Consider the following 240,906-nt stretch of genomic DNA (forward strand, 5'->3'; position numbering starts at 1 on the left):
GTCCAGTCAGTGTCTGTGTCTGCCCTGGTCCCACGTCTCTGTTCCCTCTGTAGTGCCTGCATGTGAGTCTGTGTCTTTTGTTCAGTCTGTGTTTTGTGTTTCCTGTTTTACTTTGAAGGTCTCTGTCTCACCTCAGTGTGTTCAGTTTACGCTTCCTTGTCTCGTCAGTTCTGATTTGCCCCAGCTGTGTTTCCCTCCTGTTACCCATTCCCTGATTGCTCCCTCTGTGTATTTAAGCCCTGTGTTTCTTTGTGTCTGGGTCGCAGATTTTCTGTGCGCAGAGACCGTGCCAGCAGTGCGCAATTGCGCAGCTTAGGGGGAACATTGCTGGCATCGTGTTCAAGTTGTAGTTTACCTCTTGCCCCCCAGACCCTCTATGCCCCTGAATGAATTTCAAGTGCTTTTGTGTTGCTTTGTTCCTTTTTTCCTTTGCATTGCTTTCTGGTTTTCATGGATCTGTTGATATTCACTTTACTTTTTTGTGGCCTTTTTGTATAATTGTTTGATTGGCTTTGGGTCTGTTTATGGTTGAACTAATACTAACTAGCCAACAATATATCACTTACTGATTTTGATAGAGCAGACACCAGTGGTAGTTTTGCTAACTTTGAATTTAAATAGTCTGTTACGGGGGAGTTGTTTTTTCTGCTTGTCGTATTTATTTTCTCCCGTTTTTGCAGGTGAATTTTGACCTCAGCTTTCCTTCTCTATTTAGGCCTAATCTTCTTTATCTTTGCAGGATATTCAAGAGTTGTGTGAAGAAAACACTATAAATGCTGATGAAATCTGCATGCAGATTTCCAGATCAGGGCTTATATGGGATCAGTGTAGGATAAGCTGAGAAAAGTCTTGGGCATGTAGGCATTGTTATACTATGCAATCTCGCATGCAGATTCAGCACTTACATCTAATACACTTGATACTGAGGGTGTTTTCACTCTGCTTATGAGATTTACGGAAAAGACAGGAACAAATTGCAACTGATCTATCTATCCAGCCCTGCCAGATAGAGACATACTATGCAGATTGTCAAGACTTAGGGGCACTGCATGCTAAAAAATATCTCTTCTTATTCCTTCTTTTTCAAACATAAAATGAAAAATTTTAAAAAGCACATATACACAAGTCTGTGAAGTCTCATTTAATCCCTTTTATATAAGCCCAGAGACAATAAAAGGTCAGTGTTAAGGATACTGAACTTGTGCTTTGTTGACTCTGGCTGTAATACAACATTTTTTTAGGTGTCTTATATAAGTATAAATAATAGCTACACTCTTCCATTCAGTGGCACTATTAAAAGCTACTATTATCATTTTGAAGTAGGCTTTCCATTCCACATATTTTTGCACATTTTAATGAAGGTGATAAATAGAAATGACCCAGAAGAATTGATATTATGACCTGTGAGAGAACAATAATAGTTAAGGAGAGAGTGAAAACAAACAGACTGCTTTGAAATTTGTAGATGCAGCTTTGCATAAAAACTGCCAGCACGTTTTGTAGCTGGGATTTCTGAGATCCCAAGACAGAAGTCGATTTCTGTAGGAGACTAGATCAATTCCAGTTCGGCTTTATGTACAATTTACAACGAAATAAATAAGGAATTTTTTTAGCTTTTAAATTGTGTCTGATTGGGATTAGGTTTGAATTTAAGATTCAGATGCCACAAGTGAAAAGAAAACAAAGTGTTGGATGTTTTGTTTATCAGGAGGTAAAAATTTCAGACATAACCATGAAAAATAAATGAAGAAAACAAAGAGATCAGAAATTGAGAGCTGGCCTTAAAAACAAAGGGAAGTATTGCCTTTTATCTCGGAAGCTAATTGGGTTAATTGGGAACCGGCGCAAACGGTGAGGCAGTAAAGTGAGAGCAAACGGAAGAAAAAGCAGCAGTCCTGCAGTGCGGGATATCCAGCTGGGAAAACTAGTTGTGACAGAAGCATCCTGGGGTGCACAGCTTTAACTATAGTGAGGACGTTTAGTAGGGATGAAGGAAGTTTTCGATTAATTTAATGTTACCGATATGCAGATGCTCTGATTTGATACCTGATGTTAGAATGAATCCAAATGTCAAAACCTGCACCAAACAAAACAAAAAACATCATCACTGGTACTGTGTCTCAAAATCTTCATCTTGTCAGCTCCAATTGCGTGGCCTAAATTTGTTAAAGGGCAGCACATTTGGGAATCCTGGACACTTGGACTCCAACTTTGGGTGGCGCCAGAGCGCAAGAAACGAGGAAATGGGTAAAAACCAACACAACTCATCGGGTACTCTGCCCGGAGAATCGCTTTATGGCTTCAGCCGTCTCCACATTCCGTTAGGTGATGTGTGGATCTTTTCAGCGGGTGGCAGGACTTGCCACCTGTCAGGAATGGTAAACAGGCTTCGCTGAAGACCGCGTTGACCCTTTCTTCTTTTGCACAGGGAAACGTTCGCAGCTTTTGTTCATGTGCATCTGTGTTCGTGAAAGAAATACGGACAACTTTAACTGACATCGGCGCAAGAGAAAGTGAGCCACACGCATAAGTGGCAAGATTATAAGCGGAGCGTCTGCACCCGGAACCCTCCGACCCCCTTCGCTTTTTTGAAGATTAGTGGGTTGACCACGTCTGAAGGACACTAACAACAGGATTAGGTATTGTGCAGTGTAACCTACTTCTCACCACTCCTGCATCTTGTCCTCTGAAAATTTGCGCAATGACCTTTGGTGCACTTGGAATACAGCGGCTGAGCCCGTGAGGTAAGGGGATCAATTTTGGTCACTTTTGAGTTTTCTTCAGGCTGTTTGGATTCAGTATGTGAAGTTGTACAAGATGTAAAAAAAAAAAAAAATCAGTCTCAACACACAGCAGTTTTTGTCTGATCCTCCGTTATAGCTTGTTACGTGTAGACGCAATCGCATTCGTTTTGAATATTTTTTGTCGAAAACAATTAAATTAATGGTGAAGGATTATTACTCATATTGTATGTTGTACAGCTTTACCCAGGCACCATGCACGGCATTTTACAAGCTTATCACGTCAGGTTACTCAAACGCTCTGTATATCCAAAGCTCAAAGCATAAGGCTAAATGTAATTTGCAGAACGTGCACCCGAGGAGAGGATCAATAGTTAAGGGATTCGTATTTTAGTCTGCATTAGTACATTCTTGGTATCATTACTAAAGATGCCTCTACCTACTCTGAAGGGAACATCAAAGATTGCGGGGTTATTTCTTCCGAGTACCACTAATGTACGGTACACGTAACACGTGCGAGTTGGATCGTGACATTTTTTCCCCCCAGGAGCTAAAAGGAGGTGTGTTTGGTCTTGGGATCACCATAAAACAAGAAAACGTGCATGTCATGAGTCTGGCTTGTAGAGCTGAAAACCTCTGTATCATCAGACGGGCACTTCTTGAGCTGCATAGAGTCAATATATACCGTCGTATGAGAGCTTAAATATTGTAATTAGTTTACTCTATAACTTAATAAAATGGATGCAGCAAAGTGTATTCTTAGGGGCGGTGTATAGGGTTCTGTAGTATGACTGGGACTATTTCTGTATTTAGTCAGAGTGCCCTTTGCAAAAACTTAATGCTCAAGTCTGATACATTTCTTTATTTGATTGTGCGAAGGCTTGTTGGTGATTTAGGGATATTCTTCTGGAGGGAATGATTCGGTGAGATAAAAATGTATTGGTAGTGTGTGTACATAATCCTCCTTACTTTGAATGTCAAGAAAATGATTCTCTTCTCCTCCCTGTGTATTCCAGCTTCTAGTATCTACAGGTATAGATAGTAATGCCCTAGAAGTGTGTAGGGAACACTTTAAAAAAATACTGCTGCAGGATATCTTCATTAGTCTGGGGTTTGGCCTGTTCTTTCCAGAGGCGCACATTTGGGAAATGAGAGATGAAGAGTAGAGCGGCTCAGGCCAGCCAGACGCTATTGATATTCTGCCCATGCCCTGCTCCATAGGCAGCCCATTGTCATGGCTCGCTCAGTGGGATAGCATCTGATGATTGAGGTGTATGGAAGAGGGTTGAAAGCTGGTTTGAAAAAGACACTAAATGTCCATTTATTGAACGTTAAAGGTGTGATCTCACAGTAAAGGCAAACAGTCTATGTATTTCTATCCACTGCACGAGAGTTGCATGGAAATCAGAAAAATAGCTTAGACTATTTTTTTGATTGACAGTTTATCTTGTATAGCATAACATGCATCTTGATACTTGTCTTGTGTATGTACTCGTACTAGTACGCAGGAATTTAATAGGTAAGAGACGTAATTTGATAGATCCAAAAGTCTTTCATTTCCTTTAATTCTGTCTTAGCAGGCCCAAAAATATAAAATAAAAATCTTGAACAAGACAACTGCGTGTCAGCTTTGAAATGGTACTTCTCATCAGATGCAACAATATTATGTGCATGTAGATCATACATTGCCACACATGGATCATATCTGTTGTGGGTGCATGAAATTGCAATGCTCTGCAGCTTTCTGTCCAGGCTGGTGAGAGAGAGACAAGTCGTCCACGGCTTTGGGAAATAAAGAAGTAACAGAACTCAACAAAGCAGCAAGTAATGCCTGCCGGTAGTCAGTGTCAGGTAGAAATGATGGGTGGGGTGGGGTGGGGGGGATGAGTACAAACGAACAACCACAGGGGAGTAACAAAGAAATTTATCTGAGGAGATGAACAAATAAAGGTAATTTTTGAAGACTGCCATGGAAGTTGACACACAGAGGTGCAATAGCTTACGAGTTGCTGCAGTAGGAGGACTCCACTCTGAGCACAGCACAGATTCCCAGATTTTTTTCCCCTTTCAGTTTAGCTATTGCATCTTTCAGATTTGTTGCTGAAATGTTAATTTATCTACATGCATACTCACAATAAATATATTTATGTTTATGCTGTGAGACTCAGTGGCCTGAATGTATAGGACTTATATCTGCATATCTATAAAAGTTTACACTGGTCAAATCTGGATGAGATTTTTCTGTTCATGTTGAATAGGACCAGGGGGGCTGTGATCTACACATTTAGAATATAAGTTTTCATTATCTAAATCTTAAAGTGATGAAAATTCATAGAGACAATTTCATAGCTGCATTAGGTCATTGTAGGGTTTGACTAACTGTTGTGGCCAGCAGCTGGAGTGGAAAGCCGTGTCCAGAACCCCACTGGAGCATGAAGGGAGAAGCTGATTGCATATAAGTTATCTCCATGTTGCAGCACCAATAGTTTCCAAATTAATAACCTCATATTCAATATGAATATGAAAAACTCCCTGCACATCTATTCAGTTATTTTTCCATCTCATGTTCTTTCAGTCCTCTTATCTCAAACACGGAGAACACAGAGACCAGTTCTGTTCTGTTCATGGATTTCTGTCTCTCAGATAAGAACAGTTTGTTTGGTAGCAGGTTGGTGAAATGAATTAATTGTAAATGTGTTGTATCTCTTTTTAAAAATGTTTAACAGACAGACCTCATAGTAGTTGGGAGTGCAGTCAGATTATGTATAGTGAAATCTAACCCAGTGCTGAGGGGCATTTTGATTTCTAAGCTCGAGTGCTTCCACCTTGTAAAATCTGTGAATGTATAGAGTACAGTAACTACTCCCAGGAACTGGCCTCATGAGGATGGATGGAAGGTCAGATAAGTATGTTTAGGAATACCAAACTTTTGATTGGAATCACTGAGAATATATTGGTGTTGAAATGAAGTCCGTCCCTTCAAAAATAATGACCTCAGTGCCTTTGAGAAGTATACTGATCAACAGAGGAATAAGAGTTGTGCTGATTAGCTCCCCAGTCTGATTGTTTGAGTGTAAGCCATGTGGAACTTTTCCTCCATAAGAAACCCTCATCAGTTGTGTCTGTGAGTAATAAGGAATCTGAATAATGGTCTGCTCTCCTTATTGAATTGCCAATTGTACCACCGGTACAAAACTTTAATGGCAACTTTGCAGAAGCTAAAACTGAATGTTTATAATGCTGTTGATGTCCCAGCCTGACAGGATGAAAGATGGATTACTTTCCTATTCACTTGATGCCAGTCTAATTAGCATATTCCACTATTGGTTTAACTTATTAACCTTAGGTTATCTTTAAGCAACATTTCTCTTCAGCAGTTACCCTTGGAAGAAACATATAAATAGAAGAAATATATACTTTTTTCATTTCTCTCATGAAAACACTGTCAGCCTGAGTTTTGAGGGGGGACGTTTGACAGAGGCAGATATGCAAATTATTTTCTTGAGTTTTGTGAGGGTGTTTGCAAGTGTCCGTATGCTTGCTGACTGAAATTCTATTAGCATAAATCAATATTTACCTCAGCATGGGCAACCTCACTGATCTGACACTATAGAGTCTAATACTCATAAAACTGTGATGCGCTCTGTATTCCTACACCATTTTATCAGAACCAGCACTAACAGCCTTTACTCCCCTCGTGTATCAGTGACCACTCATGAGCCTGTCACTGGTTCACCAGTGTTCCTTCCTTGGACTACTTTGATAGATATCACTGCAAACCAGGAACACCCCACAAGAGCTGCAGTTTTGGAGATCTCTCACCCAGTCATCCAGCCATCACAAATTGGCTCTTGTCAGACTCTCACAAATCCTTGTGCTTACCTATTTACTCATTCTAACACAGCAACAAAATACTCCTTTGCTCCCTAAATATATCCCACCCACTAACAGGTGTCACATTGAGGAGATAATAAGTGTTATTAACTTCATCTGTCAGTGGTCAGAATGTTATGCCTGATCAGTGTATATACAGTCTTTCTTTCAGAATATACACAATTTGAAACATCTAGGCTGGAAATGACACACACACACACACACACACACACACACACACACACACACACACACACACACACACACACACAAACACAAACAAACAAACAAACAAACAAACAAACAAACAAACAAACAAGACAACATGCTAAAGCCAGTTAAGTATTTTATGCCTTTTTGAAGACACAGATGCATAGATATCTTTTCTTGAATGTCTATTTCAGGTCTGTAAATGCATGTAATTCCATCGAATGAAGGTTTAATCACAGATTATGGTATATGGCATGGTATAAATTAGAGACTAATATACTTCAATTTAAAATATTCTCACCAGTCTACATGAACAGTTTGCTAAAAATACCCATATACTTATAGCATTTAAGCAGCAGATCGTGTTAAACATCACCAACCTCTCCACATAAGCTCAGCTGCTTAATTTAAATTTATCCTTATTCTCAGTCCAGTTGAATAATTGTCAGTCAGTGATGTTTTATCCATGTGTTGAAATGAAAAATTACTCTTACATTACACTTTTCATTGGTTTATAATAGTATTTGGTTTATAAAAAATGGCTAAAAATCCCCCAAATTGATTATTTATATGTTTAGGATTTCAAATAGTTTTAAAATAATAGGTATATTCTGAAGACCAAATCTACAGTTATTTCAGAGAAAGACATCGGTAACTTATTCAAAAGTAATGAAGCAAAAATGTGCACTGTACTATTTGACTGGCTTAAAATTCAGTGCTTTGTTTGCATTCAGTAGCATCTTGCAGGAAAAATGAGTAATGCCACTCTGTAAACTCGAGCACTGCTGGGCACAGAGGAAAATTCTCTTTGCTGTTGAGGCAAGCATCTATTTATATTTTATTCCGAGTTGTCAACATCAGTTATATCTGATTATAGCCCCGTCTTTTAATTTGACTGTTTATAAGGTCGCCCCAGATGAGACAATTATGAAAACCTTGTCTGCATACAAAGCATTCAGTTAAGCTCACAGCAGAGCAAAAAAGACCATTGATTCTTCTAAAGTTCTTGAATAGCTTGTGAAAAAGTAATGCTGGACCCAAGTAAATTCCTCAAGGAGAATGATGGCAAAGCAGCAACCTTTAAATGTTGTTTAAATGTGCTTAAGTGCACATATTGTTGGTGAAAGTCAAAGATCATGAGGCAGATTGGTGATAGATTAGTGGCTTCTGACCTGAGATGTCTGCTTTATTTATATAGCAAAAACATGAGTGAAACGAACAGCAGAGCAGTGCCATTAGGAGCATTTTTTTTAACAAGAAGACACTCATACTGTCTTCTAAAAGCAGTGAGAATCCATTCAGTGTTTCTGTGGACAAGAATGAAATGGTCTGATATTTTTCTTCTTGCCAAGTAAGTGAGTGGTTTTCTGTTTTGAAGACACATTTAGTAAGATTCACAAAAGTCAAAACTACTCAGAATATTTGTGTGTACTGAAATCTTAGACGTTTTGTATCAACATCAGTTGATTTCGAAAGTTATAGGATATATAGCAGTTAAAGGAAAGAAACAGACAGTGTAGCTTTCGTTTAGAATTAGTTTGTGAATATATATGTATAAATGTGGGCACTTTTGTTAACTTTTTTCTCTTTATTGAAAGGTTAGTTCAAGCATGCTATGCTGTGCACACTCAGTGTTTACTCATTCAGCATTATAAAAATAACTCCTTGAGGTCTCTGACCTATGACTATAAAACAATGAGCTGGAACACACATTAAATATTGAATCTGGAATAAATATTGAAGTGGCTGTTAATGTGAAAACAAAATGCATGCAGTAGTTTAAAGTAATTCTCGAGTTACATATGTGGGGCGTACAGTCTTCCACAGTGGTAGATTGAGCATGTCCCTTACTAGCCGACAAAGAGGTGAAAATAGTTCAATCAGTTGATTTTAGTACATTAATGTGCATTGCAATGCAGAGTTACTCGATAGCAAAGTTTATAAAAGTCCGAAGCTGTAATACAATACCCCTGTGAGGGAATTATGTGGCGGTCAAATTAAATTCATAGCCCTTAAATATAAATCCTCACACAAATAAAGTCAGACAAAGTACTAAAAGAGAAAACATGAACAACGCAAGAACTAAAGCTTCAGCATTTACAGGTAATGTTAAGGTCTCTTCCGCTGGAGCTCTGAACACTTTTTGATGTTGTGTGCCATTAATGAAGGCGGAGCAGTAAATGATGTATTTCCACCTCCCTCCTTTTATGTGTGCTTTGAATTTGTGTAAAAGGAGCGGGAGAGAAGAAGGAGGGAGTTGGATAAAGTAAGAGGAATGAAAGGAAACCCACCCAAAAAATGATGCTTGAGTGGGGAGGAAAAGTTGCATTGACCAAGAACCAGGTTTGACTGTATACATGACAGACGTAGATGGTATCCTCCTTCTTTTGGCTGCCTACTTTAGGGGTGGCCACGGTAGATCATCTCTCTCCATCTCACCCTATACCTAACGTTTCGTCCTTCACTACATCCCTGATCCCTCTCAATTGTCTTCCTCTTTTCCTCCTGCCTGGCAACTCCATCGTCAGTATCTTTTGTCCAAGGTATCCACTCTTCCTCCGCTGCATATGTTCAAACCATCTCAGCCTCACCTCTCTGAATGTCTCCAAGCTATTCAATCTGAGCTGTCCTTCTGACATAATCATTTCTAATCCTGTCCCTTCTAGTCACACCCAGAGAAAGTCTTAACATCTTCAACTCTGTCACCTCCAGCACTACCTTTACATATCACATTTACATGTCACATACAGATGTGGTGATGCGCATTAATGTGTATTTTCTTTTGTAGATTTCCTCAAAATTATTTTAAGTTACCAAATGTGTTTAAAATGAAAAGATGTATCATAAAAGGAACATTTTGTATAACAGACATTTTTACGAGGCACATCTCGTTAAGCTGGGGATAAAGGTGTAAAAGTCAAACTTGTGTCACAATTTGATTACCAAAACAATGTTTTTTTTCTTTTTTGTTTGTTTGTGTGTTGTTGGTTTGTGTGATTGACAACTTAAATTGAAGTACAAATATTCATACAGTAACAATGCCACATATTCAGATGAGAGTACTAGCTGTCAGACCTTTCTTGACAAAAAATAAAAGTTTACTTTCATTGCTCTGGTGCTGTATGTAAATATTGTCTTAAGCTGTCTCAAAAGATAATCTTGCTAGAGGGCCTCAGTCTATTTCTCTGCATGAAAACAATATCCAGCTGTTAGCTGCATGCAGAAAAGGGCTTGTTAGCGCGTCACTTTTTTTCTCAAGTTTCACTTAAATAAGCCTTTAAAAGTTGTTTTGTTTGTTTTGTTTTTTTTAATATGTAACAAAAAACAATTCAGAACTTGGACATGAAAATTTAGAATTTTATTTTTAAACACAAATTCTAAGTTAATACTACTATTAAGACAACTAATGTCTTTATTTCTAAGATCTAAAACATCTAAAACTAAACCCACTCATCATAAAAGGGGATGTCATTGTTTTGATGTCTACAGCTAATTGGGTCAAAATGAAGTAGAGCTTGACTTGACTGAAACCAATGTGGGACTTAACTGTGTGTTTTAAAAAAAAAAAAAAAAAAAAAAATTTGCCCTGCAATAAGCACTCCTTAAAGATGTTGTAATTTTGATAAACTTAACTGATGACTTTCTTCTGATTTGCTCTGATGTCATGGTCAGAGACTCATAAGGTTGCAGTGCTGTATTTTTGTTTTTTATTTTTTTAATCAGTTGCTTTCCCATCTGTACAATCCCAAGGCATGATAGGATGACTCATCAGTGCATTCAGGTGTCTCTGCCCCCGTTGTCTAATGATGGACATGTGAAGATCACATTAGGTTTTTGGCAGCACCAAAGTGAAAATTAATTTTGGTGATGAATAGTCGGCAAATATACTGATCAGTTTTCAAATCTGTCTTCTATTAGCTGCTGTTCCAACAGTATTTTAAAAAAGAAGGGGAAACTTATCAGTATGTTAGCATTAAAAGACGAACTTGACCAATGGGGCTATAGCCTTCAGCAGGATCACCAAGAACTATATTGCAGACAGAAAAACCAGCTAGCCTTATATCACATGACCATATGTCCAGCACATCCTTGCTGGTGCTCCATTCGTGGATAAGTATACTGGATGTAATTTTTATTGTTTATTTTATTTACTTAGTTTTTTTCTATGTAATCACATACTTGAGTGGATTGGTGAACAGGTGTACTGGACCTGTATGATTGGTTGTTTACATTTTTTCATTAGGATTCATTTTTTTCTACTCAGGTATTTATGGTGTTTACAATCCTGTCTGCAATCCATTTCTCGATGACCTTGATGACGGCTACAGGTTGAAACACATTAGTCAAGTTATAAATCTGTTCTTTATACGATACATTTTGCTGGAGCTTTGTCTTCTTTATTTTATTCATTATTTTCCTCCGTGCACCTTTGGATGTAGGTCAAGTTGTGCCAAAAAACTCAGTTTTATTTTCAGTATATTGGAATCAAGCATAAAAACATCAAGCATAAAAACACTTCTTCATAACCACCTGCATAGCTTCTTTTGATAGCATTTGGTAGTATTTTATAAAACACTCTGCACTTCTTCAGTGGAGAATCTTTATTGCACTGATTGAATGTTGTTTGGAAAAGAATTAGTGAAAATGTGCTGCTTCCAGACAATTTTTAAACTGAAACTCTACAGAACCTGCTCTGGATGAGGTTTGGTGTTGAGAATAATTTATTGTAATAATGAATCAGGTAAAAACAGTGCCACAGTATTTTTCATGACACTGAAAATCTGTCTTCAGGCTCAGCACAGCTTGTTAATTAATCAATTAATGTCTCTTGGTAGTAAAGTGCTCTAGACTAGGAATAGCCAAAACTTGTGGTTATCTTATTTTTAGCCAGTATAAACCACACAACTTGTCTATGCTTGTCAACAGTGGACCCTCCAGAATTTTCTCATAGGGGTGGCCATTTGGGGGCCTCTAAAAATATTGTGGTGGGACACAAAAAAAACTGAATTTTCAGTTTTATCTTGTTGTCAAATATATAGGTTACGGGGCGATTGTGGCTCAAGAGTTGCGTGTTCGTCTTGTAATCGGAAGGTTGCCGGTTCGATCCCCGGCTCGGACAGTTTCGGTTGTTGTGTCCTTGGGCAAGACACTTCACCTACCGCCTACTGGTGATGGCCAGAGGGGCCGATGGCGCGATATGACGGCCTCGCCTCTGTCAGTCTGCCCCAGGGCAGCTGTGGCTACAACTGTAGCTGCCTCCACCAGTGTGTGAATGTGAGAGTGAATGAATAGTGAAATTGTAAAGTGCTTTGAGGGGTCCCGAAAAGCGCTATATAAATGCAATCCATTATTATTATTATTATTATTACTTGAAAAATGTGCCTGGCGAGAGAGAGAGAATTATATGCCTAGTTAATTTCCTGCAATTAAAGTTGAAAATGGGTCCATATGAAAACCAAATAAGATTTTGAAATCCAAAATAATCTGTTTTAAGCAGGAATAAATAACAACTTAGTGTTTCAACTAATTGTAGGGTGACTTCCTCTCTCTTGTGCTCATGTTTATTAGAAACCATAGGACAGTCTTGCCAGGCGGGGGTAGCAGCAAATTTTAGGGGGTGGCTAGTGCCCCACCCTCGCCCTGATTTACAGATGTTATGGCTTAAAGTAGTTACTAGAGTCACTGAAGATTAAGGAGTCTAGAAGTCGAAGTTAAACTGAACCTTTTCAATTCGTCTCTAAGATTCCTTGAGCTTTTTTTTGTGGAGTGTTTTAAGGGAAGTGAGGGAGTCATGCGTAATCAAGCCAGTCAATTAGAGGCACCTTCATCGAATTAACCTCTCTTTGTGTAACAGTAGATGCTTGTTGCAAAGCCTGTAGACTCAAATGTCAAAGTTCGTGTCAAGCTACTGAATAATGAGGGTCCAGTACAGGCCTTTCAACTTGAAAAGGCTAACATACTGTACACAAAGACAGCTCCTGAATAGAAACATAAAATTAGTTACTTATTCCCACAAGCAAAAGACTCATGTCTGCAGGAATTTTGAGATTTCTGGTAACAAATTGACCATCACCACCTTGAAAAGGGCATGATACTGTATATAGAAACTTCTGCTGAAAAAGAAATTAGATACTTATTCCCAAGAGAGGAACTATTCTAATGTTGTTGTGGGATTTGCAACAGAAAATGGAGCAGAGGGAGCATATAGCAGCCTTGCTGCTGTTTACAGAATTTTCTGACCATCTTGTGACCATCTTAGTCGATGGACTGCAATTTTCTGACAGGTGGGGTCCAGCTGTGTAGCCTCATTTCAGTTGAGTTTAATTCAGTTTTTATTGGTATAGCCAATATCACACTTTGAGATTCAAAGAGCTTCGCATTCATATAATAAGAATACACTCAAAAAAGATTGGGGGACAGACTTAAATAAACAGGCAACCCATATATGTATACCTGTATGCACAGACATATAAATAATCACAGAAATAAATATTAATCATACCTAAAATAAACCACAGATCCTAAAAAAAAAAAAAAAAAGACGAATGTGCAAAAAAGAAAGTCTTAGATGTACCAGAAGAAGACCAGTATGATACTAAGAAAGAAGATGATCTGTATATACTATTAAAAGACTCCTAAATGTGGTTGAACTCACTAGGTGGTACTGTAGAGTGGTGGTATTATTTTTTTTAATTAATTTTTTTCCAACTAGAGAAACATATAGCCGTGTATGCAGCTGCAAAACAATGGTAATGAATATTATGCTGTTTGATTTACCAAGTGTCTCTTTAGCCATAGTTTGGACCTCTCCTTACTGCACACTAATTATCTTACATTTGGGTTTTCCCCATAACTGCTAATCATAGTTAATATCGCAGAATTGTAATCTTAACATTTAAGAATGCAATAAAAATGAAGAGAGAACTATCTGAGAATACCAGGCTATGTCAACCTAAGGGGAAGATTTGTTTTCAACCTGTAATTGTCATTCCAAGGCATGCTGCAAGGTTTCCTCTTGGCACAATCTGTTTGAACTTTTAAGCTGCACTGTACAAGGCAAAGGAAGACTAAAAAAATACTGTACCTCATTATATTTTTCTCTCTTAGTGATAACTGCTGTGGTCCCTAGTCCATGCTGCTTTCTTCTTATTTTGACATTTTAGATCAAATATTTCATTAATCCAGCCTAGCAAGGAGCTGAGAACACTGTTTGAACATGACAGGCTTAAGGGAATGAGGAAGGATGGGCCTTTAATGAAGAGGATATGGTTTTAGCTTGGGAAAATGAACACCAGCAAAGAGTGGGAATTACTTCTCTGTCACTTTGAAGTTAATGTGAGAGCCTCAATTAAATTGAAAAAAGTCCCTTTTTTTGTCCTGCACGTTGCTCTGCTTAGCAGAAATCCTTAACCTTTTTGCATAAAGACTCCTCTCACATGCCTTTGACGTCAGTGCTTATGTATCTTGTTTCACACTCGACAAGATGAGGAATTCTGTGTTTTTTACTCCATGTGGGATATGACACTCTTGGTTGACAGCAGCGTGTAAATGCTCATGGTCAAGGCACATTACCTCACCAGTGAGTGGTAGTACATTCAGTAGGGAAAATGACTTTTTGGTTCAGTGAAATAAGTGATTTTTTTTTTTTTTTTCTGTGTATGAGGATAAACACTTTTCCTGCCATTGGGGATTGGAAATACAGCTGGCAAAACAGTCAGTCAGTTTCTGTCACCCCACAAAAGGCACATACACAAAAATGAAAAGTAGGATCTTATTTGCATAAAATGGGTACCCTGCTGTAATCTGAACTCGTGCGTTGGTAAAAGTTTACAACAAATGACACACAAGCTTTTTCAAGGACCACATTATTTGGCTTAGAGGTGACACTGTATGTATGTGTGTATGTATGTATGTATGTATGTGTGTATGTATATATGTATGTGTGTATGTATATGTATTTTTAAAAAAAAAAATTATGCGCCCACATTCAAGTGACTAAGATGAATACATATTTTTCGATGCCGTTGTATACCAATATTAAGAGAGAATCTTGTTAAACAGAAGCTGTTTTTCAGTCACAATTACCTAAACTTGTAGTGCTTGTGCTAAGACTGAGAACAGATTAACTGGGAAATGTTAGTTATATTGTACTTATACTGAGGGAGTGAGGAAGAGAGGGAATTAAAGTACTTGAGATTAATTTCATTAGATTAAATTATAATTTAATCATGCAAGAAAATATACTGCAAGTTAGAAAACTGAGATTTTTTTCGTACAAAAGGTATCAGGTCTGCACATATAAAATAAGCTATAGCAAATCAACACTTGTTCTCTGTGGGGACTGGTTTCGGTTAAATCTCTCAGGAGTTTAATCACATTACATGTTTTGACATCTTGTCACGTAATTGTATGGCTGGTCCTCTGTATCTGCCCCTCATAGCAGCTCCAGCATTTCTTCAGAGATGCTTTGCATATGAAGGCTTTTTAGCAGGATGTCGCATAAAGCAGCCCCAGTACATGAATTCATTTCAACAAGTTGAAAGAAGTTTCAGATCTCACCTTTGTAAGAAATTCTGATGTAGATGATTAGGTATGAGTTTCACACTGAGTGCTAATATTTCAAGGGTTTTTGCGAGGGTCTTGCAAAATATGATGATCTGCTGAATCCTTTCATTTTTATTTATTTATTTATTTATTTTTCATTCAGTTTGTTTTATGTTGAAACAACAGTGCTTGATGGGATTAAAAATCTATGGACAGAAATGAGATAAGGATGCAGAGGTGGGGAAATCTCAACCAATACTTCCTGGCAAATAACTCAAAGGTTATATAGTAATGATTCCCACCAAAATGTACCATCCTGTCCTTGTAAATGGCCTGTATTTGTATAGCGCTTTTACTAGTCCCGCCTAGGGACCCCAAAGCGCTTTACACACCCAGTCATCCACCCATTCACACACTGGTGGAGGCAAGCTACAGTTGTAGCCACAGCTGCACCTGGGGCAGACTGACAGAAGCGAGGCTGCCATGTCGCGCCATCGGCCCTTCTGGCCAACACCAGTAGGCGGTAGGTGAAGTGTCTTGCCCAAGGAAACAACGACCGAGACTGTCCGAGCTGGGGCTCGAACCGGCAACCTTCCGATTATAAGGCGAACTCCCAACTCATGAGCCACGCTCGCCACTTCAGATTTCACGTGCAACACAAGGACAGTAGTATAGGGTGGTTTTGTGTCATGTGCAGGCCCACCACCAGGAAATAAAAGGAGATCCAGGATTCCCACTGCTGTTACAATGTTGGAAACTTAGAAGTTCAGTTGGTGAGAGAAAGCAAACTGGATCAGAAACTGTGCAGCTCTCTACATTAAGGTCTGGAATCTGTTCTTTCCTGAAAGGATTCTGGTCCAGTGTGTGTGGCATTATTTATTTTACATGTATTATGAATCTGTGGTGGCCAGTGCTATTTCTCTTTTTTTCCCTCCCCTGTGCTGGGACAAAAAGGTGTTTGATGACACCTCAAACATATTCAGAAGGCTGTCTGAGTCAGTCCTGGAGGTGGATCTGGACAATCTGCATGCAGTACTAGAGAGAAGGATGTTGTCAAAACTCTTCTTCATCATGGATAATGCCTCCCACACTCATACCATACTTCTTGCTAGCCAGAGGAGCAGTCAACCGAAGACTAATAATTATTAAATGCTCCATTGAACATCACAGGATGTGTTTAATTCCTGTGGTCATCCAGTAAAAACATCTCTTCCTGCTACATTTTTTTTGTGACCAACTGTTACAAAATAACTTTCAGAGAAATTAAACTTCTGTAACTATTAAAAGTTACATGGCATTTATGACTCAGTGTAAGAGGGGATGTAGGGACTTTTCCAAGCCAGCTGCGGATGATGATGTTGTTTGGGCTGGTATACATAAATTACTGTATAGAACTATATTAAAAATAATTATGTTTTACTTTGAGGAAGAAATTCATTAGAGAAGACTCCAACCTGTGGCCCGAATGTGCTCCTGTCTAAACCATTGGTCCATGCGCCTTGCTTATGAATTCAAACAACTTTGGCAAAAGCCAATGCTTGAGAGCTGTTTATACACCATAATTGTCATTTGCATCCAAAACCTGGCTGGCACTATTCTCATAACACCCCCAACAGGGACCCTTTACAAATATTTCCTCAAGTTTGACAGTGCATTTATTCAGCAGGGAGGCCATGGGGAGCAAATGGATCCATAACCTTGCATCCCATCGTGAAGGTTATCACTTTCTGAGCAGTCTCAGAATGTCTGCAGGTGTGATGACAATTTCACGACCAATTACTCTCTTTCTCACTCGTCGTTGCTTGACAATGTTGCCCTCCGTAAAGTTAAGAATTTCACTCCTGTTAGAGCTGAACTTTGCTACCTTATCCTTATTACTTTAAATCAAACTAAACTGACCCAAAGGTACAGTCTAATAAAATGCCATTGAACAATTCCATGTCTGGATCTGGTAGTGAATGTTTCTGACATAGAGTATTATTGATGACTGCTGGTTTTGTGGTGTATATTTAGAAGGAAATTGCCAGACAAGGTCCATGCTGATGGATGTGGTGGAAAAATAGAGTTTCTGGAGCTGGTACAGTCCTCGTGCTCTGAGACTGTCAACCTGCCAGCGCGCAGCTGAAACCTCAAGTGATTGCATACAGACTTTATCACACAAGCGCAATACAAGCACCACACATGCTGGTGGAAATTGCATGGTTTGCATCAAACCAGTCTGATGTAGTCTCTATCAGCTAATCCCACAGTTGTTGAGGAAGAAAGCTCACAAATGTATTCCACTTGGCTGAGTGTATTAATAAAAAAACTATTTTACTTAATAACGTCACAAATAAAATAAGAACACTTTCGTGCTTGTCCTCCTCTGAGGGAAGACAATGAACACACAAAAAAGCAACATGTGAGAGCGACATTTAAGAAAGCACCATTTTGCACTTGTAAAGCTCAGCGTAATGATTTTCTCACTGCTGGAGGACTCACTGAAGGATTTCTGAAAGTGAAATGAGGGCCAGATTTTTATTTATTTATTAATTTTATTATTGGCACTCAGCAGGATTGTAGAGTAGCCATACACCTTGTGATCTAAGCAAATTGGCTGTAAAATATAGAGTACTGCTGATGTCCAATTTTAATTGAAGCCCTCATCTCATCTCGTTTTTTTTTTTTTTTTTTTTTCTACATTAATAAATAGAGCATGACAAAATAGTAAAATTAAAAAAGACAGTCATAGATCATGCCAGTCTTTTTGTGAGAGAGACAACACAAACACTTTCAATCACATTCTCTGCTCCTGTCAGCCTTCTTTGGGGTTGCTGTAAGGCTGCAAGTCCATTAAATATACAATATAAATTATTTGTATCCGACACAGTCTATTCGTGCCTGTGTGCCCTCAAATGTGTTCCCATTTAGCAGCCTTTGTTTCTTACCTTACTGCTGGGCATGATAGGTTATACGACTAAATTGGACATGTCACCCTGCCTTATAGATGTTTTCCTGTGTGACCTTAAGTTCATACAGTAGAACACAGAACAAGAAAAATTGCTTTGGTCTATTTATGTTTATGGTTTTCTTGTAATCGATTTTAATTTGCAGAACCTGGAGAAAATCTGGACTACCTTTGAAAAGGCCACCAGTACCTCAACAATCAATGACCAGCATTCCTGTTTTTCTTTCTTTTTTCCCTTTTTGTTTTTTAAGAAAAGAAAAATGAAAAAGACAAAAAAAAGCTCCATCTAAGACATTTTCAGGAAAATCTTGTGAGTTTTACAGAATGAAGTACTCAGCAAACGCTGACCTGAAGTTATACCAATTCTACATGCACACCTAATTGCTGTCTTTGTTTATTTTGGTAGCCGGTCAGTCTGAGGTCATGTTTTGGCAAGAACCCACTGACTAAAGTCCGAAAATAGGCGCACCAGTATAAAGTCTTCTCGGACTACTTTGAAATAGAGTATTAGGCTTTTTTGGCACAGCCATGGTCTTTCATTTCCTGCAAATTCAGGTCAACGATAATTGCTGCTAATATAATCACTGTCCAGTAAGTGATAATCTTGGTGTTCTGGTTCAAAGATCCTTATTATACATTTTAAATGGGCCCATGTGAAATTCAAATGACCATTCATCTCTTCGTGAAAGAGACAGTGCACTCGAATAATTCAATTATACTAAATGTAAAGTGATGCTTATAGTAACTATTGTAGCTGTCATGGTAATATCGTCACCAGGTGATCTCATTGAAATTTTAAGGACATAATAGCTAATTGTTTCAAAACCACAGCTCATTCTGATGGTACAATTATTTACTGCCATGTTAAGGTTCGTTTGCTCTGAGTAAAAGGGGGGAAAACAATCAGAGATGGATAAAAGATTTTACGTTTTTTCAAGCCTGGAAGCAAACTGGAAGAAAATCTTCTCCCTTAGAAACAAGGCCATGGAAATAACTCTGTAAATACTTTGGAAAGAATTGTTATGTTCTGGCTCCTATATGGTGAAGATGATTGTATCTGCTCAAAACAATGCTTGCTTGCTCAGCAACTATGAGAGACCTGAAAGACCGCTCAACAAAGTTAAAGTGGATGATGACAGTATTCGTTCCTTGGATGAGAAAAAGCCTTTCGTAACATCTGGTCAAGAACACTTTTGAGGTAAGAGTATTATCGTCAAAGTCTGCAATCAAGAGTCATCTTCATGAATGGAAAAACAGAGGGGTCACAACAAGGTGCAAACCATATCAAGAGGTGATGCTTGTACCAGAATGATGCTAAGAGAAAAGTATGGAGACGTAGGGAATTGGCTCCTGATCAAAAGCATTCGGATCATGAGTTGTCAAACATGGTGGAGGTATGAGTGGCTGCCTGTGGAACTGTCACTAGTGTTTATGGATGATATGAGTGCTAATGGATGAACTCTGAAGCATACAGGGCTATACTCTGTGCTCAGCTTCAGCTGCAAAACTGATCGAACAGAAGTTCACAGTGCAAATGAATAAAGGCAACCAAAGAGTTTCTCAATGCAAAGAAATTGGATACAAAAATAGCCACCTAATCAAAGCCCAGTAGATAATGCTTTTTAGTTACTAAAGTCAAAATGGATCCCGAGGGACCCTCAAACAAGAAGATGCTAAACATGGCTGAAGTAAAGGCCTGATAGACCATCTCAAGTGAGGAAACGTGGCATATGGTGATGTCCATGGGATCGGGCAGTCATTGACTTGAAGTCTACACTTCAATCACATCTTGATTATTTAAAATTTAGTGTGGTGTAAGGGGGCAAAATTACAGAAACATATCACTGACTGTGGACAGACAGTCTTGTAACTTGGTGTTTACATGTAAAATTGCTGTTTCTAGTTCAGCATAAGAAAACAACAAAATAAACTGCACTTTTACCAACTGTGAAACTGAGACACTCACTGTAGAAGTGAATAAAAAAGGAAACATCTATTTGGTTTTCTCAGTTCTGAAAAATTAATCACTGGGTGTCAGCTCTGAAGCCCAAGTATTTCTTCTCTAAACTTACAAGGTCGAGACAAAAAAGCACATCAGTTTACAAAAGAGTAACAGACCATTTTGCTTGGCTATAGCTCTTTATTGCACCCATAATTACAATGTCACTGCTACTAAGAGACCTGTTAACATTTTGGGCACAGTAAATTATTTTCAATGGCATTTGTGAAAGGTAAAGGGTGCATATTAATATTGGTAGGTCTTCTTATATAAACAGAAAAAAAACTCCCATATTATGTTAATACAACAAGATTGATGAAATTCTGACTCACCTTATTCTGTCCTTCATCTCCATTTCACCTTATTTGGCTCTCAAAAACGTGTGTACGTGCTCTCTGAACTATGCATGAGGTCCAAGTATTCTCCCTGCATATTATTTCATTGGTTTGTTTGCATACACATCATTTATAGATCAGGACCTTGGTTTACTCTGTTTCTCCTCACACACTGTATGCAGAAAGACTTGAAGTAAAAGGGCTAATCGTCTCTGAAAAAACACTGCTTTCCTCAAGTGTCTACTTAGTTTGTGTGCACACCTCACACCTCACAATTTCTTTTAGTGAAAAAGAAATTAAAATAGGTGGGGGTTCACTGTAGTTTTTTTTTATAGGAATTGAAAGATGTGACATGCTGCTAGATGGGAAAATTTGTTTCCTTCAACCTTTGTGGACACTCGCTGAACAGTTTGATGTAATCTTGAAGGTAGCAAGTGCTTTAGACCTTCAACTACGTGTTCTCTGGACTCTGGAAAACAGCCATCATTGATCATCGCTGTGTTGAGAACCTCAATAGATTGCATTAGTGCTTTTTACTTAGTCTGTTGAGTTTAATGGCATCTCTTGTAATTTCCAGGACTAAATGGAAAGATCTGTCTCTTTTTATCACTCTGACTTGCCTCTGACTTACTGAGGCTTTCCAAACTTTTTTTTTTTCCAAGTGGCAGTTTGACTCTGACTCCTTTTCTCACTAGAGAGTGTCTCAATGGCTTTTACTGTCCATTAAAGCACATCAGCTATGACACGTGTTAATAATAAGCAATATCCAAGCTTGATGGCCACCACCACAGGTCCAGGGCTGTCAGACTGAATGTCACATGCTGAGTGAAATCATAACATAAAAGGTAGCTGCATTAGCACCCAGGGCTTACTGTGCTAATGAATGATCTCATGAGGCTAGGTGTCATATTACTTTGGTGTGATGGGGTTTTTTTTTCTTTACTTTTCACTGCGATAAAGTCTATTCCTATAGTACCATTCATTTAGTGCAGGAACTCCCTGACTGCCACTGAAATCTTGCTCATTAGTTCTCAGTTGCACAGAAAACCTGGCAACATTTTAAATATTTAATGAAGGGAACTGTCACAAAATGCTTTCTAACTAATTTTGGCTCATTAATATATTTCAGAGATTATTGAATAAAGATTAATTTACACCTTTTAACAACTTATGTAAAATTGTTTTGTTTTTTTCAGTTACTTTGCAGCGTTTGAAAATTGGGGATTATGTATATAAATGCTGGAATTTTAAACCGTGCATGCAGGACTCTTGAGTTAAAGCTGAAAGTCTGCACTTCAATTGCACATTATTTGATTATAAATCCACAGCGATGGTGTACAGAGTCAAAACTATAAAAATAGTAGCTTTCAAATGTTTATGGACCTCACTGTACTGCAGAGTGAGAGAGAAAACAGCTTCACATTGGAATTGAATGCTGTGTCTTTATATTACATGGATTCTGTATCTCATTGTACAACTGTATAGTGACAATAAAGGCATTCTATTCTATTCTTCTATTAACGGACACTCTCTCCCCCTAACAGCCAGACTGAGACACATAATCAAGTATGTGATGAAGCAAAAGGGGTGAGCTGAAGTCCTAGCGCTTCATTATTAACAAGGAAAGAGCTTTCTGCAGTTTTTAATTTAATGTTTTTTAACCTGAAAAGTAGGCTGGTGATTTAATGTTGTATTTGTTCACTTGCCAACATGAAGGGGTCCTTTCTAAAACACTAAATAGACACTTATATAAATGGTAATAAAGTAAATAGCCATGTCGTATAGATCTACACTATAATGTGTGTTAGAGGTTACACGGAGACAGTTTAAATTGGCAGATTGTGAGGGAAATACTGTAACCAGCTTTCTTCAACACTTACAAAAATATGTCTCATTATCAGTAATCTCGACAATCTCAAAAATGAAAATCTAAAAATGACAAGTTGTTGGTTTGCAATGACTAATGTGCTTTACTATTTCTTGGTAAGGTGCACTCATCATCTCAAGTATTTCATTTGCAGTGAGAACAGGTGACTAACAAAAACTCTAAAAAGACTGAAGGCACTTTCCTTATTTTACTACTTTGATTTCAGGCAGTAGACTGTCTACTCACCCCTACTAGCAGAGATCCTGTGGGACCATTAGATCAGCGCTCCATTATGGTTCCTCTTGTAACTGTAAAGTCGCACATTGGAGTGGTAGTCCTGCTGGCACAGATGTAGGGGATGGCTGTCTTTTCGGAGTGGCTTTGTGTGCTTCTGCATGTCCTCTTTTTATCCCAGCAAAGCGGCTGCTTTTTTGGGGGAGGGGGTTGTTTTGTTTTTTTTCTGGCTCTGCAAATCTCTCTAGTTTTCTATGCTTAAGGGGTGTCTGTTTTCTCCTATGGCTTTCCAAGAAACAAGAAAAACTATTTAAATAAAAATCCAAATGCTAACAATTTTCTCACAGTTGTTTTCTTAAATGCTCATCCAAGTAGAGTGACAGGATTGCCAGATGCCTACTCAAGCTGATGTTAAGCAACTGGTTTGAACACCCTGGCCAGTCTATTACACAGCCGCCTGTGGCCGATTTAGAATCACCAATTAACATGGATGTCTTTGGACAGAGGGAAGAAAACTAGAGTAGCAAGAAAAAACTCAGATGCCAAGAGACATGCAAACTCGAAACCCTATAAAACACCAGTTCCAACCATGGCACTGTTTCTTTTTATGTCACAAATCTCTAGAACTTAACCACATGAGAGGTATGTTAATTTTGCTTTGTTTTTGGGAAGTACTGTTAAACCATTCCTTTTGTCTTTTAGGAATGAAGACTTGTAGGCTCTTGCTAATAGCAAAAGTATGGCTCACATGGTGAATATATCACTGTCAAAGCTGTAAAACATTTGAAGGCGTAGAATACAATGTGGTCTCAATAGAAATGTGCTGTACTTTGATTTTGAAAGTTTATGCGCAAGATGGTTAAAACCAAAATGTCATATGAAGTGAATAGTGAATAATATATTTGGGACTTTATGAATCTGAACTGTTTGACCACAGGACAGTGTCTTTCTTTTTCAATTGGATTCACGGTATAGTTCTTCATGTGTCTGCTCTGTTCACGTTTATTACATATTTTTTGCAGCCACTTTCTACTCTGTATCCCTCTGCCCCCCCCCCCCCCCCCCTTTTTTTTTTACACTTTCTCACACTGCGTTTGTCAGTTCCTCTCGCTCTCTCTCTCACTCCCCTTTTGTCTCTCTCCTCCTTTTGCTTCCCTCTTTTTTTTTTTTTTTTTCTCGTTTCCTTTGAAGTGCTAAACAATGAGAGGGCTGCACTTCCTTGTTAAGCTCATAGAGAAGCCCAGGCTGAAACTGCTTGGCACAGTGCACCACAGCTGAATCTTGTGGACCACATGTGGATGAGAAGGGAGGAGGCAGCGTCAGAAGTATAGTCAGCATGCAGTGACAATGGCTGCACAGAGCATTGATCCCCCTAGCCGAAACTCAGACTACATCTGCACAGCATAGTTGATGAGCACTCATTTCCAGAGAATGTTTCTTTCTGCCTCTGTTGCTCTGAATGTTGAACAACCTTCCATTTCTTGACACAATGTATAAGAGACTTTAAGGGTGTAATTATGGAGACCAAAAGATTTGCATGTCAGGACCTTATTGATTATAATGATTGAGATAAAAGATTTAATTAGTCCAGCTTGTCACTGTTGAGCATGAGGAAAATTACTTGTCCTTCCATTGTCTCCGTCTTACCCCTTCTGCCTCTTTTTCTTGTATGCAGCCACAGACACATCCTTGCAGTGATAAATGCTATTCATTACCAAAGGATGGAACGGGAAATGAAGCAAAATTAGTGCTCTGGGAAGCGTTCCATGACTGGGGCATATACCATTGGCTGCTGAGGCATCTGGGACATGTGTTTATCCACTCCCACATGTTTCTTGAAGCAATATCTCACAGTTACTCACATTATGCTGTTCGCACCTCACTCTGCAATCTGATACATCCTCTTTCCTTTCCAATTTCTTCCTTTCTGTCTGTGTCTGTTTCATTTTTTCATAGACACTAATGCCATTTCTGAATTATGTTCTTTTGAGGCCCTTTATGCTTTTAATTTTGTCTTATCTCAGGAGGAGAGCTATAATTTTCAACTATCCAGTGGAAGAAATTTCTTCCGAAAAATGTGACACATTGTACACAGGGAACTTATAATTATATAGATTTATATTGTCCCGTATTTCATCATAGTAATTTTGTTTTAGTTCACATGTATAATGCCTGTATTACATTTTCTTTTCCTTTGCCTCTAAAGAATATCTGCAGTTGATTTGACAACCATGACAGTTGTAGCAAGTGCATTGTTTGATTCTTAGTGTATCCTGTATTTTCATCTAACAGCTATTTAATCTGTTTGACTACTCTGAGGTGAAGTGTTAAGGTCTTTCCCTGTTGCCCAGTTTTTTAAAGCTTTTTGCTGTTCATTTTATTCCATTTGGAAGCACAACTAAGTAAGGGAGAGTGGTGTCACAGTACAGGTCACTGACAACGGCTCAAAGGCATTGACTTGAGAATTTATTATTTTATTAGGTAATAATTTTCTGTCATTCTTGTCATGGCATGTGATAAGTAATATTAGTCAGAATGAAGAACATTTAAATTTCACTAAACCTGTTGTCTGCTGGTGCAATATAACACGTCAGTCAGATATGGGGAATAATGTCTTCTACTCGGTCAAGCACAGGTGTTATCCAGCATATATCCTAGTATTAATTTGGGATGACACTGGTCTTGCATGACATGTCAGTCAGAAATGTACTTCTGTCAGAACAACTTTAGTCAAAATAGGACTGCTATGGCTCTCTGGGACCCACATCTTTGCGCTTCATGCACATACATGAAAAGCAAAAAGGCAAGGGCAGCAGCAGGAAGAACTCACAGAAAAGAGCAAACTGACTGACATTGGGTGTGATGTTGATTAAATCATAAACATAATGAATAGCATGAAATTGAATTGTTTGAGGTGGGTTGCAAAGCAGCTTACAAGAGATTTACACTCAAGCGCATTAGCTAAACTATCAAGTAATGGGTTGCAAAATCTAATGCTACCTTTAGTTAGTTATGCAACCAGATGCTTAAGTGAGTAGTCATTGACTTGAGGTGTTTGTTTGTTTGTTTGTTTTTTTAACATACCTCTGTTAGTTGTTGTCTGATAAACATTAGAGGCATATGAGAATCTTAAAGACACAGTTATTGGTGGTTGTTTCTTCCATATTATCCACAAATGTGTCACATATATTACTTTGACATTCTGGTGGTACTGTATGAGACGACAAATCATGGGATTGCAAGAATTTTATAAAAATGTATGCTACTGAAACAATGAATGTACCAAAAACCTAATTTTTTGCAAGTCCACCCAGTAGTTCTGGACATGGTTCAGTCTGAAGGAAAGTGCTGAAGTGTATCCAATGATCAGCTCTCAAAACATCATTATAACCAGCACAAATTATTACTGTAGGGTTGGCTCTTAAATCAGATTTCTTCTCGGTGTATTTGGGGTTCCAGTGACAGTCTCTTGATTGATTTGGCCGCACCTGTAATCAGTGACGGTAACAGCAACTGTGGCTTTCTGCTACAAATCACAGAATTCTGGGAGCCGGCTATAATTGGCTTTTTCTATCATTCTGTGAGTAACCATGATCTGATTTTATGCTGCACTCTGCATGGGCCTGCCAATGGCAGGGCACAGGGAAAGGAGTTGGTTACCTTGCTGAGAAGTTGAAGGTGTGGAACTTATTCCCTGCAGCTCTACATCTAATAACTGTTCCTGCTGCTGTTTCTTGTTTTATTACTTCTGATAATGTTTCAAACTGATCTGGTTGTTTTTCTTGCCCTTTTTCTTGTCCATGTAGATATATTTTTGATGAATATAAAAGCATTAAGCATTTACTCAAATCTGCTTTATCAATCAGAATCAGAATACTTTAACCTCCTAAGACCCGAACTCTTCCATGGCATGCATTTTTAATTTCCCTTTGATATTTGGGCTTTTTGGGACCTGATGAGTGTAAAAACAAAGAAGTACCAGATTTTATTTTATTTTTTTACTGGATTTTTGTTTCTGAGAAAAATGAGATGCACATATGAGGATATTCGTTTAAAATTTCAGTAGAACAGTGGCAGTATAATGCCCTTGTAAGTGGATATCAGTCCCTTGTAGAGCAAATTTAGAAAATTAGTATTTTGGTCTAGACAACCCAAAATGTGATGTCCACATATGTCAGGTCCTAGGAGATTAATAATCCCTGAAGAAATTATGTGGTTACAGTTGCTCCAAGACTATAAGGACAGTAACAGACTCATAAGAGGACCTATAAGAAATAGCTCTAATATATACAAATTGCCCAGAATATTACAGAGATTAAATATATGTGATTGACATTTTACTCTAAACTGTAAAACTTTGCTATTTGTTGCTTTTCACTGTAGAGGATGTGTAAAGGGGTGTAATTATGGTACTGTGTGCCGTCACCTTTTCTACCTTGGACTCCGTTTCAGTGATGTATGAACAATTTCTCCATGTACAAGTTTCTAAAGTGTTAGTTGAGGCTTTTTAAAGTTCTCAGCTTATTCAACCAATCATTATTACCACCACTCATGTGCTCAGAAAAGATTAATCGGTCTATGTTGCTACTCACCAAGTACTCCCCAATGTGTTGTGGATGGATCATCTAAGATGGTCTCTAGTGGCGTTTGGTCTGTTTTCAGCATCTCCCTTCTGGCTTATGATTTGTGGTCTGCCCATCAGAAACCTTCAATGCGAACTTTTTCTTGAGTAATTTAACCCTTATCATATTGTTTCCTATTGGTAATGCCTTTACATTAGCCTAACCACAGCTCCATAGCTAGGCAATTGGTAGTACAAAGAATTTTGACTATTTTTCATTCCCAGTGGTGTCTCAGAGTTAGATTGAAAAAAGGACATTATTTTATTTGGGATTTTTATGTTTTAACCCTCTTTTTTCGAACTTGTTTGTAGGGCTTCTGAGATGTTTGCCATCATCTTGCCCAGTTATAGCTGGTTAAGAGGTCATATATCATCAACATTTGAGATAATTGCCCTTAAAGATTTAAAGTTATTGTGAAAATTAAGATATACACAAAGAACGAAAGCTGTGGGTGCTTTGAAGTTGTAGTGTGTTTTGCTGGTGCTTTGAGTAACTGCTTATTTTGTTGCTTTTCCTCCCTCAAAACTAGGCTGGAGAAACTATATAATGAAATTACAAACAATTTTAACTGCATTCCATTTTACTTACACATCATGGTCAATCGAATGTGGTCACTAAAATCCAAAAAGAAATACTAATCTTTATGTCTGTTTCTCTACATTTCAGACATAAGCGTACTGATATAAGCACTTGGGCAAGTAGGTTAGCAGTATTGCAAAAAGCTATGAGGGTGCATGGCTCAGTTATTTAAAATTTAACTTTTTTCAAATTTCAATCTCATGAGGCACAGTGCTGTAAAATGCAATTTTAGCACGTTTCATTGACCTTTACATTTACACAACAGCATGAAGTTTCTGTCACAGTGTGTTTTGTCGAAATGGATTCAGCTTTGGTTCTGAAAATTAGATTTCAATCACATAAAAGAAAAATCACCCAAGAAGCACCCAAAACATAGCCTTGTATGGTACAAAGTTGTTCTCTGTATTTGCACATGACAACCTCAGGTGTTTGCAGGCATGTTACTGTATGCATCACTGAATTCACACAGATTGTCATAGGAAGATTGTATTACACTGAAGTAGGTGCTACCACTGTTTATTCAGCATTTGCCTACTTGTGATTTATAATACTGCACAGTATTTCTTGCTTTTGGTTTATAGCTCTGAATTTGACGAGATGTGGTGTGATCAAAGAAACAATCATCAGGTATTTCTCTCTAAGACTGAAGTTTTCAGGGTTTTTTTTTTTTTTTTTTACTTTATGTTGCATTTATGTTGCTGTGTTTTGTGGCATGTACTACTGTTATTACTGGCTCAAATTAGGCTGCCACAGGCTATTTTGCAGATGTGTCGCTGTACACATTCTCCAAAATTAATGTAGAAATTATATTTTAGGAATTATTTCTCAGCTTGTTCAGTTGGGCCACAAACTCCATTGGTCTTACTGTCTGCAAAACATATGTCACAGCTAAACAGACAAGTAGTCCAAAGATCAGTAGTATCTCCACAGTAAGTTGCTAACTAGCTTGTGAAATCCATTGCTGGAAATACAATAAACAGTTACCCCGTAATCTGCACTTTTTATGTAATTCTAACATGAAATACAAAATACGGAGTGACTTGGTGTCAGCAGAACTTTGTTTTTGTTTGCTTGTTTTTTTTAATCCCTAAAATTCTGTAAAAACCTAAAAAATTATTGGATCATTGGGCTCTACTTTCTATGTTCTACTTAGCTAATCGGTTACACTGTGATTTTGGTCTGCTGACCTAGAGTGGGTCATCTCAGAGACAGACTGATTCTGACAGGATGGACCACTGAGGTTTTTAAAGCATTGCTTTGCTATATTTTATTTATGTCCCTAAGATGAGTCACCCTGACATTTGCTGATGCTCTCTGTCTCAAGCAAATCTCCTGCCATCATAAAGCTGCTTGTCTAGGGTGCACTTGGTAAATATTTAAGAGGCTCTCTGTCAGTGTTGACCATTCCCTAGATAATTTGTGTCCGATGCCCCGACTGAGTTGCCTGGACCATAACAATTTTATGGATTATGAAGTTCTATCTTCTCTCTAATGTTTGAAAAGAAGTCAACTACTAAAGGAAATGTTAGAAAAATTATCTTATGAAGTGAGACACATGCATTTATTTACTTGCAAGGAAGCAATAGCATACACGGTGAACTTCTTGCTGAGTGCTCGCCGGGGCAGTCCAGCGAGTTTTATTTAAACACTTCTTCTAACATTATCCTGGGAACAGATATGTATGTGACACTTACAGAGAAACAGTTAGCTACATGATGTACTAATACATGATTCTAACTGTGCTTTGGGTAACAGATGGTAGAGGAGCCATCTCAAGCCTTGGGAGAAAGACAGAGGAACAGAGAGACGGCGAGAGTGATACATTCCCTCAGCTTACTAATATAAGTTTTGCATAGCTTTAATTTTAGAGAGTGATGCATCTAACCATCTCTTTAAACCTTCTATCCAGGATGGTGGATTTGTGGAGTGGCACAGAAGTGGAATAACTTGCTTTAAGGGCCTATTCATAGCCAGCAAACTAGCATCATTTAAACAACTTGCTAACAAATACAGTCTGCCACCATCACACTTTTTCAGATACTTGCAAGCCAGGCGCTTTATTTGTTCCCAGACTTCAGGCTCAAGCCCTCCACCAGAGCCTACAATATTAGAAACTATCCTACAACTCAGTCCAAACAATAGAGGGCTGATCTCCCTGCTTTACAATAAAATGTTATACTTGAAACATACCTCTTCATCCAAACTCAAGACACTGTGGGAAGAAGACTTAGACATGACATGACAATCTCCATACTCAATCATGTCAGCTCAACGTCATTATGTGCCCGCTACTGCTTAATTCAGTTCAAAGTGATGCATAGAGCCCATTTCTCAAAATCCAGATTATCTTGTATCTATCCTATTGTGACAGATGCAAAACTGCTGAAGCCTTACTGAAACTGAACATGTACTGGTCTTGTCCCAGTCTCGTTCAGTTCTGGACAGAGGTTTTCCATACCCTGTCCAGGATTCTCAGTGTGATGCTGGCCCCTAACACCCTTCTTGCCCTGTTTGGCATCAGTGGGAATAAGGTGCATCTACTGGCCTCTAAAAGACAGGTGTTATCATTCTGTTCCCCGTTGGCCAGGAGAGCAATCCTACTGAGGTGGCGGGACGCTGCCCCTCCCACTCACAAACAATGGTTATATGACCTCGTGTCGTGTCTAAAACTGGACAAAAATAAGACTCCAGAACTCTACTGGGAAATTTCAAAGCATGGGGGGTCCTTTCTTTAATGCATTTCAAAATCTATAAGAATTTTTCAGGTGCATTCACTTTTGTCTGTGTGCATCTCCCTCATGTCAGGTGTGGAAATACAGTGTACAGGTCCAGGGCAGTGACCTGGGTGGGAATGAATGGGGTTATTTTGCAGTTATCTGGGGAAATATTATACTTATGTTTATATTTCTTTCTTTTTCTTTATTTCACTTTCTTTTCTTTTATATTTCACATTATGGGCTAATTACCCCAAATGTCCAGATAATCTGTAATCCTTTTCTTCTCTTTTTGTTTATATGTATAAAGGAAAAACTCTTAATAAAAAGACATTGTTTTAAAAAAAATCACCTAAACCACACTTTCTATATAAGTCGGAATCAACTATGTTAGTGGCTTCATCAAAACAAACTGTTAAATTCAGCGGCAAAAATATTAAAAATGAAGCTCTACCTGTGTGTTTAGCTTCAGGATTAAGAATTTGTCAGACACGTGATAGGCTAAAGAGTGTGAGTTCATTACTGTTACTGTCCTGATAGTAGATTTGTGATTAAAAAGCAGGGGTTTTTTGTAAACGAAAGAAACAGCTGTACAGCTTGATAATTAATATTTGTATCTTAACTGGGCAAGAGGGATATCCTAACAGTCAGATAAAACTGATTTTAGATAATTGTAAATATTCATATTAGTTTATCTGCTTAATAACATTAGCTATATAAAATACAAATCTGGTTGGGCATATGAAAAGCAGAGATTGTTGTTATTAAATATGTTATAAAATTAACTTTCAAACCACATAACAAAATTCAGTTGATATTTGTGTTGTGAAAAACTCTCTACTACTGTAATTGATGCAAGTTCCTTCACTGTCACCTGAAAAAGTCTTTCACAGGTACCAGATGTATGCGCCTTTTTTACCAGATGCAAATTACAACCCACGTGTTGAGAAATTGAATTTCTCTCTGTGTAGCTCACTTTCTGTTTTTAACAGTCTCCTCCTCTCTCAGTTTCTGCCATGTCTTTGTTGTGTAAATAGGACAATTCTAGTGTTGAATTTAGTTTTCCGGCACTTCAGAAGGTAACAGGCCCAGTAACTTCTGCACACAAACACACACACATCAATTTTGCACACAAATTTGCAATCTTCTTACAGAGTAGCAGGTTCAGAGTTTTTGTGTGTGCGTGTGTGTGTGTGTGTGTGTGAGAGAACTGAAGAACAAGGAAGAAGGAGAAGCAAGATGGGATAAATAAAGAGGCAGTGGTGCAGGAAGTGGAGCATGTACCACCATATAGGTTTAGGTGGTTATGCTCCAAGTAGCATGCTTGGACAAGTAAAGCCAGAGACCTCAGGATCTTATGGTGTCTGGATGACTTTTTGCACCATTTCGGAAACTTGCACATTTAAAAGCTTGCCCTAAATGAGAAAAGGCAGTAAAGGTGCTATGTGTTGTAAGGCCACAGCTGAGCCAAAGCCACTGCCTTCATTCATTTCATTTTATGATTAATCATATTTGCTATTGTTGTCTGTCAAAACAGTCCCTCTTGCTTCATGGGATTTCCATCTAAATAGAGGAGAGGGAGAAAAGTGTGCCTTTGAGACAATCCAATTTAGTGCTCCTCTCCAGCTTTACTGTAACTCTAATATAATCTCAATCCTCAAACCCCGAATTCATCTCTCTTACACAACATCCATCAGTAAATAGTTTCCTCTGCCTTGGATCCCTTAGTGGGATGTTAAAAACCGCAGCGTGTTTATGACTGTTGTTTCACTCGTCAATTTAATTTTGGTTCCAGCATGAATGAATGAATGACAGCTTTATTTGTCGCAAGCAGGTTGCCCTGCAGCGAGATGGTAACCCCCCCCGACCTTACACACATAACACAGACATCACATGGGATTACAAGTCGGAGATCGGTAGCGTTACAAGAAAAACACTGAAATGTACACAACATCGGGAAGGTACAAGAGGAAAAAAAGAGACCTCCACTCATGCTGTGCTTCCATGGTAGGACAGCACGAGAACAGGAAACAAAAAAACTCCTCTGCACAAAAAAGCACATAAATGTCCACAGCACAACATTATGGAAGACATGACAAGCCACAGGGATGGGTAGGGGATGAGGAGTAACCCCAGGCAACACAGCAGCCATCCTGCGACGGCGCCGTCATCTCTTCGACAGCACGGGCCCGGACCCGCCTCGTGTTCCCAGGGGGCAACAAGCATCGAAGGCGTTGGAAAGGGAGGGGGGATGAGTGAGTGCTTATCAGTGTAAGTGTATGTGTGTGCATGTCCATAGTTCAGCTGAGACAGTGTCCTTCGGCCTATCAGGCTAAGAAAACAGTCCTCCAGCCAATCCAGGTGACCTTGCATGGGACGGGAAGAATAGCCGTAACACAGTCGTTATCAGGGAGTGATTGTTCGGCTCCAGCCTTGGGCCTGCAGCTGGCGCCGTGATGGGGGTCCGCAATGTTGATGTTGATTTTGTAAATTTCCATGCGAGCAGCCCAGGAGAATTTTCAGGCTGCCCTAACACTCTGACACTGGTCTCTCGATCTCCCGTTGGAGAGTCGCGAGCCTCCCCATGATGGTATCAAACTTCTGTTCTGTTCTGGTGTTGTCATTCTTTTGATTCTGAGACCTCACAACTGCAGTGATCCGTTCCGCGATGTCTTCCAACTGTCGCTCAAGGGTCTCATTTTGAGCAGGCCTCTCTCTGATGTATCCCCCCATACGCTCAATGTTGTTGCTTTGAGCCTTCACAGCCGATGCAAGCGTCTCCAAGGTGTTGACCATATTACGTTCGGTGTGAGAGGTCGCGCCTCGTCCCATTGCTTCGAATCCAGCGGGCAGCCTTGGGGGGGTTTGAACAGCCGGTTCCGCTCTCTTATTTCTCCGATAAACCAGGGCTAAGCCAACTCCGATCAGCAAGAACCCTGTTATCACGGTTCCGAATAGATAGATATCTTCAGCGTCCTCGATCGACAGTCCCGCCAGGCACATGACCCTCCAGTTCTGCCACCCGTCCATCGTGTATCCGGCAGGGAAAGTCCCTCCAGGGCACTCAGGCTCTCCCGAGCCCAGACTTCTCGTTGAGAAAAGGGTGTCAATAGCATTCAGAGACCAGTTGATCAAATCCATAATTTTCTTTTAGGTTTTAGAGAACGACAGTGAGAGGCTATTCCAGGGAAAGTAATGCACACGAGACAAGACAAGGACACAGAAGCTAAGCAGGAAAGATAAGAGTGAGGAGGAGAGGAGAAAGTGCGACCACCTTCGCTGAGAGCCAAGTAGTACCAACAAATGGGGATTGAGGGAGTCTGTGCCATCTGACAACCTAGCCTTTTCTCGCTGTGTGTGTATGTGTATTAGCACATTGTTACACTTGCCAGATTGACTTACACTTTTACCGGAGAGTTAATTTTTAACAAGTTCAGAAAACATACAACCCAAGTGGTGCGTGGGTGCATGGCACACAGCAGTTTTGAACCAATTTGCAATGAAATGATAATTTTCTTATTCAGAAGTGAAGGTCACTGAGTCCTTTCAGTTATTTTATTCTATTTCTTAGTTCATGGTCATTGTGTGTGAACATTTTATCTTACTGTACATTTAAACCACCATGGTGCATGCATCCATGACAAAGGCCACTGTATGAAATATGAGTTGAGATAGTCAAGTATTTTCACCTGTTGAAATTTCATAATTTATTGAAATGTGACCTCTAGTCTTATCACTTTTTATTCGTTTCAATTTGTATTGAAAAGAATTTGCCATTTTTGCCATTCCTGATGCAACCTTCCCATTTATCCAGGCAGGTAGACGAGCATTAGTAGTACATTAGCTTGCTCCAAGGGGGGAATCTCATCCCAGGCTGGACCTAAGGATCTAGCCAGTAAACCAAGGAACCACATGGCACATTGTACTGAATATAATACTTATGTATATAGAATGTATAATTCTGTAATTTAATCTTTTGTTTTTATCATTCTGCATATATAGAAATGTAGTACATGGAGATATAGAGAACATATTTTAAATTTAAAATTAAAAACAGTTTGATGAAGGGAATGTTTAAATGTGATGATATATTTCAGGATGTATACGATTTCTATAAGATTTCAGCTGGAATAATCGATGAATGCAGTTCAGCAGTGTCTTGATATCAACGATGAAAGAAGAGGGGTGTGTTCTTAAAAAGACATCATCTCTGTAGAAGCACATTGTTCCAAAGCATGTAGATACATGTATGGATCAGCATTAATGGGGTCATCGCAGATCATGGTGCAGGTTAGATATGACACCTACAGCCCCATGCCATTGAGGATTTAGGCTCTTGCCAGTGTTTGTGCTGATAGCAAGCCACATTGCCGCTGTCCTTCAGCAGATTTGATTTTCCTCATTTCTATACTGAATTTTACATTTTTTTATTTATTTATTTTTTTAAGATCACGGGACATTTTAAATTACCACAGGTCTACAGTATGTAGAAGACTTCCTGGAACACTTTTTTATCCCCCTTCTTTGCCTGTTGCAGTTTTAACTTGGATACAGGAACTGTACACCCACTGTAACAATGCAATAGTGGTTTTCAGAAATGTTTTTGTGCACATGAAGTCAAGATATGTTTTTTTTGCCTTGTCCCTTGGATACAGTATCCCTGGATTCTTTTAATCATGTTATATTACCATAAATTATGATTAAAGATTCAAGGAACAGAGATGGTGAAGGCGAGTGAGTTTAAATACCTGGTGTCAGCCATTCAAAGCAATGGACAGTGTACAAAGAAGGTGAAAAGGGTTTAGACAAGTGCCAGGGGTGATTTATAACAAAAGGGACAGCAGAGAGAGTAAAAGGGAAGATTTACAAAACTGTAGTGAGGCCTGTTTATGATGTCTGACTTGGACATCTTGGCACTGAAAAAAAGACAGGAGGTGGAGCTGGAGGTGGCCGAGTTCAAGTTGCTCAGATTTTTTGTTAGTGAGTGACCAGAATAGACAAGATTAGAAGTGAGAGGGGCAGCCCAGGTTGAGCTGTTTGGAGACAGAGTCAGAGAGGCAAAGCTGAGATGGTTTGGACATGTGGAAAAGAGGGATGGATATATTGGACAAAGGATTTTAAATACTGACCTGCCAGGCAGGAGAGAAATAGGAAAAAACAACAAAATATCATGGATGTAGTGAAGGAGAACATGCAGAGTGTTGACATGGTAGAGGAGGATGTTAGGGATAGGTTGAGATAGAGACAGATGATCCAGTGTGGCGCCCCCAAAAGGGAGTAGCTTCCTTAAATTTCTTAACAATATCTCTTAAAAAGTGGTAAATACCTCCTCATCTTTATTTCTGAAAGATTCAGCTTGTCTGTGATGTGCTTTTTTTTTTTTTTTTTTAATTATTAATTAACCTTGAGTGAGATGGTGAGATGTGCTTTCCAGGTGCTTTCAGATCTTGCCACAGATTCTCGATTGGATTTAGATCTGGACTTTGACTGGGCCATTCTAACACATGGATATGTTTTGTTTTAAACCATTCCATTGTTGCCCTGGCTTTATGTTTAGGGTCGTTGTCCTGCCGGAAGGTGAACCTCCGCCCCAGTCTCAAGTCTTCTGCAGATTCCAAGAGGTTTTCTTCCAAGATTGCCCTGTATTTGGCTCCATCCATCTTCCCATCAACTCTGACCAGCTTCCCTGTCCCTGCTGAAGAGAAGCACCCCCAGAGCATGATGCTGCCGCCACCATATTTGACAGTGGGGATGGTGTGTTCAGAGTGATGTGCAGTGTTAGTTTTCTGCCACACATAGCTTCTTTTTTTTTTGTTTGTTTTGTTTGTTTGTTTTCGCCTGTCCCGTTTGGTTCTTTTGCCATCAGAATTATTGTCTAAAGGCAAAGAAAGATGCCCAATGGACCATCCCAGCCTTGCCGTATTGGTCTATTTGATTCACCTTTTCTTTTATTGTTTATTTTATTTTATTTTCACTTGCTAAACACGGGACAGACTTGACTGGGGAAAAGAACATAGCGTTTTGCGTTTTGGCCAAAAGTTCCATTTTGGTCTCATCTGACCAGAGCACCGTCTTCCACATGTTTGCTGTGTCCCCCACATGTTTGCTGTGTCCCCCACATGTTTGCTGTGTCCCCCACATGGCTTGTGGCAAACTGCAAACGGGACTTCTTATGGTTTCCTGTTAACACTGGCTTTCTTCTTGCCACTCTTCCATAAAGGCCAACTTTGTGCAGTGCACGACTAATAGTTGTCCTATGGACAGATTCCCCCACCTGAGCTGTAGATCTCTGCAGCTCGTCCAGAGTCACCATGGGCCTCTTGGCTGCATTTCTGATCAGCGCTCTCCTTGTTCGGTCTGTGAGTTTAGGTGGACGTCATTGTCTTGGTAGGTTTACAGTTGTGCCATACTCCTTCCACTTCTGAATGATCGCTTGAATAGTGCTCCGTGGGATGTTCAAGGCCTGGGAAATCTTTTTGTAGCCTAAGTCTGCTTTAAATTTCTCAATAACTTTATCCCTGACCTGTCTGGCGTGTTCTTTGGACTTCATGGTGTTGTTGCTCCCAATATTCTCTTAGACAACCTCTGAGGCCGTCACAGAGCAGCTGTATTTGTACTGACATTAGATTACACACAGGTGCACTTTATTTAGTCATTAACACTCATCAGACAATGTCTATGGGCAGCTGACTGCACTCAGACCAAAGGGGTCTGAATAATTACGCACACACCACTTTGCAGTTATTTATTTGTAAAAAATGTTTGGAATCATGTATGATTTTCATTCCACTTCTCACGTGTACACCACTTTGTATTGGTCTTTCATGTGGAATTCCAATAAAATTGATTCATGTTTGTGGCTGTAATGTGACAAAATGTGGAAAAGTTCACGGGGGCCAAATACTTTTGCAAGCCACTGTAGTTGCTTACGTATGATGTATGCATATTAGTAGCATACTAGGTCTTCATTTGTCTTGGTCCTAAAAAGCACATGGTTCCATAAACTGCAAAGATATCGTTCTACAACTGCAAAGAATTTTTGAAGAGGTTTCCTTTAATAGCTTCCTTAACTGCTTCTTGCTGATGGCAAAGAAGTTGTTGTTCATGACACAAAACCTCATATGATTTGCTCAGCACTGGCTGAGTTGGTGGTACCCGGAAAAATAAGTCTTCCCTCGCAACCCTGATAAGGATAAGCGAAAGAGAATGGATGGATTGAAAAGAGATAGTTATACTTGTGCTTATTTTATTGTTCTACCCCTGAATGGGAATGAAACCTTTACAGCTTAACTGTCCTCCATGTTTTTAAGGTGTAACCTATCATTCAAGAATACACCTTCTTAATTGTAGTAATTGTGTGCTATGTTGATTCGCCAAGTATAAAGAGGAGGCAGCCTTAGAATAGTAAACCAGTTTGGGTTATAAAGTGTCAATGCCAGCAAATTAGTTATGAGCAGCACCTCACATTAAAATTAAAACATTTTCAGTGTTAGAAAGATATAAATAACATTTTATTGTAGTTTAGTTTTTCGTAGTTTATTTAGTACTAGAATGAAAAATGCATCTTAAAAATGCCTAGTTTATGGTCCAGTAGTTGTAGAATATGATCATGAATAATATGTCAATGGTAAATAAATCGCCAATATGCTATTTATATACATGTTAATATGGTACAACTTATTCATCCAATATTTGGGAAATTATTTAAGTGAATTATTTTTTTATTTTTTTTATTTTTAAACAGTAACTAGTTCATGGGAAACAGATTTACCATAAATGCCAAGTTATATACCAAATGTGGTGGTGTTATATGCTCAGTCCTTATATGCTCATAAAATGATGAAAAATATTTAGCATGCAAAAACTTTCCTTCACAGTAATATCGAGAAAAATTGGCAAACATGGTCAACATAAAGTCCAGAGAGCTCTTTCCATCTTTTTTTTTTTTTTTTTTTTTTTTACAAACATCACTAAGGCCAATGACAATGAAAATAGCTGGGCCAAAACAGTCAATAGGTTTAGAGTCATGTCAGGGTAGGTTGACCCATACAGAGTAGGAGGAGCAGCCGGCGGCAGCAGCACATGTGCTAATGTTTGCACTGCTGCACACTAATACATTAGGAGTGCTAATGAGACAAGGGACAAAATGACTACAGAAAAATGTTAACAAAAACTTGAGCTACTGTGTTACCCAATGTGACACTCATATTGCCTTGCCATATTGGCCAATATATTTATTAGGCTTTTGTCATTCTTGAGTATTGACATTATTATTATTATTGTCTTAAAGAATCTAACTGATTAGTCAGTGACCTGAGGCATGCATTTAAGTGATATTATGTATTTAATGGGCTATGTTGAGCTTAAAGTCAGAGTTTTCTGTGAAACGAAAGAACTGTCTTTTTACCCGGCTAAATCATCCCAATGACTTAATGCTGAACACATAACGTGGTCGAGAGTAGTTTATGTTCTGAGTTTTGATTGAAAATCGTCTGGCAGCATCATGTTTCACTGATTTATTTTATTTACAGCATGTTTTAAGCGTAACATACATTCTCTGCTGGGGGAATGCATTTTATATGTACAACTTGGTAAGCCATACCTTGCTAAAACCACTCAATGAAGTGTCACATTGTAATGGGAATGTATCAGTGTGTGGTGTACTGCTGCCAAGTCTCTTTTTCCACTGTTGAAATTTGAGCTACTAGAACCCAGAGCACACACCAAGAATACCTGTTCAATCAATAAGATTAATTTCAATTTGATCTGCTAATAAAATAAAGTGATGTCCATGCCTCTTTTATTAGGCTATGAGACATTTGATGTCTAAATAGATTGAGTTCAAAGTTTCGGAGCTCCAATGTGCAGCCGGACCTGAGTAATAAACAGCAGCACTGAGAGCACACTCATCAATAAAATAGCTTGAATTAAAATGTTATTTTTATCAGTCTGTGTGATAAATCCCAAAATGGATTTTCTGCAGCATTAATCTTTTATCTTATTTGCAACAGTATGGTGTTTCACTGTTATACATTTTTTAAAGTTTTTTTTAGACATTTTCAATAACCCTTTTTTTCATCATCAACGGCTCTGAATGGAGTTGGCTCCACTCATGTGTGGAAGAAAAGTCATATGATGCACAAAATGCCTTTTTTTTTTTTTTTTTTTTTTATGTGAGCATGCTCAGAGCTTGAAGCAGAAAGCCTAGACTGACAGAGAAAGCTGACAACCACTGTGGTGATACGTGTTATCTCCAACTCGGTTTTTAGGTTTTGTCGATCCATATTCTCTGGAATCTTAACAAAACAAGATCACAAAGATCTTATGCATTTATAATTTTCTTTTACTCAATATAATTTTCAAGTAATGTTGACAAAGTATTTATTTCATTTCAGTGAAGCCCAAGAAATGAATGAATAAATAGTTTGCTCTTGGTCTGAAACTATTCTGTTGTGCCTTCAGTTTGGGTCTTTGCCGCGTCACCCATATCTGATTTCAAGTGTCAGAAGCATTTATGTGTATCTTATAAATTATGTATTACCTATCGTACAGACATGTACTGGACATCCACACACTCATGACAAAAGCGAGCATCAAAATGCGACTGCTGCCATGTTTGGTGTGTTTGCAGGTGGAAATAAAAAGGTTATCTTGCTTCTATGTTGGTGGATGATTGGAATAAAGTCTAGATTTAAAAAAAAGTGGGTGGGTTCAATTTTTAATTGAATCTGGTTTTTGCCAGAAACTGTTTGCTAGACATTTAATTTCATACAAGCAATCCAATTTATAATTAGCTCTCTGCCTACTGGGCAGAGTTCAGGAGCCTTGTTCAGGGAAAGTTTTAGAGCTGTTGTTGTCTCTTCCTTCCTCTCTGTATTGGCTCAAACTTCTTTATCTTGGCCCCATCTCCCCATCTTAGTCTTACCTCTCGATAGCATCTATGTCCCTTATCTCAGGCATCTTATCTGTAGTGCCAGACACAAGGAATGGAAATCCACAAAAGTGAGATAAAGGCAGAACAAGACTCTGAATTTCATAGAGGTGAAGAAATGGAAAATAAGCTGTGCACATGAGTGAGGAACAAAATATTAAGTCTTTTCTGCATTTACAATAGAGCTCAGTACATGCACACAGTGTGTTTAAAATGGGGGGGAGAAAAGAAAAAAGTTTTCATTTGTCAGTCATCCTGCTTCTAACAAAGGTGTAATTTTACAAAGCAGTAAATCTGAATTTTAAAATGAATTTATTGTTTAACCATTTTTATAATGGTTTCTACTCTCCCCTTTATCTATATTCCTTCAAAACATCCTGAATCGTGTATTGATTTCACGGAGTGATAAAAGAACACCGTGACATCTAAAAGATGAGCTCTGACACCAATTAGTGTCCACAGAAACTGCTTACTTTGGCACTTAATTGATCCAAGTTTCCAAACTTGTTAAGTTTTGATGGATAATAAGCACTTGATGTGATTCTGTCCAGTTTAACAGTTGAAAGCGTATGCCAGTCTCTTGAAGAGATCAACTGTTCATCTAGGTGCTAATGGACTCTCTAGAGGTATGATTGCCTCTGGTCATAACAGTAATAAACTCTGGTAGCTGTCAAAAAAGTTCTTTTCCCCTTGGTTGCCAAGATTTACTCTAAAGACGAGATGAAACAAACAAAAGAAAAAAATCAGTAAGGGCGAACATTTTCATTACATGCCTCTGTTGGTTTCTAAAGCTTTTGGGATTGCTGGTAACAGATTGGGTTCTGGTGCTATAGTCCCCATGTGATCCAATTATCAAACCCCTTTAGCTTTTCCACCCATCTGAGACATATTTTACAAGTATCTGCTCCCACACAGCTGCAGGGCAACTAAAAGAAAGAATTACAAGTACTGCATAAATAACTTTGCAATTGTTTTCATTGCAGGTGCAACCAGTTAATACACTCCTAGCAGAATTGTTCTTATGTGAAGAGACCAACTCTGCTATTCTAAAAAGGCTTTTCTGAGTGTTCATACTGTAGCATAGTTTGTTTGTTTTTCTTTTCAAAACTTTAATGAGACACCACATTTTTAAGCATACAGCAGGTAAGCGACAGCTAATTTCCTGCTTGAGTAGGTGGAGGTGAAGATCAACTAAAATTAATAAATGTCAATATTACACTGAACCTGCTGGGTGTATCTAAAATGCAGATTTTTGTAATGGAAATATTATTTTGTATAACATTTGATGTTTCAGTGCTGTCTTCATATCATGTCTCCCCAAGCTGGCAAAATATGAATGAATGCAAGTTTACATTCTAAGACATACAGCCTTATATAAGCAAACTGCTGCATTCAACAGGTTGTCTTTGTTTTCCCTAGTGTCATCCAGTGTAGGCAGCTAAAAGCCTTTTTTACACCAACAATTATTTCTTGGAATGGAAAGAAGTATTTCTGAGCTGTTTCAGAAAAAAGGCAACAAAATGTAACCTGATTCCAGGTATGTTCAGAACTTCTAACTGTGGATATGTTTTAGTGTATTTACTTGGAGTGGAAAATCATATAAATGTTTGATGGGAAATTTTTATCAGACTTTGAGCTTGAATTTACATTCTTAGACTTAGCATATTTCCCACCTTAGTGAAGAGCAAGGAGATGCCCCACTGTGGTATTTTGAACAAAGTAGTGACAGTTATTTTTAAATCCACCCCCTGTGCAGAGTTAAGCCTGTGGATATTCTGTGCCGCACTGATGAGTCAGTTGTCTTGCTCTGAGCTCGACCCCCCCCTCTTATAATTTGATTAAAATCACATCTGAATGATATACTTAATAAGAAAAAAAGAAACAGCAATTACATTTTTTCAGATAGTTGAGGTGTCAGTATTGGCCTCACTTCATTATTTGTGTATTAGATTTGGCAGTATTATTTATATTCATGCTCTTCTGCTTTTACTTGCTCATAATGTTTCTTTCTTTCTTTATTTCTTGTTCACTTGCTTTTTGACCCACCCTCTTGGTATTCTTTATTTTACACACACACACACACACACACACACACACACACACACACACACACACACACACACACACACACACACACACGGAGAGAGAGAGAGAGAGAGAGAATGTCCTGTTGGCTTTCTCTGACCTCCCAATCTCCCTGTGGCTCCCTCCCTCTTTCTTGTCTGCTGTCTCAGTTGCTCTGACCTCTCAATATCACACAAGCTGTCAGTGCCAAACTATGAATGTCCCTCGACACTTATTTGACTCAGACACCCTTCAGCGTTTCCATTTGCACACAGCCAATTTCAGTTTTTATAGAGGGCTGGGTGGCAGCTAGTGTAAACCCTGCAGTCCAAATAAGCCAGAGTAGAAGTAATAGTAACAAGTGCCCAAAGCTGAATTATGTGAGTTTGCCAGTTTGTGCCTTTGTCCGTTTTTTGTTTGTTTGTTTGTTTGTTTGTTTTTGTTTTGTTTGTTTTTCCATCTTGTAGCAATTTCTGCTATCTGTACTAACTACCCACAATCCTTTCAGCTGACTGGCAAGTATAAGTAAGGACTTGCTAAATGGATTCTGCAACTGTACTGTAATTTTTCCTTAACTGTAAAAGTTTATGTCATAATAATAAAGTATTCACAGTCGAATTCATGTGCTCATGAAGTTGTTTGCAGAAAGCTCAACAGTGGAAGTGCTTTGTTCCTTTACACTTATAGTTAAAGGCTTTCTTTCAGCACCATGGACAGCGCCAACATTTCACAATGATTCAACTACAGTGGCTCTACAGTGTAGCTGACAACCTTGCACACTAATTCAAAATTCAACTGTGCTAGTTTACTAAGAACTAAGATTTTTTTTTTTTTTTTTTTCCCCTAAATAATTGTTAGCATAGGACTCTTCTCACTCACGGTTGAAGGTCTTGTGCAGAGAAAAGTCCCAAAGTTATAGCTTAAAAAGTTTCAAGGGAAAAAAAAAAGTCTGAAGTTGTGTGGGTGGCGGCTTAGTAAATGCAGGTTGATGCTCTTTTGGGAACTGCATTATGAAGTCCAGTTCACATAGCTCCAGAAAATGTACTGAGAGAGGAAGAGACAGAATTTGTCAGTGTTCCGTCCTGTGCTCAAAAAGCAAGCCATCCCTATCATACCCTAGACTTTCTTCACGCATGGTTTCACACGTCACCACAGGCTTCTCATCGTTTTCACCTGTGGAACTTGGTGCAGTACAGGCACTACAAATAAGAAGAAGTGAAAATATTCATTTATTGGCAATCTCATTGTAGTGGTAACATCAGTCTCTAAAATCAACAACATGTACACTGCTCATGTGAACTTGCTGTTAAAATGCAGAACTAAGATTTTGAGCTCCTCAGTTGTTTTACACTTGGGAGTTTCTGTCTGGAATTGTAGATGCACGTGCACATCTATGCACATGTAAAAACTCCCACGGGATTGCCTAAAGGGAGCTCACAGGCAGAGAGGATTTAGGGACTGAACAGCTGAGTGCATACGCACAGACCAGGGAAATGATGCTTTACCAAGAAGAATTGCTCAATTTGTCCCAAGTTTACAAAAAAGAAAAAAAGAAAAACTCGAGATGAAACTTGAATTGTTCTACTGCCCGTATCTTCATGCTCTTGTCTTTTACAAGGTGCATAGCATTACTAGAGCTGCTTCTTTAACAAGATTATTCAGAAAACGCTATAAGAGCACGACTTAAATAGGTATGGCAATATCAAACAGATTTTTGAGAGAGGGCTTCCAAGGAATAGTGTTCATTTTCTGCTTATTTGAGTATGACCACACTCTCTGAGCCTGCTATCTAAATGATTTATTGTGCAAGTGATTCAATAACCTGAAAAGAAGTACACACCCCACCAGCTGACTCCTCAATACGAAGGAAGCATCAGTTCTTGCACTTTCCATGTTTCCATGTTAACCGAATGGCTGTTTGAATATCAAAATTGATAGTGCTGAATAATCCTGCAGATGGTGTTTGGGTAATTGTTTGCCCACCAACTATCCAAGTCTGGAAACATCCATTTTAATATGTTGGCAAATTTCAGTATGGAAACAATGCACCTTCAACCCAAAACAAGGGGAAAAAAAAGAATGAGTGAGTATTTTCTTGCATCTCCTCTATGTGAGAAAAGAAGGCATTCATTGAGAATAATTAAAGCGCCGCTGTCTGTCACTTTATGCAGCCTATATCTGCTTGGCAAAATCAGTTTCTTCAGCTTGAAAGAAATGACTAAATGTTGTATTAATGCAACATCACTAAAAGGAATTACCCTGTAGAAGGCTTGCCTGCTTAGTGATTGAAACTTCAACTGAATACAAATAAGCAGTGTGCACCATTCATAAAGGAACCCTCAGGCTTCCCCGGCTATACAGGCAAAAGCCACAAACATTGATACAACTCTGAGCATTCCCAGAAGAATACATGACACCTCAAAGTCAACTCAACTGCTCCTGGTTGGTTATTTATTTATTTATACATTTACTTTTTTTTGGGGGGGGGGACTGCATAATTGGTTTCAAATGGTGAAACCTTTGGAACTATTATATGAATTATGCATTACTTGTCCAACTCAAGCCCCTTCATAGATAGATAGATAGATAGATAGATAGATAGATAGATAGATAGATAGATAGATATCATTCTTAGCATGTTATTTACTCATTATCTGACATACTATAACCACTTAAACATACACATTTATGATACATGCAACACACATAGAAACACAAACCTGGATATGTATGATGTCAGTTTGGGGATTTCTCACTAAGAAAACTTCACTGGGGTGCTGAGACGAGAGCGTTTCCCAAGAGCAGAATATCCCTTAATCATGCTTCTCTGAGGAGTGTCTACAGTCCTGCCCGAACTCTGCCCCCTCGTTTTCTTTGGTGCAACAGAGAAAAGATGAGAAGGGGAGTTATTGTGGCAGGCCCTGATTATAAGAGCGCTTTTGCTCAAAGCTTTTCTTTAGGTGGCTGTGGCTCAAGAGCTAAAGTAGGTCCTCTGCTAATAGGAAGGTCTGTGGTTTAGATCCTTGGCCCCACTCTTAGTCTATATATCAAAGTGTCCTTGGGCAAGATGCTGAACTCTGAGTTGCCCCTGATGCAGGCATGTAGTAAGAAAGCGCTTAGAGTGCCCAAATTGAGTAGAAAAGTGCTACATAACTTTAGTCCTTTTGCCGAATGCTGGTAGTCATGACTTAACTCAAATTATCTCTTCATGCTGATACGGAAACATGCCAGTTAGAGCTTTTTAAACTCAGTTTTGAATTTCAAAAACTGACTACATGTGTAATAATCTTATCACATCTTAAATCCTAATAATGGGTCTGATGTGCCACTTAAAAATGGGTCTTTTAGATTAAAATCAGAAAACATGAAACGCAGAACCGAAGCTGCATTCTTTTGAAAAGGTAGTTATTATGAGTTTCAAACAAAATTACAGGAGAAACATTATAATGAGGCGTGTGATTGTGAAAGGCTGAAGAACATCTGATTCCATTTATTTATTAAGGATGCAGTTTAAAGTTGTTTCAATTTCAAAATGCTAGTAAATGAGCCTGTTTGCTGAGGGGTTTTTTTTTCCGTTCCCACAGGTCAAGCATAGATATGCTTTCTGTTCTGTAAAACTCATAATTTGGAAGCTCTTAAAACCCTATTTTTGACATAATTTCACTGACAATACTGGTGATGTTTCAAAACTGTGGCAACACTTTTTTAGTGGATAACATGATGCAGGTGTCCAGGTGTAGGTTTGATCTTTTTTTATTTCTCTCATGGATGGGACTGTGAGGTAAGAGGGTCCACTATTTTCATCAGTCTGTTCAAATGTTTAGAGCATCTGTCTTGACTGTGATCATGCATGGACTAAAAAGTATTAAATTTAATTTCCATTAATTAGATGGTTGTGATACTCGTTTCTGTCATGTAATTTGACTTTGTTATGACTCTATTGTGCCTCTCTGCGCCTGCTAAATGGAGACAAGCTGTTCTCACCAAATTACATCTGCTGTCTGAGAAAGATAATTTCACATTTTTAGAAGAATTGTCTAAAATTTCATCGCTGTTGACATTATCTTTGCGAACAAGACCCCCCGCCCCCTCCACAGCAGTGTCTCTTGTGTAGAAACCGTTTTATTGAATATCTGTGCAACCTTTAGTTGTGACTTATTCGGCACAGTAGCTAATTAGAGTATATTGATGGAAGGCTTTTTGTTGTTGGTTAAGCTGTAGGGAAGAAAAGTCCAGCGATTGTTGCAAAGTGACAGGTGAATCATAGCTGACTGCCTCCAGTCAGTGGTGTCATTTCTCAGCACCAATTGGTGCAGACAGAGCAGAATAATAGATTTCGCTCAGAAATAATCGACAGCTGACAGTAAATGGCTTTTGTTGACCTTCAGAACGTGCAGGTTAGCTATGTGAGAGAATGGCTGTGCATTTCACAATGTAATAAGTTATGGATTAGTTTGACCTTAATGAGAAGCTAAGGTGACTTTTTTAGTTGCTGTTGCTTGTTAATTAGTTAGGTTTTTCCGCATCATCCTTTATCATCCTGTTGAAGATGGGTCAGTACTCTCTGAAAAAGACTCAAGCTGGCCAGGTGCATATCCAGTAAATATGGTGGGAGGAGGGGCAACGGAGCTTTAGCCGGTCTCACCTTTCATGACCTCTTGTAATAAGATTACCTGGTTCACACGTCATGACTAGAGAGAGAGACAGAGAGGGGGCAGTTATCTCGCGGTGGAGCCAGGCTACGGTCCGGGTGGAGTGTTGCTGTGCCTTGCTGTGACTGGTTAAAGAGATCGGGGCAGCAGTGCTGATGTGCCCGCGCGAGGAGGAGGCTGTAGCTGCACTGACAGCCGGCATTGGTGGCTCCTTTCCGGGCACTGGAAGGATTTTTGTTGAGTACTTCTTAAGCCGAAACATGGTAAGCCGTCTTCTTTATGTTTTGGATGACTGTCATTGTGATTTTAAATTTCCACACTGCCTCGGAGCACCGCACGCGTAGAACAGTGTCTTCACTGCGCATTGGTCTTCGTTTACCATGAAATAGGAGCGTGTTTATGTCACTGCTAGTATTTCTTTCTTTTTTAAACTGTATTATAGATGTTCCCCAACGTGACGCGAGTAATCGATTAGAAAGGCGCAGTCGTTTACCTTAACTGCCCATTGATGTGTACCGCTAATCTCCGGAGGGTGAAGTTTTCAAACACTGACTGAAAGCAGCATCTCTCACTAATATATCATTAGCTAATGCCTGTGGTTAGATATGACCTGTAGTTTGGCTGACTGCGGCTGTGTTTTTAAAAATATTTCAGTGATCCAGTTGTTGATGAGTATGATTACCGTAATCACTTAAATTGCGCGGAGTTTCTCAATTGGACAGCTGCAGTTTTCTATTAGCTGACTTTCCCCCCCGTTCTTTCTTTTTTAATCTCGCCTCATATGCATATCAATAACGGTATTCTACCATGAATATTCATGCAGTAACTTCCCCCTGAGTGTGTGAGAGGGAGCCTATCGCGCTGCAGGAGATAATGCTTCAAAACGTGATTCACTCATTCAGTCTATTCAGTGACTCACACGAGTCTTTTACAGAAATGTAACAAGACACTGACTTGATCCCAGCATCTACTCATGCAAGAGTGTAGAAACCTTTTTTTGAAAATCCCAGTTTTTATCAGAACTTATTCATTTTAAGGGCTAATTTTCAAAATGCACGAATGACAGTAGAAGTATAAAGCAGTGCAAGTCCATATTATTGTAAATGGCTGTAGTCCAGTTACTTGTGAGACCTAATCACCCCATTCTCACAAAGCATCATCACAGCCTGCTCATCCAGTTTGAATTAAATTATTATTTAAGACCCTGATTTTGATCATTCTTGAACACATTCGGTGCTAAAACTATATTCATGTTGATTGTTGTTGCTCAGACTAGAAATGGACTTCTTCCTCTCTCACAGCAGCATACAAACAGCTGTCACTGATAACATAAATGACAGCTGTACTCCCTTTAGTGACTTCAGTGGCTTGGCTTACTTTGATGCTTAAATGGAGTGAACCTCATTGCTGCTATTTGTAACACCTGAGCTGTTCTTGCTATGACAAGTCAAGTTCCCTGCGAAGAAGCAGTGCTGTCCAATACATTTTACTGTCTTATTATTAAATGTTTTAAAATGTCCAGAAAATGCTAGCAAGTGGCCTTTGAGTTAAGATGTTTGTTTTAAACTATAGTACTCATAGCTTTAAATGTGCACACCACAGACTAGCCTTTGCATTGTTGTTTTATTTGTAATCCACTGGTAGTTTAAATTGAGGCAGGCAATGGACTGCAGATGCATAATGAAACATCTGGCCCTGCATTTTTGACATGCAGTGTCTTTATGTTAGCTTGCAAACTTGTGGTCATGTGTTTTTGATTTGCTCTGTATATCTTCTTTCAGCAGAAGTCAATTGTTCTGTTGTTTTTCAATAAGATGTCTAACAAACAATATATGATTGGATGACGGAGATCTATAAATATATTAGTTTATCAGGTGCCTGAGAGGCAAGTTATGCTCCATAAAGAAAGTAGTGTAAACCAATTGTATACTTAACCAATCATAGACTAGGAAAAATGTGTAATTTCATAGATATCGTTGTGCATTTGTTGCATATTTTATGTACTGTAAAACTGCTTCTGTGGTATATGTAAGATGTGTTGCATAATATATTTCATTTAAGTCAGTGAACTGATGAAACGGTCTCATTTATCAGTGTCTTTGATATTATCAACATCACTGCTGATTAGTTTTCTCTAATTTTTAAACCTTTTTTCAGAAGACGACATAAAGCATTATTTGTTTCAGGCAGTATAAAAGTTGGGAGCAGTACCTGTAACAGCTGTAGGTTTGTCTAGATTTCAGCAATTTTCAGAATGGCCACTAAGACGAGATGCTGTAGAATTCCCATAAAGCCCCTGAACTTTATTCGAGGTTTTCATTAAACCAGCATGTAGTTTCAATGGACAAATTACATATTAAGCTCGTTCTGCACTGAAGCTTTGGTGGATGCTGCTAGAAATGAGTTCTTTTACTCTGGTTTGGACTTCAGGACCGTATATACCATTTTTATTGTTAGGATAAAGGACAGGCAGCTCCGGGCAGCTTCTCTTTAAGTATTAATAGGAAGAAGTAAAGAGGTTATAAAATACTCTGGTAACTGAAGTGAACCAGAGGGGAAAAATTAGGCAGTGGTGAATTATCCTTAGAAGTAATGAAGTGTCTTGTTCATAACAAAGGATGAAGAATGAGGGGAACCCGTAGGGTGTAGTGCATACAGGTGGCAGTCGAAATGAGACCGCCACTGCATGGTCACTCTTAACTTGGTGTAGCTTCTTTGTTTTTTCCAAGAATGAAGAATTTTAAGACAGCTGGGTGGCTTTCCATTTTACTTTGTCTCATCATTCTCATTCAATATTAAATTATAATACTCAGCAGTCCACAGTTACACAGCTTAAGGCACTTTGTGCTCAGATCACTTTGTATGAGCTTTTTGAATTCAATTAGACTTCACCTTTTTATAATTATGCTCACACCAGGCAGATCGGTATGTGTATGTGTATGATAAAACAGTAATTAACAAGCGCTGCCATACTCCCATGACTGACTAATGATCTAATCTTGTTGGTTGCATCAGAAAAAAAAATGTGTGTTCGGTGCTGAAACTAATAAGACTGCACCAGTTTTGCAGCTCTTGAGAAATTAACATATAAAACAATATTGGGCCTTTAGTCACGGCGGTAATTTTAGGGTTAATGTGTTTTCTTATTGTAAATTGTGTAATGTAATATAATGCTAGTTATATGTTGATGCTGTTACCACTTTAAATTTTAGTCTTTTTTTTAATGAAGAGCATTGCCAACACTGTCTTAATGCCTGCGGTCCTCAGAACCATTTGTTCTTATTGAAGAAGTAAATCTTGGAAAATAGGTCACAAAATACCTAGGCTTATGTGCTTTATTTGACAGAAGGCAGCTATGTAAGTCATTTTCTGCAAATGTTACTGAAAAGAGAAGTTCAAACTTGTTAGGGGGATGATAAATCACACACACACACACACACATATATATATATGACCATGCATGCCATGCTCAAATGGGTATTTCCAGCAGCAGGACCAAAGCTGTGACATTGACTCATATCTGTCTGTTTGTACAAATGATTTTAATAACTACAAAGACTCAAACTGTTTAAAAGTTTAATTAATTGCTCTCCACATATCAAGCCACAACACTGACATATTACCACCTCATAAAGTCTTATGGGAAATGTGTGAGCAAAACGTTACGGGCTGCACGTCAAACTGACATGAACATTAGCTGCATACCGCCGTTTGAAGCAACACTGATGACATATTTGAGAATCTACCGAAACTGTAAAATTGTATGCCAAAGGGGGAAAAACAAAACAGTGAATGAGCTGTAGGGGTGATAAAGCCCTCTACTGAGCTCAGTGAGACTGCAACATTGGGTGATCATGGGGCTTCATATGAGCTTTCACATATAGCAGTCATGTGATCCATTTTATAAAAGAGTATTTGTTAGAGCACATTCAAGTGTAGCTAGATATAATCGTGACACTTTAAAACATCTGAACCTCTTTTTCTCTTTTTTTGTGTCTCAGATTTCACAAAGTGAAAATACACCATGAGTTATTAAAATGGGATTTCATCATGGGATAAAGAATATCTTCCCCACAGTGCATTACTGTCATAAACTTACTTATCATTCAACAAATATGACTTTATTCATATGCACAATGGACACCTCGGGGAAACCATTTCAATATTATTTGATAAGAGACCTGTGGGTAGTGATGCCTGAAATGATTTGAGTCCGAGTGCAGAGGGAGAGGAAGAGGAAACAGGAGCAACTGTAGCATGCCTTCCTCTTCCTTTTCATCTTTGTCCTGGTGTTTTCGCCTTCCAGTGTTATTTTGCAGATTAAGAAGAAATAATGTGGGTTGTATGCTTTTGTTATGATTTACTGTCAACTTCTCCATTTCCATGTGAGGAACGGTGGGCACGGCACAGCCAGACTACCATTATCAGATCATCAGCTCAGTGTCAGGTATCAGAGGCAGTAAACTCTTCATTTCATCTTCACCACCTGCGGTGTAATGAAATGAGTAGAAAGTGTGGATGGAAACCATTAGCATTGAAGAAGTATGACACGCTGGAGTGAGCATGGAAATGAGCAAAAGACACAGGTGCAGTACAGGTGATTGGCAGGTAATCTGATTTCTGCACCAAGAGGTAGCAATGTAATTTGACAAGATATATTTTAATAAAATCATGAAATTCCTGAGTGCTGATATATATATTTTTTCTCTCATCAAAGTTTCCTATCATCTGCCTTTCCTCATTTTACTGTTTTAGCACTGCAACAACCATCCCCAATACAACACGTTTGCCCCAAGTTCTATATGCCAGTTCACTTGTTCTACTGTACATTAGAGAATTACTTAAATATTGGTATATTGAATATTGATCTTGGAGCATGATCTATCTACATTTTGTCCATCAGTACAACATGTCAATTCTCTGTCCACTCTACAGAGTGACAGCTTTAACAAAGTAGTACAACGTTACATTACAAATTAACAAGTGCTCTCCCCCAAAAGGAAAATTGGCAGTGAGCTAGGAAAAGATCTGCATCTGCATCACATCACAGATGTATTGCTCTAGCTCTCAATACTTCTGTAGTTCTTGTAGACTTTTCTTTCTCAACATACCATTAAATACATGCTAGCATGCAATATTTGTATATTTGTTCATTAAATGATTATTTTGATACATAAATTTGAAATGGTGAAAAATTCTTTTGAATTCATTTTTTATTTAATAGTTAAATGTTGCTATCTAGCTTATTCTGGTGGTAATTAAGGGTTACAGTTCGTCCTATGCAGCGACATTATCAACTTCATCCAGTTTCCCAGTTATGGAGGATAAATATTTTCAAAGGTACAGCATTGTTAACTCTAAAATTCTATCAGTATCCGTCAATAATTCAAAGAAATCATTTTAGCTGCAAGCGCTATTGTTCATAGTTCTGATTTTTATGGATTCACTTATCGTTTACTTATTAGTTCCTAATGTGGGAAAGCACAAGGTCATACATCATCAATGTAGCTGTTACATTCTCTGAGTCTAAAGCTACAATGGTGACAAACTAATGGCACTCCACTGCTGTGAGTTTGTCACCATTGTTTTGCAAGGCATATGCAATTTTTTTTTTCTTACCAGGCCCACTTTTCATAGGTCAGGCAACTGTTGGTGATACTTTAATAAAGGGGAAAAAAAGCTGAATTAATAGCCTTCCATAATTAAGTCATTATTTTTAGCTGTTTTCACACTTTGGACTCACACAGTCCTGACAGAGACTGCTAGAGCTAACTTATTATCTTATTAATCAACTTAATTTATTGAGTCTTTACTCAATATCCTGGAGCATAATTAATTACACAAAAAGAAGCCACTAGTTTGACTGCATTTAAGTATAAAGTAGTTAAGTCTAAAAAGCTAAAAATAGTAGGCTTACCTGTTGGCATTTACATTTCAAAAATCAATGTATTACTTGGACAGTATGTCCCATTAGGGCCTTCATTCTTCAATAATTCTTTTGTCCATAAGTTCATTTAGTTCTGTTTTTGAAGTTTTTGTAATATCAGCAGGTGGGACGCTGATCAGCTCAGTGTCTGTTGTCACAAAATGCCATTTTTACACCATGCTGTGTTTCATATCAAAGTTGTATTCCCTTCAATTCAGTATTGATATCATTAGTTCGTTAGCTTTTCGTTCTGTGTAAGCATGTTGCATAATTTGCGCAAAATAAACACATAAATGTCTCACAGGATTTGTATAGCTGTTGCTCATTTGTTGACTCATTTTAGCCTACTTATCGTCTGTGTCATGTTTTTGGAGTCGGCTTAGCATTTTAAGATTAGGACTACCTTGTAATCTTATCCTGCTTTATGCAAATCAATACATTCATAATTGTGCTGACATCTATATTTTATGCAAGGCTTGGGTCAGCAGATTCCTCTTGAGGATAACAAACACAATATTTTAACTTTCTAAGGCAGAGTGTATCAAACCACATCACCACATTTTGTTCAACTGATTGGACTCTAGGTTTGCTGGTCTGTTAGCTTACTCTCTACAGCCTACATGGTGATTTTTGAAATGTGTATTTTCTTTAGGCAAGAACAATACAATGATTGATGTGCAGTTAGTTTAAGAAAATTCTTTGTTCCTGCTTGTAACCTCGGTGAAGATTTGGCTAAAGTTTAAGACAGATCTTTATAGAAATCCTGATAATTCCTAAGAGTACCTTTAGTCACATGAATGTTACCCACAGTGCTTTGTTGGCACATGAAAGACCTATTTCAGTACAAGTGAGTGCACTCTGTATTTTAAACCGGCCATTACAGAATCCTTTGAAGCATTGGAAGCAGTCAGAGGAAGTGACAGAGGTGAGTGGATTTCTTTGTGCATTGGCTGACTTGTCACTTAAGCAGCCTTTTAGGAGAGGAAATGTAGGTTTTCGTTTTTTTACAATGAAACATCTTAAAAAAAAGAATTGAGACATTAGAACTCTGAAGTCACCTCGCAAATATAAATGATGATGTTTTGAAAATGCACACAGCTATTTTGCTAGGTGCAGCTGTTAAACTCCTTGTTAATGAACAACCAACCAATGACATGGCAGCATGGCTGCTTTAGTTTTATAATCAGAATGTGGAAGAAAGGTGATTTAAGTGAATTTGGACACGGTGCGAGATGGGCTGAGTTTTCAGAAACTGTTGATCTACTGGGATTTTTATTCACAACCATCTCTAGGGTTTACAAGGAGGTCCCAATTTAGATAACAGTTCCACTGAGTGGCAGTTTTGTGAGAGAGTATGCATTGAAGTCAGAGAGCAGAGCAGAATAACCAGACTTTGAGGTGATAAGACGACAACAGTAATTCAAGCAACTGCTCGTTCCAACCAAAGTATGCAGAAGAGCATCTCTGTGCACGCAACATGTCAACCTTGGAGCACATCAGTTATAGGTGCCACATCTGTGAGCTTAGAACAGGAACCTGAGGCTATAATTCGCATAGGCTCAACAGGTTGGACAATACAGTATTGAAAAAATGATACTTTGTGTGATGAATCACATTTTCTGCTGCATAATTTGGATGGTGGGGTCAGAACTTGGTGTAAATAACATGGAAACAAGGATTCATCTTGACCTATATCAACAGTTTTCCCGGTGCAGTGGTTTGGGACATATTTTCTTGGTACACTTTAGGCCCCTTAATAACAACAGCACTGTGCTATGTTCCTTTCTGATGGCAATGTACCTATCTTCTGACGGCTGCTTCCAGCAGGATAATGTGCCATGTCACAAAGTTCAGATCATCTCAAGCTGATTTCTTGAACATGACATTGAGTTCATTATATGGCCTCCACAGTCACCAAATCTCAATCCTTTGGGATGTGGTGGAATGGAGATCCACAACATGGATGTGCAGCTGACAAATCTAAAACAACAGCAGGATACATTCCTGCCAATATGAACCAAAATACCAGAGGAATCATGTTGAATGCATGCCTACAGACATTATATCCAACAGACACTTTAAATATGTAAATTGTTAAAATGATAAAAATTAACAATTTTTTTCATACATTTGCAAAAGCAGTAATGTTCAGATGTTGGTATAGTTAGACAGAAAAAACAAGTTCTAAGCAATTATATAAGTAGTTAGTGGTTTTGTAAACTAAGTATTTGACCTCTCCCGCAACTATTGAAGCTTTCCATAATATCAGATAATTGATATTTATTAAAACATAGCTTCTGAAATGAAAAGTGAAAATAAGTAATAAGTTTAGAAAATGGTAAAAATACCAGGCACTCAAGTTAATAAAGGACCCAAATTTATCTCGCAGCGCAGCATATAAGTAGGTTACTTGGTTACATTGCGCTGCTGATGCAACCAAGAGACCCATACAGTGAAGTCCCTTTGTCAGACAGACTTGTTTTGAAGAACATAAAATAAAACCGGTTGTCAGTTGCATTCAAATGTTTCAGCGTTGAGGAAACAGCGCTCTGCATTTATTAGCGAATGCTTTAACATCACCACGTAGACAGCAACTGGCAGGTGCACTTTCTTGCATAGGAATAACAAAAGCATAAAATACACAACAGTGCGAAACTATACAAGGGGGTTTTCAAACATAATACAGCCTACAATAGCACAGACATTGACACAGAAATTTGCTGGACTCCAGTAAGCATGAATTAAAAAAACATTACCACACTGTTGTTTAGTAAGGTTTTGACTGATTTCTTCATAACAAAGAATTTAATACTACTTACATTTCACGCAACTATTGTTGTCCATGCTGCTCAGGGTGATGTACTTTGAAGTTAAAAATAACAGCAGTAACACTGCATGTATAATGACCATCAAAACTTATGTTTATCTGTTATATATCACATGTTATATTTTTAATTTAAATACATTTATTTTATAGCCACTTTTGCTAGGCTTTAAAATTGAGTTAGAGTAAAAAACACACTTGTTAATGAAACCTCATCCTTCATCCTCAGGATAAGACAGCTGTTGGTACAGCCAAACAGGAACTCAGTGGAGGACCCCTACTGAGAGTGGGCCTCACCCTCTGTCCTCTTGGTCATTCCACTTACACTGGCTTTTCGCCAAATCATGTCTGGGGATATATTTCACTGAACTACAAGGACTTCTCTAGCAAAATTCTCTAGTTACCAGTTTAATGCTTAAGCTTATGGATTTTCACCTACCTCTCCTTTGTTAATTTAATTATTTAGACTTTCTCTTTTTTTGCTATCTAAGGATTAGTCATTCCTTTATGTGTAAAAGCTCTGAGACAAACCCTGTGACAATAAAAGTCATTGTGCGATTTGCAGGGTTAAAAGTTGCCCACTGAGGTGAAATAATTACCAAAATCAAAAAGCCCTCTTTTATCTTACATTAACTGCATGTGTTCAAGTCATGTGGCTAAGTAGTTTCATGTGACATGGATAGGACATTGTTGATGCTAAGCAGATGCAGTGCGGTCAGCAGCACCCGCATGGACTGACCTCAGTGAGGGTTTAGAGATTTAAAACGTGGTCATGAGATGACTAAACTAAAAAGGATTAGAACCTCTGAGGTCTGTGGCTCGCTCGCACTGAATTAGAGAAAATTGGTTTTAGTGTGGACCACCAGGCTCTGACATTAAATGCAGCTGAATTCATACTTATTGCTTTGCATTTTGTTCTACTTTTTGAAATTCCTATTCAATATTCAGTAGTATTGTTAAAAAAAACAAACAAAACCAAAACATCAGACATCATGTTTTGTGGAATTATGCTGTATATGAACATTTCAGATTACTTTAATGTGCACAGTGAGGAAGAATATAAACGTGCCTAGACTTGTGCACGGTACTTCTATGACTACTACAAACACACATGCACATGCACACACAAACAAGCACACCACAGACACAGCCATCTTGCGGCCATCGCTTTCTCCTGACACTAAATTGCAGAAAAAGGCATAAACATCAAGAACTCATTACTACTAATTATATGTTATCCTTGTATGCTTTAGAATGTGTAATAGTTTGTATGACAATAAAGAATAATGGATGATTATAGCTTCTTTCTGAATCTACCTCCTAGTTTTGGTTTGCCTTGTTTCCTTGTGCAATAACATTTGCATAACACAGTCCTGGTGAAATGACAAACATATGCAAAACAAACTGCACAAATTTTAAAAAGACTTTCTTTTTTATTTTGATTACTGTACTGTTGTCAAACACCCTTGTTCCTGCCTGACTCACATGAATGAATGATCAGTGAGCTTATCAGTCATCTGTGTGTCCCCCCCACAAGTGGGACATGCGTTCCTCATAGAGGAACACCCCGATCACCTAAAGGATCTTTATCGAAATTGTGCTCAACTTGGTCAAGATTGTATTGTTCGTGTTGAAAACTCTCTTCCATTTTCAGAAGTATTGCTACTTCTCCCAGAATATTGATCCAGTTTTAGTGAAACAGGAAGAATTTGTCCTCGGTGGATATTAATTGTCATTAGTTTGTACAATACAGCCAGCCAGTAAACAAGAAAATCTAAAAATTTCTTTCTGCAGCTCATAAATTATAATCTCTGAATTTTGATGGATTTTCATTGTTGCTTTAGTGAAGGCATTTATCAAAGTTCTCTTTTCCTCAGTGCTCACAAACTAACGTTATCCTGAATAAATGTCACAAATCTGAGTCAGAGAATATTGATTTTGGCCATACATTTTTTTAACAGTTTAAACAAATTTTCCAAAGTACTTTTGGTTAATCAAATTAAATTTCTCCTCAGGGTATTTTTGTTATATTTCATCATTTTCCAGTTTGATCTAATTAACAGTTTTCATAACTATGCTTTCTTTTTTTAATCATTCTCTAACTGTGATCTTTGATTAAACTTGACAAATTAGTTTTTTTTCTATATTATAAAACATAGAAACAAATATTATTTTTTTCTACTATTATAAAACAAAACTTTTACGTTTAATATATTATTATATAGAAGAGATTTGTTAGTGGTGCTGATGATTACTAAAAATGGATGTAGACATGCTATGTTTTTCAGCTTGTGAGTTTTAAATCATTACTACAAGCAGCCCTGATTTCTTTCGTTCAACTTACTTTGCTCAAGTATATTTTTATCTCTGAAAGTACTCTGCATAAACAGGTGCATAGGGTTGTTTAAACCATCCCAGCCCATCACAATAATTATGAGAGCACTTGAGGCCCACATCAAATCTTTCATTTGATGCTAGCAGCAGCACAAAAGCACATAATGGTGTTTATACATTTTCCCATTAGGGTCAGTCTTCCCAGCCAAAATACCCATGCTAAACAACTCAGCCTTTATGCATCTGAACCAGCAGGCTTCTTCACAGGGAAATTGATAAAACGCACCTCTGACACAGGTGGGATGGGGAAAAAAGTTGCATAATTAGGGAACCTGAATGAAAATTTACTGCATAACAGCTTTTCATTTCTGTGTCAAGTGCACACTGAGATCACTGCTCGCAGTAAGCGCTACTCTCTCACACAGCCACATACATACGATGAACAGTCACTTAGGAAACACTCATCTGATAATAGCAGTTACATCATCCTGCAGAGGGAAGCACCTGCAGTGTTAGTGACTAAAGACAAGATGGTATATTACATTTTAGAGCAATGCAGTAGAGGTTTACTACTACCAGCTTGTTAAGAAAACGTTTCATGTAAATGCTATAGATGCTGATAATATGAATGCTGATTATTTTAACAAGGATTTTATTGCACAAAAGCTTATGGTACTTATAAATAATTTCACTTAGTCACTGTCCCAGAAATTGTGCAGCCATCTAAATATAAGAGCTGCATCGGCTGTTTACACACAGTTTGAGTTGTACACAATTTATTAAGCTTGATTAGGTGTATCTAATTGAGTGCTATGGAACTTTTTACCTGCTACAACCCTGTGTGGTACCTATTAATCCAGACCAAAGAACAGGAGCTTGTATAAATAGGCTTGAGCTGCATGCAAGAGGGATTCCATTTTATCTCTAGAATGTATAAACAAACTTGTCCGATTCGTGTTAAGTCATGTTTTACTTGCTCTTTAGTGCGTAGCTGGATATTAATGAAATGCAGCAAGGATGGGTTATTAGTTCTGGAACTGACAACCATAGATGTGTTACCTACGTAATATCTGATTATGATGGTATTACAGTCTGTGGCTCCATGGTCACATGACATCTCATGCCTTTGAGGACATTCTAAAGTCTCGTAATAAAGGATGGGGGTATGTTGTAGCGCAGTGAGTGATCAATCAGAAGCTTAAAACGACTGTTTGAATAGGGTCCTTGAAGTAATTTTCTTTCCTTTTCTGGCTCTACTTTTATGCCATAAGATTGACAAAGAGCTGCCTTTTGTAGGAAGTAAAACTGAAATACAGTTGGAAAATGTATGAGAAATGTTTTTTTTTTTTTTTATATACTTAAATGGCCATGATTATAGTACAGAAAACTGAAAACCTAGCAAGGCATAAAAGGCTATTTTTCATTTTACTGTGACTAAGAACAGAAATAAAAAGCATTCAAATGGACCTGAAACATTTTCCTTTGTATTCTTGTCATTGGTTGAACCAACACTGACTCAGCTGAATTTGTATGATATGTTTCGGTTATGCACATTATTCATGGAAAGTCAATATTTAAACAAATATTTTTCATAACTCACAAATATTTTTGTAATGATATTGAAATTCTGGTGAGGTGTGAAACCAACTAGACACATTTTCAGCTTTTTTTTGTCAACAGAAATGTTAGTTGGCCAAGTAAATTCTTCATATTTTATTTATGTGTAAGTTCTTAGTTATGCAGCCACCCTCTTTTCAATTCAATTCAATTTTATTTATATAGCCTTTCGCCCCCTGATTTTGTGAACTCGAAAGAGTGGTGCAGTTTTGCAGATTTGATCTAGAAAATGAAAATATCATTCTTTGACAAAATAAGTTGAAAAAAACCTGCTCAACAAAGTAATGAGAATTTAGTACCAGACGACAACCCACAATCAAAAAAGGGTTCTGGTGTTTGCACTGCTAACCTTAGTCACTCTCAGCAAATGAAAATGTGGAATTTTTTAATATTCTTTAAAATTTGATTTAGTCACTGAAAAATGTGTCAAATGACTAATAAATACTCTATTCATACATTATTTAACCTTGTCAGGTAAACTGTACTTCCTTTAGTCTGTTCTATTTATTTTAAAATGATTGATTAGTACATACTTATTCTCCTGTTTAATCAATTTGGGGAAAATAAAATGGGATGGGAGTATCTGGCCTGGCAGTGCAGTGGGTTATAATATGTTTGTCTCAGTGATCAAATACAATGTAACTGGTTAATGTATTGCAGTTTGTAGGAGCTGGAATTACAGAATGACAATTTACAGATACATGAGAAAGATGTGGTTTTAATACTGGCTGCTTGTCTCGATGTTTAGCCTGGTGTATTTCTACTTGGGTGCGAGCCATGTGCAGATAAGTCTGTTAGCCAAGGCTAATCACTTCCATCGTTAGAACACTGGAGCTCCCTTGCTGCCTCTGATTACATCTTTTAGGTAATGAATAGCTCTGAACTGGTCTAGCACGCCTAATCACACAAACTAACATTTGTTAAATTTGGGAGCCAAGCAATGAAGCTGCAGAGGCACTTTTTTAGACTAATTCATTTTCTTTCTCTTCTTGCCACACGAATTTGTGGCATCACCTAGAATTACAGAATAAAACAACATTTTTTTTTCTCACAGTGTCTGAGAACAGCCCCCTGATTCTTTAATCCAAATTTTATATCTTGGATGTGCATTTATGCACACAAGGGACTCACCTTATGATGATGTACATTTCCACCACGTTGGATTTACAGTCATGCTGAGCTTTTATGGATTGTTCTTTTTTTTTTTTTTTTAAATAAATCTTTATTTTTTTCTACATTCTTCACCAAAAATGCCACTGGTGATCTTCAGCTCAAGGACCACAAAAGTCAGGATATGGATTTAGGATTCTGAAAAGCTTATAAAATGTGATAGCCACGTGGTTCAGGTTTTGAAGCCACAAAACAGGAAGTGCTTCTTAAACTAACCTTATATTAATCTATGGATTTGATATAAGTATTCCAGAGAGTTTACTATATTATATATATTCTAGTGTGCAACTCAAAGCGTCTAAAGACTAGATGTGTACATATATATATATATATATATATATATATATATATATATATATATATATATATATATATATATATATATATATATATATGTGTGTGTGTGTGTATATATATATATATGTGTGTGTGTGTGTATATATATATATATATATATATATATATATATAAATAAAATAGTATATTTTACTACTGAGGGATGCTGGAAAATTTTTGTGCTATTGTTTATTAGTGCTTAGAGCATAATCATGTCAGGTTGCCATGACAACCATATCATGGTTAACTTTTTGGTACATGCATCACTACCGGCAGCTACAGTTAGTTTTTTTTTTTTTCTTCCTTCTTTTTTTTTGTGGACTTTCTGAGAGTGCATGCAGGCCTGTGTTTATCTGGGACCTTGCTTGAAGTGGCGTCAGCTTCTTTTAGATTCTAGATGCTTTGAGTTGCACACTAGAATCGAGGAGTGGGTATCACATTACTGTGACCCTTGAGCTTGATTTTCAGATAGTTGGCAAGTTGAGATCAGTTTGCAGTCTCTAGTTACAAAAGTCTGACATAAGTTGAAGCTTTTTTATTTTTAAGTCCACTTCTTTGTAACTGCAACTGTTCTGAAAACCGATTGAAAGCCAAGCAGTGAGGCATTGTAGGCACCTTTAATATTTATCTTCTCTTTAGGTGCATTTATTATTTTATTTATTGATTTTCCGATATATAAACAGCAGCAAACAACATATAATATAAACATATTTCACAGAATTTAAATAGAAAGAATCAGCTGAATCAGTTTGAATGTGTCAGGACAATCTGCTACTGCTAATTGGGATGCATTAAGGTTGTAAACATGGCTGTTTAACATGAAACACGACTGAAAGAAAAACTTCCTGTGCTCCAGTTTGTCTGGCACTGTTTATTAAAATGATGTCTGTTCTAAAAAAGCATACTGGCAGCATGCCCCAGGTTTTATGACTTAGATGTTTGCATAATTTTAAGAGCGTGATTTCTCATGTGGTCACTTAATGAATGCTGTAACTTTGTACTGTAATTGGATATGAGAAGGAGGTGTTTAAGGTGCAGTCCGGGGATTTTGTTACATTGATTTGCAGTGAGCTTTCCCTCTAAGGAGACAAGTGGACCCAAACGATATAAGGGGCAAGTTCTTTTTCCTTTTCCTTTAATTTGTCATCCAGCTTAAGAGTAATTTCTGAGTGTCGTATCAGTCACATTTTATCAGTGAATCTTGGCTTTTTTTTTTTTGCCTCTAGTCTGTTTTGTTCTGCTGCAGTGGTTGACTGTTCTGTTACATATTTATCAGACACTAGTCTTACATTCTTTTCACTCTAAAAATCTTCCTCTGGCAGCTATCAAAGGGGAACAGCATCAACACTTCCACTTAGCAGCTGGAAATCAACAATGAAGTGTCATTACTACAGTATTTGACTTGTCACCATTTCAGATGCACATTCTTTGACAATTTGAGCATTATTTTAAAAGTGAGTCGTTTTTTATGCAAAAACAACCAAAGCAGTTCAAAGAAACAGAGAAGGACTATAAAACATGGCACTATATTTGCAGATCACAAAGGTCTGTGCAGAAAAAATGTTTTAGTCCATTCAATTTTACAAATATTTGTTAGAAATGGCTCCACGCAAGTGAAATATAAATTATTAGGTTATAATGTATTGTTTATATAATGTATTGTTTATATTGTAGTGTCCCTCTAACAGAAGAAAGAGATGATCAGTGTTCCCGTTACCGGTGTTTATTAAGAATAGTAACACAGGCTACTGTGGGCCGTAGCCAACGCCAAAACAACAGGGAAAAACGTGCTCTCCAGAATCAAAACAAACCCCTGACTCTCGCTCCTTTTTTCCCCACACACCCACAACAACATTCTCTAACACCCGCCCCCCAAACACTCTCAGCCAACCACACATATGATCTCTTCCAGACTCTCTGTCATTGGTAGCTGATCTGATTGACAGGCCAACTGGCCTGACTACTACACATTCAAGGACACTCAGTAAATCACCATGCTGCCGGTGTGGTCCAACTATGCCATAAGTGAGTGGCAATTCTGAACACAAAACACTGATAACACAACAGTTAACTAACTTGTAACCCAGTCCATTACACTACCCCGACCCCTCAAAGTCCCTCGCCCACGAGGGCGGATAAAGTCTCTCAGATGGCCTGGTGGTCTATGGTGCCTCCTTGGGCGAAGGCGCCCGGAGGGAGGTCGGGAAGGGGCCATGTCCGAAGTGGCTGCGGGCCCAGGGCTCACAGTAGGGGGGGGGTGAGTCTGTAGGGGTGGAGTCCAGGTCTGTCCGTGGCCCACCCTGTTGTCCCAGTGAAGTGGCCGCGATAGGGGGCCAGTCTGTCCCGGTGCAGGGCGACCCTCCATCCCCTTGTGGGCAGTAGTACCCTATACACCACTTCCCCCAGGTGTTCCAGAACCTTATAGGGTCCAACCCAGTCACTGTCTACCTTAGGGCATCTGCCCTTTTTCCTCTGGGGGTTGTACACCCAGACCAGTTCCCCGATGTCAAAATGTCGGCCTCTGGAATGGACGTCGTAGTTCCTCTTCTGCCACACCCCCGCACTTATCAGTTTCCTCCTAGCAAAGTCATGAGCAGACTCCATGCAATCCTGGAGCTTCCTCACATAGTCAGGACCTGGTTGATCCCCATCAGCATCGGGGGGTCGGCCCATCATCATCTCCGCTGGAGTCCGGATCTCCCTGGCCAACATCAAGAGGGCAGGGGAGCACGAAGTGGAGTCTTGGACCGCCAAACGATATGCCATGAGGACCAGGGGAATGTGAGTGTCCCAGTCACGTTGATGTTTAGCCGTCACTAGCGCTAGTTGCTCTGCCAGTGTATGGTGAAATCTCTCAACGAGTCCATCACTCTTTGAGTGGAGGGGTGTTGTACGGGTCTTATGGGAGCCTAGTTTCTCGCACATGGCCGCAAACTCACGGGACTCAAAGTTCCTGCCCTGGTCCATGTGGATTACTTCAGGCACCCCAAATCTGCTGAACATCCCCTCCACCAAAGCATCCACAATCGTCTCGGCCTCTTGGTCAGGTAAACTGTATGCCTCTGGCCACTTTGTGAAATAGTCCATAGCTGTGAGGATATAGCGGTTTCCCCTTTCTGTGTGGGAAAAAGGACCTAGGATGTCCATCCCCACCTTCTCCATAGGGTACTCTGCCGGAAACTGTTGCAGTTGGGCATGGCTGGATTTGGCTGTGGGCCCCTTCCCTGCTGTACAGCTGTCGCAGCGGAGGCAAAAGGCCTCTACATCCCGCCTATGTCGGGCCCAATAGAACCCCTGCCGGAGGCGGCGGAGTGTTTTGGTGACACCAAAGTGGCCAGACCCCTGGGCCCCATACACTGCGCGAAGCACCATCTCCTGCAGGGCCTGCGGGACCACCAACTGCCACCTCATCTCGCCCATAGCTGGTTTTCCAGCCCCTTTGCAGCACTCCATCGTACCGCTGCAAGGCATTAAACATGGACCAGAGTCCCTTTGTGGCCCGTGACAACATGGCGATTTCCTCCCATTGGGGTTGTCGCTGTTCCTCAATCCACCCAAGCACTGGTTTGATGTCAGCATCCTCTTCCTGTTGATGTCTCCACTCTGTTGCATCCACAGCAACCAGCCTCTGACTGGATGGCCGTTCCTCTACCCCCGTCACAGCACACTTTACATCGGGCACCAATTGGTCCTCCTGAGCTTCCTTCCTCTCACAGTAGTGGCATCCATCTTGGGCACAGGGTCTGCGGGAAGGGCATCTGCATTTCTGTGCTGGGCCCCAGGTCTGTGTACAACCTCAAAATCATAAGCCTGCAGCTCCTCAATCCAGCGTGCTAGCTGCTCCTCTGGCTCCTTAAAAGACACGAGCCACTGCAAGGCAGCATGGTCAGTTCTGACAATAAAGTGGAGACCCCCGAGGTAGTACTTAAAGTGGCGTATGGCACATACCACTGTGAGCAGCTCCCACCTTGTGACACAATACTGGCGTTCAGCTTTGTTGAAGGCCTGACTATGGTATGCCACCACTTTCTCCCCGCCGGGTGTCACCTGGGCTAGCACTGCACCAGGTCCGACACTGCTGGCATCTGTGTCAAGGACAAAGGGCAGAGGGGGGTCAGGTGGAGAGAGCACTGGGGCCCCCAGTAGGGCTTTCTGCAGTGAGGTGAAAGCTCCCTGGCAGCCTGCTGTCCACTGGAAGGTCACACCCTTATGGAGCAGGTGGAACAGTGGCGCGGCTATGCAGGAGAAACCCCTTACAAACCGTCTGTAGTACGATGCCAAGCCCAGGAAGCTCTTTAACTTGTGCACAGATTTTGGGGTGGGCCGGTCCAACGTGACCTCACGTCGCATTAAGCAGCATTTCTTTGGGTTGAGTTTTAGTCCTGCTGCCAATACCCTCTCCAGGACCCGTCCGAGGGCCCCAAGGGCAGCGTGGAAAGAAGCACCATGGACCAAGATGTTGTCCAGGTACACCACGCATTCTCCGCGGGGAATTCCAGTGAGCACCTTATCCATGAGTCTCTCAAATGTGGCAGGGGCATTGCAGAGACCGAAAGGAAGAACTTTAAATTGCCATAAGCCTCCGCTGGTAATAAATGCAGTCTTTGGTCTGGCATTTGGTGCGAGGGGTATCTGCCAGTACCCGCTGTGTAGGTCTAGGGAGGAGAACCATGAGGATCCCGCCACAGTGTCAAGGGTCTTATCTATACACAGTAGAGGATATGGGTCCTTCTTTGTCACCTCATTCAAGGGCCAGCCCCATCACACAGTAACTCTCTCTCTGTAGCCAGCTCCAGGGACTCCTGAAGGGATTTAGGATGAGCTAACAGTGTCTGGATCCGCAGCTCATCCAGAATCAGGGCCTGGAGGAAGTGGTCACAAGCTAATTCGCCCTGGATAGTGGGGGGCATGTGGGCATAGGTGCGGTGGACCAGCCCCTCAATGTCATTAGCTAGGTCCCTAATGGACTCCCCCGGCTGCACAGTTCGGAGCGCAGCAGGCTTGGAGCAGAGCAAGAACCGAACCGCCTCTTCAGAGCCCCAACCAAAGCATCATAATCCCCCCTCCCTCTGGGCTCAAAAGCAGCAAGCTAGACAGGGCATCGGCAGTAAGGCACATAGCTAGCTGCAGGGATTTGTCTTCAGCAGACCACCCACCGGCCCTGGCCAACAGTTCAAATTGTGCATGAAAAGCTACCCAGTCAGCCTTGCCATCATACCTGGGGGTCTTCATGGAAGCGTGGAAAGTGCCTCTATACGTCGGCATGTCTCTCTCCACACCCCCAGCCGCTGTAGTAGTCCCCAAAGAGCTCTGTCGGCCACCCGAACAGTGAGAGGATGCAAAGCCGGCTTCTGTCGCCATATCCGCGGTCGTTTGTCTCACCCGCTCTCTGTGCTCTGTGAACCTCCGGTCCCCGGCGGAGTAGTCGTGTCCGTGAGTGTCCGCTGTAGGTTCTCGCTTGATCTTGGAGTAATCCATTGGAAGCATTCCGCACAGTCCCGCAAAAATCTCCAGCGTCCACAGCCGATGCCGTGAGTCCGGGCGGCACAAGCACAGATAACTCTGGAGGCGAAAGCTTCACTTTCACTTCTGACACCAGTGTAGCGTCCCTCCAACAGAAGTTGTAACCCAGTCCATTACACTATCCTTGAGGACAACTTTAATTGTACTGTCACTTTGTTCATTTATCATGCGGGTAAAAGCACAGCTTTTAGGAAGATAACGGGCATAGGGCCAGAACTCTAAGTTAAGGTAATCTACTTTAATCTAGTAATCTAGCTTTCTCCATTATGATTATGCACCTCAGTAACACCAGACTGAGGAGCCTCTCCTTATAATTTTCGCTTTTGTGTAGCTTTCACACATCTTTCCTAGTCAGACTGAATAATAATAATAGGAAAGGCTATAGAGACTGCAATGGCACTGTAAAATTGTTCTTGACAGAAGCAAAATGTTTTTTCCATAACAGTATATTGTGAAAGGGAAGAACGATTTTTTTTCTTTTTGTATTTTCTGCTGCAAACAGTAGACAATGAATATAAATTGGCAATAATTTGTTTTTTGCCACTGGTGACCAACCTATAATCAAATCATTTTGTTTGTTACAAAATGTGCTCATGTAGAATAAATTGAACAGAAGTGTTATCTTTCCTTTTGTATCTACAAAGAGAAATACATATTAACAACAATAATCTACAGTGAGTCTATAAAGGTTTGAATTTCTTCTTTTGTTTTGTAATTTTGCCTTTTAAAATCCATTGTGGTGGCGTACAGTCAATCAGTCAAGATGTGATTTAAGGGCAGACTTTTGCTTTAATTTAACAGCTCATGCAGAACAAAGGTTTGGACAGTTTAGAATGATATAAAATGGAAATTAAAATTACAGACACTTTGATTCATTATTTTTATTTTTAGAGACTCAAAAGTAATGGTCTTCCTAGCATTTTAGCATTTCTGTGCTAGGCAGTGCATTTCAAGAAGGTACCAGACAATTTGGCCAGTACTAAAGTTTTTTTCTGTCTCTTTCTGGGTTAATGATGATGATGATGATGGTCTGCATCATCATCATTACTGAATCATTAATGAATCTTGATTGTTATATTTCAAATCTACCATGATGGTTTAAAGAAGCAAATGCTTAAATAGGTAAATAACCTTGTTTAATTCTCCCCAAAAATGCATGGAGCCAACCTTACAGAGCAAAAAAAAAAAAAAGCATCCATCCTTGTGTAGACTTCTGAGGGGCTCCACACTTTATTACACAGTGAGGGGAGATAAGGTCACCAGCAGAAACCAAAACATTACCTGAACCACTTAAAAAAAATTAAAATGTCATCTGGGATTCCAATACAGACTGTCTCAGTAGTAAAACCTGATTGAACACTTCCATTTTTCTAATATAATGTTTTTAAACATTTTGCTATAAAGGGTAACTTTGAAACTGGTTTATATCTGTTGTAGTCTGATGAAGCAATGCTGGGTTGTGTTTAGGACTTGTTCAGTACTGACATCTCTGGCAGCTGATGTGCATCAAAGCACATGAGCAGGAAGAGGTGGAACAACTCTATTCTGGATGAGAGGCGATCAAAGTAACACGAACAGAGGAGAAAACAGAGACGAGCACATTTTCTTCCTTTCAGGAAGTGCAAAGCCCCTGCACTGAGGAGTAGAGAACTACATCTTCACTGTCTATGTAATCCATAACTCTGATTGCTTCATTCAACTCTGCCCACGCTATTGTAATCTTCTCATTATTGTCCTCCCCCAAAAGTTTAATCACTTTTCATCAAAGAGAGAGGATGGCAGAGATACTGTATAAACATCTAAAAAATTTCTACAGCATCTTGCGGGGGTAGTTGTGATTGAATTACTGGGACATGATATGCATCAAGGTGGAGCAGAGGGGAACTGAAATGAGCTTTTTTTTTTTCTTTCTTTTTCAAAAGCGTTACGTTGTTGCTGAAAATCTTGATATCTCTTGATGATGTCACTTGTGGACCACTATGAAAGTACTGCTGCGTAAACAGAGTATTGGAGGCATTTTACGCCACTTGGTCAGCATCTCTCCAGGTTCCCTGTTCATTAAAGTTGGAGAATCCTTGTTAGCATATGTAAATTAGATACTGTGTTCCCATGTCAACCAAGAAGAAGCTGCGAAAGAAATGACTTCTCTCTTCAGGGTGGCTGGTTGTGCAGGTCTGGGTTTTCTCATGTGAAAGGGATCAAAGCAATCTTACTCAGCCCTCTTAAGAAAGATAGATGTACGAATGTGGGAAATCAAATCTGCTTCAAAAGGGAGCACCACTGGGAGCAAGAGAGATGAGAAAGCAGTGAGTGAATAGGAAACCAGTGTGAAATCACCCCTGTTGTTGCACCATTAGAGACGAGACCACAGTAGTCTCCGGCTGTCCAGAGAGTGTTCGTGGGAGACAACTATTGTTCGGGTGCGTTTGTTTAAAATGTTTAGATACGTGTCTGCACAGGTTCGTGTGAAAGTGAGAGGTAAAGGCGTGCTTCCCAATGTGAGTGAAAGACAAAAATGAGTGAAAATAAAGGGAAATCAACATTACAAATGAAGAGGTGCTGATAGTGTGAGTTAGAGGTTTGACTTTGTCAAGCGTGCTTTGATATGAGAGTGTTGATGCTTGTGAGCCCCCTCTTGTCCCCTTAGCATATGCTATGAAAGCTGATTTCACAGCTTATCAGCTGCAATGAGAATAAGCCTTGTGAGTGAGGTGTGACATCAAATAGCTAGATAGATAGAACCCTTCTATTCCTCATACTGACACTTTACCTTGCTTTAGCTCGGAGTGAATGCTGTTTGCTGTGGTACGGTGCACGAGTGGCACAACAAGGCTCAACATATAATCTGTAGGCACTGCTTTGCTTGTAATTTCCACTAGATCCAAAATATGTGTATTTACTTTAAATCCCCCAGTAGTCCACGCACCATCATAATATATTGAGCTCATGTTGTCTGTACTGCAGTTTGTAATATTCGTGATACAAGACAGGGGCTTCTTTTTCATCCAGTGTGCAGTGTTAGGCTATTAGAGGCTACATGATTTTCTTTTTCTTCTTCATGTGTAAAAAGTATTCACTCTCTGTAGAGTAAGGTGCTGTAAAAGGTTGGTGGTTTGTTCCATGAAGTAGAATGAAGGAAGAAGGTCAGCTTAAAGCGATAGGAGGGGGAATAAATTCCATTAAATGCAAGTTGTAAAAGCTGAAGATGAAATGAGGCAAGCTTTTAAAACACCACTCTTATAGTGACACAGTATTCTAAGTACATTAAAAGCATGCTTGTATTTAGTTTTCCTTGAAATTCCTGAAAAATGAACAGCACTGCTCTTATGTTAGTCATAACAGTTTGCCTCTACTTCAGTAATGTTTTACGTGGATGCTGTATTGGGTAACAAGATCAACTGCTTGGGAAAGGAGTGCCCTGTGTTTGTACATATATTGATATACATATGTATGTTAGGCTATGGGTCGGTCTCAGCTGTGCATTTAAGTAACTTAGAGACTGACTGACCAAATGAATGAAAAACTATTTCTGGTGATTTTGTTTTGTGCAGGTGGGCAAGCAATAAGGCTTGACGGAAGATGCGACGGGGGTGGTGGCTCGTCAGATGGCTGGGGACAGGAATGGCAATCCTCTCTTTGCTAACCCACAGCTGGGGCCAGAACACAGAAGGTATGAGCAGCCAGCACTAAGGCCATCACTCCTCCTTTTCAGTTAACTGTAGCTGACTCATCAGTGGACACTTGTAATGTGTGAAAGGCAATGTTTTTTGGGTTTTTTTGCTACAACAGACCTGCATTGTTAGAAAAAAATTTCCACAGCTACATCACGCTAATTATTATAAAGTATGTGGTAACCTGAGGCGTTAATTGTTTTCAAAGGTTATTATTTAGAAAGAGGATGCTCATTAAAGTTCACTGATCATGCTAACATTTTTTGCCTTGTAGTTAAATGCTCAGGTTTATTAGAAAGGTGGCTTTTGTAGTTTCTACTCACTGAGTTTGTAACAGGTGCTAGTTAAAAGTGATTTCCAGCTGTATAAAATCGGCATGTCTTTAAACATAACGGTTAAAGGAAGCAGCACATACAGACATGCTTCAAATCCCGACTGTGTTGCAATATTGCAATTCAGGTCAACTTTAAGGTGCTGTACTTGAAGCAAATTCCCTTTTCCCCAACTCAGTTTCCTTCTTCGTTTCATCCTGTACCTGCTTCCCAGGCTTTCTTGACAAGTTTATTAATATAAAAGCATTTCATATAAGAGTATATCATCAGCTTTGAATTCAGATTTTCTTGGATTTATGTGATATCTTTTTAGCACAGAAGAGAAGAGAGATGACATCCTTTATGACTCGCTGAACCTTTGAAGGTGAACCTTGTGGTTTCCTTATTGGATGAGTTCACACTGAGGCTTCAACCGCATTTAATAGATCGGTGTTGGTATGTGTAGTGATGAAACTGTTGACCCAAAGCATAACAGCTGGGGAATATCCTTGTGGGATATGGTTTTGTGGATAATTTCTTTTATTATATTGGCTATTGTATACAAACATACTATTGATTTAAACCGTATTGATTTATAAACATCTCATACAGTGTTGGTGAACATACAGTACAACTAGTGCTTTAGGTTCAGTGACCTTGAGGTAAATTAAACTATGCTTCAGGAAACATGTTTGCTTGAGGACATTTGCTCTATGATGCTCTTTTATCCCTCCCAGTATTCAAACATTACAGTGTGCTGCAGTGAGGTTAGTTATTGGTGGAGTTATTTTAAAGAAATACACTGCTTAGCCCAGCCAAATTTTTTGTCATGCCAACCCAGTAAAGTAGTAAAGCAATAAAATTAAATGTTCAGCCAATGAAAAATAGCACAGAAAATACCAGTACTGTTTTAGTTGGGCAGCTTAGAACCTCCCTGCAAAGTTGCCCACCCCTTACTCTTTCTTCTATAAACACAGAGCTCTGCAGCAGGAACCCTTCGCTGTGCAGAGTGATCTTTTGTTCCTCAAACTGCACATTCTGGCACATCGAAAGACATTGTAAATTCTGATTTCTATATAAAATTGAACATATTTGTGGCATAACTCTTAATTTTACTGTGGTTAAGTTTTGTGTATCCCACTTCCTGATATATATATGAACAGGTCTAACTAACAAAGCAACTGCTGAGTGTATATATTAATGCTAAAATAGTTTGCCCTTTCTGGTTATTAGAATTTCTCAGGATTTAATGCTCTGGTTCTAAACGTTAGGCTGTGCATTTGTGAGTTTCAGAGAAATCAACCCATATACCCATCACATCTCCTTGTGTCAGACCTTGTGTGCTTAAAAATTTTGTCTATGAACTCCAGGTGTGTTAAGGTAAAGAAGGGATATGCCGCTACTTCCAGTGACCAGTGGAATCTGTGTATGATTCAACACGGTCTTTGCTATGTACTTGTTAAAGTATTTATTGATGTCCACCTACAAACTTATTGTCCATAGCTGCTACTTAAATAGTTAAGTTGGTGCTAACATATTATCAATTAGAAAACAATATTATACAATAAAAACAGTTGTCAGTAATGTTCTATAGTAAAGCTCTAAATTGTTTACTCATAAGTTAAAACATGTCCACTGAGACAAGTACAGGACAGTCATGATTGTTTAATTAATCATTAAAGCCAGGCCTTCAATTGCAGCTCCGGATTTGCACAGAGTAATGATACCTTACTCTGTTTGCATCAATACTGAGGACACAGCCCACACAGAGGATTTGTGCTTGCATTCTGTCTGAGCTCCACATGTTGATCGACCCCATACGGTGTGAGCTGGAAAGTTGCAGGTTAGGGCCATACAGGAAAGTCGATGGAAATATGTAATGTGTGTTAAAGCAGCAAAATTTTGCAATGTTTGTCCAACTTTCAGGGCTAGAAGGGCTTAGAAGCAGGCTACAGCAAGCATAAACCTGACACATTACAATGATCTGCGCTGAATATGAAGACTGTCATACAAACCGAAGGCATAGACCAAATCAAATGTCTTTCATCAAATGATTCAGATTAAAACATGAACCATGACACCAGTAGTTTCTGCACATTCACATACTGTGAATTCATATGCTGTCCTAGAAAATTGCTTTTTTGGTTGTTGTTTTTTCTCTGAATATTTGTTTAAATACGGTAATTTTTTCTGACCATGTCAGACTTTTTATGCTGATTATCGATGTGGTTGCAGCCTGTAATTTGAGTGGCAGCAGACAGAAATAATTATGAGGCTCACAAACGATCTCTGAGTCTGTGAACTGAATTATCCACTGTGTCATAGTTGAAACAGCTGGTGAGACTGAATGTTTACGAACTGTTGTGGTTTTGAAGGGTAAGGGTAAACGTGGGTGCTGTTGTTTCCTCCCTTTGCCACTCACTGTCATCCAGGGATGCTCTTGATTTGAGCAGGGATTTCCACCTCCCTCAACAGCACATCTCTCATCTTCTCACTCATAAATCTTCTTACTCTGCCCACCTCAAGGCGCCCTTGGTATTTGACTCTGTCAGTGTGTTTGTTCTCTATCAAATGAAAACAGCAACCAGAGCTTTTTTTTTTAATGGCATCAAGCTGTAAGGAGATGCGTGCACTTCCTGCGGATACCACACTGGCTTTCAAGCAAAGAGATATTATAATACTTAGTCTTTTAAGTAATATGAATGAGGACTTTGTGAGAGAAAATAAGTCTGGCTTTAAAAAAACGCTTTTCTTCTCTAATGAAGTAATTGATTTAATGAATGCATTCATGCAGGGACCTGTTAAAGTATACAGTTTATTCAACAACAGAAAACATTAACTTATTTGTTACTACTGTGTCATTTTCCTCTAATTAACTTATAGCTCATTCTCTGTGGAAAAAAATAACTGTTGTGCTAATAATTTCAAACTCTGCCAAATCAGTAATTGCCTTTTAGTTTCAGTTAATGGAGAACTGAATTTCTGTTTTGTTTTCTTTTTTCCCCTCTGTATTGTGTCCCTTAATTCCTGTCCTTAACAGATTTGCTGTTTTCATTTTTAATTAATAATCCTCTCTCCCATGTACCATCCCTTCATGTTCTCCTCCTTACCTTGCAGCATCAGGCTCTCACTTTGCCGTGCTTTAGGTTCAATGTTTTCTCCTGGCAGAAAATCTCTTTTCACTATTTATATGCAGGTAAACCATGCAGAGCTCCTCATGTATGTCAATTGTTCCCTTGCAGCAGGTTAATGATAATGAAAGGTCAAACTTTAGTCCTGCCACAGTGGACAGACTGTCCAGTCATACAAACAAATCCCTCTGTCACTAAATCCAGATGTTGAGTACCATGTCAGAATATGTGTGGTGAAGTTTGGACTACTTAATATGTGCCATGTGACATCAGCCTACCTTCTTCACTCCTACAGTTTGCATCTATATGCCTGTTAGCCTCTCTTTCCTTCTCTTCCCATCTGCACATCCATTTTGACCCACAATTGTTTGTCTATTTTTGGGATTGTCTGATTAGGACCCAGATGTGCAGACTGTGACTGGCTGCGGCAGAGGCTTGTGGAGTGGGGAAGCGTTGGACTGAACGGGGGGGGGAGGGGTTTTAATCTGCTTGCCAGTAGGTTGTAATCAGGCTCCGGGTAGGACAACAAGCGTGGTTGGGGGAGGAGTGGGGGCCCTCTTGTTAAGATGGCTCCTGCGCTGCCCAGGACAGGCTCATCCTAAAGCTCAGTATGTGAACACGTGTGTCTGGTGAACTGTTCACTGGGAGCGTGATTGCAACCTTTACCGTGCTGTCTGTGTGGTTAACCTCACAGACAGACACAGAGGGGCAGCAAGTGGGTGGGGGAGAAACTGAAGAAGAGTAGGGGAGGAAGTCTCTGAAAGGGATTACACATCAGTAAAGTAATCCCCTTCTCTCTTACATTGTAAGCCACTAATGAATTTGATGATGTTGCAGGAATTCATTTCAGTTTCTGAGTTTCATCTTCACATTTACAATAACTACTACAGTCAATTTTTTTTTTTTACCACATAGTCATTCTTTCCACATGTGATCGTTTAAAGTTAGAACATCAAATTAATTAAACAGAGAGACCCACAGAGACACACCACTAATGATTTTTAAGGAAAAAAAGAGACTGAAATTGAGATTGACAATGATTGCACTCCTTCCAACCAGAATAGGAACAATGCAAATAGCACAGTCTGTCTCAACATACTATAAACTTAGCTGTGTGTGTGTGCGTGTGTGTATGTGTCCCTTTCCCCCCCCTCTCATGTATGACAATAGTGAATGGATAAATGTATATGGAGCACACAGGACCCTGGATTCACAGATTCTCAACTGTTGTTTTGTAATCCTTAAATACATGAATAAATATTAATTACATGAGTAAACACATAAATAAATGTCTGGGAAATAAATCTTTAGAACTGTTAGTTTTATTTTCTGCCGCTGCTGTTGGTTGGTGTGAAATGCAATCTGGGACGCACTGCTGTGCCAAATTCGCACAGAGACACTGCCCGAACTATAACCACACCCCATTCGTTTGCATAATGCATGATTAGAAAAAAGAAGCTTCAGGAAATGAAAGTCTGCAGTTGCTCTAAATGACACCACGTAGTTATAATAAAAACAGCATGAAAAATATGTTGAGCTTCACTGTAAAGACTTGTTGAACTGGAGTATATATGCGTGAAAAAGCAAGACAACCATGCTAAGAGCATTAGTGAATACATCTGAAATCAGTTTCCCACTGATGGTGTTTGCTCATTAAAAACTGCACTGAAGAGCAGATGGCAAGTCAGAATTTTCTGTATGTAAAATGAAGCATATCTACCTGAAAACAGTGCATCATGCAGTGGTGTAAAGCTTTATCTTGTTACAACTGATGTGTGTTTTTAAAGCTAAATGTTGGTTCTAAACTCAGGGCTTTTTGACTATTTGACTATTAACAAATATAACAGCACATAATTTGAATCAAGGCATTGATTGTAAAATATTAATTGATCTTATAGATTACTGTTTAGCATCAAGAGCCAATTTAGGCTTTGATAGCGAGCCTTTGTGGACAACTGCCCTTAACCCTATAAGATATAACACAGAATTCTCATCTGCATATGCAGCCAGAACTGGATAGCTACCCTCTGCCCTCTGACCATCTTTTTCGAAGCCCAACTGGACCTGTTTCAGAATTCCCCACTGGACATGGATCTGTGCAAAATAAACTCCGCCAATCCAACTGGGAAATTAAAACCGTGTCCATATTTGCTCTGTCTCTACTCATCCCTGCCCTGGGCTCTCTGCCACCCCAGGGATTAGTCATGACTCTAACCTCCAACCTTGAAGTTTTTCTAAATGGATTTTGGTCAAACCGGAGATCAGCCGACATTCCTCCCTCAGAGAGCCTACTGGTGTTGTGTCTGAAAGATGAGGGGGGAAAAAAATATGGAAAATACAAGAAATTATGTCATCAAGATTTTCCTGTCAGAATAACTTTCCGTAGGCTGTGTTAGACATTTCCTTATCATCACACAGAGCCTGATATTTATATGAAAGTGGGGAAGCGTTCATGATTATGTACGGACATATGGTACAAGTCATTTTATGATAAGAGAAGCTTTGTGTTGAGTTGGCTGTTTGCCATCCATCTACAGGATGAGAGATGAGTTCCAACTTTCCTCTCCTTTGCTTTTGCCCTTTCTCATCCCCCCCCCCTTTTTTTTTGATCCCATGCCTATTTTGACAGTTTTTAATGAGTGCCAACATCTAGAGAGGGCAAATACAGTTCACTCCAGTTTGTGAAATCATTTGCATTTCTTAGTTATTTAAATACGATACTTCTTATCCTTTGTAGGTTTGTTGCAGATGTCTACGGTATTGATTGAGACAGCACGGCCCTCCTGGACCACATGCTTGTTAGGTTAGTTGTCCTTTAAAGTCTGTTTTCTGAGATATCCACTCCCTTGGAGCAGCAGTTTGATTTATTGGTTGCTAAAAAGCTGCATTTGGAGATGAAGCCACGGGAAAGCACAGGCTGTTGGAGGGGTGGCAGGTAAAAAATGCCTTCTGAAACTATATGTCAGTGAGCAAAATTCATATCATTATAGGTATGGTGCTCCAGCAATGTAGTAAGCTGCCTTAAAAAGGCTTGAATTGCTTAAAAGATTGTCAGAAGACTGTCTGATTATTAAAATAACATTGAAAGAAATGTGTACAGGAGAAAAACATACTACGTATATACTATGTCTAGTATTATCTACTTGTAGTACGAGGAGTGCAGAGATTCCCTTAACAAGCCCTAAATAATCCAGTGTGCCATCATGAATTTTAACTTTGATTTATTTAACCATTATGACTATTTAAAAATCCTGAAAAGTTAAGCAGATGGTGTTTGTTCAGATAAAACCTATAATCTCATATTTCATGACTTTTCATAGCATGGCTTTATTTATCATATAGTGAATTTTGGGAGAGGGGGGGGTGTTACCACTTATATCTGTAACTGTCTTTTTGGAGTCTTTTATGACTCTTATTGAAATCTGTATAAAATACTATGCTCAGCATTTGCAGCATACCTGGTTGTCTAGTAACAGATATTGTTTACACATATCTTGGTTTAAAGACTGCTATAACATAAGCCAGAGCTGATAAGTGAATATATAGGGGATTGTAGTTAGATTTAAATAATTACTGCAGGGCTGAAGGGGTCGCTGATGGGATGTTGTGACAGTGGAGAGCAGGGCAGAGTGTGTGACAGGTCGAGTGGAGAACATGTAGTGTACTAATCCAAGCAAATAAAGAGTGAAATGTGGCTGCAAACTGGGGTGGGGAAGTGTGGACACTCAATGAGCGAAAGGCTGCAAGTCCAGTGTAGAGGAGGCAGATGTGGATGATAAGACAAACTTGAACTCTTCACCACTGCACAGGGTGGTGCAGTGGTGAGCACTGTCGCCTCACACCAAGAAGGTCCTGAGTTCAAATCCAGTCAGAGGCCTTTCTAGTTAGAGTCTGCATGTTTTCCCCGTGACTATGTGGACCGTTACCCCCGGTCTACCACCAATCTCAGTGGTGATTCTAAATTAACTATAGGTGTGGATTTAAACACGGATGGTTGTGTCTTGACAAATTGGTGCCCTGGCCAAAAATTACATCCACTTTTAACTTTTCCATAACATTCTTCTTTTACAGCAGTAGTGTTGCTGTGACCTTTATGATATGTAATCAAAACAATATAAAACAATTATAAAACTAAAAGCTGTAAAACCTAATGTTGAACATTGATTTCTGTCAAAGCTTACAAAAAATAGTTATTTAAAAAATGACTTCTTTGCTCTCACTGCTGCTGTTGCAGGATGGCATTAAAATCTACGTGATTTAAAGTGCTGGTGGTCCTGGTTTTAAAATACAAAAATGTCAGGCTCAAAGCACTTAATGTTTTCATTTACATTGTCTGAAGAATTCTCAACTCTCTGCTCCTTTGTTAAATGTTATCTTCTAGCTGGGAAAGGACTTTTTTGTTCAATTTCAAGCATTTTGCAAGTTGATTGAGGCTTGCTTGCAATCATTTTTTTCCAACTGACTTTCTGTAAGACGAGCAGTAATCATTTCGTAATTGAAGTTTTACGGCTTTGAGTCAACATTGTTAGGTTGATTAGTGAGAAGATCTCTTTAGGTGAGAGCAAATTACCCCAAGGTCAAAATTAGAAGATTTTGATTGTCTGTGGATTACACTTCTGAAGTGTACAGTGCCCCAGTTTCCTTTAGTGATTGAATGCTGTTTGCTGCATTTGTCTCATCTTTATGAATCTTAAAACTCCATAGCCACCCAATAATCATTTCATTTGGAAAGCAGATTTTTGAGTCGTGATTTTTTTTCTTGTTTAGTTCTTGTTACTGATACAACCTCTTACTGTTACCTGTTAATAAAAAATGATGACGAGAGCAATAACACAAATTAAAATGTACAGTTCTTTCATCGAAATAAAAAATTGCAATGCTACATCGGTATGTCAACCAGCCAAACCTACCTAATCCTGTTTTTGACTGGTGGTCTGCTGAATTGCCAGTGAATACTTATTATATTCAAAATAGATGTAAATCATCATATCAGTAAAATCTGTGAATTAACTTTAGAAACAAAATTAATACTTTGTGTCTCTTGGCATAGCTTCAGCGTAGGCCATTATGCCTTTTGTACATAAAATTTTTCAACACAGCATGAGAGGTGGGAACAAATATGTCTGCACTTTGTCCATCTGGGGAGCTTAAGCTGATTCTGATTGCATTATTCAGTGCTGCTTAAAGCACTTTTCAGTCTTTCTTTACAATATCTACACCACAAATCAAGTGAATGAAGTGGAGTATGCTGTTTTCACACAATCTTTACACATGAAATTTCCATGCCAGCATGTGTGGTTGTGCATACAGCATGACATCGTTACTGCACATTCTCTTGAAATTTTCTCACAGCTATTCCTGATGGTGTGACTCAAATATCCCACTTTCTTTACTTTACCTGTACATAGAGAAGTGAAGCTGATAAATAGAAGTGGAGCTAAAAAAAACCCAGTTCTTTCATCTACTGATGTATGACACTACATCACTGACTTCCTCATTCACTTTCGATTTGTATTGGCCGTTGCCTACAGCTCTTTTCAATGTGTGTGCTGCTTTGATATTGGCGCATACCAAGTCACCAGCCTTTTTCAATTGCAACCACGACATTGTACCCAAAAATAAGTGTTATAGGAGGCATAGGCTTTCTATTATTAAATCTGGTTAAAAATACACAAAGACTGCCTAAGAGCGTTAACTGACTTCAGATATCAGATCTCATGCTGCTGCCTATCGCTCTTTTTCAGCTTTGCAATCAACTGTATCGTTTGCTCCAACTTTTCTGCTCTGTTTTGCTTTTGAATTGTTTCCTATTTTTATTGCTTGAATGGTCTTCATAAGATAGACACAACATTTACGGCTCGCAGAATATTTACACTTTGATCCTTATCTGTTTTCTTCCCTATAGCTGTACACGTCACATATGTGTAGCGTCATGTCGCTCCTGTATACCATCCTCTTTTCTTTCTTTTTTTTTCTCCATAGTATTGCATAAAAACTTGCCCTTTCCTTGCAGTGTAAAACAGACTTCCTTCTGCACACACTCACAAAAAAAATCTTTTCTATTCTCTACGTTTAGGATGGGGCAGGTCAGATTGTTAGATGAATGCATAAGTAGTTTTCTGATGGTGTTTACTTATTTTCTATATTTGTGTTTGTTATGGTCTGCCCATTTTACCCTGCATTATTATTTTGAATGCCGCAGGAAAGCACAGACTGGGGATTTTTGGTGATGCCTTTTAGCATATTCTTTTACAAATCCAAAGAGCCACAGTAAAGTGAATTGGCCAGAAAATGTCTTTTATATTCTTTCATTATGCTGGGAGGATTTTTCGATGGGAGGAAAGCCTGACGTAAAGCATCATTAGAAAATATCACCCGCTGCTAAAACGTGTAAATGTGGCGAGAAGTTGGGATCATTTCCATTTTGTAGTGAACACGATAGTGAGCACACTTTGCTGCTTTGGGTTTGTGTGTGTTTGTATTCGTATCCATTTGAGTGCAGCATTACGGTTGTGCTTTGATCGCAACATAGGAAAGTTATCACTGCAAATGGAGGTGCTATTCTTTATCTCTACTTGGTTCTGCCTTTTGTCTTCAAACCAGACTCTTCACATCTTTTCTCTCCCACTGCCGCAACTACCACTTAAAGCTACACACACATGCGCACGCGCACGGCCGTGCACCCGGCTAAACACTGCTCTAACACACATATGCAAAACTAACAAAACAGACTGCCTGTGATCCCTTAAAGAGCTTCTCAAAATGAGTGCAAGTAACTTTTTTTATGCGCGCTTGCACACACATGCATACACATGCATACACACGCATGCACGCGGTCACACTCTTCTACTTCTACTTCACACAGAGTATATTCTCTCAGAGCAGATTTGCATACTGATTTTGATGTTGCTTGTTGTTTATGTCTCAGATTGCGTGGTGTGACCCAGTTGCTCTGTTCATTTTGTCGCTATTAAAGGAAATCCTATTTTTTCAGCCGAAAGGTGCAGGTTTCCTAATTGCTATAAACTCATGGAACTTTAAAATTTACATGTCAGTACATCTCGTGAATTAGCTGTGCAGCATCGGTGTGGTTTAATAACTGTGAGGAATTTTAGATTAGAAAATGTAGTCTATGCCTTTTAACATAGTGTCTCTTACTGACAATAGATCTTCACTTTGACAGTAAAGGACCAAAGCAAAGATGTTTTATATGGATGCAAATTCTAGCCCCAGATAAAACGTTAATAAAATTTAGATTAGAGAGAACAAGAAACTGAAAATGCGGTTATTTGCATAAAATATCCCCTCTTCTAGCCTAAGGTTTTCATTGCTGTTTAATTGCTAATTATTGTGTGTATCTACAGTTTGCAAACGGCCATAATTTTTTTTTTAAAAATGCAACAACATCACATTCAGGTTTTTATCACTGATTACTATGCACTTTCAAACCACTACATTAGTAAAGGCTCATGGGTATGCATATTTAATAAGAAAACTATCCTGGCAACAGGTGCATAGTTGCACAACTGAAGTCAAGCAGAAGGTGGGTGTGAAACACTAGAGTGCTGACTGTTGATGTGGTGTCATTATCTCCATCTCTGATTACATGTAATGTCAGACGACACCACCTGAAAGCAAGCTGCTTCAGATTCAATGAATAACAAGATGGAGGCCATTTAAAAGAAGGATAGAAAGATGTTTTGAGTAACTAGTAAAAGGCTTCTGCTGACCTTCCGCATTCTTTTTCTCTTTCACAAGCACAGAATTTATACTTTAACTTTTTTTTTCCTGCATACAACATTTCTCAAAACAGTCAGCTTCTGGCAGAAAGAATAGATCGACTGGCCATTTCTCCAAAACCTGTGTGGGGTTTGCTAACACCCACAATTTTGAGAGGTCTCTTGAGTTTATATTCCATTAAACTGCCTCTCTTCAGCCCTGTTTTCTAATATCTCTTCCTATTTTATGATGATATTTTTTTCTCTTTCTTCCTAAAATCAGAGCCTTTAACAGTTTCATACTTGTTTTCCTCTCATGCTTCTGCTCTGCTTCCCTCTGGTTACACTAACCTCTGACTCCTTCAGACTGGCACTATGAGGGTAAGAGGGCAATCATCTGTTGTCTTTTTTCCTTTTGTATTTTAACATTCCCATATTCTCCCTTTTTGCCATTTCTCTCTACCTCTTCTATGAATGACATTTAATCCTGAACTTTCCTTACATTGGCTGTGGAGAGCATTGCCTTGCAGCACCTATTCATCTGGGCTAGACGTTTTCCTTTCTCCTGTCTCCACCTCTCCTGCTGCCCCATCTGCTGTTGTCTGTCAAGCTGCCATTACCTGTGTCCCATGTGCTCGTACCATCTAGCTGCTGTGACCTCCATCTGTGAAGCCATTCTCGTCAGTGCTCTGCTTATGATGTTGCCACATGCTTTCACCACCCTGCTTGTCTGGTGTCACTATCGCACAGTCCATTGCTGCTGATGGTTCTGTGGCAGCAGTCATTGATGCCACCTGTTGTAAAATGATACATCAGCATGACAGCATCTGTGTGACACTGAGAGAAAATGTTGACATTCATTTCCTTAGAGCTGCAAAATATGAACAGTGTCAGTTTTTTTTTTATCAATTAATTTGCAATTTTAGCATAATTCTGTGACATACCATATATGAGCACTTTATGTATGATTACTACTGTGACTACTGTACATGTAAATGTAGTGCTTTCACTAGGAGTGATGATACCACCGTAATTTCAGCATTTATTTTTCTTCATGAAATCTAAATCTTTAGACATTATTTGAAAATATAATACACTGCTCAAAAAAAGTTAAAGGAACACTTTGAAAACACATCAGATTACAGTAGGCAAAACAAATCATGCTGGATATCTGTACTGATATGCACTGGGTAATGTGTGCTGTCATGAAACTTATCAACCTCACAGGGCTGAAAAAGTGAAAAAAACTGTGTTCTGTCAAAATTTAATTGGATTAACTTAAACATGTCCCCCTATTCTATATAGAACTGCAGGGTTTGAGCACAGTGCCCACTAGAGGATGTGAGGCCCTCAGACCAGCCCTCAGAGAATCATACCAGTGGCCTGCTGGAGTGCTAATTTTGTAGTGCTCATCCTCTGCAAAGGAGCAGATACTGGTCATGCAGATGGGTTAAGGACCTTCTAGGGCCTGTCCACCTCTCCTGTCTCTTAGAATCTCTTGTTGGAGTTGGACTACCTGTGCAACCTCTATAGGGTCCAGGTATTGCCTCATGCTAACAGTAGTGACACTGACCCTAGCCTAATTGAAAATTAGTTAAAATACAGTTAAAAGATGAGGAGGGGAAAATGCCTCCCCCTTTAAAACCATTCCCATTTTGGGGTTTGTCTCATTGTTGCCCCTCTAGTGCACCTGTTGTTAATGTCATTAACACTAAAGCTGCTAAAACTGATTAACAACCCCCTCTGCTACTTAACTGATTAAGTTAACTGATTGAGTTGATGATGGTAAATGGTAAATGGCCTGTATTTGTATAGCGCTTTGCTAGTCCCTAAGGACCCCAAAGCGCTTTACACATCCAGTCATCCACCCATTCACACACACATTCACACACTGGTGATGATGAAGTAAATTAAACTGATTAAGTGTTCCTTGAATGGTTTTTTTTGTTTGTTTGTTTGGTTTTTTGAGCAGTGTATATATCAAATGATTATATTCCCAGTTTGGTAAGACTGCTATCTCTGCTTTAGGTGTTCACTATTGTTCTTTATCATTGTGTCATTCTGGTGATGTAACCAGAATTAAATGAATATCATATGCAGACATAGTTTTTAATTTTTTTTTTCTTGCATACGCAGAGTGTAAGCTGTCCCGGCCTGGTCCCCCTGCAACCATAGTCACTGTTGACGAGGAGAGCCCAAATGGTACGTGCCAGTTTCACGCCTATGTTTCTGTCTGTATTCCCACGTCACGATAATTGCTGCTGCACTTAAACGTAGTGTATTGCACTGTTGGGATTTGGTACAGAGTGGTTTTTGTCATGAATACATAGATTGGTACTTATATAGCGCAAGCTAAATAAGCCTCATTCAGCCAGTCATACACTCAAGCACTATTTTCTATGCCAAAGTGCTTTTATTATAATATAATTTTTCATCTAGTGTGGACTTGTAGTTTATGGTAAATGGTTCTTATATAGTGCTTTTCTACTCAATCTGAGCACTCAAAGTGCTTTGCACAACTTGTACATTGACCCAAGCACTTCCCATCTAAAATTCACACACGCATTCATACTTTGATGGATGCATCGGAGTATGAATGCAGGGTTAGTAGCTTTCCCAAGGACATTTGGCACGTAGACTGGAGCAGACTGGGATCGAACTGCCAACTTTCCAGTTAGTAGGTGGCCTGCTCTGCCACATGAGCTACAGCCACAGTTGATTACACTTGATACTGATAGTTGGTTATAAGAGATGTTATGTCTAAGATGTCATAATTTTGATTGTGCTTTAAATTAAAGATCAGTTCCCTGCGTTTGTGATGTGTACATTGGTACTGTTCTCCCAGGGTGAATCAGAAATATGCCTGTGTGTGTGCATCTGAATGAATACAGATGGTGTTTGGCATACAGACGTGATGTGGGGCTCCATTAATGAGTTGTCTGCTCCCTGCGCAGGTTGTATTTGGTATAGCTGTGCTTCAGCAGTACACAAATCACTGAACCATAGATCAGACATGCAGCGTTTGAGTGGGTCAGGTGAAACTGTTCAGCTCCTCCCCTTCTTTTCTCCCTTCATCTTCTCTCTGGCCTCTCCATTAACTGTTTCTACGTTATAGCAGTCTCTGTTTTTTTGTGAGTGTTTGCCGTCTGGATTTTGCTGATGAGTATGTCTTTACATGTAAATATGTGCCTGCATGTGATAACTGTTACTTGGGAGGTGCTATATGTTCACTGAGGGAATGAGAAATGCTTTCCCCTAAATGGAGCAGGTGTGTCTTTGTCTCACTCATCTCTCCCTGCAGATATTAGTACTGCAGGTTAACAGAGTTTAATGAGCAGCTCTCAGTACAGATGGCATCCAGAGCTTATTTATACAGTCAAAATACAATTTCACAGATGCTCCACTTACAGAGTACACTGTATGCACTCTGGGCACTGTTTTTTTTTTTTTTTTTTTGTTTTATTGCCTGTGTATCTTACAGAGAGGAATCATATGTTCATAAATGCATGCACATTATGTGAATATTTGTATCCCGAGAGTACAAATGACTGTCTCTGTGTCAGATCAGGTCACCTATTCATCAGTGCAATAAAAAAACAATTCAGGCCGTCATAGTGTCTCACCTACTCCTTCCTCTGTGCGTGTGTGTGTGTGCATGCAGCTGTGATTTGGGGCTTTGATCGATTGCTGGGGGAATTTGTGAGATGGAGGTAGCCAAGCCTGTATCCGAAAGCCTCTCTCGCCCCACATCTGCCTATGCACTGTGTGAGGGATTTGCACTAATCTTCCTCATAAAGCTCTCATTTACCTGGGATATGGGTCTCTTCTGGCTCCACCATCCTTTTATTTATCTCTCTGTGATGAAACAGGCAGAGCCCATCCTCACCATAATGGAATGTAAAACAGGAAACCTGCCGTTATTGACCAAAGCAATTATCCATCTAAATGTGTTTCATTTCTTCTCTTCTGTCACACAGAAACCATACAAATGGCACATAATAAGATCCCATCTCTTCGAAGCATTTGCCTTTACATTCATTCATGTGTGTGAATGGGAAAGCAAACAACATAATCACTCTTCTGTCTGGCTTTGTTTGGTCAGGGTCAGAAAAGATAGACAAACAAATAAATATATAATCCTCTTCCCCCTGCCTTCTCAGAAGAACAAATTTGATCTGAGGCAGAAGAGCCAAGAAAGTATACGGTTCCCCGTGGAGGAGGTGTGCTGCTCAGAAACATAATAACATTTGCAACTGTCAAAGCGCTGTATCAGGAGTTGTTCATTTATTGATTGTCTGTGAAGATTTATATTTGACTCAGCTAAGAGGATAGTACTTGGTATGGACGTTGTGAAAGAAGTACATTTTCTTGTCCTTTTTCATTTCGGTTTGCTTTTTTTTCTTTCTTTTTTGTTCTTGGAGGTTCTTATTTTAGAAAAAGGAGAGAAATCAGGAGGGGATAGCAGCACAGTTGCTCAAATGAAGCATAACATGTTTAATTTATCTGAGCTGTTGCTTCTGCAGATCCACTGACAGGTGCCAGGCGCAACACATAAAGTCTCACTCACTCCATGAGTCGATCACAATTGGGAAGACAAAGCTTGTTTTCTATAGGCTCCTTTGCTTATTCAGCCCATGGGCTTAATCCAAAAGCATTTAATCAGATTGGAGAGATTTCTATCTCATTGTTTAGGGGCAGCTGCATATGTGGAGAGAGAAAAGAATCGAGTAGAGAGAGAGCTTCCTGCAACAGCAGCGAGGAATCGGAGTATCCATAAATAAGTATGCTCTCTCTGAACTTGGCTCTGTAAATTCACGATTTGTATCAACTGTTGCCTGCAGCGTGTGAATATCCCGTTAACCCCCCTGTTTATCGAGCAGTTTACGTAGTTTAGGAAATCATAAATGAGTGTTACTGAAGGGCTTTCATAAAGGGAAGTCAATCTAGCAAAATGAAATGCAGTGTGCTGCTAAGGTAGATCCAGTCTGAACTCTGATAAGTAGTTGCATTTTGATCAGTGCTGACAGGCACTAACACAAAGTAAAAATCCTCCACAGACACTTCAAGTTGTTACTTATTTGGTTGTCATGTAAAGATTTTTATTTTTTTTATTGCAAGTTACTGTTAATTTGCATATTTTGTCAAAAGAAATCTATACATATATATAAAGTATGCTCCACGTTATTACTTAAAAGCTTATTTACTGTTGTTTGATTTTTGGCATCGCTTAATTTTTCAGTAATTTCAAGTAAACATATTTTTGTGATGAAATCAGCAATCGTCTGTAATATCGCAGGTTCTTTACCTTGCAATATAAACTGCCTTGAAGCAACTGTTGTTGTGATTTGGCGCTATATAATAACATTGAATTGAATTTCACCCCGTTCTAAGATAACTAAAATGAGCACAAAATCAACCAGTGCAGAGATATAATCTCTCCAGCATGTGCTGGGTCATCCCTGGGGCCTCCTCCAGGACATGCCCAGAACTCCTCACCTAGAAGACTATGACCCTCCTGAACGACCATGCTCCTCACGCTGTCTGAAGGAGAGCCCAATACATTTTGGAGGAAGTTTATTTCTGCCGCTTGTATCTTCAGTCTTATTATTCTGGTCACTACCCACAGCTCGTGGTCATAGGAGAGGGTAGGTACAAAGCTAGACCTGTAAATTGACACCTTCACTTTCACGTCCAGCTGTGTATTCACCACAACAGACAGCGTACAGTGTCCATATTACAGCAGACGCTGCTCCAATCTGTCTTTAACCTCCATTCTTCCCTCATTCATGAACAGCACCCTGACATACATAAACTCCTTCACCTGGAGCAGCAACTTGTTCCCGACCTGACCTGGCTGAGAACCATGGCCTCAAACGTGGAGTTGCTAATTCTTATTCCAGACACCATCCCAGTACAAGCTGCAAAAAACAGAGATGAGATTCTGAGATCCTGAAATTTGACATTGTCAAATTTTTAGGCGGCACCTAAAAATTCTGTCCATAAATATTATGACTAGAATCTTTGACAAAGGGCAGCCCTGGTGGAGACTGGCACCCAATAAGAATGAGTCTGACTTATGCCTGACAATGTGACTTGCCTTTACCTAAAACAACAAAAAGCAACAAAAAGCTACAGACACACTATATGCACTATATGTGCTATGCTCATGGCATGTTGTAATGTGACAGGAGAAGCAAACAGTTTCTACCTCCCACCTTTGTTTTCGGGAACAAAGGTAACATCTTTTTTGAGTAGATTTTCCAGCCGATCATTGGGCAGTCACATCAACAGATAGTGTTTTCCTCACTCCCAGGAGGGTTATTGCTGCTTGGATTGGGGCTTGAGGTGTAGGAACTCTAGTTCCCGTTTCATGTGTGGCACAATCTGGAAATGTCTCCACTCTTTCAGGTAAAAACAGCGATGTCTCTAAGGTTCCAGTCTGGGAATTTGCCCATGTAGATAATAATAGAGGCTTTTCCCTTCAAAATGACTGAAGTGTCATTGATACTGTTATCTTATTTTCATTGATACTGTATAATTTAATGTTTGACCCAAAAGGTTTTGGTAAACAGTAATTGCATATATATATTTCCTTTTATTTTTGGTTTTATTTTTGTTTTTTCGTCCCGTGGGACGCCAAAATATTTTTTGCAAAGGACCAATGAAAGCAAAATTTAAAACGGTGACATAATTAGGAACAAACTGAATTAGCCAGTTGACAGGATGAGGGTTAGGATATACTAAATGACAGAGAAATTCCACAGGTGCATCTGGCACTATTACTTCTGTGCTGCCATACTGTTAAGAGAGAGAGAGAGAGAGACTGGGGAGTTTACTTCCTAGTATATCGGGATAGACACCATATGTTGCTGGGAAAACACCAAGTTATGGTTAATTTTGTCTGTATATGTTGCTGAATGAGCTAACCTACTGTAATTATTCAATACAAAGAGTACTAATATTAGCAGATCAACTACATGTAGATGTTATTAAGTCTAAATAATTGCCTGGTTTTCTTTCACTTTTTGTTGTTATAGATACACTTTTTTTTACCTCTTTATTTCTACTTTAAGGGGCTTGCATTGTGGTGAGTGTATTGCAAATCCTGGGGAGAGGTCTAGCTTAAATTCGTAGCCACTGAGATATACCTTGACTTACACTAATTGTTATGACAGGGCCGTCTTATTAACAACCTGTTAACAATATAATATATAATGCCATGCAAACTGAATAACTAACTTTCTTTAGTTTCATGAGGTTCATGTTCTTTTAATAAGACAATTCATAAAATGTTCCTGCCTCCGCTTCTTCACACTTGTCTCTGAACTTGCATCACATTGAGTGAATACAGCACTAGAGTCTGTATGAAGATGAGTGAGTCACTTAAAACTTGTGGAGCACTTCAGCTGTTTTCTCTGGTTTGTTGTCAAGTCCTTCCCCTCGCTGCTTCATTGGTGTGTTGGGTTTTAAGACCCACGATAACTAGCACAGCGTAACCTTGACATGGAATTAAAAGATTTGAGAGAGCTGAACAAATGGCAAACACAATATGTGTCATTGCTGAATGTCTTTTTAAAGGTCTCTCAGCTCATTCGTGATGACTGCTTCAGTGAGTGCTGAGTGGTGAAGGGTTTCCACGTGTGTAAAATACCAGGAGTATTCTGGTTATCTGGTATTCAAAGGGCTTGTAGGCATTTTTTAGTAAGTGTTAAATGTGTTATGTTTAAACAATTAATGAGATCCAGCCTACGTCTGTGTTTTTCTCAGCCACCAAGGACTCATTAATTTCACCCCTTAAAGTGAACTCAATCCCTCAGACTGTGTGTCTCCACCAGGGTTGTCATTAGTTCAATCATCCTCTCAAGTTGCTTCATTCCTTTATATCAACATGTCGCATAGTTAATCTGTTTCAAGGCTTTCCCTTTCTTTATGTCAACTTATTTCTTTTCTTTTTCTTTTTATGACACAATGACTAAAGATGCTTGCACTGGCTGGGAATTAAATGTGTACTTCAGATTTTTCAATTAAAATTGAGCCACATTTGGTTGTAGCTGAAATTTTTTTTAAATTTTATTCAATTAATTGCACCTGGAAGGCAGTCACATTCGTCTAAGGTTTGCCCAACAGTGGGGTAGGTGTCTGGTGAAACACCCCCAGGCATGTAACACTTTCTTTTGCTTCACTAAAACGAATCTTCAAACACCTTTTAGTCCTGAATGTGACTGGACTGAAACAATAGTAGCTGTCTGGAAGGGAGCAAATTGATGTGTGGGACTTTCAGCACCACCCTGTACAAATTGCACAGGTATAATTTGTAAGTCTTGCTCCAAGTGTGCTGAAAACTTATTGATCCCAAGAGAAAGATGAGATCCTGCGTTCCACTATTGCCCTGAACTGAAACTGTCCCTGCAATGCTGGAGCTGCCTTTGAGATCAGTACTCTGGAAATATAATTGTTATTCTTGCATTTCAACAGTATAAATGGAAAACAAAAAAGAGTTACTTATGGTTTCATCACTTAAGTGACAAGAAGATAAATCAAACTACTGCTATTCAGATGCAGAATGGTGCTATATTTTGGCAGGGGCTGTCATTAAATTCACAAATACGATGAAAAAAGCAAACAAATAAGATTATAATGTGATTTTCATAATAGCATTATGATTGTTGTTGTGCAGAGCATGCTTTTGTTAAATCAGTTTTCTCCAGACTTTAACAATTTCAGTTTCATTTTATATTCCACGCACACTTAGTTGGGCATAAAGGCTCATTTATGTAGTCAAATACTTGTTATTCCACCTTTTTTCATTATAAAGGAATATATGCACTACCATACTACTGCTGTGAAATCCATTCTATACCTACGAAAAACAGGCACAAAGTGATGAGAGATTATTGACAGATTTTACAGTATATTACCTAAGTCTAGTAAAACCTACCGTAGAACACACAGTTAAAGACTGCAAACCATCTGGCTTAGCAGTACATTTCAGAACAGAGAAGTTCAAACCTAAAAGACTGATAAGAATTTAACCTCTTCTTAGTTTTGAAATTCACCAGATGCAAGGGTGCAGAAAAAAGCATTTTCCTCCTGATTTCTGTCTTCCTTTTTGTATATTTGTCTTATACAAATACATTTTAATATTACACAAAGGTGACTGAGTAAATAGAAAATGCAGTTTTTAAATGATAATTTTATTTATTAAGGCGGGAAACAAAGCTATCCAAACCTACCTATGCAGAGAAACAGTAAAAGATAAAAGATTTCAACAAAGGATATATCATGCCACGATCTAAAGCAACTCAAGAACATGTGAGAAACAAAGTTATTGACGTCAGTCAGTCTGGAAAGTCCAATTCTCAGGCTTTGGGAGTCCAGTGAATCACAGTGGACTTCCTAGGAAAAATACAGCAACAGTACTAGACGACTCATCCAGGGAGTCTCGAGGACTCATCTCAAATTAGCCAGAAAATATCTTGATGATCAAAAAAACCTTTGTGAAAATATTCTGTGGACTAAAGAGACGAAAGCGGATTTTTTTTTTAGCTCTGTTATATCTGATGTAAACCTTACATCACAGCAAACATGTCAATCACACATGGTGGTGGTACTGTGATGGTCTGGGGGCTGCTTTGCTCCGTCAGGACCCGGACGACTTGCCATAATTCCTGCCAGTTACCACAAATGCAGCTCTTGCTGCCACAACAGTTATTAGGTTTAGTGTACGCAGTAGCTGACTACACTCTACAGTACATTCACTTAACGCAACCTTAAAACTAACCCTAACCCTGGACTGCAGGGTTGTTTTTTGTCTTTGTGCTTAGTATTAGTCTATTCCTCACTCGCAATCGCAGATATTTAACATTAGAATTTTTTAGTAAAGTGTCTAAAAATCCAAAGCCACTCAAGGGATAGCTCTTATTTTACATAGCAGGATCTTGGGTATTTGTTTTATGCTTAATAATTGCAATTTAGCAGAAGAGGAAACATCTGGGCAAACTAGGGCCGAGACACCTAAGCGGCAAATTTATTTTTGTGGAGCTGTACATCTGTTGCTCAAACAAAAGGAGTCCTGCTGGCTTCTGTTCACATGCATGTGGGCATTAGTGAAATGAGTGCACATAGCTTGTTGTAGTAACGTTATAGTCTGTGAACATTTATGTATTTTTGAAAATGATTTTCTGTAGATGTTTGATTAAGGATTCAATATAAAGGCTATGTTCCCCATTCTGTGTTAGACGTGTGCACATACACAGACACAAACAAAGATTGGTCTCAGTTCTATGATCACCGCCAGTTGTCATGATTGCTAGGTCATCAACATATAATTAGAGCGTAGCTAAAAGGCCCGGATTAGTGCACAACACCTGTTCCTTGTGGATTAGAGAGCAAAACAGGAGGGGAGGGCATTCAGTGAGCCTCACTTACACACTCCATGCAGTACACAATGAATACCTCAGTAATACACTTATATATTTCTGTATCTTTTGTGCCTAACAAGCTGTTTTTAATTTGGTTCAATTTATTATAAACTCTCTGCTTTCCAGGCACCGAAAGTCTTTGTTAATCAGATTGAAAGTGGCCTGCAACAGCCTGTACCTCACTGTCTACTTGCATCTAATTAGACTAGTGTGTGTGATAATTCTATTTTTTTTTTCTTCAGAAGTGGAGTACATGTTTTAGTGTTTGATGTGCAAATAAAGACACCAATTACAGTATATTGTTGAGATAAACGGTCAGCATAACTACATCTGTTCTTGTTGTAAATCGCTTTGTGCTTATCCTCATTACACCATAGAAGCAGGCCATTCATTTTTTTGTGTGCTGCACTGTGTTATTATTTGCATGAAAATACTTGAATTCTTTGGGGTTTTAAATATCAATGAAAAATGCTCAGCCTCTGAGATGCAAATAATCCCTGAGTCAAATTGCCTAATCTAAGATAATGTGTTTACTTTATGCACGATCAGGGAAAATCACAACATGTTAATTAAACGTTCCATACTTAACTCACCCAAACAATTTTGTTTTCTCTCACTACATTTTTTTTAAGGCAGCAGAAAAAAAATGTCTGTTTTTATCAGTCCCGAGGCTGGCTGATGTTAGCATACATCCCTCACTACATTATTCAGCTGGTTTTCCCAAGAATATGATGGGATTGTCACCTTAGATTAATAGTGTCATCATGGAATATGTGGGTTTTTTTATTATTCACATCTCTCTAAGGGAATCCCACAGTAGTAGCCTATACGTGAAGAGACTATAGAGCAGAATGATTATTTTCCACACTGTATTGTGCACTGAGGGAGCCTGGAAACTTAAATCTATAAAAGTTTGGCCTCTACATAAGCAGCGCCACAGAAAAACCTGGTCAACAAATAAGTGTGAAAATTGTTTAGACATTCTGTCCAGGCTGTTTACATATTTAAATAAGCTTTTCAACCTACTTTTATCTTTTTAGATGTAGAACTCACAGGAGAATAGAAGTGTTTTGTGTGGGTTTTTTTTTAAAGCTGCAGCGTTAACAATGTTACCCAGCATTGTTAATGGCATCATTTGCAGAAAGGAAATGCAGAAAACATGTCAGGTTGATTCCACATACAGTAACATGGATTATTTCGTTATTATATAAATGATATTTTGCTGAAACAGTTACTGGAACACATGTGTTTTAAGTTTCAACTAAAGCTTCAGCTGCTATAACCAACCATGTACAGCAGATGAGAAATTCCAGTGACTCCTGACCGACCTGAACTGTGTAGCACCTGTATTTGGGTATTTCTCTGTTCCTCTCTGGGTGCTGTCAGCTCCTGCTAGTTCATCTGTAATGTGTGCTTTTATTCATGGGTGTTTTTATAGCTTGTGGCTGATTAGTTTGAATTGTTTTAGCTATAACATATTTAGCTAACTGGCCAATGATGTTGCGTTATGATAATGGTTTTTTTTTTGTTTGTTGTTGTTGTTTTGTCACATCTCAATACAGCAGAAAAAAAAAACAATATCACACAGTCAGGGTCAGCAGAATGTGTCATTTGGGAACAATGGGAACAGTACCCCTGAGAAATTATGATCGGTAAAGTCTGCACTCACTAGTCCCTGCTGTTGGCTCTGCACCCATTGTCCATGCACACCATCAGCCCTTTTGTGCTTTTCTCTTGGGCTCCAGGATTTAACTGGGAGCTGGTATACATGCTGGTTTGTCTTTACCGTTTGTTATTGTCAGAATAAAGAGATCGTTGTGATTCTTCGTCTTCATGACTTAACACTGCATTAACATAGTGCTTGTCCTTGGAGCAATACAAGATTTGGGAGCTTTTGGAGCAAATGAAAGTATCTGTGGGTGCATTGTTCTTCAGCCCTGTTAATAGCAGCCTTGACTCTTTTGAATGGTTTTGCTTATTATCAGCAAAAAGGAATCATGGTTTTAGTTATTCATTGTATATACAGTAATATCCAAAGGTTTTGGTGGAATTATATCATTATATCCCACACATATTACAGATATGTGTGGGAACTAGCAAAGGTTGTTTCTCCTTAAACTTAGTTAAGTATGCTCTTTAGCATAAATATGTGCTGCCTGTATTATTGGATATATTTGTGTTTGTCAGCTGGTAATTCACATTCATCTTTTGATTAGATATAGAGGATTCGTCATTCATTTTCAAACACATATAATGAGATCAAGGATTAGTTTAATCCTCACATCAGGCTGAACAGACATTAAAATGATTGGCCATTCATGTTTCATGTTTGGAGCAAGCAATACAATCTGAAAAGCAGCGTGTGCAGTGTTGTGCAACAATAGAAAGATGACCACTTAGGCTAATCTGTTTATTTTTTTTATATAAGATGACCAGAATCCTACTTGTTGGATAAAGCATTTTATGCAATTTGCCTTTTCTAATTATTCGGACTTTTTTTTAGCTGTTATTTATTATTGATTTATTTACTTTTTGACAATGGAAGGACGACAGGGTAGCTAAGAGAAAGACCAGGAAGAAGGCATGCACTTAATGGCCTGAGGGCAGATTTGAACCCAGGCCCCTCTGCTAGCCTTTGACTCATTTGCTCAATCCAGTGCGCTTAAACTGGCTACCCTAGTCAGACTCCTCACATCCAGTAACATCTCTTGTTTCGCCACCTGGAGGCTGGCTGGGTCATTGTGGTGGCAGATTGACGAAAAAACACCTCTTAGGTTTTATTCTACTAAATCACACCACTGCCAGCTCTAATTCCTAAAGAGAATCGATTTCTAACTTTTTGTTCAAGGGATGACAACGATGCTTTAGCCAGTCTCAGATTCAGAAAAATCTGAACAAACACTGGATGGATTGAATTTTGTAGAAGCCAGTACCACAAAACCCACATTTCTAAAAGGTCAAACCTTTCACTTTTGTTTATTAGTAAATATATATATATATATATATATATATATATATTTTTTTTTTTTTTTTTTTTTTTTTTTTTCATTGTGTATATCTTTTTTTTATCTTTCATCATCTTCTGTTATGTTGGATAACTTGCCATAAAATTGAATTCACACAGAAAGCACTGCTGTGTCTAAGAATATCATTATATGGATTATTGAGTGCCTATAGCTGGGTTAGGGTTAGGATAAAAATCAAGTTTTTATGAGTTCTTGAGAAGTTATATGCTCCAAAATAAAGAAAGCTGTCTCACCTACTTAATTGCTGAGACTGTAGAGTCAAAAATAGACAAAGTTTTGCAATATTAACTTGCTCATTGTTATCGACAAGATGTCGACTTTTCTTTTGATCCCTCATCATCTTTTCTGCATTTTATTTGTTGCAAATCAGAAAAGATGATGAGAGAAACAGGTTGACTGGAAGACATGATGATTATTATTGGCTTGTGTTGATATGCATTATTATTAAAATTATTGCTGTGTAGACATTATGACTGTGGTAACATGCACACAACAAACTCATGTTTTCTATATATACCTGAATACTTAAAGCTGTATTAATGATCGCATATGTATTGTGTTTTCTTTCATGCAACTAATAGCCAAATTTTATCTTTAAACATTTTCTTAGTTGGCCTAAAGGGTTCTTGTATTTCTAATACAATGTGTAGAAACTTGTTTTATTGGATAAAACTGCTAATGTTTTTATTTTCTGTAAAACATTTTAATTGGCTTGTTTATTAAGGCCTTGCAATAATCAAATTCGCAATAGCTGTGATAAAACTGCAGAGTATTAGGGTGATTGTTTGTTGACACCCAAACCACATTGTTAGGTTTAGAAAATGTGTTTTTTAAAATGTTTCACTTCAGCTGTTGAATAAATGGGCATAATTTTAACGAAGCACTTTTGTTAGGGTGTTTATCTTAGAATGTTAATCGTGAATTTTAAGGACCGTTATTTCAAAAATATGTTTGGATGTCATTTAACGAGAACAGGAAACAGTGTCTGGGTTAAACGTAGCTGTCAGCATCAAAAAACTTATTTTTCTGTCCTATAACAATTTTGGCTGTGTTGGTGAATATGCATCAATCTTTCCCAAAGCTTAAAAAATTGAGAGATCCACTTGCCCCATCTCTCATGTCATGCCAATGTACAGTTAGATATAGAATTGCTTTAAAGTGATGGCAGTTCCAATAATATGACATATTTCAAGGAATGCATCAAGTCAGTTCTCCATTCATGATCAATGAAGCGGCTCCGGGCCGTAAATCAGAATGCCATTGCAGATAAAAAGCTTGGTTCTTGAACGCTGAGCTTCAGAGAGGCTGCTTTTCAAATGTAGAGATACTGAGCCCACTACAGTATGCATAACTGATTAAGATAATATATAAATAAGTGCGTCACACATTCACATCATAAGTTTAATGCAGACTTTAAACTTTAAAATGAAAACAATTAAAACCTCTGCAACATTGTGTGTTTCACTTTTGATCTTAAGTATTGTATTAGTCATGAAGAGTCATATGAAACTTTCCATTCTTAACAGCGAGGATGTCATCTTAAGCATCCCACCTTTGACTCAAATGTTGGACTTTATGCCATTGATAGATCGCCATAGCAGCATAGACATATTCCAGGCTGTCTGATATTTCAGCATTGATCGGGCCTGAGTCAAATATCAAGGCCGTCCACTCTCTTTTGAAAAGAGCTTGGTCTCACATTCCAATCCTGATTACCCAAGGAAGCAAATGGACATTGCTCAGCAGTTCCTGGCAACAGGTTTCTTGTTTACAGGCTCTGACCTGTTTATAGGGCTTTGAGGGAGCAGATGTAAGTGCTGACTCCCCTGCTATGCATTGTAAGAAAGTACTTGTAAGTAGCTCAGGATACAAGCCACATGGATGAGGAACAATCATCCAACATATTTATGTGATCTTGTTGACCTTATTATATATGGCATCATGGTTCTGCAATGCCAATGCTGTGTGCCCTAATGCAGCCCCCTGTTAGGTTGAACTGTGAGTTCATCAAATCAATGGCCCTTTAGTAGCTATTCTGGAGGACGTGATATCCATGATTTCCAAGAAAGAACGTTTACATTCATGAATTTATGCAAATTGTACTGTCAAAATTCTTGCTGGACCCATTTGTTTCAAAATGAATAGCAATATTACACCAAGGGAAATCATCTGAACAATTTGGCAGATATGGGTGAGACTCTAAATTAATTAGGAATGCGCACATTTGTCAGTTCATTACTATAATTTAATTACATTGTGGCATCTGTTGCTGTTGTAACAGTTGTATTTTTCTAATTTTATAACAGTTGAGACTGACTGTAGCATACTCAGCGCTGTCAAAAGTCAGTTTATTTATTCATTTATATATTTAATTGCAGCACTTGACATAAGATTATTAAAACAAATTGACAAGTTATATTTGTACTCACACTTACGCCATTTTAATTGAAATATTTAGCAACTGTCAGTTACTGTCGTTCATTTGTGTAATGCTGTTTGATTTTATGTATGAAAGGAAAAGAAAAAAAAAACTATTATGTTCAAATAATTATTTTAGCAGTTTATCACAGAGTGTCGGCCCCATGATCAGAAGGTCGGGGGTTCGACTCCACTGAACGGCTACCCTGAGGTACCCCTGAGCAAGGTACCGTCCCTACACACTGCTCCCCGGGCGCTGCATTGGTGGCTGCCCACTGCTTCACTGGGTGAATGGGTTAAATGCAGAGGAACTATTTCCCTATGGGGACTAACACGCACACTTTACACTTTACTTTACACTTTACAGTGAAGTGTTATTTTTTATTATTATTTTATTTTATTATTACTGTTTAAAGCCCTTCAATGTTACAGTCAAATGAAATCCTGTTACTTAAGGTCTGGTGATGATGGCAAGCAAGCAAGAAGAAAATAGAAGAGCATAAAGAGGCGAGAACAGAACACAGAATATGGGAGAGAAAACAAAAGTTAATGCCATGCAATGGAGCATATCGGTGCAACAGCAGTGCAAAATGCGCATGGGAAAGAAATGCTCACTGAATCACAGGAAGTCCGACAGCAGCCTGAACCTACAGCAACATAAATGAAGGGTAATTCAACATCACCTGACCCAACCCTTAACTATAAGCTTAATCAAACAGGAAAGTTATAAGACTGAAAGTATAGAAGCTGTCTAACTCCTAAACTCACCTGCTTTGTTCATTAAGGACTAAACTGTCAGTGCACTTAATTGCAGCTCATTTCAATACAGTGGAATTAATAGAAAGTGAACACGCTTCTCTTGCAGCCCAGAAAGTTCTGGAAACAGAAAATATTGTGGTGCCAACAAATTGTAAGATGCTGGGAATACTTGTTTTAATAAAACCAAGATTCTTTAACAAGTAGCAATGCATCACTGCAAAAAAGTAGAGTGACAAATCTGTGCAGCATGGGATTCAGTAGCCATATTTGGCAGCTGGCCCAAAAGGTTCAGTTTTCCCGACCTTTTTTCTATGATCATTATTTGCAAACAAGCCAGCATGCAGAGGTGAGGTGTGTTTTGTAACCAGTGCACAAGCCATATTTTACACTGCAGTGTTATCAGGGGATGTAGGCACACAGTAAATTTCAGTGCTTGATGCAGTCAAACAAGTGTGTGTGTGTGTGTGTGTGTGTGTGTGTGTGTATGTATGTTTATGGATTCATTTATTATTTTTGATTGAACAAGTATTTTGGCCTGATTACTGCAATCAGGAATTACTCATCCCAGTTTCTAGTTCTCAGCCTGTGCAAAACGTTATAGTTTCTACTTCAAACTTGCAAACTGAATGATGTTACTGCATCATTTCTATCTTACATCATTCAGGAGAATAAACTGGGCCCTACTCTGCAACTTGGTGAAGGTCATTTGGTTATCCTCTGAAAATATTTGAAGTTGCTCTGAAAATATGAAAGTATTTTCTGTAAATATTTGAATGGCTAGTCATAGTCTGCTAATGACGTTGCTCTGTTAAGGTCCAGGTATGTTTCTTTGTCAGTTGGTTGATTGACCACTTTGATCTGAACCACTGGATTAATTACCTGAAGTTTTGTACACATAACGCCCAGATTCAGTGGCCCCTTGACTTTTTGTGTAGTGCCTCTATAATGGTGAAATATTAAAGTACTGTGGTTTCTGTCCTGACTTTTTATCCAGTTTGTTACCATTATTATGTCAGAAATTTAGATTGTCCTGTACTGTAGGTCCTCAGTTATCTAGTGCTAATGAATATGTTAACATAGTAAACTGTCATGTATAAGAACTTGAACTTGAATGGTTGCACTTGAATAGTTTAGATCTTATTTAACTGACAGAAGCTTTTCTGTCAGGGTCGGTGGCACATCCACATCCAACTCCCTTACGTGTGGGGTCCCTCAAGGATCTATCCTTGGCCCTGTACCTTTTTTCCTTTACATGCTCCCATTAGGCTCTATTTTCAGAAAATATGGAATCTCATTTCACTGCTATGCAGATGATTTTCAAATCGACTTTCCTCTTAAAAAGAATTCTACAGGCTCTCTACAAGTTTTGCTAGACTGCCTTGATAACATTAAATCATGGTTTGCATTCAATTTTTTGAATGTAAATGATCAAAAAACTGAGATTGTACTATTTGGACCTTCAGACCCTTGTTTTTCTCTTAAGGGTGACCTTGGCCCTCTGGAAAAGTGCAGAACTCCCGTCGGAGTTGATAGCAGTTTTTTTGAGAAACACAGCTTCTTCAGAATGCTGAAACCTGACTCTTGACAGGCACACGTAAACACGACCACATTTCCCCTGTCTTCGCTTGTTTACACTGGCTTCCAGTATGTTATAGAATTGATTTTAAGATTTTATTGCTTGTTTTAAGCCTCTAAATGGATTAAATCCATCATACCTCTCTGATCTTTTAACTAAAAATACTCCAAATAGACCGCTCCGGTCAGCTGATAAATTGTTCTGATTGTCCCAGTGGAGACCAGGGCTTGTGATTGCTGTGCCCAAACTTTGCAACAGTCTGCCTCTTCAAATTAGGATCTCTCCAACACTTGACATCTTTAAAACCTTTTTGTTTTGAGTTTTTGTTTTGTTCTTTGTGTGTATTTGTTCTACTTTTTACCTTTTGCATTTTTACTATGTACAGCACTTTCTTCAACCTGTTGTTTTTAAATGTGCTTATAAATAAATTGATTGACTGATTGATAAGAGCAATTTTAACATCAGCATGTTAGTGCTGTCACTGTGAGCCAGTAGTGAGCGGCTTGCACTGGTATTGACTGTCAGTAAGCATTCAAACTGAAGCAACCTTGTGGTAAACCAGTGCAAGGTCCATTTAGTGCAGGACTTTATTGGGCATAAACCACAATTCAGTCAAACCAGTTTAACCAGTTGGTCCACTGAAAGCCTTTTTACAATTGCAAATTTTGCAATTGGATGAGGTTGTACAATGTAAATCGCAATATTATGCAAAACTATATTTCTGACCATCATTCAAGATCATAACTCAGTAACAGAAAGGGAGATTGTGTATGTATTTCACATTTGTTTCACATTTGTACACATTGATGACAAGTGGTGATATTGGCAAGGAAGACCAATTTTGTAACTTTAAAAAATATGCCCAGGACTCCATGTGACCTATTGCACACAATAGGGGGGAAAAAAACAAAAAAATGGAAGAAAAGAAAAAAAAAACACTTGACATTTCCCCAGAGGATGAGATTGTTTCACAGAACACTTAGAATCACTGTTTACTGAAACAAACAGCTGCTGCTACTTTGACTCCAGTTTTCTACCAAAATGCATAACGACAGATGTTTTTCATGTCAGAGTCTATCATGAGTAATTGTGGGGTAGCTAAAACATTTGGAGTGCTAAGTTAGTAGTGATGTTATATCCCTCCTCAATCAGTGATGGCTGCAATACACATACACTGTTTTAATTTTGGCAATGTATGCTGCACAGTAGGTCTCTTGACAGGTGGTGATCATGTCTGTGCTGTATGTGTTAATGAGTCTGTGCCTGAGTGAGATCAGGAGTCAGTATGTGGGCATAACAGCGAGACATGGCAGAGAAGTTACCTTGATATTTTAGAGATTAGGAAGTTTTAAAGAAAGTCAAACAGTGTGGGTTTTCTAAAAGAAATGCCTTATTTTAAAGCTTAGCAGATTTTAAGTGTAAAATTAGACTTTTTGTAAATAGATGTACTGTAAATAGATAGCTTTTAGTTTTTATTTCACATTTAACATGCAGGTAAACCATCCTGCAAAAGGGTGAACATATTTGACAAAATGAAACCTTTGTCTGTTTATATAAGTTTTTATTATTTTTTTCTTCTTTAAATTGTCATGTATTCATAAACAATGGCAAGTGCACAGAACAAGAAATCTTGTCAGACATGCTTCCCTAATGGCGCTTGACCATTTTTAGTACACAGATTATTTGATAGAGAACAATGTAACAGAATACTGCAACTATTACTATATTTAGTACATATACATACGTACATACATACAACACGATTAAAGGAGTTCATAAACATTAAGGAGTTTCAGAGGTTGCATTGCTCTGTGGAATAGAGAGCACCAAAAGTCTCATATTAATAATTGAATTGAATGTGAAATATGGAGGCACGTGCCTCATTTAGTCTTTAGACTGTTCTGTAACATCCAAAATTGGAGCCTCTGGACCTCACCCAGGAAGCAGGCATGAAGGCCGTGCTTTGTTTTAAAAGCAATCAGTAAGATACCAAAATCAATTCAATTAATAAGTAACTGATGACGTTATGTCAGTACAGATTTCTTACCTCATTTTAATCCCCAAAAATGAAAATTTTAAAATGAATATCATATGTATTTTTTTTATTTGTTAATTATGCAAACAAAGATGGATTAACGATATAATTATGCATTCAGTCTCCCAAGGTTTGTACTGGGGGGATTTTTTCCCCCCTAAAATTTCCTTTTTTGCCTTTTTTTTTTCTTTTTTTGTTTTTTGTTTTTTTGAAAAAAAAAAAGTAAAAAAAAAAAAAGGCAGGATAGCTGTTTGTGTCTTGTTTATCAGATGCCAAGTAACAAACTAAGTCAGAAATTGGCACTTTTTTTGTTATTTTAGCTTATTATGATGGTATTGATATTGCTTGGGCTTAAACTGCAGTAGCAATGCATTTCCTGGAGACAGGTCTGACCAAAGTCATGGTTGAGGAAAGTAAAACCTTGCCTCCCACACAAAGGAGAAAATACATGTAACTGCATATTAAATATTAAAATATATGCAAATGAAATGGATATACTTCTTTCCAGAGATGTTGCAGTATTGCAGTTTTAGTGCTGTAAAAAGCCAGTAACTACACAGATAAATAGGCATTTTCATACATACAATTTAGCAATGTTTGCTCACAAAACATTTCTGGGACTGTTCAGAGTTTCTAAGGCAAACCTTCAAACACCTGATCTGGTTTAGCTTTTATACTAGCTGACTTTTTATGTGAATTTGTTGTTAGTGTTTTATCCCGCTAATTTCAGAAGAGAGCTGTGCATAATGACTGCAGCTATTTCCACTCAAACTCCTTTCTTCAACAATATGCCACCATTTCTACGCGTGTGCTTACTGTCTGCTCCTATTAAAATGGGGAAAAAAATCTTTTCTTACTGGAGGTCTTTGTGCTAACCACATTTTTTTTTAAATAAAAAAAGTACTTGGCAAGTTCTAGCCTCTGGCAACATTTGCAGTGAGATAACTTCCTGTTTACCAACTTGTTAATATTTTTATGTGGTTTCTTGTGGCACCGTGAACTCATTTTAAAAATGAAAACTGTGGCCTCAACTCAAAGGACTGGACTCCATGCTAATACCAATGAGTGAAACTACCAATGAAACTGACTTTTTGTTCATACCAAGCTTGGAAACCTATCAGAAATGGGCCTCCACACTTATCTGCTGCCATCGTCTATGGATGCCAGCATTATTGATATTTGGGATAAAAGTGAGCTCTCTGTGTTGTCTCTGTGGAGTTGGTCTGCTATGAAGCCCAGATCAGAGGCGCGTCTGCCCAGAGATGACACTGACTGAGTCACAGGCTACTAAAGAGACTTGTTTTATTTATTTAGTACATACCGTATATAACACATGGCTAGGTCTGCACAGGTCTGACAGACTCTGGCATCTTCTCGATTGATGAGGAGGACAACTTTTTGCTGCGTGACAGAGATTGAGGGAGGGTGTGCTCAAAAAACTAGGAGTTTTGGCTGTCACAGCAGAAAAACTGAAGTTCAATTAACTTGAGAAAGAAAGAAGACTCTCTGTGGCCTCCTTTGTAATATTATCAGCTGCGTAATTTACAACCTGAGAGTTTCAAAAAAAAAAAATGTTGCTCACCACTCAAGTTACTGAGGCAGATATTATGAAAAGCTGTGTTTTAGATTAATGAACCAGCAACAGGGGGCTCTTTTGACTTTTAAATTAAATTCTTAGAAGAACCATTTTTCAGGCTGAGTTTGGCCTAACGGAGACACATAATTTTTGGTCCTTGTGATCACAACACACGGATGCATCAAACCTTGACTACTACAGATGAGGAGCGCAGTCATTAATATGAGCATGAAAATGCAGCAGCGGGTATTGTAATTATAATGCAAAAGCTTCCATCGTAACTCCATCTGTGCTCCTTCTTGAGGATCTTCGAGTCTGAGTGACTAATGACTAAATGACTAAACCAGTTTTATGAAATGATAAAGTACAAGATGTTGGGGGCACCAATTAAAAAGCCCATTAAAATACCACCACCCTCTTACGTTTTACAGCTGGTAGATTAGCAAGGCATGTCAAGGGCTTTTAGTTTCTGCAGAATTTCTATGTATACTTGTAAGTTTGCTAGCTCTAAACTTTAGTCACTTTTTCACACTTTGTCACATTTGAAAATCACTGGATGATGTGATCCATGATGTTAGGTACATGTAAAATGTACTGAATGGAAAAGGGTTGGAATTAAGGTAGTGGTTGAAATGTCAGTAAATGATAATGCATGAACACACTGTCAGATGTAAGGTATGTTTGGTCATTAGCTGAGCTGCGGTACTGTGCTAAAATCTTGAGCCAACAACTCATTTCTTTGTGTTTTGCTAGGGACAATACAACATGTGAAATAGGTGCAGGGATTTATGGAAACGTGCAAACATAAGGAAAAAACAAATGTTTGCACAGTAATCTACTTATAAACAATTAATCTTGTATTGTATATGTATAAAGACAAACTGATTGTCTTAAATACAATTCATGTCAGTCATTTGATATTTTTTAATCACAATGCGAATCACAATCTGAAAAACAAACCACATTCATGGAATGAATGTCCTTAAAAAGAAATCCTATGTTTTATTCAGACAACTATCAAAAACACCCCACTGTGCTCTCTGTGCAACTCTGTTCAAGAAGTGTTAAAACCGAGTGATCCGTACAGCCACAAAGCAGATAAAGGCAATGGCAGGTTTAGTTTAGACAGCTAGCCATAACAAGGAGAGTGCCATTGTGTGTCTATTGCTGTAATGTTTTAAAGATATGATACATCAAATTTGTTGGTTTAAAAAAGTAAATTAAAAAAAAAATCGACTTTTGAATCCCAAATGTTGTTAAGACATGGACAGATCTTCTGGGTGTTAATATTTTTGTGGCTAAAACTAGTAAAAGTCGTAGCAGGATCTCATTTCAAAGCTTTTTCAGGTAAAGCAGTGACTCGTGTTTTGTTCTGAATTTGATGGATGTTTGTGATGGCTGCCACAAAGAATACTCTCACTATGTCACAAGATGTGTGTATCTCTCAAGAACCCAAAAAGAAATGAACATAACCAGTGTAACTGTCACGGCCAGTGCAATGACATTTTCTTTAAAAAAAAAAAATGTTTACCCAATTTCCGTCAGTAAAGTGCCATTTTTCCATATTTGGTGTTTTCAATAAAGCTGTGTTGTGTACATGTTGCTCTAAATAAAACTGCTCAGGGCTTGAACATCTAGGAGGTGCTGGGGCAGTAGGACGTAGGGTTGGCTGCTAGTTCCTGCATTATTAAGCTTCCAGTATTTTTTTCAAAAATCTAATTTGGCCACTTAGGAGTCAACCAATCCTCAGATTTAACTGGCTTTACAGGATTTGTCCCAGAGGCTGTAGCAAAGTTTAATTACTCGCTGATTAAAAGCCGTAAAATATAAACCAGAAGGTGACGGTGCTCCCAGGGATGATAATGATCAATTTTAGAGATTTGCCTACATAATATGTGGAATAGTCCACAGAGATCTGAGGCAGTATTTTCAGTTATCTAAGGCAGACTTTGAATGTTCATATAAGAGTGAAACTTAAAAGTCATTTTATGTTTTTCTTTGCAAAGTTATTTGAGAAAGGATACCCAATATTAAGCACATGACACATAATAAAAACAAAATTTGTACAGACTGCTGCTGTTAATGTTGGTTGCTGGTTGCCTAATGATGGCCATTTAAAGTTTTATGACCTTCATGTTCCAGCCTATTTGCTTTTAAATATTTTTAAAGCAAAATATTTGACCAGTATGTAGAATGAGTCCTTTAAAAAGCAATTTAATTGCATTTTTTTTGACAAACCAGTTTACTGCATAGTATAATAAAATATTATTTAAGGTGAAAATCCTTTTACGTCTTAGTCATTGATTTATTTATGACTGCTCTTCATTTATAGGTACAGTTTTGGTGGAAAACATGCAGATAAATGGCCGTGCCCAAGACCCAGGCAGAACCATCTCACTGACGTTGTTGGATAATTATGACTACTGGGTGATATTGGAACCAGCACGGCAGAGACTCTACCTCAACAGCACTGGGCGTTTTCTGGACAGAGATGTGAGTACAGTACTGAGGGTTTATTTCTCAGCTTCCTCTTGCCTTAGTTATGCCAAATCATCAATCATAAGAAAATAAACCCTTAGCCATTCCAACAAATATGCAGCTGGGAAACAGATGTATGGATAGATGGATTTAGAATAACACAAGATATGATGTAGCAACAGAGTTGCTTGTAATTTGTGTCACTAGGCCATGGTAATTCACTCTTAGCCTTAAAGTGATTCAATGACAAACAAAAAAACAAAACAGTCCATGTGTCTGTACAACACATTACAGGTCCTAAGTACATACACACCTGTGTAAATGGTGCAGTAAAGGATCCATGATGCAAGATGCATAGTATTGCTGTCATAGTGAAAAGGTGTTTTAAAGCATGTGTTCAGATCATACGGACTAAAGAGAAGGAGGTGAATGTGGAGCTATTAACAGGAATATGCCATAAATGCATATAGAATAAATAATAATGGAAGTACATGTGTGGGACAAAGCTCTGCAGCTGAAAAGAAGAGAAGCGATGGAGGGAGCTAGTTAGCCGAATTACACTATGTGGAAAGTTGACCCTTGCTGCTAAACTGAGATGAGCGTAGTAATGGCAGTATGATGAGATGCTGCCTTTCAGTATAGTGTATTTGCACTTTCATCCTTTATAATAGTTTTCTTACACTGCATATTCACAAATAAATATTGGGCTGCCCCTGGTAGCCTAACAAACAATCGCCCTCATTAGGGTTTACCAATGCTATGCAAGCATGATAGCTAACAAGCAGATTTCATACTGGAACTGTGTCGCTTTCCACTGTTGTTATTAAGTATGCCTATTGCTCTTTACAAACTGTCCGATACAATGCGCTGTAGGTTATTATGACTCCATTATATAAGAAACATGGGAATTAGAACTCTACAATTTCCACAGTGTTATATAGCATTTTTTTTTTTCTTTCTTGTTATTTGTTTTTAGCCCCCCAACTCCATCAGCACCATCGTTGTTCAGGTGCAGTGCACAAATCAGCTGGTTGGTACTATCATCTTGCATGAGGTACGGATTGTTGTGAGGGACAGGAATGACAACGCCCCTCGCTTTCAGCAGCCACGCTACTATGTTGCAGTAAACGAGGTAAGGGAGCAATTCCCTGTGCCCCTATGCACGAATCTTAAACACAGTGTACTGTCATGCGTTGCTGTTTGCCAGAAATGTTTGATAACTGTGAGGCAGAGTGGGGCAGCTTTTTAAATCTAATGCCTCTTTCCTTTACATCTGAGACAATTTGTCAGACATTTAAAATAATGGTACGACTCAAATGGCTGTTAGTTAATTGTTTGTTGTTAACAGCGTATTATTCATTGCCTATATTTAGTATTTATGTTTAGGCTTTGATATCGACACCATCTGCAACTCGCATACATCTAGTGAGCACCAGAAAGGATAACCTTTTTTTTTTTTTTAATTCAAATACACCTGCAACACCTGCAGTGATTCAAGATAATGCATCAAATCTTCAGACTTTCTAGTCATATGTTTTTGAGATTAAATGAGAGCTCCCCGCTGAGTTCTAAGCAACCACAACTTCTGTTCTTTGCTGTTCACCCTTTGTGTGCTCTGCATGTTCAAAATTCCTGTCACAGTGTGTTATCATAGCCATGTGCAACTGCCCTAACAGTACAGTGAGTCAGTCTACATTGCTGTCAACTTCCCTGAACAAGATCTCCTGCCCACTGCCTGGTTCTGTGGACTTTGCTAAGGGCTCTTGGGAACAGCAGTGGTTCTCATACTTACTTTTTGTTATTCTGTCAGCAGTGCACGTAAGCTTTCAGACTGCTGCTGACTCCAACATTTTCCCTTTTTTCCCCATTTTTTGGGGATATTAATGGGATGGAGCGGCAGCAGTAATAGCCATATGAATGTTCTTTCTGCTGTAAGTTGACGTTGTACTCACAGGGGGCTGTTAGAGCTGTTGACTTTTCTTTTTCCCTTGCATATTTTTGTCTAGCTCACACCACCTGGAACAACAATTTTCACTGGCTTCTCGGGAAATAATGGTGCTACAGACATTGATGATGGGCCTAATGGACATATAGAATACAGCATCATTTACAACCCCGGAGACCCGGTATATGGACAGATCGCACATCATAATAAGCATCTTCTACACAAATGCAGATTTCTTTATTAATCACAGTCCATGGCTTTCTCTTTCAGGCATCTAACAGAACAGTAGCAGTCAGCAACAGCCTTTCAGGAAACATTATTTTGGCAGAGAGACTAAACTACGAGGACAGAACACGGTACCTGGTTTTGGTCCAAGCCAATGTAAGCAAACGCATCTGCATACACAAACAGCCAATACTGAGTTGAGTTGCATGAGTTCAGATTGACGAATGGGGTCATCACGTATAAATAGGCCATGATTTATAGATGCTTTTGAGTGTGTCTGCCTCCACAGTGCACTTGAGGTTAAGAACTTTTGTTGTCACTAAAACCATTTCTCTAAATGTTGTGATATTTTATTTGAATTAGATCAAACTAAATATGAAGCCAGTAGCTTGCTGCTTTGATGAAGTCAGTGTACGCACATTTTGTATTTAATAGATTATATTCAGGTTGATCGTGATTCAGTGTCGAGAAGAATGAACCCTCCAGGGTTTCATTGCAGCTTTTTTTGTTTTATTTTGTTTTGCTTTAAGCTGCCTTCGACATAGTTGGTATACCAGAACAGGTTTGATTTATAATTTATTTAATGACTTGCACTGAAGCTTTTCTGGCTTCCTCGCCATTCACTCTGAATGTTTGATGTTGTGTGTTGCCAGTCTCATAATGATGGGCTGTTGCTTTGATTTAGTTGAGTTACTTACTAGTTACTAGTGAAGTGTTATGAAAAGTTTAACTTTTCAGGTGGCAGCGTAGGCATGAGCTGATTTGTGTTGATTCAAATGTTCCAGCACAGGTGGTAGCCAATCACATCAATCAAAGAAACACCCAAGCTGGATGATTCAAAGCCTTCTCGGCCAACATCCAGATCTTAAAATATCAAACCTCTCCCCTGGCAACATGTACCATGATTCATATCATAGTATCTTTTCCTAATTACCCATTACAGAGCCGCTTTCCCTAACAAGCAGCGGTCAAATATAACACCCTATACTGTGAGGTGAAGTGTTGCAGGACAGATAATCATTTAACACTCAACTCGTCCTCTATTCTCTACATTTCCTGCATGAAAGAGCAAAAGACTCAACTCTTTGAACTGGCGAGAGGTCCTCCAGGGGGATTTCATTTTCTCTTGCAAAAGGATGTCAGGGTAAAGAAAAGGAAGAAGACATGGTATTTACTAGAACTCTGCACTGCTTGTGTCAAGAGTTCAATTATACTGAGAACGTAAATCTTTGAAGTGCTGTGCTGCTCACTTCTCTGGATACCACTCAAGGAAGCAACAATACTACGGGGGAATCTTTAAGAGTAGCTGCGGCGCTGTCGGTGTTTTATTGTACAGAGCTGTATTTTTGTGGAAGAAAAGATTCTTAATGAATGTTGATAAGTGCTCTTCAGTCTCATTTAAAGTCTGTAAAGTTGCTATGAAACAAAACATTAAGCAGGTCAGGCATCTAACTTTATAAACGGTGAGATAGTGTTAATTGATATTTCACTCAGAGGGTTTAGGTATGAGAAAAGCCATCTATGAAACTTGTGAGTTGAGTTGTATCGAAATATGCAAAGCATTTATAGAAGAAGTATGACAGTCTTCCACACTTTGACTCTACTTTCTGTAATTTCAGTGCCCAATTCATCCTGCCAGTGTTCCCTGAGTGATTTAAAGATGGTTATTTAAAGTTGTGCAGATGTTTGGAGAAAAAAAATGACACACACCACCTTTAGTATATGGTTGGATACTCATGAGACACCCCGAAGTGATGAAGCTTTTTCTTGTACAGTGAGATATCAGCCCTTTAAAAATTGCCACAGTTGTAGAAAGTGGAAGAAATATGAAGGTGGAAGCTGAAATGCTTTCTGCCGTTGCCGAACAGCAGTGAGGCTATCATTTTAAAACATAGCTGGAGATGATGTATGTCTCGATTCAAGTTGTAAAGACTCGGTCCTAAAGAATTAGCGTAAATGCATGACTAAAGCTTGTCAGGGTGTTCAGGTATATTTCAGGAGATTTCAGTATAGACACATGAGACCAAATCATTAAGTAGTTTTGGATTTTTCGACTGCTTCAGAAAGTTGCTCAATCTGTAGCCATTTTCTTGTCTTCCAGGACCGCGCTCCATTCCCCCCTAACCGACTAACAGCTACCACAACTTTGACTGTGGATGTCGAGGATGGAGACGACCTGGGTCCCATGTTCCTACCTTGTGTTTTAGTGAACAACACTCGTGACTGCAACCCCCTCACCTACCGTGCTGCTATCCCTGAATTCACTGAACCGGTAAGAGCCAGGCAGACAGGCAAGTGTGAACACACTGCTATTCCACAAGGTCATTTTAACAGATTTCCTCCTGCTAATATATGCATGTTTATGTTTTCATGCATGGAGGCTGGGTTTTTACCTGTCATTCTGTATGTGTGCATATGCACAGTATACATGGTTTGTGAGACATTTGTGCCATATGTTCACATTCTTGTTATATGTTAATCTATGTCACGCCTTTTAAATACCCTAATTGCCTCATTATACCTTGTCTTTGCCTCCTCACCCGAAGGCAGAGTACAATTTGCAGTTTATTACTGCATTTTGTTTTCCATTGTACTCACAAATTAAACTGAAGCATGAGATGACTTGGGATCACATCTAAAAACCATTGAGGGGAAAAAGAGAGGGAAATTCATATAGATCCGAGGTGGCGAGAGCAACTAGTGCACCAACAGAATTTATGTTAGTCTATACATGATTAGTTGTTTATTTATAAAACATATTTTATATTTGCTGTGTATCTCCATGCATGTAATAGTCATTAGAATGAACAAAAGTGAATCAAGCTGTGGTTTCCTCAGAGGAAGGTAGAAGCACTCCTTTTATTTTGGACCTTTTTGTGTTGTGGTTAGCTTAAATATCCCCCCATTTATATGGCCATTAATGTGAATCTGCTTTCCAGTAGCCTACTCTTATTCCTGTATATGGTTAATGTTTTTCTTGTTATTTTAAGTATAATTTTCCTAACCAACACACTTATAGTTGGACCAGCTGCATTGTGAGGAATCATCGGATTCATTTAGCTCAGCTCAGGCAGTTGCGAGGAAACGGTTTCATCAAGTATGGCTTAAGTGTACTGTGGTGACATGTTCTGAACATGAGAGATGAATGGAATCAAATTATATTGAATGGAGCCAGAGTGTGACACTAAATAACACAAAAGCCTGCAATAAAGACACAGTGGGATATATATATATAGATGGGTATTTAAAAAAAAAAAAACCTAAAGTTGCGGTTTTTATTTAGGGTGGCATAGTGAGTCACAGTTGTTTGTCCAGACCTTCCATTGATAGTTTGTAATTTATTATTTATGATAAAAGGTTTTCAGACTGTTATGCAAGACACGACAGCACCAGCTACACAAACCAAAGCTTTTCATCATCTGTTTAGCAGTTTTTTTTTTTTCCTCCTGTGAACACAGCATGGGTTCACCATACCTCCTTACCCTTTACTGTCGATATACATGCTTATACGACTTCTGATTTGGTCTCTGATTGTTTGGGGGTTTTTTTCTCTTTCTTTTTTTTATTTTTTGGGGGGAATTTTGCAGTGTAACACTAACATGTCTGTCCACTGGGAGAATTGTCTTCTCATAATTGATGAGTGTATTGTAATTAATCACAATAGCTAGACAGACATTATTAAGTTGATCTGTATTTATTTGAAGCCCTGGGGGGATATAATGTGGGCTCTGGAGTCCCCTGGATAATGACTGCTGAAGGAGGGTATTATAGCTAATCATCATTGTGCAGAGCTAGGGGGATTTGATTTAGCGCACCTCCAGACATTGTAAAAGCGAGAGGGTTGGTTGGGGAGGGGTGTAAGGATTACTCCAGAGCTGATGGATATAAATATACCCCCTCAGGGAGGGATTCTTCTTCCAGTGAGCTGTTAGCCATGTGCCTATCTACACTAAGGAAGTTTAGCAGTGGCCCCTTAGCATACACGCACATACTGTGTCAGCCATATGGAGGCGTTTTGCATGAGGAAAGGTATTCTTAAATGTGATGTGCTAAACATATTCCCATTTAACCATATGTTGATGCAAATGCATAAAGGTAAAGCCAAGGTAGTTAGTGCTGATGATGTGTGAGTGTGCATAAGCGGGGGAAATTATCCTAAAGCACCACTAGCAGATTATCTTTTATGTCCAACACTATCAGGTACATTTACATGCATGGAAATAAGAAATCTATAAGCTTCGGTTCGTTGTTTTCCTTATTCTTATCATTATGTTATGGTGCTTACCAACAAGCTCGCTGAAGTATATAGCCAGCAGGTTATATACTTTTTGTAAAGGTGAGAAGAAGAGTTGATACTATCAAAATGTGGGGAAGGAACACATGGCTGTAGCTTTCTACATTTGTAGTGTTATTCACTAGAGGCGCAAGAGAAAAGCCAGCAAGGCACCGCACTGCACAATATCAGCAGTTCTCCTATCAGTTAACATTAATAAGTGCTATAGTGCATAAGCAGGTGGAACTGAGGCAACGTCTAATCACAGCAGCTCTACTTTAAGGCAGAAAGCACTTTAATGGGCTGGGCTGAAAGCGTAGAGTAGCTTCTCTGGAGAATGCTGTTTTTATGTGGAAGAGCAGAGTTGCGAGGACTGTGCAAAACATCACATAAGATTATACAGCAACCAAAATATTGATATAGAGCACACAGAAAACTTTCTGGGGCAGATCTTTTTTTTAAGAAGAATTTTCTATTGCAGAACAGTTTCCGGGGTTTTTTTTTTGCTCTGCATAAAAATGCAGTCAGAGTTATTTTAGGTGATCCGTGCAACAGTGAGATCTAGAGGAAATTAATCAATTTGCATTTTGATTATGTTGCTGTATTGTTGACTCAGCCACCCCTTGTTGCAGAGCAAACTGAACCCACTGAATGTTACCCCTCCGATCCGTGCTGTGGACATGGACAGAAATATACAGCCCCCAAGTGCCAGACCAAACATTCTCTACTACATCCTAGTTGGTAGGTTCATCACGTATTTTCATTGATTTTTACACTTTTAATGTCTTTGGCTGAGCTGATGCCATGATTTTCCTTTTTAATATTTCTTCTGGGGTTGATTCTACCATAAATGTTCTTATTTTATATTGCAGGTGAACCAAACACATATGCAGCATATTTCTCTTTGAACAGAACCACTGCAGAAATGCGCGTCCTGCAGCCAATCAGCCGGGACTTGTATCAAAAGTTCACATTAGTCATCAAGGTAAAGTATAAAAGCACATTTGACTTATTCATTCCTCAATAGTTGAATTGTTTCAATCTGCCCTACACCTACACAGTTCTTGAGAAATCTCATTAAACTTAACCTCAATACAAAGCCTGTTCATTACATTCATGTAACAGTGCAGTGTAATGTTAGTAATTACGACAAATTGCATTTGCAAAAATTTGCAGTAAATTAGTGTCAACTATTAGACATGCGCAGTCCTACAAGGATTGTTAAAACATTTACCGTGATAGAGCCTCATTGTCTGTTTCATCAGCTAAAGGTACAATATTGATTTCTCTCCTTCCTTCACGTTAGGCAAACAACACTACTTTATTCAAGATTTCAATTCTCTTCTATTTTTAATGGGCTTTTGCGAGATTAAGTTTGACTCATCTCTTAAAAACTTTAGCGTGCACCCTTACCTGTTCTACCCAGATAACCTCTGTCCTGAAGGCCATTAACCTTATCTTTAGCTCCTTAGGAGATGGGGGTGAAAAATATGTTATGATTTATGGACTTAGCAGGACAGGCTGCTGTGCCTTCATGAATCTTAATTTAGAGCATAGTCAGGAATTGCCTATGTGCTGCTGGTGCAGCAGTGCAGATGAACTTTCCATCTACCCATCACTAACCTCTAGACACCTCTGAGCAGTGTGTAACGTGCTATTTACTGGGATAGCTGGGGAGCAAAGAGATGAGAGGAAGATTTCCACAAGAGGAAGGGAGGCTGATCATATGAGAAGCTTTCTGCATGTCTTTGGGATGATTGTGCATAGCTTGAGGAAAGGAGACGGTTCAGAGGGGAAGGAGGAAAAGACCAAGAGAGATAGAGAGGGAGATGTGTCTGGAAGATGGTAGATGGAGCCTCATCTACCTGATTCATGTACAGGGCAAGGAATGATTATTCTAGGATTCAAAGGAGCAGGTGAGTAAGAATTTGACTTTTGTGCCTTGAAGGTTCTGCATAGTTAATGCTTTAGGTAAGGTAACAGTTAAATAAGCAGGAGCCTATTTTAGACAACATGTGCTTTGTGTTTTAAGTCATCATTGATGTTGACTTAGGTACATCTACTAAGGTGACTGCGGTGAGATTAAGCCAAATGTCAAAGGCAGACGTGACGGCTTGGTGAAAGTAAGAGAATGAAGAAATGGCACTCTCAGGATGAGGGAATCAGGACACTGGAATCAAAATCGAGTGAAAAACAGTGAATTTTGTAGCAGGCATCTCCTGCAGGCATGTGGGTTGTAGCGGTGGAGAGCAGGACATTTAGCACTGGCTTCCTGAAATAGGGACACTGCTAAAGAGCTAAATCATGAGGGAACACTGTATGTGAAGTGTATGTTATGGCTGTCAGTGACAGCATTTTTGTTTTTTCCCTCAGGAGTTTGTGTGAGCAGATTGGATCTCTGGGTCAGTATAGTGCTGGTGTTCTTATTATCACTTTGATAAGGGGATAAGTAGAAGATGTTTGGGGAAGAGAATCTGACATGAGATTGTGATTGAAATAATAACAGGTATGAATCTCAGCTGGAGGGAAGCTCAACTGAATATGCTACAAGTGGTTTTTTTTTCTTTTCCCCATAGTAAGCTATACACATAAGGCAGTAAACATGAAGTCATGGGGAACCTGCAGTTTACAATTTTGCAGTACAAGCGCTTACATTTCTTACAATTGGCACTCTGCAACACAAGCCCAGTGAAATTGAGCTAATGTGCTGAATTAGTTCCAGGTCATGGCCTAAACTGATGTTCTCTTAGTCCCCCACTCCTTCTGTATTTTCAAAGCCTTAATGTTTCTGAAGCATCCCAGTGTGGGTGGCAAAAGTGACATATGTACTTAGGAGGCGAAAGATTGTAGTGACAGCCTGACCAGACCGCATTCATTAAGTTTCCTCTTGTGGCAGTGTCAGATTCGACTCTAGTGTAAGTTCAGCTTCATTAGGTTTTGTGCAGTTTGAATGGCTGAGACAACATACTGATTTATGGAAATGTACTATGTTACTAAAGTGGCCATGTCACCCACCAGCTGTGCAGCAAAATGAAGTGGAAGGATTGTTTACATTGTTGTGATTGTTATGGATTCCTCTAGTTTGCTCTGTGTTTCTCTGTACATAGCACAAATGCAAACTGATTTTGGATGCAGGTTCATGTTTCACTTGTGCATTTCTTGGAGCTTTTACAGCTCTGGATTTATCTTTCCAGATTTAATTTGTAAACATTTTAATAGCTTAAGAGGACATATTGATTTTATGTAATGGGATGTATGTTATGTAATAGATTTTTCAAGAAACTTGTTTTTTTCACAAATGGACTGATACCTGATTGAGCAATGTAATTTTCACTCTTTCAGTGGTCTTGTAACAGAACATTTCTCTAAGCTCTGTTTCATAGCTGAGTCCTGCATGTCTGTTTTTGGTTGAGGATATTGACATGCTGAATAGATGAGCTGTAAATGGGGATTTTATTATATCAGACTGTTCTGTGGTTGATTCAGAAGACAGAGAAACAGGGATTTTTCACCTTCAGCAATGCAGACAGATTTGGTATGAGCCTTTTTAATAGTGAAGTGGTTAATTTTGGCATTGAATCAGCTCGTAATATTCCCAAGAGCCTCCTTCTATCACTGGTCACTGATTTGACAGCAAAGGAGTGCCACTAATTGCAGTCCCTCTCCTACAAAGGATGGTATTTCTGTTAAATGCCCCGGTAATTACTAAGTTCTAATCCTAAATGGACCCCTGATTAAATTTAGTCAATATAGCTTTTTTAAAATTGAAATGACACTCAGAGAAATTATGCCTTTCTATTTCTGTGCCTGCATGAGAGTTGGAACAGCATAACTTTCCAGCAGAGTAGTCTTGTTGATATGGTATTTTCCACAGAGTGACTTGCACCCTTGTTCTTTCTTTTCCCTCTCCCAAGGCTGAACAGGATAATGGTCATCCCCTCCCAGCATATGCTAAAGTCATCGTTGAAATCTTGGATCAGAACAACCAGGCACCGTATTTCCAGTTTGCTACCTATCAGGGCTATGTGAGTGAGTCCTCCCCAGTTGGTACGACTATCTCAGCCAGTGCCAACCTTACTGCCCCCCTGGGAATCGTCGCTTTGGATAATGACATTGAGGAGGTACAGAGAGAAAGAGAGGCTTTATCAGCCTAAGCTCACTGTCGCTTACTCTTTTAAGATGCCCATCCATGCATGTGTGCATACAAACACAAAGTACTTGTAGTGCATTGATTAAATATTGAGCACAGAGCCAGATTTATTCATGTGCTTGTATCGCGTACTCACAGAAAATAACATGTGCATGAGTCATTGTCCCGCTATATTTGTTTTGTTGTTACAGCTGGCTCCTGGTGTTACACCTGTAGGTAAAAGGGCTGATTTTAAATGCTGTGGCACGCACAAACTCACACATGCACTCAAACCCACACAATGTTATAAAGGGTTGTCCTGATCCAGTTTTGTGCTCTAATCTTTGATGCAAATCATTTTAAAGATTGACTAGCTTTTGATGCTGAGTTTAATCCAATATTCATGTTTTCCTGCATTGTGCAGCTGCAGTGTGTACACTTAATAACTTAAAGTGGGCCTGTGCTGGGCCTCTGTTATTAGTAAAGGAAATTGAATTCAGAGGTTTGGCTTAATAGTTTTGCTTTAAACCTGCAACATGGCTTCAGCTGGTTTCTTTCTAATGTGATATGATGGCCAAAGATTTAAAAATACATGTATATATCTTTGGAACGAGACATTTCCTTGCTTGATTTCCACTTCAAACAAAAGGTTAAATGCATTCCTTTTAGTTGTATTTATTTTGCCCACTCGCTTTACCTGATCTGGCACAATGTCAATGCGAATCTCATTCATTTGAACTTCACTTCATGTAGCCGATACAGATCAGTACTGCTGTTTCCCTTTTACCAAAACTGATTTGGGACATACCTACTTTTAATGCATGCATCACGGTGTGAAAAGTAAGAATACATTCAGAGCACTGATCACTGCTGGAGACATTCTCAGCATCTTATTACCAACTTCATAACCCTGCTTTGGATTTGAAAAAAACTCCAACTATTTCCAGCAGAATTCCTCTTCTTTTTACTGCAGAATTGCACAAATTATCAATTAAATGGTAATCGGGTCTCCTGTAATGATCGGTGTGTTGTACATCAATCAAGCTGTGTACTGACTTTTGTACTGGAATTGGAGTGTGTGTTTGGAGTGTTTTGCTTTGATTGGAGTGTTTTTTTTAATGTGCAGATTGCTGTTTCTACATTTCTAAAATCAAAACTTTACAAATTGATTCTTCCGTGTGGGGTGTTAACCATTTCTTTGACAGCTTACAAAGTGTGCGTGCGTGTGTGCATCCACCTCAGTGGAGAACACTAACTCACTCACTGCACTGTTAGACTCGCACAGTGACACGCAGCTAAAACAAATGATTACTACCTTTAGTTCATCTTTCAATACATAGCAAGTCTTTGCAGAAGATTAACACATCTAAGTGGAAACAGAGATAACAAAATCAATAAGCCACCCAGTCCCGATGTTTACCAAACTCTCTTAAGAGGACTCATTGATGGATGTGAATCGAAGCCGACTTGCAGCAGTGGACCACAGTTGTATTAACACAGCAGTGATGGCGCATCGTTATCAAAATGACTCTTTTTCAAAATGATTCTCAAGCTTTTTGTTTTCATCTGGAAACCTTAAACCAAAAGCTGAAAACCCCATATCCTGCCTGCTTAATTTTTTCCCCCTAAAGGAACAGGTGTAGTAATTAGTAAAGACGCCTTTCTATTGCTTTCTTGATACAGTCACATTCATAGAGATGTGGGGTTCTTTGAGTGTTTCATTCATGTTAAAAAGACATTGGTTTATGGCTCATTGCCTTCTATTTTCTCTAGAAAGATGGGTGACCTGCCAACAGATTACTTTTTCCAACTCTTTGGCAGATCAAAATGTACCATTTGATAGGTTTCTCAGCCCCACAGCTGCGGCCTTGGAAAAATAAATTATGAAACAGTCAAGTCACCATGGCAACATGTTTCTTTTTTTGTATATCTTTCTTTCGGAAGACAAAAGACCCCATGGTGACGATTACCCTGGATGACTACACCATGATCTTCAGCCTGACCCCAACTGGGATAATCCGCTACCTGAGGCTCCTCAAACCTGTGGACCGGGAGAAGCAGATGGTCTATACTTTCACGGTAGGCCCACAACTCAGTGTAGCTATCTGCACAACTGCACTCGAGCACTGTGACCCACATCTTCCATTTTGTGTATTTAAATAGAAGTTCAAGATTAGCCATGTACCAAGAGGCACTTGGAGATACAAAGCTGACCTGACACTTCCAGAGCAATATGACCTTTATTAGTGGACCAATAGCAGTGAAGTGAGGCAGTTTGTCCACTTATACATTTCCATCCAACAGTGAACCAGAGGCATATCAGTTTTGTATGCTCAGTAAGATTTGTGGTGCATGTTTATTTTAATGTTATGTAACAATGCATAGATTGTAATACTATACACAGAAACTGTAATGTGAGAAACATTGGAGGGGTGGCAAATCCCAGATAAATCAGAAACAAAATCAAGTAGCTTATTGATCAGGTTAACATCATCCATGAAGCAAGAAAAACATCCTGCAAATACAGAAAACTCCAATAGAGACTTGTACTCTGAAACTTGAAAATAGCCATGAAAACTGATGATTCATTCGTATTTTATCTTTATTCTTTTGTGTGCTTAGTGTTATTAACTATACATGGGGAATTATCCTGTTATTAAGTAATGATCTGCCCATTAATAATTAGTATTTCACCAAAAGTTAAATTGTACTAGAACTGTAATAGTTCTCGTCTTGCTATTTCTCTATTCCCTTTGTTCTTCTTTATTTGCTATAGATTTCTCTGTTACTCTTGAATGTAGTCATGTATATGGTATATGAATAAGCTCCTTAAGTTACTTGTGTTTGAATTATTTTCTTGTCTTTCTCGGCCTTCTTGCATTGCACACCACTTCCTAAAACTGTAAAAACAGCTCTCAGATCATAATCAAAATATTGTTTGCACTGTCCATGTTGGCTTTCTTGTTTCTTCTTTTCTTCTTTTTGACTTTGACTCACAATACAAGTCATTCGAATTTATTGGAACCCTGTAATTTGTATATCATATGAAATGGTTCAGTCTCACTGAGCTCCACAGCTATGTTTTATCTGATGTTTTCATTGTTATTAATTTCACATTAGCAGTCTGGTTCACCAATTTTAACTGTTTTGGCTTAGAGAGGTAGCAACTTGTTTATCCAGGGGTATTAGCAAACCAGCAGTGATACTACAGCAAGCTTGCTGGAAATGTTTCCCCGGGGACCGCAGAAGTTTGAACTCGGATGATTTTGTGTGCTGTTGATTTTGGTGTAGTGCTGGATTTGGTTGAGTTGGTGAAAGTGCTTTGGACATCAGCACCAGCGGTATATGAAGGAATGTTTTATTTATTATGTGTGTGCGTTGTTGACCCTTTTGTGCTATGTGTGCTCAGCTTTATTTATCCTCTTTGGTTTCTCTCTGGTTTGGAGTATGAGAAGCTTAAAAGCTGGTAAGTGCTAAGAATGCTTTTGAGCTCAAGATCCATTCTGACAACACTTTACAGAGAAGCTGAGAAGCTGTCAGTTGTGGGTTGATTGTGTTGCGTTTTTTAGATAGCCATGCTTGGCACAGCTTTGTAGAAAGGTCTTTATTCAGTATCACATGTAAAAGAGAGAAATTCCCTTCTCGGATCATTAGAAGCAGTTGTTCTGCTATCTTTTGGTAACGTCCTCTTCATGTCTCTTCACTTGAACAGACAAGTTGCACATTAAATGCTATAAAGGTTTTGAATAAATTCTAGAGATATATTTTTTAGTGAGTTTCATTTATTCATTTTCTATTTGATTTTTTTAATTGATTTTTTTATTACATCATAATGTATGTCACTGATTATCGGGGCGCTATGTTGTACTGTTATTACAATATTCAGTACCGTGCAAATGTCTTGAACCACCAATCTTTTCATTATGTTTTGCTTCTAAGGAGCCAGACTTTCTTGGACTTTTTATCCCTCAGCCATCAAAGGCTGATGGGGTACTGTCATCACATGCAGGCCAGCAGGCGTAGACACCCAAGTTTGTTAATGCAGTAATTCAAATCTCAGTGATCTCTGACCTCAAGGACAGTGGCCAAGTTTTCAGAAAATCTTATGATGGGATAACTCAAGAAATCACCTGGAATTTTCAAACTCATACCATAGGTGCTGCCACTGAAATCTCAGACAAGTTTGAGTCCCATTGATCTCCAGCTCAAGGTCAGAGGTCAGGGTTTCTGAAAATCACCTAGGATTTTCACATTTATACCATAGGTTCATCTACTGCACAGGCAGGTGCTGGTATTTTTAGTGGTCTTGAGCAGTAGTTCTCCAGGCTTTCTGAGGGTCTTTTGAAAGTTTTTATTTTAACATTGGCTGCTTTTCGGTCTTTTTCAGTCCAAGTCCTTATACCTGACCATTTTTAGACCATTTTGACAATAAATCACTCAGTAATTTAAAAACAAAAATAAAATACTTAAAGAGATAATTTTTTAAAAAATATCTACATATAACAGACAACTTAATAAAAATGTATTTTAAATTGCATGTTTAACCACTTTGTTACTAGTAGCATCTCACAAAAACGCTTCAAGTTCCCATTTCTTCTCTTGAATCTATGAAATATAGTAAAGGTGACACCATTTGACAGACATAAACGTTTATTTTTGAATGAAAAAGTTCCTGAAGGACCATTAGTCAGAAACTCGGCATGGTGTGCAGTGTGCCCTTAAAAATTTAAGAGCACTGGACAAGTGGAGGATAAGAGAAGTGGCAGGCATAAAAACTATCCACAGCAGATGAGTAGTATCTGAAAGTCATGTCTTTGAAAAATAGGAACAAATTCAGCAAAGACCTGACACATGACCTGAGTGATACTTCTGGCCCTTCACTGTTTGCCGAAGCCTCATCAGAAATGGTCTTAGTGGAAGGGTGGCTGTCAAGAAGGCATTCTTAAAGACAGAAAACAGAGGAGAACACATGAAGTGGACTGAAAATCAGAGGCCACTAGTCTTATGGAGTGACAAATCCAAATTTCAAATTTTTTGTTCATTGTTATCAAAATGTATGGAAAATATCAGCAGCGAGTGTCTGCAGCTATCTATAAAAGACGGGGGAGACTCTGTCACAGTTGTGAGCTGCATTTCAGACAGTGGCATTGGGGATTTTTTTCAAAATTGATGGAATTATGAATGCAGAAAAGTATTGTTGGATTTTCATCCATTGTGCAATGCCAAAAGCACCTGACTGGCAACAGCTTCATTTTTCAGCATGACAATGATCCCAAACACATTGCCAATGCAGTAAAAGCATACCTGGATAGAAAAACACACAGTGGAACATCGTCAGTCATGGCTTGGCCTCTCCAGAGCTTGGACCTCGACATTATTGAAACTGAAAATAAAACAAAAGGCAGCCAACACCAAAGAAGAACTTTAGGATATCCTTGAAGAAGTCTGGAGAATTAGACTACTTAAAAAAAATTACGAGAAAAATGACAGCACATTAAGCTTGTAAGAATTGTCCAAACTCTAAATAATATAATAATAAACTATATCAAATAAAAGAAATTCTGCAGCACAGTGATGCTGCTGTAACCCTAATGGACACACCTTTTCTACTGCTTTGCTATATTAAAAAGGTAGGATGTGCCACTGGCTACTGGCAGCGTGTGTGCACCACAGTTTGTCTTTTTACTCGTTACACCTGCAGCACACGTTAAGTCTAGGGCTGTGTGAGTCAGTAGAAGGCAAGCATGTTCACTACACCCACGGGGTAAGTCGACAGCCCAACCAGTCTTCGAGGCTCCAGCTACTTGAGCCATGACTTGCCATGTCGACTACCACATAGATGAGGTTCAGGGAAGCATTAGATGCTAGTGGCTTGTTAGAGCTAAATTTAGATAATATGATGTGATGCTGGATGGTACGAATAAAACTTTGTATCACACTGGGTTTTGGGGTTTGTTTGTTTTTTTTGGTTTGTTTTCTTTTGTTTATATTTTTTTCTTTTTCACTTTATGAATTGTAGTATTATTACTAATAGTAATAATTTCCATAAGTGGTTATTTCATTTTAGATTTATAATGGCTTATATTTGTTTTTCTGTCAGGACTATATAAAATACAAACTTTAATGTAAGATCAGTACCTAACAGGCTGCTTGTTATGCTTTTCAGTTTTGCTTAATGCCATGTTTTTCTGCTGCAGACTTAGTGTATGGTTCACTGGTGTTAATGTTTCCACAGCAGAGCTTTGAAGTGCAACTTTATCACGAACTCCATTTGGACTTATTTTTCTAAAGTTTGTGGCACAAATGATTCTGTGGTTAGAAAACACAGCTCATCTTTTGGCAGCAAAATATTCTGGACCATCTTTGGTCTCTTTTTTTTTTTCCATCCTCTATCAGTCTTTACTCGGGTAGCATTAGATCTGCTTGGCTAGCTAGCATTACCCAGCATGCATTTCAGTGGTGTAGTTAATTAAAGCTCTATGTTTCACAAATGAAGTTAATACAAGTCTCCTCTCAGTACACTATTCAGTACATTGAATGTCCAAAGATATAATTCACTTAAGCCTCCTGAAAAACTGTTTTTATCTGCTCACTGATATAGTAGAGTGGTACATGAAGTATTCATATCATGAAATTAAGACTACTATAAGTTTAAAGTGCACTGAGGCGACCTTTGTTGTGATTTGGCACTATATAAATAAAATTAACTATACAGATACACTGCTAACCACTACTGTGATGTTGTCACTATTGTGTCTGGGTGCCTTATAAAAAATAGATTAAAAAAATTAAATATATATGTGTAAATATTACAAGTTTGTATTTAAGAGCTGATCGAGGTACAATGAATATATCCAAGGAACACAAACAGTGGGAAAATAAGAAGACTGAAATAGAGGAGGGGGGTGAATGGAAGTGTCCACCTGTGTCTGTAAAACACTGATAGGAAGGTCCATGAAAGAAAATCACTAAAAGTCAACCTTTTTTTTTTTTTTTTTGTTGGCAACTTTTTTTTACTTGAAGTAAGATTTAATTCAGTCTTTAGAATGAAAGCGAGGTTTGTGCTTCAAGGAAAAGTCTTTTTAACTTTTCTTTGTCTAGTCTTTGTTGATCCAAAGGTTTATCACGTGGCAACATGTCTGAGCTGTTACATTAACATGTTAGATTGTGGCTTTTGAATGCGTGAGGAGTTTTTATTGCCACCTGGACAGTATGCATGTTACACACATTTTAGTTTAGGTGACAGGGTGCTAAGAGTTTTGTCTACTATTGTTCTATGTGGTATTGTAATTGTTAAATTGTTAATGAGTTCAGACATTCAGTATGGCAGGAATGTGTCTTTGAATTGAATTGAATTTCTAATAAGAGGTACCATAATGTCCCTTCTTCTGGCTGTCTGGGGTCATAAAATGCATCCAGTACCTTCTTGGTTTGGTGGTCTGCCACAACAGAATCTGGGTTTAGACCGCTTAATAAATCTTGTTTCATCTTAGCTAACCCCTGTATAAGCTGTCATTTGGATAAGTCAGGCCTGTGATGTGGAAAAAAACTGAATGAAATTTAGACAACACACCTGCTACAGCAGGACAGCAGTACTTTACACACCATGTACCTGACTAATCCATGATTAGATTAGATTAGAGGAACAGCTCTTCACACATGCAGAAAGGTGCCAGATTTGTCAACACAGTGTATTATGCTTAAAAACAGAGTCAGAAGGACTCAGATGTAGTGCACTGATAGAACTCCATGCACAAAGATGCCCAATATTCTACTGTGCAGATATTTGCACCACCCATTTGTCTGAGGAGTTGTTGGTGAGAATAAGGCAGATGTGAAGTATGAAGGACGGCTGTGGCCTCTAGGCCTGTGTGATTGCATCACACAACCAGTGAGATAAATGCTGTTTTGACAGCAACCTACCCTGGGATTGTCCTCTGTGGTGGACAAATTGTTGCCTAATGTTAGTTGTGCAAAAGACATTATGAGCCAGAGCTCACACGAGACACTGCTTTTGTTCAATGCTTTGTTCTTACTGTAGGTTCAGAAGAAAGATTTTGCTATATTAACCTTGCTCCTGTCTTCCCTCATAGTACGACATAATGTTGTGCCTGATAACACAAATAAGGAACTCACTCTTATATAAGACTTAAAAAAAACCCATTATTTTAGGGAAAGATTCTTGAAAAAAATTTGATTTACTTTCTGACTTCTGCCATAAAGCTTAATTATTGACAGAGCTATATAGTAAATATTCATCTACATACCTTGAAATGTTGGTTATACCCAGTCCTCTGGATCAGACTAAGGCGTAGGATGAAAACGTAGTCATGGACTAGTAGGAGCACCACAGGACAGCCCTGTTTTCTATCCCTGTGGACTTTAGTGAAAGGTTCATAGTGGGATATTGGTATTCTTAATTTTTGGGGGGTTTGAAAAATTAGGCCAAAGCTCTGTGAAACAAGTCAACAGGGACCGTATGGCTGGTATCTCCTGGCACCATCTAAGAGACCGCAGGCAGGAACACAGTGTTCTTCCAGCATTACCATGCCTCTCAGATCTTCTGAAGAAGTGGGCGAATAGCTATCAAAATTATGTGGACAAGGAGAGTGCCACCAGTGCGGGTCTCTGAGCAGCAATGGGGATAGTGCAAGCCAAGAACACATGACTCCAGACCTCTCATTATCCAGTTCCAGTCCCTGCCCCCAACAGGGACCTGGGAAGAGAAACCAAGATGAAACAAATGGACTGTTGCCTACCATCAGGATCCTCCTCCTTAATATCTGAACACTCAAAATTGAAGGAGTCTGCCTGTATAGTGTTTGAAATTGATAATGCTAAATATTTATGTAGTATTTGGTTTTCAGCTTTGTAGATATGTCTCAGGCTGATCTCACAACAGGCTTTACATTTTTCCCAGCTTGGAACAGTTGGAACTACAAGCTAAAACTATCACTTTTTAAACTTTTTTGGGATATGAGTTTATCAGAATCTATAAAACTTTCTACCTAACCTTGAAAAACATATTGATTCACTTCTTTGACTAATGTGTGTGTGTTTGTATTTCTCAGGGATAATTTATTTAACAAACTTATTACTCTATATTAAACTGTACTCTAGATGTAGGGTATAGTATCCAAGATTTTAAGGAAAAAAACATTTTTGTGCATATGTTTGTAAAGTATTATATGAATGTGTGTTTATCTAGTTCGTTTCCCTTGCAATAAACAAGCTCTATTCATGTTTAGCTTTTGTGATAGATTTGATTAATTTTTTAAGTTATTTCTTTTTGTTTGCTTGCTTTGAAGGTTAGATTTCCAATGAGTTTTATTGGGAACCCATCTGTGTCTCATTTACAATCAACACAGAATATATATTCATGTCTTTCTTGTTGTTATTTGCCCTTCATTTTCATACCTTAGTCCTCATTCTTCCTTTTGGATTCTTATTTTTATATATTTAAATTTGTTTTTTTTTTGTTTGTTTTTGTTTTGTTTTTTTCAATCAACCCATTAAGTTTTTTTGTCTATTTTACTGGCCTCTGCATTCGGAAATGGGTCCTCTCAGTTGGAATCAGTTTAATCCACTTCTCATAGTAAACATATTAGTCAGGCATGACATGGTTTACATAAGTCAGTACTTACACATTTATATAAGTATGTATAAGTATGGATTGTCTCAGTAAATCCAAATCTGCTTTCCTTCTTGTCTCCCTAAAACTTCTTGGCATCTCAGTTCTGGCTCAAGAACAGAAACACAGTTTGATAGGATGGAAAAGCACGGTTCTATATGTTATCATTTGTTTCTGTTCAACACCTTCACTGTGAGTGTTTAGCTGCTACTAAAAGCAATCTCCTGATATACAGTATAACCAGCAGGATTTGTCATTTCAATTTTGACGCTTAGTGCAAAGCGTCAAAACATGTATTTCTTGCTGCTGCCACAGTTGTTGTTTAGATCTACCCTCTCCTACACTGCACTTGTTGTTCTGCTCAGTCCATTTTCTTTCTACCTCGCCAAGTACTGGAGATCAGAGCTGCCAGGGACAAATAAACATGTGGTTTGTTCAGTTTGCAATCTGTCCTTTAGGCAGCTTCAGACGAGCACTCCCTTTTCTTCTCTAAGCACTTTTCTAATGTCAAGGGAAAGAAAAATGAACATATACAAAGGAAAACTGTAAGCACTGGTGTTGAGGTCGTAAAAATGTTATTTGACACTTATGCTTATCAAATAGTGCAAGCCTAAGGTTGAATAAAATAATCAATTATCTATGATTTATCTGAGGAAAATGGACTTCACTTGTGTACATTTTCTGAAGCTTTATTAGGTATTTCTCTTTCTTGTGTTTATAGATGGTGGCATCAGATGGCGTCCAGCAGAGCAGGCCAGTAACTGTCAACATCCTGGTCATTGATGCCAATGACAATACCCCCACATTTGGAGAGATCTCCTACAGTGTTGAAGTCTTCACCAACATGCAGCCGGGGGAGACGGTGCTACAGGTAATCAATCCAACAATCATTCTTTTGCTTCTTTCCTCTTGCACCAGCACGCCACGCTACGTCTCCATCTTTTTCCTCATCACACAGAATCCCTCTCATGCACGTTCTTTCATGCTCAAAACAAATAACCACAACAGTCCAGTGCATTGTGCTGGAATAGTGCCCTTCATCTCATCTGTAGTCCTGTCAGACAAGTCACAGACAATGCTTTTATCTATATCTTCAGTGCACAAGCTTGGTTCATTCGTAGTGGAAGGCACTCGTGATGACCGTGAATTAACCCCCCCGCTTACGTATTTTGCTTATAAAACACAATTTTCTTCTTGTTTGTTTAGTCCATTTTGATTATCTTTATGGATTAGGAACATTGTTCATTTTTGATTTCATTAGTGCACTGGTTTTAAAGGTCATGATATACTTCCCTCTTTTCTGTTATGCTTAAGATAACCAAATCTAACATCTGTGCATGAAAACGAAAACGTTGAGCAGACTCGTGTAGGCATTACTGAAAGGGACATTTTTCATTCATTGCTTCATTCTGGGTAGGAACAAAAACAGCTTGGTTAGGGAGTGCTCAGGCAATATTTAGTTAGCCTGTGGAAATTACTGTGATTCCAGTGAAGGTGACAACACCAGCTCATAATTTACATGCGCTTATTTAAAGGGACGCTAAAGGTCGCTTAACTTCAAAAGCTAACTAGAGGTCATAATTACAGCTCGCTCAAACTTATGGCATAGGAGAGGACTTCTTCAAAACATGAACCATAACCTCATTTTGCTACAACAGAGGAGTAAGAGTTCTATCATTTTATTGTCTCATTTGATAGTCGGAGCATGATTCTTTCATCTTTTAGCTGATCTGTCCTCTCAGCACGGCCTCTCCTCAAAAGAGAAAAAAAATGTCAGACATTGAAAAGGTCAAATTTAATCGGTTTTAAAAAACAGCCGTTTCACCCTCCCTGAAATGAGGCCAGGGGTCACAGAGTGCCTGGTATGACCGCTTAACCGATTTTTATAAGCCATTTATGAGAGCTGAAGCCCCCTGAGGATTCTGCTGCTTATTTGATGCTACAGCTCTTACTCCAACGACAGGAGCATGGAAAAGGAGGTCATGGTAACTTGGATTAAAGTTTCAAGGCCCTAAAGATATGAAGCCAACTACACTATGAGGGCTCGTATTTACAAGCAGCGGGATGTCCTAAATAATTTTCCTTGAAGGAAAGGGTGGTTCCTTAATTTGTTTGATATGAGAGCATGAAATAAATGATATATTTACGTATCATTTTTTTCCATCACACTTGCCAAAAGAGCTATGTCTGTCAGCTGTCTGTCAACAGCCCCCCATATTTTATATGAAAGGCTGAAAGTAGTGAAATTAGTTTGCAACTTTGCTCATCATTAAGTTAAACAAACCAAAATTGTTTAGATTTGATTTTACTTAAATGCAGACCCTGTAAATTTATCTATGCATTTGTCATTTCACAGACTTTAACACATACAAATCATTTTGTGAAATCATCACTGTTTTTTGATATGGCTGTACTGTAAACAATAGACAATTTCTCTTTTATTGTTATAATTTTAACATTTAACATCTGAAACGGGTGTCTCCTGTGAGACATTTAGTCTCAGTGGGACTACTTGTACAGATAAAGGTTAAATAAAAATAAAAAATAAGCATAATGTAGATGATATTGTCCAGAAAAATATATTTATATTTGGGAATACCTCTGCAACTTATTTGCTAAACAGGTCCTAACCCACAATCCCCACCCACTGAGAAATATTTTCTGCTTGACTGGTTTAGTAAACATATTTCTGGGAGGTGTAAAGCAAAGGGAAAAAAAGGAAAATGTAAAGGCACTGTGTGTATAATATGTAGCTTTTTTTTTATCTCCCTAATTTCTCTCAGCTGACAGCATCAGATGCAGATGAAGGGCTGAATGGTTTGGTGACCTATGAGATACTGGCTGGCGCCCAAGGAGATTTCATCGTCAGTAATCGCACTGGACGCATCACCGTGGCACCTGGTGTCACTTTAACTGTCGGGCGATCTTACACACTCACTGTCAGGGCCTCAGACAATGCACCAGAGACCCAGAGAAGGTGATTTATTTGAACATTGAAGAGTTCTACATTGATGGAAGCAGCGTTTTGTTATTGTGATTAATGTTCTGTACTTTTTTTTCTTTTTCTTTGTTTTCTTTAAAGAAGGCAGATTTGTTTCTCTTTTCAGAATGAAAAGCAGTTTCATAGAGTGGAAGCCATCTGGATGAACAGATTTGCCAGTGTTATCTAATTGAATATGAACTCATTGTAATTCACAACATGGCTTGAAATGACCCAGAAAGTTTTTTGGGGGCTGAAATATGGAAAAAATAATTATTTGGACTAGCTACTTTTTTTTTCCTTTCCGTTTTTCCTTTTCTTTTTTTTTAAAATGTGTGCTTGGAGCTGTCAAAGGGAAAGAATTTCAGTGTTTCAGTGCGCCACTCAATTTGTACAATGTTGTGAAAGAGGCTGTAATGTGTTTCTGTTTTGATTTCACTAAGTCAAAGAAAGGTTGTCATAGAGATATTTCACCAACGGGTTAACATGGTGACAAAATTACTCCTCGTAGGACTTCATGTTCAGTACAGTTAGGCTTTTACTTAGTAAAAGTAAGTAAAAGTTAAGTACCAGTTCAACAAGACATGTTGGGAAAAAAAAACCCAATTAAAATCAGTTACACTTTTATGTTTCTATGAAAACTAAGAAGGCGGACGAATTTAAGCAATCATTAGAGCCTTGATCTTGACACTTAATGCACTTTTTATTATAAGATTGTCAACCACAAAGAAAAAACAGTGCAACCAAAACTCCTTTTCTACATTTCTGCAGTAAAGGCTCAATACAAGTGAACTTTGATGTGTCATTACATTGTGTTTGAGTTGCTTTCAACTCTTTCTTTAGCTAATTTGTTAACTGATGATTGACTATGTCTTGAGTTTGAATTGACTGTATTTGTTGTAATTAAAATAAGACATTCACATATCTATATATAGTCTGACACCTGATGTGAGAGACAAAACCAATCCAGAGATATGACTGTAAACCTGAGACAAGATTGTGTATAGGATTAAATGTAGGAAGGATACATGAAAAATTGAAATTGCCCAGGGCCATGGTATTCTCTGTCAATATGAAATGGAAAAAGTTTGGAACCACCAACAGTTTTCCTAGATATGGCCACACAGGTCAAGGAATAATTGGGCCTCAATTTCATCCCCTAAGGCCAGCAAGTCAACAACACAGTATAGGCAGCCAGAGTCTGGATCTAAATCTAATACAGTAAAAAATAAAATAAAATAAAATTGATCCAACCTAGTTGAGTTTGAGCAGTTTTGCCAATAATAATGTAAGAAATTCCTAGCAAGTTTGGAAAAAAGTATTTCAATCAAGTATAAAATTAAATTGTATTTATTTTATTACATTAATAAAAAAAATGTTTTGCTTTATCATTGATTAGTAATGAGTATACTAAAAAAAGTTGAATCCATTTTAAGAATGAAATCAAAGTATTTAGAAAAAGTAAATACAGTGTTTATTTAACCTATTTGACTGCCCTATGGGCAAGAGGTCATTACAGCTCAACAGTTGGTCAAATAGAAACTAATGCTGAAAATCAGTTGGTGTCTGTATTTCTGCCAGGAGCTCCATCGCAACAGTCAACATCGAGGTTTTGCCACCCAACAATCAGAGTCCACCACGCTTTCCTCTCCTGACATACAGCCTAGAAGTCAGTGAAGCTATGAGGATAGGAGCTATTCTGCTCAATCTGCAGGTGAGTCACAAATTCACACAAGGCATCGGTGTGACTTTTGCTGTGTCAGTATATGTTGTACTTTAGACAGCAGATTTTTTTTTTTTTTTACTGACATTTCACATCCTGCACTATGCTTGTTTTCACTCCAGTGCAGCATCCTTTTAGCTCAGCTGTCCTGTTTTGCACCCTTCAGCATATGGCCTTCAGACTCCTGTTGTCTTTTTTCTTCCTCTAGGCCATAGACAGAGAGAACGATCCGATCAGATATCGCATTTTGAGCGGGGATTCCCAGAAGGTCTTTAATCTCACTGAAACGTAAGTCCAGATGGGATTGTGCCTGACTTTTTGATTTTTAGCAATAAGGCTGATATTAGAGGATATATTTACTCAGTGATCTGCAAGAAAAATGGCAACTTAATGGAAGGCTTTAATTGCTTTGTGAGTGCAAAGGCTATACATACTGTAAATAGTATGACAACCGTTGAAGACGGCTTTCACAATAACAATGGACACAGCAAATGACTTGGATGGGAAGATAAAGTGAAGTGACAGATGTGCACTTGTGATGGAGGAAAATACAAGCTCACTTGGCATTCATTGGTTTTAATTATACTGTCAAATGTTCTCATAGAGAGAGAACTTTTTTCAACGAGTTTGCTGGAGTTTGTTATTTTAAAATATAAAGGCAATTCCATACAGAAGAAAACTGCAAACAAATTAAGTGCTAATAGGACAGCCTGAAGCACTAACCTTCACATATTGGCACAGTTTGGCTCATATTTGTACCATTTAATCAAGCTACCAGGTGAGGCTCAGTGAGGTGACTATTTCTCAACCAGAGACTCTGCTTATACAGGGAGTGCAGAATTATTAGGCAAGTTGTATTTTTGAGGAATAATTTTATTATTGAACAACAACCATGTTCTCAATGAACCCAAAAAACTCATTAATATCAAAGCTGAATGTTTTTGGAAGTAGTTTTTAGCTTGTTTTTAGTTTTAGCTATTTTAGGGGGATATCTGTGTGTGCAGGTGACTATTACTGTGCATAATTATTAGGCAACTTAACAAAAAACAAATATATACCCATTTCAATTATTTATTTTTACCAGTGAAACCAATATAACATCTCCACATTCACAAATATACATTTCTGACATTCAAAAACAAAACAAAACAAATCAGCGACCAATATAGCCACCTTTCTTTGCAAGGACACTCAAAAGCCTGCCATCCATGGATTCTGTCAGTGTTTTGATCTGTTCACCATCAACACTGCGTGCAGCAGCAACCACAGCCTCCCAGACACTGTTCAGAGAGGTGTACTGTTTTCCCTCCTTGTAAATCTCACATTTGATGATGGACCACAGGTTCTCAATGGGGTTCAGATCAGGTGAACAAGGAGGCCATGTCATTAGTTTTTCTTCTTTTATACCCTTTCTTGCCAGCCACGCTGTGGAGTACTTGGACGCGTGTGATGGAGCATTGTCCTGCATGAAAATCACGTTTTTCTTGAAGGATGCAGACTTCTTCCTGTACCACTGCTTGAAGAAGGTGTCTTCCAGAAACTGGCAGTAGGACTGGGAGTTGAGCTTGACTCCATCCTCAACCCGAAAAGGCCCCACAAGCTCATCTTTGATGATACCAGCCCAAACCAGTACTCCACCTCCACCTTGCTGGCGTCTGAGTCGGACTGGAGCTCTCTGCCCTTTACCAATCCAGCCACGGGCCCATCCATCTGGCCCATCAAGACTCACTCTCATTACATCAGTCCATAAAACCTTAGAAAAATCAGTCTTGAGATATTTCTTGGCCCAGTCTTGACGTTTCAGCTTGTGTGTCTTGTTCAGTGGTGGTCGTCTTTCAGCCTTTCTTACCTTGGCCATGTCTCTGAGTATTGCACACCTTGTGCTTTTGGGCACTCCAGTGATGTTGCAGCTCTGAAATATGGCCAAACTGGTGGCAAGTGGCATCTTGGCAGCTGCACGCTTGACTTTTCTCAGTTCACGGGCAGTTATTTTGCGCCTTGGTTTTTCCACACGCTTCTTGCGACCCTGTTGACTATTTTGAATGAAACGCTTGATTGTTCGATGATCACGCTTCAGAAGCTTTGCAATTTTGAGACTGCTGCATCCCTCTGCAAGATATCTCACTATTTTTGACTTTTCTGAGCCTGTCAAGTCCTTCTTTTGACCCATTTTGCCAAAGGAAAGGACGTTGCCTAATAATTATGCACACCTGATATAGGGTGTTGATGTCATTAGACCACACCCCTTCTCATTACAGAGATGCACATCACCTAATATGCTTAATTGGTAGTAGGCTTTCGAGCCTATACAGCTTGGAGTAAGACAACATGCATGAAGAGGATGATGTGGACAAAATACTCATTTGCCTAATAATTCTGCACTTCCTGTATACTTTAGACCTTGCTTGGTTTAGCATTTGTACTGAGGAATGCAATCTTTAGTTTAGAAGATTTTGAATTGGAAAACACTTCACTGCTATTCATTAGATCTCTGACTAGCTCCAGAGTGTTGTTTTTGGACATTTTGAACCCCACAAAGGCTGCGATCACATGCTCTCACCTTGCCAGCCTATTTCTTCCATAATTTGCAGAGCAAGGTCGGCTAAAATAATTAGAAAAGGTTTTTAGCTCATCTGACTGAAGGAGCAGCGAGCTGGTGTGGTGGCAATGGCTCAGCCATCAGGCCGCAGTCCACAAGAATCAGTTTTCTAATAAATTATCATAAAACAGCAAACATGTTTTGGAGAGATCTCAACATTAGCATACAAAAAACTCACTCACCTACTTCTACGGAGCAAGCAAAAAGCATAAAATATTGTGGGCGCTGAGTGCTTTTCTCATCTATAAACGAACAAGAAATATGGAGTGACGAGACATGGGGAGACTGAAAATGCAGGGCCTTGCCAGACATGTGTCTCACTAATTGATTAAAGCTTATTTTGTCTGCGTTTTCAACCTCCCAGCTAGGTAAGGACAAGGTGTGTTGCAGTACTGTATTGCCACCTTTTCTCCACTCTTAATTTGCTCCACGGTGTTAAAATTGTATGTTTTTATAGAGAGTCGTTTGCTGTGTGGTTTAGTCACGGTAAGCAAAAACATGGTGACACAATCAAAATAGCAGGGGATCGCTATTTTTGCCACTGGCACTGTAATCTCCTAAACCAGATATGACAGAAATCATGCTAAAATAAATAGACACATCTTCATTTAGCTCATTCTTTGTGTGTTAAAAATGTTACAGTCACATCACAGGCTTTCACCAGGCTATCAGTATAATAAATGCAAGCAAGTGCTGATATAGCACATGATGAATCAAAAAAATTATTAGTACAACTGACGAGTGTGCAATTTACAGTACAGAGCGTATTGCACACTCTAATTTTTCAACCCTCAGAACTCAGATTTGATTCAGTGAAGAGATTTTTGCATTGCTGCATGTTCAGATAACAGGCTACATAGGAGGCTGGCTCAATCCAGCTTGTATGAATAATGAGCCCTCCAGTAAGAACTTTCTTATAAATGGGGCAGAGATCCCTAAAGGAGGTGGAAATGCTTCATATTCACTTACTGTTATGTCTAGATTTTCCACTAGAAAGAACGGACGAGTTGATTTCAAATGTAAAATTTCTGGCTCGGTGCATATTGCTTTGATCATAAATCTTTTAAGCATCAGTGTTTGAGATCCTCTTACATTATCGCTGTCAAATAAAATGCATAAAAACATAAATATCAGTATTTAATCAGCTACAACAATATTCGTTATGTAAATTTTATTGTGGGTTTTCAGTCTGCAGATCTTGATGCTACTTTGAGTACTCTGACCATGCCTACTTTTGTTTGATTACAGCATCGTCTTTGAAGTCAGTTTTCTTTTTGTAGAGTCATAAAAACCTAACCTGGAGGCTATGCCAGCTTTGATACTTGCAGTGGGTTCTAGTTGGCAGCTCAGTGTGTTGCTTCAAAGTGAAATTGAAACCAAAATAAAAGGGGTTCAAGTGAAATTACTCTTTTTTTTTTTTTCTTTTTTTTTTTTACTGTCCAGTGAAACTAACATTGGGCACAATATGGTAATCAGACTCAGTTTTAAATACAACATTGTGCAAGTTTTGAGCCACCTCTCATTCATCATAGTTTGTCGGAAAAATTGGAAAATGGTGGCAGTAATTTATTAAAAAAAAACATACAGTTTTATCAAATCCTAACTAGCTTGTTCAGTTAATATTGGCATGACCAATCTTTACTCCTCAACAAAGCCTGAACTGTCCTCAGCTCAACTTAGGCAAAAGTTCTATCAAAATGATCCTGCGCTGCTTCAGTAACATTGAGGTCCGAGCTCTGGGGATGCCAGTCCATGCCTGACAGTGTTCCAGGGTTTGCGTTAGGTATAAGGTATTTTTCTGTGTTCATCATTCTATTGATTTTAGCAAGATCCCTAACATCACTACCTGAAATGTAGCCCTAAACCATAACTGAGCCTCCGCCATGTTTTACAGATAGCTGCAAGCACTTTTTTTACAGCTTTCCTGACAACCTCTGTACATATAAACCCAAAAATTCAAATTTGGATTCATCGCTTAATAAGACCCTTTGCTGCTGATTTTAAGTCCAGTACTTGTTTAATTTGGCTTTCCTCAGTCTTTTCTCCTGTCACCCTTTCTTAATAATAGCTTCCTGACAGCCACCTTTCCAATGAGCTTGCTTCAGTTGATGTACAAAATCCATCTGTCAGGTCTGTGTCATGCCTGTGTCAAACACATGACTTTCAGTGTACTGTACATAGTTTTGCAAGTCTGCCACTTCTTTTGTCCAGTTTCCTCAAACTGTTTAAGAACACCATGCTGAGATATGATTTGTGGTGTAAAAATACTTTTTTATGCCTGTCAAACTGAGTTGTCATTGATATTTTTATAGAGTCAACTAAAGACATGAGAACCGTTATTGTGTTTTTTGTGACAGTTTGCTTCTAACAAGGTGCCTAAAGATACGATTTCAAATTGGTTCTTTGCTCAGCTGTCTGTGTAGACACAACACAGCTTCATCTTCCTTCGACTTGATGCCTTTTTGAACGCTTGAATGATTCAAAGGTCAGTGTTAGGTGAAAACATTTCTCTGAAAATGGTCAGGTACAAGAACTGGACTGAAAATAGGTTGAAAGAGAACTAAGGCCACTTGAGTCTGGCTTCTAGAAGCAAAATGTAAAGAAGTGAGGGGTGGCTCAAGACTTTTGCACAGCATTGTGCAAACAACAAACATAACAATGCAGCAGCTGTAGCTTAACTTTCTCCTTGTGGCATGAATGAACTTCATCTTGGCTTAGATGATAATCTCTTCTATGCCTTTCTGCTCCTTGCCTAGCCAGATAGACACTATACATCAAGTACAGTTTACCATAAAGAGTCATGATAAGAGCAAAATGAAAGATGTTAGTGTTATTATTTAGATGGCTGCTAAAGTGCAGCGCTGACACTCTAGATGATGCTGTTAACAGTGTCCCATAGATCTGACAGCATCGTTTCATTTGTGTTGGCTGGGGAGAGGAGGGAGGGCTCTATCGCACATGATCAGTGAACCCCTCAGACCCAGCCGCTCAAGTGTAGTTGAATACTTTAGCTGCTGTGAGGAAAAAAACTCCCCAGGCTAGCAGAATTAATCATTTTAATCTTTGTCTTAATAACCATCAAGATCATCATCATTACCACTATAATTATGACAGTTATCAATGTATATCTTCACTGTCACACATCATGGTTTCTTGTGCTTTCATTCAGAATAGAATGCTATTTTCTCCTCTCCAGCTTATGTATAAATAAACATGAGCACAGCAGCCAGCGAAGGAAGCTGTTCTGCATTTTTATGGTGGTTTTAGAAAACTGTGTTTGGCCTTTTGAACCACCGATCATCAGGTGTGGTGGATTCAAAGCAGTGTGTTCACTATAACCTTGGGGCAAGTACTTAGAAAAATAGACAGTGTTGATGGAGGTGTCAGTACTTGCCTGTCAGATTGTAAAATGAGGGTCTACAGTTTCACAGTTATGGGCTGCAGAGGCAGTAGAAAAGTAGCGGCCAGGTTCTGCTTGGACTGCTTGGCCACAGGAGCTTTAAATTAGAAATGTGAAGGAGCATGGGGACAGCAGGGAATTGCAACGGGCATTAATCTAATAGTGCGTTCAGATGCATTCCTCTTTCCTTCCTTTTTGCAGTTCTGCCAGAGCCTCTCCTGAGTGTGGCACTGGAATTGTTTTGTGCATGCTGTGTGTTTTTGTATGGCTGCACTTACTCACGTCTTGTGTGCCTGTGTGCAAACAAAGATAATTCAGTGCTCTGCATGGGAATGCATCCACACTTTGTGTTTGGAATGCCAGAGTGCCAAATTATACCATGTGAACGAGCAGGAGGGTCTCGGTGTCTGCTGCAGTCATTAGAAGGGAAACATGAATCTTTGCCTGTCCGTGTGCTTTGGGAACAAGAGACTGGCTACAGAGAGAAAGACAGAGTGGGAGCATTTAAGCTCACACCTGCTCTTCATCCCAGACTCATTCTTTTTGATCATTGCCCACATTCTTTTTCCCTAATTTTTCTGAAATGAATGCAAATAATGAAATGCAGACATACATCATGTTGTTAAGTGATATATCCAACATATTTCCCTAAATTAATGATCTGACACAAAAAGAAAGTAAAGGAATAATTACAATCAAAGTGTCCTCCTTTATAAAAGTAATACAAGTCTTTTCTCTGACCCCTCTCCACAGGATTGGCCTTCTACTTCTGGACAAGCCTCTGGACAGAGAGACAACTGACCAGTACCGTCTGATTGTCACAGCCTCAGATGGTCACCCTGGAGGGGTAACGGACATCTAAACTATCTAAACTGATGACCTGATTCCTCAGGGTTGATGATCTTCAGACCTTTTGAAAACATTAATCACAAGCAAAATATTCTCAAACAAGCTTATTAATTTGTGCATTTGGCTTCATGACTCCACATGCTACTTATTCTGGTAAAATCTACTTGTGTGTTTGAGCTCTGAGAGTATCATGCTGTGATTTTTGTGACAGACTGTCATTTTAGCCCATGCAGTGAAGTTAGAATTGTTTGAATTTGGCTTCTCGGCTTGAGCTTTTCACTTATTTTTTACAGTGAGTTTCATTAATAACTTCTCTGGTAGCAGTTGTCTGTGTGGTTATTTTTCCCCACTTGTGTTCATCTGAAATCGATTCCAGGTCTGTCTATTACTCATTCCCCTTCATTCAAATTAGAGTGAGTGTCACCGGCCAAAAAAACACTCTCACTAATATTATGTTGGTCTGCGTTTAGCTTAACTTACAGCACAAATTTCCATTGGCATTGTTTGTGTACGCGTATGCAGTGTCACAACATATAGTTCTGTCCAGAACTTTGTTGTGACAATTGATGCTGGGAGAGTTGCTGAGTAAAGTCTTCTCTAGCATATAACAAAGATTCTCAGTGGGATTAAGTTCTAGACTCTGTGATAGCCAATCCATGTGCGAAGATAGCCACTCATTTACAGTTTGAGCCTGATGATTCCTGACATCATCAAGAAAAAATCCGTTGATGGAAAAAACCTGCTCATGGTGGAATGTTCAGGTAGTCAGCTGACCTCATTTTCTGGGCACATAATGTTGTTAAACCTAAACCTGACCAACTGAAGCAACCCCAGATCACAACACCATCCCACAGGCTTGTATAGTAGGCACTAAGCATGATGGGTGCAATACTTTATCCACCTGTCATCCTATCCTGATGCACCCATCACTCTAAAACAGGATAAATCTAGACTCATCAGACAACCTGACTTTTTCCATTGCTACAGAGTCCAATCTTTATGCTCCCTAGAAAATTGAAGGCTTTTTTCCCCTGATTACCCTTTTTGATAAGTGCTTCTCTTAAGGCTACACAGCTGTTCAGTCTGAATCTGTTGAGTTCTCATCATATTGTGTGTGGAAATGCTCTTTTATATATATTTGTGAGTTCTTCTTTTTCCCCCAAACACATTTCTTCCTTGAATGATGATGGTTCATCATAATCCGTCTAGCAATATCAGCAATGTTCTTAGTTATTTCCTTTCCTTGAAGCAGGCCGATAGTTTGACCCTCATGAAATAGAGTAACATCTTTTCCGTGATCAGAGAACACAGATCAGTTGTTTAAGAAATGAGAAGCTATTCAGTTCATCAACTGGGGTTACAGTAAATAACCTGTTGCCAGCCACTGGAGTAATTAATCACTCTTTGTCACTGGAGTAATTATCCAGTGACTTTTACCCAATTGTTTGGTTAAATTGAAGCAAATAGGTAAGACTTTGTTGGCCAGGCAGTACATTTTTGGCCAAAAAGTGTTTTAAAAAGCCTGAAATAATTCACCTGGAATAAAATGATAGTTTTTAACTGACAAATGGCAAATACCAAATGCTAAGACAGAAGTACCTGAACCAGCATATCATTATTGCCTGTTACTAATATGCAGCTTACACAATGCCATTTCAAGCATAGCTCTTTGTAGTGCAAATGGATCAAATCAGTTTTACCTACAGCTACTTTTACCTTTTAGATTGCTCTGCATATATTGTACAGTTACTGTATTTGTGTGAAATACGTGGGTTGTGTGGTAATAAAAGCATCATGACTTATGTAATACTGAGTCTGTTAATATAGAATGACAGAAAAGCACACAAAAAAAAATCTTGGACAGATGAATATTTAAATGAGTACTGCCACATAACTGTGAAACTGACATACTTTGAGCTTCTAAAATGCATCCAAAAGCTTGGAATTGCTACATGTCCCGTTATGCAAAGTTTTAATTATAACCACCCCATTATAGTAAACTTCCTAATTTCCACATGTCCAAACCATAGCTCGGATAACATCAATGATCTCACCATTGTATAGTTTTCTCAGCATTGAGTGCATCTTTTAAAAAGTGTCTTCCATTTAGAGGTATCACAAGTAGTTGAGTCCTTATATTCACAGAGCTGTTTTTTGTCATTTTGGCTGGAAAAACTTCAGGCATTATGACAAAAATTGAATGCTGGCTTCTGTGTCTTCCACGAAGAGCAGATAATCACATAAACTGTCTTAATTTAATTACACTTCAGCTCACTTGGCACTTTTTTCTTTTTTTGCAGCTGTATCTGTTCCAGGCAGAGGTGAAATGTGGTTTCCTTTTTAAGATGCTGTGTCTGATAGTCCGTGAACATTAGGTGATGAGCTGTCAATAGGGTGATGTTGATTTCCACCCCCTCTCACCTGCACACTCATGACAACTGAGATCTACAGCTAATTTGTATCTGCTGGCAAATATAATGTGTTGGTGTTGTGGAGTAATACATGACAAAGAATTTGTAGTATGTCCCAGTAATTGTGAGAGCAGTGCAAAGGGAGAACATAGTGCAGCAGTTAGAGAGGGAGGGGCAGATAGACAGTGGTGGGGTCAGAGAGGAAAGAGCAAATAAATAAAGAGCATGTAAGATGAGGTTTCACCTCTCAGAATGAGGTAACCACAAGCTGATGCTCTTTGTCCTACCTACTGATGGACAGTTTGTACAAGCCAACACCCTTTACCTATAAATTGTGTGTGTTTATGTGTGTGGGGGAAAACACAGTAAATTGTTGGCTGACTTGTGTGGGCTAAATGTCACAACTTGGAAGAAATGTTGTCACAATAGGAAGAAAGTTGAATGAGGAAGACGGGGTAAAGGTTTGTAGGAGAATAGAGGCGAGGAAGTCATTCAGTGCAAGAGAGTGCTGCCTAGACAACTGGATACAGGAAAGGATCAAAATAAGCACAGGAGGAGGGGGACAGAAAAGAGATGGAGAGCGATAGAGAAAAGGATGGGGACACCAGGGATTTGGATGTGTAATTAGTCCAGAACTTTGGTATCCATGGAAACCTGCCACAAGGAGCTAGCAAGCCAACTTCCCCCTGGTGCTACTTCCCTTTGAGTGCAGTCAAATCTGGACACACACATGCACGCACGCATTTTCCTTCACGGTATTAACTCTTTCTTGTACTCGTGGATGAAAAAAATTGTGCTCATCTTTGTGGTAAATTTAAAAGTGATTTCGACTGGACAGGCTTAGATCAAACACTGCCAGACAGACATGTGTCCCAAAAAATGGTATGCTGGGAAGGAAAAAAAAAGGAAAGAGTACATGACTCCTAACAAGCTTATCATATCAGTCCCTGCAACATGGCTTTTGGCTTGGATGGTCATTTAAAAAAACAAAAAAAAGGAACATCACCCACCTCTGGATCTTTTAGACTATGAGGACATAACACGAGGCATCACAGAGCTCCATCTATAATAGCTGCTCATTAATCATACTCGTGTCCATGGTGGTAGGGGGTTTTGGCTTTGATAAGGACACCCACGCCAGGATGAAGACACTAATTGGCTTCAGGTCTTCTGCGAAATGAAAACTACGCACAGCCTATCACAACACTGCCTCCTTTAACTTCCTACTTTCAGTAGTGATATAGCAACAGAGGCAGGTTTTCGTGATAAGTTGCAGTGTGAAATTCCATGAAAAGGCCGATTATGTATGTCTCAGAAGGTAGTACAAAGAAACAACAATGGTGGAGGTTTTCCCAAAGGACGGTGAGATGAAGGTGACATTAAGTAGGTCATTTTCTTTGTGAAATGTGCCGCTGAATGTCTCATCTGTCGGGGCAGCTCCAAACAGCTGTCTCCCAGGAAGTTTTTCTTTTGCAAGGCCCAACTCCTCCCACAGCCTTCCTATCCTTCTTCCCCCCAAAGGAGACCATTTACACCATTATTTGCATACATGCTCCTCCCAGGGCACTGAGAGATTATAGATTGTGCATATCCAGCCAATTTTCTATGTTGATTTATAGAAGTGCTAAAGGTGTGTGTGCTGTGTCATTGTTTGAAGGTTAACAGCAGCACAGTGGCCCACACTGGCCTTGTAAATGAGTGAGGAAGAATGATGTGATGGATCTAGTTTCATGCTTTTAGCCTCCAACCTTGTACAATTTTCTCTTAATAACTACTAACAGTGCATCTTTCCCAAGAAGGAATGAGGAAGTTCTCTATGTGTTGTATACAGACAAGTTGCTTATGTGCATTTGCACACAATGGTGTACTGAGTTTAATTATGGTCCCTCATCACTTACACACGCCAGCTTTCCATACTGTGACTGCCTTTACATTACTGAATATTACTGAGAATCCCGTTATCAGTATGCACATACAGTATGCACCCAAAGTGTTTAAAGGTATTTATATAATAGAATTTTTTTTAAAATTCCAACACATTTACTTGGTGCATGTGAGTTTCTTTGTCACAGCTACAAAGCATTATAATAGTTTGACCAAAAGTTGACATTTAGAAACACTTTAGCATTTACAGTAGTTGTTCCAAATGATTGTGCTTTTTATGCAGAATCATTTTTTATGGTTGGCTTTTAACATTTTCCCTACACTAGGAATAATTTTCTGAGTGAATTAGTGTTTTTGCTGGACTTGGTTGAAAGTGATTTTATTTTAGCTGCTTCTGAAACATACAGCACTGTGGAAAAGTCTTGAGCCACCTCTCATTTCTTGACATTTGACTTCCAAGGACCAGGCTTTCTTGTAATTTTTTTAAAAAAAATGGTAAATTAATTTCCCAGGCTTTCTAAAGGTCATTCAAACTTTTTCTTACCTGGTCATTTTCAGAGGAATGTTTTTCTTTTTGTTTTGTTTTTTTGGGCAACTTCCCACTGACCTATGACTCTTTCAAGCATAAAACTGAGAATTTTAAATGGTGTCTTTAGGCTCTTTGTTCCCATCGTTTTTAGCTGAAATTTTTAGTCAGAAATTGTCTGGGTGGCAGGAAGCCATCCTTCAGGAAGGGGAATAAAGAAGAAAAGGCTGAGGTATACCAAATTACATAAGAGCTGGACTGAAAGTCAATGATAAGAGTTCCTACGGAGTAATTCATCCAAATTTGAAATTTTTGGGTAAAATCAGTATTTAGTTAGCCAACGTTTAAAGAAGAGCTTTGAATGTCCTTTAAGAAGCTTGGAGAACTATTATAGATAGTGTTTTTGTTTTGGGGTTTTTTTTGTTTTGTTTTGTTTTTTAAAGTGACAAGACAGCTTGGTTAAGGGATTTCAGGCTATGCTGAAGAATAAAGGTGGCTGATTCCAAACACATACATAAATAATTATAAGCTTGTTAGAATTGTACAAAGTATTTAATTTTTATCTAAATGAGAGCTCATGGTTCCACTCATAAATGCTAAATGGTTCTATTTATCTACAACAAAATGTATTTTGAAAGTATTTCCAACTATAATTATTATTTTTAATCGTCAGGTCTCCAAAAAAGTTGTCTGATTATAATCCTAATCCTTTTTAAAATGTCTACTTGAGCATGACACAGCTTTTAACAGTCACCCTATGAATTATTCATGTCAAAGTGTATTTACTCAAATTAGATTATATCACATTTGATGCCTTTTTAGTTGTGCTTGTCATCTTTGTTTATGAAATGGGAACACTCACTGTGAAGTGAATAACATTAGTTTTATTGTGCTCTCTGTTTGACTGTTTTTCCTTTAGACAACCACAACTACTGTGAACATAGTTGTTACTGATGTCAATGATAATGACCCGAAGTTTGACCTCACCATACCTTCAAATTTTTCTGTGCGAGAAGAAGAGGCCAACTTGTTTGTAGGACGAGTAAGGGTAAGTGTAATCTCCCTCTGTTCTTGCCTTGTAAATCTGATGTGTTCTGTTCATTGTTGCATGTCCTCATATTTTAAAAGAACACTGATACAAGACACTGGTTAACACGTCTGCTTGACAGATGAAAGATTCTGAGGTTTTCTCAGTCACTGCCTTCTACATGTTTTGTTTTTTGACTAAAGTATAAGTTTGAATTAGATGGACAATTTCTAAACAGTTTCTAAACAATGGCCTCATATGGATAGAAAAAGGTTTACAGATTTACCCAGCGACCACTTTAGAAAATCTCCACGTACATAAAATTTGTTATATCAGTTTTTTGGAATTGCTCATACAAAAAAAGAATCTTGCCTCCAAAGGTAAATAGGTATAACCAGATCAGTGACATTTGTCATTTGTCAGGATATTCACATTTCATATTAAGCAACCCTTCACATTTTTAGTGCGTGCGGAAATGGGCTGCTGCTAAATGTTTGGAGTTTATGACGTGTGAAATGCGACAAAAGGACATATGAAGGAAGTTTGGTGTCTGGATGCAGTAGAGCTCCCTTCAGTCTTACTCCCAAGTATTTCCTCACAAATGCAGCCAGCAGCTAGATTAAAGCTTAGTCCACCACACTGACTCTTCCTCAGCTGGCTGCATGCCAGTTTGAGTTGAGGCTGCGCCTTTGTGACTGAAAAGAAAAGTACATTAAAGTACTTAGCGCTACAAAATCCTGCTCTCCATGCGCATGCACACAGAGACACCACAGATTTCCCTTGTACTAGCCCATAGTAACTGATCGAGAGCGTATGGGGGCATTTTGTTGAGTGCAACACTGTTAAAGCTGCAGAAATTGCAGGGAAAAAAAGAATAGTCATTCTTATATAATGTGATGTTTTTAATTTTAGTCATTTTGGTGATATTTGGTCACATTTCTCATATGTTACACTCCATCAGGCAAAATCCTGAAAGGCAGTAAGATTCATCATTAAAGGAGACCTGCTGTTCTTTTATACGTACTTATTCATAATAGTGTAGTATCTTATATTACAAAGTCCTGAAAATCTATTTTTTTTTACAACTGGCAACCAATCACAAGAAGCCTGAATAAAAGGAAAGAGGAAGTGAGTTAAAATGGTTCATATAGTGGACAAATTGAGGGGCTCCATCAAGGTCTTGTATAAAAAATAAATAAATAAATAAAAAAATCTTATTGCTATAGCAGTCCAAAAATAAAAACATAGACTTGGAATTTAGGTGAAATTTTTTAAGAAATGTATGCTAAAATACAATTCTTAAATCATTTTTCAACATTCTTCGAAATCCAATACCACTTTTAAATTCTGCAGGCTTGTACTCCTAGATGATATAGAACAGATGATATAGCGCTGCTCCAGTTTGTTAATGGCAAACTACATGAATACATTTCTGGATTGACATCTGATAGTTCTCTGATTGAGAAATGTCTGCATTTAGCTTGCATAAGGATTAAAGCTTCTAGATATTTATAATTTAGTCCTAAGATAGTTGTCTAAATATTGGCTAAAATGTTAGTCCTAAAGTATTATTTCTATGTCCACCTTAAGCCTGTGTGTAGGAAATCCCTTTGCTTTTTCTCGTTTATCTCCTTGGTTTAATCCCGTCACGGAGGAGTGACATTTTACTTATTTTCTGTGCAAGGAGCATATATTTGCATTTTTGGAGATCTTGCTCACTGAACATTATTTGAGGCGAACATGCCCTTCAGGATGAGGGGCCTAAATAAACTCTGTCTGTAACGCAGATAGCGCAATTGTTAATTTTCTTCTCTTTTTTGTATTACATTAGGAGTCGTGTCTAAAGTAGTATTTGTTATTGCAGGGAAAGTGCAAATGCATATATAATGATAACTGTGGGCTTTTAGCTTAAAATATAAATCACCACATTTGAGCAAAATTACATGTTCCATTTGCATTCCAGTTGATAAGAGGTGCAATAATAGATACCTTCATCACATTTGATATTAACCTTTTTAGCCACTTGGAATCATCAGTAATGTACAGCAGCAAGCATGAATACATTAGATAGAAATATGCAGGAGAACATTGTTTAACTATGTGAGATCAAAAGAAATCGAACAAAAATAATAGGTGGCTTGGTGTTTAATAACAGAGTTTATCTTAGATGAAAATGTATTGAGCTTCTGGCAGTTCGATACCTCTGCTGCATTGAGTTCATACACTGGGATGACACATGACATCTTGGCAAAGAAAATGGAAAAGGAGTGCAAAAAAACCCTTACCATCCAGGGCATTGTCACTTAACATACATCGCTTAAACATTTCTCTATGTTTCATCATCTATCCTGACACACCAACCAATGTTTAGTAACTTGCAGCTTTCTTTCAGAAAACCTAGAAAACATCTTGTGATGTGGAGATTTTGTAGGAGCCTTGTACTGTGTGCATGTCTATAACTGTCTTGCGGAACAAATGCTCTCCTATCAAATCAGTAACCCACAGCTTACTGTCACATAATGTGCTAAGTGACAGAGGAGGGAAGGGTGGGATGCTGACTGCTGGCATAAGGCTTATTTGTTTCAACTGAAGTATTTCACATTCAAATCTGATTTCCACCAATAAAATTGGTTCGGTTTTCCTGTACTACTTTGAATTCACCTGTAGGAAGAAAGTTACAATCCAGCCAGCCACAAAGCTTTAGGCAATTGCCAACAGTGGAGATGATTGCAGTGGAAATGCATAATGCTATTAAGTAGCTTATTGCTAGCCTTAAAGCATTTCGGATTATCGTTATAGTAATTGGAGCTGGTTCCCACCTGTTCTTATTTTGTACACACTCATATAGACTGCAGATGATTTACCAGGTTATCACAACTGACAGCTTTGCCGGTTATGCTAATAGAACCGTTTGTTCTGTGACTTACAAATCCTAACCATATAAGCCCATTCTATTTGCTCTTAGCAGGGAGTCATAATCTGAGCACGCAAATGACTGGAGGACAGATAGATTAGCGCTTGTGTCGCACACATCATGGAGGCATCATGAGAAATTGTTGCTAATTGGACAAGCTGTTGAACATAGTTTATTTTTTACCACACAGATTCCTTGATAAAGTGAGTCTGATTGTTCGAGACATCTGAAAGAGATGCTACGCAGCTCTTTACTCTCCTCAAAAACACCCCTTTAGATTTTGTTGAGATGAAAACATCAGTGCTTGAATTTATTTTTAAAAAATACTGTAGAGAACAGAGAACAGAAAAAAAATAAGTGCAACAGAAGGGGGCAATTCAGAATGAATTTTAGGTTTCAACATTAATGATCCAGAACAAAAACAAAAATAAATAAATCTACTAGACCCACACCAGCAGAGCACAAAGTAAACTCATTTCCCTTGTACTATATTAGAGGTCTGCGTGGGCCTGTTCTTTAAAACCCACCTGCTCAAGCTGTTTTTGTGCTGAAGCCACCTGTACCTGCAGGATCTTCTATTGCTCTCAGAGTCACTATATAGAGCCTGCCCACGAGCTCACAATTTAAAACTCGCAAGTTAGATTACTAAGAAATGCTGTCCAAATGTGTCCCCACAGAAACTGCTTCAGTGTGAAGAAAACTCATCATCTGGATCATATAATGTAATGCTGAGGTTGGAGTGGGTCTTGAAAACAGATACATAGCCATTAATATCCCAAATGCTAATGTAATGTAATGTTTTGTCATCTGTAACTTTAAATGTACATATGCAACTCTGCAGTTCCCTGAAAAAAGCTGTTTCCTCCCTCAATTTCCACAGACTGTAAATATTTCAGATACTTTACTTAGTTGGGTTTTTTGTTTTTGTTTTTTTAAATATAGCCACTGCTTTTATAGACACGGGCATATGTAATGACCCATGATTGGCTCTGTGGTATTTATTTGAACCCTGCATGATCATAATGGCACCACAGTAGCTTTCCCTTGGGTCTTTAGTTCTCTGATAATTATTGTAATAATAATTTTTTTTAAAAAAAGGGAAAACCTCTGCATCTCAGTTATATAATCAGCTCTTCACATGGTGTATTTGATGAATATTTCTCTCTTGCACTATTGATATATGTAAATGGTTTCTCGTTGTTTCCCACAGGTTTTTCTAAAGCAGCTTCAGGAATGAAAAGAAGTGTATTGATCGCGTTTCATTGATGGCTCATTTAGCATAATATTAACTGCTTCCACCATTAAAATGTGGTAACTCGCTTTGGGTTTTGCGGCGTTTAATGTTAATTGTTTGAAATCAGCAAGAACAAAGGCTGCAAGTGTCAGAGATCAAATAACCCATGCTGAGGTCAAAGAAAAGACTTCAAGTATATAATTTATGTGGGCGAGCCGCCTAGATATTATGATTCTCTGCATTTCTGCACTGAATAAACAAAGATAAGCATTAATCTTCCCGTAACTGAGCCCTCTGATCATTTTATTTTTTTCCCAGGCCACAGATCCAGATGCAGGCGCTAATGGCCAGGTGCGCTACCGGATCGTGAATCATCCCGACTTGTTTACAATAAGCGCTAATGGAAGCATCTACACACGAGTGCCACTTGATCGGGAGTCAAGAAGTCAGTATGACTTGGTGGTTGAAGCCTCGGATGGGGCAGTAGACCCGCGACGGACCTCTTTCACTGTCTCAGTCCAGGTCACAGATATCGATGACAACAGCCCGGTGTTCTCCCAGCAGACTTATGTGGTGAATGTGCCTGAGAACAGCCCTGTGGGAACTGTAGTCCTGCAGCTAAGTGTAAGAACTTGATGTCCAAGCGATTTTCACCAAATGTCTCCTTTCCCCTGTTGTATGGTACAGGTGTTTGTGTTAAAAAGGCTTTTGGAATCTTTTAACTTCAAGAGCTCGCAATTTAGCAGTTTAAAATGTCAAATGCTTCCAGACAGAGGCAATTATGCAGCCAGCAACATATATAATCTTTTATGCAGTGCGGTGACAGCTCTCTGTGCTTTTTTTAGAGAAAACTGAAAACTTCCTCAAATCGTCAAACCGGCTTCAGAAGAGAATTGTTTTTCGATCCTTCACAACCAATGTTAATAGAATGTTTATTGTTTGTTGTGAAAGAAATTGAGAAAAACGTTTTATTTTTTTTCAATTGGTGGAATCTGTCTTTGGCATCGCTTCAACCCTGTCAAACGGCAGTGCATTTGTTTGCGCCGAAGTGTAGTGTCGAAAAACCCGGTGCACGATGAGCAAACGCGAGCAGAGGGGCGAATAATTGCTGGGATATTGTGAGTGACATCTCCCAGACGGGGATAAAGTTTGAGGGGGAGGGGGAGAAGAAGGGCAGGTGGGGGCTGAGGTCGAAGGGTGTGAGTGACAGTGGCACTGTGACACCATTAATCTCCTAGACGACACATTAACTCTGAGCGCACCAGGGTGGTTGGCAAAATACCTAAATAGCACAGGTGAGATAGAACAGAACAGAGTCTGTCTTAGTTTTTTTTTTTAATCTCACACAAAAAGAAAGAAAGAAAAAGTGACTAAGATAAACTATATTGTATCAGATAGCTATGTATGTGGGTTCCTCAGTGCATATGTCTGTCTTCCCCTGAGGATGCAACCTATCAACTTTGAAAGTGTTCATAAAGGAATTTTTGTTTTTCAGATTTTCAAGACATTGGCCCTTTAGCAACAATCTTAAATGTTGTTACTCAGAGTATTTCCACAGTTAAACTTACATTAGTGTGTGTGTCAGTGTTTTCGTGCAGATGAGCATGTTTAAGTGCAGACCACACTTGGCACTCTCAATTCTGTCAGCTCTGAGGGTGTTAGCAATGCTATGAGAGTAACAAGAGTTCATTTCATGGCAAATTTTGATTTAGTTTTAGTCATAATACAGGGAGTGCAGAATTATTAGGCAAGTTGTATTTTTGAGGAATAATTTTATTATTGAACAACAACCATGTTCTCAATGAACCCACAAAACTCATTAATATCAAAGCTGAATGTTTTTGGAAGTAGTTTTTAGTTTGTTTTTAGTTTTAGCTATTTTAGGGGGATATCTGTGTGTGCAGGTGACTATTACTGTGCATAATTATTAGGCAACTTAACAAAAAACAAATATATACCCATTTCAATTATTTATTTTTACCAGTGAAACCAATATAACATCTCCACATTCACAAATATACATTTCTGACATTCAAAAACAAAACAAAAACAAATCAGCGACCAATATAGCCACCTTTCTTTGCAAGGACACTCAAAAGCCTGCCATCCATGGATTCTGTCAGTGTTTTGATCTGTTCACCATCAACATTGCGTGCAGCAGTAACCACATCCTCCCAGACACTGTTCAGAGAGGTGTACTGTTTTCCCTCCTTGTAAATCTCACATTTGATGATGGACCACAGGTTCTCAATGGGGTTCAGATCAGGTGAACAAGGAGGCCATGTCATTAGTTTTTCTTCTTTTATACCCTTTCTTGCCAGCCACGCTGTGGAGTACTTGGACGCGTGTGATGGAGCATTGTCCTGCATGGAAATCATGTTTTTCTTGAAGGATGCAGACTTCTTCCTGTACCACTGCTTGAAGAAGGTGTCTTCCAGAAACTGGCAGTAGGACTGGGAGTTGAGCTTGACTCCATCCTCAACCCGAAAAGGCCCCACAAGCTCATCTTTGATGATACCAGCCCAAACCAGTACTCCACCTCCACCTTGCTGGCGTCTGAGTCGGACTGGAGCTCTCTGCCCTTTACCAATCCAGCCACGGGCCCATCCATCTGGCCCATCAAGACTCACTCTCATTTCATCAGTCCATAAAACCTTAGAAAAATCAGTCTTGAGATATTTCTTGGCCCAGTCTTGACGTTTCAGCTTGTGTGTCTTGTTCAGTGGTGGTCGTCTTTCAGCCTTTCTTACCTTGGCCATGTCTCTGAGTATTGCACACCTTGTGCTTTTGGGCACTCCAGTGATGTTGCAGCTCTGAAATATGGCCAAACTGGTGACAAGTGGCATCTTGGCAACTGCACGGTTGACTTTTCTCAGTTCATGGGCAGTTATTTTGCGCCTTGGTTTTTCCACACGCTTCTTGCGACCCTGTTGACTATTTTGAATGAAACGCTTGATTGTTCGATGATCACGCTTCAGAAGCTTTGCAATTTTGAGACTGCTACATCCCTCTGCAAGATATCTCACTATTTTTGACTTTTCTGAGCCTGTCAAGTCCTTCTTTTGACCCATTTTGCCAAAGGAAAGGACGTTGCCTAATAATTATGCACACCTGATATACGGTGTTGATGTCATTAGACCACACCCCTTCTCATTACAGAGATGCACATCACCTAATATGCTTAATTGGTAGTAGGCTTTCGAGCCTATACAGCATGGAGTAAGACAACATGCATGCAGAGGATGGTGTGGACAAAATACTCATTTGCCTAATAATTCTGCACTCCCTGTATATGGCATCTAGTTTTAGTTGACTAAATATCATAAGGTTATGGTAGAAATAATAAATATAAAGTGTAAAAGTTTTTTGTGTTGTGGTTGTTGTGTTTTTCCTTAACATTAAATGCAAAATGTGTCCTTATGTCAACTCTTCTCTTTCTCTCAGCGTTGGCATTTTGTTGTTTTTGTGAAAAACAGGAAGCACAGGAGAAACAAGGTCACAAACATTCATGGTCTTAATACTCAAAGATTTCCGTTCGCCTCAGCTGCGCTTTGTGTTTACTCTTACTTAACAAATGTAATAACTCTTAAGTCTTCTTTTTGCTTATGAGTGAAATACTGTGTAAGTGGCTGATGAATCCCCCAAAAACATGTCCTGCATTATGCTGCATCTAATATATCTCCTATTGAAGCAGCCATCGCTCTACTGTGCAATTTGTGATTTAATGCAATGAGTTCTCCATAGTGATTTAATTTAATCAGTGTCTGATTAATGACTGATGCAAGTAGCTCCTACACTGTAAAAAAAGGGGCATCACCATTCGTTGTCTATGGCCTATACTTACCAGCTTATATGAAAGGTTCTGATTTTGAAATTATAATGTTAGGCTCGTCCTCTCTCCTCTTTCATCACCTTACTTTCTCCAGTGTTAATGCTTTCCTTTCCTCCTCCTCCTCCTAGGCGGTAGACTTAGATCTCTTCTCCAATGTCACTTATCGGATCAAGACTGAATCAGCCAGGCAGCTGTTTTCCCTGAACCCTGTAACAGGGGTGTTAACTGTACTGCAGACCCTGGACTTCGAGTCCCTGGCAGCTATGAACATGGGGGCTTCTTACACATTCCAGGTAGAAGCTGTCAACCAAGGAGGGGTCATGCCTCCTGGGCAAGCTACTGTCACAGTCCACATCACGGTAGGAGCCTCCAGATAACTTGTCTACCAAACCCTCCTATGTGTTATTCTCCTTTCATCTACCCGCACTGTCCCTCCAGATGTGCAGCACTGGCAGTGAATATGTAGTGAATTGTTAGCATAGTTTTACATTAGTAATAGCTTGCATAAGCCACAATTCAAAAGGGGATTGGAGAATAGAGACACATTACAGTATTGTACCTGCACTGCTTTGTGATGTTAAATTCAATTTAATGCCATTTATTGCAAACGCTGACTGTATTCCCTTTGTAAACCACGTTTTGGCCTCCTGACCTGCTCGTCCTCTCAGCATCACCGGAAGGGAAAAAAAAGAATTGATGGATATGTGTTTCTGTCTGGCACACAGTGCTATCCCTGACTTGAATGACTCATTAGCTTTGTGACAGCAATTATGTCAGGTTTTTCAGGAGCTTGTGTTCCCTTCCCAGCCTTTCAAGAGATTAACAGCTGAATCCCAACGAAAGGATTAGACACCTTGTATTGTGATACTGTTCATGTGTGTATGCGTGTGTTAATGGTCGTGCGTTTTAACTCTGAGGTATTCTTCAAAATGTGTTCACATTTATCTCTGTGTATGAATTCGGTCCACCCACAGTGACTGTCTCCAAGTCTGTAGAATTAAGCTTTTGATATTCCACAGAATGAGAGCAAGTGCCTAAGCTTATTCCAGCAGGCTCACCACATGGTCTGCCAACCTGTAGAGTGACTTTGTCCTCTGATAAGGAAAAGCTTTGTTGCATTCTTTTTGCTGTCACCCAGGAATGGTGTTTGATAGGATAAACATTGCACAGCTACTGATATCAAAGCAGCGACTGCTATTTCAAATGGCGGATATGAGTTGGAATGAGTCTAATGGATTCATACAGGCTTCCAGGGAACTAGGGATGGAGATAGAGTTGATTCCACTGATTTTACTTCCTTCCCCGTGTAACACCTCCGGAGAGTTATTTGAAGTCATCTATGTCTGATTTTTTTCCCTTGTATTGTTTTGCTATTGCCTCCTTTATCATATACTTTGCTGTGATGGATTAACTGCTTTGCTTGTGCTGCTGTTTTGAGTCTCCCAAAGTTTTTCCTTTTGTTTTTAACTTCATAAATGCACGTGTTTGTATGCGTGTGTGTGGCAAAAGTGTCCCATGTACTCTACACGTACATGTAGCACATACATATGTGCAGACACAGCTTCCTTGTGAACACTTGCAGCACAAGGATCAGACTTTGTTGTTCAAAGCAAGGGCTGTATCATAGATTTTCTGCTAGGAAACACTAAACCTGTGTATAGATCAAAGGGAGACTGCCCTCCACCACTGAGCTTATAGAACACATACTGTTGCCCATGGCTCAGCCAAAACAGTGGAAAGTAAAGAGAAAATTCAGGAGAAGGAAACATCAGGCTCCAGTAGTTATAATAGAGTTAAGCTATTCCTGAGAGATATGTGAATGGCTTACTGAGTTTTTCATTTTCACACAGCAAAGCAAGGTTTGCATAGTTGACAAGATTTTCTTTCTTTGCAGACTCAAACATGGTAGAGCTTTGCTGTGCATTGTTAACTAGGAGAAGGTGATTAAAGCTGTGCTGTTATGATGACACTCTCACGTGTTCTAGGGAGCAATTAATAACTGAATGCTGATAAAATAGTTTTCTTTTTTTTAAATTTGTAAATGTTGGAACACAGATACTAGCCTGAAAGCTCAAGCATACACATATACATTTGCATAATGATCTGATTAAATATTATTGTTATTAAACTAAATTTTGCCATCATCTGTTATTCTCATCATTTGTTAGTGACAGTAAATGTTTTGTACCTATCCACTGTTAGCAGGTCCTGTAATGTTATCTAATAAAGGTAGTGGCTATTTCATTAATTTGTTAGAGGCTGGACTTTCTTTTGCCTTCCAAACTGCTTTAATTCTTCAAGAGTTTTGAAAAAGTTTTGAAAACATTCCTCAGGGATGTTTAGTCCAGAATGACATGATGACATTTCACAGGCTGCACGTCTATAATGTGAATCTCCTGCTCGTGTACCTTTGAGACGTGATGATGGATCAAATCATCGCATCTCAAAGGTGTGCTCTTGCTTTGAAATCTGGTGACTGAGGAGGTCATTTGTCTAGAGTGAACTAATTGTCACGATCATGGGGTGATCGTGGCTCAAGAGTTGGGAGTTCGCCTTGTAATCGGAAGGTTGCCGGTTCGAGCCCCGGCTTGGACAGCCTCGGTCGTTGTGTCCTTGGGCAAGACACTTCACCCGTTGCCTACTGGTGGTGGTCAGAGGGCCCGGTGGCGCCAGTGTCCGGCAGCCTCGCCTCTGTCAGTGCGCCCCAGGGTCGCTGTAGTTACAATGTAGCTTGCCATCACCAGTGTGTGAATGTGTGTGTGAATGGGTGGATGACTGGATATGTAAAGCGCTTTGGGGTCCTTAGGGACTAGTAAAGCGCTATATAAATACAGGCCATTTACCATTTAAAGAAACCAGTTTGAGATGATTTTAGCTTTGTTTATGCTTCTGGAAGCAGCCATCACTAGATAGGTACAGTGAGGTTTTGAGAACATATTCCCATCGCCACCAGTATAATGAATTGTTGACACAAGGCAAGACAAATCGATCCTTGTGTTATCCAGGGAAAATTCTGACCCTATCATTCAAATCAAAACAAAGCAGCATTTTTCTTCAATTGTCCAATTTCAGTGAGCGTGTGTGAATTGAAGCCTTGGTCTCCTGTTCTTAAACTATAAAAGCCCAGATCAGGTACCACTCCGGCATTAAAAGCCCACAATGCATCACAGATGCTTTTCTGCATACCTTAGTTGTAACAAGTGGTTATTTGAGTTTGAGCCTGTAGTCTGGCCACTTTGCTCTGAGCTTTCACATCAACCAAACCTTTTCACCCAAAGAACTGCTGCTCACTTGATATTTTCCTCTCTTTTGAACCTTCTCTATAAACCCTAGAGATGGTTATGCAGTTAGTGGCAGTAAGTGTTGTCTGATAGAACCAACTATGCCATAATCTTCCCACTTCTGATGCTCATTTTGGACTTAAACAGGTCATCTTGAACATGTCTATATGCCTAAATGCGGCTGCTGCCATGTGACTGGCTGGTTTTTGTGAAGTTTAAAGCAGTTGAATATGTGTTCCTAATGAAATGACTGAGTATAGCATAAACTGTGTTTGTTTATCTGTGAAGTGAACATACTTGGATGAGATTTTCGCTTCAGATCAAACATTCTGGCACAGAGAAAAACAAGAAAAAACCTAGCCATTGTATTAGTTTAATTACTAATGAAACATTTAATTTTCAGACAGCTGCTGTGCTATTTTCACATGCCTTTATGTTGCACGTGGATGTATTCTGTTCACTATTAGGAATAGCGTAATACACACTATTGGGCACTGTTGGGCGTTACTGTTCTTAAATGAAGGTATTAAGTTAAGTGACTGAGCTGAGAGGTCTACATAGTGAGCAGATATTACTCTGTTATCAAATACATAATAATACTTTGCTAATGTTAGATGAGCCTCTCCTCTGTATTGCTGGCTCTAGTAAGTAAGCAAGTTGAAAAGACTTACTCTTTAGTTTTCTTATGTATGAAATCCTGACTGAGTTAATCTGTGTTTCAGCACTTCTAAGGCAAAAGCAAAAGCACCATGGACTTGGCTGTTTGTTTGCTAATGATATGTCTTCTAGCGTAGGAAAAAACCACCAAATGCATATGTTAACAAGGCTACAAACTAGAGTTTCTTTGGGGGACTTACTTGCTCTGCCAGGGGGCATTCTGAATTACTGAAGTGTTAACTGAAGTCAAGTAGAGCAGCAACTGCAAAATCTACCATATTATTAATTCACCACGCAAACAGCATTAGAAAACATAGTGGTGATAGAATATTGCTGAATTCATTTGACCCTTTCTACTCCCTTCTGCTTTACTCTATTAATACATGAAGTAAAAATGAGCTTTTTTACTAATAAACGATGTGCTTTAACATATGAACTGCAATGTTTAGGTAAACGATGGCACTAAGATATTAACTGATCTGTGTTTCATTTCAGGACATGAATGATTTCTCCCCCATTTTTAAGCAAGACCTGTATAAAGGCATGGTGGCACCCAATGCAGAGAAAGGAACAGTCATTACCACAGTTTATGCTGAGGACCAAGACCCACCAGTGAGTACTGTTTGAAAAATGCTGTGCACATGTTATGATTAAGATATGCAACAGTGGAGAAAGAGATGAAAGGGGGGTGGGGGGCTCTGATTGATGATTTCAGACCTACATGTTTCTGTCAGAATGTCATTTCACATGATGCATTTAAAAGATGTTTTCAGGACCTCAGTGCTCTTATTAGAATTACAGTGCTGTGTGAAAGTTTATTCCAAACCAACTCTAACTGCAAGGTGTGCATCTCCATTTGTATGAGTCATTCACTCGCCTCAGAGTGTCAGATTTCCTCAAACTCCTTTGCCTCACTATCTGAGCAGGATCTGTTGGGAGCTGTCTTAATATAGTCTGAAATCCAAGGAACATTACTCCATGCAGAAAAGAAATTGTGACAACCGGGGGAGACTGGAAATGTGTAGATAGTACAGTTTTTATGAATTCTTGTCTTAGTATTATTTAGCTGAGAAAATCTTCATATTTTATTGGACTTGGTGACCCAGCAGTGTTCTCGACTGCACTGGTTTATTCCTCTTGACTTTTATGTGTGATTTTTATATTTAAAGCAACATTATCAAATTACTTCAGTGATCAAATTTGATTATTGATTTATCTTTAAAAACTTTCAGAGTCAAAAATAGAAATCAGAATTTCCTAGCGACCTCCTCGCCATGTGCTAGTCGTGTCCAGCTCTGGATGTTTTTCGGAAAGCAAACTTGATGCTTATTATTAATAGCACAGCCGCTGGTCGGATCTCACCAGGTCTGAAGAATCTTGCATTCTCCCTGCAGCATGTAAACACAGAGATACTGATTCCTGTCAGTGCCAGCTGTAGGTGGTTGAGCATCTCAAGAATGTCACAGAGACTAGTGCACATCTTACCTTTCCTCCCAGAGAAAACACTCCCACATCCTGGGTTTCTGTCTCTCAGGAGGTACACCTGTCCATCAGTTAGTTGATCGTGAACTCCTAAAATCCAAACCCTGTGTATCATCATTTGTAAAATGAGGCCTTGTTTTTTCTTTCATGGTCACTATTCTAACTGACAAAGATCTAGCAGCACTAAAACACAATTCGGAAATCATCCATATCTTCCCACAAAGGCATGGATTGACATGGGAAAATATTTTAACGGAAAGAAGTGTTGGATTTACTAACAAGGGCTGAATAACCCAGTTTCTGTCATGGACACACCTGTTAGGTGGAAAGAGTCTAGTGATTTCTAAACATGCCAACAAATGTCCCTCTCTGTTAAGCAGGCTAGCAAAAGCCTGCCAGCATAATAAAGAAACAGAATTGTCATGTCAATCTGACACATGTAAGCAATGAGTGTGTTTTGTGAAGGTTTTAATGCATTTCTCCTGAATGAGTTTTTCTTTTTTTTATTATTTTTGTAGAGGACATTTTGTACTTTGTTGTAAAGCTAGCATAATACCTGTCCACCTGCACCTTAGCAGAAATGATATTAATGGGTTTTAAAAAGTAACTGCATTTTCTGCACACCACTCAACCCCATAACGTCAATGTTAATATCACCCTGAACGAGAGAGGAGATCACCATGGAGACAAATGTTCCAGTATAAACCTTTTATTCTTCAGGGTAAGATTTAAAGAGTCTGTTATTTTTGAGTCTGTTGTTTTTTCTTTCTTCTGTGATTGGGTTGATCACGGCAGAGGAAGTTTTCTTCTTTTAGTGATTCCCATTTCCTCAGTAACCTTCTAGTCACTTACAAGTCAAATGAGTCATTTGTAATTTCCCAAAACTAACAAAATAAGTCGTATTGACGTGTTGACTTTATTACACTCTCAGATCAAGGCTTGCTTTTGTGTTGCCTGTCTCTGAACCATTGTTCAGTGCCTCTCAGGGCTTCTGAGATTGATCAGTTTTAATGAATTTGCTATTTTTATGTTGAAGAGAATTAGAAATAAACACCCACACATCTTATTTTTAATTGCATTTTCTTCACTTGTTAAACAGTGAGGGTGATTTTTGTTTCCCCCCCCCCCCCCCTCTCTTACTGCATTTGAGCATTGCTTGTCATGCATCACATTTTGGGCGCCTGTTTGCAATGTTAACGACAGTGAGTTCACTCAGGCGGTGTCTATAAAAAATTCATATCCCATGTGTAGAATGTCATACAAGACCAAGTGGTTGTGCAGCTGAACGTTTCTGTGGACACGGCAGACAAGGACAAATATTCCTGTAACAACACTCAACAGTTTACATATTTTTGTACATCTCTCCTGAGTTATGTGGAGCACCAATTGCTTTTAATTTCTAGTTTCTCAAGGAATATGAGGATATAAAGAAAAGCACTCTTTTCCAGTGAATAGTTTTGCTGTCTGGGTTTTTATTTTTATTCCTATTTATTTCTTTATTGCATTATGGTCTTATTTTTTTCATTTCTGTTGATTTATAACAATATGGTCTTGATATTAAATTAGACACTTCAAATGAGAAATTATGGGCACAAAAAACAGATATTGGCAATACCAGAGCAAAGCTGCTGCCATCACTGCAGAGGTCTTACTACTGAAGTTAGTGGGGGGATATTTTTTTCCGTAATTGGTGGTCCTGGTCTGACATCTTTTCAATTAAATGTCAGAAAACAATCTGAAGAGCTTTTAGAGATTGGATTTTTTTTTATCCCCTTAGTGAATTCACTCAGATGGTTTTGTAACCTCTAAGAGACACATTTTTGTTAGTAAGCCTCCCAAGAGATACACTGCTACTACAAGCTTTACCTCTCTCTAGTTCCAGGTTTTACCCAGTCCCCGAGGAGCAAAAGCTGTTCAGCCAAAGAAGGAAAGCTTCAAGAAGATAATTAAAAATCAGACTCAGCTTTAGGTCCACAGGGAGGGAACTAGAATAAGATAAGCTATAGAGATGATTAGTAATCAGCAACCATAGTTAATGTTAATCAGAGGAGCCTGGACATATTAAAGTCCAGGCTGGCATTAATGAATGCAAAGTGTGTTACCTTGGAGACTAAAAAGATGAATTTATGAATTTTTCTTAATATTATTTCCTATTAGATTATTAGATTTGAACCAATGAATAACAATGATTTTATTTAGGAGTATCTGATGAGAACCAAATTATGAGGAAAAGCTCTCAGTTCTTAATTCTTATTATAGAGACAGGAGCAAATTTTTTAAACATAAGCCACTGCAGTTCTGTTGCATAATAAAATAACAAAATATAACATTTACGAGTCATGTTGCTAAGCAAGTACTTTTACTAGTCCTTTATGACCTGACTGCATTTTGTATCAGATTACCCTGAAGTACTCTGTTTTCATCATTTTTCTTTTCATTTGAATATGTAAAATGTGGGCTCCAGATAAGTGGATTGTTATTGCATTGATATTGTTCGTGCTCTTCTTTCTCCTTCCTCCAGGGTACTCCGGCCAGTTTGGTTCGCTACAGAGTGGATCTGAACAGATCGCCATACAGTGGGAGTATTTTTGATGTGGAAGCAGAAACAGGGAGAATTATCACTAAGGTCAACCTCAATGAAGAGCCCAGTGTCACCTTTAACGTGAGTGACAGCCATTATGTCAGCAGAGGTGGTGATGAGGTGCCTTTGTTTAAAGTGTCAGTGTCACTTAATGGTTGTAGAGATGAAGCAGAAAAAAAGATGTGCTGTTTAAGCTTTTAAAGGAGTTAAAGATGAATTATGTTTAGGTGGGTGGTATGTGTTATTGTGACATCTGTATGAATGCCTGGACCCAAGGTTTCATTTCAACAGGATGACCACTGCTATTTACCTTACCTGTCAGTGCCTTAAATGTTGTGGTTGAGTGGTTTATAGCACATAAGAAAAACGGTGTGCTAGTGGCAGTAAAAGGTGTTTAGTTATGATTATCAGCTTATCTTATGATATAAGATACAGTGGCTGTGCTGAAAGCCTGATTATTACAGGACAGTATATAACTGGGGAAATAGCCAGTGATTGTAATTCATGACTGACATAATTCTGCTTTAATACTCTACTCAATAAAGTAGCACTTTATTTGGCTGATAAAAAAGCCATAAAATCAATTTAAAAAGCTATTTATTGGCTTAAAAAATTCACAATAATTTGACACGTAGAGTTAGTAATGACGTGATATAACATGTAATCATGACGTGATTGCAGCAGTGGAACTGACAATTGATTATAATGGTATAATGATAAAATCATCATAGTCATAGTGCTATCTTTTGTCTGTCTGTCTTGTTTTAAACGGATACAAGTTCCATTAAATTTTAGTGGGTTAGAAATGTGTGTAGACTTTTTTAAAATGATACTTTAAAATCAAAATGTTATTTGATTTTAACTAACTTGTCTCTGTGACAAATAATATAGAGTTTTCTAGATAAAACAAATCCCCTCCCAGGCATTTTACATAGAGCTATTTTTAACAACTTCCAGTGACTTTACATAGGCTTGTGGGTGTGAACACTTGAGCATGCGCTGCAGGATATTGTGCCCTAATCTGTCTTTCTTTTTTTCTTTTACTTACACTCTTTTTTTTAAAAAAAAGAAAAAAAAGAAAAAACATTTTTATGTTCATTCTCTTTCAGCCCCACCCTCCCTTCCCCCCCTTCCCCGAGCTCCTTTCTCCACAGTCTATGAATGTAGATCAATACATTCATTCTCACTCTCTGGGAGCTTTGCAGCCTGCTCGCCACAGCAGATTTGCCATTGTGTCTTTATTAGGATGCCGAACATGTTTGCAAAAATGACTGGCAATCCCCAAAAAAGGAATTATTTGTGCAGAGAGCAGACGTTGAGGCTAAAAAAATTTATTAATTTAGTGCTTGCATTTGCATGTGTCTTTTGTTCACATGTTTTCTTTTGCTCCACTGCAGCTCTTTGTGATAGCCTATGACAATGGGGAGCCAGTGAAGTCTAACAGCACTTTGGTGGAGATCACAGTCCTTCAGCCTTCTCGCATCCCAATCTTCACCCAGGAAGAGTACACGTAAGTCTCCTTGACACGGCTGTTGATGTAGCTGCCTCCAACCTGTAACTTCACACACCAAAGAGCAGTTTAGGCTGTAGTGCCAGACAGGGGCAATAGGTGTAAAACGCTGGAGAAAGTGGACAAGAACACCTGAAGACACATTTGTGTCTGTGGTCACATCACATTCATCTTCCCCAATATTCTGATCAATATTTAAGCAGTTGGTGATATGCACAAAGGGTTTGAGGTCACAATTTCATGAACATTTATAACTGTGTTAATGATGGCTTTACAATACAATACAACACAATTTTATTTATATAGCACATTTAAAAAACCACAAGTATGCCAAAGTGCTTCACAGAACGAGTTAGAGCAATAATAAATACAAATACAAAACACAAAATACAAAATACAAATAAAATATACTAACAGGCAGGTGACATAACTAACCAATAATACACCAGGCATAGTAGGCACAACCCGAAAGGCTGAAGGTTAAAACATTATAAATATTAATAAAGCAAAAAAGATAACTTACAGTACACCAAAAATGCGGGCTCTAGGAGGCGGGGAAAGCAAGGCTAAACAAATAAGTTTTTAATCGAGATTTAAAAGATTGAATTGAATCAGACGCCCGAATAGCTAGAGGGAGGTTATTCCAGAGGTAGGGTGCGACAGCGGTGAATGCGCGGTCACCTCTGGTCTTGAGCCGAGATCTAGGTCGCACCAGGAGCATTTGGCCTGCTGATCTAAGCGCTCTCCCAGGGATATAAAAGCTGAGGAGATCCGTTTGCGTTATTGTTCTCATGTCATGAATATTCTGCAAAGAGGTATCATTTCTAATACAGCGTCTCCCAGATCCATGATGCTCTTCTCTGTGCTTGACTGATCACTGAGTTTTATGTATAAATATATATTAGAGCTGCAGGGTAGATGCTGCATATCATCGCTGCTGTAAATCACATTTGTGTCTGTCTGTGGGAGAAACAGGGCTTTCCTTTGAGTTTATTAAGAGTCTCTTTTGACAAGATTAACCACTTAGACTGTTAAACTTGCAGAGGAAGATGCAAGATGAGAAGACATAATCTACAGTGGCCTAAGATGACTAGTGGATTCGCATACAATATACCCTCTATAGACATGCTCATCTACAAGGTTGGGTGGGCTGATAATACTCTGACTCAGAAGGAGGCCAAGAAGTCGTACATAATTGAATTATATAAATGTAATTAGAATTAACCTATAATTCAAAATAAACATGGATTATTAACCTGCCAGCTGACACTGTTGAGAAAAATATTCTTTGATGAGGGCAAACTAGTGTTAACGGTTGTTTTCTATTTTTTTTTTTAATTTATTTATTTTTTGCTGCTGTAGGTAAAGTTCTGCAGCATTCAGACTGTGAAGCGTTAAGGTCTGATGGCATAGTTACCTGGCACATTGTGGTCATTAGGAGCTTAAAGTAAAGCTTGTTTTAAGTGGATTGATTTACTAGCTTCTATGTCAGTTAGACTAGGGAGTGATGGCAGACTGTCTTCTGCAACAGAATTCGGTAGGCCTTTATGCATAAAACAGGGAAAAGTAAGTCCTCACCAACCTGTCAACGCAGCACTTTAGGTTTTATTTCATTGTTTGTGCCTGGCTTTGTCTTTCAGCCTATCTCACCTTTGGTAATTTGTACCTGGTAGAGTGTGTGTATATGTGCATTCCTCATATGGTTCAGTGTGTGCACACCAAATAAATGCTTCCCTGATGGTTTATAATCCAGCACTTTGTGTGTGTGCTCACGTTCCTCCGTTGCTCAGCTTTATTCAATGATTGATACACAGGCACAGCAACATAGCTGTTGAAAGGCTATTGATTAATGCTTTGAATAAGTGGTGTGTCTGAAGCACACTCAGAAGGTCGAGACCATAGGCATAGACTTCTGTAGGGTTTCACATTAACAATGCTAACCAAACGCAGTGGAAGGCCTGCTGTAAATTATGAGCCGTGAAAGCATTAGCCAGGTGCTTGAGCCTCTCCTGCTGGACAAGGTTGTCTCCAGTGGAGAGTATCCAATCTGCTCACTCGCAATGATCTGTCTCCTCATTCCCAGTCACTCTGTCTCTCCACATTGTCCTCCCCCCCAAGGAACCTTCTGAACGCAAATCACTTTCTAAATGTCCACTGAAGATCTCGTCTGTCTCTGTGAAGGCAGTTAGTTATAGCAGCAATCAGGTGAGCTATGCCTACAGCACCAGAGCACACAATTAAAACAACTCTGCAGGGCTTTGGCTGACTTAATGATTTTTTTCTACTGCTTTATGGTTGGTCCCCTCCATCTGTCAGAGGGAAATGAGAAGCTCCCAGTCAATGCTGGATAAAATAAATGGCTTATGCCGTAGTTGCTGCTTTAGCGGCATGTTACCACTTGCTTTTCAGAAGAGTTTAGATAAACATCTTGTTGTTTTTGTCTGTCTGAAATGTAGATAAAAGCAGAGTATTTACTCAAACCTATATCTACTATGAAGCCATTTTCTCGATGCAGTACGCAGTTTAGTGTTTTCTTATTGAAATATGTAAGACTATCCCCGAAGGTCTTGCTGGATGCTGAGTGGGAGCATGTGCTGCTCTAAAACTTGTGTGTACCTTTCAGCACTGATCATGCCTTTCCAGATGTGCAAGCTGCCAATTCCATAAGCACTGGTCCACCCACATAGAATCAGAGTTGTGGGCTTTTGATCTGAGAGCTAATAACAAGCCACATGGTTCCTTCGGCATCAGTGTTTTCTAAAAAAAAAAAAAAGTTCAGATTGTGATTCGTTTGACCAGAGACCAGTTTCCATTTTGCCTCACTCCCTTTTAAATGAGCTTTGGCCCGGAGAGGATGATGTTTCTGGACCATGTTTACACATGGCTTCTTCTTTTCATGGGAGAGCTTTAACCTGTAACTGGGAATAGCACGATAAATGGAGTTCACAAATAATAATTTGTGGAAGTTTTCCTGATCCCAAGCAGTGATTTCTGTGACAAAATTGTACGTTTTCAATGATTTGTTTTCATTTTAAATGATCATATTATGCCCTGTAGATGATGAGATATTCTAGTTTTCACAATGTCATGTTGAGAAACATTATTCTCCACAATTTGTGTATGAAGTTCTTTGCAGATGATGAACCTCTGTCCATCTTCATATTAGAGAAACTCTGCCTCTTTAGGATGTTCTTTTTCTACCCAGTCATGTTACTGATCTTGTGCTAATTAACCTGTTTGGTTCAAAAATGTTCCTCCACCTGTTTTCATTAGTACAACTGACTTTTTCAGGCTTTTTTGCCCCTTTTTGAGACATATTGCTTGCCATCAATTTAAAAATGAGTCAATATTTTTCATAAAATAGTAAAACGCATCAATTGGCTATTTTTAAAATATGTGTTTTATAAGATTTTGACATTCTACACATAATCTCAAAGTTATTGGAACTGAAATTGTATATTAAACTTGATCTTTTTCCCTTCTCATCCTCACTTTCTCTTCTCAATCACACACAGCAGATTTTCTATTCTTTTTGCCTTCTGAACTGTCAGACATCAGTTCCTTGCTGACTTGTTGATTCAGCAACTGGAATGATGTAATTACTATGCTTTAGCTTTTCAAGGCAACAGGATGACAAGTATTTGACACTGTTTAAATATATTATATGCTTGAACTAATTCTCTATTCATTTAATGCTTTTCCAGTGTGTTTTTATGTGAAAGATTGTGAAGAGATTAATTATATCAATGTGAATGAGCAGACAATGATTTTGCTCAGGTTTTTTGGGTGATAAAGATTTTTCTGGAGCTCTATCATTAAATCAGAGTGAATGGCTCCTTTAAATGGAACTCACGCACACAACCCTTTAGGGAAGTCTTTAGCACTGGGCACATGGGAAGCAACTGAATATTTACTGAATATATTTTTTCTCTCTGTGTGTGTGTGACTAGAGAGGAGGGCTAAGCTGCTATCTAACATGGACCCACTATGTGAATCCTCCTTCTTGTACTGAGGCTACATCTCTGGCCCTATGTTACAAACCTGTGATCTGAGCAGTTTCCCGTGCTGCTTATCTCCCCCACAGCACTTCGCCTTCTAAATCTACTCTAGATCACATGAGACTTTTGCCTCACTGCTTCTGAGTATGTCATTTTGCTCTCCTCCACTTCATCCTCCTCCCTCCCCCCTACCTTGCCGAGCTTGCACATCCCCCGAATTTTTCCTCTCAGCTTATATCTCTGTCCATTTGCGTCTCTCCTCATTTTATGGTTCTTCATTTTCTCCTCAGCAAAGCGATGTATTTCTGTAAATGTCAGCTGTCACTTTGGTGTAAGTTTTGTGCTCATTATAACTAAATGCTCATTGCATATATGTTACATTACTAAACATGTAATGCTATTTGTTTCCGGGTGTTATTTTAAGCATATGTCTCTGGAAATAATTGTGTTTTTCTAGCAAATATTCAGTTTTATACAGAGTATTTTCCACAATGAAGAGTGTCAACATTATCACAATAAACAACATAGTGTCACTGCTTGTGCTGCCACCCACATTCCCACCTCAAGTAATTAAACCATTACACAAAGTGGCAGTATGCTAAAATTACATGTGTGCATATCCTTTTTTTGCATCATGTAAATGAACATAAAAACACTTTTAAACACTCAACCTTATATAAAGTTACTGTTGTTGTACTTTTCCTTTTATAGTTGATTTTCAAAAAGTTTCAGTCCAGTACCTGAATATTTTCAGGGGATTTTTGTTATTTAAGCTACTAAACAGTGGCCCATGAATCATTCAAGCTGACTAAAGACACCAAAGTTAAGGGCTGACCCAGGGAATGTAGGAAAATAAATTTTAGGCACATTGTCACCAGCAGCTTGTCACAAAACCACACAATATGCTCCTATTTCTTTAGTTGAACCTGTGAAAATGGCAAAGACTACCCAGTTTGGCAGGAATTAAATAGTTCTTTATGCCTGTCAAACTGGCATAAAATGCTATACTAGGTATTTCCCAAATACCAAGTACCTATACTAGGTGAATGTCAAAGAGCTGTTAGCTGACAACTTGGCATATCTCAGCATGCTGTGCGTTGTAGAGGACAAAAGAAGCAGCATTAGGCCTAAAAGGAACTAACAACAGCAGATGAACGCCATGTCTTTAAGAAATAAAGGGAAACATTGATTGTTACTGTACTACTGGACCTGAGACACCAGAGACTGGTCCTTCAGTTGATCCATCTACTGTCAAGGAAACAAAACAGGGTGCCAAATAACATAAGCCCTTAGAGAGATAATCAGAGGCAGCAGTTCTTATGCAGTGATGAATCTAAATTTGTAATTTCTAGTTCAAAGTGTCATCAGTATACACACAGGAGTTCAGGAGAGAGATACAACAGTGAATGTCTACAGCTGTCTGTAAAACATAGTGGAAGCTCTGTTGTTAACTGGGGCTGAATTTATGCCAGTAATGTGTAGGGATGGGTATCGTTTAGGTTTTATCCGATACCAGTACCAAACTGGTACTTTTGAAACGGTGCCGGTGCTTAAACGGTGCTCAAACCGGTGCTTAAAGAATGGAGAACACAAAATTGGTCCAAAAACCTCTCATGTTCAGCTGTTTTTTTGTAAAAAGATATCAACGTTAGCCTTTTCTGCAGCTATAGGGCATATATGGTATCACTCTTGGATGGAAGCAGTGCTTAAACAATGGAAAAAACACAAACTTTGTCCTAAAACCTCTCATGTTTAACTGTTTTCCACTTTTTCTTTGGTCATTTTAGCTTTTTTGGCCAGGGTGAAGGGAGCATCTGCCATCAAACAAGAAGACAGCCGCATGTAACTACGACGGTGTTTTCTAGTTCACCTTACATGCATTAATGCAATAACGCGGTTAACCTACTCAACGTAAATTACACACGAACAACATTAAGCTACTCACGCAGAAAAGAACGGCTGCTGCTGCCATCATCATCCGTCATCATTTCTGCTACACTGGCAGGGCTAGGGGCCAGGACTCTACTCTTCAGGTTTTTGGGGGATGTTGCTAACTCCAGGTCCGATAACAGGCAACCCACCCGCAGTAGGTGTGCTCGGTGTGAGGTCTCGCAGCAAGCTATCAAATACGGCGCATTTCTCAGCTTTTAAAAAAACACTATGCGTCGCCAGGTGTTTCATCAGATTCGAGGTGTTACCTCCTTTGCACAGTATCACAGTATCACCTTAAAGCACTTGTTGCAGGCTGCTGAGTTTACATATGTTGCTGTGAAGTACAGCCAGACTTTCGACCGCTTTGCCTTGGGCATTTTTAATCTGTAGCTCTGCTCTAAAAGAACGTACGTACCTGGGCCCGCCTACTATCCTCGGAAACGTAAAATGATTGGCTAGAATCTAGCTGAGATGTGATACGTATCACATCTCAGGAAAAAAAAGCACCGAAATAAAGCACCGAAATGTGCGCTGCTTTTCGGTCTGGTTACTACCGTTTATGTCAGAACCGGTGCCATCATGGCACTGGATACCGGTACCCATCCCTAGTAATGTGGGGGGTCTTGTCAAAATTGCTGGAATTTTGAATGCAGAAAAGTATCTTTAGCGTTGAATCCACCGTATCATACCACCGGGAAAACCTCTGATTGGCAACGGCTTCATTTTTCGCAATGACAATGATTTGAAACACACTACCCATGTAGTAAAAGCATACCTGGATAGAAAAACACATAATGGAACACTATCAGTCATGGATTGCCTCCCGTCAGACCATGGACCTCAAGATTATTGAACCAGTCTTGAGAGAGAACAGAATAAAACGCCTCCAGCATCCAAAGAAGAGCTTTGAATGCGTCTTTCAAGAAACCCAGAGAACTATTTCTGAAGACTTATTTAAGAAATAAAAAGAAAGCCCACCTAAGAGAATTCAGGGTGTGTCGAACAGTGATGGTGTTCATACCAAATATTGACTTTCAAGCTCATTAGTTCTTCAAACCCTGTTTTTCTTTTATATACAGTATTTTCATGTATGTTTGATCATATTTCAATAATTCACTACACCTATTTTCCATTTTTCTAGCAAAATATAAAGAATTTAGCTGTGGCTCAAGGCTTAAGCACAGTCCTTTAGAAACAACTTTGTACAGCTTTGAAACATAACTTTTCCCTGTTTCTTCATTAGACGTTGTTACTCTGGTCCTTAATGTGAATGTCAGTAGTAATAGTTTATAGCATGTAATACTGTAGTCTTTTAGTCTGCAGTTTTGTTATATTTATAGACCACAGAGTCTGCATAAATTCCCTATAGATGCCCTCTGACCACAGTGACTGATTTAATGTTCTCAGTAATCTGACTCATAAATGGCTACACTATGCCTCAACTTGCAAGATACCCTGTAGTTTGAAATACCAGTCATGCTGGACTCCACAGCCATTTGCTACTAATCAAAAAACACTGAGTTAGCCTTCACATTAAATAAGGATGTACTCCACAAAACTATTACTGCTCATTTTAGATAACTAAAAAGGAAGATGCTACTCAACTACATATCCTCCATCAACTGTTCCTGACATCAGGTGGAAAACTGCTTTTATCATTTTTAGACAGAACCAATCCAAATCACATTTTCATTTCAGACAAGGTTGTAATTCTTAAATAATTAGTCAGATGACAGGCTTTCATAGCATACATCACTTTTATTGGCAGCCTTCTTGGGACTGTTGTTTTGCCAGACATTTATACAAGTGATAGAGGTGTTCACAGCCTACTCAGCTATGGTTATTGCCAAGCATTTAAAGGGTTAGCTGTAAACCCTACAGCATGCTCACCCACACAACCGCCACTATGCCTCTCTGAAAACCTACATTTAAAGAAGGGAAAAAAGCCCTCTCTTTTCCCATCTATCTGTCATGCTTTTCTGCCATCCTTTCTTCCTCCTCCTGAATCACAGCTGTAAGTTGGGGAGCTCTTTCGTGCTGCTGAAGGGCATGATTGATTTTTAGCCGCAAGTTTGAGTCTGCTGCCCTGAGCCTTAAGCATCTAAACACTAGAAACACACTGACCTTTCACTTGTCTCTGCTAAACAGGCAGGCATCACTTGGCTGTCTAACAGACGCCACGTCTCATTCACCACACAAATCCCAAATATCACATAAAGGTCGATGCCGAGACCTGGGAAAGACAGCAGTATGATAACTATTATAGGCTCACACTAACTTTCCAAATAAGAGTCAATAACTATATAGAGCAATTATGTGTAGAAACGTTGTTTGCATTTGATAGATGAAGTTTTCAGTCGGCCATGTGCAGCTTGATGATAAGTCAAGTCAAGTGGCTTTATTGTCATTTCAACCGCGTGCAGTGGTACAGTACACAGTGAAGCGAGACAATGTTCCTCCAAGATCATTGTGCTACATATAACATATAACAGTCAATCAACACAGGACTACATAAAGTGCAAGTGTGCAAAAATTGCAAAAAACAAAGTGCAACACCAGACAGAACAGAACAATACAGACACAACAGTGCAATAGAAAAGTGCAACAATGACAGTGAGTTGTGCAAAAAGTAACTTGATGTATGAAGGTATGCATGTGTGTCTGTGTATGAGATTGTGTAGATAAGTGCTTGAGGCAGTGACGTGTATGAAGGTGTGTGTGTGTGTGTGTGTAGGTGTGTGTGTGTGTCAGTCCAGTCACTGAGTGTTCAGGAGTCTGACGGCTTGGGGGAAGAAACTGTTTTGCAGTTTGGCAGAACATGAACTATAATAGTCTCTTAGTTTATGCCACGACTCACATATGATATCAAATATGAACAGAATTCATATTTAATATCATATCTGACTTAAGTTTTGAGCTCCCCCATGCATCCCAATATTTTAGGAAATGCTAATTCAGTATAAAGAAATAAGAACTCACATTGTTCTTCTTCATATCATCATTGCTATATAAAGTATTTCTGAAATAGACATCTGTGTCCTTCTTGCTTGAATGAATTTGGGCTCACAAGATTCCCATAATGCTTCCAACCAATACGAACTCCTACAGTTTTTTTAGACAAGTAAATCCCAGCTGGCTGTCTCCTTTTCAATACCACATCAGGTCATGGTGTCCAGTGTTAATGCAAAGTATTTTTATCTTCTCATGTGCCGACTCCAGACATGTGACTGGACCCTCACTCACAACATTAAAAAGGGGTCTTTATAGTTTGTGCTGACCAGCCCAACAGAGTTTGTATGCTGGCTATTCTGCTAGGTAGAGTAGTACTAATCTCTTTCTGTGAGTAAAGCCTCCAGGTGTTGATGTAGTAGAGTGGCTAATTTGAGTGTAAAACATGCAGAAGGGCAGCAGTGCCCTCATGGCACCTTGTGATATCACATTGCAAGCCTCAAAAAGCTGGCCTTAGTTTGGACAACACAGTCAACCGCCAGCATCCAAACATTGCTTGCTCCTCTTGTATGCGAAATAACCCGGTGGATGATGTGTGAAGTGATGTCCTGTGGGCTGACATGGCTAACCTGGCAAACAGCGTCTGGCTGCACAGTAAATGTTAATTTGCCAGCTTTGCCAGTGTTTTTCATATTTCCCTCAAGAAGACGTTTTTTATTAAAGCCGCTTTTCTTTCTTGTGGAACGAAGAAAAATAGGCTGCTGTGAATACAAATGAAATTCTTCGTCTGGTGGATAAGTCCCTAGTAGTACAGCACAGGGAGGAGCATGATCAGAAAAAGCTGTAAACATTGTTCTCTCATTTTATAGAACAGGATGCTATAATTTGAAAACACATAGTTAAGCATCACTTCATGCCAGGAGTGTCAGATTTCTAAGAAGTTTATTAGTAGTTTGTTAGATTCTCTTTTTTCCAAGATAAACAAAACATTGCTTGTTAATATCTGCCTGCATTACATTTGGTATACAGCTGAGAGAGACTTTGCTGGAGTGGGTAATGAATTTTTCAATGGTACACAAATTTAGGAATATGGGGAAGCCTTGATCGTTTCAAGAAAAACATGTGTCTTTTTGAACTGCTCTACATTAATGATAATATTGTATTTGAAAGCTTGCAAGTATGTCACATTGCCTATGCAGTGCTGGCAACCTGGAGGGAGATATTTGCACTCAAGCCATAAATTGAAAAGTGCCAAATTACACTTTTAGATGAACATGTAATGTAACAATATTGCCTCAAAAATGGTGAAATAGCTTGAACTATAGTGATTGCTAAATAAGATGTATAATTAAAACAAAAACATAATATGTTGCCACAGTATATAAGTTGAACAGTACTTGGCAAAAGGTTATTGCACTTCAGCTGTTAAGAGTTTAAACTAGAGTGCTGTACATTAACAGAGGCACTTTATTTTATTCAGATGCAATTTGCAGAAGGACATGACCCAGACATTTTCTCACATTAGAACTGTGTTGGCCTGGTCTTTCTCAAAAAAATGAAGAAAGTGTTTTCTTGTCAAAACTGATTGTTATTGTGAAATTAATTGTTAATAACACAGATTGCAGCAACATCATTAGATGGTTACAATCTACTTTTACCATCATAATATAAAGATGGCATGATTGTACATTTAAAGTGGCAATCAGTATGTTCTTTGTTCTTCTGTTTGCTTACTTGTAAAGTAGCCTATACAACTCCAAAGGCAGTCATTTCCAGCAGCCAGCTTACACAATACTTTCTGGAATCTACACTTCACCTTCTAAGCAGTCAGAACTTGCTTTACGTTACTTTAAATGAGTGTTTTATTTTATTAGCTCAATCAATTCATACCTTCATGAAAGGGTCGCCACAATAAATAGTGCAAGAAGAAGAAAGGAATGATTAGGAGCATGAGATACAGCAGTGATCTTACAGCAGGTGCTAAAAAGGATCAGGCTGTTGCATTTCACCACTCTAGTCTTGATGTAAATGTGCACTTCCATTTTCATAAACATAGCTGTAATATCTGCTGTCTTTACCACCTGCTATTTTTTAAACTTCTAAAGGTTTTTAGCTATAAGGTATTTCCATTTGTCTCTAATGCTATCTGGTTATAGTAATATCTATTATCTGCCTTCAGATTCGAGCTGCCACAGTATGTCTGAATCATTGCACAGTGTTGTTTCTTGGTTTAAATAATGCCTTTGACTCTCTGGTTGATATATTGGGGGGGTTTTCTAGCTCTGTATTGCTTGAAAATAGGCTCTCGCTTACACATATAAGTTTCCGCACTCCTACTTTGCTCAAAGCAAACACATGCATCATATTTTGTGATTTCCATTTTCTGTATGCAGAAGGCAGTAAAGCAGTTGAAATGTCAATTTTATATTTTTGTTGAGTGTAGAGGGCTCTTAAGGAGTAGATGTATTCTGTATCTATTTGATTTGTTAATGCTACTTAATGTGTACTTTCTGACAGACAGAATTACAGCTCCAACCTTTATGCTGTGCTTTTATTGTGGGCTTTTTGGATGTTATTTTCTTCACATTGGTTGTATTATATTGTGTATTCTAGAAAGAGAATTGAGTCTTGCCAAAAAAGATAACTTTGAAATATCTAGGCTATCATGGCACTAGTTTTCAAAACCTTTCGAATATCTTGAGTGGTCCAGGGACCCTGTAATACCTTTATCTCTGTTTCTCACTTGCCTATTCCCACTTTGTTTCTCCACCCCTCTTTGGTCTTGCCAAACATAGCGTGTAATCTTTAAAGTCTGACCTTCAGTCAATAGCACACAAGACTATAAACTCTCAGTGCAGTGATATTACATTATATGAAAGAGTTGTTAGCTTTTTATGTTGACATGCTTAAAAAAAAGAGAAATACTTTTGGCCTTCAATACATTATATATGTTGATACATTAATTTTTATTAAATTGATTCTTATCATCGCCTTCCATAAAAACAATAAAAACGTGAATATTTTAGAAAAGTGTCAAAAACTTGTTTAAAACTTAAAATCATATGGTTATTTATTAGGCAAATGAACTCAATACAGGCTTTTATACTCAAATTTGAGCCGACAGACTGGACTTCTGAGAAGTCAGAAATTAATCAAGCAAAATATTCATAAACATTAAAAAAGCAAAATGGTTATAGGGCAGCTATGGGATGAACCTGGATGGTGTTCTGAAAATTTGAAGGACTGTTCATTTTTAAAATAAATTGGCTAACTACACTGCTGCAGTTCCTAATATCTGGAACAAGGCTCTCATAAATAAATGCAACACTATAGAAGTTCTCCACGTTTTTTTTCTTTTTTTTATGTTGCCAACTAATTAATTTTAATATCCTGTGATAAGATTCACCCGAACAGGCTACTCACTGTGTAAATCATGCTGTGACTGAGTTGACTTTGCCTTAATGGAGAGCATGAACATTGAGTGTTTTTCCTCTGTGCCTACTTGTGTTCAAGCAGGAGCTGAAATGCATTCCCTATATATAATTTAGTGCAAGTCAGATGAGTCAATGTTTGTCATTCGTAGAATTTGCTTCCAGGCAGGAACAAACAAGTTCACACCAGGGTGACACGAGAGCTAACTAACAAACTCTCGAGCACAAATCCACCTCAACAGTCATTGACTGATTTATAATTGTTGAACCAAAACTGAAGCGTACTGCCAACATCAACATTCAGGTAGGAAATGTATTGCAACAGTTTCCTGAGTATGTATTTATGGACATTTCCACACTGTTTATGCAATTTGCTTGTGAACACTTCACAGTTAAATGACTCACGTCTAGGATTTGAGGTTGATCCAGACCTTCCGTGGCACTAAATCTGCATATCCACCAAAGGAGCACGGGCCGTAGCAGAGACTCAGCAAGGTCACCATCCCTCACCTCTTGTTCTGGCTGTGATGCAGTGCATGAAAGAAAAGGGAAGGCGAGGTAGAAGGATAGTAGACACTGTAACCGAGGCCCCTGTGGTGCTCGACAAGGCTTATACGCCTCTGCCTTGTCTCGTAAGCATCACTTCTCCATTGGCCCTGGGGCAGAGTGCTCGCTGACACCTGTGTGCTGCCCACGCTTCTCAGCAGCATGTCATTCACCCTCCCTAATGTTGACACCAGGATTCTCTGCTGCCTGTAGATGTGTCAGCATCTTCCTCCTCTCTTTATTTTTCTTTCTCTCGTTTACTTTCTCTTTCTCTCGCTCTCCCGCTCTCTCTCTCTTGATGGCATCTTTGCTCATCTGAATATGAAAGAAATGAAAAGTGAATTTGGCCCTGCTCACTATATGATATTGCATTATGCATAATTGACTCTTTGAAATTTACTACCACTTGACTCTTGAATACACATTTTATTTGCATTCTGATATCCTCAAGTCCCGGTATATCAGCCAGCTCATAGCTCTTGACACATAATTATCGAATATTATTACACTTTTCTTTTTTTTTATACTCGCTTAGCCATCTTGCTTTAAGGCTTTTCAAGTGCCTGTCCATATTCCAGTTTATTTGTCCTACTCTGCCCTTCCATCTATACAACTATCAGTAGGAATGGGAATCGAGAACCAGTTCATGTAGAAAAACGGTTGCTAGCAGTCCACTTCCTAAACTGATTTCAGTTCCAGTGTTTGTGGAGGAAAATAGCAACACAGTCTACTGCATGGATATTGACTTTTATTTTTTATTTTTTTGCGCAAAAGGAAACGTAAGTGGCAAAGTGGAAAACTGCATCCAGGACAGAAACTACCGCAACATGCTTCTAACACAGCTTTGGTTCCCAAGCATCTGCCAAGCTAACGCTAAGCTAGCCAAGAACCCAGAGTGAATGCCAACCTCAGCAGCCAGACCCTTGACTTCAACACATGACAAACAATCAGCAGCCAGGCCGCAACCTCCCTTTCTACCTGTTCACAATCGCTTTTTCATGCTGGTTTTTATCTTTGTTTTGTGCGCGCATCTTTGTATTCTACGAAGACAAAGATCTTAGATATGTGTATCCTCATTAGGAATTGTGTGTGGTGTTGTAGTCTCAGATTTATATTGTTAAATATAATTAAATTAAATTAAATTGTTATGAGAGCGTGTGTTTCAACTGTTTTACAGAGTTATTTTACAGAGTAATGTGAAAGTAATGTAACGAGTAGTCGGCTATAACGAATTACTTTTTGCCGGGAGTAATTAAGTAATGTACCACATTACTTTTAAGTGTTGTGTGTAATATGTGTAATAATGACCTTTTTTTGAGTAACGACTCCAACACTGATCACAACAAAGAGGGGAAATACCTCAACAAACATGCATAAACGTTTGATCCACAGCATACAATATATTTGCATGAATGTAATTTCTTTATTGCTGCATGCTGGTGGTGACTTTCAAAACAGAGCCAATGAAGAATCAAATTGATAAGTGATATTGACAATGGAATTGGAATCTCTAATTCTTATCATGCCTAGCTATCACTATGTATTGTTTCTACAAACCCTTCTGTCATTCTTCCTGTCTACATGTGGATATACCTTTATACTAATCTGCACACTTCAGATGCCTTCACACCCTCTTTGTCATTTCGCAGCAGCTCACAACCCTCAGGCAGACCCACTATGTAGGGAAGTGATAACATGTCAGCTCTGCCTCTTCCTGGCAATCACACCATGCAGCTTGTTGCAAGCTGTGCACAGTCTTTCATACCCCACTCAGACTTAAAGACCAACTGAGAAAAACCTTTGAGTAGGTCAGCGCATGTTATCCTCTCCTGCTCCATTCCAAAGTTTTACCAAAGCCACGATCGCCAAAGCTGAAACATTTCTCTTACAAATAGCCTTCGTTTTTTTCACTACAGAAAAATAAATATGACTTCAGAGTTGTGAAGAATGACTTTGGGAGTCCAGTATGCTAAAGAAATCATCTTAAATAAGTGAGGTAAAATTTAACTAGAAGGGTAAGGATTTTTCATTTTTGTTTTTCTTTCTTCCTGTTGTGGGTTTATGAATATTATTCATGTATTTTAACTCTTGGGAATAAAATGTTCCCATTAAAGGTTCCAGTGGAGCAATTTGGGATACAGCATGTTTCTAATAATATGTCACCAAGAACGACAACGTAAAGGAGGTTTTTACAATTCACCAAATTTGAGGATCTGCTCAAATTTGGTGAATCTGGCATGGAATTACAACAGAGGGGTTTGAAATATCAAAGGGAAAAGGTCATCACATGAGGTCCATTGCTTTTGGGTAGATAATGTTTTCCATGGTCTGGTGTGATTGTGTTGCTTGCCTAGATTGGAGGGCCTGCTGCCTATAAAGCTCACCTGAGGTGGTTCACGCTTACCACCACCTCAGCTTATCTCAGTCTTCACGCCGAGGCCCAAATGTGTTATTTTTTGGATGCAGTTGCTGCAGTAGGAAGAGCAAAAAATCCAGCTTAAGGCCTCAAGAATGATACACATGAGGCTGACACAAGTTGTCTTTTACAGACGGGACACATTTTTAGCAGGATGTATATATGAACAGCAAAGACAATATGAGTTCTTGGGTATCAGTTTCATATACTGACAACATAAAGACATATGCATATATAGATTTAGTATTTAATTTGATTTTTGTGATCTGTAGACCAAACACCATTAACTCCATTTAAACTTATTTACTTACTTGCTTAACAATATATAAACAATAAAGAGTGTGCAGATACAATTTTAACCTTGGGGTATTGTCTTATCACTGTCAGTTTATTTAATTTATTTATTAGCCTAGAAACACCAATTAATCCTCCTTTAGATCTTGAATCACTGGAAAATTAGTAGGGGGTACATTTACAATTACAATACCAATAAGTAATATATCTAACTGCATGTCTTTGGACTGTGGGAGGAAGCCAGAATAGTTGAAGAAAACCAATGCAAATGCAGCAAAAGATGCAAGCAAACAGATGATGGATTCAAACCATGCTTGTGCTTGATTGATGCTTAGGTCTGTGCTGATTGGCTTAACAAAAACATAAATCCTCTGAAAATGGAAAATGATGGTCATGTACAAAGGACTGGACTGTTAAGAAAAGTTTCCTTCATAAAAGCCAGGATATCTATTTTTCAACACCATGTTTAAAAAAACAAAAACAAAAGAAAAAGTCTGGCTGCTTAGAAGCAAAATGTAAAGAAAAGGTGGGTGGTGCAAAGACTTTCACAGCTTTGTATTTAAAGAATATATATTTCAATTTCTGTGGTATTAATCTGTGTTCTATATTGATATATACAGTATATAATACAAGACAGTGGATTGTAAGTGTACTAGCAGTGAAGTGAAGGTTACTTTAAAATTGAGGATAGCCATTGTGTTGGATCCTGGATTCCGATGAATGGCACAGTTATGAGACTGACATTTTGGACTGTTTTGCACATCACTGTTCTCACATTGTGCTCACACTGCCTCTGTGTTTTTGTCAACCGGTTGTTCCCGAGCCAGGTAATCTACTTACGTGAAGACCACATTAATAAATTGGTTCCCATCACTGTGAAGCATGGCGTGGATTCCTGCTCCCGGGTGCCACAGAGACAGAGCAATTATTCAGCGACAGCACAATAGCATACCCGAAGGGAAACCGAACAGAAGTCTTTTAGTATCATCCAAACAACACGTTATTGATGTGTCAGTAACGTGGCTGTATTTTTGATGAAAGTGTTATTAATGCAGGCAGTCATTCCAGTGCAGGCCACAATAATATCTCCGAGGATGAATAGCGTGTCATTCTTTGTAAAAGAGAACAGCTCCTATTTTACAGATTTATTTTTAATCTAAAATGTCCTTGAGGATTGGTTGTCTTCAGAAACAGTAACTATAGCCAATAGTATGAATAGACCATTTTAAAATAACAGCTTTTTGTCCTTCAACACTTCTAAAACTTGCTCTATGAACTGTTACACCTGCAAACTGTCTAAGATGATTCTGCATGCTGTTTTACTTCATCGAGCAGTAAGGCCAGTGTAATTTATCGTCTCAAAACCTGCACATCTTTTCAGACAATACACTCCTCTGTTTCTGTTTGAATATAGTTTTTCTTGCTCTGCTTCTTCACATTGATAAATGGATTCAATCTTTCTCATTTCACAACTGCCATCTAAAATGGGAGAGTTGCTTTATGAAATTACAATAACAGATTCTTAAATGTGCTGCATTTTGTTGTTGTTTGGGTTTTTTTTTCCTCTATGGGAAAATGACAGAGGTGTCAGCAAAGAGTAAAGCAATAAGTGTTTAATTACATGTCATAAACATGGATAGTCGACAGTCCATGTTTTTCAGTCAGACTGAACATATTCTGTTTAATAGAACATGACAGTCAGAGATTATTGTGAGCATTACTCCCACAAACGCTGTCACAGATTTCCTACCGCTGCTGTGAGTAATAGTCTAACTTTGAATAAAAACTGCAACACATACACACCATACATGTAGAGATGAGAGTAAAAACGAGAACGCACACACAGTATCACAAAAGGGTGTTGCAGTGTGATGACATTATCGTCTTCAATCATCCCTCACCGTCACACTGCTAAGACAGGGTTCCCTGCTATTTAAGGCAGCTGTAATTTCTGTGGAGAGTGGTGACAATCATATCTGCTGGATATGATTACACACTTGTGTGGCTGATAGTCACGCATAACTGTTAAAAGAGTAGCATATCGACCAAAAAAAAAAAAGAGCCTTATTACATGATAACCATCCAGTTTTTTTGTAGTTAAAGGTTATAGGGCTTTGGTGAAGCTCGCTCAAGAAACAACATATCAAAGAATGTGAGGAATTAATGAATGGTAAATGGTAAATGGCCTGTATTTGTATAGCGCTTTTCTAGTCCCTAAGGACCCCAAAGCGCTTTACACAACCTGTCATCCACCCATTCATGCACACATTCACACATAAATGATCGAGCGTAAAAGAATCCACTCACAGATTTACCCTCCCACTACCTTAGCAGTGCAAAATAAATCTGTCTTTAAAAATGCAAGGTTCTCAAATATATCTGATTTAAGAACCCCACATCAGGTACACTAGGTTTTTAAGATATTTGGCAGGTGGGTTGTTGGACGCATCATGGATGGAATAACTCTTGCAACAATGTTATGAAAGTCTGTAAAATGGACAAAATACACACCTTTTGTACCTTTTGTGTAGCTGCTTTTATATCCAGCTTTTATGCTTTTGGTGTGATACTGAATTTAGGTCCACTATGTTTTGGCAGACTGTTTGGTTTATGATTGTGTTTGATGTCTTCTCAGGTTCCCTCCAGTTAGTGAGCTGGCTCCTATTGGCACTTCAGTAGGGATTATTCTTGCTGCTGCTATCAATCAAACCATCTTCTACTCCATTGTTGCAGGAAACGAACGAGGTATGGCCTGCAGATTATACAGTATACAATGCAGTCATTTTGACCCTAAGTGCTAAATTCCACTTAAGGTGCAAAAAAACCCAAACAGTTTATTTAACGTGAAAATGAGATTTAGATCTTAAAATGCTCAGTGAAAAACATCTAGATGTTTGTTTAGAAGTCTATGTAGAGTCAGAGAGGACAGTATTGATGTACTTGGAACTGTGCATCACTTTTCACACTTGTTGGCAAAGTCTGAAGAGCAGAGGTGTGAGGCTGACTCAGGTCAGTCAGCCAAAAATGGAAGACATATATAGAAGGAATCCTCAGTCAATAGTTGATTGTTCACATGCACCTCAAGAGTTCTTGTAGTTAATTGTGTAAAAAAATAAGTCATATAGTTCTCATCATATCACCATTTGGTTGCAAGAAATTAAAAACTATAGAACTCACCAGTGAATCTGTTTACTGTGTTATCTGTGTGCAGTTTTTTCCTCTTTTTCATAAACACCACTTGTTTGTTTCCAGGTCATTTTCAGGTGAACAACAGGACAGGCGTCATCTCCACGGCAAAACCACTGGATTATGAAAACGTGACCAGCTATGTCCTCAGGGTCCAGGCCGACTCAATGGTGGTTGTCATGTCCAACCTCCGTGTGCCTTCTAAAAGTAAGAAATGTTAGCATGTAAGCCACTCACAGCGGAAGTTGTGTTGCATTGTTTATGTTTAAACTCAGGACAGAAATTATGGTATTCAAGGTCCATCCATCCATTTTCACACCTGCTTATCCAATTTAGGGACCAACTCATCTATTATCTTAGATATTACTGTAAATTCCTCACTTTGACCATTTATGGTTATATTATTAGAAAGTTTATAATCACTTGCTTTCATCCCTTATCTTTACATTGCTATGTAGAAGACTTGAGCCAACATCTCTCTTTTTATTTTGGTAGGAAAATGAAAGCAGTCTACTGAAACATGTGCAAAAAATAGATGGAAATGCAGTATATAAGGTAAAAATAGGGTTTGTACAGTTCTGACAAGTTTGGAAGTCAGTATTTGGTTTTCCTTTATTCTTCAAAACAACCTGAACTCTTAGGCAAGCTTTATTGAAATTCACTTCCTTGGAAATCGGATGCCTTTTATTCCTTTCTCTGTCAAGATGATTCCACAATGTTTAAATAAGGGCGAGATCCAGCTTTTCTGTACTTATATTTCATAATTTTGACAAGATCCCCAACACCACTGGCTGAAATGCATTACCAAACCATGAAACAGCTTCCACCATATTTTACAGATGGCTGTGGATACTCACTGTTGTACCTTTCTCCTGAACGTCTCCGTACACATTGATGATGATTTGATCAAAAAATGTGAAATTTGGATTCATCACTTCATAAGACCTGTTGCCACTGATTTTTCAGACCAGTTTTGTGTAATTTAGCATACATCATTTCACTTCTTTAAGAATGGCTTCTGACAGCCACCCTTCTGCTGAGAACATTTCTGAAGACCACTTTTTCTTTTGTCCTCCATTTGTCTAATTTCCTCATATTTCCTCAAAACATGCTGCACACCACACATAGATATGCAAAGTTTTCAGCTAATATCCATTTGCAAATCACCTTATTGTTGAAGAAATACCATTTTATGCGTATCAAACTGCTATTTTAACACACTATTCAACAGTGTCAACAGATTTGATGTTCATCTTGTAGTTATGGTGATTTAATAAAAATGTTCAAAGTATGAGAAATAAAATCTTCAGTGTCCGGTAATATCACAAATTGTTAAAAATGTTTTGTCAAAATTCCTCAAAAAGATCTAGCAATGGAAAAAAATAGGCCATTTCTCTTAATTTAGACAAATCACCACATAACGAGGGTGGGTGAGAAAACATTAATCATGGCAAATTCTCACTTAATGGAATTTGTGCGTGTTCCCATTCTTAAGGCCTCGGTGTACTAGAAAAAAAAATAAACTGCACAATATGTTGGTTGGCAAGGGTGATTTTTGAAGCATGGCAAAAACCGATTGTCACAGTTTCTTCCTTTTCTGTCCAGGAATTCCGCGTACATGGTAATTTTAGGTAGTCTCTCCTCTAAGGCATTCATGTTATTGTTCTTGACATAACTCATGAAAAGTGACAGAAGTTGCTTGAGAGAAAAGTTAAAACTTTAAAAATACTTCCAGCGTACCATTGCTGTGTGAAGTGAGCATGATTGTTTGATTGCCTGTTTGAGAAATATGCATAAATTGCTGGATGCTTCCACTGTCACAGTGGAGGTTTGAAATAACTCCGGAGACTTGAGACTGCTCTCTCTTTGATAGCCATGCCCTAGCTGGAATATCATTAGGCTCGTTTATGGTTCTGTTTACTGACATTCATGTTTTGTATAATGATGGGTAGTGTTCTAACAATAAATAAGGTTTAGTAGATGGTTTGCTGCTCTTTTTTGTCATACTGTGTCTCTCACATACTAATGACCATAATTAAAAGTAATCAACACTTGTATACCCACAAAGAAGAGAGCTTCTTTAACAAGTACGCTGTAAGCAGGCACCCCGTTTTGAATGAGTGCACTCACTCGTCATACTTCTCTTGTTATAATGATCAGGGCCCCGTGAGGCGCAGCATCTTCCTTCTCATTAATGTGTTTTTATCAATTAGTGGACCAGTGACCCTCTTAGGGTCCAGTACCTTACATATGTATGCAAATGTTCAGGATCCACACGTGCATGCATACAATATAATAACCCAGACTAAGACAATATTTACTTGCATGTTTTCTAAATAATAATGCACTCAAACCTAGACGGGCTTAGAAGCACTCCTCTTCTCATAATAGGTTTGTTTTGTTCATGCATCTTTATGAGTGTCCAGAGTGTGAGCCGGAGAGACTATATTTATGTTTTTATGTGCTGATGGAGGATGGCCACTTTCTGCAAAGAGCGGGAGGAGAGAGACACTCTGCAGACCTCTTTCCCCGTTCCCTCGAGTCCTCCCGCGGTGTCTCACACTACAGCTTTTGTCCCTATAATTTGATGTGCTGTGTTTTGTTTGTCCAATTCCCCTGGTGCATCCTTAGCGCCAATGCCACATGGCTTTACTTTTTCTTTTTTTTTATCTCGCTAGAAGAAAAATGGTCCTTGACACTGCAATTTTTTTTAACCTAAATTGCAGTCTTGATTTTTTTCCGCTCTTCATATTTATGCTGTACATTGCATTGGTGTAACTATGACAAATTAGGCAGATGAAATACTCTGTACATGTGTTTCTTTTTAAAGGGACAGAATGAATATTTCAGAAGCCTCACAAAAAGGCCACTTAACCAGCAAATTTTGTATTATGCGCAATTTTATGCCTCCTTGCCTCTCACAGTGTTTCCTGTAACTCCAGGGACCCTCTTGCAGCTTGATTATTGGCTGCCCTTCAAATTATTATTCCCAATAATGTGCAAAATACTTGCCTCTTAAGCTTCCACTGGCTTTTATTGATGGCATTTTTATGCACCAAGTTGTAGGAAGAATAAACCTCTTAACAAGGTAGACCCCATTTAAAAATAATGGTTTCGAAGTTAAGATTTCATCATCAATTTTTATTATTTAACAGAGCAATTTTCCACTCAGTGTGTGAGTGTTATTGCTTATTGGTTGGTAAACAGAATGCAAAATGGCTCAGTTGTTTTCCTGATCTGCTTATGGGGGCAGTGAGAGAGAAGTCATCAACATCCTTCAGACTCAGTTTTTCCCCATGCTGAATATGTGCTGCAATCAAAACAAAATTAACCTCCTCATTATTGGCTCAAAGTTGTCGGCTTTGCCAAAATAGCTTCTCGCGCTGTTTTGTTGGAAGGGGCTGAGACAGTAATAAGGGAACATGTTTCTCTTTTCAGCATGCAATTCAAATCCACTTCAAAAGGTTATTGCAGTGCAGCTTGAAATTACTACTAAATAAAGAGGGCTTTTCCAAAGAAGAAGGGGAATATATCCGCAGAAAACTATTTTCAGTCAGACAAAAGGTGGGTGCATCAATTTTAAAGTAAAACAAAAGGGGTCAAAGATGCATTCCTCAAATAAGGGAAAAATACACACCTGCTTGCCCACCTGACTTTATTTACAATCTGTGAGAGCTATCCAGAGGAGTCGATTACAGAGAAGGAACGAGAAAAAAACAACTTTGTTGACACTGTGTGATGGTTTCAGTGATAAATAACTTTCAAAATATTCTGGAAAATTATTTCAGGCCTTCTTTTGAAGTTGTAGACCGGCTGATGTTCATGAAAAAATTATTATGACATGCCAGTTTTGAAGACAAATTGGGCAACTCCAGTTCCAATAATCAAATGAGCTATGTTTACTTTATTTATTTTCTAAGCTTGCATGTTCCGACTCTACTTTTGTAAGGGTGGTGCTAACCCGGGTCAGGGGAAGCATGAATAAAGTAGGTGCACTTAAGTATGCAAGCTGAGCCCTGCATAAACTAAGAAAGAAACTAAGAACTAACAAATAAAAGCTTAAACAGGATTTGAAATCCTTCTGGTGTCATTTATTGCAGCTAACACAGCCAAGGTGTTCATTGAGGTTCTGGATGAGAACGACCACCCTCCTGTCTTCTCCAGGAAGCTCTACATAGGCGGTGTGGCAGAAGACACTAAGATCTTCAGCTCAGTGCTCAAGATAGTGGTAAGAAAACAATTAACTGGGTTTTTTTTCTTGTCGTTGTTGTTTTTGCTGCTTATGTATAAAAAGTAAAGACTGATTTTTTTGTTACACTTACCCTTCAGCCATGGTGTGACAGTTTTTGCTCTGTGCAGCACAGTTTGGTCTCCTCCCCTGTTGCTTGTAACATCTCTTTGTCAGTTTCACTCCCCCCACTGCTTGCCTTTCCACAGACAGCTGGGATCAGAGTAAGCTGAGCAGTGTAATCTCAGTGTGTTCTCAGATGCATGGCTGGACATCCCGCTGAATGTCAGCCTGTTGTACCAAGAAGATTTCACTTTTTCATTGCGTACAATACTCTTTACACTCTGCATTATGGGTATGATTGTGCATTTAGGATCGTGTTTGTCCACAGAGTTTTTAAAGAGCTACTTCATGCATTACCTGCAAAAATGTATCAACATTAGGAGTACTAGTAGTAATAGTTATAGTAGTAGTAGTAATATTATATCTGTGATCTCATAAAAAAGGCATAAATGCCCTTAAATGACTTATGTCCTTTAAGACATAATCTATTTTTCAGTAGCCTGTATAATCCTGAATGTTATACAGTCTGTGCACTTGTACTTGTGGGTACAAGCAGAAAAGCTATGCACATCTAAAGACTTTTTTTTGCAGGTGCTGGACCAAAAGTGAGAAATCTTCATAGCGAGAAAAAGACAAGGTCTGCACTCTGCTGTGCTCCCAGGGTTTTATATTGATAATTGCCTTGCAGGAAGAGCTTTTTCGGGCTCTCCTTCTGATGTAAAAAAGGTACCAAACTAAAGCCCATAGAAGACTGAGGGAGTGAAAAGAAAAGGAAATCTTGCAAAATACACTATAAGAGTTAGATGTAGGCAGGTAGTGGTAAAGTACAAACTGAGACCTCAGGCAGGGATGGGAATTATTGCAGCTTTCAAATTTCAAAAACTGTGGATTTCCATAAAACACATGATCAGTACAGCTTTGTCTCCATCTTTTCTGCCTCTTGATTAACTTGTAATTGACACCAACATGCAAGTTTGTGAACTCTTTAGAATTCTCGACACTATGTAACATAAACATAAACATGACCTAAAACATTAGCACATCAATACACAAGCCCTTTAATAATATATTTGGAGAACTGAGTTGAAACAAACCTAAAAATAAATATTACACGTGGTTAATTATATCTTGTAAAAGGTCATCTAATATTCTATATCTGCTACTGTCAAAATCCCCTTGGACGCTAGTAACTGTAGCTATGTTTCTGGTAGTTACTCCTCCAACCTGACATGGAGTTTTAACCCATTCCACCAAATGGCCTAACATATTCTTTATTTCCCAGCGACAGTGAAGTCGTCCCAGCGAGTTTGCAGCCAAAAAGGGCCACCCTGTTTCAAAGCATGAAATGCTGGAATGCAGCATTTTCTTTTCTCCAAACACAACGCGTGTCATTTAAATCAAAAACTTCTATTTTGGTTTCATGCCTACACAAAACATTATTCTAACAGCATTTTGGCTTTCTCCATATTATGTACAAACTGCAGACAGACAGGGAGCATTGTTTTTGCATTGTAGCCCTGCCATGCACACCTTTGTTGTTTAGGGTTCTCCTGATGGTGGGCTGACAAACATGAAAATTAGCCAATGTAAGAAAGACCCTGAGACCTTTTCCAACCTTGTGAACATTAGCAATTATTTTTTGAGGTCCTCATGAATATCATCCATCTGGCTCAGATGTGTGGGTTTGTTGCCTAAATAAAAGCAAGAGGGTGCCCACTGATACCTGGTTCTCATTCCATTGACTGAACACATGGTTCTGACTTCATCTTGAAAATAACTGGCAGTCTGAGAGGCTCACATACATTTTTCCTTAATATTGGATATTTCTCTTAATTGAAAAATGGCTTAGTGTTATATTTTAGTCCCATTTCTTAATTGGATTATCTTCATCTACTACTAAAACGAGAAAGGAATGGAAAAAGAAATATAGTTTAAATGTTTCTCAAACTTTCATGGACCACAACAGATTCCCCCAGAGGCCCATGATTCTTTGGAATATTGCTGGTGTGAAACATTATTTCAGAAAGTTCATTGCTGCTTGCTCTCCCTCGGGATAATATTTAAAAGTAATAACAAATTTATGACACTACTGACCTTCTGCTGATAGACTCTTTCCAGAAACAGTAACATAATATAATACTAAAAAAAGAGTTACACCAACTAACTGGCAGACATTTTTATGCAAGTAGATGAATTTTCCAATGTCAGACATGTTTGCTTTATTTGTGCAGTGTAATTTTAGGAGTATGTAAATGTTACAGAGTAGATAGTAGTAGTGGTAGTAATAGTATTTACTATTTAGGATTCAGAGGTTGCCAAAAAAAGTGACACTCACTCCCTCCTAGACTGAAAGCAAATGAGGGAAAAAAGAAAGAAATGCCTCAAGCTCTCAAGGCTACTTTATAAGTCCATATTTGGTAATATGACAGGTTTTTAATATTGACCTAGCTTTTAGGGTCCATATATTTTCCCTTTGCTGTCTCATGGCAGCTTGGAAACAAACATCTCTAAGTGACAGTTTTTCCCCGGTGTCCATAAAACCTTTAGCATGCATAAATGATGCTCAGATAAAGTATATTCGGCCAAATTTTGTCCAGCGAGGATATCTCACTCTGTTGATTTATGCAGTCCTTCCATTGGGACCTTGCACCCCCCTTAGCTCCAACCCTCTCCTGTGCGAACCGCTGCAGAAAAAAAGAGATTGCTCCTATTTGTCAGTGTCACTTTCCCAAGACAAGTACTGTGAAAATTGATGCCTGCCTGTAAGCTCAGTCGCCAATCAGAACATATGCCTCAGAGGTTGATGGGTGAATTCTGTAGTTGCATCTCGATAAAATGCTTTGACAAGATTCATATATTAAAATCTCTATGCATTGGATGATTGTGAGAATCATCTATTATCTTTTTGGTTTGGTTTTGATTTTAGAACCGTTACCCCTAAATCACTCAAACAGGAAACAGTCATTACTAAAATGTAATGCACTTCAGAATTTTGACTTAAGGATCAATATGATGTATCAAAACTGATGTTAGGTATTGCTCATAGTGATGAATTACCACCTGCCTCTGCAGCTCCCCTCTGCTTTATGGAGCTTTATAGTGCGTTCCAGGTCACTGTTTCGCTGTCTGGCTACAGATTTAGTGGTTTGATTCAATCTAACTACTCTCGCAGGATCATTTTGACCAAAGCAGGCAGCTGTTGAGCAAAAAACATCACTGTATACAGCACCAAATGGCAGACGGAGTGTTAGCCACAAGCTGGTAAACATAGTGTAACCTATTGCTTAGCAGCTGAAGAGCCAGATATTTCCATCAGTGAGCATTTTTTTGCTTTGTTTTGTTTTTTGTTTTATTTTTTCAAAAAGAAAGTTGCGACTGGGATTGGCCAGAAGCACTGCACCAAATCAACAGTAATTTTTTATCTGTAGCTGCTGGATGTGTGAATAAGCAAGCCTTTTCTAATAAGCTCTACATATCAGCTTACAGGTGATGTGATGTAAAAGCTCATAAATGTAGTTGCAGGTGTTTTACAGAAATCATTCAAAAACTGTTAAGAATACTCAGATTTGGCAGCAACCCTCGCCATCTCTTTAGCCTTTTACAGTGGATAACAATGGGTAAAGCTGTGGCAGCTTGAAACAAACCACATGAGGGGGAGATAACTTACGAGCCTCCAGCTGCACCTCTTTTCTCTCTTGTCAGCTACTTTAGAGAACACCTGCTTGGAATAAAATTATAAACAAATCCCCCAGTAGATCAACATAAATGAAGAGCTCCACTCTTATACCATTTGTTTCCTTTTCTTTTTTGGTGTGTTCACTGAATTATTAATAGACTCAGCCATTTTACTGCTATTGGTAATCTATGAATGCTGTCCAAACATATTTTAATAACTTACTGAACAAAGGGAATATAAAAAAAAAAAGATCTGTTTGTGTTTCGATTGTAAATGTGAAAATTATAAATTTGCTCCACTTGGATCTGACCCAATCTGTAGCTGAGAGAGTTGTGATTGATTCTGTGCGATTCACAGGTGACAAGTTTTCCCCTGGTTCCAGTACAGTGCTACACTTCTGATGTAGACGGCAAAAGATTTGAAAGAGAGAACAGATTTGAGAGTTATCACAGTTAATCGGAAACAGATTGCATGAAAGTGCCAACTTGATGCTTACATGCAAGCTGATAGCGGGGTGACTCTGTGTTATTGCCATCTGTCCTTGTTTTAAGTCTGTTTGAAGATGGCAACTTGACTGCGAGTAGTCTCAGACCTGCTTCCTGTCTTTGAAGACATAGATTGCAAGTTGATCTCACATGGTCACAATAACTTTCCCTAGTGTGACTCTAGCCTAAGCGACTTTCATACAGGTCTAGAGACCTAGATTGGCGGCCTCTGCCAACCTGCAATCCAACCAACAAGTAAACTTCAAATTTTCCTTCACTAGTTGGTTTCTGTCATGGAATGCACTTTTTTGTAGCGACTGAGGCTTTAGATGTATTCAGATACAATCACCTTTTTTTTTTTTTTTAAAGACTTGATTAGTATATTCTCTTTTTGATGACCTTAAACTTTTAATATTTCTGAGATTATTTGGTGTTTTGTATTACAGGCCACCGATAAGGACACTGGGAATTACAGTGCCATGGCATACCGCCTCATCATCCCACCCACCCCAGAGGGCCAGGACAGTTTTGTCATTGAGACCTACACTGGCATCGTCAAGTCGGCCATCATGTTTCGGAACATGCGCAGATCCTACTTCAAGTTCGAGGTTATTGCTACTGATGACTATGGAAAAGGTCTTAGCAACAGCGCTGAAGTGGTGGTAAGTATCCATATGATGCTTTCCATGTGATGCAGGGATGTAGAGATAAATATAGGATTCCCTGCTAATCTTTGACTTGCATGTCGCTGGCATGGCAGAGGCTTATTGGTTGTGGGTTTTTTTGGCTTCCACAGCATCATATTTATGCAGCGAAGGCATCAACTGTCCACAATTCATTTATACAGGAAAGCCTAGGTGAATGGCTGTGCCAGTGCATTGAGTAGTCACAAGGAAGTGCAGCACAGCCTTTAGCAAACTATTGTGGAATTTCTTTGTTTTGTTTTGTTTTGGGGTTTTTTTGGGTTTTTTTCTTTTCAGAATTATTGTAATCTTAGATGTTGGTTTTGTGAGCTCAAATGTTTAACATTTTGAGAAAGATCCATGTAGGCTTTGGGCAGGATTTCAATTAAAAAAAAACTACTTTTGTCTGTGTATCATATGTAGCATATTAAACTACAACAAGCAAAAAGACTGTAAAAATCAGGACGAATTGGCTTTGAGGTTAGACAAGCCACCTGCCACCATATCTCAGGCTTGTTAATTGAACACTTTAGAATTTATTTGTTGAATCTGTTTAAAAACCACAATGTAAAAAGTTGCAGTTTGTTTTCCACAGTGGGTTATGTGCCAAACTGAATGACAGTATGATCTCTATTTTTAGGAGCAAGACCCATAAGAGCTACACAGATTTTAAACTAAAGTCCTGGGACTATATCAAAGTACAATACTGGAGTATGCCTTGAGTGTGTACTTTGTTTCATATCATGGTCCAAATTAGACATTTAAGTAGGATTTCAGCATAATAAGGTTTTCATTTATCTGCCTGTTCTGTTTCTCATCTCTTTTGCATCACTGTATGAATCTCGGCATTGTTAATTACTTCACTGCATTAGAGGGTCTTCATTAAGACTACTTAAAGAGGTTGTATCAGATTAATAAGCGAGTCACATCTGTCATGCAGTATTTGAAGAAAGGGAAATCTTTCTAAAGAAAAAAGCACGAGTGCTGTGTTTTGCATGAGAACATTGATATTTTTTGAAAGGTGAAGAAAGATGACTGAACCATGAAAAGATTTGTGGGGGATTTAGAGCACTGACAAGTAGTGCTAAGAGCATATTAAGGAAAGTTGAGGTCAAATGAGTTATCAGTATTACAAGCGAGGGATCAAGTCCCAAAAAACTCTTGATACAGTATCGGACAGAGCCTAATGCCAAACCACCAAGGGAGGCACACAAAAGGAAAAAAAATCATTGCGTGGGCCTCAATCATCTCCTGACATCAGCCCAATTGAGAACCCATGAAGAATACATAAAAGAAATTCTGGTAAATATGTGTTGCTGTAGGAGGCTGTAATATCATCCTCAAATAAAAAGATGCAGAAACATATTCAGTAAAAGAGTTTCTTTTGCGTTTTGTGATATTAAAAAAAAGTTTTATAGATAATTTTTTTCAGATGTGTTTTTTGTCTGGTTTGATATCAGTGTGACCTGTTATTTGAGTTATTTGGAATATTATACTTCTGTGTTGTTAATGTCCATGTCAGTATATAAATGTGTATAACCTGAGACAGTTTCTAAAAAAAAGATCTTGCGTTAAGAAACAACCTCAGAAATGATGTTAATACGTGAGAGCGAGTTTGATTTGTTTCGTGCAAAGCTTCTCTTCTTAATACCTTGTGGTTTATGATCTTACATGATGATCCCTGCCTTTTGTTTTGTTTTGCTTTGTTTTTATTTCTGTTGAGTATTAAATGTTTTGGTTCCAGTCTATTGAATTATTCACAGGAGGTACAACACACCCCGATATGTGGCCTCTGCCACTAGCTGATGATCCAATTAAAGTCTTTCTTTTATCCATGAGTATTAGCTCTGCAAACATTATGCACTTCTCCCTGCGTGCGCGTTCATCTAAATATATGTCTGTGTCTTTTTCTGAGTGCATGTCTGTTTCCCACTCATTTACGCATGCACCCGCTGTGTTTGGGCTCAGCTTTGCCCCCAGTTCAATGCTTATCTTTCCTGACTGTGGCCAAGCTTATTTTTTACTGCAGTGAAATATGTCTAGCTAACAAGCCTCTAACGAGACAGAAGGAGGGTGTGGGACATTGGCTATATATGAGAGACCAGTGAGTGCTTAACTATGGTGCTTGTTAATTTTCAAGGGGAAACCTAATTTCACAGGAGCCACATGGGATATTTGGCTTCAGAGCACAGAGGCTGTTGCCTATGCACTTAACTCTGGCACTGGAATTAGGTGCTCTTAAGTTTGCCACATGGCAAAGATACAAGCTGGCAATTAGTGGGTCCACCTAAAGAAGCATTTCAATGATTTAACATACGGTAGGATGTGTCAATAACTGGCTTACACTGTGTATTTTTAAACTTTTTTATCTTTCTTTTCTGTCTTTCCCGCTATCTCACACTTTCTCCCAGGTTTCTGTGGTCAACGCATTGGACATGCAGGTTGTTGTGTCCACTGTCCCACCCACTTTAGTGGAAGAGAAGAGGGAAGAGCTCATTAGGTAGGACACAGCTCACATTTCATTAAACATAAGTTAAAAAAAAACAAATTTTAATGAAAAGAAGCGGTATGTATTACTAACACAGTTTTTTTTTCCATGCAAGATCATGTGTAAGATGAAGTATTCCTTTCATCAAATGTCCTTTGCAATATTTTTTCTTTTAATCTCAGCTATGCAACCTATTATTTTTCTCATCTGAAATTATTTTCTTTAAAAGATTTTCCAGCTAAAACTGGCACAGAAAAGAAAATTCAGCTTGAGTTTTGTCTATTGCGACATAAGGCTCAAGGCCGAACTTTAATTTCCATTAAAAATGTAAGGTCTAGAGTGATGTATATGAGTCAGCTGGTTGAACAATTAATAAAAGCAAATATGCATTAGTAAAGATGGATATTTCATAAAAACCTGTGTAGGGTTTTTTTGGGCAGCTTTTTTGTGTAAAGTAAACATTGACTGATCAATTAAGATCATGGATGGGCCAATTAGACAGATGAGTCTGTCCTCTAGAGTCGGTTCTCCCAGTTTAGATTAATTAATGATAGAGATTCATGAAGCATCTTTTTACCGCTCTTAGGGCACAGTGTTTAGCTTAATTAGTCAATCTGAAAGGCAAATGGGTGTTAATAGCTGTTTTTTAAGAGCTTACTGTGTCTTTCTCACAGAAGTGACACAGCTCTTTAGGCTGAAAAACAGAGACATTAGTTGTGTTACGCTCTTTACAGTGATGCCATTTGAGATTTTGCACAGCGCTGATGATGATCCAGGGCCATTTTACCTGAGTGCTCAAACTGTTTATCCACCTTGGCAAAGGCAGAAGGCAAGGCTTTCCTTTATTGGCTGTAATTTGAGGTGTGGATTTTTCCCTTCCTGAAAAGGATTATCAGAGCCTTACTTTGCCAAGAGCCCAATGTGGAGAGACAAACTGCTGCCCAATGGGATAATCACTGCCAGATTGGAGTACTTAATCTTGGTGGCTGTCATATTGCTTTTGGGCATTAGAAATTGTTTGAACCTGGATTTTACCTTCTATAGTTCATCTTTCTCAGTTTTTTTCTTTAAGTGTATAAAATGTTTGTGTATGTATTTGCACATATAGTATTTATACAATGTAAAGTATAGGATACAAAGTTTCATCTGTGTGTATCTCAGTATTCTGGAGCGCCACGTCCAGGACCAGATTCCAGGTGCCAAGGTGATTGTAGAGGCTATCGGGCCACGTCGCCATGGTGATGGCTTTGAGTTGGAAGACTACTCTAAGTCGGATCTGATGGTATACGCCATTGACCCACTCACGAACAGGGCCATTTCACGTCAGGAGCTTTTCAAGTGAGTGGGTGAATTGTGTTACAAGAAGTCCAGTCCACCATTTGGTTTAAATTGATGTCCTAATGTCCCCGCTGTGCTGCATGTTTTCCCTGCTGCCTCTTTTTACCCTCTGTTCAAGCAGTGAGTCAGCAAATATGTCTTTTTCAGACTCCCTTTAGCTTCCTCCTCTACAGCATCTCCACTTCACTGCCTCTATTTTCTTTAAAAGATTTTGATTATGCTGCTGGTGCACTGCAACTGAAATATGTCATTGGAAAGTGGAAGATACAAGGGAGAAAGGAAGCAATGAGGTCATGGAGGGACAAAGTGAGACTGGAGCAGGGAATATTTCAATCAGTCCATCCACCCATCATTGCAGTACCTCAAAGACTGTTCTGAGGGCTGGGAGATGTGCCAGCAATACATTTTTATTCCTTTTATTTCCGGACATAAAGCTGAAGAGAGTGCCCACGGTCTGCCAGAGAGTGTGCTTAAACACCAAAGAGGCGCACAGCACCACAGTAGAAATAAGTACAAGATACTTTGTCATCCTATCAGAGGAAAGAAGACCTTGGCCTTCTTTCCTGGCACCTCAGGAAAGTGTTTCACTCACTGTTTTGATGTTTCCCATCCCTTCTGTCGAACTGATCAGCAACAGATCTTAATAAACTTGACCAGCATATGAGAGCATGCCCATTCTGAGTTCCAGCTTCCACTCTTGATTAAATTGCATCCGTGTACCTTATGCTTAGCAGCCTGGAACCGTCCTCTGCAAAAACAGAGTTCAATCATTTGTAAGTTATTTAAACACAATATATAATTGAAAATAGTACCTTCATGCAATCCAGACTGCCCTAAATTCTGAAAGGGAAAATGTGGCTATGGAGGCCCAGACTATTGGGCGATAGAAATATATTAAGCAAGAATGGGAAAACTTAATTGGTTTGCTCTGGTCACAAATTCTTAAAAGGAGAATTGATGTAACACAGTGGCAAACACGATCCTGCACCGACTTTTAAAAGGCTGTCTATGGCATTAAATTCGAAATAATCATGCATTAAAAAAAGTAACAGTTTTAAACATTTAACATGTTGTTTTGGCACTATATTTAATTTAAAAAGTGGTATTCATTGTTTGCAAAGTATGATTTTATATTTTGCAAAGCATTTCTGCATTTCTTTAAGCAGCGTGGTAGTAAATTAATCTACAAACACCTTTATGCCCTCCACTGTCAGGAGGAGCACCACATCATTTCACGTAAGGTGGCACATCCAATAAAATCAGATTTTTTTATTTATTTGGTTTTTTTTACCTAAATTATTTCACATCTTCGTACTTCTAGCTTTTAAGACTTACAAGCTAATTTTAAAAGAGGTCTGCTACATCCTTGCTTTAATAAGATCTACTTCCTTAGATACAGATACTGTCAGAAAAAGTAATTTAGATTAGGGGAGATGGGCTTTTTATGCATGCAGCGCATGTCTGACAATGTTGTGGGGTAATTGTATGTCATATAGCCAGATCACAACAGGAGAGGGAGAAATACAACATTGTAAGTGGATCAGTGCATTATGTCATATTCCACCTATTCCCACTTGTCACAGTCTAGAGTACAGATTGCCACAGATTCCAATTAATAACCTACATGTCTACTCACGTACAGAAAAACAAAAGTGATGGTGGTTACATATGTATGTACGCTTGTCCTTTTGGAATGGTTTGTTTTGCATAGTAACATTGCATCATCTCTAAATTAATTGCTTTGTATGCATGTATGTTTTTTTGAAAATATTGACACATATACTGCCATTGGTTTATGCAGAAAAACAAGTGTAAATTGACACTTGCAGAAAAGTGTAAGTATTATAATTGCTTTTCATTTGCACTTAATGCTAATTATTATGATCAGTATGATTCATGCATTGTGTTTAGTATTTACTCTCTGAGCTAAAAAGCTAACACATTCTTTAGAAAATATGTTCCTTTAGCTGTAAACTACCTACAGTGAGTAATTAGAGCTGTCCTCTGTAAGCAGGAGACTGCTGTGGCAACAAATGTGTAAAAGAGTATAAACTTGCTACAAAGCCTGTTAAGAAGTAAAACGGCTGCAGATTCAGATGATTCATCATCATGTTTTATGTTGAGGAATTCTGATATATTGCCTTTTGACACATTTTTAATAATATTTAATAAAAAACATTTATTATGTTCTCTTGACATTGACATTGATTACAAAGTAAGTGTCTTTTTTGTGTTCACCTTATGTATGTGGAATGCAGATTTCTCGATGGGAACGTGCTGGAAATCAATAAGGAGTTTCAGCCTTACCTGGGTGAAGGTGGCCGCATTCTTGAGATTCGCTCCCCAGATATTGTAGCCAGTGTGAAGAAGGCTGCCCAGGCTGTCGGCTACACAGAGGGTGCCCTCCTGGCCCTGGCGATCATCATTATCCTTTGCTGCATCCCTGCCATTCTCATCGTCATGGTCACCTACAAACAGTCAGTATTCCTATAATAATCACTGGGCTCTGTGATTGATTAATCATCTTTAACTGGATGTCAGCGAATAAATTTTCATTTAGCAGGTCATTGTCTTAGGAGATATTGCACTGGGTACTCTGGGTTTTATTGAAAGGTTTGCTCTGCACAGACGAATCAGATAGTTATTGTAGGAATGTAGCTTAATGTTAATATCGTGTTTCCTGTGGCTTGTAAGAGCAAAGCCAGCGAAACCGCAAACAGCATCACTGAAAAGTGTATTTAAGATAGAATAAGAGCACTTCTTGCGTTAGTTTTAGCTTTTTGTGTGTGCGTCTCTCTATCTCTCTCTCTCTCACTTCCAACTCTCTTCCTCGGTATCTCTCGCTCTCATCAGACATGCTGACTGCGCACTCTGCTGGGCTAATCTCCCTGCTCATGCTGTGCGAAAGCAGATTAATTAACACTCATTTGTGACAAACATCTACAGCCAATTGTGACCGTCACAGTGCGTCTTCATGCTACTTAATCATCTCTGCCCGACACACACAACAGACGGTGCCCTCTCTCCCTTAGAGAGGAGTGCAGTGCAATCCTCAAAAAAATATGACGCTTTTTGCTTTGAAGCGTCATTCAGACTGGTGTGATAATTGAACTCTCATTTGGCAAGAGCCAGGTTCTTATCTAAATGTTGGTATGCTGCAAGTGTACCGTAAACGGTAATATTTGGGAAATATTTATTCATGGCAGATGGGTAGAGCGGTTGTACTTATTCAAATGCACAGATCAGACACACAACAGAAAACTATTGATGGTGACAGTAGAACTAACACACAAACTGTCGTAGCAGATGGTGCTTTGTTGGTGGCGACATTACTCTGGTAAAGTTAATTTTCTCAGTTGTGTTTGTCAACATAATTCATTGTTGTCTAAATTTGGGGATGAATATATTATTTGAGACATCAATTTGCACATTCACGTCGAGGACCTGAATGTAGTTGTGAATACGTAACGGCAATTTGAAGTATAAAAATCTTACTTACTTTGCGTTTAGATAAATACCTCAAAGCATCGAAATTGTGAGGTTGCACTCATGCCAAATTATGTAATTATAGTTATGTAATTTCATGTCTTTTTTTGTCCCCCATCTCTCTCTCTTCTTGTTTCATCTCCTTTGCTCTGCATCAAAAACGCTGTGATCAGGTTCAAAGAGTAAGTAATTTCTCATGTTTTACAAGTGGCTGCTCATTGCTCGATGTGTGTGTCTGTGTGGGTGTGACACTACTTTCTTTCATCTTCATTATTAGTTATTTAAAGTCGAGTTGAATATTGTGAAAATGTGATGAACAGAATGCTTGCCAGCTAATGCCAACCTTTTGAGGTGTCTCTAGCATTAAGGGCACAGAGCAAGGCTGATTCATCTTCTAGGTCACATACTGAATGTGCATTTTTGGCTGAAAAGTTTCTCTTAATGTGGAAAATTTGATTAGATTCAAAAGAAAAATTATAGTTACAGTTGTCACTCTGCTGGATACAGTTGAGTTGGCAAATTCATCATGTTTTTTGCTACACATACAGTATACTGCATTTGCATAATTTTTAGTCTGTATTTCAAAAGAAATAAGCTTGAATAATCTAGCACATAGCTGAAAACCATGAAAATGCTTTTCACAACTGCAGCAGCATTGACTGTTTCCTTGCAAGCCAAAAGAAGCTGGTTATTATATTATTACTCTGCAGTTGACAAAACAAATCAGCCTAAAATGCAGTGTGAGACAAGTGCTATTTGTTTTGATACATTTTAATAAAATTGTTTGACTAACATTAGTGAATAAATTAAATAAAAAAGAATACCACAGCTAATTGCTGCAAAATGGTTTTGGAGGGTTTTTTTTATATAATTTAAAAGTTTGATGTTGCTAAAACTGAATTTTGCATCTAGAATATCTCTTCGTGTTCCTCTTTCTGGGGTGACTTCTCAAAACACATGGGTAATTCATAGTAGAGACTTGATGCATAAGTCATGTGTCTGGTTTATTCTTAACCACATTAACACTTTGCGCAGGCGACAAGCAGAGTGTGCCAAAACTGCCAGGATTCAGATGGCTTTACCACCGGGAGGGAAAGCAGCTCCGGCAGCTGCTCCCACTGCTAACCTCTATGAAGAGTTGGGCGACAGCAGCATGTGAGTCAAGCTTGTCCTCTAAGTATTTTCCCATCCCACACATTTCTTCTAGTCCCCATGATCAGATGCTGCTGCATCTGGCCTCGCAGGTTTCTCCCTGTGAGTGTTTTATTCAAGCTCAGAAAAATTTTTTACCCCTCTATCAATCCTCTTTTCTGAAATGGCCACTGGCTGCTCTGGATGTTGACCTCAGGAGTCTCCACACTGCTTGAGACACATTAATAGTTGCATCAAAGGATCTCTCTGCTTGTTGTCTCTGTAACTATGATCCACTTTTGATGTCTGCAAACTGCACCGTATGGTGCAACACAGCAGGTGACTAGATTTTAGCTTATCTATGTGTTTCTAGTTGAGTGCCTATGCATTTTAGCAAGAACCTCTCTTAAGGTAAGAGTGTGTTTAGGTTAATAAAAAAGCACATGGTTTCCTAGAAATAGAAACAAATACAGAATAATGTCCAAGTTCAAGGATTGTCACGAGTTACCTTTAAAAATGTAACCTGCGGTAGTCTACATTAAGTGCTTCCCTAACTTTGGTCCAAAGTGTTTTGCCATCAGCACAATCGAATTTCAGCTTTAATATTAAATCCTGCCCTAAATGTGTGATGAAATGTTAATGTTTGCAGATTAAATGAGGCTACATTTAAACTGCTGAGCTAATGGGCTTAGCAATTTTGATTTTCAGCACGTTCAAGGAATACTGCTTCTAATGTCACTTTTGCATTTTAAAAAAAGAAAATGTAAACCTAACATTAAGCTACGAAGAGCGTCCACAATATGCCCACCGCAGTTTTTAAATGTAGGCAGAAACATTTAGAATAGAATAGAATAGAATAGAATTCAACTTTATTGTCATTGCACATGCACAGGTACAGGGCAACGAAATGCAGTTTGCATCCATCCAGAAGTGCTTTTGATTGAAGATGCATTTGATTCTGTAGCATAAGTAGAATTTTTATGGGCATTATTGTATTGTAGCTAAGAATTGTGTACACGGGGCTTATTTCCCAGTTTTCACCAGGAAGAAGAAGAGTTTCTCTTAAAAACAATCGTATTGTTAAAATTATACATTTCCATCTGGGAAAAACAAAAGCTCTCAAAGTTATACTGTATGCACGCAGCATGGTGTCAAATGTAGACAGAAGTAAATCAGTCTGGTATTTGAGTTTAAAATGCAGAAACCTGCCGTACCCGCTTCATCCATGTTTTCACTTTCCATTAACACCTCTGACATTTCTCCTTTAGTCTTCTTACCATCTGTCTGTGTTTATATCTTATCATTCATTTTCAATTCCCTTGTCTCTCTGGATTCAGACTGCAGTAAGTAATGCCAAAATATGACAGAGGTCAATAAATATGAACAGTATTGTGTGTAAATTTTGCAAGAAAAATGTTCTTGTTACCCTGCCTGCTTAGTTGTTTGTTTTTTTTTAAACATATGCACATAATTAATATACTTAAATTCTGGAATTTAAGTATATTCTGGAATTTAAGTGGCATAGTTTGTTTGGTAATTGATCTTGATGAAGGGTGGAAAGACCTAGTGGGTTTTCATGCACGTACTTCATTCTTGTGAGGAAAAAGAGAAGGCTTACTTTGTTTAGAGGTAGTGCATTTCATAAGATATCGCTGTAGATGTCTCCTCTCTTGCGTCCCATTAGACTGTTGTGTCCTTTTGTACTGTGCTGCTCTTAGTTTCACTGCTCTCTACATCTCTCTGTGCTGTGACCGATGGCACTAATGCATCCTGCATAGGTTCATGATGGCTACTGAGCTCATATATTTCAGTGTAATAATTTCACAATTTCAATATTTGATTTGTAATTTCTTTAAGTTTGCAAAGTTTATTCAAATCATTGTTATTTTGATTTCTTAAGAACGCAGATGCGCTTTAGTTACTTTATACTGTGCAGATATTTAATCATCCAAAACCCAAAACAAATTTCTGAGTCACAGTATTACGAGAGACTGTCTGTCAAGATATTTTCACACAGTTGCTTTTGCTTCACCCTTTGTTTCTTTGCTTTATTCAGCTCAAACCTATCAGTCTTTATCTGTTTCAAGTCTTTTTCTTCTTCACCTCCATCTTTTGCCGGGGCAGGGCTAAAAACTCTGTCATTGAGGAGGCTGACCACCAGAGGATTCTTAGCACCTTTGCCTGTCGTGCCATTGCAGCCCGCAGCAACGGAGCACTCCGTGTCAACTTACCCAAGTCAGAGAGCAACGTGACCTTCCTCTCTGACCACAACCCACTCACCACCCACAACCCTGTCTATGATGATAACACTCCTCTCTGCAGTCCTGACGCACGTGGGGAGAGCCCATCTGAAAAGCGGTTCTCCTTTTCTCCTCCCCACACAGCAGGGTCAGGGTTCGTCTGGTCAATGCCTGGTCGCATTCATGGAGGACAGCATGGTTATGAGGTACCAAGGAGACAGGCTCTTATAGACCCAGCCAAATGGGAGCTGCAGATACTCCAGGCAGGCATGAGTGGCGAGCAAAGGCCAGCGAGTTCAGACATACTTCACGCGAGTGGCAGCACAGGGACCAAGTTGTCATTCCGTGAGCAGGCCAGCCAGTTTGGGCATCGGGGCTTCCAGGAGCAAACCCTCAACCAAAATAGAGCACCCGCAGGCTCCCTCTCTTCCATCCTTGTCAGGGATAGAGACAGTGATGACATGCTGGAGCTGACCTCAGAGGCTCTGCTATCCATCATGGATTACCCCTACAGTCCAATGTCTGTGGGCAGAGATGTGCCCCCCAGCTTTAGCATTACCCGGGGAGATGAGCCATTCCCCCTGGCTAGCCAGAAATCAACTGCGCCTATTCTCAAGACGTTTAGCTCTGGCATCTCCAAATATTTGACAGAGGAGCCATGCCATATCACTGTGGAAATCATACCTGACCCACCAGAAAATCCACCGCCTTCTCCTCCACTGCAGCAGCAGCCACGTCCACCTTCCCCGCCCACACCTCCTCCCTCGAGCCCTCCTCCTCCTCCTCCTCCTCCTCCTCCACCTCCACCTCCACTTTCCTCCCTTCATAAACCTGAATGTACTTCTCAGTCCTCTTCTCCTCCTCCTGTCAATAAACACATCACTCTTCCGCCCCCACCACCTCTGCCTCCCTCTCTATCACCTACTAGCAATCAGCCACGCCCAGTCGTTCAGTTTATCCCAACCTCTTTGCCGCCCGTGTCTTCCCTTCGCCCTGTTTCCGAACGAAAACACCCTCCTCCGCTTTCACCATCACAAGCTGACGGTGGGAGGAAGGAGCTTAAAGGGATCCTGAAAAACATCCAGAATCTAGCTGACATAGAAAGGTCTGTTGCCAACCTGTACAGCCAAGTAGACAAAAATTGTAAGATGCCCAAGTTTAGCACGAAACCACAAGTGACTGAGGAATCAGAGTGTACTAACAAACTGCAAAGCTCTGACACCAGTGAGGAGCAGAGCATGCCAAAAGCAAACAACTCCAGCTCTGAAGTCCAAATCAACTCAACAAGTATGAATTGTGCTGGAAATGCTGCAAGTAAACCGAACGTAGCAGCAGACATTCAGCAGACAAGCCAACTGAACTCAAACAGTCCAAACACTGCTGAGCTCAGTGAGCAGGTTACTTCTCAGTCCACTGTGTTCTGACTTTTCCTTTGTCTCCATATTCTCATTATGTTCATTTCTACATTTCCATGCCTGTTTTTTTTTTCCTGTTGTTTCTGCATTTTATGTTGTATACAGTTGGTATATGCTTTAGTCATGTCATTTTTTTTTTTTCAAATTCTAGAGCCATCAGCCAAGGAATGTACTCAGATCCTTTCTTAGCAGTATAAAAAAGAGGCTTGCATATTTAGTATGGGTTTGGCTTTTTTTTCACATTTTAATTATGTGAACTGGTATGAGGACTGTGATAGCATTAAGTATGCCCCTGAGTTCACGGATTAGTCGGTTCAGCATGTTATACATATGCACCATCTTAATCTTAACATTAACATTTCATAGCCAAAGCTATTTTAATTAAATTATACTAAATAGCATTTTTTCAAGTCCCACAGCCCTGGGGTCTGTTTCTTCAACCACTGGCTGGCTTCATATTGGGGATTTTGAATTTGTTCTTTTACTTCTTCTCTGAGATAAGAGCATGGAAATTTAGTATGCAATTGCTTCATCCAGAATCCAAATCAGGCAAGAAGAAGAACATAATATTAGACCTTTTTTTTTTTCAGACCTTTTCTTCAGAAAGTTGTTACTTGTAGGTGTATTTAAGTACATAACATGGTGACTGAAAATGAAATCTAACCTTAAGAGATGTGGGATTCTGTGAAATATGTACATAAAGAATCAAAAATATGTATACTGAAGCAAACGAAAAATACGGGATAATATAATATGACAAGCTGTACACAGTGTCTTTATTCAAACAAGTGAATGCCTGTACCAGCTACGTTTATTTGAAAGCCTCTTATGTTGGTTGAAGCTATAAAAAGATATACATCGGCTGATCCCAGGAGGCTCATGTTGAATTAAGAGAGCCAACCGCTGGGGGACCTGTCTATTCACATGTCCGCAAAGATCCTCTCAGCATGATAAAGTAGTCACTGTGATGTTCGTCTGCACTCTGGAAAAGGCTAATTAGAGAAGCAATCAATCGTTAACCAGGGCTGCTGCCTGTGGGACTGTCAACTACTGTTACTCTCTCCTTTCCTTTTCTATTCCTCTGACCTTCTGCCTGCCTGCGTTTCTCTGTCTCTTACACCGCCCCTCTCCCTGCAGTTAGTTCTGATACTTTCCAATCCTTGGCCTCTTCTTGTTAATCTTTCCTTTTGGTCCTCTGGAGATTCTATTACCTTCTTTAGACTCATTGCAATGCAGCCTCTGCTCCCGTTCTCTTCTTTTTTTCTTCTTCTTGTGTTCAGGTTTCTCACTTTCTCTCCGCTCTGTCTTTCTGCTATATACCCTTCATGTGTTTGTTTCACCTTCCATGCCCTAAGGCAAATGGTCTTAGCATACCTCAATTCCAGAGCAATGTAATGTTTGATTCATCACATGTTCCCCTGATGGGCTGATCGAAGGTCCTCTAATTCTGTATTCCATGTTCACTGCATGGGGTAATCTCTTTTGCAAAGAGGCTAGGTGATCACACGCTGTTTCTTTCAACCCAAAGAGCCGTCTTAATGGATTGTCTTCTTTATATTCTTTTTTTACAGTTGGTTTTATCAATATTGTTTTGTATTCCAGCTGACAGTTCAATGCAGTAATATCAAAAAAAATAAAGAAAGGAAAGCTAAACAGTTTATTTCTAGAGGATTATTCTCAGACAAAGTTTTGATTGGGAATGCAAAAAAAACAGTCAAAGTCAAGAGTAACATACACATAACGTGCTATGTTTTTAGTAGAATTATCTAAGCTGCAACTGAGAAAATACAAACCAATCATTATACAGTATCCTATAGAAAACAGCGGGTGTGTGCACAAAAATTGCTGATTAGTAAGCAGCTTTATATCAGATTTATTGTTTGTTAAGAAAAGTTAAACATTTGGTGATTTGCAGCTGTCTTTCTGTGAGTTACATTAGAAAATAATCCTTCTATTCTGGTCCACATAATAGATATTTAACTAAATCCTGTTATAAAGAAACAGCTCTGTCCAAAGGAAACAAACACACCCGAAAGCCACAATAAATTAGGTATAATATCAGGGTTACAGCTAAAAAAACAAGCATTTGATAAATAGATATGCATCAACCTCAATATCCTTGGCAGATTCAGATTAATACTAGATTTTGGCCGTTTTGATTTTTTTCTAAGAACTATAACTGGCAGCATTTGCAAACAAAAATCAGCTTTTTTCAATGCAAAGTATAATTTTCACAATAAGAAAATAATAATAAGAAGAAATTATTCAACTTCACAATTTTCCTCAAGCATGAGTAAGTTGCAAGATCTTCTCTCCCCCTTAAAAAAACTGAAAATAAAGTGCTTTTCTACTAGACGTACTAATATTTAACTGAAAATATGTTGCTGTACACCCACCTTTATTTGACCTATGTTACCTTACTGGCAAAAGCAGGTACAGCAGATTTAGGTAACAAAACAAATTTCATACTCCTAGTAGACTTTCTGTTATGTTTAGAAATTTACCAGCTAAGAGGAGATTGACTCTTTTATCTTATTGTCGCCATGATTTTCCTCATAACTTCTTCGATCCTTCACTAATACCGAGGCTCTTACCGAAGCCGCTGGCTGTGAGCCCTGAATAGCTTTAGCTGTAGCCACTTTGTCTTTGTTAGCTTCTTTAAAATGTCCATGCTCAGCTGTGTGAGGCTATTTAGGTGTCTGATTAGGTTCGTTGTTACAAATGTTTTAGTGCACTAAAACCAAGTAAACCATCGAAGGATGACCATGGTCAACCTTCGATGGTTTACTTTGGGAAACCTGGTGTCTTCACTCTGTAGAAGTTTGTGCACACTCACAGCACAAATAGTTGTATTTGTCGGCATGTTGTGACGCATGAAATAGAGTGGCTTATAACGGACATATATGAGACTGACCAGCCAGTAACCAGTTGTGCCTGTGAATGATGAAAATTGGCCATTTCCTGTCCTGGCTAGACAGTTAATGGATCGCTAGTAATATAGAATCCTGCTAATTTGTGAGCTTTGATAGATAGCTTTGTTATCTCTGCACAAAGACGGTGGTAATGTGATTATATTTCCCTGTTTCTTTTTGTTTTTCTGTTTGTTTGCTAAGATAAAAGGGTGCTCACTCCAGTTACATATCTAATTTTAAAAAATGTGGTAAAACAAGCTCCTCATCTTTATATTTTTCAACCTTTTCATGTTTATCTTTGCTTTACTAAATGTTGTTGCACCAGCAGGGTGATAAAGATCCTATTTTTAGTCTCCATGTAAATATCTGCACCGCCAGATAGTAAAGCTACTTATTAACAGAGCCAACATCACCCTCCTGTTATAGATATGATACAAGGCTGTTCAATATTCCAGTCTTGCTGTAATTCTGAGTTCACCACTCTTACCTCTTTTTCTATAACATTTCTTCATCACACATCTTCTGCCAACTCCTCTCTTGTGCAAACTTCCTATGGCTATTGTCCACTGGGCCATTTTTCTTCATGTTGCATGAAACAGCAGTAGCCAGCAGCCAAGCCAACAGGTCATCCATCAGATCCCAGTCCCATCGTCCACTCTGCCTGGGAGGTGTGGCATATGGCTCTGCCCTGTCCCCTGGTCCTTGCCCATAATAACAGATTACAACTCTCCAGAGGAATCTCACATCATTGCTTGGCCATATATCTGAGTGTGTGAGAGTCATCATCATTTATGGGCCCAGACAGGTTACAGTTGTACGCCCGTGAAGCTGGAGCTTTCAGCCGAGCTGCTCCATTACTTGCCGTTTCATTCACTCGTACTGAAGGCAATGCGGACGCACTTTTATCCTCAGGAGGAGTTCTGAGTTGTTTTTCATGTGGTTAATATAGTGACATTTCTAAGATTTCCCCAATTCATTAGAAAATAAATACATTACTTTCTGTAGGCATATTATGACGTGATAACCAAAGACATTTTTATTAAAATTCTTTGAGTCAGAAATTCTGCCCTTTATCACAATGTCCTTTTCACATCTTCTGGTAGATTCATTAGATATGACTTTATAAACACTGACTTTCAAATTTTCCCAGCCCTTTCCATATTTGCATTTATTGTATTTTTTTTATTGTTCCTGTTTGGATGAGATAACAGAGGGAGAGAAAAAAACAGCCCACACCAGCGTGATAACATTGCAGCCTAAGGCACCCTTTTTTAAAACAGAACAATATCTGCAACGCTGTAATTTAACACTTGAAAATGCAGAGTAAGTAAAGCTGTTATTTCTTCTCTGGTCAGCAGAACGTAGGCACACTAGACTTAACATTTAATTTATCTATAAGCACTTGAAATGTTGTTGTCAGTCCATATTCATTATTTATCTTATTTTCTCCTTTCTGTGACACGCAGGAGGCGAGGGTACGGCCGACAGGTAAGGATTCCCATCGTGATGTGTTTACACCTTATTGTTGTGCTCAGACATTTTGACACTAGAGGAAGCATGAGGAAGCTTATATCCCATTATTCTTATCTGCAATTCACTTTATGGAAAACAGTGAATGAGATTAAGATGAGATCGCGGTGATAGAAGTTCTAACACTGACATTACAGTTTAGGTTTGATTTTTGAGAGTCTTTTGTATTCTCCAATGTTCCCGTCAAATAGCAGATAAGCAGTTGGATGAGTTTTTCTCCTCTGGTGGAAAAATAACTAATCAGAAACCAAACAGTGTGACTCTTTTTGTCAGTTTGACATTAAAGTCTTTTTTTCCTTTCAAATAATCTTTTAAATCATCTGAACTGTCAGTGTCAGATAAGCACAGGATGTTTTCTTTCTTTCTTCCTTCCTTTTTATTGGGCGCAGTTTCTTTCATCTCCATTGCTTGGCTGGGATCTTCACTCTCCTTCCTTGCTTTGTTTCCATCAATAATTTATCAATCTTTTCACCTTCCTTCTCCGTAGATGTTTCAGTGAGTCCAGCTTTGTCTGGCTTTAAATCTGAAGTAGATTGAGGTCTCTCTCATGTTTGTTTCTCTGCTGCCTGTCCCTTCCTTTACCTTATCCTTCTTCTCTACTAACTTCTGGCAGCAACAGCAACTGCTGAGGCCATCTCTTCTGAGACCTGAGGTAGAAACACACCTGCTTTTCTAAATTTAAAGCAATTGTGGTCATTCTGCTGTGCATGCCCCCCACCCTTTGTGCTGCTGCTGCTCATCTTCTGATGTCTTATTGTGAGGAGTGCTGAGTAATTTCTCTCTCTGCCCCTCTGAAACGCAGGAACTCTCCATGGAGTCAGGTATCGACCCAGGCCAGGACTACTACACACAGGACTACTATAATTATGACCAGGGGTGAGCATGCAGCCGACTGACTGTTTTATCTCTAATCAGTTGTACTATAATCCATGGACCTGATCTCCCTTGGTTCATTTAAAAAAAAATTTTTTCTTAAGTTACATCGTTAGGACCTCTTCATCCTGACCTTGCCTTCTAGCTCTCTTTGAGAGTCGAGATCCTTGGAGAATTATGAGATTTTCAAAGAAGCTCAGAATAAAATGATGCACATAACTTAAGCTGCCCCTTCAGTATTACATACCATCCAAGCATTTGTCCTCTTTACTCCTGCAAAAATGAGATCAGTTATGCTCCCTTCAGTCAGGCACCTGAGAGTCTGAATGTTCTTCCCATAGCTTAATGGATAAAGGCTGTTTTGGCTGCCCGGTTACTTTGCCCATATGGTCTAAAAAGGAAAAACATGGAACTCAAAGCTGTAACAGCTGCTGAGAAATTGTTATTCATTAAACGCTCCTGCTCTGTTGCAGGTGACTTGCGCTGCTGTGGGGAATTATGCTGCAACTTTTATCAAAACGGGAAGAAGCTTTTATATCTTCCAGCCTTAAATCGCTGAACGAAAATCTAACAAACTAGGGGAAAAAACTGTGCGTAGTGAAATCAAGTGTTATAATTGCCTCTGTAGTTTCTCACCAGCCAGCTTAATTATTGTCTGAATCACACCTTCATTTCTAACAAGCTGAACTTATATTTTAATGACATGTCACTTTTTTTTTTTTTGGTAAAAGCTGCCACTGCCAGTGAGTGTACCATCACTATGTGAAGACTTTGATCTGCTCCTATTTGAGATGAGGGGCAAACTTTACTAGCAGTTAAGCTTTTAATGCTGCAGTCACCAGACTGCGCGGGCCTTACAGCAGACGTGAAGGGTAGCCACCTCTCTAATTTAGTATTTTAAAGTAAATATTAACTCACATCCTAGGTGAGGCATTAAACCACCGCATTAATGCGTACAGCCTCATATTATATAGTAAATCAAAATTTGATTTATATATTTAAAAGTTTGCGGCTACCATGCGATGTTATGTAATTTGACCGTTAACACTTTTTTCTTCTCTCTTGTGTTTCTTTGTTAGCATTCTGCATACATAGTGTGTGCTCTTTAAACAAGCTAATTAAATTCACGTGCTTTTAATGGGCTTTTAGTTATTGCTTGTTACAGTTTCCATTTCTACATGTGGTTGCATTCTTGTAATTCAATAGAGGATTTTGACAAACACAGGCAAATATACTGAAATATTTGTTTTGTCTTCTTTTCTTTTGGAGGAACACTCTTTTAGCCTTTTAGCCTGCATGCTTTCCCCCTCTTGTTTGCTTTCTCACTAAATTGAAAAGTAATTTCAAAAAGTGCAGTAAATCACCACAGCAATTACTGTCTGTCTGACCAAAGACGTTCTCAGTTATATTAACAACAACCAAAAGCAGTAATTAATGGGATCAGCCTGATATAATTGAGGGCAATTTAGAGAAAGGACTTGAAAAATAATAATGGAAAGAATTCCAGACAGCAAAACTAAGCCCCTTTATTAGCTACTGCGCAAATCACACTGTACTGTAAATACAATGCAGGTTTTAAAACACTGATATGGGGTAAATAACCTTCTAGCTTGCTTGATTCTTTGTGAGTATATTGATATTGCTATAATTCCTGTTCCCATAGGAGATTGATAATCTTCCTTTTCAATGCAGAATATTTACTATCACTAATAATAACAGGTCCCTTACATGATACAGTGGGTCTTTGATATTAAAGTAATAAATCTGGTTGAGATTTATTTTTTTAATATTCAGTGTGTCAACTTTGGTGTTTTCAACGAATCATCAGCCTAAACTAATTCTAATCCCTTTTCTGTGAACAACTATAGGTACGAGTTTCCTCAGTACGGCAGTCGGCGGAGGCTGATATCACCCATGTATGATGAATATGGAGAGGTTATTGTGGAGGATGATGGGTATTACTACAGTCCACATGGCCCTGAGGTATTACCCTTGCTTGAATGTGAATTTCAGACTTTCACTGATTATCTTGAGTATTATCTCAAATATTTGTTTTAATAAGTTGTGTGTTCAAGGTATTACTGAACAGTAATGTGTGTGAAACCTATGCAGCACGATGGCTTTATATTCACAAATTCATGGTTGCTAAATGAAATGTGATTATCTTAGGGCCGGGGCAGAGGCAGGGGCCGTGGTGGCATGCGAGGTAGAGGTCCGCAGAAGAGAGTTGCGTTTAGGGATTTGCCACCAGAGGATGAAATTGAACAAGCTGAGCCAGCAGAGGAGGGTGAGCCTTCTAAGGCTGCCAAGAAACTGAAGTCTGTCATGAAACTCAGCAAACTTCTGGCTGCCAGCAAGGGAGGAGAGCAGCCATCTGATGCCAGTGCTTCTGGCACATCTCCATGGAAAAAAGCCAGGATGTTCAAGATGTTTGGCGCCGGGAAGACGGACAAGGATTATGCCAAACTGATGTCTGCTCGCCGTATTGACAGCCAGGAAAGTCTAGCTGATGGACCAGCAGTTATGGGTCCAATAGACAGCAAGTCTGATGCCCGTAGCAAGCTTGGGAAAGTCTTGAGGAAAATCAACTTGGGCACAAAGTTGCAGGTCCGAAGAAAGTCACAGAGTAGTGTGAGTCGTGGCTCAGCCACTGGCAGTGAAATGGATGAGGAAGCCTCACAAGCAGCTAGTGAGGATGAAAGAAAGTCTAAAGTGTCCATTAGTGTGACAGAAAGTGAGCCAGAAGCAGGTGCTAGTGGAAGCAGTAAAGAGAAGGGCTCTGACGATGAAACCTCAGAGAAAAGCAGTGTTGACAGAGATTATCTCAAAGTTGATTTAGACCGGGATGATGCCAATGAAAGCACCGTGGACTCAGAGGAAGAGCCTGATGAAGAGCCAGGAGATTCCGATGAGGAAAGCAAGTCCAAGTCTGAAGGAGAAGAGACGGATAAGGAATCTGCCAGTGAGAAAGAATCTGAGTCAGAGAAGGAGTCAGAATCAGAGAAGTCATCAGCTACAGAAAAAGAGTCAGAATCAGAGAAGGAGTCAGAAACCGAGAAAGAGTCAGAAACCGAGAAAGAGTCGGAAACCGAGAAAGAGTCGGAAACCGAGAAAGAGTCGGAAACCGAGAAAGAGTCAGAAACCGAGAAAGAGTCACAGTCTGAGGAAGAAACAGAATCACGAACAGGCTCAGCAACAGAGGGGGGAACAAGCACAGAAAAGGATTCAGAAACAGAGAAAGACTCTGAAGACGAGTCTGAGGAAGCTTCAGGCAGCACTAGAGAAAGTGGCTCTTCTGTTCGTTCTTCCACGAGATCCTCTGCGACTGAAGCCAGCAAGGGGAGTGGTGCTTCTGGAAAGAGTGTCAGTGGGAGTTCCAGTGTCAGTGGTAGCAGAAGTGAAAGTACAAGTGAGAGTGGCAGTGGTAGCGGTGGTACTGCTGCATCTTTATCTGGCTCAAGTGTTAGATCATCAGCAGTAACCTCAGAGAAGTCCAGCGGGGACCTCAGTGAAGCCGAGTCGGGGACAGGGACAGCCAGTGAGCCAGAATTAGGTTCAGGAAGTGAAGGCTCATTATCTCGGTCCAGCCAGAGAAAAATGTCTGGTTCAGACGTGAGTTCTTTGGGCAGCATGAGCTCAGCTGGTTCCAAGTCAACTAGTGGCAGCCGAAGTTCCCGAAAATCTATTGTGAGCCGTGGATCTGAGGACACAATCACAGAGGAAAGTGAAGAGGAGGATGAGGAAGACTCTGAGGCTGATGACGAGAGCAAAGAGTCCACCAGCGAACTCAGTGATGCAGGATCATCTAGGAGATCCAGTGTGGCATCCGGAGACCCTGGGCCTTCTACGTCCTACACTGGTCCTCCTGCCCGCTCTGAGATCAGAAGCATTGGTGAGACCTCGGAAGAGACATATGGAGGACTGTCTCCTATCACAGAGGTGGACGAGGATGCCATCTCCTCTGACAGATCCTCAGTCAGGGACTCTGGATCAGGGACCCACAGTGCATCAAAGAGCTCAGAAGAAACTGAAGAAACATCCGATGCTGATTCAGATTCTGAGGGAAAGTCAACTGCCTTCTAGAGAGATATATTGTCCACTGTGAAGTAAGAGTGAATAAAATCAATTACCCTTGCATGGGAGTGAAGAAATATTGCTTGCCTCTAGAGAGTTCACATTCACTTTTTCCTCATTTCCCCTTAGCAAGAAAGGACCTGATTTTCCTGCTGCAATATTGGAATCTCTCTTTCTCACATCTTTGGCTTTCTGTTCTCTTTGATGTTTTCATGCCGCGTTTCTAGAGTGGAAATTTGCATGTCAAAACACTAACTTATTGCTCAGTGTGCTTTTTGGGAGGTTGTGTTTCTTGTGATGTTCAGATTATTACTGTGTGGTTGTCGTTTTCTATGGAAACACGCGATTTCTCACTAAAATGCAAGTCTAGCACAGAACAGAAACTTTAAAAAATGATAAAACAGGTTTTTAGCCAGATTCTGATTTTAACAGTTACTGCAAATTCTTTTCAATACAGCTTTTTTTTCCAGTTTTTTTTTAATTGTACAGTACTTGTTTCTGTGTGTGGGTTTTTTTAAAATTATTTTTCACTTACTGCACCCCCTTAAAAAAGTAAATATAATAACAATAACCCTCCACTTTCTTCTCAGCCTGGGAGAAAGAAGCGGATTAAGTTGATTGTAGATCGGGAAAATGAGACCAGCTCCACTGCAGAGGACAGCAGCACAGAGACGCAACGGAACAGACTCCCAAACAGCCACAGCAACATAAACGGGAATATCTACCTCGCACAGAATGGCACTATTGTGCGAACTAGGCGACCGCCTCATCTAAACAACCTAAAGATGGGTTCTCCATGTCGGCTGGGTAAGCATTTTAAAAAACTAGAAAAGCTGGGCGTAACACATGAAGAACCGCCTCCAGTTATTAGTGTTGAGGACATGGGAAACGAAGCAGAAAATGAAAGAGGTACGAGTGTTCCCTCCAACATGGACATCAACCTCAACACTCGGTCCTCTTGTAGTTCCCTGGGTTCCACCATTAAAGAGCTTAAAAGTTTTGGGTCCAAAACCAATATTGCCAAGGCCACAATTGACAGAAACAGCAGTGGCCCGTGTGTCACTGAGCAGCAAGAGACTTCAGTTGACAACCACAAGAACAGTAGGGAGACACTGGAGTCCCACAGTGACCACACATTATCAGATGAGGAGGAACTGTGGATGGGACCTTGGAACAACCTGCACATACCAATGACAAAACTCTGACTGGCCATGCTGAAAAATTGATCCCCCTTTTTTGGTTATTTTCCATTCTCTATCAAGTGTTTTTTTTCTTGGTCATAAAAATGTGTGCCTAAGCTGGATAAGCTCCAATCACAGATGGGTGATTGCCCTTATAGTCACATTTTATTTAGTCCTAATATGTTAAAGCTTATTGTAACAAGCTTTTATCACCAACAGGGCCGTTACAGGTGGGAACATTGAGCTGAAAGGCAATGAGTGCCTCAAAGAAATATGAAATTATATGTGAAGAGTGCTTGAGTGTACTTTTAATTTTATTCAGCACAGAAGATGGACTTATTTTATGGAGTGAATCCTTTTTTTGCATCGGTTTATCTTTTTTTTCTGAAACAAATCAGAGATTGTCCATTACACTATGCTGTTAAAGGTACTTTAAAGAAATATGAAGAAATGGTGGTAATGTAGTCTGTGATGTGGGAAAAGAAAGTTATTTTGCTAATGGGGTTGTACTTGCGAATAATTCAAATTGTTACTGATTATTTTATGTTGTGATCACTCGGTAATGTTTTTGAGAATTTATGAAAAATATATGAAATTATTTTTGTCTATTTTCTATCTAACAGATATGAAGAGTCTAACATATGACATTAAAGACATAATAGCCACATGACTGTCATTGCTGTATTTCAACAGTGAAATATGACGGTGTGATCATAGTGTTTTTATATGGACATTTGTACCTACAGAATGTGATATTTTCAGTCCCTTTACATGATGCAGGTTCAGTCTGATCATGTCATGACAGTGGAAGGAAAACCAAAAACATGTATCACATTCAACAATAAAGCTCTGCCTATTTTATTGTTTTGTGAAGCATAATTTCTGGCATTTATCGTTTCTGCCACTTTGCCCTATGCTCAACATGAAGGTTTTTTAGCAACAAGGATTATGTTAATTGCAGCTGAGTCTTATTCAAACATGAAACTACATCATTGCATGTCTTTATGATACTGTTTGAGGTTATAAAGACAGCCCTTCAATTGTATAATGAGGAAGAAAGTAGCAAAACTCTGCAGTAATCTCAAAACAATATAGCATCTGCAGAAAGAGGGCTTTCAGAATGATGCTTTTTCTGTCGAGTGGGCTTTCACTTTAAAGGAGAGCAATGACAGGTCACCAAACATGGGGTTGTGGATAGCTACTGTATTTCTGAAAAGCTGTGGGAAGTATGACTGGAACTGCAAGAAACTGACAGCACTGAGCCTACTTTCTCAACTATCAGCACAACCTGCTTAGAGAAAAAAAAAAGGCAAAATGAAAATTGTAAATGGAAATCTTAATAACATCCTTGGTTTGATTCTTGGTTTATCATAGCGTTGCACATCTACCACATCCAGAATAGCATTAACAATAAGTGTTTTGCACTCATTCACACCACGAGAATGTCAGTCAAATTCTTTACATCGGCTCATGTTCAGAAAGAGCAGCAGCTGAATGCGAGTGAAACGGCTTGAAAAGATGCTCCATAAATAGGTCAGGAGGAAACCTTGTTCCTACAACAACAAGCCCGGTGTATTTAAGGATCCAAAATGATCTCTGCACTGGAAAAAGAGAAAAAAAATGCATACATAGAAGCAAGACCAACCCAAAAGCATAAAGATGAGGTTGTTTAATTTTCACGTGTATGTTGTGTTTACTGTGTCTCAACAGCCACCTGGTTTCTTTGCTAGTCCACTCTGCATGCACATTCACAGGAACCTTCACAGCTGACAGGAGAACAGCACTCCTGTCAGCTCAGTGCACAGTGCTGCTCTTGGGTACAATATTATGCACAGTTTTTTGCCAATTCTTGTATAAAATTTTATTCTATGTGTATACCGTACTAATATGAAACAGGAGCATTCCTAACAAGAATGCAAATTAATTTTCTTTGGATATGAAATGCATCTGTGCCCCCCTCATCTTAACAAGAAAAGAAAAAAAAAAAGGACATAAGAGGACTTCACCGATCTCCTTTTGTGAAATTCTCCTAATGAATTGGATTAAAGCTGGCCCAATGAATAATGGAAGCATTTCTACTAAGCGTTTCCGTTTGTCACAGGATTATGTCCAAAACCTTTTTTTGCTTCACTCCTCACCCTGATCATTTCACTTAGTAGATTAAAGTACAGCATTAAGAATAGACAATTCTCTTTAAAAGAAGGTTAAGCTTGAGCATACCCGCAATTCAGTGTCTCCTCAAACGGGATTTACTTGCCATTTATATTTATTATTTAGAGTACAAAAATGAGTAAAGGTTTGAAAAAATGGCAGACATTTGTAGCATTTGCAAAAAAAAAAGGGGGGGGGGGGCAATGATTCATGCTAGTTTCTCATCAGTGAGCTGATAGATTAATCAATTGGAAGGTTTTGTAAATTAACGGCAAAAAGAGGATGAGTCTTTGTGACTCTGGTAATCATGCCGCCATAACTGCTGCTGATTTCTTGCACAACCGTATCTAGGGACCGTTTAAAAGAATGGTCTGAAAATGAGAAAATATTCAATAAGTAGCAGTTTAGTTTCTCTTGAGCAGCTCAAAAAACAAATGCAAAATACATCAAACCTTGAAGCAGATGGGCTGCAACCAACACTATACCAACCAGACTTTAAAAACCTCTATAGAACTGTTATGTTATATTTATTCCAATTTCTCCTACCCTCTTGACAAAATCCCTCTTAAAGAAGACATTTTTAATGTCACTGATACTCTTTAACTGGATAAATATTGGATATATAAAACAGCTTCTACCTTGTGACAGGAATATTGTTTGCTGCTGTAGATGGCTTGATATCATCCATGATGGATACATTTGGCATATGTTTCACATATTACAGGCCAATAAATCATGAATCTTAATGTTATTGTGGCGATTGTGGTTCAAGAGTTGGGAGTTTGCCTTGTAATTGGAAGGTTGCCGGTTCGAGCCCTGGCTTGGACAGTCTCAGTCGTTGTGTCCTTGGGCAAGACACTTCACCCGTTGCCTACTGGTGGTGGTCAGAGGACCCGGTGGCGCCAGTGTGCGGCAGCCTCGCCTCTGTCAGTGCGCCCCAGGGTGGCTGTGGCTTTCCATCACCAGTGTGTGAATGTGTGTGTGAATTGGTGGATGACTGGTTTTGTAAAGCGCTTTGGGGTCCTTAGGGACTAGTAAAGCGCTATACAAATAAAGGCCATATTTAATCGCTTTTTGACAGACAATCAGTTCCTGACACAACAGGTGTTAATAAACCATCTGGTGAGTGTACCTGCGGCAGGTTTAACTTAAACCATCATGCCTGTAGGCTTTCAGTCTTGTTTTAATTCATGTTCTTGTGACCTTTCGTGAACACTTAAGGTTGCAGTACTACAATGCACAATTGTACTATAATTTACAATTTCCTAAATGTTTATTTCTGTAAATGTTACTGCCGTCTCAGTAAGCCAGATATGTAGAAATTCAGTTACAGAACGGATCACAGAATTTGCAAGCAGTATTTCTATAGCCCTGCATCGTATAATCTTAACCTCGGGGTTCATTTAAATGTATTTATATATCCTCCAAAACAGGTTCTGCCAAAGTCTGTGTTTATGTGAAGTCATTTTCTGCAGCAGTAATTCTGTAATAGACCTGCGGATGTGAATCATGATACAGAAATACTGCTGTGCTTCACAGAGATTCATAAATCTTTAAAGGTTTTATGCATGGTAATTATTCATACACCAGGGAGTCTGCAAAGCTAGAAGTGCTATGTATGCGCCAAACAAATGTACAGGGTCATGCTCTGTCTGTATGCTAGCTTGTGGCAGCATGCTTATTCTAATTGCCCTTTTGAGGCCTTGTTTCTGGCCTTTAGTTTAATCAGTGCAAAGAGCTTCAGACACTCCTGATGCCTCTTAAGCAAGTGTAGTAAATGCATTAGCTTGCTGAGAATGTAGTGTCACTGCAGAGTAGGTAGTGCCACATAGCTGCAGATTTTTTTCGCATTCAGTCTTACTGAAAGAAGCGGAGGAAACTTCACAGAAAAGATTCTTTTTGAAATTACCCTGTAATCCAATATCCATAGTAAATGGAAAAATAGGAGTAGAAACTCTATATTTATAATTCATAAATTGGATTTTGATTTTTCCCACAGTGCATGTTTCACTAGCCAATCTTGTTTACAAATGATTGAGATATATAAGCGTAATTACAAACAAACCCTTACACAATCATGACAATGACTATAACATATATTATTATGACTAATGTATAATAACCTAATCGACATGAGGAACTAAGACGCTCTCGGGGTTGTGGATCATTTTATTTGCTGCACAGACAATCTGCTCTGGAAAAATAGAATCAGCACACCAGTTATAACGAGGCTTCAATTTCAAAAACACAGATGATCAAAAAAGCTTCCAAACTTAGCTAACGCTATCTATGTATAGTGAAACACGCACTGATAATTGTACAATATGAAACAATGGTCCCCATAAAGAATTTGTGCACAGAGAAGACATGGTATTTAAATTGCTGTATAAATCTCTATGGGTATATTTGCTGATCTTTGCTCCCGAGTGTGTGTGAAAAAGATCATCCTGATCGTCACAGTAAATACTGCTTGTCATAAATGCATAAAGAGATTTTCTTTCCTTTTTTTTAACAGCAGCCATTTCATAAGCATGCAGGTATGACTTTCTGTGTGCACAGCAGGAGTATCTAATACATTAATAGTGCAGAGGAAAGTGCTTCCCAGGCACAGGTTAGCACTGTAGCTATTCCAAGTCCACCAGTGAACCTCCTGTTTCACCTATTAGCATAGCCTATATAGGATATCCTGGCCTACAGCAGGCAATATGGTAATCTACCAGTGACTCATTCTAAAGGAGATTATTGCAAATCCCTAACGGAGGCAGGAGGAAACTCCTCATAATACCTATCCGTCACCATTGCTTATTGCATGCTCAGACCTGGAGGGTGGGACTCTGCATTTCCTCCAGATCCTGACGCCAAAATATAATGATTTATTTCATGACTAATGTTACAACAAAAGGGTCACATTACCACATATTCTGTAATCCTGAAACAAAATGCAGAGGCGGTGACCACACATCACAGGTACTGGTGCAATTACATCTTATGCCAAGAAACCGTTGTCATTATTTTTGTTATTCTGTGAACTCTGGCTTTTTTACTCATTAAACTAGATCATGTCTGCCCTGCAGCACTAAACTATTCCCATCTGTCCCTGTTGCAAGCTGCAGGGCAGATTGCGGCTGGTTGAATGTTGATTCAGTGAAGTCACATTAGATGGTGCTGTGCAATGGTGTTTATACCAAGCATACACCATCTGGTGTAAGGGTCATTTCTTTGATAAACACTGAAACTGTGAGAGGAAGCTCTCTTTTTTGTTATTGCTGCTGTTTTTGTTTGTTTTGGTTTATAGCTTGAATTCGTTTTTTACTCGGGTAAACAGGTTTGATGGCGTGGTGTTCCTGGAGATTCTAGCTCACCCAGTGCTGCCATCAGTTATAATTTGCAAATGCTTGGCTATTCATAGTGTCCTAAATTATTTTTATATAGTACAATAATGACTGAATTGATTACATTTAAAATATAGATAGCCCAACAACCATCATTGGTTATATAAGAATTATCCCAGGCTCTCTTCAAAGGAGCTTAAAAAGTCATTTTAAAGTGTTATCTAAGGGTTTAAGAGGATAAGGAATGAAAATATCACACAAAATAATATTTTTGACTTTTTTCCAGTCTTCACTTTTTATATATGGTATTGTGCAAAAGTCTTGAACTATCGCTCATTTCTTTATATTTTGCTGGAAAAAATGGAAATTAGCAATTAATGTGGAAACATACATAAAAATACGATATATATGGCAAAATCTAAATTCATAAGTTTATAAGCTTAAAAGTTAATATTCTGTATTACCACCTTTATTTTTCAACACAGCCTGAACTCTCTTAGGTAAGATTTTAGTAATTTAGTCAGTAATAATTCTTCAGGCTTCTTGAAGGACCTTCAAAGCTCTTTTGTTCAATGTCAGTTGCCCTTTGTTTTAGGATGATCATAAACTGCTTAACACTGGGGTCTGGGCTCTGTGGAGGCAAGTATGTGTGTGTTTTTGGCATCACTGCCATGCTGGAAAATTAAAGCCATTTCCAATCAGATGCTGTCCAGATGGTGTTACATCTGGAAAACATAATTCCGTCAATTTTGACCAGATCCCAACACCAGTGGCTGAAATTCAGCACCAAAACATGACAGAGCTTCCACTGTGTTTTATAGATGGCTGTAAACACTCACTGTCATGCCTCTCTGCTGACCTCGTCCTTAAGTATAGTGTGCGTGAATGATTTGAACCAGATTTTTTCAAATCTAGACTCATTACTCACATCACACCACACTCTTGCTACTGATTTTCAGTCCAGTTCCAGTAATTTGGCATACCTCAGCCTTTTCTCTCTGTTTTCCTTCTTTATGAATGGCTTTTTGACAGCCATCCCTCCCCTAAGATCATTTTTGATGAGGCTTTAGTTAACAGTAGATTCATCATCTGAAGGTCCAGATGCCTCTCTCAGATCCTGTGTTGTGTCTTGCTGGATTTTTTTCTATTTTTTAAGGAAATTACTTTCAGATACTCTTCATCTGCTGTAGATAGTTTTCTAGGTCTGTCGCTTCTTCTTTTGTCCTTCTCCTGCCCAGTTTCCTCAATTTGTTAAGGACACAATAGCTCTGTATAAAGCCTTGGTACATAACCTTGGTACCAAACTACCAAACTTCTGTCACACTGTGTTATCGTTGGCATTTTTCAAACATTCAACTAAAGAAATTGGTGCTTTGCAAAGTTATCAGTTATGTCTATAAATAACACTGGTTTATCCCTTGAGTTTCGTGTTTTTCTATGCTTCGATGAGTCATAGGTTAGAGTTAAGCAGCTTAAAAAACAGAAAATATCCCTCTAAAAATGGTCAGGTACTAAAAATGAGTGAAAAAGTAGCCAATGTCCAAAGAGAAACATTGACACACCTTGAAAATCCTTGGAGCACTGTTGCTCAAACCACTTTAAAATATTACAAGTCTGGCTCCTTGGAAGCAAAACATGAAGAAATAAAGAATGGCTCAAGACTTTTGCAAAGTAATGTACATAACTCTTGGTGCTAGCGATGAATACATATACAGCATGCAGCAGGTGTTGAGTGCTAACAGGTTTACTTTGGTGCATTCAAAATGCAAAACCTAACATCTAGATTTCCTATGCCAACAAGAATTCAGAGGCAGCTGCTGCTGTTGGTGTACCTTTTTATTTGAAAAGAAACATTAACCTAGTTGCACACAGCAGGAACGAAAATGTATCTCACTATATTTCCATTTGCTTCTTTTGTAGCAGTTGAAGTTATTCCGCTGTGTTTTTCTCCTGCCCTTTTCTATATTGCTTACACAGCTGAGACACTTATCGAGTTCTGATGTTGGTGCAGCTCTCATTGCTTTCATTACTCCAGCTGACAAGTGATGGTATTGTAGAAGCTCTGGCCTTTCCTGATCAATGCTAAATTCATCAAAGCTTCCCCATCGGCTATAACTTGATTAACAGCACTTAAGCGCAATTCATAAACATCCTGTAAACTCCCTGCAGGGCAACACAGAAGCCGGTCATTTTCCTGCTGATCAAATTGGCTCTCACCTTTTCAGTTTTGCCCTGCAGCCCATCTGCCTGTTAAGATTACACTGACCTCTTCACATTTCAGCACATTACTGCTTACTGTTTATATTTCCTGTGGAGTGGAGTAAAGTCAAAACTGATTAGAGAGATTTTAAAAGAACTCAGCTGATAATAACTTTTGGAATCCATCTGTGACCCATCAAAGTTTACAAAACTACTGAAAATTAATAATTAACTTCTATGTTTGAGACTTGGGAATTACCACTGAGGCAGTTTTGAGTAGTTTGGCAGGTGTTTATGTGTCTCTCTGCCTACCTATGAATAGATTTTATCAGTCATAGTGGTGCAACTGCGGAGGCAGGTTATACAAGCAGACAAGTAGCAGTCATAGAAGTAGTCAGAGCTGTAAGTGTCTCTGACAAGGGATCAAAATAAATAAATAACTTTATTATCAGTCTGATGGATAAAAGGTATGGAAAGCTTGTAAGTGTCTGATAATTTTTCTGAATGTACTCGAAGTTAATCTGCCAGAGCGCTGCAAAATTTCCAAGGATTCACCAGTATTTTTTTTCTTTCATGCTTTCTCTTCTTTTGGATTGTGCAAGTTATTACATTTTAATACATGCCAACATTATTAAATGTTAATTTTTGTTGACACTCATACACACATAATATTTGATTTTCACAATAAATCAAATACTGTAAAATATTATATTAAAAATGGAAGCAAGACAAAGACGTGACATTGTAATGACTTATAAATATGATGCCTTTTACTTCCTTACACCTTAGTCATTATCTCATGAACTAGAATTCATTTTGGATGAAAGCTATGCATTTAGAAGTCATGTGACGATGCATACATGCACATAAATATTAAGCCTTTATTGAACCTCATATTATATAAAACCATAAGAAAGATTGGCTCTTTGTTGTAACGTTAAATAACTCTAAGTGCTCTGAAAATGTTTAATTCATTGTGCGTTTTTGGCCTCAAGTGACCACAGATGTTGTACGCAAATAGCCACAAGATGGCGCCTGGAACTCACAGCTGGGGCTTGACATCTGCCTTTGAAAATGGGTGGAAATTATACATAATGCAATTCACTGTTATGGTCTCTGGACATTAGAGGCCCTGCTGCATGACTGGTTATTTATCTTGTGTGGGGTAGTATTTCACTAAGTGAACAAGTGCTGCAAATTTGACCAAAACAGAAATGAAAGTTGTTGTTTAACTTGACAAAGTCACATCTTTTCTCATCTTTTGATGGTTTTTTAATGTCCTTGCATTTTGATGTCCTATTAAATATATTAAATTAAGGTTGTTTTTTTTTTCTTTGCTCTGTATAAATATGGTATATTATTATTGTGTGGATCAGTGGCTTTTTGCTTCCAGCGCCTACCTAATTGGTAAACATTTCTTTTATACTGATCATTTTCTGCTCCCTTCTTTCTGACATGTAGAAAACAACACATCACTCCTATTTTCAGCGAGCAGCGCTTAGGCAGAGAGTAGAAGTCCATCATCATCTCCTCATTTCCTGAAGCTATTTAAGACTGTGCCTCTCCAAAATAGGTGCCCAATGACCGCAGTCAGAGCTATCTGGGGATGTGCTTTCAAAATAATTCAAGGATATTAGGATGTCTCCGTTTTGTTTTGACTTTTCTATACCTTGGTCGGCCGTTGTGTGCGCAAAGCGTGTGCCATCTGATTTAATGCCATTTCAGAAGTCATCTCGAATGCTTTTTGGTTTCCGTAACTATATATTGTACATCTTGAGTGCTTTATAATTTCTGTGCTGCACATTGTTATTTTGGAAATGTACTCAAAACCCAGAGTAAGGTTTAACTGACAGACAGGTCACACACACACATACACACAGTGCAGCTCAGTGAGTCCGGTCCTATGACATCCCGCCCAAAGGTTATATTCTCTCTGAAATGTTGGGTGTGTAGTAAAATACATGCTCCACACTGTCTGGCTCTACTAATGAAGGGGTTTATGAGTGGCAGTCCTGTGTTTGTACCATGTATCATGCGCTGCTCTATCACTGGATACAAGGTCAGATCACATCCTCTCTTATATATGCCAGCTACCTCTGATCAATGTCTATGCCACACTTGGACATCATTCGTGGACACAAAGTAACGATTTAAATGTGTTTTTGATAGATCTTGAGAGACAGGAGTGGATTCTAATGCAGTTTGGAGGCTTTTTCTGCTTTTATTGTTGGTATTTCTGGAAAAGGCACATAATGGAGTTTTCACAAAAAAGTCTCCCTTTTGTTATTGTGAATCAGACGTATTTGAACGTGGCTAAACTTGTCAGACTGCGAGCTTTCAGCACCCACAGTGTTAATGTATAATGTCAACGCAGGAGGGAGCCTTGTTAAAAAGCAATTAAGCCAAAATGATTTAAACATTGTGTGGTTTGGCCACTGGCGAGCCTCGAGGTACACACTGTGTTGTTGTCTTAAAATGAGAATTTCACTGTCTGCTCACACAGAAAACCGCTATTTGTGTGAGTGTAGCTCTAACCACACTTTCCCACACCCGCCAAACCATACCAAACCACAGACTTCAGATCAGCACACACACACACACACACACACACACCGAGTATTCACATGAAGAGTAATTGAGGGGTTTGAATAGTTTTTGGTGCATTAAAACAGTAGCTGTCTTAAATGACAGGGGCTGAGACATACTTGCATTGATGTCTGCAAGGCTGGTAAAGATGGCTGATTACTCAAAGAGGACGTGGCATTCAGTAACTCTTGTTATATTCCTTTTTATTCAGTGGAGTTTGACTGAATCGCATCATTTAAGCTGTTCCTGACAGTAATACATTCTTAATCCATGGCTTTCTTGCTCAGTACACTCATTTCTTGAGTGATTTCAGCCACAAGCCTTTCTGCAAACATTGTTATACTTGGTCTTATTTCTGATGATCAAAACATTACTGCTCAGAGTCTTCAGCAGGCATCCATGAGGTATTAAGTTGTTCGCCCTGTTTCCAAAGCAACAGCTCATCCTGTATTCCATGTGATAATTTGCCATTATAAGTGTGTGTCTCCCAGTAAGTCTACCAGAATTACGTAAGCAGCTTCAATTTTAGTTCCAGTGGCCGTTGTCTTAGACAAAGATTAGTGCTAGGACATATTCAGACACATTTTAGCTGTTGGCAGATTGTTAGCTTACACTATGTGTGCAAATGTGCTCATCACAGCCAGACTGCTTGGATGTGGTTTGGAACATCTGTGTGGTCCTCACTCCAGAAGAAGACAGACAGGGGAGAGACAGAGGGAGAGGAAGAGGAGATGGGGAGGGGTTGTGGGACCCCAGGGCTGTTCAGAAAGAAGCCCTCAGTTTTTCCATCACTACTGTCGCCACCACCATGGTGGTGGTGTTGTCTCTGAGCAGAACCCGGGGACAGTGTGAGGCAGATGCAAAATGTGTGCGTGGGAGAAGGGAAGAAAGAAAGATGGAGAAGAGAAAGCAAGACGGGGACAAAGCGACTGTGTGGGGAGCTGTCAGTCTAGTCGATGACTTATGAAGTTGAAGGTTACGTCTGGCAATCATGGAGATGCTGGCGGGGGTGGGGGAGAGGGGCGTTGAAAAGAGTTCTGGTCCAAACCTGCGGTCAACTCCCCCACTACTAGCAGCAGCAGCACCACAGCTCAGCTCCCTGCCTGTATGCCTGTGGTGTTTATTTACGAGCCCGTTTAACCACGGCGCGGTCCCTGTGGTGGACTGACACAAGATGACAGCAGCCTAAATGTCTTGCCCTTTAAATCCAGCCTAATGGTCGCTTAGTGCTGTGGAGACAGGCACTGGGATAGGCGCCTGGGGTCTTTTCATAGGGGCCCTCTGAGTAACACATCAGCTAACACATCTATGGGCCACCATCCAGAGCCTTATTACTACCTGCTTCTGTGGCTGTGGCGCCACTGATTTAGCTATGGTTGTGTGTGGAGGGACAATGCGAATATGGCACTATCCCCCTATTTCATGCTGCTCTAACAATGATTTTGGATGTTGATGTCTTTTTAATATCTGCATATGTCGCCACTGCGCGGCTGGTTATATATAGAGTTAACGAAAACAACTATTTAATATGATGTTTTGGATGTCTGCGTTCCACGGGAGCTGAATTTTATAATTCTAAACCTACAATTGAAATTTTCGGGCACAAAAACTGCAGCGTTGTGTTGCTGTTGTTGTTGTTGTTTTTGCCGTCCAGACTAGAACACAAAGCATCAAGCCCTTGTGTTTTTGCCTGAAGTAACTCTGTGGTAAGTTAATAGCAGATGTGAGTGTTATTGGGCAAATTATATGCAATATGAGAGCAAACATACACTTCACATGAAAACGACCTGCGTAAACACACCATTCATAACTGCATACCATTCTGTGTGGGCTTACCAGCCAATGCAATTAGATGCTTTCTGAGAGGAAGAAAAGATTATCATCCAAAACCTTGTGCCTTGCTCAATTCATGTGAAAAAGGGAGAGATGTTTATTGTGAGTCAGATTTTGCCTGTCAATAATCCACAACAGATCTTAGCTAAAGTCATTCTGATCACACCTCTGGGATCTGGGAGAGGAAACGGGCAGAGTGGAAAAAAGTTGGCCACAAATCCCATGGGAATCCACTTCTGCAGAAGTGTCTACTGAATCACCTGCTGCCCTGGCTCTCTGTTAGTACACCAACCTCAGTGTGTTGCTCAATACATACACACACATAGGGAAAGAGAAAGAGAGGGGGGAGAGAGAGGCTTTGAGCTTCAATCTGCATGTTTCGTTCCTGTGCAAACATAGACCAGACCATACTCATTGGGCCGTGTCTCTGGCACTCATCAGGCTGTTTGTACTGCAATTTCCTCCCTGCTCTTATCCGTGTTTTGTCCACTGCCATTCCAGCGGGATTATGGGATGCTTTCATCATGCAGGAACATCAACTGAGGCAGTGAGAGAAATGCAAAGAAGGCATGTTGTTTTGCGCCTCTCATCAAGCATAGTGTTATCATCACATGCTGCAGTCTGGAGTTATCCTCGGACCTAATTATTATTTTGCAGGTGCTCTCCTGTCCATCTAAACAAGTACAGCATTTAAAGGAAAGCGGTTTTCATTCCACTTCTTTAATATTGCAAATATTGCACACAACATATGACTCAAGGGCCAGTATATGTACATCTAATAGATGGTATTATAGCAGCTCAATGTGAAATACTGGAATAATATTATAATCTCAATAATCGGGCCTCACTGAAGTTTGTACATAACTTCTAATATTTTGTGGGATTCCAGCGTGCAGGGGTGGAGAAATGCTGAGTAGTTTTTTAGTTTGTTTTTTCATCACAGTTTTTATCACCCTTACCATATATCAGTCTATTAACAATTTACTTTTGCCTAGATTAATTATTTAAGTGACAAATTGAAGTCAAATGAGTTAATAACAATATCTTATATCATTAATAATATATTTTAATAATAATAATTAATAGTAATATCTTCTATACTTTTGTGACTTATTAAATTTAACCACTTTGATGCAGGCCCTTGCTGATTTTGTGGTACAAATTGTTTTAATAAAAGAAGAAAAAAAGAATTAATTATCCAGCATGACCTAGAAATTTGTAATTATTTGAAAGCAGATGTCATTTATGGAAAATCACTGCACAGTCGGCTCAGTTGAGAACTTGAGAATCAGCTTTGAGGTCTGTGTAGTTCTGACACATGCCATATCAAAAAGCTTGAGGGTCCTGAGGCACACCTTTAATAGCCACTAGATTTAAAACAACATATAATCTCTGCTGCACGTCTTTTAAATTAACTGCTTGCAGAGCTCAAAGCTGAACGTGTGTAAAAAAACAAAAAAACAACCGTTTTCTTCTGAAAACTGTTCATTTTTATTGTCAACATTTGTTTTTGTTGTCAGATAGTGTTTTTTCCATACTTGTCTAATATTTTTAACTTTGCAATCCAAATAGACTGTTTTTTCCCCCATTCAAACATATGTGTGCCTCTCGGCGTTATATACTTATGAAACTACACCCAGTGATGTCAGTACACTCGTTTGCAAGACCTTAGAATAAGTCATCAGAGTTGATTAAGGCTCTGTCTAGACACAATCTGTGGTTAGTTTAGTGTTTTCTCTTCTTATTAGTTGAGGTTCAGATTATCCTATTGCTTTGAGGCTTCAGCCGCTCGTGGTTCTAATCTGTGGGGGGACACTTTAGTTGATTTAGTCTTTGATGAGGTGGCCTCCGTCTCCAATACTGATGAGCTGTTAGTCGTCACCACTGCCCAGCCTTGCTGATGTGGTCTAGGGCTGCCGCCTCCCTTCCATCCAAGAGCTTCGTTCATCCCAAGACAAACACAGTCATTACAATTAAGCAGCGCTATTAATGGGACAGGCTACTGGCAGATTAAGGCAGGAGAAATGAAGTGGCTTTTTGTGTTATTTTAAGCAGTTGACTCATTAATGACTGGGAGTTAAGGAAGTTTTGTTTGTTGTCCGTGCGTCTTAACATACTTAAAAGCTTGCACGTGTAAATGTACGCACAAAGCCACAATACTGAAAAAAAAAGAAGTTTTTTTTTTTTTCAAAGTTAAAATTTAGTCACTTTTGCAGCTTAGTGTCCGAAGAGCAAATGAAAACAAACCAGACACCGAGGGCTCAGACTCAGTCCTTAAGGGGCCTTGAGACTTGAAGGATTAAGATTATGGGGGAGGTACTTCAAATGACTGATAGCACAGAGAGAGCGAGCAAGGCAGGGCAGGACAGGAGTCTGTGTGGCGGACCAGCAGCAGCTTTACTCTTCAATCAGTGAGATGAAAATTGCCACTCGTCTCAAAGTAGAGGTGTTTACTGAAAGGAGGACAAGGGAGAAAAAGAAATGGAGAGAGACCTCTCAAGAGGGAGAGTTTTGCAACCTGTATGGTCCATTTTCCCGTGGAGCACAGCAGCTAAATTTGACCAATCACCCTCTCCAAGTGTACAGGCAGGAACAGCAGTAGGATTAGGATTTATATTATAAATATTATCTTGAAATTATGGTTAATGATAGGAAACCAAACTGTACATCTCTGAGCTGTAGTTTTTCTGGAAATAAAAGTGAGATTTCAAAGTGTTGGGCAGGTAAAAATTTATTCTGGACGTCTTCGAGAAAGTAATTTTACAAGAAATCAGTGACAGTGGGGTAGAAACAAGTATAATGTCACTCATGACTTCAGCTCTTTATCAGTTAAAGGAGTTTGAACATAAGTTTGATCCCTTTAGGAGTTGCTTATGGTTTGGTAGCATGGTGGTCTAACAAGTAATTTATGATACAGTAGGATGTTGCAGAAATGTTGCCCACAGTGCATTTTGTACAGTGTCTGTTCAGAATTCAATGATTGCTCCTGAGACGGAGATGCTGTAGTCAGGCCTGTTTTTCAGAGCTGGGATGTCATTGTTAGGGAACTCCAGCAGTGATGACGATTCGCAAAGTTTTACAACCTCAGTGGCCTTTGTGATTTGTTGTTTGTAAAATGTATATTTAAATATGAGTTCCTCTCAAATTTAAGCTTTCCTACTTATTAAAGAATGTTGTGGCGGCCATAATTCAGAGCATTTTGCAATTTGATGTCACCAAGAAAGGCCGCTACATTAAATGCTCATCCATTCTGCTTTTTAGGGAAAGTGGATCAAATTTTTGCGGAGTGCATTTTGACATCTTCATAAATCAGCTTAATCATAGGGCTGTGGTACACCCCTGCCTTGTTTATGTCTTTGTTAATGCCATGCACATGTGACCAATGACATGCTTGCATAGATAAGTAAGGACAAGCGCACTGTCTGAGCCAGTAATGTGCGAGGCTCGTGCCAGACATTGTTTGGATGTGTGGGCTTGGGAATAAAGCATGACATATGGAAGCTTGGAGGAGCAATTTTTCTATAAAATATAAAATGTGTTTACAAAATGTTTTAGTTTATCTTGCATTTGAATCTCTGACAAAGTTGTTTCTTTTCTTTAAATGTTACATATCATCCAGTAGCTATATTCATCTTAAGCGTCTGTTGTGTAGATTTTGCTAAATTTATACAGCTGAATGTGAGTTCATCCTGATAGAAGAGCTCGAGGAACACCTTTGTTGCAGTAATATATATTTCTAGGAAAGTTTGGACTTGCTTCAGGCTAAACACAGCTGTGCACCACATGCCTCATATCCGCATTCTCTGAACCATTCAGAGACAAGATATTGCTTCCCACTGAGCAGTCCAGACTGCAAGTGTTTGGATATTTGCACTTTTTTATTTATTTATTTATTTATTTATTTAACTTTTTGTTGTTTTGGGCATGTGCTTCAGTAAATTCAGTTTGAAATGCTTTAATAGGAGTAAGCTAATATCAGTACTGATAGAATTGCTTGAAACATTAGCATTTTTACACACAGTGGTCAAATTGCAAATTAAAATATGCCAGGTTAGTGATTTTGTTCAAAAAGACCTCACATGTGGCTCGCCATGTAGTGAGAGTTTCTGTTTAGATTTAACTGTGCCTGGCTGTCATTATGATGAGGTAAAAGGTGACCATGTAAGAGAACAAGATAATAATGAGGTTCATAGCAAAACACAGCTTGGAAAGGGCAAACCACTTTATAGATTGAAGAAAATGAGTCATATAGATGACCGAACCAAAATGAATTAACTGGCACTGTTAAGAAGAAGAAGAAGAAAAACAGACTTAACAGAACCTTAGATTATTCAGAACAAGCTGCAAACCAGTGATAAGCCCAAAAAACAGAAAGGCCACACAGCAGTTTGCAAAAAACCCCAAAAACAAACAAACATAAAAGAAACAGGTGGGGTTCTGCAACCAACTTATGAAAATAGAAATGATGGAAAGAACAAAATATGTGGAAAGGACTGCAGTTCGAGACCCTGAGCACCACCTCATCTGTCAAATATAGTGGTGATGCTTATGTGTGTGGAACGCTGGCATTTAATGAAGACCTCATTGTGGACAGAAGCAACACAGTGAATGGAGAGATGTGAGTGTGCGCTGAGATTCAGTCAGTTTTGTCAAAAAGACACAGGACACTTCAATGACCAGCAGCACAATGATAAAACAGGAAAGTAACTAGATGAAAATATTTTTGACAGGTTAAGTCAGTCACCTTACCCTAGGACTCGCTGAAAACCAGATGAAGAGAGAGTGATTCCACATGCGGCTGCGGTGAAAGCTTGGTGCAGCATGCCATATCTTTCTGTCATGAAAGACACAAAGCTTCTGCTGGTGAAAATACGATGACACTTTAATGTGCCATTCTTTTTTTATTGGAATGTGCTTTTCATAAAATGTCAAACAAGTGAAGTGCTTTTATCTAGACAGTATTAGTGCTGCTCACTCTTATCCAGAGACTGACATTAGTATCTGTATCTCCAGGCTGCGACCATCATCAGACGCTGCATTTAAGTTCGACGTCCCTTTAAAGAGATGCATGCTGTCTAAAGTAGAGACAGGCTTTGTTCAGATAGCAGCTGATGAACGCTGGAATGCTTTTGGTCTTATCATGTTGTCATCAAGATCCAACCACAGCAGACCAAGTTCAGGATGTAGGAGCGAGACACAATGTCTTCTTCAATAGTTTACTGTATGTGAAGTCGTGCTGCATATATAAACACTTTATCACATGCAAGAAGCCCTTGTGAGAACAACTAAGTCTTTTTTCTTTCGTAATTGGATGTAGACTCCTGTTGGTTTCCTGGTTCCTGATCCAGTATGTGAGTTACGTATGCATTTAAAATGTCGTGCATTTTATGGATATAATCAAGGCATTTTTCCTATGACGTGCACTCAACATTCAGTCGAATGTTCTAGCATACTGCTTGTATATCTCCGTTTTTTTCTTCAGCAGAATTTATTTTTGTATCTGAATTTTATAGGGGATAGTATTATAATTGCTAACCACATAGTATACTAAATAAAACAACAACAAAAGAAAATCCAGTGGGTGGATACACTCGAACACTACAGTCCACCATCAGCCCAGTCACTGAAGTATGTCTAGTGTTCCTTGCATGCTCAGAGCACTGGCGGCTCAGGCGACAATGGTATGACTGGCTGGCTGTCAACGTTTCCAGCAGTTTGCAGAAGTCTACGGTGAGCGCAGATCTGGTTGTGATTACTATAACGGAGACAGTAAATCATGACGCAGCATGAAACTAATTTGTGGTGGAGAAAAAAAAGAGAGAACTGGCCGTCCTTTATGGAGTCGCAGTCAACTACAAAAGACACATTAACATGTGCAAAAGAGCGGTTTAGTAAGCACCAAGGCAAGGCATGAAAATGAAAATAAAAATTTACTATTGTTTGTGTTTATGAAATATGGTCAACAGATTAAGACAAGCAGCTCCATGCGGCGACTCCATTGGGTAGTGTGGTAGTTTAAGATGCAAAATTAGCTTCAGCTTCTATAATTCCTAAAAGACAAATTAGTCTTCTAAAAGGCATTGTCTCACCTTATTTAAATCTGGATCAGTAATTGCTTTAAGGTTTTATCCCCTGTCTGGTGCTGGTGACCACTGTGGTTTAGCCCAGTTTGGGACCTTTGCTACATATACCCTCCTTTATCTCTGATTGTGTCCTGTCTTTTCATTATCATCTATCCAGTGGAGGCACAAAAAAATCCCAATTGCCTGCACAAATAGTGCAGCTATGTGTTAGAGCTTTAAAAGATGCAGAAATATGACATGAATGTTGTTTGGACTTTCTTGTGCATTTGCATCCCTACTAGAAAAGACTGATGGAAGTGAAGACAACATGAGACACTGAAAGGTGTAGTGAAGTGATTCTTTTTTTTTTTCAGACGTCTAACAAGCACCATTTGTTATGTTCCACCACTCATTTATAGTGGAACATAAGCTGTCCTTTAATTTGCTGCAAAAAAACCACAATCCATTACTAGACTAAGTCCACTTAATTGCACTACAAGCAACAAGAAAAATTGGAAAAATGCTGGATGAGTCATTTTTGTTTCTTACCTCACCTGTGTGGCTGTTGTGTCTTTAAACAGCAGTCTTCCTGTTTCCAAAGCATGCCTAATAGCATTCAAGTCAGAATTTTCCATTCTGGTTGGAGACCATGTGAGTCAGCATCAATAACATTTTTAGGGTAATCATGCCCTGTGTGAACCGAACCCCAGGGCTACAAGCAGAAGCCAGATAAAGTGGCATAGCTTTGAATATCATCTTTCCAGGAGAGCCTAGAATGGGTCACTTACTTTTGATTTGTTTGTTTTGGAGCAAAATGAATTTTCTTTTTTTTTAAACCACAAAATGTTTGACATGGCCCAAATGAGCATCCTTCCAGAGAGGCTACAAAGATACATTTGTAGGTATGAGGGAAACTAATAGTTGTTGTAAAGACTCTTTATTTTTAAAGTCTCTCATGCAAGACAAACAATGTTTTAAAAAGTGCTTGGTCTGTCCCTTAATCTTTGCTGTTGAGATGTTTTTTTCCCACTGGCCTGCTTTTCAGTTTAACTCCTTTGAATCTACCTCGCTGGGTCAAATGATTCCCTGGCTTCACAGCAGTTCTGTGGTGGCTCCACTAATGGCGCTGTAATTTTGCATCTCTTTGAAGTCCTCCCCGACCGTTGTGTTACCTGAAGTCTGCACTTCTCTGAGGTTTTGGGATGGGGCAGGCTAGCTACCCTCTGCAGCCTAATTAAATGTAATTGCTCCATTTTGTAGTGGTGCCCGTGTGGAGAGGGGAAGCCTTGTAATAAGGGAGATTGCGTGAAGGGTCCGAGGATCACAGACGCCAAAGAGGAGCCACGAGGAGACGATCGGAGACGCTTCCCCCTCTGCCGCCTCCTCTGTCCTGAGCAGACCTAGTTATTACCCCTCCACTCATCTCACTCTGGCTCTGTCTCTCCTTTTCTCTGTTGCTCTCTTTGCCTCTGTTTCTCCTTTATCCTCTCTGTCATCATCACTCTTCCTTCCATTCATTGTCATGCAATGTGCACAGAAAGAATGTTTTGTGCAATAATCCACTCAGCTTCAAGTGCAATTACTTTCTTTTCACCCCTGATCTTAAATTCTGACATCTGAAGATGAAACTGCGGGAAGATAAGCCATGAGTATGCACAGGAAGTGTCTGGTATGATCTGTATGGCATTCCCTCAGGTAGCGTCATAGTTGTGGGTGCAAAAGCTGGAATTCTTGGAATCCTTCAGGCACCTCTGAGAGTCTGTAGCTGAGTCAGACACTGAAATGGGTTGTTTTGCCCCCCGACACTAACTGGTAGAGGAACAGGAGGCACATTCTTTCCGGGAAAGAGGAGAGGAAAAAAAAAAAAGGAAATTACAGAGCAGGAGAGAGACAACATGACACACAGAGATGGAGCGCCAGCTTGACCGTGACCCTGCGGGATGACAGGCTGACAGGAGATGTGTGATGATGTGTGTGCTGTGGGTACAAAGGTGACTTAGATCCAGGGATAAGCATCATGCTCCCTCTGTCTTGTGTCTTTGTTTGGGGAGGTGCCAGAAAATCCAGTGGGGATGATGACATTCCTTCCTGCTGCCTAAGCTCCATATAGTCCTCCTGCGTCAGACCGTCGGCCGGTTGGCCTCCCTCATCTTGCTCTGAGTCCTCCTCCTCCACCCGTCTCCTCCACTCTGTGGTGCCAGTGCGTCTGCCACACGGCCCGTTAAGGCTAATGCGACACAGGCTCCATATCACATTTCAGCCTCACATGAACAGCCCCCCTTCTTCATTTCCCTTATCCTCATCCTACACCCCCCATTTCCTCTCCTCAAAGCTGACTAGACTTGGCCCAGGTTATATACATTTGATCGGAGATCACAGATCAATAAAAGCTAAGGATCCCAAAGCCATCATTTGGTGTTTTATGATCCAGGAAAGTGTCCGCTAAATGATTTCTGTGCTTGTTAAAATAGTTGTGTGAAGCTGGAAATGAGCGGCAGTAGCCAAGCTTCTGCTTAGATGGAGAAGGAGCAGAGGGAGTGTGTGTGCGTGAGTGTCTGCTCTCACTGACAGTGAGAGTAAGGGTCTCTCATGGAGCAATGATAAAAGTTGAGGAGAGAAACATCAAAAGTGTGGTGGAGAACGAGTGTGGTGGGATCACACACAGCGCCGGGCCTGCTGTCTTTCTCATGACCTCCCTGTCATGTGGCTTCCATGAGAACCAAACATCCAGCCACAGTTGTTTCCATACAAAACCAAGCTGCTTTGGTGATCCAAATGCTTTCTCTCTCTTTTTTACTACCACAAAGCTAATCGTTTGGATGCTTCTGCAAGCCTGCTTTTTTTTCCTTTTCATCTTTATCACGTGTGAAAGTCTCAGTATCACACAAACAGTGGCAGATGTCACATCCCCATTTGTTTTAAAGGCAAGATCACATGTCCTCAGTGCAAACAAATCTATCTGTTCAGCCCCTGTAATACACACTACTCACACATATTCTGGTAAATGCAGTTGAAAGATGGCCCCAAAAAAATGCTTCTTCAAAACATCAGTGTTGTGTCGTGCCACTCCATAAATCTGCCAACCTGATCACACTCCCGTTTTAAACAGGGGGCATAACCAATTAACGAGGCCTACACAGTAATTAGCTGTCTGCATGTTGAATAACTCCACACTCCCAGTTCCCATTAGTGGCTTATAGCTGCAGAGGTTCATAATTATACCATGAATTGTATATGCGCTTGATTCATAATTATACCATCTATATAATTATAGATTCATGCTTCCTCTGCGACCTGTTTTGACACATATTTTGTGAACTCTTGTGATCAGAGCTATTGGTGTGTAAATGTTATTGAGTCATGGATTGCAGCAGATCTTTTGGCAAATGTTTGTGTTGTTTCCAAACATTCTTAAAAACTGTTTTGGTATTAAAAAGTGGAAACCCTTCAATCCCTTGTCTCAGAGGAGACTATCCATGCATGCGATAAAATCTAATAGTTCTCACTCATCAAGAGGCCAATTTGTTTCATGTATTTTGCTATTCTTAACAAGTACATTGTGTTTTTTTCCCTCCTCTGGGCTGATGCAACGTGAAGTATTCATAACATGAAACTGCATATTTTCTAACCAAGTGTCTGCTCTATGATTAGCGCCTTAAAGTATAGTAGGTGCCCTGGAATTAATGTAATTGTTTGAAGTGTAAAGCATCAGATGGTGTTCATCTATGGACTTATTGAATCCAGATGGAGCCATATTTTATTCAGCATGATTCAAATATCCATCTCTTTGAGTCTGCTTGCAATTAAACCATTCAGTGAATGTTCAACAGCCTGGGAAAAATCTGGTCTTTTGGAATCAGCGAGACAAAAAGCAGGGTGAGCTGTTAACATCAGGAAAGACCACCCCTGATTTTGACTGTTAATGATATTAAACGTCCGTCAGGGCTCAAATCCTACATCAAAGGAAAGGAAACAATGCAATTGTGACTGTTTTTTGCCCTGTGTGAGAAAATCAGGAGTGTTTTGAGAGCTGAAGACTTAATCTCATCTTTGGATACACAACAGTGATGGCATTCCTCGGGAGATACACTTAAGAAACACGTCCAATCAGGTGAAAAATAGAGATAGAGATAGAGGACCAATAAAAAGTGCATTATGGGAAACTCCAGATGTTTGGTTAGATCCAGAATAACAAGTCCCTGTCAGAAATTGCCCTCTGGCAACAAGGGGTTGTAATTTCAACCCCATTAAGATGCATTACTGTTAATTTGTTTAAAGACAAGGAGCTGTTGTATTGTGAGAAGAAGGCCTATTGTGTTAAGAATGGGGTGTGGACAGGGCAAATTAGATTTATCTGCAAATGTTGGCAGATGAAAACATCAGTTCATAATGAATGGAAAATATCCGTGCGCAGTTGATTAAAAAAAAAAAAAAAAAAAAAGCAAACACACAGACAGAATTGATTAAAATGCTGTGGCTAAAGAGAAGGAAAGCAAAGAAATATGTACAATTTCAATATTAAAGAGTAACTAGATGACAGAATGGGGACAGCCTGTGATACAAATGCATGGTTTAACCACATAATGAGATGGTTTAAATGTTTCTTTGAGGAAGACATGGCTAATCCTAATGACAGCAAATCTATTGTGTATCTTTCTCATGAAGTTCAAAAGGTAATGCTCCCGATCAGGTGATAGTTCCCTCGGAAGCCTGCGCTGAAATCTCTCTTTTCTTTTCTTTCCATTACTTTATTTACTCTCCCAAAAGTAGGAAAAAAAGGGTAGATTTACTACAGCATGCATGAATGCATGACAAACTGCCAGTGTAATTTTCCTGTTTTTATCCACTGGTATGATTAGAGAGAAAATAATCAAAAATTATGATAACAGAACCATCAGAGATTTGAACACAGAGGACCGGATAGCTTCGCTTCGGTCAAAAGGGCAACGTCTAAATGAAATAAATAAATATAATGCGTTCTGACCTCTTTCATTAGAGTGCAGGCACCGTGCGGACTTCCTGGGTTAATAACTGGGATGAGGTTTGCAGTACTTTGTGTCTCAACAGCAGGAGAGGAACACAACCCTTTAATACAGCAGCTTCAATTACACCACATCAGGAGAATGATGTCCCCTTAGATCCCATTAACAAAAATAATATTCAAGCAGTTGTGCATGTGTGTGCAAGTGTCTGGTGCTCTGTGTGCATTCGTGCATGTACGAACTTTAAGTATCTTTTGGAGGGTTGATCTTCTGCTCCTGGATTTATAAATTTGTTAGAAGTGCCCTTTAGTCTGTGCTGGAAAGACTGATGTGTTTAAAAGCTCTAAATGTGCACTAACATCTGTTAAATTGCTGCCATTGATAATCATCACAACTACTGGCAAATTGCTGCATCTTATCTGGGCAATTAACAAAATACGGAACTTCTAAAACACCCTCCGGCTGTCTTTTCTCTTCCTGAAACTCTCCTGTTCTTTCTTTGTCCCTCCGTCAGCTGCTCAGACTTATGTGGCCTCATGTCAAGGGATGCTTCTTCTACTGAATGCCCATTGAAGGAAGCTATTTTGTCAAATGCCAAAGCCATTGGGTTGCTTCATATCCTGTCAGATAAGCGACCACAAAGAGCTCCCTTTTTTCCCCCCCGACTTCTAACTGCTCCCAACATCTTGACATCCTTCTCTCTTCCTCCCTGCTCTCTTCCTACTCCTCTTGTTAGTTGATAAAGAGTGTTGTAATGTCAGGAAGGACACACATTCCTGACAATGTCCTCAAGGATCTCTGAGGAGCTGGGGTTCACTTCCTTGCAATTTCTGTGACAGATCAGAGGGAAAGTGAAGCGGAAGAAGAAAAGGAAAAGGCATGGGATGATGAGAGGAACAACTCAACTTTTTCTCTTTTCTTTTTTTTGACTGAACCGCAATATACAAGTGGTAAAATGAGGGACAGAAACTTGAAATATAGGTTTCTGAGGACAGACTGTATAAATATAAGAGACTGTCCTCCCTTAATAAGAAAGTAAGTTTGACTGAAGCAAACTAGGAAGATTACATGCTTGTATGGGGGAGGTCAGTGTGGATTGATGGGCTGGCAAAACACTGACTTTAACACAAGAGACTATTTTCACAAAAATACACTCCGCTCCATTTGCAACTCATCTCAACATATTATTGAAACATTTTTGGAATTTGGCCTCTGTGCACCCTTTGATTTTAAATCAATCAATCAATCAATCAATCAATCAATCAATCAATCAAGAAATCAAGATATGACAGAAGTGGAGACTTAGCGTTAATTCAACAGTTTAACAAAGGTATTGCAGTATTTGTTTAAGAATTGCAGTCATTTTTGTGAACTGGTTTGTAGCTGTTTGCTGAAGCTCTCAGTATGGGATCCAAAGAGCTGCTGATGCAAGTGAAGTTCATCATTAGGCTAAAAGACCAAAATAATCCTATCAGAGAGATAGCTAAAGCTCTCTAATCAAATCAACAATCTGAAACATTCTTAAAAAGAAGGAATGCACTGCAACTCCAACTTAGCAACACCGGAAGTCCCAGAGGAACGTGTAAGACAATTAAAGTGGATAACGACAGAATTCTTTCCTTGGCCAAAAAAAAATAAAATAAAAAATACCTTTACAACACAACACCAAACTAAGTCAAGAATACTGGTGAGGAGGTAGGTATGTTATTGTCAAAGTCTGCAATCAACACCTTCATGAATTTAAATACCAAGGGTTTACAACAAGGCACAAAACCACTGGTTAGATTCAGGAGTAGAAAGGTCAGATTAGAATGAAAGAATCTAAGAGAGCCTGCATACTTCAGGCTTGGATTCATCGTTGGCCAGATTAAACAAAGTTTAATTTATACCTGAATGAAGTGAAAAGGAAAACATGACTTTAAGCACACCACATTGTCTGTCAAACATGGAGGCAATGCTATAGCATGACCATATATGGCTGCAAGCGGAACCAGGTCACTAGTGTTTATTGATAACGTGACTGCAAATAGAAGCAGCAGGATGAATTCTGAAGTGCACAAAGCTATACTCTGTGCTCAGATTCAGACAAATGCTGCAAAACATGAAGATCAGTCTTCACAGTGCAATAACCCAAAGCATACTACAAAAGCAACTCAAGAGTCTCTAAAGGCACAGAAATAGGGTACTCTTCAACGGCCAAGTCAATCACCTGATCTCAGTCAAAGACAGCATGCTTTTCAGTTACTGGAGACTAAACTGAAGGCAAACAGAGCCACATACAAGCAACAACTGAAGGCAGCTGCAGTAACAGCCTTGCAGAGCATCTCAAGGGAGGAACCTCAGCTTTTGGTGACGTTCATATATAAAATGGATATAAAATGTATGTAATTCTTAAAGAGTTAAGTTAATACTTTTGTTAAATCCCTTGTAATTAAAGCTGAAACTTTGCACTTCAATCACACCTTCATTGTTTGATTAAAATCAGCTGTGGTGATGTAAACAAGCCAAACTAGAAAAACTGTTTCTTTGTAAAAATATGTGATGTGAACTCGTAGGTCACCTCATTCAGATCAGAGGACTTGATCCAAAGTAAAACGTGAGAAAGGAAATGAAATGAGAATGAAACTTTATGTGATTGCACTGCAGGAGTCAACAGTAGCAAGTTTTCTTCGTATATCAGCTTGATTGTAAATTACACATACAGCACAACAAAAATGCCTCTCGTCTCCAGCGAGCCAAAGTTTCCACACCTCCCTTGAGGCAAAATTTGGACGCTTCACAAGCAGAAGGCTCAATAAAAAGCAGGCTTGGTACTTGGCCTCAAACCATTAGCAGTGAGCTGAGGCGCTCAACGCAGTACACAGGCGTTAATTGCCTCGTCGCTTGTAACTCTGAATCCTTTTTTTTAAATGCTGGTGTTTTTGTAAACAAGGCCGTTTGAAAACGATTGTTAACACCTGTGTGCTGGGAAATATTGTATGGGATCAGGACACTTGATGCTGAAGAGTCTGTCCTTGGCTGATAACAGTAATGCTGCCCATGTGTTTGCTCACAGACTGGTGATCTGTGTTATCTCACACAAGCTTGTGGTTCTTAATGTCCATTTGAAGATCTTTCATCACTTAATACTCTTTCATCTTTTTTGCAAGGCTTTGGTTTCTTACTCATCCTCTCATCCAAACTTGAAACTGGTCTGGAAACTCTCTCCAGATGCCCTCAGCTATTGTCAGTGAAAACCAGAAAACTACAGGAAACTGTGTGATAATGATGACAAATATGAAAACAACAAATCTATTATAGTCTCTTCAAGCAGATTTAAAAAAGAGCTTTTTTTTCCTATTCTTGCACAAGAAAAAAAAAAACTTGTTAAGTAGAATTACTTTTTCTAATACTTTAAAGTCCACAGCTGAATTGCGTTTATTTTCATTTTATTTGCACATTTTCAGCTTGTCAACATGAAATATGTCAATTTAGCTGCCCTGCTGATGCTGCAGAAAATGCTGCTATATGTAGGACGAACAAAAACAGCGTTGCATATGAAGCCATTCCCAGTTTGGCTCCTATCAAAATGGCTGAAATGCTTGTGGCTTTGTGATTAAGCTGCTGCAAACCACACAGCCCAGGGAGAGTAAACCCAACATTTAAACCAAAACCCAGATACAGGCAGCCTGGGCAACAACAGTGGCATATTAGTAATTACCCCAAGACAAAATGTCCGTCATTTGTGTGTAACCCACATTCAGGCAATTCAGCTTCTCAGCACATGGAATTAAGTCTGGGAGGCTTGGAGGGGAGGGTTGAGGTAGTATTATGCAGCCATTTGACAGCCCTGGATTGTCTGGAGGAATTAAGATGACTTGTTGTAAAACATGCTTCTGTGATTAATGTTAGAAGTTCCAGCTGGGTTACTGCAATGACTTTTTCATGTTTTTCTTTGTGTGTGTGTGTGTGTGTGTGTGTATGTGTTTCACTGCTCTCTCTTCCTTTCTACCCATCTGTCGCTCTATCTCTCATCAGTGGTCAAATACAGATCACCTGGTAGTTGGACTTCAAAGAGAGCAACAATTGGATATCAACAACACCATTACTTATCGTGTCCCTGTGAATCCCTTTCTGACCAGTGGGACCTTGTCTAGAGGGGAAAAATACCCCATCTGTCCAGCAAATGCTTCCATGTGGACACAAAGAGCGGGGCACATTCTTGTGGAAATGAAAGCAGGTCCTTTAATCTAAGAGACATAATCAATAATTGATAAGGTCTGTAGCTGCAGGGCAAAGTGGTAGTTTGAAGATAACCTAAGACAAGATTAGTGATGGGACAAAATGGGGTGATGGGGTTTATGTTGAATTAAAACATTATGCATGGAGGATTGGCTTCGTAATGATGGGTTCCTATCAGCTCTTTAAATCACTTCCTGCAACGTTAGCTTACTCGTAGTCAAGTGATCATTGTTTAATCTGGAAGGAATGCTAATTTGAGTGGTGGAGAACCAACCCTTGCCGACGTCACCAAAATACACTGTGGTCAGCTTAAATGAGACACAATGAGATGCCTTCACAACAACTATTATGCAAAGGGGTACCAATTCAGAATGCAATATCTGTCCACCAAATATTTACCAACACCCAATGACAAGCAGAAAAAGAAGCCAAAGAGACAGCTAGAATGGGAAATGAGCATAGAGAAGGGCTGAAATGTACATTTCAGAAACAGGAGGCTAGACTGAGGCTTCTGAGCACAATTCAAGCCCCTTGGGAATGTGCTGAGTTGGACCTTTGATGCGCAAGATAACCAAAATATTGTGCATTTTCAATCAACATGTCAACCCAAATTTTAGTAGAGTTTCAAAAATAACACCAAGGATAGAGGGAGGTTTTACGCTTGGTTTTGATTTCACAGTACTACAAACTTGAGAAATGGGATCACATCTGAGTGCCAGGAGAATTTGTTAATCTCTGGAGCTCTTTCTAAGGATATGGAATGACCCAAAAGGGTGCCACTGGTCTTAAAGTCCCTAAAAATAGAGATGCTTATTTGCAATACCGCACGTGGGCCATGTGTACAGAGAGTGGCAAACTGTGACACCAAGCACAGTTTGCCACAGTTTTTTTTTTTTTTTTTTTTTAACATATAAAAACAGAATGCAATGAGATGTAAATCTCATAAACCCATATTTTATTCACAGTAGACCACAAACATATGAAGTGTTTAAACTAATTTTTAACTAACATTTTGAGTTGATGGCAGTAACACGTCTCAGAAAAGTTAAGACACAAGCATGTTTACCCCTGTGTAACATCCCTTGTTCTTGATTCTAGCTGCTCAGACGTCCCGGGTCTTCTTTGTTGTATTTTTGCTTCATGATGTGCCAAATGTTGGTGAAGGGTCTGGACTGCAGGCGGGTCAGTTCAACACCCAGACTCTTGTACTCTGATGTGCAAGCTCCCATTTGCATAAGCACTAATACATCCTCATACTATCAGAGAGCCAGGTCTTGTCCCTTGTGCACATCTTACAATGACATTTTATGTTAGGATACATTATTCTGAATTTATTCACAATTTGTAGAACTGAGTTTTTTTGGTTTTTTTTTTTTTGCTGAATAGTAACCCTTTCTTCTCTGCCTTTCCAAAATTATCTTTTTATACCCAATCATGTTACTGACCTGTTACCAATTAACCTAATTAGTTACTAAATGTTCCTCCAGCTGTTTCTTTTTAGTACCACTTACATTTCCAGCTCCATTTATTTCTTAAATGGTGCATTTTCTCAGTTTAAGCATTTTATGTTTTCTGTATTATACTGTGAGTAAAATACCAGGTTATTAGATCTGTATTTTTTCTTAAATATTCCCTGTTCATCAAATTAGGGAAAAAGATGTCACACATGCTAAATTTAACTCTTTGTCTTTAGCTGCGGCTTGGAGTGGGCGCTAGGGTGTTTGTATGTC

The 240,906-nt window shown here is 39.0% G+C and overlaps 2 protein-coding genes across 2 annotated transcripts; one reads left to right on the forward strand and one right to left on the reverse strand.

Moving 5' to 3' along the window:
- Nucleotides 1-32,430: 32,430 nt before the first annotated feature.
- Nucleotides 32,431-33,930, reverse strand: LOC146375019 (uncharacterized). The gene has a single exon (XM_084947680.1). It carries the CDS (start codon nucleotides 33,804-33,806, stop codon nucleotides 33,195-33,197), a length of 612 nt encoding a protein of 203 aa, XP_084803806.1. The 5' UTR covers nucleotides 33,807-33,930; the 3' UTR covers nucleotides 32,431-33,194.
- Nucleotides 33,931-47,256: 13,326 nt separating this feature from the next.
- On the forward strand, nucleotides 47,257-211,203 carry LOC146375020 (protocadherin-15-like). Its single transcript, XM_084949255.1, has 38 exons — nucleotides 47,257-47,575; nucleotides 70,594-70,712; nucleotides 82,240-82,254; nucleotides 84,010-84,075; nucleotides 106,017-106,177; nucleotides 107,139-107,294; nucleotides 108,169-108,288; nucleotides 108,378-108,488; nucleotides 110,434-110,604; nucleotides 113,238-113,346; nucleotides 113,478-113,590; nucleotides 116,520-116,726; nucleotides 118,679-118,813; nucleotides 127,087-127,236; nucleotides 129,149-129,342; nucleotides 130,927-131,059; nucleotides 131,277-131,356; nucleotides 137,821-137,914; nucleotides 143,657-143,785; nucleotides 148,231-148,536; nucleotides 151,873-152,103; nucleotides 156,178-156,294; nucleotides 159,686-159,826; nucleotides 161,143-161,255; nucleotides 179,457-179,566; nucleotides 180,074-180,214; nucleotides 184,108-184,235; nucleotides 188,906-189,121; nucleotides 191,554-191,642; nucleotides 192,792-192,968; nucleotides 195,227-195,445; nucleotides 196,628-196,636; nucleotides 197,490-197,609; nucleotides 205,619-205,640; nucleotides 206,296-206,334; nucleotides 206,485-206,558; nucleotides 208,424-208,538; nucleotides 208,725-211,203. The coding sequence occupies exons 2-38, from the start codon at nucleotides 70,622-70,624 to the stop codon at nucleotides 210,636-210,638; spliced, it is 6,516 nt and encodes a 2,171-aa protein (XP_084805381.1). The 5' UTR covers nucleotides 47,257-47,575; nucleotides 70,594-70,621; the 3' UTR covers nucleotides 210,639-211,203.
- Nucleotides 211,204-240,906: the final 29,703 nt, after the last annotated feature.

This window comes from Perissodus microlepis, chromosome 13, assembly GCF_051167445.1.
Source record: "Perissodus microlepis isolate ML-2025 ecotype Zambia chromosome 13, ASM5116744v1, whole genome shotgun sequence".
Lineage (NCBI taxonomy): Eukaryota > Metazoa > Chordata > Actinopteri > Cichliformes > Cichlidae > Perissodus > Perissodus microlepis.

Bases quoted from the DNA above. Each gene is read 5' to 3' on its own strand.
- LOC146375020 (XM_084949255.1), top strand. From the start codon at position 70,622: ATGCGACGGGGGTGGTGGCTCGTCAGATGGCTGGGGACAGGAATGGCA. The intron at 113,591-116,519 runs GTAAAGTATAAA...CCCTCTCCCAAG, and splicing joins AGTTCACATTAGTCATCAAG to GCTGAACAGGATAATGGTCA. The intron at 189,122-191,553 runs GTAAGTATCCAT...ACTTTCTCCCAG, and splicing joins GCAACAGCGCTGAAGTGGTG to GTTTCTGTGGTCAACGCATT.
- LOC146375019 (XM_084947680.1), bottom strand. From the start codon at position 33,806: ATGGATTTGATCAACTGGTCTCTGAATGCTATTGACACCCTTTTCTCA.